Consider the following 288,358-nt stretch of genomic DNA (forward strand, 5'->3'; position numbering starts at 1 on the left):
TACCTTCTTTCTTTTCTTGGTTAGGGTTTGGAGTTAATAGTATAGTAAAAGTAAGATTTAATTTAGATGTTTTCTCGGTTTCTCTTATCACAGCTAGATATGTATTCTGCATTAAGTGAAAATTTGAGTGTTACTTAAATTGATTGTAAATGAAATATTTCATTAATAAGTATATTATATACAAAAAGGTTCTTGAGTGGCGACCACGTACAGGACGTCGCAGTGTGGGACGGCCTACAACGCGATGGACAGACGACCTGATCAAAGTGGCGGGGAGCCGCTGGATTCAGGCCGCTGGTGATCGGTCGTTTTGGAAATCTTTGGGGGAGGCCTATGTCCTGCAGTGGACGTCCTGAAAGGCTGGAAATGATGATGATGATGATACAGATATATGTTTTGTACTTTGGGGTCCTCAGGTATTTCTCGGAAAAATAAAACCAAATATTTAAATTCAAATTTTTATTTAATACAAAGTGTATTTATAATCTATTTTCGTCGACAACTAATTTATCCTCTCCGCTGTCTGAGTCACTTTTCCTTTCATAATTATCTGGAGGATTCTCATCTTTTCCATTTTCTGTCTTGGCTGGAATCGTTTTTGCTGTAAGGGAACATAAGTTTTCGTTATTATTAGGCCGAGTACAATAGTTTGAGAGTTATTTATTTTCTTTGTCTTGTACTTCTTATAACTATCAATTTTTGGGTCTTAGTAGGAGTAGTCCGGGATACATCGCCCATTTTTGCAAGTGATTACTATCAAGCTAATTTTTCGTGAGTAGCTTTATTTTGATGAGATGCCCAATAATTTCATGTAAAAAACTCTCGATTGTGGTAGCTACCAGAAGAAACAAGGATAAAATATTTTGATTTGATGGTTCTCAAATATTAATTACTAACTCAATGGTTTTTTTTTGTTCAATCTCAAGATAATTATCTAAATTATTCGAAAAAATATTTGTCCTACAAAATCTATGGTTTGATCAAAGAGTCCCCCTTTCCAATGTGTATCGATAACGAAGTCATCATAAATCAATCAACTAACCAGCAGATTTTTTTATTTTCACTTATTTAATACTTATATAATTCAACAGACATATTGTCCTACAAATTGCGTAATAAATATTTGAGAACCGTCAAATCAAAAATTTTTATCCTTGTTACCTCTGTAAGCTACCACAATCGAGAGTTTCGTACATGAAATTATTGGGCATCTCATCAAAATAAAGCTACTCACGAAAAATTAGCTTGATACCTAATCACTTGCAAAAATGGGCGATGTATCCCGGACTAGAGTTATTTTATTCAAATAGACAAAAATGCATAGTTTAAAATGCAAAACAAAATTGATTAAGATTACAGAATTTAATAAAATAATGCTTCAAGAGCAATATTGATTACTCGGGCATAACAACATAATTTAAATCTATACTAATATTATAAAGCTGAAGAGTTTGTTTGTTTGAATGCGCTAATCTCGGGAACTACTGGTCCAATTTGAAAAATTCTTTCAGTGTTAGATAGCCCATTTATCGAGGAAGGCTAAGCTATATAATTTATCGTTACGCTAAAACCAACAGGAGCGTAGACACGCGGGTGAAAACGCGAAGGGCAGCTAGTATAATAATAATAGGGCAATTTCTGCTCAACACAGTACCATGCATTATTATTCTTAAAACACGTTGCAGTGATACTCTATAATTCTATATAATATGCCCATTTTCGATACGTACTTCTAATAAAAGCAGGCGGTAGTGTGGCCACAGTGAGATAGCCGGTGTGTCCCGGCGTGCTGGTCGGCCACGCGCCCACTATGAAGTTCTTGTCACTCGAAGGCTTTTCCTCCACTGGGTTGTCGCAGCTCTGAAACAAATATAAAATAGTTAAATGCCTAATGTAAATAAAGTATTCAAAATGTTGAAAATGTATTCATCGTCGATATCTTAATCTTTTTTATTTCATTGTCTTTATTTGTTTTATTGTTTAATTGTGTTTTATTTATTTCTTTATTATAGAGATGGCGTTAGTAGCCATAACAGATTAGGTGGTTAAAATATTGATGGCTGCATTTTACACAGGAATTTGAATAACTGTAAAATCTATAGAGCATGGTAATAATTTAATTTTATAATCTTAAGCAAAATGTTATAAGTATTTATCATACATATTGTGTATGTAACCCATCAAATTATTATTACAAACAAAGTAAAACTGCTTCTAACTGTGATACAATCGGTACAAACAGACTATCAGTAGGTAAGCGTGCATCATTCAAACCCAATGTGACTGATTGATTAGCTAGCCAGTTAATATGAGAATAATCTTGTAAATCCACAGATTACCGCTAATACTCGTAATTACATCGATTAAGCGTGGTGCAGATGATATCGACACGCTAAATGTGTAAGATCAACATCACCATACATCTAGCATTATGCACCTGCCTTAGGAATACGTGCTTGGTCGTAAAGTATATGATGGTGGAAAAGTCGATTGCGTAATTGTATATTTAGTTGGATGTTATGAATGTAAGATAGTAGATTGCAGCATACACATGCATAGAGACGATAACGTCTCTAAGGCTCCGAATTTATAGATTTTAGAAAGTTATATACCTATATTTACATATTATGTAGATTATATGTATAAATCAAGGGTTAAAATATAAGGATACGAAAATATTAATCATAAAATACAATAATTTATTGCTTTATTTAGTTTGATTTATCCAATCATTTAAATCGATACCTTTTTGCGCAATTTTCTTAAAATTTATTTCTATGTGTATTTTTGTATTTGATTGTACTCCACCAAGGGGGTCAGTTATTATCGATGTCATGGATTAGAGCTTATATACACTCGTCCTCTGAATAAAGACGTTCAACGTAATTCTCGGTCAATTATAATTATAGCATAACCAGTGAGGCTTATTTTGTAGCACACTGAAACTGTCTATAATCTATATAACATAATGAATGAATGAATGAATGAAATACTCTTTATTGTACATATACACAGTGATAAAGTTACATAGTTAAGGTAGCTTATAGTAGAGATGTACAAAGAGCGGCTTTATCGCTCGTGAGCGATTTCTTCCAAGCAACTCGATGTAGATAAAGATACAGTGAGCAAGAATTAAAGAGTAGAGTAAGACAAGGAAAGAAGAAAGAATATAATATAAGCACTTTAAAGTGCTGGAAAGTTAGATAATTTTGTATCTTCATCATTAATACCCTTAAAACCCTTCAACATATGTTTGAGGGGTTTTAAACAATTCTACATTAATTTCAATCCTTTTAAAATTTAGGATACCTAATACAGCAAATTTTGTGACTGTAACACCAAGAAATAACCGTAACAGCGACATTTAGCAATCACTAATATCCACTTTAGCGGCTCGATCAAAGGCGAGCAGTTGCTGACATCAGAGGTACATTTAGCAGACAATTTCGCGTGATGAGAGGGGACACCTGTGCGCCGGCGCCTTGTTATTAGCGAGGCGCCACCGCAATAATGTCAGATATTGAAACTAATGTGTGCTATGACACTTCATCTTAATCTGAAGCTTGGAATGTTTAGCACGTGGAAGTTTGAAGTTTCGATCGCGTTGCATCACTGTCGATATTGTGAGAGTATAAAAAAAATATTCTGCTTTGATTGCATTTATCGTCAAACTGGATAGTAAATTAAGACATATTAATTATTGCCCCACGTCTGTAGTTTCAGCTCGTTATTTATTGTATTTCCAATGTAATCAGTAACAACGATTTGCAATACATAAACGATGTGTCTTTGAATGAACATAGCTATAACTTGACCAAAAAATACAAAAAGTGACAACATGTCTCCTTGAAAAAACCCTTATAAAGCATCTTATACCAAACTCTACTACATTTTCCCATAAAGTGTGAACTGCCACAGGTCGAACGGTACACCCGAAGGTCTTCAACTAGGTGCATTACCAAGTCATGAAGATTACACTAATTGAGACTTCGCGCCTGTCTTAACCGCAACAACTGATAGTCTAGTGTGAGACCTGCTCCGTACCATGATATCTTAAAGCAGTATTGATTCCAGTGTGGAAAAATGTTAACGCTATATAGGTTGTATAGCTCCATCACTGTTTAGTACTGGATATAATACTGCTATGCATGGTAATACCCCTGACCTCGTATGTTTTGTGTTGGATAGTTGATACATGCTAGATTCATAGATTGCGCTCAGTTTAACAATCTACATCTATGTTCGGTGTTTTGTGGTTCTTGGGTAACGGAGCAGTAACCTATGAAATGTAACGAAACTATCGACGAAGAACCATTAAAACGGGAAGGAATGTGAATCTGCCTATAGTGCATATTTTATAATGCAACCAGCGGCAGACTTTTTGTAAAAAATAATAACATTAAAAAAAGTGCTTTTCTTCTTCGGACGCAAAAAATAGCTTTATCAAGGAAAGATCAACAGTTTTATCACGTAGAGTATTTCTCTCTATCAGGTTTCTTACTTTAATTGCCATATAGTCATATACCACCAAAGTCGCAAATAATTTGTCTATTTCGTGGTAATATCGGTGGTGCAATAAAGCTAGAGTCAAGTTTGCTTATAATTCGTAAACAACATAATACTTGAGCCATCTTGCGCGCACGCACACCGCAATTACGTAACATAAATTTATTCAAACGCCGTGATCGATGGTCCGTCCCTGTTCGGAAATGCAACAAAATATCGTTGTTGCACTTTTGATTTATCGTTATGACTTCATAAACCACCTCAAATCGTCGATAATTTGAGGCAGAAAGCCGAATCGTTTAGACCACTTACAAAATTAAACATCATTTATACAACATAAATCGCTCGATTCACACACGCGACTCACCATAAACTAGATAAAAAGGTGAAAGAAATGCGGTAAATAATCTATCCACGCCACAGATTAAACGAACATAAAGTCCAGATTAAAACATAAAACCTTCATACTGTCAACACAAAATTTAAACTTCCACTGGATGACATGGGAAAAAAGAAAACAAAATTCAAAAAAAGAATGACCAGCGAAGAGGCGCATTAAGAATTGAGATAAGAGAGATGGACGAGCACTCAACGGCGCGCGGCCATCTTTATTATAAAAATAATTAGCTCGCTGGCCCGTGCCGAAATAGGGTATTTACGTAATTGACCGAAACATATTAGCTTTATTATATTTATTACTCACTTATAGAAAAGTTATGAAGCAATTTTAGATAACATTAATAACCATTTCACGAAATGTAGCAGCTATAAGTTTTGGGACACAATTAGCTACTACAATACGTAATATGTATGTATATTTATCCACGTCTTCAGCACTAATATCTTAATAAATAAAGAGTCCAAATGCGTTTCAAGATAATACTCAAACAAAAGACACATTTAAAAGCGCGTTCAAAACGCACGCAAAATAATGGGATTCAAAAAAGTATGCAATAAATGACGCAACTGCCAAAAGCCAAGCGACAAAATGTACGTTTTTATCGCAGTCTTGTAACCCGTCGAAGCTGTCGACTCATAAATATGTGTCGCTTGGATTTAGACGTTCACCCTCGGACGTAAATGTGAAATAAATAAACGAGTGGGACCGTTCAAGATATCGTAAAAAGCAGCGGTAGCGGTCAAAACGCATGTTTCTGATAACGCGCATGTTTAGGGCCTCGCGGACGTAATTCTAATACACCACATAAATCCGATCTAATCGTTGTCCACCAAGTGGTTAGATGTATTAAGTATAAACTATTCTAGATGCGTTGGAATAAACGTAAGTAAATTGTTTTAGAATAGTTTGCTGATATTATCGTGTTTTGTTTGTTTGAGTAATTATTATTTGTATAAAATTTTAAGTTTGCATTCATTTACTAACCTATTATTCATTCTCTCTAAATAAAAATGGCTAGAAACAAATTCAGTGAAGCAAATGCCTCTTGATATTATTGAAAATTCTCAGAATTGAAAGTTTTTTGTAATATTTTTGTATTCAAAACGAAAATTTAACGAAATATGAATTGATTAAAATTATTATTGATACTCTAGATAGAGTCCTATTGCATCAGAACAGAGAGAATAATTTTATATGTATGGTTTTGACATCATTGGGTTCGGTAGATGTTTCTTTTTTGGGTTACAATAATAATTAATATAGAAGGGACATAATCTATAATATAATAATGAATCGCCAAATGTGTTGGTAAGCGCGAAACTCGAGAACGGTTGAACCAATTTCGTCAATTCTTTTTTATGATATTCCTTGAAGTACAAGGATCTTATGGAGAGAAAACGTAAAAATGTACATGCAGCAACTAGCAGGGACGGACCGCTAGTATTTACATAAATTTATCAGTTTAATTTTCAACGTTCAAACTCTTTTAGATTAAATTTGGATGGCGTGTGATATGCACATTAATTGCTTGCAAGTACAACATACACTACATATGAAAGGACGATACGTCAGCGGTATTTAATAAAGGCGAGCTCAATAACCGATTAGGTAACTATTAAATCGGTTTCGTAAATCAATCGCCATTACGCCGCCATCTGTCAGAAGGGGAGCGTATAAATCACGATCGTAGGATTCACAAACATACAAACTTCTTAGGACTCCGTGTGAATGAGGACTAGCTTGTAAATTAGATGCATGGACCATTTCTTGTTTTAAGTAAAATATATTAAATATGTACTGGTAATTAAACTTACGTATTTAACAATAATGGAAGGTAATAATTGCATATTGAAATACAAATATGTTAGTTTCGATAATTGTTACAAACAAATGAATCAAAAGGATTGTCTTTGTTTTATATTTTAACAGAAAATGTACATAATTATGTAATCAGTTATTAGTCCACATAATAATATTTCGTATTTTATATACTTAAGTTAAAACATTTCATAAACGTGGAGACCCTACGAATACAAAAAGGTAGAGTGTTGAATTGAGATATATGACGGTTACTCAAGTTTTTATTTTCCCAAATCATTTACTCAGCACATTACACCGTAATTTTGACTTAAATTTATACAAAATAATATAACTAGTCTTTGATTTGTTATTTATAAAAACATGTTTTAATGCCTATTTATTTTTGCCAGCGTACGTTTTATTTATTACAGGGCTCTACCCGTTTTAAGCGAAGGGTGATATTAACAATAAAAACGTGTTTAGGAAATGTAAAACACAATTACACAAACCAAGTATATACCTATAACTTCTCTTTACAACTAAGAGAAAAAAATAATAATTAAATGCATATAAACAATAATTTACTACGATACGTAGTACGTTATAGGTAGCTTGTTCTAGTTGATCCATTGAAATGTTACATTTTTTAGGCCTGACCTTGAGTTTTTTAGAGGACGCAATTTTATTTTTTTGATGTGTAGGGGGGGTCAGTGTGAAGCTAAAACCAAGTTTGTGGGGTCGCCACCCTTGTCCCATGGCCGCCATCTTGAAAATAGCGGTTGAAATGGTTTTAACGATATATCTCTTAAACTATTTATCTGATAATAAAACAATTTTAACATTAATTGTTGCAAATTAAATTCTCTACAACTTTGATTCAGTAACTTTTTGCCGTAGAACTATAAATAAAAAAGTTATAAGCGAAAATGTTCAGAAATTAGAGCTATTTATATTTTTCAATAAAACTTTTTTTTATCATTTTACGAAGAAATGATATAAGACTATTTTTGTAGATTGTTTTTCGAGGAACAACTTTTATATACATCATTTTTTCATTACGTCAATAGCTAAGGTTTTACAGCGCTCAGAAGTGAGTACTATTTTTCAGTAGTAACTATACATAATAAATTGGCTATTGGCTCTTTTCCCAGACTCCACAACAATGGAAGCACACTGCAGAACATTTCAGCCCTGCTTTTCGACGTAAAAAAAAACGCACTTCCAGACTCTACCTCCTGGGTTGTGGGGAAAAGATTCAATAATTAATTATTAATAATATTGTAAAATTAATTATTAAAAATATTATTATAACAAAAATAAAATAATTACTGGTGACAAATTATTATTAGTACACACATAATATATCGTATTCTGTATAGTAAAGAGTACTTAAAATAGTACTCACTTCGGATGGCTGTAAAACCTTAGCTATTTACTTAATGAAAAAATGTTGTAAATAAAAGTTGTTCTACGAAAAACAATGTACAAAAATGGTCTGATATAATTTCTTCGTAAAGTTATAAAAAAAAGTTTTATTGAAAAATATAAACATCTCTAATTTCTGAACATTTTCGCTTATAACTTTTTTGTTTATAGTTCTACGACAAAAAGTTACAGAACCTAAGTTGTAGAGAATTTAATTTGCAACGAATAATGTTAACATTGTTTTATTATCAGATAAATAGTTTAAGAGATATATCGTAAAAACCATTTCAACCGCTATTTTCAAGATGGCGGCCGTGGGACAAGGGTGGCGACCCCACAAACTTGGTGATAGCTTCACACTGACCCCCCCTACACATCAAAAAAATAAAATTGCGTCCTCTAAAAAATGCGACCCCAAATGTAACTTTTCAATGGACCAAGTACGTTATTTGAATATTAAACATATTCTGCTCTCCCTATAAACAAATGAATGTGTCCAAACAGATTGTTTCATTTAAACTTCAATCAAAAACAAACACCAATTGAATACAAACCGAAGCAGTTAACCAGCCAGCCGTAAAGCAATTATAACTCGTAAATTATTTCTCAATCGAACCTAAATTAATTTGAACAAATCCCATGCAGCATTTCATTAAGCATAATTCCAACACTTATAAAGTCGACACGGTCTATGGGACCCCCCGTGAACCGATAATACGATTATAAGTCGATCAATCGATTCCACTCAATAAGCCAGTACTTTCACCGAGTGTAAATGTCAAATCTTTTTGACATTATTAAATCTGGATCGACGCGTAATCTTCGACTTGTTTTGATGGCTAATCCTTTTTGTTACGGCCATTTGTTGTAGTGTGTAATGTAATGAACTGCGTGGGAGATGGCTGCATTTGAATTCAAGCATGTTTTTAAAATAGTTTACATTAAAAGATGCATACTTTACAAAATTTAAGCAATAAATTAGAAGTATAAACTACATATAACCATGTTATAATAATATATTAATATACAAATTTTATTTAAATTTATTAAAGAGAAAATTTTCTATATTTTAATTTTAATAATAATAAGACCAAATATGTATATGTATTGTATAATTTATAATATTTAATTATCTCTTTAGCTCTTCGAAAGCTTCTGCTAGATCAAACAGTAAAGCTGTATGTTTCAGGGTTTATTAAGGCCTTAACGGCCGTTCAAAAATTGCCATAGCGGACGGTATTTCACGTCCACACGGCGGGGTATTGGTAAAGTTTTCAACTAGCAATAATCGCACCTCGGATTAACCTCATTGGTTACGATATTGCCTCTGCGCAAAGTTAACCAAAATTCAAGAACCCAGTCTTCTTACGGTATTGAAAAAACTTTTCAATAGCGCGATTTAAAATACCACTAGCGCCATCTGTCGGTCGTCTTGTACGTGACATGCGCAGAAGTGATGAGTGTAAAATCTACATGCTACGCGAAGTCATTAGAGTTTGGGATTTTAAATGTTTTCTATGTCAATTATTTTACTCACACTCTATATATATAATAAAATATTGAAGAAAATTGATATTATATAGGTATCATAGTTGCACTAATTGTATCCGTGCTGCGATTACAGTTATCTATTATAGTCGGCGTAACACCGTATATAAAAGCGATAAATCATAATATAAATTGTAAGTTTATTTATCGGCTCCCTCGTTAACTTTTGGCTTTTGGTATGAACATTTTCACGCAGAATTTCCCACAGATAATGATGCAGATATGGAGAAAGGACTGTATTTCTACTTAAAATACTTGTATAATATTTTTATTATATTTTTAATTGCTTCTATAAATATTTTAGTGTTACAGTACTGGTTTAAAATACAAAATTAAGTAATTTTTCAAAAAATAATAGGCGTGGTGTTTTAACTTCCCCTCTAGAACATGAAGGATTTTATTACATTGTTAGATTTAGACCAGCATTACTATCAAATCACTTTCCCAAGCGGCAATCCAGCCCACAAATTCGGAATCACGCGTGCTCTCACCCCAAAAGGCTCCATTAACAAAATCCGTAACAAACGTGGAAGCACGCCATCTGACCGGTAGCCACGTCGTGACCCGACCCGCCAGCGGTCACGACACCTCGATTGACGATTTCCGAATGAATGAACCGCATCAAACCCCTAACCTCACACAAAAACCGCCAAACAAACGAGAAATCAAAATCTCCAGTAAGAACGTGCGTGCAATCACGATTCGGATGCTATTTGGTAAAAACTATTGTTATTTTTGGATGCTGAATGGGAGGCGTAAAAGTATCATATAATAGCGGAAGTTAAAAATAGATTTAGCGAAGAGGAAAATGATACATTTATGCGGCTCGAGGTGATTGGTTGAAATTCTTGTAGTCCTGTAGTTTATGTAATACATAGAATACTTGCAGTATTCTTTTATTTTAGCCTATTGCTCAAATATGTTTTTCAGAAACTTTTAATATCTTATATTATTAAAAGTCATGAAGTTAAAAACCAAAAGATGCATCTTTCATTTACCGCTTTTAATGACCTAACTTTTCAATTCTTCAGGAATTTAAAACAACTTTTGAAACCTACCAACTTTCCATAACGCCTACAGCGAACCACAATCATATTTAGTTCCGTAAGACAAACCACTTCGACATATAATCATAGATAAGCTGTGATAGCATCTAAACGCAAGCGAGGTCAAGAGGCTACCAATAATATCATTAATCCAGGCCATACTCGAAACAATACAACATCGAATATGCTCATTAATGTTTGCGTAACAATAAATTTTGGCAATTGTTTCAAATAATCGATCCAATGAAGCAATGCCTTCAGAGCTCAATTAGAACCATTCAAGAGATCTAACACGATTAGTATTGGGAAATGTTATGACATTTGGTGAAAAGTGATTAATGTATGCTATTAATTTGGGGACCTTAAGATACACTGGCTCTCAATAACTCAATGTTATTAGTATTATTGTTCTACCGCTGTGTAGATTACAAATTATAAGAAGTATAGAACTTCATCTATCATGTTTTCTGTCTACAGTAGAACATGGTAACTTTTACGGCGGTATTACAATCCACCCGCGTAAACATCGAATTTAGACACCTCATGGATAATTACAGGAAATGTTTAGTTAAAAACCAACCTACCAAGTACCAACCTACGTTCCAAGAAGCAAAAGCAAATTTGTATAATATTCATACGAATTTCCTTGAAGGACCATTTGATTTTTCGCTTATGAGTTAATTTAACCAGTAAGTTCCTTATGTAGATAAAATGTTAGTAATGTTTAGTTACAAACCCCGCTGATCAAGTATTAAATTACTACACAGGACCAACGATAAAATATCCAATAAATATGATACCGCTAATCAATTCTGATGACTAACGCGACGTGTGTCCCAACAGAGTTATTTCAGTGTTAAACTATCGGCGAATTATGCCAAGTGTTGGGCAAAGACAATAGTTGGTAAGTAGATCGGGGTCAGGGCGGGTCACGATCCGATACAGGCTTTTGGGGTCAGCTACTATGTGGACGTTGTGCGTAACTAACACTGGAGCTTGCGTGGTATAAAATATAGGAACTTTATGCGCTTGTTATATGTGCAGCTCCTTTGTCGTTAGAACGATATGGTAACCACATTTTGAATGAATAAAATTTATATTCGAGTATGTCAGGATACGGATCAGGATATCATTCAAAGCATAGGTGCTCGAGTATTGCAATCGAGAGGCAATGAATTAAAAAACACTTCAATTCTGTTAAGATCAATTAATGAAAGGCAACCTCTTCGCAATTTCTAATTCACATTTGTTTAAGTCGGTAATGCAATGCTGCTAATGTTCTTTTACGAGGACAGTAAGAGTAATCTTAATCTTAAAAATTTGATGAACTAATTGGACAATAAAGTAAAACTTTAAATTTTAACACACTACACTTTGGGTTCAATCTTCTAATTTCCAATATGTCCGTCCAGCCCTAAGGCGATTCTTAGACTAGCCGTGAATATTCATATTTTCCGAACAACTTCCTGCTATACATCACATTCTGTACACACATTTTAAATCTCCAAGACAGTATTGTATCGTGTTATCATACAGGGTTGATAGATTCGTCACTGGTCAGTATCGTGATCATGACCGGTCGAGACGGATTCCAGTGGCCCGTGCCATTGTCCAATTGATCACAATTACGGATGTGGTGCTTAATCATGTTGATTATAATAATTAGCATTAACACGCCCAAGGCGACGCCCGACTCCTGTGTTGTTTGAAGAATTTCAATCGATGTGATTGTACTATTAACGGTACGTGTGTTTTTGTTTAATATGAAACAGAATGGGGAATATCTTATCAATAAGATAAGGGGTTTATAGCGAAATTAAGAAGGTAAAAAAAAACGATACGAAAAATTAGAAGGATAGATGCGAAGTGCTACTATCAGGCATCAGCAAATATGCTTCTGGGTATGATGAAGAAGTAAGCTTTTTGGTGCTGGATATTTGTCTTGTTTTCTCATTTAAATGAAATGAAACACATACTCAACGTATACAGGGTGTCCCACTATTGGTATACTAAGCGCGAAGGAACTTGTAGTTTTGCATACACTGATCACGTAAAAAATACATAAACAACAAAATTACGTTAAAATTTTTTTGATAATTTTTTCCTGAAAATCCATGTTTTCTTCTCTAGCTTCGCGCAGCCGTCATATACCGCTTCTCTAATGTGAGCATTTTGTCTATGAAAACATAATCTTAAACGATAGCTCACGTGCTAGAGGCAAAAATGGGCGGGTTGCTTGTTATGGGTGTACACATAGAGTTTTAAGAATTCATCTATTTAAAAAAAAAATGGGTCTGGAATTTTTTAAGTATTTTTTACGTACTCAGCGTATGCAAAACTATAACCTCCTTTGAGCTTAGTATACCAACAGTGGGACACCCTGTATATTTTTATGCTTTTACGGTTAAGCTCGAAGGATCAGAATATATATTGTGACACATCTCGACAATTTTTATAACAGAACTTTGAAATACGTTCGAATGCATTAGGTATAAGACGAATGTATAATCATATGTACGTATAATGAGACTATGCGTATTAATATATGTATAACTGCTTGGGAGTGATAATGTGACTTTTTGTGGGCGGCATAATTTAAAAACTGAGGTGATTAAATTCAGTATTTATGACTGATACCTAAAGTGGGTATTATACATAGCATAACATATATTAATACATAACAACTAAAGTAAACTTAAAACAAGTATGTAATAGCAAAAATGTAAACGAAAGTGTTCTTCAGATCGCAGAAACACTTTTAATTTCATTCTTTACGGTACAAGTTTTAGTACCATTTCTTAAACACGATGAAATAAACCACCAATAAAACGAACAAGGCAAATAATAAATCACTGTAGATTATGCAAGACACAGCAAAACTATTAGTAACCGTCCGAACATCGAGCTCTTCCAAATAACTTGACACCGTGAACACTTCCAAATAAATGATCATCGACATAATTGGAAATTTGAATTAATTGATATCTAATCTCGAGGAACACATTCACTTGTAGAGAAGCGTAACAAATTATTGGATCCGAAGCTTTGATAGATGATGCGAATGTTGAAGTCATTATAGTATGCAAAGTTTGTTTTGATACAAAGGAATCTGTTTAATTAATAATTGTGGTGATATTTCACATAACCACGATGTACTATGGCAATGAACTGTTATTTTAACCGTATTTAAGAGCTTTATCTTACGATATTTAATTCAAACTCAGCTACATTAATCAACAGTTGCAAGAATGTAAGAAATTTAAAAATAAAAATAACGATGCGTAATGTTAGCTGAACAAAATTCAAGAAATGAATCAATTCAAAATTAAATTCCCTTTAATACGCTGCAAGGCAACGAAGGCGAAACGAAACGTTGTATTTCTATTAAGACCAACACATCGTTGATAGAACACGGTGTTAAGTAACAAAGCAATACTTCGTTAGAACGCCCGAGTGACAGCTAACAAAACGTAAGAGAATGTCACTTGGAATAAATCGAGTGAGAAAATAAAGCATTTCGCTGTCCCCGTTTCGAGTCGAAGCGTTGTTCGAGGCTCATCTTGATACGGTTTCGCTCGTGGGAACACTGGAGTGCTAATTTATTGCTGTGTGCCCGGCTACATGCGACTGACGACTCTATCCGAGCCGGTGTTGCAAGCGAATGAGAGCTACGACCGAAATCTAGTAACGCTGATAAGGGAATATGGAACAGGTTTTGTGGTCTTTTTCGTTTTAAATTTTGTGTTAATTTTAATAGTGCAAAATGGTATGTTTGTTTGGTGTGGCGTTTAAGCTGACATGCCATTTGATATTGCTGTAATTACCACACTATTTTAAATTTTCACATGTTATTTACCTATGTTGTTTCTGTAAAGAATATCTTCATCTGAATAAAGCGTTTCAGGCATCAGATTAATCAATGAGGTCATCATTAACCAAATTTCATTAAAGCTGGAGAAAATAAGTGAGTAACATCACTCCAATGAAAAAATGTTACACACATAAGGAAGATAAGGACACATATAAGAACTTAGTTAGAAGATAATATAGATAAAGAAATAGATATAAAGACAACAGATAAACCACATAAAAATTGAAATAATGGTCTCAATTATGAAACACGGAATACATGTTAAATTTCAGCTGTCAGCAAGCCACGTTTTAATTGCCTTCCAAATTGAATATAGTGATAAAAATAAATCATCAGCGGCATAAACAATTGCAATATACATAACATCGCGTTACCCATATTTCACCGGCGTGGCAATCTGATCGCTAAATTGACTATAACCGCTCACTAAGCAGTGGCATAAATAAACAAACGTGCCAAATGATGCACGAATTCAATATATATTTACCCATTAAGGAGTCCTAGATGCGTTGCGAAATAGTAACATGCTGGATCCGGATCATACAGGTGGTATTGTACTCAAACGTGACCTGGCTTGCGCAAACGCCGGCTAAAACTTTTACTTCACGAATATATTTAATACTCGTGTCACTTCGCTAGTCTTGTAACTATTACATAAACGCGGATGCATTAAGGATGTACTGCCCAAAATGAGCTCGATCTCAGCTTGTTTCATAGATAGTTTTATGAAATCTTTGAAATTGCTTCGCTTCAAGATAGAGTCATTAACGTGTCAAAGTCATAAATCGATCGCGAGCGTTCTGGTGGATCGTCGAACAATTTAATAGGCTCATCATATAACGAAATTATTGTTTTATTATGGCAAAGGTAAAGGGGTAAAGATACATCACTTAATACGAAAATAGATGCATTAAATCCATACACTATGCATCCATTTTCAAATTGTGCTGAAGTATTTTAAATCATATAGTAATACTAGCGGTCCGCCCCGGCTTCGCCCGTGGTACCTTCATGTTTAAACTATCCTATCTCTGAAGTTGGATCGAACTGCACATGATGTGCGAATTTTATTATAATCGGTTAAGTGGTTTAGGAGTCCATTGAGGACAAACATTGTGACACGAGATTTATATATATTAAGATTAGCACATTAAAGAGGCTTTTCGGCTGGAGATGCAAGATATTCAATTTTGGGCATGGATCTTTAAATCATTATTTTTAGATTGCTGCAAATAGAAGAAAGAAACTGCTTAAAAAAACACATTACATAATAAATCCTCTACATGGCAATATTTAATAGTCCCAACCTACTTGTACACAAGTACTGCTTATAATAAAATACTAGTACCCAGAGATGTCTATATTGAATCTATGAAAAATAATAGCTTAGAAGGCGACTACGAATCGATAAATAATGCAGGGCACTAAAAATATTACAGATTCATTGCTACAATAAACAAAGAACTGGGACGTATTTTGTAATATCAAATGTCATAGAATTAAATATACAAGCGAAATAAATGTACGACAAACAATTATTACCTTGAAGGTTCGATAAAATATACATTTGTTCTGTATAATAAATAAACACGGCGTAAAATAAAGCGATCGCGTGCGATGAAATGGATTTTATATTTCCAATAAAACATCTCGGTATAAACATTTCATTTCTACTATTAATGTCTCTGTTCATTCTTTTTTGAGAATCACTACATCAATATTGATAAAATATATCCATAATTAAATAGAAATTTTCCAACTACATACATACTTATATACCATATTTTATTTGGTATGAATTTTATTTATATCTATAGAAATTCCAAAATATGGTTGATTAAATTTATAAGTATCTGAAATTGAGTGTGAGTTTAAACATCTTTACCCTATACTTCTCATACGCATATCTTTTGCTCTAAGATTATTATGAGAATCACAAACAATTTAACTTTGATTCTATCTACAGCTATCATGGAGGACATGATATCACATTAATTGCCAGAGATAGTCTACTATCGCTACAAGGTAATAGTTTTAACAATATCCTCAATAAGGAACAGCGAGACATTTCCAATGGGACATTCACACAGCGCGACACGTAATTCAAAATCAAAATGGAAGTCAACGCATTATTCAAAGCAATTATCTTGGCATCTCGTAACTGAGAAATTTCTATTACGACCGTTCGTATTAAGGTATCAGATTGAGAGGAGTCGACTCAATATATCTTTCTGGGCGTTAATAGCATCGAACTATCGACTCTCCTATTATTTTGTCGAGTAGCAAATTTATAGATCGCTGTATTAACGGTAAAAGTTTGTCCGAGTCCTGCCGATATTACCGAGCATTGCGGTAAAGGTCGTCCTGTATACAAGAGTCGATACTGTGGGATAAGCTGCTTCGGGAATAAATATTTATAGGAACATTAAGGGGAATTCAAGGAACTCCAGATAAATGCAATGAGTATGCCATACGTTTATGCTAACATATTTCGAATACTTCCAAGTTAGAATATGTTTAGTTTTATCTGTGTTATTTTACTTTTTTAGTATTCCGACATATACAAGAAAACTTTCTCAATGTTATTATGTATAGCGTTAAATTGCAAGTAATAATTTCATGTGAAATGAACAATATATAAGTTACGTCACAAAAACGCCGTGCATATACATAGGTATTTCCCTTGCAGCAGCGCGGCGCGGGCAGCGATTTCACGGCACAAGCGCATCCTTTAGCCACGGCTGTCGGCCCTCGATCACGCTGCGACAAACGTTGCGTCACCAACAATATGGTGGATCGTGTTACACTGCCCTAAATCTCTTTGTTCTTCGATTCGCGTGTACAAACTGTCTAGTGAACGGCGCTCGTATTATTAGAATTATCCTCAGTATAAATGATAGACCAGTCTCGATGTATTGCCGACTCGACTCCGAGATTTGAAATTACGATTTTCTGGCGACACGGCCATAACTTAAAACGCTCTCATTACAGAACTCGCCTCGCAGGGAGACATTAAACAATTTTAATTTGCTTAGTTACGTTCATTTGACAATTTATTGACTTGTAAAACTTATGTTTTGGATTTGATGAAAATCGACTTTGAATTGTATAAATGAATCATATTTAACTCTGTTTACTGTTTATTTATGTTGTTGTTATGAAATTTAAATTTATTAAAGTGAAACTTTTATTACATCGTCTCAAACTTTTTGGTCTGTGTAGCGCATGTCGCGTGTATCGCGGTTGCCGAGTAGGTATACCTACTCGGCAGCCGACCGTCACGCGACATGCGCTACACAAAGCAGTGTTCGGAACCGTTCGAACAGTTTCACTTTTACCACAGACTAATAATAATATACTGCTTTTACCGTGATTTCATAAAACCACACAACATTTCTTTTCTTAAAGTAAGTTACCAAAATGACAATTGCAAAACAAAATAAATTTTAAATATGAAAGTATGTAGATGCAAAAGAAATTTGGCAACTTTCTTAATTATATTTACATATTCAACATTTATTACTCTGCGTAAAACAAATTCCACCGAGATTCGGCTTTAGAGAATCATAAGCAGCACACGATATTCTCTCCTAATAGCGAACACAAAATATACATATAAACTCGTACGCGTTGTCTGTTGACGTAAGTGGTCAGTCGGGTACGTCTGGTAGAGTCGCACACGGTGTTTGGACACGCGCCCGGCGACAGCGACAGATCGCGTTTCGATCCGTGATAAGATGTTATCTGGGGTGCGCACGCGCCAATATAGGGCTGACACAGTAAAGTTTTATCAATAGGAATAGTTTTTAATTTGGGATGTTAATAATTGGGAAGAAAGAAATTCATAATAATAATTAATAAATGAAAAACTGTTTAATGATTATAAATCATTTGAATTTATTAGAAAAAATACTTCTGCAATAATATCTAGCTATATCTTTGACTTGAAAAACAAAATTTTTGAACCTCTTTACTACGACTGAAACATTAATTTATTCAACTAGACTTCGTTTAGAAGCACGGTTGAATCTCTTAAAATCAGAAAAATAATAATAATCCACAGATTCGGACAGCAGTTTCTACAGAAAAGAGACGACAAGAAACTCTGTAGTTGAATAATATATTAATTTATATTACATCTAAATAAAACTCAAGAACTTGCCTAAATAAATTATAAACTCAGTTGACAACCCTAATTATCTTTACTTGACCGGTTATTTCACCTTCAAGCAAAACAGATTTATGGGTAGGCGTAATGACTTTTCCGATTAATTGTACCCGAATTCTCTATTACTTTATGCGTTATCTATCGTTGAAGTTATCTACAGTCAGAATTAGTTTACAAGATATCATACTTGGAATTTATGTCAGGATATTTTGAGCAAATATTTTGGTACTGTCAAGTTCAGAATAATTTTAATTAGTAGATAGGCTGTGACTTTTGGCACAGATAGTGTCATATTTTATGCTTTTGGAATTTGGTAACATACAGATAATATTACGTCGCTAGATTAAATATTATCACTAAAGTATTGTTTATTATATTACTTACTCAAGATATCATTCATTCATTTATTAGAAGTAAGAACTATTTTTGAGATTTTCTTATATTTTGATTGTTTACTAGAAGGAAGTTAGACTATTTCCATTCCTTATCAAAGCCTAAAGCCTTACATTATTACTAAACGTGCCTTTATTAACATACTAACCTACAAGACCACTTCAAAGACAAACTCATCGCAGAATCCCCATTTAACCTAACAAACACAAACCTCTATTTCAGAATCTTTACACCGAGCACAATGAAGCGTTACCATCAATCAGTCATCTCAATAAGTAATGTGGGAATTTGAAACATGGCTTTGTTCCTGCAGCTGCGTCGGCGCAGGCATAAATCATATTCGAAACTTTATAGATCTGTATCTAGATAACTTTTAATTATGGGAATTAGAATGGCATTCGGTGACTCGAGTTTAATGCTCGGAGAGGCGGACCTATGTTAAATATTTTAAACGAAATGTTGCTTAGTAATTTTTTATTTTACTTTTCTTTTGTATTATTTTGATCAAATAGGAAGAACATTTTGTGAGAAAGGGATCGTTTACTTTAAAATTTAAGACCGATGTTGTTTGATTTTATAATGATGCTCTGAAAACAGAAGCCAGAAAAATGTCAAAATTATATTTATTATTGTATCATCCATACTAATATTATAAGAAAGTAACTCTGTCTGTCTGTCTGTTACTCAATCACGCCTTAACTACTGAACCAATTTGCATGAAATTTGGTATAGAGATATTTTGATACCCGAGAAAGGACATAGGCTACTTTTTATCCCGGGAAATAGGATAGGTTTTATCCCAGAAATCCCACGGGAACGGGGACTATGCGGGTTTTTCCTTGACTGCGCGGGCGAAGCTGCGGGTGGAAAGCTAGTTATTAAATATTAATATCAAATGACACTAACAAGTAATTATATTGTCCACTATACTTGTATATTCTCCGAGAGACTTCGTTTAACCTTTGTAAAATAATAATTAATTAATTCGAAGTTTTAAATGCTAGAGTTGCCTTTCCTTTAAGGATTATAAACCTTCAGTAGCGTAAGCTACTATTAAGTTTGCCTTCAGTTAAAAGACAAGATCTATACTTTACAAAATCTAAGTAAATCAGTTACAATATAATTCTACTGATTGACTGAGCTTTCAAGCTTCTTTTTATCTAAGATTTCGAAAAGAAAGAAATAACACCTTACATTTCCACAAAACACTTCAATGTCCCAATAGTTAAAAGTTAAAACCGAACAAGAAAGTATGTATAAACCTACAAATAATATCAGTAATACAACCTTTTCATTATCTACCTATATAGGGTAAGATCACGATGTCTATGGCCCTAATTTAAGTTGCCATAAAGTTCCCTCTGCCCTAATGTGGTAATTTCGAAGTATAGTATGTAATCTAGTAATTACTAATATATGGCACTGCGCGCGCCGATGTTGGTTATAAGATAGATTTTAAAAAGCCCTTGCGATTTTCCCACGGCTCTACTGAGCTGTGGCGAATAGGGATGTGACTTTATCGATAATTCGATGTTAGATAGTTTAATTTCCTTCTTATATCGCCGGTATTTTGGATATCTATAGACGACATTTTTATAACTGTATGCATGCTTATTAGTTAAGTTTATTTTGATACTCCAAAAATCGAATGCAATGAAAAGATATTTTGATTAATTTAAATTAGGTGTGATAGTTTGGAGAATAAACGGGAAGTGAATTTAACATCGGCATTAAATGTCTACTATAATGAATTTTGCTGTAGTTAAATTAACGAATTTTTTTTTTTAAGAAATGATTGGTTTATATTTTTCCTGTTTTTGGTGGACATGCCACTAAAATAAGAATTATAATGTATGTATAATATACTTAATTATGTATATATTAAAACGTACTTTGCACCATATATCTCTCTAATGGATACGGAATAGTCTGCTGTTAATCATGATCCAAAACAATATTACTTATAATATGCATAATTTCATATATTTTTGCTTAAATCGATATCCTTCCACCACTATAGGATTGGCTACCGACGGAACGTGACCGCCCGCGACAAACGGCGCGCGTGACGTTTTTGAACGCAACCCGATATGTCGCAGATACTACCATCTTATACTAATATACACACGGGATTATAGTCCTTGTTGTTATGGCGATAAGATTGTTTACCCAATGTTCAAATTAGCAATTACATCAGGGAGAGGGTCTTGAAAAAGTCTTGAAAATTTGATAGAGTTGAAAGGTCATCAGACGTATATAAATAAAGTTCTATGGTCGAAATTAAAATATGCGAATATAAAGATAATCAAAAAGGGATTCGAATACCACGACCAATAGAGGAATCGTCTAACTATAAAGAGGTCACTGTGTCTATTTCTAAACCTATCCAGTTACTATTAATTACTCCATCGTTTGAAGTACATAGAAATTTATAACGAGACTATTTAACTTCCGTTAATAACCAGAATTGGAGGACGCGTCGATACATTTGATGTATAACAAGGCAGTCTTCCACTAATTGGCTTCACCTAAGCACCGTATACCGATATTGCATTAAGAGCGTCAACCTCCAACGTAGATCGGTATCTTTGTGCACTAATTTGTGTCGCAACGTAGGCATCGGCCCTTGGTATTCTGTCAATTATCAGCTTGTTAGCCCTTGATCGATTCCCGACGTACGCGGCCCGTCGTACGTTAGCTAACTTAATGTGTCAGTCGGCGGGGTCAGAGGCTGTAGAGTGTAGACGATACGCTGATGCAACCTTTGATGTTATGCTTTGTGATGCTGATTTACATTTCATAAACGTAAGTACGGCTCATTGTTAGCTTCGCATTTCGAGTGAAGAGTCGATGAGAAAAGTGTAATACATTTCGGATATATTTCGCAATGGTTTGAAGGATGTTGTGAAGCAATGAGAGCACTCCTCTTTGTTATTTTGAATGTCTATTCAGCTTTGTGTATACTTTTATGATGAGTATTTTTCTATTTCAAAACTTATTTGGGGCAATAGTTGCAGTGAACTACACATCAGTGGTACATAAATTCATTGTAGTACGAGTAGAAGCTGTAAACAAATATAGTCTAGCCTAGTGACCTATACCTATAACCTATTAAAGATTTAAGTTCTTAATAATAAAAGAGATACATATGAATACGATACAAAAGCTTTACATTAATAAAATGATATTTACCTTATGTTTCAAGAAGGATAGATCGCGTACAGGCACAGTTCTCCTGCTGACTTTGAGTTCAGTTTGCAACACTTCCATAGTGCTGATATCTTGGAAACCGTTTTGTTCCAATGCTATGCATGTTCTTTGAACTTGCTCTATACACGGAGAGAAAGAGCAGAACCGACCTCCTGGAATAAAAAAATAATAAGGATTTATATAGGTAGAACTCAAAAAAAAAAAAGGATGGAATGCATAAAATGTTATTATAGCACATCAGTTTTTCTGTATGCTCTTTTGAAAGTTTGAATATTCATAAGGCAATTAAAAAGAACTTTAAGCGTCGACTTAACAGGCCACGAGACATGATTAAAATTTTCAATAATTATCATCGAAAGATCGGACTTAAGGATGTCATCATTTCCTCTATACGTCAGGAATAATCTGATTGTTTTAAAGTGCCGAAGGCGGTCAACCTCACTCTTTCATAACCCAAACAAATCATCATAATATAAAGTCGAAAGAGCAAGGAGGAAAAATGTCGACAGCTGTTTTAATACGATAGTACTGACTGCACGTCAATACCGGCTTTTTGTTATCATGATACCGTTTTAGGAGTTTTTTCAACTACGTACTTATTCGGGACATATCTTTTATGTGCCGCTAGAGCTTATCTGTCAAATCTTATCGACCAATAAGGACAGCGCACGTCACTCACTCTGCCAATCTGAGACGCGAGTGTAGCACGGCGGGGGGTGATTTTCTATATTTTTTTTATTATGTATCGCGTGTCTCTATGTTATAATACTTCAGAGTAGCGGTATTACCATAACCCAGCGTAGTAATGAAGCTATTCTCGAACGTGGACGATCGAACGAGCTCGGAAATATATGTAATATTTTATCTAAATGCATCACGAGTCACGTTACTGTGACGGCATTTAGAGACACTTAGGACTACGGCGACATTTCCATTGTTTAATTAAAATTAATTAAACAGCGATTTTAATTAGATAGTCGGCTTTGCTAAGGTGCAGTCGAACATTATTTGGATAAAACAATGACTAATTGCATTTACAGTAAAGGAAAATCTTGACTGAGCAATGCAAATCTAAAACATTGCGACGTGTTGAATTTATATTGCCTGTTAAAATTTGTTTTGAAATACATTTATTATGTTCAATTGATTTACGGTTTTACCCTGAATGTAACTAGACTGAATATATCTTTCTCTTGTGATATTTTTTATTCACCATAAAAGTTAGGCCTCCATACTAATATTGGTACTATTTAGTAATCATGTTAAAAAAACATCATTAAGAATATAAATTTTCGGGATGTTGTACTTAATTTCTAAGGTACAACGACACCTCTATCTATCGAACGTTTAAAATGCATAAACAAAACTGGGAGGCTAATAAAACACCGAGGATAGGGTTAACAATAGCAGTTAGTCATCCTCCGGTCGTGTTTGCCAACCCAGGTCAAGAGACAGGAATGCTGGCTAATTGACAGATTAGTGGGGACATCAGCGCCTATGAAATATGTGAGTCGACGCGCCGAAATGCCGTCTCGCTCGAGACCGGAATTAATGTGTTTATCGAAAGATATTTTACAATGGCATTGTTGAGATTTATGTAATACAAATGAGCTGGTGTTGTTTCATGCGATACGTTCACCGGTTAACATATTTATTTCGTGTCGACGAGGAAGTACAGGAACGTGTTAATTGAAAATTTTGTCTTCATTTCTAATTCTATGGTGTATTTGTGCATTGTATTTGTTCGTCGACATGATATAAATTAATATATCAAATAAGTTTACATAAACATGAAAATTGCGATAACATTTCACGTAATACAAAAGATTATGTAACACGATTTGATAACTCAATTAAAACGATATTCTGTGACATGTTAATTATCATATTTGAATAAAAAGTAAGCTGTGTCCGAAATCTGTAATTAGAGCCATAAATATACATGTTACCGTCACATTTTTTGCGAAAATTTATCGTTAGGTGCGAGTTAATATTTGACAGTTTTAGTATGAATAATTAAACACTACGATCGCCCGTGGCCAGCCTAGGTAATGTCGTAAACGGTGATTTGGAGAGTCCGCACACGTGTTCAGGAATTATGTTGGAGGGCTTTAAATTTTCGCTTACATAAATATTGCTTTGCCGATTTCTCTGATAAACTGCACTATTATAGGACTTACGTGCCGGAGTTATGGATTTTTATTTGTACACATAAATCTTGCGGGTGAAGAATTAAAAACATTCTTATACTTACTATAAAAATCATTGAAAAATAAGAAAAATAGATTGCGATTTACGTTTTATGTTGATATATGTCGCATGATTGATTTAATTTCAAATATTTTCACATTTGACATTATTCATAACCATATAAGAATAATATATACGAAAGATACAAAGCTCTACTTTCACGGTAAAATTATGAGAAATATACTTTTGTTCAAGTATTTATGATGATATAGGTGGCAGTGATTTTTAGTTATTGTTGATCGTCAAGCACTTCTAGCGTACCTACTATCCTTCTAAATATAGTTATCATAATCTTCCTTCAACACTGTTTCAATCTATCGGCTGTCTATAAACTAAACTTTAACAATCAAAAGTGTAACAATCGTTTAGCATTCGCGAAGCTGGTTTGTGAATACCGATAGCAATCAAAGGTCAATGTTCTTGTTCCGATCCTGGATTTTGTAACACTTAGATGTTACGTTACAAGGGCTTTGTATCCTAAATGCCCGTTCACTAACAATGGCTAGTGATGTGGTGAATTTGATTTTATCGATAGTTTCATTTACGATTTGACTAAAATTATTTTGTTTGGTTGTAAATTGTGATTTAACCATGTTTCTCTTATAAGGATCCAAGTGGTTTATTGTTATGAAAATTATATATTTATTATTAGTTTTAATAATCAATATTGTGAGCTATATTAAAGAAACCACCAACTAACTCAAATTAAGAAAAAAAATCGTTCAAAATTTTTATCGATAAATCAATTTATATCCCCATCACTATCCACAACTCACAATAGATCCGAGTCCCGTCACTAACAATGCCGGACAGTCTATTGATGTATAGCACGAGATAAGGTGGTGAAATCACATATGCCCGTAACGCAAGCGACGCGTGCGCATTGTTCTACCGATGAGCCGATTGAAATATAATTATCTCGGCCGACTCTTAAGTATTTGTTAATCCATTACATGTGATTAGTTATCTGTGCGGTACGCTTTTAATCATGAATGACGTTGGGGAGAATCTATTCTAATTTATATATTGTTGTACTTCAGTCGATATTTTCTAATTATCGATATCGGTGATTAGAAAATTACAAATAAGGCCCTAATGAACATTGAAAGTGTTAAGGAATTTTTATGAACTGGTACGGAGGTTTTGTATACAATCAATCAGCGGCGGCCTTAGGGGGTGGCGAACGGGGCAATCGCACGGGGCCTCGCTCTTGCAGGGGCCTCGCGCAACAAGCAACAACCCACCCAAGCAAATTTAAAAAAATGAAAATGTGTGCGTGTACTGAGTATGTTCATGCGTGTGTATGAAGGAAACGACGATATTATCTCGGTGCTGAAATACATAATAGAAAACAAATTAACTGAAGTTTACCCCACTATCGAAATAGTCCTGAGAATTATTGCCACCACACCTGTGACAGTTGCGTCTGCTGAAAGGAGTTTTTCGAGGCTTAAACTTATTAAAACATATTTGAGGAATTCGATGACACAAGATCGGCTTTCAGCCCTTGCTATTCTTTCAACCGAGTAGCTCATTCGTTGGATTATTGTGCTTTAATTAAAGATTTTAGCCTTAGGAAAAGCCGCAAATATCAATTGCACGCCTCATAAGTCATAAGCGAAGCGTTGAGGTGGGTACTACTGTCACTTCGCGCAAAACATCTGATTTTTCAAACTTAAAATGTCTTTATGTATCATACATTGCACTTGTAAGATAATAGGTACATACACACACATATTAAGAAAAAACACTATTTTTAACATTCATGATATTTTTGATGTCATTTTTGTTATTTAAACTAGTTAAAAAACAGTTTAAAAAAGTTCTGTCTTGGACGTCCGTGTGTCTGTATGTGCGGAGGATTTTCTTGTTAACACGATAGCGACCGAAATACTTTACTAATCGAGTCTTTTTTTTTCTCTTACGCTTGAGCTCAGAAATAGAACCCTTTCATTTTTCAGGGTCTGATTCGATGTGGTTTAATTGTTATTAAATAAACAAAAATAATAATTAATAAATAATTATTAAAAAAAAACTATGAGGCGTGCACTTTTGGATTTTCCAAATTATTTTAAAATTTATCATCTCTGTATTTGTTAATTTGGTAAATCTTTCTATGTATAAATATATAAATATTTTAAAACTAAAATTTTATTCATTTGTATAACTTTATCATTTCTCCTCAAACATGACAAATAGCTAAACCAAACAACCAGACCTACTTTCGCATCACATACATTTCACAAAGAGCAAAGGGCCTCGCAAAGGGCCTGCCGCCCGGAGCCTCGCAATGGGTAAGGCCGCCGCTGCAATCAATTAACACTATAACAATTAATAAAAGTTTATTTGGTTCCTAGAAAAATAAAGGTTGGAATGGCAATGTCTTAATAAATAATTAAAAGGTCGCTACATATCATATATTATACTCATTTTATTTTAGTAGAATAAGAATTACTATGGATCTTACTCACATAAGCTTAAGTGCAGAACATTTTAAAATCCATACTATATATAATACATATTATAAATGCGAAAGTAACTCTGTCTGTCTGTCTGTTACTCAATCACGCCTAAACTACTGAACCAATTTTCATGAAATTTGGTATGGAGATATTTTGATACCCGAGAAAGGACATAGGCTACTTTTTATCCCGTAAAAATGACGCAATCCCGGAAATCCCTCGGGAACGGGAACTATGCGCCATGCGGGTTTTTCTGTGTCTGCGCGGGCGGAAACCTAGTCCTAGTATATAATATGTTTAAATAACTATCTCGGTTTATTTCAAAAGTAAAATATGTACTTCTGAGTAGACAAATTATTATAACAATTTGGTGGCGACATATGCCTAATTTTAATACGATTGACGTATATTGTATCTATAGCCTTCCTTGATACTTTTTATCTACTATCTGATGGAGTATGAATTTTGCTATTAAAAATGGACTTTTGACAAAATAACAATTCTCAGCAACTGTAATATTTCTGACTTCTGAGATTAGCGCTTTCAACCGCACAAAAAACCCAGCTTTATACCTAGTATTACCATACCATAGACATAGAGTATAGAATAAAGATATTCATATGCAAAATCAAAGTCTCCACACGCAACATCCCAGCGCGTCGAATAAATAATGAATAGATTTATCCAGAACTTTGCAACACAGCAAGTGGCGCCGTGTGGGGCGTACACGCCGGGGTGGCCACATGCGCACACGCCCGCCCCTGCCCGGGGCTAAACCTTCGCTATTATACCACCAATACCGCTGGTAATTCAATGTAAACAATCCCCAGTGATTGTGCTGTCATACCAATATTTGCTACGACGCTAAATGCTATATTCATATCGTTAATGCGTTCTTTCAATTGCGAGAAACGTTGCTCTTGCACCTTTCGAATGGGAATTATGCAGTATTTTATTAATGTCGCAAATCGATTGCTCTATAGAAGGTCTGGATAGGTCAGCGGATGCTGAACAGTTTATTTCAATATTGAGTTAAACATAGAGGTAACATATTTAACAAAGTTATGTCTGTTATTCCAAAGCAATAATATTTAATTTTTAAAAACGATTTTTTACATTTGAGGAAAAAAATCACTACAAACAGGTAGGCAGGACGCGGACGGTCTCATTGGCACTTGTTAAAAAGGTTAGATACTAGGCAACTATAAGTCCATATCGAAATGGCTATGAAATGGGAAGTAGTTCTTTCTCTTAAAGGTAGTATGTATATGAATTTTAACCAAATAGGTTTTGCAGGTGCCTTTTAAATATCTTGATTTTTTTTTAATTCGAAGCATGGAAGCAGATCCAGGATAACAGTTCCGAGAGGCGCGTTCAATTAATTTAAGGGGCATTCGTTAATTTTATTAATGCCAGAGCCTAAATCTACGATCACTAGCGATGTGATCTCAGAGCCTCCTCATTTTCGAAATTAGCAAACGAATAAAAAACAAACTGGAAACCGCCAGCAGAGACAAGATAAAGAAATATACCGAGAGGTGCTGCGTTCGAGAGCCGAGATAACACCATTAACGCCAGGGAGGCTTGCGAACAAACCCTGCGAGAGGGACGCCCTATCAGCGACCACGGCGAAAAAAGGAGCATTTACGAATCAGTTTAATTAAATTTGGACTCTATTATAAACGGTTAAGCTTAAAATTTTAATGTTAATGATTTTGGAAAAAGTACGGCTGTTATAGAACAGATTTTATATGAGGTGGTGAGTGAGAGGGAGACGGTTGCACGATTGCAATGATAGCGAAATGAGTGAAGTAAGTTTTTCTCAGCCACCCACCCAGCAACATAATTAATGATGCTCGTGTCGCAGACGAATTTATAAATTGGCTTTATTCCGTTTTAACAAAGGCGACATGCGTGATAGGATAGATAGGACATCTACGCAAACGCGACATAATTACGGTATTGCTCGACGACTTGTTATCAGTTCTCAGTAGAAATTAAACAATATTCTGAAATCCATTTGGTTTCAACATTTCACCGTACTCGCATGCTGTATGCATTTCATAAAGCAAGGAACATGATATTAAAAACTTGGTTTCTAGAATATATACCTATATGCGCACTATTTTTTGATCATGACGAATTCTTTTAGATATAGCCGAAATTACAATTTCTTAACTATAGCTATCACACAAAAAGAAGACAACATAATTTTTAAGCACCGAACCATACAGCTAGTAATTATTCGCCGCTTTATTACATCCACAGTTAAGTAATTTAAAATCAGATTACCGTTCTATAAATCTTCACCAATGCCTCGCCGCCTATAAATAAAGCACAATCAGACCAACTGTGAGAGATCATTATTTGTTTCGCATATAATAATGGGATATTTAGTTTATCAGTTAATACGGCGGGTATGGCATAAATCCGCGACTAATCTAGCATCGGGCCCCGCCCCCGCGAGTAACTCACTGCTATCGACCCCGAATATTGTTAATCAGTGCATCATTAACTCTTTATTGGGTACACACACGGGATTATTTATGGGTACATTTGGATTTAAGTTGTGCTCGAGATATATGGAATTTTGGCTGTGTTTAATATAAGATAGCGATGTGAATGCTATAAACGAGGAAAAGGTATGTATTTGTAATTTTTCTAATAACAAAAAAATTATATGCAATTTACATAATTTTATTTTGGTATGAAACTAACTTTACAATCTTGAATTCTATGAAAAATTTAACATGTAACACAAAAAAACACTCAAAAATTAAGAACCCGTTAAAAATCCTGTTAACAGAATAAAGTTGTCGTTTCACACCGCCAAATTTTTAGCAATTCGAGATCATTCTCAAGCAGAAACATCGATGCGCAGATATCACTCGTGTACACCGCGTCTAAGGCGAGCAGATGCGGCGCGCGCACGATAGCTCCATAGCGCACCGATGTAGATAAAGCTAACGGGGAGGCGCTGCTATAAATCCAAAAAACGAATTAAACACTATACGCCAGTCTCACTCGCACACGACGAACCTTTCCTGGTCCGATGTCGGGTATAGTGGAGGACATACATATTGGTACACGTTCAGAAAATTCATAGATTTTTACAAAAAAAAAGCGTTGTAGAAACTGCAGATTCTCTCAAAAACATAGAATGACAAACTAATTGTAACAAGTTGTCAATTACAACTTGTTACAATTTTATTTATGTAAAAGAATTGGAAGTACTATGAATAAAAACGCTCATCAAAAAGCTTTTCTTCAGCCTAATTTGAAAATGGTAAGTTTAAAACATTACATCAGTAGAAGAATGAGACTATTATCACCTTCAAAATTAAACGTATGTGAATAAAACAATATAAGCCAATCTGGATTACATTCACTGTAGAGCAATAAAGTATTATACAAGTGATACAAGAATGTTCGCCAATCGGTAAGCCGGATCTCAGCTTGCTTTAACTTTATAAATACTGCGCTATTTATTTCACGAAATCAGCTCCCTCTCATCAATATCAGTTTGGGAAGAGTCCGTTACTTATCCTGATATCTGAATACACTTTTGTTATAATTTATCAAACCAAAATCTTAAAGAATGTACCTACCTATTATATAGTCCTATCCATTTTTTGGTTAAGATTTTAACTTTCCAATCTGAATTTTCAAGTTTGAAAACAAAATATTGTCAATATAAGTTTTATAGTGTTTTTTAGACAGTTACAATTACTATTGTTTTTTCAATTCTATAAGAACGGTTAGAATATATACACGTTGGTCAACAATAGTATGAAAATGTGGTGTTGAATTTCAGGAAATTCCACAGCATTGTTGGAATTGAATCATTTTATTTTATTTTACGTTCAGAATAGTTACATACATAAACAAAGAGCAATTACAGATCCTAATAGCAATTAGATTAAGGAAACATAAAACTGAACAAAAGCACGCACAGAACAAAAACTGAATGAGATCAGAATTTTTTCCGTACCATTTGACCTCCGTAACCGGAATGTCGAATGGTTAAACTCGACATAATATTATAATCTCAATTATCTTAATGAATTCGTAACACTGAATAATGTTTATATTATGTAAACCCACGTAATCTAATCTTACAGTTTTGCAATGCAATGGTCCTCGTACGAGGGCTTAGTTTGCTGAATGTATTTGAATGGAATATGGATAAACTTGTAAGATTCTTGTTAGTGAGGACGCTCCCGTGCTTCTTATTCAGGGTTCAAATACGTGAAAACACGATTATTTATAAAAATGTTTAAAATACCTTCATTATATATTTCTAAAGCAATTCAATGATCGAATTAAATACTCTATGAAAACAGAATCGAACTTTAAATGCAGAAAGCCTTAGCGAAAAGTTCTTAACTCAAATTCGTCCAATAAACTGTATTATTTATTTATTTATTACTTTATCGGAGCTTTGCACGATAAAGAAAAAAAATTAAATTATAGCGAAAATCAAGTTCTAATATTTGTAAGCAGTGAAAAAATTGTAGAAATATCTCCTGATTGAACTCTACATCTCTACAGAATATAATTGGCCTAATCGCGAGACCTTGTTACGTAATTTGAGTCGATTTACATTTAGAAAATAAAATATATTTTCATTTAGTGGTGCAAAATATACAGTAGCATGTCGCTGCCATGCGTACACCGATGGCTCCTTATACGCACGGCTACCCGGCGAGCGAACTTGTAACCAATCGCCGATGAGGTAATGTGACTCCAGAGTCCTTATTACCGATTCATGTAATTATAAACACCTTATTTAGTCTGTATTTCTTTAATACGAATATTTGAAAATAAGAAAGAAAGAAAGTTTTATTATGAGAGCGGAGATTTTTAATATAATTTTACGAGGTCAAAGTGTTTTTGCACTTTTTATAAGATCAATATTTGTACTTGTGAATAATTATTAAGTACTATTCAGCTTTTCATTCCACTCAGTACGCAGAACTTTCTCAAAGAAAAGTATGCGACACAACCGTAATCGACTGATATTTTAATTATTTTCAAAGCCGTTAAATTCAAATGCCAAGCCGCAGAATGAATGTTATCGACATCAGAGACACAGTGTTAGTTGCGCTTTAGTCGAAATCCCGGTACAACTGTTAACCGTGTTCAGATAAATCATCAGGGACGTATCAATGCTCCCCGATTCATTCTGCAACGCAAAAGGCGATAAAACTCATTCACACGTTCGTCAATTTAATAGAGGCCTTATTAAAAACGTCACATGAATCGATACTCAATTCGGTACATTTCTCGATTTGCCATTCCGTTTCCTCAATTGAAAATTGGCAGTTGCGTTTACTTAGCCCCGCTATAGACTACCTATAGTGAGTGTAAATTTATTCGTGCTCCATTTTATGAATAAGATCGTAATGTAACGTTTTCAATTGCGTGTGATTTAACTGTTTCTACATTTACTTTTGATTAGTAATCGGTAAGATATGGCCATTTATTCCTGGGTGTAAAGGAGTTTAATTGGAATTAGTATTGAGATAAGATTATGTTGTTGATATAAATCTTTGGTTACAGAAGTATTGTATTACAATAATACGATTAAAGCGCTAACAATGTGCTGTAGCTGATATAACAATCAATTGCGGCAAAGTGGCAGGTAAATACGCGGAAACGGTTCTAAATATTATAGGATTAACACGAGTACCAATAAACCATGACAAAAAGAAACGGAACCGCCATGGCAAGCCTAATATTGCTATTAAATTATATTATCCATTGTGTATAATGATTTTAGGGCTGTAGTGTATAATTTAGTGTTCGGTTAATACTGATTGCTGTTATATTATGTACTAGGTTGTCTTTAAATTATCAATGTAAGACTTCAGTTTCATTATGATAGACAAGTTTCCTTTTTCGAAAGCGAAATGTAATATCATAATTCTATGTTTTGTAGTTGGTAGTATGGGAGAGCTTTGTATGTTCAATGGACAAACAGAACCGTAGTGCCTAATGTTGGTAATTAAGTATTCTTTCCCAATAACAACCAAATTTGTGATTTTGTATCAAAAAGTAAAACATCATTACATAGTTTGAATCTATGTCAAATAAACGCTCCAATTATCAGCATGCACAACTCTTGTGAGCATTAAACTGTACAAGTACATCGATTACAACCGCAATACATTTGAGTGTACTACCTCTGACCTCGCACAGATTGACACTCGCCCCTTGACACAGGCTATCCGCTATCCCGATATTTATAAAGTAGAATCCACCTGTCGGGCCCGTGGGAACGACCCCTAATTACCCCACCCCAGATAACGAGTCTAATTCGCGACTGCGTGCGCCGGCCGGCGCCTCTCTCACGCACGCATTGTCTTCTGTAATTGCCGATCCTGTTCAATTTGTTGGATTTGTTGCCTCTCCGCACTGTGATTCCTTTAAGTGCCCACTTTCAATTGGTTTAAATAAATTGCGCGTTTAGGTGCTTGTAATATTTTTTTTATTCCGCTGCCGGCCGCGGTGTGAATGCTTCAGGAATGCGGCTGATTGTGTTATTGAACTTTGTTTTGTTATTGACACGCAGCTACTAGTTTATCGCCGGCAAATTATTTTTATTTTTAATATTTAGGTAAATACAACAACCATAAATCTGTAATTAATGATCATACTTGAGAAGGATTTCTATTTCGTATGCTATAAAACATGTAAATGAATTTTATTTCTAAAATAGATAAAGTGCTCGATTAATTGTGACCAAATGCGACAAAATTAGAAATACTTGTAAACCGGTTGTATTTTAAGCCATAGCCCATATCAGATACCGTTTACTATAACAGCCGTAACTTTCAGTGGTATTACAATATAGGCTTGAAAGTTCAAGTCTTTGATATCGGCGCAAGCGCAAGGGCGTTACGCCCCCCGGCGGCTGATGAAGACATCATGCGGCCAATTGATTAGTCGCGTGACGGCGGCCGAACTGTGCGGACGTGTTATTATGCGACGTTAGACCTCTTGGAATATTGTGAAGTCCGTATTATAATATATGACTTTAATACGGATACAATTTTCTTAAACAATCAAATCTAGACAGCATGAAATATATAATTGGTAATAAGACTCTACTTAGACTAATATCTATCTAAGGCTATTAGCACAGGACATTTACGACATCACATCTAGTGAAGTAAAAACGACTACAGCCACGCAGTAAAATAAATTCCCACGCAAATACGTCAATTTTAAAACATAAGCACAATATTAAACAAGCAGCAATCGGTGTAAATAACACGCCAGCAGACACATTTACGGTCACCACTGGACCATATTGAAACTAAATCATTTCAACGTGAACTTGTCCGATCGAAACTAACAAATAACCGCTAATGAACTTTGATTAAAAACTGATTTATATAACATGCAACGCGAAAGATAAATCACTTATTAGCAGTAGAATACTGACCATCGTAAAATTGTGCTAGACAAGGTTTAATTCACCTTCATGCCAAATGTTAGTTGCTTGCCCGCTGTGTGTTAACAAGGATATAATTGTTGTTAACTGCGCTACACCATTATACTTTTTTTTGGTATTGGTAATCGAATAAACAATTTAACTCTAGCACTTTAGATATGTATATAACTACTATCTCCAATTGAAATTTCCTACTACGTTCCTGAAAAAACACACTAATATTGAACCAGCTTCAAAAAAGGAAGAGGTTCTTTATATTATTATGTCTTCTTCTTCCTGACAGTTTCTCTATTTGGATTAGCTAGTGATTGTGTTGACACATGAAGATATTAAATAATATAAGTCTGGCTAACACTGATGTACGCATTTTGTTGCATTTCTACATCACCACACCTTTTATCGCAAGTACTGAAGAACACTTTATGTATCCTTCCCGATCTTTCCCTCAATAACACCACACAGAAACATGACGTAATGCAAAGAGAATATGCTTCAAAAACCGGAACAAGTCAACAAAACACACAATAGCTGCATAATATACACACTGTGACGTATGCTCCGGAATGCAAGCCGCAGGGCGCGGCGAGTCAAGGCTAGGGGTCATAGAAAGGCGGCCTAACGTCTGTATTAATTTTATACTTTAGTTATTATCAGCATACTAAGGCTAAATTGTTTGCAATTTGCTTACGGCTTGTCTCGCTAAATAGAGCGTGTTATATAATGTGGAATTTTTATTTTAGGTAAAAAACTGAAATCTTTGCTAACGTTATGAACGTAATAAATACACTGAAACACAAATATTATTAATAATACGTACTTAGAGTTTAGACTTTATTTCAATTCAACCCTAGAATCATATTTCATAATATTAATGATCAACGTCGAGCGCGTTGAATTCTATTTAAGTAACACCATAATAATATGTTACACCTAGTATTCGGTGTTTCAACAGACTTTAAAGATTCTGAAAATCTCTATTATCTCTCTATTAACATTTAATTGTTCCTAAAAATGTAAGAATGTAGATCTAATTTAAATCTATATGGGCTATTTATTACTATTTATTATAAGTACGATATCAATTAAATACAATTAAAAATTGTAGCATGCCTACTAATACTTATTGATTATTAAAAATATTACGACACATTAATTTATATAAAAATACAAGTAAGTATTACCATTCAATCGATTTGCAATGCATAAATTTATCAAGTCACCAATTTCAAAGATCAAAAGGCCGATAAATGGTATTAAATGCATATGGCCACTATAATTGATGTCCTAAAATATACAAAGGGGCGGGCGCCATAAACAATTAATCATAAATATGGAATTTGATCCAATTATTGATAAAATACACACGCAGTACCAACACTACGCTATAAATTTATATCTCTACAAATAAATCTGTGACCCAAAAACAATTGGCGTTAAACATAGTACATATTTCAGACATCATTCAATGTGACAAAATGTACTTTGACTGGCCTTACAATTGTAAAGACTATATTAATTTTGTGTTATTATATAATTGTGAGGTTAAAGTTAGTTGTGAACGGAGGAAATTTTTTTTTACTTGAAAAATTATATCAGTTTATTCTGTAACATTTATCTCTTTGGGTTTTCTAATGTTATAAGAAATTGGTTTTAGGTGTCATAAAAAGCCTTTAAATTTAATTCATTTAACTGTATAGAAAGTGTATTTAGTTCAAAGAAGCAGTTTAAACTATCTGGAACAAGAACTGCAAAATATCAATCGATTTTTTCAAACAAATTATTACATAGCCTTGCTATTCGATGTAGCATTGAAAACCACATCAAATTAAAATATCATGGAATATATAATCTTCTTTGTAGGCGTGTTAAAAACTATTTAATATGTATAAGAGTATATTATCCAAAGGTCCAATACAGAAGTTATAATATATCACCGTTGGCATGTCAGCAGTTACACCAATATGCAATTGAAAGGCTTTATTGCTGTACTTTATAAAATATTAACACTTAATATCGATGATTTACATCAATTTTAGTCGGACTGTGTAATTATGTATAATTACTATTGTATTATTTGTTCGATAGTTTATAGCATTCACGTCCTAGTTTCGTCAAACGTGTAAGATGCTTCGATAAGGCATTGCAAATAATATGTTGCAATCTTATTTATGTATTAGGAATATAACGTTGATATGTAAAGTCTCAGTTCAGGGAATTTGAAGCAAAGGATAATCATGGGTGAAGGATAATAGCTCATTAGTGGAAGTAGCCACATAGATAATTTAACACAGCTAACTTTAATTTATATTCTGTAGAAGCGTTTTGTGGTAAAAGATCCGTAGCGTAATTTACTCAAATCACTTCCAAATGTTAAGTATATTCAAACACTAACAAATCCCTATTTATTTTAATGAGAATCGAAGAAAGCATCAATAAAGAAGAACTCACTTGGAATAGAACGGAGGCAATTTACGTAAACTCGTCGCGTCGCCAACAATAAATCATAATTTTGCAACAAGAATTTTACTTGTATTAATATCGCCGTAACAGCGTTCAAATTAATAGCTAAAGTTTCTAATTACGTTAAATTGGTCTATCAATTAGATCTTTAGCTCAGAATATTTTCAATAAATCTTATACGTTGCAATTAATTATAGTAAAGCGATTTATTTTAGCGTTGGATTGAAAGTGCATTGTACCTTGGGAAAGTGGTATTTGTCTTAAGTTTTAGTTTATAAGTTTATTATGGTCTATACTAAGCTTGAGTGGACTGTTATAAATTTATAAGGAATAGAAAAAGTAGAAAAAATTCGATCACGGTTTTGTGAATGTTTTTATTTTTGTCAGAACATCAGTCAGTGAAACGGTCGCACACACAATCGTATCGCCTGAGGTTCAAGATTCGACCACGCAACGGGATTTTCACATATGGAATTACTTCCTTTCAAACTTTATATTCTGGGCATAATTTTAGCGATTTTATATTTTTTGATTTAGTAAAATATTGTTTAAACTGCATGAAACAGTACATTTCCGTAATAACTATACAATTAGTTAACTACATTCAAATAGTCTGTTGTATGATAATTCCTGCACAATCCTTGCTGACAATTTCTATGATATTCTTAATGTAGAATTCATTACGTATTTCCTACAATAATATGACGTTAATCGTATTTATTTACATAATCAACGAAGGGAAATCTAATATCAATGAGCTGCATACCTATAGTAATTTAGTTAAGCAAACAAAATGCCTTAGTCATATACTCTATTGTCTGAAGCTGTCGTTGTGAACTTTATCTTAATTGACTACTATTTGATTTAGTAGCACAAATTCGACCAACTTTATATTCTATTAAAAATCTGTGGCGAGTCTTTGCTGTAATAAAAATAGAGATCATTGTTGTTTGTCCAAATGCAATCAGATTGAAATGAGGAAGGAACTCGGTATTTGCATAATTAATAATTCGGCAGTGAGTGTTGTTGCATAGTTCTTATTCTTTAGAGCATAGGGTATAGAATGAAATAGTTTTCTTCTAAAGGTTGTGTATGGCGCCTAAGGGGACAAGCCATGTCATGTAGCCATTATATAGGTATGACGTGTATTTGGAAAGTAACAAGGATATAAGATTTTTATCAAGGGAGTGCTGTCTTGAGTGATAGAAATATGTTCTTAATGTTTAATTTCCTTGATCGTTATCTTTAATTGCTGGTTTTGATAATTAAGTGTTGTTTTAATTTGTTAATCGCTCAATTAAAATTGACAATAACCTTGTCTTTCATTACCATCTAAAGAATGTTAGATATCAATCATGTTGTTCTTGATTGCATTGTATTGAAACTTAAAAGGATTGAAGCCAGGAAAAAAGCAAAGCATTTTCTCTCGGGGCTCACTGAAAATCGGTGCTGCGACGTTTTTTACGTCACAGATGTTCACCGAGTGATTTCCCCTTTTAATGGCATCATGCTTCACAGACTACACACTTCAATGTGTATATTTTTAATACCATATAAGTATTGTATAAATTGTTTTCATAATGTCCTTGTGAGGCTATGTGCCATTAAATAAACGTTTTCTTTCTTTCTTTCAAAGGAAATTATTTATTGTATTTAATCGTTACATGCGTAGAGCGCAAATTATATGGGTCGTATCTGTCTCTTTAACACTTCTCTTATATATTTTTCTGCAAGTAATAGTATTACCGCAAAGATACGAAAACATGCATTATGCATACATTCTAAGATCCTATAATAAATCTCATTCCGTCCCCGTTTCATTATACCTACCAGATTCCTAAAGTGAAATCGCATGTCCTCGTCCTAACATTAAAGTAAAATTCCAATAACTCATCTTAAAGAGCAACTAATTATCAAATTGTACACAAATTACATAGCGATTGATGTTTGATTTATTAAAGGTAAGGATTTACATTGGTATTGAAATTCTACGCTGTTATCTGTCAGCAATAATTTAATAGCTCGCTAATAAGGCCACGGTTATTTAAACCTTTATTAAAGACTTATAAATATAGCTTAAATCACACGTTCATTTATCATGCAGATTATATGTTATCGAATTACACGATTCGTTAAGATTAAATGCGATGAAGGAAATATTGTGAGAATATGTAACTTTTTTTAGAGGAGGTATTATACCCTGTCGAGTCTACTGTTTTTCTTGGTTTGACACTAGATGAGAAGCTACAATGGGGGACCCATGTTGCCACCACCGCTGCTAAGCTCAGCTCAGCTGCATATGCAGTTCGAAGAATAAGGCATCTCACCGATGAAGATACGGCTAGATTGGTTTATTTTAGTTACTTTCATAGCATTATGTCCTATGGAATTCTACTATGGGGCAGGGCTGCAGATATAGAAACTATATTTATATTACAGAAAAGAGCCATACGCTCTATATATAATTTACGTGCTCGGGACTCACTAAGAGATCTCTTTAAGAATATTGGTATCCTCACTGTACAATCACAGTATATATTTAATAATGTTTTACATGTACACAAAAACGCGGACTTACACACAAAAGTAGGAGATAGACACTGTTATGGCACAAGGAATAGAAATAAAATTGAAATGCCATTTTATAGGTTAGCTAAAGTTAAAAATTCATTTATGGGCCAAGGTATACGTTTTTACAATAGAATTCCTCATAGTATTAAAGAGTTTAGTAGTGTTAAATTTAAAACTTATTTAAAAAATGTATTAGTTCAGAGAGCCTACTACAGCATTAAGGAATATATGTAATATTCATAAAATAACTATTGAATATCGCAATAAAATGAGAGGGATTGTGCTACTATCGAACCGGTGTATGATATAACAAGTTATAAATAAGATAATATGTATATAGAAGATATAATATGTGATAATATTGTCAGGCGTCGAAAGAGCTGCGTCAGCGATTGTCAGTCACGATGATGTTACGTACCTTGGATTTTGTCGCGTGCTCAATCCTTTTTGAATGGGCTTGTTTCAGTTCAATTGATTTGATTTCTTGGATGGTGAATAAGAGGTATTTTGGAAACGTAAATAATTAATTGGAGAATTGACTGTTCTTTTCAATTGAACTAAACTAGTAAGATAATTAAAATCAGCAATTTACGGTGATAAAGAATAGCGGTCAGAATGTAATAGCCTCATTACAAGCATCACAGTCTACTCCGGGAATATAAATAGGCTGCTGATAATTATGAATTGAAATTGGGAACGGCACCACCACGCTATACAAAGCACAAGCGGCGAGCGAGTCGAGCCCGCGTCATTAGCAAAACATCCAAATAAAGCAAATGCAAAACAAAGTACACGACATCAAAAATCCGATGTTAAGCACGGGACAGTCAGAGTGTCCAACAAAAGGCGCCATTTCTCACCCAAAGATAACGTCCCCGTTGCGACAGTTGAGCTAAAGGGCTGTCTTATTAGACTTTCGTTCGTTCTACGTCTAGACCACCATGGGAGAGGGTTCAGTTACATTGATATGTCATGTTCCCCACTTGGACATTTGTAAGTGTTCTAAACGCTGCGATTAAGCTTAGACAGTGAGTGCAATGGGAACTGCATTACCTCTACTTTGTTGCCCGCTATTTATTTTAATTACTTTGTTTCTGAGCTTGGGTTGCGATGTTTTTAAGTCGTGGAACGTTCCCGGAGATAAGTGAGTTACTTTAATGTACTTTGGTTAGATTCAAGAGCTTGGCATGATTTGTATTGTTTCACTGAAATGTGCAAACTTTGATACGAGGTGGGTATTATTTTAACAGAATAAAACTTCTTGGTAATTCGTAATAATCAAAACTAAGTGCACATGCTATCTAATATAGTCGGATAGTGTGGTTGAGTTCAAGAAATGGGACGACAATGTAAGAAATTCACATACATTACATTTATAATACAAGATCTCTTGTTTTTTTCGAGTTTGAACCGTGCTATTTAATAATGTAGCATGATAACAGATAACACGATCATATCAATAAAATTATGTTTTTAAAATTTCTGCAACAACTTAACATTTCTGGAGGGTATCATGATTTCATCAAATAACAGAATAAAATTACCTTTTAAATATTGGTTATAGTAATATCCATCGAACGCATTGTATGCGATTGTATTTTTTTTCGTAGCTAGAACGTGAAATCCCCTATTATTTATAAACATACCCACCATTGGATTTAAAGAGAAAAGTCCATACATTTGTTAGCCATTGTTGCCTTGGGCATAGCGTCCGACCATTTATAAGTGGGACATATTTGGACATCGGCCGACGGGTGATAAATAACGCCATAGAAAAGAGTCTTAGCCGAATGTATCTGTTCGATACGCTGATTGTAGATATTTAACGGCCATTGTATCGACCTTTATTACGTATCGCTCGAGATATATCACGTTCAACGTTCATATAATTACATAAGCCGAATGTACTGCAATTAGGTACTGAATTGTATTAATACTACTTTGTAGTTCAATGCTGTTAAGATTGATAAAATTTATATTTTTTAAGTATGAACTCATCAACAAGAACATTGACGATTAACAACTCTTGTTTGACAAAAAATCTGTCTTACCTAATATATATAATAGTATATTGTAGCTCTACAGCTCTACATTAAACTTATCGTATTAATCATATTATATTTAGTAATATTTGTCTTTTACTAAATTGAATATATATTTTATTAGCTACCTGGCCATACCTTAGCCATAAACACATACAGAAATTGCGATAAGAATAAATACAGCACATACTATTAAGTATAAATAATAAGAATTAGGTACCTACTACCTACGTAGTAAATTATAACGTTCCCGGAATAAGACGACGACGCCTTTAAATTTACATAAATACGATGACAATTCTCAGGAAAATAATAACAATACTACATGCATAATTTATTATTATACATTGATCACATTTATGTTAGCACGTCACATTTTGTTGATGGTATTACGTCAACGGTATACGCTAATTTGCTCGCATTATATGCAAGTTGTATGCAACGTAATTGTTGTTATAATATTGCTATAATATCTCCATTACTTCAGGTGTTGCGAATATAGTCTGTATTTTAATAATAATGGTGCCAGTGCACCGGGTACTGTAAACTGTTTTATTAGTGCCCACCCTGCCAGGCTCTGATTCAGTAATAAGTAGTACCTAGTAGTAGAATAATGTAACCTATATGAATCTATTTGATCTATATCGTAGAAAAACGATACACAAAAACAATATCGGCTATTCTTGGATACTTCGCACATTGGTATCTATTTTTACACTACCTAGATATACGTATAGATTTTTTTAATTTACATATCTGATTTCAAAGTTAAAAACACTCCATGACTTAAAAATTGCAAATAGATAAAAGTTGTAATGATAGTAAATACGGCAAATATACAATCATCGCGCTAACTTTTTCCAGAAGTATATTTAGGAACCTAATATTTGGCACAAATCAGGGTCACCAAAAACTACACTTAACGTCATTATAAGCAGTACCTATTACGTCAATAGAAATATAAAATACACACGAATCAAGAGAGCCCTCGACCTACGTGTGTACGTAATGAAAGTCAGGGCCCTCCGCAGTATTGCGGCGCGTACGCATCGCAATCGATAATTGGGCTGACGAGTAGGTATGCGATCTTCTACGTAACCGCTGCTTTACGCACTACACGCTAAACTGACTGTCACAAATATAGTCAAGCTTTAAGTTCATGTATTTTATTTCGTAAAGCACTAATTGTTAATTCAGATTGATGGACAAATGAAGATAAATTGATTAGGAATGTTTCAAGTTAACTGAAGTAAAATATTATTTTTATGTGAGAAAGTAATGGCGCCAAACGACCCATCTAATTTCCACACTGGAATGAATATTCATCATCATCTGCGACATCATGGTATACCACTAGGACCAAGTTAGGTGCTCCTTTCATTTTATGCATACAATTCAACAATTTGCTACAGATTTATTTTGTTGACTACACACCTACCATTAAAAAAAAAACTCTTGCATTGATGTCTATTCGCGGCGTTTTTATACGCAGTGCGTATCTTCAATTGATTGGAAGCGTAAATATCGGTACTATTTAAGGAACCATATTGGAAGCAATCTAATGACCTAAAGTGAGTCATTATCCAATCGGTCGGAACGGTCCATTTCTTACTTCTTGCTTTACGGGACATTTTTATTATGACATTCAAAAGTTATACCGACTTACTTGCATTCAAATGGAATGAGATCTTGAGTTTGTTACTAACTAGCATATTTAATCGAATATTTATATGAGAATCAGTCAGGTTCTTGATTAGTCATGGGGGTATTTAGAAGTAGGCAGAAGGTAATTAGTTAATTGGATAAATAGCTTTGCAAAGGACTCTTCGTAGATAGGATCTCATTAAAATGCTCACACACTTATTTACCTCATTGAATGAAGATAGTAATGAATAAAAAATAAACGCATTTTATTGTATGCGTGCAATATTTTAACAGCTTTTTCGAAGTAGAGTAATTTATCGGCAAAGCCGACATTCAAAATTAAGTCTTTTCTTCACCTTTTTCGTTCATATAATAACCAGAACTGAACAGCGAGCGAGTAAAAGTTAATACTGTATCTAATGTACAGCGATATCTTTGCAAATCTGAATCAGTAACTAGTCAAGACTTAAGTTCAATGTCGCTTTGACAATGGCCAGCTTAGCTGAGTTAAGAGGCCTCAAGGATACAAAAGTAAATGTGTCATTTGTTGGTGAGTGGCTGCGATGCATATCTTAGTTTATAGGGGACTAATTAGACGGAATGGTTGCGAGGGCTGATTGGGTTTGATAAATAAAGGTCTTGGTAAGTGCTCCGCTGTAGTCAGCTACTGGGAGACATTATTCAAACTAATCGCGCTTGTTGGCTACACTTCGAGCACTGCCATTCATCAAACAATTTATTAATACCTAAGTCTGTAGTGGCTTGTTGTTAGGGGGCTTAGCGTAAATTTTTACATTTATAATAGTCGTATAAGTAACTAGCTTTCCGCCCGCAGCTTCGCACGCGTAGATTAAGAAATTTTACCCATGGGAATGAGATGCTTTCAAAAAACACTTTATTATATTTTTATTGCATATTAATACGAGTTGGACTGTGAAGTTTATACCAGAGCAGACGATTGAATGGTTTATTGATGATTAAAAAATTTTAATAGTCAATTATCGCATTTGCAAGAGAATTCAAGATAAATTCCTTAACTTCCTATTCACTAATCCTATCTTGATTGTAAAATCTGTAGCTTTGCATTTTAATTAATTGCTAAGGATGTGCTGACAAATTCTGTACACATATTTATGTAAAAAAACATTTTTAATATATTTGTATAAAGTAGAAAGCTTTCTATAAGCATAAGCGACTTCATAAATGATCGAAATAATATATTTGGACACCAAACTGCACCCAGCCACCCACATTATTTCGCCAACCCTCGCGTGACACATTGAAAGCGATTAATCGATTCTAAATTCGTTATCTAGCCCAACAAGCGTGTCTAATGAATAGGAACGCATAACTCAGAGATCGAATAATCGACACCGAGTGATCAGATCGCAATCGATTCTGTCGATTTATAACGATCTGCAATTTCCTGTAGATAGGTTATCTGGCCCGAGCTTTGCTTTACTAATGTAAGTATCGATGTAACTAATGCAGATGAATGATAATGCGATGTGTATAAACTTATCAGTGTAACAAATGCGCAGTTATTAACGAGTTAACATCGCCATAGTTAGCCTTTCGCTGGGATTAATTGAATCGAAGATAGGCACTTGTATCTTTACGTAATTAATTTTAGATTTACATTTATTGACAGATACGTACAAGATGCATGCCAATTATGTAAATATTGTAGAATATACAAGAAACTAGATTGTTTATAAAAGCATGTAGATACGAACTAAATTTTAACATAAAAAGTAAAATAAATTCAACTACGTTCAAAATAAATATTTTTTAAGTTTTCAGTCAAATATAGGTTATCGACGTTTCGAATAACAATAACAACCTTAGGGCGAGCGTGGTCACGGTCAGTGACGTTGTTTACTTACAATACATATTTTTTTCAATAATAATTCAAAATGCAATAAAATTAACAACTAATAAGTAATAACACACCTTCATCCTTAATAGCGTTAACTGCGTGCGGAACACCGGCCCACGGCTTTGGCAGATCCAAGAATACTGCGTCGGTTTTGCCATTTAATTCATCCCCAAAACCCTGCTCGAGGACGTCCCTATGTTGTGCCTATAGAGATGGGAATATGTGCTAAATAAGATACGAAATATAATAAAAATAGTTACATAGTACTTTTTTTTAGTCCATGTTAATCATTTAAATATTATTTTTATTTTTGCGTCCCATATCTCACATTGGTATGGTGCATAATAAGTTAATGGATTTAAAAATAAATTGTATTGTTTAATAATTTACATTTATAAAAAAATTAAATTCATACTGGAGTTTATAAATACTAATCTGAATACAAAAATTAGTACAGTAATTAGTTTAGTAGCAAAAATAAATAACTGACGATGGCAAAAGGTATGTTCACTAATTACCAAATACATATTACTAATATATTTTCAACTAGCTTTCCGCCCGCGGCTTTACCCGCGTTGACTAAAACCTACCTCTTGAATCACTCTATCTATTAAAAAAAAGCATAAGAATCCGTTGCTTAGTTTTAAAGATTCAAGCATACATAGGGACATAGGGACAGAGAAAGCAACTTTGTTTTATACTATGTAGTGATTCATGTTACTCACCGTCACATACTCCGCAATACCATGAGCTTCAAACTCGTCCCTAGCGAGTTTGGCTCGATGGTCATGGAAGTCAAATGTGTAGACATGGCCATTAGGACGCACACGCCGTATTAACGCGTGCGTTAATGAACCACTGCCCGTTCCTGGTATTTATTTTTGTTTTAATATAGGTTATGAATAATGATTCTAAATATTTAAAAAGAACTTCGATACTGAGGAATTTTTAAAAGATTAGAAAAATTCTGTCTCAAGATATTTTTTCTTATATTCAACTTGTGTTTCTGATGTTTGATTATCATATAGTTTGATTGTGTATTGGATTTTGATTAATTTTTGATAGTACCAGTAATTTGAATTTCAAGGCTATTTAGAATAAAGTTACTATATAGAACAATATTCTTATTACTTACCAGGATATTATAAATAACTATGTTCACAAAATATTTTTAAAAACTTAGATAAGACAATTTTTTTCTTGATAGAAAGTAATTTAATTTTTCTTAAACATGTCATTTTTATGCTGTGTTTCTAAAGTATGTGCTCAATGATAACATACAGTAGGTACTAAAATAAAAATAAAACAATTACCTGCTTCAATAACAACAGATCCGGGAACTAAATCGAGCTGCAACAGAATCATGCTAATGTCCGGTGTGTATATAATTTGAGTCCGATGAGGTAATGTTAGCGACCATAGCTCCGGAGTGGGCTGTAGAACATGACCCCAGCCTTTTGATAATTCTACCTAAATCCAAAATTAAATAATTGTGAAAAATATATAAGTACTTACTTATAACCATTTCAATGTTTGATTTTAATAAGACTTCATTAGTTTTAATGTTTTAAGTTAAACAATTTGCGTTATTGTAAATTTTAAATATTTATTTTTCCTCCACTGCGCAACACCATCGTTTAATATTAAAGCAAGAAGATAATAATATAATCATTGTACAGGTTAAACTTTAGGTTAGGTGAAAAATATAATAAAGTCGCCATTCAGTTGTTGTTAATATATAGAAATAGACTTACTCGACTGCCGTATTCAACACCTATTAGATTTCTCACTTTCAATGCACCAAAAGTTGTTTGATAAACATTTTCAACTATTTCGCCTTTCTTATTTGTAATTTCGGGTCGCACTTCTATGGCGTGTAAATTATTACTTAGGTACAGAATAACTGTGTCACCTTCGTCGATTTTATCTTTATAATTCTTAAAACTCATTTTTAAATTATGATTTAATGATAATTTATAGTTTGTAAACAAATCCTCATTTGTATTACATGTGGAATTGACATTGACTTTTGTGTCAAAATTCAAGTCAAGTCATTTTCTGAAGTATGTACTACGTTGCAAAATTGGAATTTGGAACTTATGGTTTTAAAATTATCATTAACAACGTATATTAAGACGATACACAAAAAAAAATCCACTGCTTGGCGGGCGGAGTCTAATAGCTCGCTATCGCGAACGCGGGTGTGCGCGAAGTCATTCTTGCAAACTCGCCGCGCTGCCGCTGGCCGACTCGGGACAAACATGTATGGAGTCGTCATACAGTTATAATATTTTCATACATTTATTTAATTGTTGATTTATTGGTTTTATTTTCTTGCTTATAAACAAATAATCTTCTTTTTAACAACTACTTAGACATTATTAATAATTATTATCATTTCGTAATGTTTACTTTATTAAAAAATAATACAGGTTATAAATAATCTTTAAAATAACAAAAAATATTGTTACTCTGAAAAAATGAAATGGTACTCAATAACGCGGACTACTGAATTGATTTAGATAGAATTTGATGCTGACGTAGATATTACATCATGCCCAGAAATGAAAGGTACTATTTCTGAAAGAAGTTATAAACCCTAATTCTTCTCAGTCAAAGTCAAGAGTGGAAGATATCACTTATACAGTAAAACTGATGCGAAACTTTGGATGTTAATTTGTATATTTTTTTGTTAGTTGTTACTTAATCACGTCAAGACTACATAACCAATTTTGATAAAATATAGCTAATTGCCTGGATTTACACATAGGATACTTTTTATCCGAACTGAACACTTCTGTGGGAAAAAACAGGATTCACGATATAACCTAATTCCACGCGGGCAAAGCCGCGGTCGGAATGATATTTTTTTAAATAAAAAAATTGTTTAAAAAAAAAACACAAAATATATTGACGCATGTATTTATTTTTTGCACTCTATTATAATTGTAATTATTCATTACAAATAATCAAAATAAAATAGCCAGAACAAAGTTAGGCCCTGGTAGGCAGGTACAGCAATGTGAGACGAACACTGGCTTATTTATACCAATAATAATGTATTATAAACATTAAATTAAGTTTACAACAAAAATACATAATATTAGCTAATGTGAAAACGAATCAACCAATCATCCCACAACAATGAAATGTGCACACAAATATTCATCCAAATCGGTTCATGTGATTAGGAGGAGTGACTGCAGCGCCATCTTCCGGGCCCAATTGTGTTTCCAGATCACCCAGGAACTCAATTTAATGTATTTACACAAAATTTTTCGAAATGAAAACTCACATTACTATGTAAATATGAATATAAACCTGTTTTAGCACTAAGCAATTTCCCGCACAGGTGTAGTAAGTATAAATGAAATAAATATCAACATCAAATTCTTTATACAACATACTTATCTACCACCTACTACAAAATGTAATTGTTGAAATTTTTTCGTATTTTTTTTAAATATAATACTACTCCAATGAGCTCCTGTTCCATATTATGTCCACCATACTTCCACTAAGTTCACCATGATTTTTTATTTCTTTGCACTTTGTTGCTTTTTGCTAAAAATGGAATCATGCGATAAAACCAGTAGAGCGTTGATAACATACATTTTTGACTGAATAAAGGTACTTACGAAGGAGTGGGTTCACATTGTGAACAATCAGTGGGTTTATTTTCCTTCTGGATTCCGGATTTCTGAAAAGATTATCTATGCTACAAATGAAAAAATCTTACACATTCGTTATGTACTTAAAACAGGGGTACATATCAAACATCGTCTATAATACAATTATCATCAAATTTAAAATAAAACCAACTTACTTCATTAATTTGTTCCAATTGTAAGCATTCTTTTTCCTCCAACCTTTATGTTTCTTCTTCTTATTTTCTTTATTGTCCCCATTTGTCTCATTTTGTCTTATTGTGTTGTCACCCTTTTTTACGATTGCGCGAGCGACACAAGTTCCCCGTATGACGGCCGTAGCGGGAATGACTCGTGCAGCGATCGGGGTAGGAAGGTACAGGGCGGCTCTCGCTATATTGGCTGGTCGCGCGCTAATTTCAAGTATTTCTTGTTTATTTCAAAACCATCGCATATTTCAAAATTCTAAATCGGTAGACGTATAGGTTGTATATTTTATAGTTAATATCCGAAAAGACGTAACTTTACGTTTGTTATTTTGAAGATGCCAGAGATTAAAAAAAAATAACAATGAGAACTTTGTATTTTTTTTCTATCGAGAAAATATCATGGAATCATGTTTCTAAAACGGTAGACGTATTGTGTTACTATTGAACTTTCTTGTCAAGAATTTTCATCACGACAACTTTAATAATATAAAAATTACGAAGGTTTAAAAAGGGCCGTAAATGTTAGAAAAATTAATTCATCACCTTAAACCTTATTAATATAAAATACATTCGTATACATTCTGATTTCTGACCTGTTTTTATTATATTTTTTTTAATGTGTGGTACCAAGTGCAGTTTAATTAAAACTAACTAAAAGTAAAAAAAAATCTAAACGTAGTTCATCGTAAGTAGATTAATACTAAATTTAGTATTAAATTGTAAAACTTAATTGTTTAATAAATTTTAATCATAAATTAAATCTCAAAATTTCAATATATTTTAGTTTAATTTAACTTGATATGGTTATCCAGAGGAACACATTCAGAGACATTTTTGATTTTACGCTCATGTTGACCGACGCAATCTGACATCTCACATCTGTCAGATTACTGTCATTCAAACTTCAAAGCAGTTTTCGCTTCGCTAGTGTAAATTTATATTATTAAAAATTAATAACTGAAACGATATGAACATATCGAAGAATATTTGATATTGGTGTTGTGGCTACATAAGGATCTAAGTTTAGTTTATCCGTATGAAAGATGGTGACAATGGATGCATCTAAAATGACGAGTAAAACGAGTTCATTGAAGGCTTTAATATTAAAAGCTTGGCGTGAACGATGGACTGATATTCAGTGGGGTATCAATATTAAAACGATACTACCTAGAGGTGTGAGTGGTGACCTGTACAATCTTGCTGATTGTATTCTTCAACAAGCTATGGTGGGATGTGGTGCTAACCAGTTAGTGATATCTTACTTGAAACATTCATTAGCCTCACACATTGTGTCTTACGCTGCAGTGCTTCAGAGGATAGCAAAATTTGACTCTTTTCACAAACCACATTGCATACTTAGCCTACTGGAGTTTCTTGAGAGTTTCATTGATGGAATAACATGCCGTGGGAAGATGGAAGAAGAAATATTAGCAAATGCTGTTTCATCTATTATACTGTGGCTTTTGCAAGTATATCATTATTCACTGAGTAAGTACCCATCATCAAATCCAATTCAAAGTCAAGAACTTTTAGAGAAGTCTACATCTTTACTCAATTCCATAGTACATTCAGATTTTTTGCTAGCTATGTTCTATTTGGCTAAGCAAAATGACCCAGAAGAGTACAGTGAAGTTACAAAGAAATGTCAGGAAATCACTGCATTTATGATGATGAATACACAATTCAAAGCGCCTGTTACTATACATGATACACTACAAAAGATATGTAATATGGATGTTGATAAAATAGCACCTTTAAACAGTAAACCTGAATTAGTTTCACACTGCCTACAAGCCCTTATTGCTATTCATGTGCTGGCTAATCCAAGTGCAGATATGCAACAACTATCAAACCAACTATTGATGGTACAGAGAATAAAAGGATTTTCTCTATCTAGGCTCTACTGTGAATTAATAAAAGCTTGTTTTGTTTCGCTCAACGATGCAAGCAATGATGCCTCGAAACAAGCATTATGGGCTGCTTTTACTTTCCTAAAAATACCGCAAGTTATTCAATACCTTCATAACACATGCGGTACTCCAAGTAAAGAAGGCGATAATTCAGTGGAGATTATAGAAGCATTTGAAAAGTTATTACAAAGTTCGCCTCTGCTTGATGTTGTAGACGCAAAGAATTCTTGCAATTGCGTTATGTCATTGTTAGAACCTCTGCTAAAGTTAAATGTACTGACAGAGAATCACCTGTCATATTTTAATCAGAAGCGAGAAACTAAAGATATTAAATTGCAAAAGTTGGAACCGACTGGTTTACAGGGATCTGTTCCGTCATTCATAACAAGGGCTGAACCTACTTTAGCTGGGATTCTGAAGACAATGGGAGGAGACTTTCATAAAACTCAGGAATCATTGTCAGTGATGCTATGCCAAATAGTTGGAGGAACTACATTAGATACTATTATAGCAGTAGCAACTGTTGAAGGGAAATTGAAGCTCTTTGTGTCCAGACTTATTAAGTTCAATGAATTTGCTCTAGTAGCAGCCAGTGAAAAGGGAGCATCTCAGTCAAAAGTGTATATTTTTGATATATCATTCTTAATTCTATGTTCTATTGTCCAAGATTATGGTGTTGAAGCCGTCTTAGAAGAAAACGGTGATTCTTTCTTTGAGCAATGGGTCAGAGATTGTATGCCGCACAAGGGAGCATATAAATGTCCAAACCAGATCCTGCAGAAATGTGACCAGCAGTTAGTGGACATTTTCATTCATCATCTCAGTGCTTCTGATTTTGATTTCAAAAATACTAATTTAAAACCACATGACCTGTGTATGAATGTAAGTGGAGTAATGAAAGAGATTCTATTTGCTTGGGAACAAGGATCAATTTCTATTGCAGATGTGAAAAGGATGCTCGATTCTATGAGACAGAAAATGGCGTCATTAGCTGTGTGTGGTGCCGTGTGGCTATGTTCATATCTCAATGTTGTTCATCAAGATGCTTTATTAAAACCTATAAATATGGTGCAACAATTGATAACACCTCCAAATGATGTGGAATTAGCACAGATTGACAATTTTAAAGAGCGTGCAATTTTAATGTGTCAGATTATAAGGAAGATGCAATATGATGTACATCCACCATCTGTTCCTAAAACAAAAGCTATCACTTCATCTCATAGCATTATTTCACGCCAACCAATTTTAGAACAATTACAAGCAATATGGGAGGATGTGAAGACAAGGGGATACCTGCATATTGATGCTACTCACATAGTGCAGAGTCTTTTAAACACTGCTGGCCCTGTGTGGTTTGTATCTAACTTGATAAAAGAAACCTTGAAGTACAGGTATCAAGAAGACCTTAACCGTTCTGTAGACATTGTCCTTGCAATGTTTCATTTGGATATTGAGAGATGTACAGAAGCATTGCTACAGCATGTTTTACCACAATATTTGTATAATGCCAAAATAAGTGAAGAATTAGTTGAACCACAGTCTACTATACTGGCCAAGTTGTGTGTCTACTGTATCTTTGCTGCTTTAGGACAAAGCACGCAACTAAAAAGCCAAGGCTCTAGAAAGCGACGTCATGATGACGCGGATGATTTGGATACTATGTCGTCTAGCAAGTTGAGAAGACTTAATGATAATTCATCAGATGCCATGTATTATTCTCAGGGGCAAAGTTCATCCGGAATTGTGTTAAAAGAACCAATGCAGACATGTTTAGAAATGCTTTTTAAATCGTTCTCTCAATTGGCGGGAAAAAATGGACAAGTTACGCCGCAAACACAATTTATTTTCCAATTTTTGGTTTATATAATTCAGTGTGGACAGGACAGAGCACAGTTGGTTCTCCAAAAAATGCCCAGTGAATTGGTTCCTATATTGATTAAAGCACTCCCGGAAAACTTTAATGTTGGATTAATTCTGAGATTGTATGATTTAACTTCTGCCTATGGCAGAAAAGATGCTGCTAGAGATTTGTGTCTATTGCGAAATATGCGCTTGAGGCCTGAATGATAATAATATTTATGTTGATATAAGAAATAAATAAATTAAATATACTGCCATTTTTTATTCATACTGTTAAGGGATTAAATAAAAAAGGAAAGGATTGAGGAGGAATAAATAATAAAAAATGTGTTGTATTCACAATGCTTTATTTAAAATTTAAGCAACTTGAAGTAAAATAAATTTTAATTTAAGTATGTTTGTTTTTACAATTTAACTATTTATCGATTTATTACATATTCAAACCATCCATTCCTATATGATTGGATCATATCAAATGTACTCAATATCATGGAATATTTAAAATTTTAAATAAACACTAGGTAGGTATTTTTTGCATTAAATTCAAGAAAAAATCACTCGATATTGTTTTGTTGAAATATTAATTTAAGAAATAATATTTCATAGTGGACAATGGATTTTTTAAATGTAGGTTATAGTTATATTTTTTCTAAATGGAATGTAAAATATGGCTACTAAACTAAAGACTAAGTACAAATTCAATACCTAAAATATATGAAAACCAACAATTGCACAAAGGGTGTAGAAATAAATGTGCCTTAAATAAGATTTTAAATTATTTAACATTATTTACAAAAATATTACAGTTCATACAGCATTCACATTTAATGTGATGTATAACTTTAATGGACGGTATCGTTACATTTTGTACATTTATTTTATGTAAAAATAATTTACAACCTATTTTTATTTATATATTATACAAAATTCTTATAAACACGAAGATCACAGGAGAGTTCCAGAACATTTATCATACATAAATAATATCTAGTTGTAAAGGTAACGAACAAAGTAATTTACTATATATTGATAGGTATAATTTATGCTATAGTTATAACGTTGGCTTTTTGGCACCTGGTGAATCTGGGTGGGGCCCGTCTGAAACAATAAATTAATATAGGCATGGCTAAAATTATCAATAGCTTTAAGAAGACGCTGATAATTCAGGCGATTACTGCGATTATATTTTGGCAATTTTTGTGGTTTTCATTTCGATGTAACTAGGTTCATTATTGTCGTGGCTGATAAATAAACTTACCAATTTGTCTTCTAAGAATTTCTCCTTCAACTGGCGCTGCGTGTTCAGGCGTAGTTCTGCTGACTCTCATTGTTAAGCTTAATCTATTAGGATTACAGTTCTCATCCGTCGTTCCATCCGTATTCGGAAAAGTTGCTCTTTGATTTCTCCAAGTTTGCTGATAGGAACTTTCAGACGTTACTGTACTACATCTATTGTTAGTATGAGGAACATACTGTTCTGGCGACCAGTCGAAAACAAAAGTATGGCTATAGTTATGAGTATATGCTGATGGCGTTCCAGAAGGCGTAGGTGGCGTCGTTGTAGCGTAGGGGCTTAGGTCTTGTTGGCAAACATCTGGAACTTTTTGTAACGCCGATTCAGACCAAGTTGGACTCGGATTCCACTGATCAATCATCTCTGATTCCGGCGTATTAAAATTTTTTGAGCCTGGCCTCCGACTTACGATCGCACCCGCTACTGCAACTAATGTATCTCCACCAGAGCTATTTACAAAACGAGGCGACATATTAGGAACAGGTGTATTTGGCTTTTCTTCAGATTTACTTTTTTTCTTAACATTTGGTTGTAATCTCGTATCTTCAATTCGTATATTGGGATACCTGGAATGGAAATCTACAGTTAAATTTACATAGGATATCTGATTACGTTAGGGTCAGAAGTCGCCATATATTTTATGAATTCTTATAACTGCTATCGATTGTTGGTCTTACCTGCTGTCTTGAAGTGATACAGAATAGTCAACTGGGCCATTGTCTGGTCTCTCGTACGCATAGTGTATGGGTGTCAAATGCGGAGGCACATGCGGTATATGCGGCTGGAGGTTTGTGTTGGGCATCATTACAGGTTGACTTCCATTTATGCAGACAGGTGGAGTTGGGGCATACTGCATCGCTGGTGGGTAAACTTGTATATCGGGAGGCGGTGGGCCATACATCCTTGTAGCGGCTTCGTATGCCAACCCGTAGTGAAGTTTTGATTGCACTGCATAATAATGGTACAGCCACGGATTCGCTTTCATAACGGCTGCTTCTTGTTCACTGTTGACAAAATAAAGCAATGAAATACAAAATATTACGTTACAGATGCCTGCTTTTGTTATCTATTGGCATTTTAATGTAAGTTTTATAGGTAACACTTTTTTCTGAAGGAGAAATTCGCACTTACATATTAACGACTTAACATGTTTTGCCCATTAGTAGGACTTCAGAATGGGAACCACTAAAGTTTAATGTTTATATTAAGTAGCAAGGTACCAGGAGAAAAGGGTAGATCCATATGCGTAAAACGTGTATTATGCCCATCTATAAAACTTATTGCTCCACTTTTTATAAGTCGTTTGTAGACAGAGAATGTACCTACCTATCGTTAATTTTATGTTGTCTAAGTGTTTTGTATAGTGTATAGTGTGTAAGCAACATGTTAAATTAACATTAAAAATGTTACTTTATAATCGTTTCCATAGATAATTATTTATTATTGCATAATTTAGAGACGACATTTAATAGATAAATATGGGAACAATCGGATTGCATACCTAGGTATCTGTTTCATAACAGATATATGTTATCTAGATAGATAAGATTCATTTTTTTCTCGTTTCTATAGGCTGCATAATATATTATGTGTTCAATACCTACAGTCTACAGTTTAATGTCGTCAATAATAACATTCAATTTGACGATTGTCGAGAGATAGGTATTTGTGTTTAAATCGTAATAATATAACCTTTAGCGTTAACTCTAGCGTAAGAAACCTTTAAGACAGTGGATGCAGGGAAATGTCACATAGTTGGACTTAGTCCTGGATCTATATAGGTAGCAACTGTTCGGTACTGTCAGTTACAAAAGTAACAATCGTACGAAACAAAATATGTTCAAATTTTAAACAGGCTAAATAAATTAAGGCTGGTTATAAAATTAGGCTTCGTCGTGGATTGAAAAGATGCTCTATAATATAGAGCATATAGAGTCTATATGCTCGATATCTATATTGCAAACCTCATAAATTTAATATATATTACACATTTCCTCCTGGAAGGATATCAATAAATCGAGTTCATTTAGCATTTGTTTTCAACAGAACAATCGGTATAATCCTATGACTGTATTGTGACGAAAGCCGATATGTCAATCTCCAAATACCGAGTACAAAAAGGTTCCAGGGACACTGTTAAAACATCTAAATGTTTATATATCAAGCTCTGGATGCGAATGTACGTCAAAGTTGAGATTTGTTGGACGGAGGACAAATCGCTTTAGCATTGCATTAGGAGATAGCTGGTATCAAAGGGTAAATGGATAAAGCAACGCCGTACACACGTTGTGCATAATGAACTTGACCTTCGGGTAAACGTGATTCATTATACTTCCAGCTTTGATGTCTCTTGATGCTCAGTTTACCTACCAGTATAATTATTGTGGTGACTATTCCATTGTTTATTTTATTGTTAAGTTTATTGGTACCATTACTAATAAAAGTCGAAATATTAATTCAATAAGAAGGGGAAAATTCAAGTTCGCTTTTATTATTCCGCAGACCAAGTTGGAGTTCGGACCACGTTTCGATATCTCGCATAAAACGATATAATAACCATAAAATTTGTTTTAAATGAATAACTTAAACGTACTTTAAATACTCGAGATATATTTCATTCGCATAAATTTTAATTGTATGCGTAAACAGTAAACCGGCTGGGTCTAGCTATGCATAACAAAGTTAATGGAATATTGAGGAGCGTATAAGGGTCTCAGCACACATATGGGATCGGAAAGGGATCGTAACCGTAACGCCTTTCGCCTCGCTGTCAACCAGGCGTCAACCTACCGTATGCACATAACGAAAGCGTATCAGCAGCGCCTGTACGTCAACTCGGCTACGGCTAGGCGACACCGCGCTTACGCCTCGCCGGCCCCTGGCTGACCTGGTTGGCACCAGATCAGTTTGAATCCAAACGTTAAGTGTAGCGCACGGTTATGTCTTGGTTTACAATACGTGAGTTGGCTATCATAGCCATAGCACTTGATGAAGAGGAAAAAGAAAATAGCAAGAAAAAAAGAAAAAGATATTGGGTACACAGTATGAATAAAGCAAGGAGTACTGAAGGGGAATTTCGGACTATAAAAAAACATTTGATGGATGATGAAGAGAAATTTTATATTTATTTTCATATGCCGAAATATCTCTTTTATAACATATTGCAGTCTATAGATGAATGTATAAGGAAGAAGAATACAACATTCAGAGAAACAATATCGCCCGAAGAAAAACTAGCTGTAACGTTAAGGTGAGAAATTGCATTTGATTTTGGAATTTTTAATCTGGTCTACATAAATATTTGTACTATAATTTTAATGTTTGTATTATCTCTATTGTTCTTTTTTTTAAGTGTACAAAAAAAATACTCGGTTCCGAAACTACAAGATAGATTAATTTTTATCCTCTGTCGATAAAAAATATTTCTTTTGGAACGCAACCCTCATTTGCGATCAGGTGTGCACAGGGGATGTACGTTTTATGTCTGGTGTATGTGTGTATATATTTTGTGTGATTGCGTAAAGTATTTTAGTAAATGCAACTTTTTTGTAGTTTAGGTAAAAAAAAATACCCATAAATCACATATTTTTTTATTATACAAAACTATATTATTAAATCCAAAAATTATGGCAATTAAACAAAAATAGCGCCACAACAAAAATACAATCATTGTATAAATTAAAGATTGTTTGAAGTATCAAGATCGTCAGCATTTGACGCGCCATTTTCTTCTAAGTTTGAAATATTAAAATCATGAATGTTTGAAGCGCCAGATGTTGATTGTATCTCGTGGCTAATGTTATTTAGAGTGGTATAACCTCGAGGCATGTCATCTTCTCTTTGGGGAATGTAAGGGTTGCGATAACTATAATAGCTTTGTTTCTCTGCGATTTCTTTTAACTCCATTTCCGAAACTGCATTATATATTTTACTTTTCATAACAGCTTGGTTATATTCTGAAAATTTTTTAACCGTTGCCGCAATGCTCTTAAAAAATGTATCTATCTCATCTTCTTTTTTGGTTTCGTTGTGATTTAATAAATATTTCATTAAAGTTTGTGACGCTGAATTTTTTTCAATATTAAGTTTTTTTTTTTTTGAAATTTTGGATGCAACTGAAGATGCAGAAGACTCAGGACGCGGCGAAAGTGGAGTAGTTTCCGCTTGTAAGTTTTCTGGAGACTGAATTATGTTTATTGAGTTCTGTGAATCATCATTACCCAAGAAACTGCTAATATCTGAACCGTCATCATCATCAACCGAAGAGATCGTATTTCTTTCTTTGTAATGAGGTACTAAAAAACTCATTTCATCTTCAAAGGTCCACTTTTTCGTCGTCGGGGCTGCCTGACCACTTTTAGTTTTACGCTTCTTCATAGCTCGTCGGTGAGACTCTCTAAGATTTAACCAAGTTTTCTTGCACTCAGATTCTGAAATAAAATAAATCATGGTTAACTATATCAAGCGCATGTAGTTACACATGTATGTGTGAAAGGGAGTACGTACACACACATTCACATAAACATATACACGTATTATAAAACGTATATTAAATATACATTTATTGTTGCAGGTACTTTATAACTGGATCTACATTTACTAATTTATCATCGAGCTTCCGTTTAGGAGAATCAACTATTCGTTTGATAGTAATAGATGTGTGCAATGCAATAATAAATAAATTAATGCCAATTCATATACCTCAACCAACTACAGCCACATGGCAAGGAATCGAAGAAGGATTTAAAAATAAATGGAACTTTCCGAATTGCATAGGCGCCATTGACGGCAAACATGTAAATATAATTGCACCTCCCAATAGTGGATCGTTGTTTTTTAACTATAAAAAAACATTTTCTATTGTTTTGTTAGCTATAGTTGATCCTGAATACAGATTCATAGCGGTTGATGTAGGAGCCTATGGAAAAAACAGCGATGGCGGAATCTATTCATCATCTACATTTGGAAAGGCACTTGAAAGAAACACATTCAATATTCCATGTGACAAACCATTACCAGGAACTAATCATGCAATGCCACATGTATTTGTGGGAGACGAGGCATTTCCATTGAAGACATATTTATTAAGACCATATCCTCGCTCAAATACACGGAGACTATCAGATCCTGAACGGCAATATAATTACCGCTTATCACGAGCTAGAAGGGTAGTTGAAAACGCTTTTGGAATTTTATATCAAAAATTTGCGATTTACAACAAAAATATTAAATTGCATCCAAAGTTTGTAGATAAAGTGGTATTAACAACTTGCATTTTACACAATATGATGAGGACATATAACATTGAGATGAATTTACAGGAACCGAACAGAACAGAACAGGACATTACAGTTGAATTCGGCGAAGACCGATTGTTAAGTCAATTACCAAGTATTAGTGGTGCCCATATGGCTACCGCTTTTAATGTACGTGAAAAGTTCAAAACATATTTTCAAACTTCTACCGGACGAGTTCCATGGCAGTAGCTTTTAGCTTTAAATATTAATGTTAATTCTTAATGGATATTCCAGTTAAATTTTTCATTATAATTATATTAATCACAACTGTTTTATTTCCCATACATACCTACATACGCGAAAAACATTAAATAAATAATTAAATAGGAGTAGGTACTTACCAGATTGCTTTAAAGTAATACTTATTTGTTTCCAAGCCTCGTCCTTTTTTATAGTATTGCTGTATTTAGCATCACTTAAGTCATATAAATATGGATATTTTCTCACTTCTTCAATAAGTTTCTCCCTTTGCATCGTTATTTTGTGTTTGAATCGAACTTAAAATTTTAAATAAAACATACGCGCAACACGAATGAAATACTCCTTGCGAATGGCGGCGTCTTTAGCAGGCAAGTCGCGGGAGGGGAAAGGGGAAAGGGTGGACAAAGAGATGTGAGCTCGGGTACGGAGAGACGTAAGCGCGGGGACGGAGAAACGTAAGCGCGGGGACGATGAGCCGTAAGCGCGGGAATTCAAGTTCGGAGCCTGTTCCGAGGCGAGGCGATTACGTTATTATTCCGATTAGTGTGCGTTGCAGTAGGGAGTTTAATACAAACCATTCTGAACGGCTCGAGGCGATACGGTGACGATCCCTTTCCGATCCCATATGTGTGCTGAGACCCTAAATATGGCCGTTTCCCGCCAATTTGCGTCTGCTTCCTCTGAACGCATAAATCTTGCAGACATGACGTAGGCGGTAAACATGATGACAATTTGCGTACAGACCTCTTATAAACGTATTTTATTTATTAAAAAGATCTACTCAATTCATATCGCACGGAGAGGCATAAATTCATCTCTTGTGAGTTGTGAAGCTTTTATAAGCACATCGTTTTTCGAACCTACGTCTCGTAAGAGACTGGTGAAAATTAATGTTAATCTACATCTACGTAGAATTGAAGTTCAATTCCACTACTTATCTACATAAAATTGAAAGTAAATTCATTGGATCAGTTGTATATTTTTGTATTTTATAGAATTACCTACCTACATCATTACTTATACATAGTTATATCTACCTATTAGATACGTAAACTGTTTACTATTAGATATTATGTTGGTGTCAGAAACATGAATAAATATATTATGTCGAAAGAGCTTAGGTCCAATTATCTCGTGTTCCTATATCTGTATTGGGTGTTTCTGTAAACTTTATAGTGAAATAGTATTCAGGTACTATTTCTCAATAGTTAGGCGACTTAAACTATCACCTAGAACTAAATCTTCTTCGAGATTACAGAAGTTATATCCTCAGTACATTTTACGTAAGTAATTTAACATCTATGTTTTAATTAACAAACAGTTTTGCATCCAAATGCAAATAACAAAGACCTTTAAACCCAAAGTATAATTAATCTTAATTGGTCGCACAAATTTACTCCTAACTATTAAAAGTTATTCTATGAACCTAATTTATTTGACGCCATTAAAGCACACACTATAACCGGAATGTTATTCCCCACATACTGCTTTTAATAAGAGTGACAGTGTTAAAAGCACAAAGCCAAAAGTTGCGCCAGACGCGTGACAAATGACGTAATCTGGCAAACAATGCAGCCGAGCTTGTAAGCATATCAGAGGTGTACCAAGAATATTTGTGGTCTAAGTTATGGACGATGATAACGCTTAGCAAAACACAGCACTCTAGTTCAATATTATTCATATAAATGTGAGGTGAAGCAACAAATATTACCTATAAAGCATATGAAAGATAAATTACTTATGTATTTGGTGCAAATACCTACATACTTTACTTGTGTATATGTTTCTCTTCAGTGATAATCAAGCAGGAGGTATTTGAAAGTTAAAATTGAATTATGTTTAATATGAATTGAAAGCTATTTTTGTTTTATAATACTTAGGTATAGGGATAAATCAAGAAACGATTTTTCTGTTTACCTATAAATTTTAACAATGTAGAATTGTTTTGAGAGCAATCAATAATTAGGTGCCTATTTTACTATTGCCTAATGTGTCTCTGCTCTTTAGCTATTCGTTATTGTATTTCAAAAGAAAATATTACCAACTATATTTTGTAACTTACACCAAACATCTAGTTTAGTGCACAGAGCTTGTGCCTGTGCCCTGTGGCCGCTGATTGTTTAGGTCAAGCGAACTGTCACCCACTCAGCTGATATTAATTTAGATTTACAATCTCGAAGCCTCCTACCGGCGATTAATTCCAATCTTAGTCACTGTATAATGAGCCAGTTACCGGTTAAATCTTGGCTGTCGGTGACATTAGGCGCGAACCCTGGCGATATTAACTCGCCTCTCATTAATACAACCGCTGCTTGTTCCTACCTAATTGATATTTATTACAAGCGCATATTAACTCGTGACAAATAGTTCAAGTTGGTCCAGCGTTTGAAAGAACTATGCTGCTATTAATATGAACATATTTGATACAATCTGCTTAGCTGATCCGTTATCGTAATGAGGTAGCTTTAGCACGGTTCACTGATTGATTTTCTTTGAAAGTAGTAGGTGACCCAATATCCTTTATATCCTTATTTATTAGCAAATATTTGATTATGATCCTCACCCAAAAAAAAAAAAAAAACATAAGCATTGTTCAAATATGTACAAATAAAAAGAGTCAGTGTAAAGGGTGTAAAGTGCTAAATACTTTTTTGTAATAAAAGATAGAATAGGCTTGAAGTAATAATGTGTTTCGCTTAAACAATGTTATCTTGTGAAGAACAGAAAACAAACTAGATTCAATTCTCTCAAACGAGATAGCTGGAGGTGTAATTTTACAAAATTAGCTGGCTTTTCGCGTATTTTCGCGCTATAAAATACGGTCGAGAATAAAGTTAGCGGAGCGCCATCGATCAAACGCGGCGCTTGTTAAACACCGTTTCTCACATCACAACAATAGCCCTTTGCGAGCATATTTCAAACCATCGGATAGCAACATCGGTCGGCCGATCGGCTCGCTAGACGCGCTCTGACTTCATAAATCACCCCCTTACAATATTTATTCGCTGTATCTCTTACTACGAATACCCTGTGCCGATTCGTTTGTAAATCGACAGCTTCAATGTGAAACAAATAAGTTTTCGCACCGGAGTATGCGGTATTTCGAAACGTGAGTTTAGACTAGACAAGACCATAGTAGGGGGCCAGTGTTTACGCGAGCTCTACGTAGTCCGACGTCATTTTGTATTGATATCTCAATAGGGAAGTTTGTAAGTGACCGCTTTAAATTATGGCAGCAATTTTTCAAAGTCGAGTGTACTATACAGGCTGGTATTATCGCTCACTTAATAGAACAGCTTTAAAGCCAATTAGTTGTTGCAACGATGGGATTTTTAACATGAATATTAATCACAAAAAATGGTCAAAGGGATTATTTTACTTTGTAAAGGGTTATCAATGGAAGAAGATCTTTCTCGAAGATTTATATCTTACATATTTTGAACAGAATTTCAGTACAACAGATGTAGGTAGTTTCTATGTTTGTTTTATTTTAATATATTTAATTAATGAGTTACATATAAACAGGTAAAAATAAATACCTAGAGCCACAACAAAAACTTCGCATATCTAAAACTGCAGCATAAATAAGACTTGGTTTAGTTCGGTACAATACGCCACACAAGTTAAAAGCGTAAACATACGTCGAACAAATAATTCCCAAGAAAATTGACCAATTACAAGTTAATTCATAATTACTGTGTGCCGTACACACGAGAACTAAGCCCGTAATCATAATACCTCGTCGGCTGTTTACGATAAATACCATCATACCCTTTACTACACTCATGTGCTTTTATCTCAATTACAAGGCTCTAGGACAAACGATGTCTCTATAAGTTACCTTTACACATTATTCGATTTTGAAATTAAATACTTAAATAATATGAATGTGCATTCTATTTCTATTTAACTTATGTGTGTGACCATTATCAGTGCTTGGAATAATGGCTTCATAGCGAGTAATAATATAATTTATGCATATAGGTATGGTATTGGTCCTATAGAGTTTTAACCAGTTTGTATTGTAAATTTTATTTCTACGATTGGGATTAAACTCGTATATTTAAGTCACACTATATCTCAATTATTTTCCTTCAACAGCCTTTATCTGCTTTATGAATAAGTATTGATATATCCAGACTACAAGCAGATTGCAATTTGATCCAGATCTAAGCAACTGTATTGCTTTAAAAATTAACTAACATCACTCCACGATACATTATACGAACGAACTTTACGGTCTTTATGAACTTGTATTTACATATAACAGTAGTAACTACATATAATAGTAGTTGTAATTAAACCATAAAAATAGAGTTGAATAAAACTAATACAGAAAGATTTCTTTTTACAGTGAAGAATACATGCATGAAAGTATCGCGTTCTGGTATGTTCTATATATTTTTATCTAGTCTATGGTTTCTATAAAGGGTAGGTACATAAAATATAAACCTTACCTCAAAACCTGATTGGTGCATACAATGACAGGCCGTTGCGAGTTCTCCAAGTTGTCTTTGAGCTGCAGAACAGTATGCACCCAGAGGAACTGGCCGCATCTCCTCTGCAACCGAAGCAGCGCTATGCATGACCTCTCTTGTTCTGATTGCGTTACTGGTAAACAAATAGAAGACATTTGAATGTGTAACTGCGATTTATATGATTTTATTGGGATAACATAACGTTACATAACTTTGTATAAGACATTACCACTTATATGTTAAGCTTTTTTTTGAATGACAACATTAATTTCCATTGCACATCGAACCCATACATTTTATTATATCCATATTTTTAATTTAGGAAATTTTATTAGAAAATATATGTAGTTATTAGAAAATATAATTATAATCGGAGCATAATCTTCCTTGATATTATTTACTATCTATCATACTATCATCATCTCTATTTTTGATAGAGATGAAGATATTCAACATAATATAACAACATTTACTTATGCGTTCTAGAACTTAACTAATCATTTCATAAACTTTAATTAATTCAAAATATATTTAATTGCACTAGACAGGCAATACAGCGAGATCAAATCTTCAATGGTAATAAAAAATTAGGAATTGATTTGTTGAACGAGACGCAAATAGCTTTGGCACAATAAAACTAGCATCATATTCCTTCGCATTTTATTGCTATGTCTAATTGTACAGACAAAGGTTAAACGCCTAAAAAATCCATTGTCAGTATTGATATGAGAATAAGCAATCTCATGTTCGATTGAGTGTGAATTGTAATAATTGAATGGCTCTAATATAAGGCTATTGTTAATAAACAGATTACCGAGCTAAAGCTTAAGGCACACATCCCAAAAAGGTACGAACATTTAACAATCATAACAACCTGTGAACTTTTCAATTTACACTTTATTACTTTTAAATTAAAGTTGATAATGGGATATGAGTTGATAAATAGTAGATGTTTACATTTGACAATGATGTTATGATAGTAATTTACGATTGCCAGAAATAGTTCGTAGGCTGACACGTTGCCTTATATGGTGGACACTGATCAGCTCAGGTGTTCAGTCAAAATGTTTACCAACGGATTGATAAGGTGCGTTTGGTATTGACACCTTATTAAACTGCTTTCCTATTTTTAATTATATAACGGTAAAGTCTTATTAAATTATTACTGAAATTAATAATGAGGTTGAGACTATTTTTATTCAAAGAAAGAATGTTCATTCTCTATTCCTTTTTTAGTTAAACTATTAATTTAAAATGTAGATATGAATTACAGTTGATAACTAAATCATATAAATGCGAGCATTTACAACACTACCATACACTATAATTAATCGGTTTGATAATTATTATAAGTTATACCCACATATTATATTCTCATACATACATAAAAATTATAGTTTATACAGTCCTAGTCGTTAAAAAACATCTCTTAAGAACTATGGGTTTTCCTTTAATATAACCGTTGCATAATATCCTTAATATTATGCAACGTACCTCTGATTATTTATAATTCGATTCGATTACCTAAGTATATATTATTAGGTACATATTTTCCGATGTTTTTAGATCTAAGGAAAATCTATGAAAGTGAATGCACACCCATGGCTTTCAAATTAAAAGAATATTATTTATTACACAATACTGATAAATTAAAGGGAATTTGTGATAAAACTTGCATTCTGCATTTTAAAATAAGAGTCACACAGAATATTCATGCAAATTACACGGTAATTAAATCCAACAGTGTTTATTAGTATTAAAATATGAAAATTGTATTACATGATTGTATCATAAATCACGGAACAAGCAGAAAACGGAATGAAATATTACATTCATTCTTCCTTTAAAGGGATACTGTAATTGAATGATATATTTTCTTTATAACTTAATCTCAGCGCGTACTAACTGGGAATGACAAGGAATTGAAATAAAAAACAACTTATAAGGTGTGTTTTAAAGATTAAAACTGAATGTTCATTGTGTTAAAACTTGATTTATTCATAACAGGAGTTTTTATCAAGAGAGAAGATAATAGAACGTGATATAACTATTCTTAGAATATCGATTTCTAAGAATAGAGAGAGAGAATATTTCTACGAATTTATTTATTTGTAATCATAACAACGCTACCAAGACTTATTTTGCACAGAAGCGTATAATGATTATGAAACAAATGCTTTCTATGTTACTTGCACTCGTATTTAAGAAAATATGAATTATGAAACCAAATCAAAATATTCATACATTACAGACTCATGAATATCTGCATCCGTAAAGTTATCATAATAAACACAATCATATAAATCAATACATAAAATATGAATCCAATTAGTAAAACAAATAATTCATTAGCAGTTACAAGTATGTTTTAGGTTTCGTTGCATGAAACCACTGCAATAAATATGGAGTGCCCTGAGGTCACTATTAAATATGCATTCTATTTGCTTTGCAGGACATCCGTGTGGGCTCGGGACCTTCGAATTAATTGTAATTTAATCACTATTTTATACAATATAGTTTGAGCCACTTATTTTGAAGACAACTGTTAAATGGGTGTTTACGCCTCCTCGAGTTATGAGTGTTACAATGGAATCGTTTAAGTATAGGGGCTGGTTACTAGTTATTATTCTGTGGTAGGGGTTTTAGTAAAGGTAAAGAAAGAAGGAATAAATAATTTTATTTAATAGGAAGGTAGAAAGGAATGAATATTTTTTTCTAAGCTAATCCTGCACAACAAGCTTTTTAATTCCCTGAAAAAGCTTAAAGCTTTATAATATCGGCTTTAAAATCAAACCAACAACTATACCGATAAAATAGCACAATTTGAACGAACATATGAAAATTAAAGCAATGAAGATAGCAAGCATTCAGTAGGTTAGAGCCTTAGTCAATTACCTATAGAGATTTAAGAAGTTATTTTTGTACAATTATTGTTGTTCAAAAGAGATCTCTAACGGTAGTTTAAAGAGACTTAACTTTATAAAACATACAAAATGGAAATATAAATAATACGAATAATTAAACATCTCTATATTTACGTGTCAAGTGTGTTTGACTGGTTTAATAGTTTTCGGCAAATTCATTGTGCAGATGATCTTCGTTCAAATTACATAAACATATAAATGTACATTTTATTACTTTAATTATTAAAATATCTAGATAACATTGGATACTTATCGCAGGTGTAAATGCTGTGTAATGAAATTTTATGCTAATGGTTATTGGAAATCAACAACAAGGCGATATCTGATAGCATTACTTATTAAATGGCGTGCGACAAAACGTATTTAAAGAATGCTATAAATCAATCGCTGTTGATTCTATTAATATTAAAATAATTAACACTAGTTTTTATTCAGTTCAACCATATTCGTTGTATTATATAATTATTTTATAAAAATTAAAAATGTATTATATTTACCATTATTTGTTTATAAACTGGAGCTGTCGCAAAATAACCGGGATTCAAAAATGTCAAAATAATTTGTATAGAATAGAAATTCATGCGTAATATAAAACCGTTGATAAATAATTATATAATTTTCATCAGGAACGCTTTTGTTTTATAATGGCTTTTATAATAATTTTACTAGCTAACTCTCAGGCTATAACTTGTATTAAGTGTAATGCTGTTAAACTAAATATACTCATTCTACAATAATATAATCTAAACTGACCCATAGGATTGCATCGGATACATCATAAAACCACGACTGTTAAATATCCGCATAATGCATTCAAGTAAATAAACGACTTTCTTATTCTTAAGATATCGAATTATTAAGATTATAGAGCATGCACTAAACTTGATACATGAATACTCTGTACCGAAAACTAGTATTATTCACTTGGAAAACGCTGCTGCATTTAAATTTGTACCTTATTGCATTGTATTAAGGGGAGTATCCGAAATGCGTAGGAGTAAGTAGATTGCGAAATAGTAATAAGGGCTCAGATAGTTATTTGTGCAATCTTCAATGTTGGTTTTAGATTCACAGATTGACGACTCAAGATTGCGGTTTACTATAGCAAATATTTATCCTCTATAACGTATTATACGCATGCAAAGTAGTTGATTTGTGAGCTGTTTTCGTCGGCCTACGCCAGAGCTTGCATGTATAAATCATAAATGCAACAAAATAAGTAATATTTATGGGCCTTGAACCAATTAGCAAAAAAAAAAACGTTGAATGCATCTTAAGGGAATAATGGGCAAGATTTTATTGTTATCTATTCTTGTGCACTACGCTAGGACGCTACGTGGTCTTAGGCCCAAAAGCTTAGGCTTTTGCCTGCCTTTCAGTTATTTATAAAAGCAACGATATCTGTATGCTGTATAAAGAAAACAAACAGTACGACAGTACGATGCGTTATACTGGGCATATTTTCAAATTATATTTTCCTAAACTATATAATATTAAGTTGCCTATCTTCATTTAGAAATGAATTAAAGGAATTGTATTGTTTGCTTATGTGATTGAGTTATGTTTATCTTATATGGAAGAATTGTTAATTGATTGAATGTAAAAAATGCATACTGGGTATAGATAATAATGTGTGATATGTTGCTAGATTGTTGATGAATTATACATTGTATAAAATGTAATAACAGTTTATAATAATTGTTGGTGCGCATTCATTTTTTACCATGAAGAATTATGACACTTCTATTATCAACTCTATGGTCGCGTATTTTGAAAACGTTCCAAATTTAAACTTCGCTCCTCGATTTCTGTCAATTATCAAGTCACGAGTCCTTTGCGAAATTGACATTCGAAATTCAAATTTCATTTTTCCCGCGCTATGAGATTAGAGTTTAAAATTCTTTGTCCATGTTTTGGCGCTAGTGATGTAGTAAGTTTGTTCGATTTAATCGCTCACGTAGAACGAGGTAAGCGTTCACACACGAGCGTCACGCGCGCTAAGCGTCAACTACACTTTCTCTTGGACGTGAGGGGTTGAAGGATAGATTCATTTCGTTGACACACATTATTAGTATTTATTGGTGTTACGTTTGTGTAAAGACAAACAGAACTATAGATGTGGTTTGAATAAGTAGGTAAAAAGAGTAGCAAAAAACAAAACTGCATGTGTAATAGATATTTATTATTCAAATTAACTCTGATGTACATGAAAAAATCTTATATTTTTGTAGATCTTTATTGTATACTTTAAAAACCATTGTGTACATATCCTGTTTTGCCAAATAATGTTTGATTGATATAGAGCTAACAAAAAATGCTACAATTCATATCCAAATGTTTGCTCAAGGAAAAGTTCACGTTCATTAATCATTAAAGTATTCTAATTGCGGTCTATTCAGGTCACAAAGGTACGATTAATCACGGATTATTGGATAAATGCAAAGCGCTTAGGAATCTTATAGTCGCTTACTGCTTAACAGATTGATGTATTTTAATGTCAGATGCGCTTCTGTTGATATTTTATAGAATGGGTACCGGATTTCGCGTATTTTGTGCTCATCCTGGTAGATTTGGTATTCGAAATAACTAGGTGTAAACTTCTAAACTATTATAATAAGTAATCGAACATATTATCGCACACAGTTGTTTTATTCTTTGAATTGAAATAGGTATACATTTTTATTTCGGGTAATATCGTCATGAAGATTTTTCGAAAAAAAAAATAGAAATCTTCACGCATTTTACTGAACCCTGGTTAGCTATACTAGTTATTATTCTGTGACCGTGGTTTGTTTTAAAATTTGACATAAATAAAAATGAAATATAGCGACTAAAACAACGTCGCTTTTACAGTCCCTATGTCCCTATGCATGCTCAAATCTTTATAACTACGCAACGGATTTTGATGCGTTTTTTTAATAGAGTGATTCAAGAGGAAGGTTTTAGTATATAATTTATTAGGTACAAAGCGGACAAAACCGCGGGCGGAAAGCTAGTCTTACATAACTTAGACATTCAATTACTAATACCATTAATTCTCAACGTGTAAACTTTCTGTTCACCTTTCTTACTTGCCCTTTAAATAAATGTAAATCCGAATAATTGGATGGTACAAAATAATAACAAATTGGAATAATAGCGTCGCTTTGTATCGATGAAACCGATTGGTTGAGGAACGTGGTCTAACATTTTACCAATGGGATTGTTTAAATGGTAGTGAAATAACGTGGGAAGCTTTGGAAAATGTATAGCGATGTAAGTATTCTTATATATTAAGAAAGGTGAAGTAGGTAACGAAGTTTAAGAAAGTTAATCATTTAACTTCATAATATTAAGCTAAGGGTAAAACAGCTTTAAGCAGCAGCTTTTAAAGAATTTTCAAATTTTAACAATTCCGTAATCTTTAAATATATAATTTTTAGGTTATTTTAATGTACCAAATTTAGCGAAAAAAGCTCCACGTCTAAATTCGGTGACAATTTCATTTACCTACGTGAAAATTAGCCATACACATCGGGAAAGTAAACTAAAGAAACTTACTCAATCGATGTTTGCTCTGAGCCTCCTTACAGCATTCAGGGTGGAGGAGGTGGTACCAGCTCACACCGTGCAGCGAGCTCCGATCCCATCCCAGGTGCCATTCGCTACTGGACATAAACACAAATTTCAATATACTTATTACAATACATCTTATAATTAACTAGCTGTGCCCTGCGGTTTTACCCGTGTTGCTCCGCTCCTGTTGGTCTTAGCGTGATGATATATAATTATAGCCTTCCTCGATCAAATCGGACCTGACATCGTTCCTGAGATAAGCGCGTTCAAAAAACAAACAAACAAACTCTTCAGCTTTATAATATTATTAAGTATATAGATATTATTAATAGTATGTGCTATGTTAAGAGTATAAATAAGGGAGCGATTTTATGTTATGATTTTTGCGATTGTATAGTGAGGAAGCTAGAGTTTGATCTTTATAGGCTACTTTTTATCGTGGTGAATCATCCTATGGCATTTTCCTTAGGCTACGCGGGCGATACCGCGGGCAGAAGGTAAGTTTGTATACAAACCTTAAATTTAGGTCATTGACTTCCATAATAAAAGTATGAATGCGTTATGGACTCTCGCTTTCAAAGGCGTACTTATACTATAATTTATAATATACGTACGTATATTTATAATGGAAACTCATATGTTAATCAGGGGTACTTAAACGACTGTTTAAGTACCCCTTAATCGCAAGCAAGTAATCGTTTTACATTTATAAGGTATACATCAGATCAGCTACTTTTACGACATTAAAGTGGAAGTCGTAGGAAAAGTGCCAGTCAATTTAATAATATTTTTACAATTAGGTCTATGATAAATGAATATACAAAATGACGTTAAAAATTTGCCTTTAAGTGTACATTGTTTTCTACAAAATTATAAGAAAACTATCATTTCACTCTACATAATATGTCCAAAATATATGACGTAGCAGATGCAAGCGCCAGCTGAATAGAAACTTATTAATAAAATATCCTATCGATTTCAAAGCAAGTCGGAACTAATCTGAACAGAATAACTGACAAGGTCTCTGTGATTGATCGATTATATGACCCAAAACGAATATTTGTTTTGCCGTGTCAAGTACACTTTAATTACATTTATCATCTCGTTGCCGTCTACATTCATTGCGTTCGGAAATTTTAATTAAGGAAAGTTTAATACGGTTTCGAATGAGTTAATCAGTTGAACCTTGTAAGTTGTACGTAAGTAAGATGTAAATTTACATTTTAAAATGTTACTGTGAATGTATATAGCAGGTTCTTCTAAAATAACCTTTTCAATTTTAGTTAATTTTAGAAAAGTGGTTTCTTATTTAAATAAGGTTTATTTTTTTACAATATTATCAAGAATGTTACTTTCTGTAAAATGCTATGATGACAACGAAGCTAAGCGTTTGAAAATCACAATTTAAATAATACATCTCTACAACACGCAACTGCTAAAAATGTATGATTGCAAATTGATTATTTCGAGCTGAGTAGGATTCTTGACATTGCGATTGTATTATTGAAAGGTGTATTTGTTTTATAATTACCTTTGAAGTATTGTCGAAAGACAAATAAATCTCACAATATGTCGTATCCGTGACCTCAATTCATCGAACCCTCGACTTAAACTTAAGATTAATGTAAATATAGCATTTGAACAAAACACTAAAGGCAATAAAATTACAATTCAATAGATTTTAGTCAATTTTCATTGTAAAGATAATTGTAAATTTATCACCGTGTTAATACAATCGAATAATATGGAATTCATCTTGAATGTACGAGAATAAATTATTTAAGTACGAGAAGAACCGCTATTAAAAAAATACATATTAAAAATAAGTAACAGAAGTTCATTTCTATTAATATCCGTTAAAATATTAGACTCTACAAATCCGTGTGGTTTCTCTTTGAAAACGACAGGACATTAAAAATATTAAAATATTAAACATATTCTGATCGAAAAGTGTTTATAAATTAACAGTAAATAGATTGAAACATACGTTAGGATTTAAATTGTAAATAAGTTTAGCGAATCGCTTCATCAATTATTTGGATAGATTTATGCTTGATTCTTCATTGCTTGGCAATATACAGCTCATTTCGTATTCAGCAACATTTGAATTACCCGTGTAATTTATAAGGGCAGACGATAACATCCATGATATACGTTTGTATTATTTGTTCCGTATTAATTATCGTTTTAGGTCAAATATTCACACCAAAATCAGAAACCAATTCATCGAAGGTTTGGCAAATGGAATGATTCTCCGTTTATAACTTGCGAAACGGTTAATTTAATTATGTTTCTGAACTAACTCTAGTTATAATGTCTTGGTGATTTTCTCATCGCAAAATCTAATCTAGATGTTAAAAATGGAAAAATCTTTGTCAAATCGTTATGCATTTTTCAGCTCTATTGATATTTCTGTACGACTGATAGTAATTTCTAGCTTATTTGTATCTTGCAGATTACGTATTATAGAACAATAGTTTAACTGGAATTTTAATACGCTTATAATATTTAAAAAATTGCCATTATATTCAAAATTAATAACGCAAGTAAAAGATTCGATGTGATTCACAAATTTATTCATCAACGATTAAATGTTTAACTTCTGCTCTAAAAACTACAGTAAAAGTAAAAGAAAAAAGTAAAAAAATCTCTATCGTTTAATTAATTCTTTATATAAGAGGAAAATGTCTAAATTATAATAGACATGGCAACACATGATGCGCGATGGAATATGCGCGATGGAATATGGACATGCCCAGTATGCTGTATGACATACAACTGTGCGTTGATACGCGCTTAGCTGGACACATAAATTACTGCAAAATATAAAGCTGGCAACACATTTATCGGAAATTAGTATTTTTGACATTTTTAAGGTAATGATGTAATTACTACTATACGTGGAAGAGTGGAGAGTCTTACAAGAATTTTGTGACCCAATTACGCTACGGAGCTTTTTCAAATTTATTTTTGCCTATTATAAAACAGCTTTTAATTAATAGATCCATTGATTTAACGAACACTTTGTTCTATACGTTGAATAATAAGTTAGAAACGGAATTTTACCTTAGCCTTAACCTTACAAGTAAATTATTTTAATTATGATAAAGAATTATTAATTCAAAACGTCGTATTACAAGGAAAAACCGTACCGTATAAATATAAACATCACTTTGCGATTATAGAATTCCCAATAGTGTAAACTCAACCCACATTGCTAAGACACTCGAGAGCTTGTATGTCTGTCATTGTATGCAAAGTTTGTTCGCTTCCGAACAGGTGACGAGAGCTTTTCAAAACAAACAGATAACCTGCAAGACCTGTTTATTAAAAACTACGCTTAATATATCTTGTTCTGGGCATTGTAATTTGAAGGCAGTGATTGTAGCAAATTAGTAATATAATCATAACAATATAGACTTTCAAAATCGTCAAATATTATAGCTGTTGTGAAATTAACAAATTATGACTTGACACGAGCGTATTATTTATATCATGGTACACATGTGAAATTTAATTTATGATCATCAAATATTATTCCACACATATTTTATCCGTATGACACAAACAGAAATTGAATATCTTTATTCACAGTTTAAGAGCGAAATCTCAAAATGACAACGCGTTCTGAATAAATATTGTGTTAAAGCTGTTAAATATTGAGTTATAAAGTACGTAAATACCGCTGACACAGGCTCCACTGGACAACTTTACGTTGGGCATTACTTTAAATATGTTATCTCTTCCATTGTGAGTCGACAATGATATTCAACATGACAGATGCGCTGGCTGCCCGCGCCCGGCTAGTGACAAACTCATCGGACCACTGTTTACCATTGCATATTATCTCAACTTCTCTTATTATTTCGTGCCATTGAAAACGGTGACGGCATGAATATGAAACGATTCAATAGAGACGTTGTCATACATCTGCCACGCTTGATGGACAGTAGCAGCTACGCATCGATAAGTTCTTTGTGAAATACATGCATTGCAGACTAGGATATCTATGTTGTTTGTCAGAACGTAAATATGTTTCCCACTCTGCCCTTGGTCTTTTGTTTCTATTGAATCAGGGTCTTCTTTTCATGATTATGACCTTAATATGAAGTATTATTGCGAGCGAAGATATTACAATCATCACCTTCGCAAGGTAACGAAACAAAGCTGAGGTGCTCGTACAAGAGATTAATCCTAAAACACTGTGTGACCTTCTGTGGCAAATGGATTCGATGTTCGTGCGATGAACATGAAATTGTCCTATTGTTTTATGATTGCTCTTGTAAAATGAACTAGGAAGTACATATTATCATATTGTAACTAATATGTTGTTAAAATTTATATGTTGTTGTTTTGTACAGGGGACATTTTAATAAATTTAAAATGTTTAAAAGGTAAATTATATCCATATATGTATATAACAATAAGTTTTTTTTTTGGATAAAAAACCATATCGCGCGTCTCTGGCATGGCCAGCGGCGTGGGGGGAACACTTACTTGGTGTCAATGTGCAGTATCTTCATGTCCATGGCATGCACGGTGGTGAAGACGTTGGTGGCGCCGTGCACCACGCACTCGCGCGTCTCGGGCATGGCCAGCGGCGTGCACGACGCCAGGAACACGGGCTCGTTGCGGCTGCATAGCGGGAGATATGACACGTAGTGTCCTCGGACTAGCACCACCTACAAAAAATGTCCATGTTTTAGTCATTTGTAAGTTGGTGAGCACGTAAGAATCGAGACAGAAGAAGAAGTAGGTAACAGTGAGGTAACATGAATATTCGAACGCTGCAGTGCAATAAAAGTATTCCTGAATTAGCAATCATTAAATAACTCAGTGTAATATCCAAAGTATGTATTTCAAAAACGCTTCAAAAGCTCTTGCCCCCGTAAGTACTTGTGCTTTCAAACACATTTCAAAGCCTCCACATCGAAAACTATAAAATATCGATCACAAAGGCTCACATTGCGAAACAAGTGGCAGTCGAAGGTCACCCGTGCCAAATGGTATTTCTATTAACGTTGAACGACGTTCAACTCTAACCCGAAACCGACGTCTCGGCAGGGGCGTGGCGCTTTGACATTCTTCAAAGTTTTAACAACAATAGACCGATAAGAGTCACAATAGTTCACAGTTCAGCCGCTCACTGGTGTAATCTCCGGGTATGCGCAACCTTGATATATTTATCGAATTGAATAACTTATCCAACAATATCGCTTACACAACGACAATAAATCTCAGCTGGAGTGGATAACTGTTTTAAACTATGGGTTTAGTGAATTCTGACGTGAGAAATATGATTTAGAGTAGAGCTTTGCGATATATAGGTTAAATGTAAGTTTATTAATTGGAATGGTTGTTAAACAAGAGCTCAATACTAATTATAAATTATTTTAAGGATACTGTTGATACGGATACAATAATCTTAAAAGTTTCTTTGGAATGGGAAGGTATTTTCAAAACAACTATTTATATTTGAAGTGTAGGTAAAATAGTTATTTAGGCATGATATAAGGAAGATCTATGAATAACTACTTATATTTTTTTATATAACATCTCTTTAACCTTTCTTTATTTTTTATAATTTTAACCTCTTACTCTCACTTTTTTTGCACGAAAATATCTGACGTTTACGATTGCGTTAAAAAGAGTTAAAACGTATTGAAATGAAACCGTTTTATAAACATATGGTTTCGTTACCATGCTTATTGTGCAACGGATCCACAAAACTACTTATAACGAAATGTATAATAACAATAATTAACACTCAATAACAGTTTCTATCAAGATTTATACGTCGATTCCTTTCGAAGATTAAACTCGAGACAGAAATGTTAGCGTCAACGCTCCCCGCCCACTAACACTGGTAATGACGGGTATACGGATATGAATCTTTACTGACAAGATATTCGTTTATTAATAAGGCTAATTAAATTTGAACATTGGCACAATTGGAGTTAGAATTTGAGTAGAATTGCTTCAGTATTAGATGAGGATAGGCTCGAAAAAAGAAATAGAACATCAATTGTTTAATTACATAATTGAATGACTCTTTTCTATTATTTTAGTCGTAGGCTGAGCTTTCGATTAAAAAATATTCGACCGTTCGCCTTTGGAACATAACATGAAAAAAAGAAGGTACAGTTTGACTTGAAATCTATAACTAGAATCTACTTTTTTATTATTTTCTATTATTACTCCCGTTTTTTATTTCGTTATTACTAAAAATAAACATCATTTGATACATAAAGGTGAGCTCGAACGTGTCTAATTGATTGTCATCTAGCGTGTAATGGTTATTGAGTTGTACGACAGTGTACCTATCAATCGTGACTGCCTATCAGCTATACCGAATTTAGCCAAGAACACAAACAGAGGGGAACAATACAACTTTCTACCAAAGATAATACTGTCGTGACCAGTCATGACCCGACGAATGACCAGCCAGCATTGATCCTGTCATGTTACTCTGATTTTGGCGTTTTCTAAACATCCACGTAATTTCGAGGTTCAATGAATAATGGTCCTGCCAGTACATTAAGATGTCAATTCTAACAGTTATCTTTAGACTACATTTAAATGAGATTCTAATATGTAATAGCAAAATTAATTAACATTAATGTGCATATTTATAAATTATAGAGATACATAATAAACACGAATAAAGTAAAAATATTCTGACTATAAGTACACGATTGATCTTATTTGTGTATCATAATACTTTTCTTCTTGCCCTTACAACGACCAAAGTGAAATTTCTGCTAATTTCCCTCTGTAAAAAAATGTATATGATAAGCAGTAAGCAGTCATTCAATAAAAATATTCCAAAAGTATAAGTAAACACAACGTCCAAACGTAACATATTCTTCACCCAAACGTAGTATAGTAACAACTTAGACGTGGTATCAATGTTAAAACAATAAAATATAACTTTGAATATAAAAGTGTGGTCAAAAGAGTCACGCTCGGCTTGGCGTAGTCACGAGTTGTTACGTCACTACTGTCAGATTGATTTTTACATGTTCCTTCGTAACGGGTGAGGTAGGCCCGTTAGGGCTTCGTATTCGATAGGCCAGGAGACGGGGTATAAACCTGTAATATGTATTATTAAATTGGGCGAAGTTAGTAGCATAGAAGTCTCGATTGATATGACTGACGATTGTTACTGAGTTTTGCTCTATCAAAAAGCCTTTAAATTACATACTTCGAAATAGTTAGAAATTATCAAAAACATGATGAATATGTTGGCAGACAGTATGTCAATAATTTTAGTAAATAAATCTTTTATTCTGCTTCAGATAGAGCCTTAAAACAGACTAATTTCTATAATATGTCAATTTTAAATGTATAATTTTATAATATTATTTTCTAACTCTACATGGATATACACAAAACGGAAAAGCAATGACTTCGTGTTGTTTGTGTGAATTCGGGCAAGCTGCGCACGCGCATGGCACGCAGACTGACTCACTTCGCGTCACGAAACTTATACAAAGTGTAGCTGTGTCTATCACACGAGTCTCGAAGGGTTAATGGCCGGTCTAGGTTTTAGAGCGTTTATCGACTTTTGGACGGTATTTTAAGTGTTTTTGTTTTTGATTTTTTTTCTAAAATTATGCGTTTAGACTGTATAATTATGTATAACAATTATATGTGATATATATAGCATTTGATAGCTATAAATCCCGTTTGTATGGTTAAAGCCTGAGCTTTGAGCTTTTTGTTGCGGAGGTTGTAGCGTTCAATTCTTCGTGGAGACTAACATAAAAAATCTCCGTTTAGTATGTTTATTGAAACAGATATAAAACGTTGTATTACAAAGTTCACTATAAGATAAATAAAATCACTACCACAAGTCTAGATGTACAGATTGACAAAGCAAAAAACAAACGTATTGAAACGGTCACACATTCTCAATATACAATATGCAAATAATACATCTTAATATAGAGTACGGAGGCTCGCAGTTTTGTTATTACAATCAGTTAAATTTACATTTCATAAATAAATGCATCTCGGCTTACCCTAACGACGCCACACTGTTTTTGCTGCGGCTTAATTTAAATAACCTGGCACGCTTGCAAACGCGTGAATTTTAGTTTTACTTTAGTATTCTGTTCATTGGATACCTCATAAAGTGAAAGCTGTTTAATAGACTATTTACCTACTGAACTTTCAGGTATTTTGAATGGTTAAAATATTAATTCATGTTAGGGATTTGATTTTTTATTTTTGTTTTACGCGAAAAAAGGAGTGTAATTAGGTATGTCTTGTACAAGCTCATTGTAACATTGTTTATATAGTTGGTGTGATGACGTAAATAAACTAAATAAAATTTTCAGTGGTGACAAAAATTCGCTCTACACAAAGCTTGCATATTCTTTACGTAGATCAGTGAAACAAATGCATCTCTCCAATGCAGCTCAATAGGCGAGAAACTTATTAATCGAATATCAACACTTGTGACTTGTCTAGAAGTTTACTTATTTTATACTAGTGGTCCGCCCCGGCTTCGCCCGTGGTACATATTTTGCAATAAAAGGTATCCTATGTCCTTTCTCGGGTATCAAAATATCTCCATACCAAATTTCAGGCAAATTGGTTCAGTAGTTTAGGCGTGATTGAGTAACAGACAGACAGAGTTACTTTCGCATTTATAATATTAAGTAAGGATTAGCAATTAAGATCATATTTATAAACTACAAATAGAGCTACTATCCTGTAATTACGAAATACATGGTCGCAATGCATTTAAGTTATAATTTTAATTGATCTCATTATCACAACCAGTAATGGTATATTCAGGTATTAATAATATAACGGTAGGTTTATTATATAAGATATATAACTTCAATCGTAAACGCTGCAGCAAATAAAACATGCCGAATGCAAATATATATGTGAGTATAGATTACACTATTTTAATATCCGATATTCCAAGTATTTTTAATAACAACACTGCATACATTAAAATAAGTACGCAAGTTTTCAAACTTGTTTTTCATCTGCATTTAATAAGCAATTAAAATTGGTTATTGCTCGGTAGATTTATGTTAATTTTATAGACAAACAAGGGAAATGAACTTGTTATTTCTATCGATAAAAAATAAGACTATTTCAGAGCATATTTCTTAATTCTATGCGGACATTTTAAATATCGTAGTTTAACTGCAACTAAATTACTGCCTTCTGGCTTCTACCAAATTATCATTATTTATTATGTATTCAATAATAATACATAAATTTCGCTTAACTAATTGCGAGTACTACAATCCAATTATTCACGTTAAATCGATATTGCATGAATCGCTTTCAAATCGATGTTAATTACATACGATTTGAAATAACCCGTAAATTAGCCCATTGATCAAAAGTTTCAATACGGAGACATATCATTTGTTCGTGTTCTCACGGATGCTATAAAAATTGATCATTACGTACCTACACTCTTGAACCGCACGTAGGTATATTAATTCAAATAATGACTACGGATAGCATTTCGTCACTACGCGTAGAAAACACCAAATATATATAATTAGAGGTATCTATAAAGTAAGGTAATAGCATCTTCTTTAATTATAAAGGTCGATATCGAAGGTGAGGTTGTGAAATTTTATTTTGTTTAACCGTGTATGATATGATTGAATATGACGCGTCTTAAGAGGCGTGATTGTTTAGATATTTATGGGACATGGCCGTTTATTTTTAAGTAAGCGAATAATAGATTAAAAGTGTTTTTAACAAACCACGATTGATAATTATTTGCATAATATTTGCAATGTTTTGATTGGAAAAATGAACTTGGAAATGAAAAATTAAGTACTTATAATTATGGTATACCTACCATATTAACTTTAATGTTATGAGAAGGCGTACATAGAGTATAATATGAATACATTCCAATCAAATTATTTCTTTAAAACTTTAATACAAAGAAATTTTTATATACATATTATTATGTATCTCATAAATGCAATAATTGGGGCTGAAAAGTATGGAACCTGTAATTAAAAATTGATATAATAACGCAACAAAACACACCATTATTTATTATACAAACAACAAAAAATAAATACAATTTTAACTTAAAAAATACAACCAAGAACTATCAGCCATTACTCCAATAAAGATTTCCACATTCACAACATTGTCAATTTGACTAAATACTTTTGAATGGTCCATTACGCTACATAAAAAGTGATGACGGGTCTAACTATCCAGTTAATATTGCAAACTGTATTGCATCTTGCTTGTACAAACATTTGTAAGGACTTGCTGCATTCTACTTGATTGTTTATTTATTTAAAATGGCAAAGATGTGAGATAACTTATTCTAAATTGAAAGTTCTTTCAGTCGCATTGATTTCGTTGTTTTACTGTACTCGAAATTTATGTCTAAGGCATACAATTTAATTTATTGTTATTCAATTTTACTCATTTGGTCAAACAAAGGAAATTTGTATTGATGTTATTCGAAAAATTTGAGAATTGAATGTTACATGTTACCCACCCCGGATGTATATTACTCTTAGATATTACTAGATAATTTGTATTATAATCATGTCTTAAACATGCTCTCTATGTAGAGTTTCCTAAAATATATATACATAATTATGTTCTCAGTAACATGAAATAGATATTCTATTTATCATAATATGTAGACCATATATGATTTGGCTCATAATTGTGCAAGAGACGCAGTTCGGATCCACACGTAACAATATACGTACCGCAATGTATTGCAAAGGAATGTTTTGCTGAGACCGAGCCGTTATTATAATATGGAATAATATTAGTATATTGGAACCAATCGATGTACTGTTCGCAATGGAATATAGAACTGTTTACTATATGGGTATGTAGAGTATCTGTATTTGACTCTATAATGAGTTTTGTTTTGTTACTACTGTTGGCAGCATTGTCTATGCGCTATTGCAACAAATATTAACCTATGGTGTACAATGTACATACCTACAAATCTACCTAGCATTAAATGTTTGAAACTAGGGAATAAGTAGGTACTTTAATGTCAAGCAACTTTATATTTATATTATCTAATCTTATAAAAAACATTAAATAACTTACACAAAACATATAAATCTATTAATAATTAATTATTAATCTATTGATAATTTTTTTGCAGACTATACGCGAGATTTCTTAACAGAAAAAGTCAAACAACGGCAAATTTAATGTAGCGCTTAAAAATTCTATTTAATACATCTTTTCATAGACCAAGTCGGAGTGCCCTGATCCCCGTTTAAATCTCGAGTTAAATGATTTAATATAGATGATAAGATATAAATATGTTGTGTCATGCTGACTTTACAATCGGTCTTACATTTGAAGCAGTTGCACCAGTTTCTTTTGTCATTGTATAATGATGGTTAGCGATGTTTTGTGTGTTGGAATGTTCTTCGATTAGACTTATATGCCACATAGAAATGGATCATTCTCTTAACAAATGATATGTTTTATGACTCTTAATGCGACGTAATACATACTAATTTCGGTTATTTTTTAAAGTGCAAATGTTGATTGTATATGATACCTATTGTGATCGATGGATGCGTTTGTACGCTTGGTTTAATTTGGTTGGTAATTGATGAGGGAATGGTGTCATTTGACGTATTACGTGATCATGTTGTCTAATTATGAGAATTACTCATAGATATTACACAACTTATAATTTATATTATTACTCATACAAATGCATATTATATTTCTTTTTTCTCACATGAATAACGCAGGAAGACTAGGATTTATCTAGCACTTACTCTTGAAGGTTCTGATTTGCAATTACCAATTCCCAACCTCATTTTTACAAAAAAGTGGAACCTCGAAATTACAAAAAAAATCGGGTTAAACAATTAGAAAGATCAGTTAAAAAAATTATCACATACATATTATTTCGAACTTAACTTGAATCATTAGGAAAATTTATGACAAGGTTCACAGCGTTTGGATAACTTATATTGTATGAACATATTATATGTTAACAGAACGATCCTGTATTCAACTCTATCTCAACATTATAATACAAGCATGCATTAGGCGTGAATATAAGTCTCATAAGTATTACGAATTACATAGTTGCATCAAAGAGAAACGATTTAGCTAAATAGAGAAGCTTAATTCTAGCGACTTGCTAAACATAAATGATGCCTTGCTTATACACCATTTAACATAATATTTAAGATGTTAATGATAGTTGAATTGAGTTTTTGCGATAGTGATAGTTGCAATTTAGTTAATATAGCGTAATGTATCATATTTTGTAAGACTAAATCGATAGGTGATAGAAGAAAATTGCTGTGACGAAATAATGATGCGCTGAGTTGATGTATTTATTTTATCTAGTAGCGGTATGTTGCAGTTGAATAATATAATGGAGATACTATTTGCAATAAAATAAAGGACCTACTTATTACATTTATTTACCTAATACAAATTTACGCGGTATTTTTTTTATAATAAATACATCGAATTTAAATCTATTATATTCGTAAGAAGTATTATTCAATATTCAAACAGAATTCGAACAGATTGCATTGTACTCTTGCCTAAATTTATAACGATAAATATCTGTTAACCTTTAAGCGTTTCATAGAAATCATTTGCAGCTTGCCACTTTGAAATACGATGATTTTCCTCTTCAAGAATAAGGTATCTACTTTATGAAATACTAGCTGCTCCGCGCGGTTTCACCCCCGTGGCTCCACTCCTGTTGCCCGTAGCGTGATGAAATATAGCCTATAACCTTCCTCGATAAATGGGCTATCTAACACCGAAAGAATTTTTCAAATCGGAGCAGTAGTTCCCGAGATTAGTGCGTTCAAACAAACAAACAAACAAACAAACTCTTCAGCTTTATAATATTAGTATAGATTTATACCAGGACGCAGTTTTAATTCCAGAGAAACAATTTTTACATCCTATTTTAAATTAGCAGAAACTGCGTCAAGAAGAAAAAGTTACCAAACAATGCTCTCAAAAAATACAATAGCTACTATATACAATACAATTGCTACAAATCCGCATTACAATTAATTATCCCGTTCAAAAATGAAACGTAAACAATCACAAGTAACTCTGGACCAAAATAAACGGACGGAAAGACGCACTCGTCCCATCCCTAACAAGCAGACATCGGCGGTGTCATCTCGTGATAAGCCTCATTAGTGCTTTAACTTCATCAGCAACAGGTAAATGGTTAAGCGCTAATAGCACCCTTTAACTGTACAACAAGCTTACTCGTATCGGAATTAGTTTTATTGTATGTGATTTTGTGTACGACTCTGTATTGATGTTCAATTGTGACTGTTACTAAAGATTAGACAGTAGTCCTGTATTATCACGAATACCGTATTGTATGTGTTTTTACCAAGATGGGATTTTTAAATTTATTTTAAATCACTTTAAATGAACTGAAATGTCCTCTCTTCTTCACAGAAACAATATTATTAAAAAAATTGGTTGGTGGTATATCAATAGTTTTTTTTAAATACTGTAAGACGACAAAGCACGTCTGCAGATATTCAAACTTATCAAGTCAAAGTCTACAATATGAAAAATGTAAGCTTTGAAAGGAAACAAATACTTTAATGTAAAAGACTATACGAAATCTCTACGTAAATGTCGTAATTCTAACGAAGTATATTACAGCCTAAATAGCTCATTTTACGCACGGGCGTATCGTCGTATTTCGAAATGTTATTCAAAAACACTGCAATCTTTACAGTAATGTACATTGATTGATACATATTACGACACGTATTTATAAACGTTATATTATTCTGAATATCGTTATCATACGCAATATTGAGCCTACTTGGCTGTAATTCTAAATAAACAGCTATAAACCATAACTGTTACATTACTTATACAAATAGACCAATGTTTTAGTAGTTCTTGGGTAAGTTATTGCATTTAATCATTGTGGGCGTTTTATTTGCTAATCGACTCCTTTTTATGAATGTGTTTACCTAAAAGCATAATTTAGGTATTATTGCGTATGATGAACTATGAATTATACCAACATTTTATGTCATTACCAATGTTTTAGTAATATGGAAATTGTTACGAAAACTCAGTAAATTATTACGCTACAGAGCGTGAAAACTAATAAACTGGAAGACAATAATCTCCTGGAGCAGTCGGGTAAAAAGATGTCAAACACCCTTAAACTATATAAACCTTAAAGTGTTTGAGAAGTCCACAATATTCTTTGCATATAATATATAGACAATATACATTATAAATATAAGCAATATTCCAAAGCCATGAAGTTTTAGCTCATAGCGAATATATCGTGAAAGCTCGCAGAAGCACGTGCAAGACAAAATTAATTGCTCACAATAAAGCTGTGGATGGCTTGTGTTTGTCATTCTACGATGTTCTTTGTTTTTTATTGTGTGTAGTGTTATTGCAAACGTTTATCCAATAACTTTAGAGTTAAGTTTTAGATTATTATGATGTTGGGATGTTTTCTGTGTCTCATATTGTAATTGACGAAATATTATAGACGATTATGGATAATGGAACTCGAGACATGGAGTAGATGAGTAGATATTCAAATTTATTTTATTATTCCATCTTAATTGCTAAATTTTCTGTTCCGTTTTATAGTATTTATAGAACTAAATCAAACATCATTATTCATTTAAGAACTATCACTAATATAGTTTTAGTTACCCCATGTTATAACAAATTCTTATGTTGGTAAAAATTGGACTTCTAAAATTTTTCAAAATTCACGAAATTAATAATTAGTCTAAAACGGACTGCTAGCTAAGTATAATAATATAATATAGTAGTTAAGTGAATCCATATATGTATTAGATTGTATGCTCTACCATTTATGCAAATTTGAAGAAAGCAAAATGTCTCACAATTACTACTATAACCGTTACATAATAAAATAACGAGAGGATAAATATAATACCCAGATGCGCTCTCAAAAGTTATAATTCATTTAAAAGTGAAATCTCAGTTCAAACATGTAGGTAATGATCGGATCAGATGAGTCTTAATTGAGGTAAAGAACTATTAATTGAAACACGTAATGGTAAATGGTTTAAAAAAATGTACGCACGATTATTTTTATGGGCACTTAAATGTTTTGAAAGTAAACTTGTTAATTGAGACGCATCATCGTATTTCAAAATATTGATTTTAGCTGTGCTTGTTTTTATTGCAGTGTTGTGGGCCAATTAAGTATGTATTGAATTAAAGAGATACTTCAATTGAGTGTTAATTTTTTTGGCACAAATATGGTCATTGTGAAGTTTTTTAAACCGATAGTATTTTACCCAATATTGTTATTGATTGCAATCCTACTGATTATATTTATACTAATTGATACCTAACTTGATAAAAATAAAAATTCTCGTTGATATGTCTTATTTCAAAATAAATACTTTAGTCACATAAACAACGTGTTTTATTTTAATTTAGAATTACATTTGTAGATCCTGTTTGTAACATCAACTACATTACTCTCTATACAAAAATATATTGAATGAGGAATGTAGGAATGTAGTTAAAACATAATATATGAACTATATGTATAAAAATTGAAACGTACAGACAGCGTGACTGACAGCGTATATAATTGCTTTAAGAAATTACGCTTAATTTAGATACCGTTATATAATTTTAATGTTTTAATTAACATTCAAAAATGCTTTTAATTTTTTTACTCAGATATTACGTTCCATCATTTTGATACACATTGATTGATTTTATTAAATTACTCCAACATTTGCTTTCACTTGTAACTCATACTTCGATTGCAAAAAATTAATTTCAAAATGAATAGTTCAAAGACAAGACCGAAAATGATTAGTAAATTATTCAAGTTTTTCCAATATATTTTGCCTTCATATAATTTAATTTTACCTTTTATTTTTAAAATATATGTAATTTACGTTGGTTCTCTACTAACAGAAGCTCTACTGCTCTAATACATAATCTTGATGAAATGCATTAATTTTATTTTTTTAATACACATTCAATTACCTAAATTAAACATAATAATTAAGTAAATTAATTTATAATTAAGTAAATTTTATACAAAAATTGGAGTTTCTTATCCTAGCGTTTGAACCATCATTCCAAAAACTTAAAGTTTATTTTCCTAGCATCCTTTTTCATATAACCATAACCTGTAATTACCTTTTGATCACCAAACCGCATTTGTCGGCGTGCGTTTCTCGCGACGTTCATGCGACAAAGGAAGACTCTGTCCTCCCCGTCTGTAGGAGCCCTCGATAGTTCTGATCTCACTGACTGCTGGTCCTGCTTGTCGATCACGTCGTACACACTGTCCCCGTGGATTAGGAGGTCCTCCTAGATAAAAAAGACATTATGTAATTGTTAATAGGTACGTGACTGTTCGACTTGCTGATATTCTTCGTATGTTATAAATGTAAGTTAGTTTGTAGGATTTAATTGGACACTCAAAAACTACAGAATAGATTAATATAGTAGATTTTTACTTAGATTAATGTATATGGTTGTTGGTCAGTAGTTTCACACTTATGTCATGTAAGTCCTATGGATTTATAACAATGTTAAGAATCTAATGACATCTTAGTATTTCTTGTACGTGGACGTAATCGAACCCTGATTCTTGTAAAAGCTTCGCTGTAACAAAACCTAAGCCTGCATACCGTCAAATAACTTCAAATACCTATGGAAATAATAAGATTTAGATGCATTAATGAAACACGGTTTTATTTGTACTTTCACCGATAAATACACCTACAATTACTGCTTTACGTAGATAAATCATACATTACAGGAATTTAAACAGCTTATTATTTCGTGAAACAAGGATTACTTATATATATAATATTTCCTATAATATTAATGTCCTATAATATTTTCATTATATTAAATGCTAGTAGTGCCTAACATTTCATTTCTGCACAATCGAGCTTTTCAAATAACATAAATTGTATTTGACATTCTTTCGCGTCGATAACATCACATTCCAAAGATCGGCAAAGTGTCAGGCGCAATTAAAATATAACTCTACGGTTTCTTAATATTTTATATACCTACTAAGAAAAAAGGGCGTGTGTGCCGAGCACACGTGTCAGAAGTGAAACTTCTTTGGCAAGATTCAAAGGTACCAAAATCGTCGCCTAACGCCATGGACGTGACGCTCTCAACGCGCAAGAAGTTTCACTTCAATAATTCTGTATGTCTAAACAATAAGAATTAAAACAAGCTTTTTAACAATAATAATATTCTAAAAGAAGCAGCCATATAATTACGAAGTCTTGCAGTTGAGTGCAGCTTGTGTGTAGGTCAGACAGGGTTAATAAAATTGTATTTTAATTTTCTTTGTTTTCATATTAAACAAATTTCAATTAACCTAAGTCGGCTTTATTGCGTTTAATTAAATCATAGCTTGGAGAGTAGGATGAGGTTTCCCTCAACTTTGATGTTTCTACCATGTACTTAATTTACTAGGGTTAGCCCTTCACGGTTTTATGGATTAAGTAATACCTACATTTTGGAAACTAAAGTTTAGATAAATTTCATGTCATTTAAAATTATAACAATTTAAAAACCTAAGTATGTACAATGGAAAATGAAGCATATCCATGTTTTTTTATCGTTCATCGATAAAATCTAGTTTCTAATATGAAATTTCAAAAGTTATAGGTATCATGTGAAAGATCTTTGAGTGAGTGAATACCAAAGTCTTTGAATGGTAATCTAAAACCTACAAGGTACTCCTGGCATAAAACATCACTACTAGCATAAACATCATGCAACGGTATAATACCTACTTAATTAAATCAATCATTATCAATTCAAGAAGTATTTTATAATACCTATAGAGATGTAGATTCTATATCGAGTAAATATGATCTATATATTATCTATCAACACAAGACAAAATATGTCACAGTCACACGTTGTCCGACAGCTTTCTTAACCACTAACCACACCAAAGACCAAATCATTAATATGTTTATAAAAACATAAATGGTTGCCCTGTGAGGCGCGTCGCCTGGCCCCGCCCACCTGTCGCAAAGATTCGCGTTAAGACATAATTGTGGTCGCCCACGCGCTCGCAGGGGGTCGCAGCTTTACGCTCAACTGAACATTATTATGATATTATACAGACGGATTTATTTAATTATAGTTTGTTAACTCGCTTGCATTCGCCTGTACGTTTACATGAACGCGGCGTAAATATTTGTTTAAACTGAACTATTGTACCTATAAAGCTTATTTTTAACGCCTAACTCCTATAGCAGTTAAATGAATTAATAGTAATGTTGTTATTGTTTTTAGTATGCAAGTTCTATTGGAATAAATGCAGGTTAAAAACAACTCATTGTTTTAAACAATCGAAGTGCTACAATAATTTGTATCGGTCAATCAGTCGACCTAACGGTTTGACCATTGAGAATGAAGCATAATAGAATCAATTGAAAATATCGAAATACTAAGAAGAGCTCTGTTTGAAATACTTTGATGGGGAGATAATTCAACGGGCCCACCTAGATCGCGACTATGCTAGATATAAGTACCTACGTAGTTATAAAAATGTATACATTGATAATCACAGCATTGTTGTCTGTTGAGTAGGATGATAGAATACATAAATTAATTTGACGTAAACTACTTGAAAAATTCTTGTTGTTGAAGTTGATGAAGATGCAGTAAAATGTGAAATTAATGAACCAAAAGAGATCTTTTTCATTACATAGAGTATAAGCTGTTGTGCTGTTACATAGAAAGTTCGTTTTGATTTGTTCTAAATTCTAATACATATGTTCAATATTCATATGTATTCCAAATAATATGTAAATAACACCACCAAAAAGTATAATTTCATTGCAAGGAATTTTGCTTCAAAGACTGTTCTATTCATTGAACATTACCTAATTAATACTACCTTAAACATGATCTGCCATCAATCATTCCATAGCGACTTATACATAATGAATATCACTGTTAATAACAAAATCATAAAGTGTACAGCCCTTTGCTCTTGTAACAGCATGTACAGACGAACAAACAAGCCTCCGGGTATATAGATTAATGATGTTAACGAAAGCGCTTAATGTAATTGTGTTACAAATGAATACTACAGCTTGATTTATGATATACTAATTTATAATAATTATTTGATCTATTCGTTCTATATGACATGATTTATATGTAAAATGCGGTCTTTGTATGAATTTTATAAAAGTGAAATTTCATTCGATTTACAAGGTTAAATTCATATCTACTGTTTCGACTTTTGGAAAGCGTTAGGAAAATGTTGAAGATGACTTTTTCAGGAACTGCATAGGTATAAGTTCTTAGACTCACTGTGCCCAGCTTTAACCAGAGTTCCTATCGAAGTTTTTTTTTATAACACAAACAAAGAGATATGAGACAAGTAATTAATTAGGTATTATTAGTTTATTTAAATTCCACAGTTTCAGGGATTTTAATTTCCTTAACAAAATTAGCCGCAGACAACACCTATTATCTAGTCCTTATGCGAATTTATATCTCAATTGAATAAGCACTTGAACAATTGTTCATACGTTTAGCTTTCAATGTTTAACAACCAAGCAACAACAGTTCTTAGCCTCAGGCACTTCCTTTGCCAATTGACAAAACCACTATCACATGATCTTCCTTTTCCCCTTCTTTAGACCTTTTTATAGGCAATGAGGAGGAGTACGGAGGAAATTAGCGGATCAAGATATAGTGGTGGGTGCATTAATGTTTTATATCAATAAATAGGTAAGACAAGCGACGAAAGACTATTGTATGGGATTATCTTATTGTTTTGTTGAACTGTGAAGTTCATTGTTTGTGAAATTACTACGTGTGTGGTTTGAAATGAGTAATGCGAATGCTTAAATTGTTGCGGTATTATAGGGAGAAAATATGTATGAAAAATAATATACGGTTTCACAAATATCAAAGACATACTGGGTACTGTTTCATTGAACGCTTTGAAATTTCGCATAATGCTTATAAACAAATTTTTGAATTATTGTACTTTTGGATTACATATACATATTTTAAATGAGATAAATATATAGAGCGTAAATATTAAAATATTGAGTTTGAAATCACCAGCTCATAATTATGCAGGCTCTATCTCGCAAGGGGGTCTATCTCTTACAAATCGGTATTGCTCCTAATTAATAAACTAGATCACTTGTACCTACCGATAATTAGCATTACATAAATGCAACGTTCTAAAACCTTTCTATATTTTAGCGGTACAGCCCTATGATTAGAAATCTATATCATTGGTAATCACATCTCATGAATTTACATCGTAATGTATGATCAAACCAACGCGAAAACAATTATGATACGAGATGATTAAAGTAATTTCTAATACGATCCACCCACATACTAATTTTGTTCTTTAAACACCGTATTAAGGCTGCTCCGGTTCTAACTAGACATTTGGATTAAGTACTTACTCTAAAATCTTATCATTAATCTTAATTGCGGAATAACAATAAATATTGCCTATACTTTGGACATCGCTGATCTAAAATAAACCTTAAAGTATTCGAAAAGAGTACAAAATATGTTTTACACGTAATGATCGATACTGATCATTATTACAGGCCTTATAAGAACGGGATCGTGGGAATAATGGAGATAGTTGAGTTATGGGATTCTGATGGACTCCGAATAGTTTCAAATGCTTTGCTCAATTCCATGACGTTTATGAAATTTATTTTGTTGTAATGACATCGAGTTAGCGAAAAACTTGAGATTAGATATTTAGATTCACTTTAACCTTTGCCACAAATGGAAATTGACTTTTTGCATTTTCTGATTTACTTTAAAATAATAAGATAGCATTGTGAGATTTATTGTGTTATATGCATGGTTTGTCTGTACAATAAAATAAATAATATATCTATGCAATAGGCCTGATCCGATCAAAGTTCTGACCAACTACGAATCTTATATAGTGAGATTCGGAAAATCTCCATACAACAAAGTATAAAATAAGCACTACAATGCGCGAAAGCCTTTAAAATTCCTCAAACAACTAAAGTACTATTTCAATGCGATAAAGATACAGCTCAGATATCAGCTGAAGCAACATCATTTTGATTGGACATTTTTATCAGATGACATCTGACAACCAGCTGTAGCCATGCTGTAGCTATCACAAGTCACAACATTGAATTGAATCGTCAAGACGTAAGGAATCAGATTGCTGAAGAAAAATGCAGCTTTTGTTTATGCTATGCTATTGTGGGGTAATAAATATTCGGGCTTAAGATGATTAAATAATTGAAATTGTTAAACTTTTTTGATTTGGTTACGAGACTAGAAATATTCACATGAAAGTTTTTTTATTTTTAGACTTTTTCATAGAATTGTGTATAGTTTCACTACTTGCATGAATTAAATACACGTTGTATATTTAATAATGAACCCTAATTATAAAGATAAATCACTTATTCGACCATCTCGTACAATATTTAAACACCCTGGCTCGTGGAGCTGATAAGTATTAAGTAATAATATTTAAATAAATAAAGTATTGCCATTAATGATAATGATTATAATTGTTATTAAACTATAAAGATCTACAACATCGGCTAAAAATATCGAACAAAAACAATTTATTTTACAATCAATTGTTACCGCGCGCCGGTAGGTCGGAAAGTGACCCGAAACGGTTTCTCGTTAGCTCATGTCGGTAAATTAATCATACCTTTTATTGTTTGCCGCTTGCAGACGCTTTATTTTACTTGTAACTTTTCATCGATGCTTAAAAATGATGCTCTTTTTTGACAATTTTAAGCCAGGTTTTGAGAACGGTGTTTGTAGAGTTTTGTTATTTGATTTTTTGAGCAATAGAAATATGTGTGTAACTTTTGATAGAAGTAACGATAGTTACTAGTTATTATTCTGTGGTATGATGTGTATGATGTATTCATTATTTTAGCACAAATGTCTACACGAAATAAATGTCAAATTATGGCTAAGATTTAGTTCCCTATATTCTTATATTTTGATAAAGAAATTACCGTCTCTAGTATCTAAGATTTCATTACATAGCTATACGTGTAGTACAAGATATCTTAATGTAGGTATGTTGGTATTGTAAATTGCACTTAACAATAAAATCGCTTCATTTTCCACCACTTCTGTATTACCAATAAATCAATACTATTAGCGTAAGTTGTGCAGTTTTCTCTAAACACAACTTGTGTGGTATAATTGTAGCAACCGCGCGAAGCTACCATTGAAGCCTCTAATGATAGCGAGTCAATATGTTCAAATTATGATTTATAGCCGCGATCTTGATAAATTATTACTTAACTATAATTTATTTCCTTTACCATTGCGGTGTCTTTCAAGAGTTTTTTACTAGAGCCGGATACAAGAATTATTTACCGTAGCTCCTAGATTTTGCACTATTATTTGGTGTCTGAATTATAATTTTGAACGGTACTATGGTATTATATATTTGTTTGATGCCTTTGTATGCTGAGCAATAAACGCAAAATATATGAATACATAAAAATGAAAGATCTTGATTGTTTCGTTGCTTGTCTTGATAATCATAATGATTGTACATAAATGTAATATTTCACGATGATCCCATAATGACTCTTTGTAACTAACATAATAAATGGTAATTAGCACGTAAAACAGTTGCTATAAATAAATATCTACATATCAGCATGCATAAAACTCATTCAAAATGACAATTTTCACAAAAACACCAAAAACATTATAAAACAATACATACCATAGAATGCCCCAGATATTCAGCTGCGTTATCAGATATATAGAGGAGTTTCCCATTCTGAGTCATCATCATTAGAAAACCGTTGAGAGCCTGCCGACAAAAAACATACGAGTCAAATTCGTTCATACGAAAACCGGTCTAAAGGTTGGTGTACACGGATATCATAAAGGTTAGAATGTGTCAAAGTTGAATTGATACTCGTGTGCACTTCACCTATAAAGGTGTTAGGAAATACGAGTACAATGGTATATTACAGTTATATTGTTTCGGAATTGACGCTATTTAGAAACGATATAAATGTTATTTTGTGTATTGATTCGTATTACAGGCATCTAAATAATAATGGTATTTTTAAATCATCAATTTCTAGACCTTTGCCAGTTCGGGGAAATTGTAACCGAACTTTTTTAACTTTTTTCTTTTCGTTAAGAGAAAAAGATTTTTTAAATTATAGAGAAGTACTTCAAACTTATAAACAATCTTAGCATTAATATGTATATCAGAGTAAAATTGAATAAACATAGGGTATTTATACCCAGTGAAAGATATTTTAAAGGCGATACATAGCGTGCTAGATTCAAGTGTTTTCGTAGTATATTTGAATCACTATAACACAATCGCTACGAGGATCTTACTGACCATAGAACTAACTAATTTTAGAGTGCTAATTGTATGTTAGTTCGAATAGTTCTTAATGAAAGAAAATACCCAACCGATAGAGGTTTGTAATTCTTGTGCAATGCAATAATGTAAAACAGAAAGACGTTTTCAAGGCTATCCTATGCAGGTATTAATGATCACCATTTCATTATAATTTATAAATATCTAAACAGAAATAAAAGTGTGAAAAGACTCTACACAGTGTTAGATAACAAAATTTTGTTAAATTTAAAATAATTGACAGTCTATGTCAAGAGTTTTCATTACTAGATAATGTTAAATCTTAAATATTTCATATTTTCATTATCCATATTACTGTAAAAAGTTTTCAAATTATAGAAAATATTCTCGAACTAAATCCACGTCTATACAACAGAAAGGGCACAGTTTTGCAACGCATTTGTGCGTTAAATCTCCAACAGTTACACCCGGTGTTATGAAATCCCCATTTGACACTACACAGTATACACAGTTTAATTTATTATTTACTCCAATTTAACTAGAACTAGATTCACTGTGATATTCAATTGTGTTATATTCGCTCTAACAAACTGTTCCAAGACAATCCTGTGTAATTTACTGAGCGACAGATTTAGTGGTTATAAAGTGGTGTTTATGGTTGTTGGAATTAAAAATTTATTTGATGTTTAATCAGGTTGTTTCCCATTTTGTGCATTTTGCAAATGTGAATTGGTAAATTTAGTCTACAAATACAATGTTATTTGCAAATGAAATGAGAGTAATTTATTAAACCTAACAAAAAATCTATTAAAATTTTAGGAGTAATAATAATTAATATGACCAAATACGTTTTAAACGTATTTGGTTTAATCGAAACATAAAAGACATTTTAAAAACAGTGCTCTTGCTGTGAATTAAAATATGACGAATTTACGTATTAAGAATTATAAAATATTATCTTGTTCCATCCTCACTGAATATTAAAACTAATTTTGCTGTGTTTCTAATTTGAAAAATAGCCCACCTCCAAATGATTGGTGAAGAAAAATCACCCCTCACAAAACAGAATACAAAATTACAGAACCGATGTTAATAACTGGTTGCTGTTAACCACGCCTGTTTAATATGTAGTTTACTTAAATTGAAATAACTCTTTTATTTGTCTCTTTCTATAATACGTATATCCCGTATAACAGAGAGTGACAGAAGATAATAATTCTTCGTTGTTTTCGTAGCGTGGGAATCGAATTTATAATGAAACAATTGTTAAATATAAACAATGTCTGATTAACAAATAACAATGATGCGGAATTCTTACCTTTGAAAATCCGAAGTTTGGTCCCGTACTGGGTTGTTGAGTGATGTCGAAGCGTTTGAAAACTGTAACAAAAATAAATACAATTTGTATAAGTATTCCAAACATTGTATTAACACACAGATACTTATATTAAATCAACATAATAATCATCCTTGGTGAGGTGCATTAAAAACTTTTTACTGCAGTTTATATTTGAAGTATACAGTATTTAAACAAATATTAAATGTTGCCTTGATTGACATTCAAAATTCGTATAAACAAAAAAATTCAATCTTATACATGTGCAAAAAAGAGATCATATGAGCAATCAGCATAACCATTTTAGTCATTCAAGTCATTACTTTCTAACAGTTGTATAGAAAGCTCAACAATGCTAGAAACTATAACATTCATATATATCATATTGTCATTTAGAAGATTACACACCCACACGGGTTCTGTTCATAAAACAGTTAATACAAAGATAATGTTCTAAAGAAATGGTACCATTCCGAGGAAATACCATTCGTAAAGGTATGTCCACACGAGCGTCGATAATTCTATTTGAAATGTAAGATTGATGTGGTAAAGAATTAGCTGTGTGTGTAATAGCTTAAAGGTTTAGTTTGTAAACAAATGGGTCATTGACAAATGACACATCCAAAGTAAAAAAAGTGTTTTTAAAATTTTACAATTTATTTAAAGAACGAGTTCAATTTGTGTGTTAAAATGTAAGTAATTTACTACAATGTAGTGTGAAAGGTATGAAATTAAAATTCGCTATTAGTGTTATCATTGTTTATATCATTATTATTTAGTTAGCATTATGAAATAATAGAGCTATGCCATGCTATTATTTGCCTATAAAATTAACAAAATACGTGTTTATATATCAGTAATTCGATCGCTATACGGCTCTATGGTTTCTCTGTCCATAAATAATAATATATGGAGTCGATAAGAGATAAGCAAAGCGAACAATCGATAATTTGAAGCGACCCAGTATGATACACATCGTTATTGGCTTTCAGTACATTGCTATTGCTGTGGATTTGTTACGAATTGTGAATATATGGAATATTGTATATTATTACATAAAAGCAAATTAATTTTATACCTAAAGTTATTAATTTCTAGTTTCTATTTAGTAATAGTGTTTCGATTTATTATATTTATAGTAGTTATAGCTTTTATCGTAGTACTATTTATGTGAATAAAAGAACCATTGTTTGTTTTTATGTTTTTATTTTGGGAACAAATTTCCAAAATTAAAAATTTGAATACATTTCAATTCAGCACTAATAAAAATAAAATATTTCTTTCATTATCCGTCCCTATTGTGATTCGTGATAACAGATAAGCTTTACATAAATATAAACGACATCAACGCGCTCTACAATGGTTGTCCATAATTCCTAACAGGAAGATCGTGTATCGGGTGCTGTTGTAACTTATTTAGTAACAAAACAATCCTTAATTAAAATGTACTTTTTTAATTACCAGAAGCAGTAAAATTATTCAGACGGAAACTGTTAGACGTTCCCTATATAATCACCTAACAAATAGGTATCGTAATTTATCTTCAAACTAATGAAAATGAATTAATTATTAACTAAAGATTCTAAGTTATTGGTATGCGGATTAAAGCAATAACAGTTATATGGTATATACCAAAGACTCGGTAATCAAATACATTCTTGTCATACCTCATTAACCGCATTACATAACTTTCATGCTATTGGTCGTTTCTCGTAATTGAAAGTGCGAATTTTTAATACATATTTCGACTCATTGGTTTAGTATTTGAGTTATTTCCGTTTGGTATTATTGTAGATAATGTCTGTACGTAGTGAGATATTATAATTTGATAAAAGATTTTTTTTATTGTCAATAGGGAAGCGCATAACCACAATCTCGCCTGATGTTGAGCTTTGTGATTTTTGAAAGAGCTTTTATATGAATGTATGTTTTAATATCGAAACTTAAACTAAAATAAAAAGATTTGAGATTATTGATACTATTTATTCAATTAGCATAATATATATACGTCACTACAAATACGCACTTTAAGCATAAAATACCACTTGTATTTACTGGGGGCACATTGCAATCATGGGATATTGGTTCATAACAGCATTTTTAAAAGCTACAATCTATGACCTAAATACGGAAAATTGTAATATGAGATATTGTTGACCTTTTGTAATTACTCTGCCTGGTTAATCATGCATGATATTTGACATTAGCCATTAATATCTCCAAATCAAATCAATACTAAAGCAGCCGCCAGCGAAATTCCTCATCATTGTTACAAAATCGATGTCGTTCCATGCACTTACGAGACAAACATCGTTCATAATTAATCGATTCAATCTATCGATACTTTCTCGACGGCGGCCTAGGCAACGATAAACAATAAGCAGGCGAGCCACGCGATTATATCGATAAGATATCGAATAATTTCAACCTCTAATGGGCCCGCCACGGTGTATAAGGGGATTTACACTTTCTAAACTATCTCAAAAGGGTTTCTGGAGGATGGATTAGAATATTGATAAGCCCGAGCTATTTTTGTTGCCGCTTAAATATGCACAGATTATCAAGAATTCTAGCGTCGATTAGCATAGCAAATGTAATCTCTAGATAGAACTTGATGAGCATTGAATGATAATTTTAATTTTATAGAAGCATGTTTATTAGTAAATTCTTATTTACTATATGTGTGGTAATATTAAATGGTTCGATTATTTAGGATTTTGTTTTGCGAATATAATAATCTAATAAATCACATCTACAGATACTACATGTGTAAACGCATTCTAGATGCAATGTATTACTATTTCTTTACGTCATACATTTTTTGATACACGTATTAAACATTTTTACGTAGCTGAACCAATTATAGCATTAACATTAAAGTGTTATAAAAATGTGTTACAAAACATCTTAACTATGTCTCGCTACACAATATAAACCCGCGTCACTTGAATTATAAATTATCAATCTATAAACAATGTACCAGTAACAATCATAAAGCAACAAAATTTTCGCATACCGCATTTCCAAGAGATATAATCCCGTCCGATTAGGGCCCTTCTGGCCTCCTCCACTCAAGCGACAGCTCAAGCCGAGGTTCGTGGTCCCCGTCAAGGGGGGACGCCCTTGTGCATGTCGCTACCAGGGTGAACCTTCAGTTCACCCCCGCGTCCGCGTTAAAATGTAGAAGCCCTTCTGGCTAACATTGAGAGACACCACACAAAAAAAAAAAAAAAAAAAGAGATATAAACAAACCTCTAATACAAATATAATAGCTGGCTCGTAGCAGAGATTAGTCAAAGTCTATACAAATCGCGCTCACGAATCCCTAACTGATTCTAATGCGAGGGTCCTGTGACGCCTCTCGCGGTTTCACAAATTGACGACATGAGGATGTGTACGTGGGTAATTAATGTAATGTTCTTCACGTGGGACATTTTGAAATAACTGCCTATAAAGGAGGAAGGATTGTTACATTTAAATCTATACTAATATTATAAAGCTGAAGAGTTTGTTTGTTTGTTTGAACGCCCTAATCTCAGGAACTACTGGTCCGATTTGAAAAATTATTTCGCTGTTAGATAACCCATTTATCGAGGAAGATTATATATCGTCACGCTAAGACCAACAGAAGCGGAGCCATACGGGTGCAACCGCGGGGCGTAGCTAGTCGAGTAATATGTATAGTCGTTGCTAAAATTTTTTAAGTTTTACGATACCTAATAGTACCTACTGAACTTGTTTGAAGTTAATAAAAATATTATTGAACATCGTACGCACAAACAACACACGTACCTACCGAAAAGAAATACTTAACAACACAATAAAATAGTAACAAATCTAATGATAATAGTGTAGGTATTAAAATAAAATTACTATAAAGAATAGGGTGACCATACGCAAGAAAAACTAAGGTTTTATTTTGGAGTTTAAAAGCTCGCTTAAATATTCTTTAATAGTATCTCAGTCATATAATATTTATAGCTACTTCATACATTGAACATTTTATAAAAACAAGCAAACTCAAACACAAATCTCACATATTAACTTAAATAATTGACGTTTTCAGCACACATATACAAAAAACTGAAAAGCGGCAACCCTAAACATGTATCTCCACGTAATCGTTATGATAATTAATAAGGGCTGACCGGCGATCGTTTTGAAACGCATTCGAGTACTGCTAATCAATTCTAAGTACCACCCATCCATCTGTTAGCGAGCTATTGAAGAATTGACGATTCGTTTATTTTCTTTCATTTGATGAGTTTTATAGTCTCTATATGGCCATGAAAATTATTATTTAATTCGATTAGACGCTCTATTAAGGGACAGGTTCATTAAAAATCGATCAACGCAGTCTGTGGTTATAGAACATAAATACTTTTGAACGTTGATAGTTTTAATTATTATAGACAGATGCAGGTTTTAAGCTCTGTTGTAAATTAGTTATTCATTTATGTAGATTTTGTTAATTAATCACGTCCTTGTTTAATGTGATAATTTATTAGAAATGCTTTATTGTTTATGTTTTATAATACAATGACGACAATGTATGTATAAGTGTAATTTATCTGACATAAATATAATGTCTTATAAATTCTACCTTTAAACCTTTCCTTGGTTTATGAGGGTACATTTGTAAGGATGGTAAAAAAGAAGCATTCTTGGTTAAGTTCTTGGAATAACTTACAGTTTACTTTATATTCGGCTTTATAAATAGCATTACATGAAAATGTAGAGCTTTCAAATAGAGAATCTCTTTTCTTTTCTTTATTATAAACAATCCTTATTATTTTTGAAATTGGAATGTTTATACTTATTAACAATAGATATTAAATAATGCCATCAAAACGAGTTGAACACGATACAAGCCGCAGAGCCTGCAATACCAAATACGATAACCACAATTTTTCCATATCACCTATGTCCTATACTCGAGATCTGCTATGACGTCACCAATCCTCACCCGACTTAATTGCCTCAAAAACCGGTGCGACATGAACCGACCAATCAGAGGTGGGCGCTGAACCACCGGACAGATTGACTAGATACATAACATTACTGGACTAACGAACATCTCAATTTAGCTAACCACCGGCCTTGTTGGATAAATCTGTTTCTATGCGGATTGGAGTATCGAATTGTTAGTTCGGATATATTCTCACGTCTGGTGTTACTTTCTTTTATAATTGCATCCTGTTTGTTTGATATCTTGGCAGTTAGTTGAGTACTACGAGAAAATCTTACGTCGTATGTTTCTTTACTTTTTAAGTCTAGGTAGGTATCTGAATTCGGGACATTTAGTTACATTATTAGTATCTAGAATTAAAGTTTTAACTTCACAGTTTATTTATAAACATTTTCAATGTTTTCAATATTTCTGCTAACTATGATTATATAATTCCGTGTAAGTATATTTTCTTTGGAATAGGTCGTTCTGTATAGTATTTAGTATAGTGGCATTGAACAAAACAGATCAATATTAGAATACTTTATGTCTTTAGATATCTTAAGGTATGTGTAATACCCTACACAATTTCCAATGAAGAACTCTGGAAAATAACCAATCAGCAACCTATAAGACCAACAAATCTGCTCCAGGAAGTGGGGGTGGATAGGACACTGCCTTAGGAGGCCGGAACAAAATATAGCAAAAACAGCTTTAGACTGGACGCCCCCGAATAGTCGTAGAAGAAAAGGTCGTCCCCCTGCATCGTGGAGGAGATCCGTGGTTGCTGAACTAAATAAAACCGGCCTGTCGTGGCAAGAAGTCAAAGCAAAAGCCCAAAATCGACGTGACTGGAAAAAGTTTACTGAGGCCCTATGCTCCTCGAGGAGTTAAAGGAACAATCATCAATACCCTACACACTATTATAAAAATTCTAAACCGTATAAAATCTTAATTTTATCAGGGCGGGCATAACATGTTTTATGACTATATTTTCAGCATCTTTATCAACAAAATAAGCTATCATTAACTTATTAATTAACAACCTCTCCAACCTAAACGACGCTATTCCCGCAATTCCCGTATCTATAATTACGCGAAAAGCTGACGAACAATAGTCTTGTTTATACTAAAATACTAAACCCGAAAAGGCATAGCACGACCAGAGCTTAGATTCGTTCGTGAGGACCATTTCTTTTGTGGTAATTGCCGATTAGCATAAGAAGGTCCACTTGCCCTCGATTTCATGGTGCACCGTAGACATTGCGTAAGATAATTGTGAAAGCTAGTGAAGAAAACAATGTTTTACTTTAAGTGGATACGTATTTTGTGGTGTTTATTTAATTTTATAGCAATTAAATCCGCCTGAATAGGTCTCGGTCTATAAATACGCCTAGAAACGGTTGTGCTATCAATAGTTGTTAACCAGATCACACTGTTGTGCTTTTAAATACGTAAAAAGCTCTGTAAAGAGCTTTGGGTTAGGAATTAAAATATTATAAAGGCATGGACATGAGATAATTCATTAACTATATTTATAAATATGTCCAATAAAACAATTTGTAGCTACTAATTAATGTATAAACGGATTTTTTTTAACATTATGTCTTTTTTCTATGAGATCTTTTCTGAATAATAATAATACTTTTCAAATTACTTTACAACTTAATATGATTATGCATGTGGGGTGTTATAATAAACTCGATGGAATCAAAAGCAATACACGTGTTAAGTAGCTCTTCAATTCCCATGTCTAAATTAATAGCAATTTTGCATTTCTCTTTTACTAAAATAGTTTAGATACATCTGGCGAAGACAAAAACAAAGAATAAAAAAATTAATTCTACCCCCCATTTTTTTTATGGGGGTGTCACCTACAGGTGACACTGGGCATTATTTTAACTTAGGACTCTAAAGGACTAACGAGGTTTTTCTTTTTTTGGTAGGAATAAAATATCGATTTTTATTATAATAATATTTATTTATGAAGAAGTAGAAAAAAATAAGTACATAACTTATTTTTTGTGGAACATGTACCAACACTTTAGAAGTAAACCGATATTGCACTTGGCGCACATTTTTCTAGTGCGTTGGTGATAGTACCTGCATCTTCGCTGTGAGCAATCGAATGCCGAGTGGTCGTCCACAGTTCCAGCACTCCTCACTTCTGTGGGCACTCTCATTTGTGCTGAAACATCCCCAGGCAGAATTACGGTTGCCACATTCCGCTGGAAATCGTAGTAGGTCCAGTTAGTTTCCATCAGTCCTTTGATCAGCCATGCATTTTGGCAAGCTGCTTCTATGCCAAAACCCGTTTTTTATCCACAAATCCAATGCGATCTACTTTTATAATAGGATCCAATCCTTGTTAGTTGGATACGATGGTAACGATGCTGTTGTCATGCCACTTGGCGGTAATAATTTCATCAGAAGCTTTCTAATGTCTTTTTTCTTCGGTATTTCGACTTGTTCTTCCTCGTCATGTACACAATTTTCTCCAGAGACGGAAGTTCTATTTTGACATTATACTTGTGACCAAAACATGCGACTAAAAAATGAAAAATAATAGCGTCATTTTCGTCTCCACTATCTTCGTCAGTCACCACACCATCATCAGGAGGAAATAAAATAATATCGCCTGGGTCTTCTCCGGCGTGCAACTCCTCGGCAATCTCATCTAACGTCAACCTGTAATACGTAAATCAGCTCTAAAACAATATCACGACATAGCAATAAGACAAAATATAAACAACAGTCTTGTTATTACTTACTGAATTAGGAATAATAAAGTTATTATAATGCCCAGTGTCACCTCCAGGTGACACGGCATATTTTCAGTGCTGTAGTGAAGATGCTATTAGTTATTTTTAGCATAAAATATATTTATATTATAGCTAATACATTCATTCATTATATATAATAAGAAAAAAAGCAATACTTACTGTCGGGACATTTTTATATCACTTTATACTTCAAGGAATCACACAAACTCTGACTACTTCAAGTACGCGCGAAACAACTAAACAAATTTGCTAAATATCATATGGTTAGCTTTGCCAGAAAAAAAACATGAATAGTTCAACTAATAAGCTAAGCTAAAAACGTGGTAGAATTAAAAAATAAATTTTCATGTGGTAGAAAAAAAATATTAAACTACTGTCACCTACAGGTGACACTGGGAATTGAAGGGTTAAGTAGATTCATCACCTTACAAAACGCCAATATATCTAACAGGCTGTCAAAACATTACCAAACCGCGTTGCCCATCTGTCTGTGGTGAACCACAATTAACTTTTCACACGCAAGCGTATTAGCCAGTCATGGTTTGGAGGCGTCACATTAACGACCAAAATTTTACGTATTAGTTTGTATTGTGGGTCAAAGGTAAGTATGTTGACAAGACTTGATGCTGTGAAGTTTCACATGTTTTAGAGATGTTTTCACTGACTGCTGTACTGAGTTACGTGAATATTGGAAAGTTATGTGTCTGGAATGGTCTATAGCGATCATTTATTATGGCATGGGTGAATAAAGTACAATTTGATAGTTGTAGATTTTAATGCAAGCCTATGCCACCTTCTGGGCTTCGAGCTTAGGATTTGATATCGTAGAAATTTTAAGAATATCACCATTCGTTCTTAACGTGCAAATAAATAAAAAATACATCTTTTAAATCTTGTTGGTTTTTATATTAAAATTGAGAGGAATTGCTAAAGATTTTAATTACGATCCTACCTGTATCATTCAATTAAATATAGTTAATGTAAAAAGCATGCAACCAATTAACTACTAAAATGTATTGGTTTAACCTTCTGTTAAAAAAATACGTTGTAAATTTTTTATCTATTAATATTCAAAAAGTTATAATTATTTACACAATTTATTAGCCATTGAACACATGATACAATATATATTTAAGTTTATTTTTACATTAAAATTAAGCAAATTAACTACGGGCGCAATATACAATTACATTACCTTGGCATTTTTACGAGTATTCACTAATCAAGTAATCTTGGGCAAAATAAATTTATTTATAAATAAATATCCAAAGAATACTGAATTATTTATGAATATTTAAAAAGCGGGATTTTATCCAATTTGCATATGGCTGTCAATCAATTTAATAAAATATGAATGATTCGTTTTGATGATGGATATGACATTTACAATCAACGGTAGTTGATTAATTATGACATTAAATTAACATAAAAATAAACGGTTCATTTGTTTATGCATGTGTTGATATTTGAAATATTATGTGTTGCATAAAATCAACAAAAATTAAGATATTCATACTTGTTAAGAAAGAACATAACATTTTTTATACGTCAATATAAATTAGAGAAACAATTTCTTGTTTAAATTTAAAAGAATATTCCGATAGATTAAATGTAAATTTTCAATTAACTTTAGTGCCAGTTAAGATAATGATAATATTAAATTTATAGTTCACGCCCATAACATTAATGTATTAATTTTGCGCAAGTATTATTCTAATAAAAACAAACAACAGCGGAAACCTACGTTGCTTGTTTTGTTAATCGATAATCGGTATTCGAATCGATAGTGCGTAAATACAGGTCATTCGATATATAAATCAAGTTCGAAATCGATTTCAACAAGTGGCTATTAATTAAGTTGTAGTTAGATTAGAAATTAGATAGGACTGGGCGGCGATCGTGTCTGATATATGGTAAGGTCTTAAAACTCCCAAGTAACATTGCGTTTGTAACGTAAGAGCTTAATTAGTGTCATATACTTATGTTATAATCGACTTGCAGCCATTGTTAACAAGCGTATTATCACGTACTGAATACTAAATACGTAGAATTCGCAACATTTTTGCTTGAAGGAACAAATATTACTGAGACTTTATAACATAAGCATTAATTTATAAGTAGAGATGAAATATGTAGTATATTATAGCAGTAATATATTATTGAAATACTTAATAAAATATTAGTAATATATTATTGAAATACTTATTATAAATATAATAATTTTTTGAAAATTTTCTCTGGTCGTTGACGTCAAACTGACAGGTTCAATTCAATTGTGAAATTATTGGCCGACATTTGGGACGGAAAAATAATCTCCCGAATACCACAAGAGCTTCAAAATTATCTGGCATTTCCCTCAAGGTTCCCTGGAAACAAATAAAGTCGTCAAGTTTTTCAGGAAAAATCACTCGCGCTTCGCGCTCGTGATTTTTTAACCTTGACTAAAAACTTGACTCCTTCATTTGTTTGCAACGAACCTATCGGAAAATACCCGATAATTTTGAAGCTCTTGTGGTATTATAAGTGATAATTGTATAAAATAAAAATAATTTTAATTGAGTTATATAATATGTTACTTTTGTATACATAACAGCACAAACAGGACGATAGTGTATTTCATATTAATTTAAGAGTTTCCATCCGTTAATTGCACAATGTATAAATTCAATAGCATTGAGTTCAACACTTAATTATAATCTAATGAAGGACACATTCGGTGTAATGTATAATACATCATACAGTGACATGAACAATCAAGTGACTACGAAATATGCAATCACGGTCATTCAATACATCAAATAAATCATTCGTATTCACTAAATTGGCTGTCGACGGTCGACAAATAAAAATTGCGATATAATCGTATATGAAATATGATATACCTTTTCATTAAAACTTCTATATTTTATTTATTCTTTAGCTATGAGATGCGATTGAGTCATCAATATTAATTATGAATTCGTTATGTTTTGAACAATGAGAAAAAATGGTCTATAACTGTCATGTATTGAATGATTGTGGATTCCTAATACGTTCCGCGTTGAATTTGGAGCACTGTATCTGGTTTGGTTAAGCTTTATTCTACTCGACAATTACAATGGAAGGTAAATATATAAGTACTTAACAAACATATAAAAGTAATAATTATAATATAGCCCTTGACCGCCTACTTGGCACATGATTGACGCATGAGCGTACAACCGAGGGGTGCTGGGTTCGATTCCCGGTGGAGACGAAGAAAAAAAATGGCTCGGTCTGGCAGGACACAGAAGGCTACTTGTCCCTAAAGAAAATCGATCAGTGAAACAGATGTATGCATAATACATCTGCCCCTTACCCCACTAGAGGTCACGGGCCTTCACTTATAATATAGCCCTTTATGTAAAGAACTGTTACTAGTAGGTATAGCTATAAAATACATAAAAGCATTTTATGTGCCTGATAGCCACATGATATCAAATAAATAAACATTTAGACATTTTCATTATTATTTTCGATTCGAATTGATTTAGAAGGTACTGTTATCCTCTACTTATCTGTTCTGAGTCTTTTTTCTTTAAATATCGAATAAAATGGTACCAACAAAAACAATTTATTAAATTAACATTGTCAATGAAAGCTTTGGCATTCAAACCAAGTGCATACTTTTATGGGTACAATAATTATTGACCGTTCAAAACGTTAGATCATTTGGCCCTTTGATTGACCGAATCAGTCATTATACTCCGACCTCTGTCATATCCATCTAGGTAATTTTTATTAAAACAATTGTGTAGAAGCATTGCTGTATAAGGTCATGTCATACTAAATATAATTGTCGATTGATGTATTGATGACTGTGACCTCGCGAGTGACAGTTGCCCGAAAAAGTTATTCACGGTATGTTATGAATGGGCATTCGCAATAATAGGTGTAATTTAAGATTTTTTAAACATGGCAATACGCGGCGTTGCTCTGTGTGTGCATTAGTCTATGTTCGGTGTAATAAAAAAAAATAAGCGTTCCATTTTTAAATTGCTTTCTAGAAGGATTTTTAGAAGTTAAAACATAACTATTCTTCTTTAATAAAATTTAAATTGAGTTAATGAAAATCTATTCGCGCGCGCTATAGAGCTTTTGACTCTATCATAACTCATATATTTGAGAATAATATGACGTACGCGATGATTTTTTTTATCTATACTAATAATCTATAATATTATAAAGAGGAAAAGTTTGTAAGTATGTATGTATGTATGTATGTATGGTTTTCACGCATAAACTACTGGACCGATTTCAAAAATTCTTTCACCATTAGAAAGCTGCATCTTCACTGAGCAACATAGGCTATATTGAATTTTCAAAAAAATTGAGTTCCTTACCAAAAATGCAATAATGTAACCCAAGGTGTAAAAAATTCCCCTATAAAAATGCTGTCATCGCGTGCGCTGCGGAATCTATTGAAGATAGAACAAAAAAATGTTCTACGGTATTATAGAATGGATCAATATCTACAAGAAAGTCCGCGATACCATATGTCCATCTTCAGTAGTTATGTTACTACAACAATTTTTTTACGTTTTCAAAGTAAATAGAAGTGCCGACAGTAATCAAACCATGTTATCCATACACATATATTATTCCTTATCCCAGCAAAATACTTTTTAAATAAAAAAATGGATATTCCATTCAAAAGATATAACGAATTTTTAAAAGTGTCAATCTACAGAAAATAGTAGGTATTAATGAGCAGGCGTAGTGCGGGACGGGGTGAAGGTGATTTTCATGTGATTAAAAATTAAACCTATAGTCCGACCTATATAGTAGACTTTTCACTGTCACGATATCGCTATCTATGCGGGTGAAACCGCAGGGCATTGCTAGTATATTTATATCTTTATTATTAATTAATTAATTCTATGAACACCTGAATCATAATAAAACATAAACAACAAATTATTTAAAACTAAAAATAAACATTAGTACTATTGTATCTCCGCAGCTCTCAGCCTCTCACTGCAATTCAAATCTAACTCGATTATTTGTTTATCTTAAACACTAACCCAGGAAACATAATATGCTCTAGCTCGCAATGCGTAGAATAATGGTCAAAAGAACATACGTTTATATCTCTAAATATTTACGATTATTATCACTATTATTTCGCAGGCATCTCTTGAGATAAGACAAAAGACTGTTTGAATAAGAAAACGAAGATAACAATATACTTAGATGTAATAAGTGTTAATAGTAATAAGTCTAGATAATTTTACAAGCATTTGTATACGATTGTATAAACTCAATTCCGTGTTATATTTTTAGTGTTCTGTGTAAGAATGAAAGAGCTTTCGTAACAAAATTCATATTACGTTTAAGTAACTGGCTGCTGCAGCATTCTTTTAATATTCCTAAAATACATAATAGTTATATTTTACAGGATAAAAAATTAAAAAAGAATGATTTCCGATTCATTGTCAATATTTTGTAATACAGTCGTTGTATTACGTATGTGGAACGTACATAAATCTTTTTCGACGTTAAAATAATTACAAATGATTACGTTTTTAATATTTGTTTGACAGCTAAACCCAAAAGCTCACGCTATAACAGACCACAATGCCATACAACATTCAACATCTTTCAACGATTCGAATCGGTTATTGTGCGAGTCGTAATCGCGTATCGAAATCGATTATTACAATCGATATGAAAATAATTATTTCCGACCTTACCGCGGGAGTTAATTGTTGTTAGAATAGCTTGCGAGTTGCCAATTAATTTAATTAAGAATAATTCGGCAATGATACTGGGTTGCTTAAGTGGGACTACCGACAGATTTTCATAAGAGAATTAACAATTATTTCAATGTTTGGCATGTATGGAGTAGACAGACAATATTAATTAGTTTTAATGACTCTATCACATAGCAGTTCGTATGTTGTTATTTGTTTCGATGAAAATTATGTAACTGATCTGTAAAAGAACCAACGCGGTGGGTACTCTCTCTAGTATTTACGATGATTTTTCAAATACTTAAATTAGGCGCTCTTACAATAAGATACTATATTATATTTGAAATTTGAATTAATCGACATGAGACACCAGGCTCAATTGAAATCTTATTGTATTATATCTCATTGAAATATACTATTTTGATTTTATAAAAGCTGTTTAAGTTGCTCTTCATTTCAGTGTGAAATTACTCTACAATACAAAATTAAACTAATGTTTCTTTTGCTTATGCAAGTAACGGGTGGATTTGCATAAAAATATGTCTGCCAGTTATCACGATGAGGTCATACAAATCCGTGTCATATTTAACTTGTAAAAAACACGATAATTTTACTATTACCGCTTAAAAGTTAAGCGGAGAGAATCACAAATTCAAGGTTGCGAAACCAGTTGATTTTGAGAAATATTCATATTGTGTTTATTAAAATACATTGTAATGTTGATATTCTAGCTTATAGTGTCAGGTTAGACGTGTAGGGCCAGCCACGCGGACCTTGACCCACAAAACTGTATGTGACCTAATAAGTTGTACTGAGCTAGAGATTGTATGATACCTACTGAGTTTTAAGAGATAAAAATAAACTTATAAGCTTGGACACATTTCATAACTAACACCTTGAGTGTATTTTAGAATAATGAATTTTAATTGCTTTTGAAAGTTACCTAAGTGTTTTTTTCTATTCATAATAAAAGTTAGTACTTAAACTCATGCTTAATATATTTTATTGAAACCTTCGCTATCGTACATTAGACTTTAAATGTTTCATTAAACCTATATTATTGCATTTATTACATTTTTAATTTGATATATACACTCAATTTGCAGATTTATATAGATATCCTAACACAAATTTTATACAAAATGTATAGACTCCATTCTGCAGATATTACAAAAAACCCTGCAGAAAAACGTTCGCAAATAAAGGTCCAGGAAGCTAAACGTATTAGATCGAAACATGTAATCCATAATTTACAAGGGCTGTAGCATCTACACCTGTCGTTGGCTCAGTAACAAGTGAGTAAGTAATTTTCTACTGGTTTTAAAATTCAAATTTATGCTAATGTGACAACGCGCTGCGTTAGCTAATTGGATTAAAACACACGTGCACCGTATTTATATATGTTCGCTTGTTGTTTATGACCTACCCTAAATACATTTTTTATTTAAATACATTCAGCTTGGCTAATGTTTGTTTTACAGGATAATTGCAAAAATATTGTTTGCAGTTCTGTGATTTTGGGTTAAAATAAATAATTTATTTTTTAGCTATGCAAAGCATGTTTCTAGTAGATTAATAATGAAATTAATTATAACAATAACAAACGTGAAAAGTTATTAAAATGGTGCCTCCAACGTTTTAAATTTATAGATTCCGTTATTGTTGATTGGTCTGTGTCATTTGCATATTTGGCATATTGATTATTGTGCCATATTTTTGATGAAAGAATAAAATTGGACTTATTTATTTAGGCGTAATATAAGGTAAATACAAGAACAAATAATTACTCTGTAGTTTAGTATGTGTTTATAAGTGTTTAATACTTTAATCAATAAAGTTGTATGTGACAATTATTTTCACAGATTATTTTGATAAACGAACTATCAAAGTTGCAGTATCGATTTAAAATTAATTGATACAATAAGTTTTTGTGCGCATATATAAAGTTATTTTATCTGTAGTTACGGTATTTTTATTTTCCACCTTATTTTGTGAGAAAACGAGGTGTGAACACAAGTTAGTAATCGTCAATTGTAATTATCTTTAATAACTGTAGAATTATAAAATCAAACGAAGCTATGATTTACATGCAATTTAAATACCGTCTTGTAACAAATCTCGATTTCTCAGTGGCTCTAATAGGCTTATTACGTGGTAAATAACTATGCTGTACTTATGTTAAATATTTTATTTGAATACATGGATTTCGTTTCGAAGTTATGATTATTACTTGGTACTTGTATATTGCTGATCACAGTAATATTTTTAAAACTTAAGTAAGTTAAGTACTTAAGGCTTTTTGCTTGCAACTTCGTTCAAGTGCACTTTTTATACAAATTTTGACCTATATTTCGGTGCCAATTTTTAGATTAGAAAAATCGAAGTTCCGTCAATATTAATACTTTGAAAATATAATGTAAATACCGATTATGAATGGAAATATATAATATATATAGTATTCTGGTGGCTGTCTCTAACTATTTTGACAATCCTTTACTTCTGTACTGGTGCAAAGTTCATTCGTCATATTATGCTAGGGTTATCCCTATAAAGCATAGGTTTATACCTATAAAGCCAAGAAAAAACTATAAATGATGCTCTAATTGTCTTTAATTTTTTTATTTTTTATTTTGTACAATTCTATCATATTGTAATTTGTAACTTGCATATGGGAAGGGATATTTCCTGAAATAAAACAATTTTATTTATTTATTTTTTATTTATATCAATACAAAACAAATAAAAGCAATATTATGGTTTTTTTTTGCTTACATCGTTTACGTTTACGTTACCTTTAAATTACTTAGAAATGGCTAAATTTTGTTTCAATACAAACCTTTATTAGTTTAGTTTAAATTGTTTACTATATTCTCAAGTGAAATGTAAAGCATACCATTATTCAGGGGCGATCACTTACGCTATATCTCGGCCATCCTTCGCGCGGACTGATCAATGAGCCCCGCTAAATAGCGATTTGAAAATGTACATATTTTAGATACGAACTGTTTTTATTTAACTGTGTGTTAAGTACTCGATAGGCTAAATGTGGACGATTAGTTGGGGCTTGTATCTTTGGAACAAATTGACGGGTTTCTGGGAAGTTGACTTTTAGGCGGTTTAGAACTTATACTATTTATCGATGCCACAGCCTGATATTTTCGAATTTTACTAACATTAATTAATAATTGATACATAATAGTAAAATGTAGCTTTTATTTACCCCTTAAAACATAAGGGCTAGCTGGATATGGGTATTTTTTTATGAAAAATTTTATGTTTTGTTCACATACCTATTTGATTGATTATTATTATACCATAAGATAAATTGGAAACGGAAAATCTTAATAAGTACGGAAAATAACATACTTTTTAGTACGAATTTTATTTGTGATACCAATATTAAAATAAAGTATTATCCTCATACGCTATTTTCAATAACAAACGAACACGCGAAGATAATAAATACCGTACAAAGAAAGCAAAATCGTAATGCCAACGTAATTGAAGTATCATTAAGATTGCGGTGAAAGAAGCATCCAATACAAAATGCATATTACGGATCCAGTATTCGCGGCAATTAGACCGAAAGCTATATAGTTCCCAGGGTGGTATGCAAAAATTGTTGAGAAAATATTCCGATGCGTGATCGATAATTCGTTAACCGGTTCAAGTAGTTTTAGCATTTAGAACGATATGACTGGGAACTGGGAACGGTGTTACGCATCGGTGTAATTGCTGTTCTTTGTTTATTTCTGGATGAAAAAACTGTGATTAAAGGTGAGGAATGCGTACTTAGTTGCATATAGATTGGTTATAGCCTATAGGAATCTATAGTGCCTTAGGAGAGGCCTTTGTCCAACAGTGGACGGAAAAAGGCTGAAGAGAGAGAGACAGAGAGAATATTTACTTTAGGTAATAATAAAACAAAACATCATACATATGACTACATGTTGTATAAAAATATCATTATAATTGATAGAATTTAATGCGCAAGTCACATATTTTTAAACCAATTAAGCTTTCACAAGTATAGTTAAAAAAGTGGTAGTACCTAGTGGTAGTTGATTTCATACATTAAAAATACCTCCATACCCAAAACATTATTGTTATAACCAAGAAAATACTAGAACTAAAATAAAATCGCTATCAGAAATATTAAAAGCAATATAAAAAAGCTTCCGTAAAAAGGTTCGATTGGATTCAGTCTAAGTAAACAGGCAGTTGAATCGTAAATGCAAAACACCGTTCCCACGATAACCTTCCGTTTATCGAGCCTGAGGGTTTACCTACATCGTGTAGCTTTGCAGTTAGAAATATTCTAATGTTTAGTTTTTTGCAGGGGAGATTGGGGGTTATAGGTTATAAAATCAAGTAGAAATAGAAATAGAAAGTAGTACTTACTATGTAAAAAAAAATAATTTCACCAAATATTTTTAGCATTATCTTCACTGGTTGCTTGGAAGAAATTTCTTGTAAACAATAAAGCCTTTTGTATTATATGTAATGTGTAAAATGTAATATTTTATGTAAAATTAGCTTGCAATAAAGGCTATAAATTAATAAAATAAAAATAAATATTTAAACAGCTAATTTTATTTACCTATATTTAATATTCGATTTTATTTATACTTCTTTGGCTATAAGGATGTGTAATTATTAATGAAAGACCAAATATAATTGGTGGGTATAAGGAAATCATAGGTTGTACAGCCAGTTAAATATATACTGATGATTACATCGACGAAGTATTTAGTTAACTAATCATACAAACAATGCATTGCAAAAACTTTGCATGCATTAATTACACGCTGCTCAATATAAATAAAAATGTAACCTTTACCATTTACCACTTAACAAAGTAGCTCTATTTTTACTTTAACAAAAATCAATATAAAAAGCATAACAAACAATATATTAATAATGCAACAGAATCAAAACATGCATTCATTACTTCAGTTACACTTCCACATTTAAACGACATATAAATGCTAAAATAAAACATCTTCTTTGCATACCTTTTAAGTATCTATTAAATGTCTCAAGTGCAGCCATTACTCATTAGATATAAGGCTTGAAATGTTGCGTACCTACTTAGCACTGTCCAATATAATTGCCGCCTTATGTTATTAGTGTTATTGATTAGGTACTATATACCTAATACGCTATATTCGTATTGTTTTAGACATTAATCACTCATACAATAATTAATAGTCTGCAAGTATAATGGTTAATTACCATCGAATGAATATTATCTACGATTCGCATCTATTATAAATAATGTACAGTACTACAAAGTGTCCTGTTCTTTTTGTATTATTCAGTCTGACGTAACATTAAAGGGACACGACATAACACAAATACCGAATACAAAAAATGCAAATTTCCATGTGAACCCCCAGAGGTGAGTAGCGTGCGATCGGGGCGTGGCATTTCAACTCGGTTCCCCCTGGGCACCATTAGGCCCAATAACCATCAACTGGTAGCTCCCAACTCGCTAATTTTCCCTAATTTTCCTATCAAAATCTCTCTTAAAACGGATAACTGTATTCCGAGTCGTGAGAACATCGATTCGGTTACGTAAAACGATTATCGATTACTGTTCAAGGCTGAGTTTTGGCGTGTATCACTTTTCTATCGACCTTGTGATTCGCTAACCTACCGATTGAAAGTTTGGGTGGATACGTAAAAATATTGTGGGTTACCATGTGAGAACTTTATTGTTAAGGTCGTAGGTTTCGTGGGAAGATATAGATGGTGCATTTATTAATTAATTGATTGACCATTAACATTGCAACATTTATTGTTTTAAAAAAGAAGCTGATAGCCCGTTATCGACGTTATGTATTATTCTTAATTTCAGGGTCAATGTTTAAATGATAGATATTATTTTATAACTCATTAAGGCGTTTAATAGTTTTGAGTGACTGTTTTCTGGTGATCTATCTACAGGGTGTACCAAAAAGTAGTGATGAACGGAAGCTGAGAGGTAGAGGACCTAGAGGGCTATCCGAATCACCCCCATGTATGTTATGCGATTTTTCGTATTTTCGGAGTTATTACGTTTTTTTCAATTTTTCACCTATCGCCGAGTACGATGATATTTTCACTCATGCTGACGTCAATGATTGCGGAAGATGCTTGATTTTTTTTTGTGTGCTAAGCTGAAAGATAGGCCAATTTAATATGGTAACATTTACTATCGTTAGATCTTTGAATGGAATAAAAAAAAGAATTAAATGGCAAGAAAGATAAAATTACCCAGTATGTTCACCACTTCAAGGGCCCGTAAAAAAATAAAATCACATAAAAAAAGTATTCCGTTTGACTTTTAAAAACTTGCTCTATCTATCAGATAGCTACCCTAAAAATTTCATTTAATTATTGAGAAGGCTTCAATCGAAAAATTTATATCTAAATGTGGTAAGTGAAAAAATTGAATTAACATGATGATCATTAAAACCAATAAATAGGTGTTTAATTACCAGAAATTTTTAAAATAACCCCGCTGTTGCTCAATGCAAGTGCGACATCACCGTAAAAAGTTGTCTTTTAAATGTCTGAATACCCTTTTATCATTTTTAATGGTTTCTTCTGCTACTATGAATTTCCGGGTTATTTCGTCCAAATTGTGGCAGTCTCTCGTCTTTGTAGTATCCCCACGGAAAAAAATCAATAGGGTTTAGGTCGAGGGACCGTGGAGGCCAGGCTTTAAGGCAGGCGTCACCGGCGCATGCGCAGGCTGCAACGACCAATCCATCTTTCAGGGTATCTTTGCCCTTTAGCCTGGCCTGCACGGTCCCCGGACATAAACCCTATTGATTTTTTTCCGTGGGGATACTACAAAGACGAGAGACTGCCACAATTTGGACGAAATAACCCGGAAATTCATAGTAGCAGAAGAAACCATTAAAAATGATAAAAGGGTATTCAGACATTTAAAAGACAACTTTTTACGGTGATGTCGCACTTGCATTGAGCAACAGCGGGGTTATTTTAAAAATTTCTGGTAATTAAACACCTATTTATTGGTTTTAATGATCATCATGTTAATTCAATTTTTGCACTTACCACATTTAGATTTAAATTTTTCGATTGAAGCCTTCTCAATAATTAAATGAAATTTTCAGGGTAGCTATCTGATAGATAGAGCAAGTTTTTAAAAGTCAAACGGAAAACTTTTTTTATGTGATTTTATTTTTTTACGGGCCCTTGAAGTGGTGAACATACTGGGTAATTTTATCTTTCTTGCCATTTAATTCTTTTTTTTATTCCATTCAAAGATCTAACGTTAGTAAATGTTACCATACTGAATTGGCCTATCTTTCAGCTTAGCACACAAAAAAAAATCAACAATCTTCCGCAATCATTGACGTCAGCATGAGTGAAAATATCATCGTACTCGGCGATAGGTGAAAAATTGAAAAAAAACGTCATAACTCCGAAAATACGAAAAATCGCATAACATACATGGGGGTGATTCGGATAGCCCTCTAGGTCCTCTACCTCTCAGCTTCCGTTCATCACTACTTTTTGGTACACCCTGTATAACAGTTAAAGTTCATTATAATATAATATCTCTCAATGAATAATATTATCGTTGTAATATATTATACAATCGTACAAGAAAAAATACCTACTTTAAACACAGAAGAAAATTAATGGATGAGTTATTTGCGTGATTTCTTTTAACTAACATAAGGTTAATGATAGGTAAGTAATAAGTACTATTTCTGTTCACAAAGGATATAACGTATAACTCATTATATATTTATTTCAACCGCATCTAATTTGGTCTTCACCTACACCTGGCAGCTACTAAGTGTGAATAGCCGTGAATAAATTAATCTCTAACAAGTTGTAACAATGTCAACACGTCAGATACATAACATATGCATGTGTTAATACGTTTCATTTAGAACATGCTTATAATTAAACGAGAACAAATTATAAACTGAATTATATTATATACAGAGAACGTAAAAATATTAATTAAGTCTGATATCGTATCGCGATTATGATTTATCGATTGAATTAATTAGTATGTGGTGTTTGACACACTATTTCAATTAGATGAATAGCTTTGGTTTGTTATAAATAAGCTTTACAATAAATAATTTAAGATTATTTTGTATACTTGAATTAGGAGTTTAAATCATATTACACTTTTTTTTTATTGTCGATAGGGAAGCGCTTGACCACAATCTCGCCTGATGTTAAGTTGTGTATCACTTTTCTATCGATCTTGTGATTCGCTAACCGACCGATTGAATGTTTGGGTGGATACGTAAAAATATTGTGGGTTACCATGTGAGAACTTTATTGTTAAGGTCGTAGGTTTCGTGGGAAGATGTAGATGGTGCATTTATTAATTAATTGATTGACCATTAACATTGCAACATTTATTGTTTTAAAGAAGAAGCTTAAAGCCCGTTACGTTACGATTAAAGTACTGTGTACTGGTGTGCAACGCAATTTATAATAAAACTTAAAGATAGAATGGATATAATTGGGGATATTTTATTATATGTGGACTTTAAATGTCGTTTCTTTGAATTTACCTACAGGTGAGATTACATAATATTTTAAGTTGTTGTAGTAACAAACTTGTAAATTAACTATTGTAAAACTTTCTAAAATAAAAACTTGGAACTTGCAGAGAAACAAATTGGTTTTCTTGAAAATCCTCAATAACATATCTTATATGGATATAAAAAAGCGCGTTCCATCTTAGACCACATTGAGATTGATGGATCGCGGAACTTCACTCTACGCTTGAACTAAATATTTAAACCAATATTATAAATTGGACAGTGTGTTTGTTGTATATTCTTTGACGGTATAAAACAAAGATAGAAATGTTGACAATAATTTGAATGATGTTGGTAAGTTTGATATCGGACATAGTACCTACTATGATAATATTATGCTCACGTAAATTATTAAATCGCAGAAGGAAACTCTTTATCTATTGACAGCAACTTCATATAAGTAAAATAGTAATGTATCCAAGGAAATAATATAAACAGTTGTCATTCGTCGATACAAACCCATGAATACATGTATTTAAACATACTGACATGTAATTACCTAGAACAAGAAGACGTCGATCGTTTATTATGTGTTTATAATACGAGTTTATTTCAAGAAATCCGTACTTAGATATCCTTTAGATAAGGTATAATGCATGCGGTATAACCTATGGTCTTCTAATGTGCTTTGCCTATCTGGGATTCAAGACTAAATGGTTAATTAGTAATTGGTAGTAATTTCAAGTTTTTTATTTTACTATTAATTAATAATTATTTACCTTACTTAATTAGCGATAAGGCCGCCGTTTGTTACAATGTATCCTAGATTAAGTCTCAATTTTTAATTTTCAGAGCAATAAATTATTAATAAATAAATTATGCATTTAGACTATTATTTATTTCATTATTTAACCGGACTATGACATAAAATATATGATCTACTACAGATTAAATAGGCCAACGACGATTTAACCGGACAGGCAGAATCAACTCTCTATGTGAATTTACAGCTATTGTACAAACACAGCTTCCAGATTAGCATTAACAAATGAATGTTTCTCTAACTCTGGTAGTTAAAATTTAAATCTAGTAGTTAAAAATTAAAATTCAATAAAGTAATTCAAAAACATTTGAATAGAACCGGCTAGCATATAATTATGAAAAACATTTAATTAAAACTGCAGGTAGAAAAATACATAATGTCTCCCCGTGACCACGCTCGCTGTAAAGTTTTCGAAACGTCAAGAAAATAATATAATGAATAAATCGCGTTTAAAATTTCTAGAAAAATACAAACTTAGAATAATGACAGTAATAACTTAAAATTTGGGGGTCATTCTTACCATTCATTCAAAGAAAAATTAGTAGAGCATTATGATACAATATAATATTCAATTATTAAATGTGAAAAGTTAACATTATAGAATAGTAAAATATATCAAAATTCAATACTTTGTGTACAACAATACATAGAGATTTTTTTTTCTGAAAATCTTTCCATGTTTTACCAATGAAATGAACCAGACTAACCTTGTTGAAAGTAATTAGACTTCCTGACGTACACACAAACGAGTGCCATCAGTTGTAGCTGTGAGAGCCTCTGCCTAGTGGAGGGCGGCAGCGGCAGCAGGTCCCGAAGGTTGGCGATCTCTGCGTTGATGAGGTCGCGCCGAAGTTTGCTCGCGCCTTTCGTTGATTTGCCTTGGTCGAACCTGGGGAACAGAAATTAGTTTTATTTTAGAATTAACCAATATAGATCACATTCAATGAACATGGTGTATTTTTACCAACCTTTCGCAGTTTAAAGAGAACGGTCATGGACGTTTAATAAATCGCGTTTTTAAATATTTAAACAAGTTTTGAATATTTATAAACTACTTAATATTTAACTATATCTCTTTGTTTTTTAACTGTGTGAATTGAATTGATTGAAAGATCAATTTGCAGAGCGTATTACGATTAATGACAAAATTAAACCAATTTATTAGGAGCAACTTCACCAATGGAACAGCCTCACCAAAAAAATTTGCATACATATTAATTATAAAGTTAGCGAAATAGCTGTTCTCTTTATAAGAATTTAAATCAGATTAGATTTTTCCTATTGCGCTAACTCCCTTTTTTATCTTCATAAATCTTAAATGTATGCTAATTTTTTATTCAATCTACAATATTTTGATATGATCGAGACAAAAAAGTAATACCGAAATATTACAGATACAGAAAAACAAAACAATTAACAACATTGTAAATATCTATGTGATAAATAACTTCAAACATTTATTTGCATTAACGCTAAAATATTTATATTTAAAACGTTAGTGTTAAAATAATTCATATTTTTTAATGTGCTACAATTTGTCAGTTCTCAAAAGACATTCACCGATTCGACGTGCGAATAATTATACTATAACAGGTTTATCACTTATTGAAGATTTATTAAGTATTTAAATTGATTTTAATGGAGACCCATCGGTTTTATATAGCTTTACGATTGCTTTGTATTTTGCGCTCTATGAGAATATTCATAGTTTTGACAGTAAAAAATAATGGTTTTATATTAAATAATCTTGCGATTGAGATGTCGCATAAAATATAATATCTATATTTAAATTTTATGAATATAGACTTAATAGAGAGGATATTATTTAATTTATCTTCATCATAGTCATAAGCATTATGGCCTCCCACGTCTATCATTGCATATTTTAGAAGCAGAATTACTGTATTTCTTATGTTGGTTATGTAGACAATATGTGATTCATAGATCACATCTTTAATTAACAAATATATAGGTACCTATCTATCTAAACAGATTTTATATACCCAGAGATAAAATGGTGAAAATCGTCCTTCCTGTAAATAACTGGATGCGATATTTAAAACATAGGTACGTATACTCACCTTCTGTCGCTACTATTATATACCAAATCTATTAATATTAATTACGATTCCAATAAAACGCCAAATTGTTTTTTATATTTCCTAAATTCTTCAATTGACCTTGAAGTAATTGAAGTAGGTATAGAGTATTGTATACAGCAATTGTTTAAAGGTCAACTTGCATATTTATATTATTCGTTTGCGAGTAATTTTACAATTTAAACGTTAAAATGAATGCCGGAATGAGATCATTTTTAAATCTGTATCGAATAATAATCTCTTAGATGGTGTATTTGTGTCCGTTATAGCTTCAGAAACAATTATAGAGTCGAATAGTTAAACATTATACTTTTGTTTTTCTTCTTTGTGCACAATCATGAAATAAATTTTGAGTTTTATTACAGGTACTTACTTAATACTTTTGTTACTATTTATATAAACATTTGTGATAAAAATATGCCTTATTTTTTCATATCGTATTATTATTACTTATCATTACAAAAGACATCATTATCAGCTCAATTTTGTTTGCACTAGATTGGTCATAATCCAACACACTGGCCCAGTAGTATGATTGGTGGATGTCATATTATGTCGTTGAACTTTTTAGTTCTTGGAGATTTTGGTTTACTTGCGATGTTTACCTTCATCGATTAAAGCTGAGATGGTATTAATAAAATAAAAATAAAAGTATATTTATTGACATAAAATCGTACGGTACAATAATGTGCATATAATATTATGTTTATTATCGAACTCTGGCTTTTTTAATAATATCCGAGCCCTGCACTAGTAAACATGTTGTCTTTTCAAATTGTTATCTAATGAGAGCGTCTTAAGGTTTTAAATAATTATACGCGTACAAGCAATTTACTCATTAGTTACTTTATTGCGTAACACAAGTGAAGGCGAAATAAAATGCCTAAAATTAGTGGTCACTTTGCCTACAGTTCTTAACCATGACCTCCCATTTGTATGCCTAATGGCTTTTCTGATTTGTTGTCGGAACTGCGAAGTAAGTATAAAAACATTTTATGTTTAATTCCGGGAACTATTATTAAATCATGCAATAGAAATATTAAGTTGGATTTTTGATACTTTAAATCTGCTTTATATACAAAGGATTATTGAATTTTTAACGTGGCGATTGATAATTTACTAAACAAACTGCAGAAAACTGTTCAGGTATGTAGATTGCAGGTCAAATCACAAAGACTCGATTTAAAATTAAAATAATAATCTTAATTTATTCATTCAAGTCTTAATTATAAAGTTCATATAAAGCAGGATATTTTTACGTATTATATAGAACTAGCTATCCGCCCGTGTCTTCGCCCGCGTTTTCAAAGCAAATCCCGCATATTTACTGTTCCTGTGAATCCAAGTTACCCTCCCTTGTGCCAAATTTCATTATAATCGGTTCAGTAGTATTTGCGTGAAACAGTTACAAACATCCATACATACATACCACAAATTTTTGTATTTATAATATTAGTACGATTTCCCAAACATATTGCTTTTAGCTATTATCACGTAAAAAAACATAGTGCGTAGGCCACTTACAACTATTAAATGTATTTAATGTTTTGTAATAACGAATAGGAAGGCAACGTCAATTATCATTTGCTATGCATAGCTTATAACAGAACTGCGAGTTAACGCTCTCTGCCCTTAGTAGGGAATTAATATTTGGTATTATTAAAATATAGAAATACATATTTACAAAATAAATTGTTTATAACGTTGCAAAATTAAAATTAAACTAATACTGGGATATGGTGTAGTTTTAAAAATGGTTGCTTGAATAAAAAAAGTATCCTGTTCAAGGATCTTAATGCAACTTCAATTAAAACACTAAAATACTTATACCAGTTTCAATACTTCTTACAAACTTTAAATACTACTCCTCTAGCCGCCTTTGGCCCAATCTTCTTTTTGCCCAGAAATTACCTTTAAAAGTAATTGGTAGGGGAGGCCGGGGTTCGACGTTCCGATTTTGGAGTCGGAGGCAATATAAATGTAATAGAAATGTTTAAAATCAACGATTCCTATATAAAATGGTGCATAATTTATCCTTGTTTCAAATTGTAAACTTAAGTTCTTTGAAATAAGCATATATTATTGCACAGGATATTTTTTCTGCAAAAAGTCGACAAGGAACAACTCGCCCCACAAAGGGGCTGGTTATTCCTCAGCTGAGGTAAGTTGTTCCGCTTATCAACTCCAGTCCCTAATAATGTAGTATTAGTTGGAAAGGTATTATATAAAATAAATCAGGTGTATAATTGAATATTTATTAGAGTTTTATTTAGAAAAGTACAAAATCTTAATGTTTTTTACAAACTTTTCAACAAAATTAAAAAATGTAATGAACATAACTGCAAACATACAATAATAACAAGTGTAGTTCAACCTAATTAATAGATTTTAGAATAATAAACATTTTTAATATTACTCAATCAACTTTGACAAACGTTTGCTTGTCAAAAAAAACAAAATTATTTATTTTAATGAAAACACAAAAAATAACAAATTTTAACATTTTGAGTTATAGTTTCTTAATTCAGTCTTATAGCAATGACTTTACTGAGATCAATAATCTAAACTTATAACCTACTCTGGAAAAACAGATCCATTTCAGTAACTTAAAAAAATATTCAGAGTCGTCGTCAGAATTACAATTTTGACAAACATAAGAATGAAAATCTTCAGATTTCAGGCATTTAGAATGAGCCTAATTCTTACACATGACGCATTCAATCCATTGTTCACCTGGTCGTAAGTTGGAATATAAATTGCAATATATTAGATAATACCATTCCATGGTCTCTTGTCTCTTCGTCACTATCACTTCCATGATTATCTTCTTGCAGTGGTTTCCTTTTCACATTTTCTTTAACATTTGCGGATTTACTTGCCACTTTATAATTTCGCTTGTTTTTACCAGTTACTTTATTATTTCTGACTCTTTTTTCAACTTCCTTCGTCTTTATTTTACTATTGCTCTTTACTTTTCTTCCTTTTCTTCAGCCAAAGCATTCTTTTCAGGCGTATCTGTCAGTATTGCTGATTTTCTTATTCGTCGCTTAGTTGTTACACACGATCTTGGCGGTGCTTTTGGTAAAGGTTTAATTGCTTCAGGCTCAAAAGCTCAAATGAAACCTTGCCCCGTTCGGTTTTTCGTTTATAGTTTCTCATCCTAAAACAAAGTTTTAATTTTATTATTAACTTGTTCGTTACGGGGCAGGTTGTTACGCGGAACAACTAGCCCCCCAGCAGAGGAACTTGGAACCCCAAATTCCATTTTCTAAAGTAACATCCAATTATGATAGAATACGTTTGAAAAAGCCAAAAACGATATTAAAAAGTTAATCACTATAGTTTGCTCGACAGATAATAGCAAGTAACACACAAATAGCTAGAAAATTGATTGAAATAGACCAAAAAGTATGATGACGAAAAAATTTACTTACGTAATGTTTGAGTGTCACCAATCGACTACCACGCTAACACGCGGGCAGACCGTCACTAAAATGACTGACGCAAATGCGCGATGATATGACATTTCGCGATGCACTTCACACTTATTGCTATCTCTTTTCTTGGCGGAGCTATTTCAATCGGAACAACCTACCCCCGGCACTTTGAACCTCGGCCTCCCCTAATTATAAATGCTACTTTCCTGAATTGGGGAATGTAAGAAAACATCTGTCGTATTGTTATATATTTAAAAAGAAAGTATGTCTTGAAATTCTCACGCCAGAAATATTAATTGCTTGTATACAAAAAGATACATACAATAAGAATGAGTAAATTGGGATAAATGTAGAGCTGGTACTGGTAAATATTTTAAATATAACTTTTTCTTATTAAACTCATATTGTCGTATATGTCGTAAGTATATGAAAACGCTTTTTAAGTTTGTATAGGTAAGTTTTTATTTTCACTTTAGGGCACAAAATAAATTAATTTGTTCCGATATGTTAGTATATGTATAACGTAGCTTACGTTATACATATACTAACATATCGGAACAAATTAATTTATTTTCTGGGCATATATGTATAACGTAAGCTACGTTATACATACATAATATTATAAACATATCAAGTTCATCTTTATATTAATGTAGTACCTACTGTTATTAATAACTTTCAAAGTCTACATTTTATTTATGTATGTGGTGTTTACCTATCTTAAATTGTACACTTAGCTTTAAGATTAATTTTATGTATATTTGTGTAACAATTTCTGGTAAACCTTTAATAAATAAATAACAATACGTACAATGTTGTACATATCTAAACAAAGAAAGACACCAAAAAGGTCTCTTTAATTTCACTTCCACATTCTATCCCTTTCCCTATATTTTGTAAGTGTGACCTTTAAAAACGCAGCGAACCATACACCTGAAATGCCCATTCGTATATACAATGTGCATTCATAGAAATTACGTTCAGGATATGATTATCGATTTATCATAGCGAGTGTACAGTAGTGTTTCGTACACACAGCATGTAATTTCACGTGAAAACCCCACCTGTTTTCCCACGCCGCACGTTGGTACGGGTACTCAATAATTTAGACAATTTTCCAATATCGCCTTGTGGTTGGTCCAAGTTGTGAGGGTGTTTAGCGTATACATTTGATAAGCGAGTGAATGGATCAAAATAAGAAACAATTTTGTATAATTACTAATTAGTAAGAGAGCCTCTCGATTTTTTTTTACTGTTTTCATAAATTTTATTTAATAAGCCGCTTCTAAGACGACTTCTTCTGCAACGTCTATGACTTGATAGTTAGATAACTTTAAGTAATTTTGTTGAACAATAGTCAATAAATTTGTTACAATCTTAATAATTTAAAGGTAGTTCATAATCCCTGTGTATTATTATTATGTATATAGTCATCAAAATATTTTCAAAGGAGAAAGTTTCAGTTCATATTTTTTTCTATTACTATATTTTTGCAGATGACAATATTGAATAAATATTATCACTCATATCTAAATCCTCAATACATTTTAAAATGCAATTTCATTTCTTCCCATCTTTGTATTTAAACATTCAACTTCGAATTAAACTACTGACCAAAACTGCAACCTGCCTGAACTAAAATATTTTCCATTACATAAAACTGAACACTAACACCGTTCCGCTCCTCCCAAGCACCACACACTACAAGATAGTGTATATAAACCGCAACAGGGTATCTTTGAACCTAACACGGCCTCACATTACTTCGTATGGACCATTCCTCTATCTTTGAACGGTCTATAAATTTTAATAGTATGGAAATTGATATGGGGGCTATTGCTCGCTATTATGTTATGTTTAGTTTAATAAATTGAGAGAAAAATATTATAATTTAACTATTTATACGAAAAATTTTTAGAAGTATTGTTCTTTAATACCTAATTAAAATAACTCTTCGCAATATTTCAGTATTGCACAAAATAATATAAGAAGTAAATCCAATCAAACAAAAAATGCAAAATATTTACCTACAATATTAAATAATATTCTGATACAAAATTGTAGGTAGAGTTTTTCTAATACAAATTGAAGATGAAAAATCAATCTCATAAAAAAACGTTTTAAGAACATATATCTCTTTTTGCAAACCAAAATCTTCACAAAACAAAAATATTTTCAATAAACTTAAACTAGGTTCAAACTTATTCACAGAATTTTAATAAAAAATCAATGAGCGCCATGATCATAGTTTAGACGCAATAAAAATCCCATCTATCCATTTTACAGTATATTATAAGGTTCAAGCCTTTATAAAGAGTTGATCATGAGTGTGGCTGCAATTGTTATGAAAGTGCGCTAAGTGCAACCCGAGGCGAACAATTTTCTTTATATCACACGCAAAACTTGTAAATGTACGTTTTCTTACGTAATAATTTCCTTGCTTTTCGAAATATTATTGAACAAAAATGTTTAGAAACTAAGCGGTTGGAAATATTTAAAATAGTAACTATAAAAAGTGATCGATCAAAAGGTGCGCTGGTATTTAAATATGGTCTACTCGTTTTTAAATTTTAACTACCTATATCATAATTAGGTATGTTACTTAAAATAAAGGATTTAAATATGTTCTGATCCACCTCTCAAATTTAATTCTAACAAATCTGTAATAGATTTTAAAATTTGTGTGAATTACGTTATAGCTTGTAAAATATATAGAGCGTAAAATATAGAATTCTATATTTTACGTACGGAGTAATTACTCCTGTTTAGTTTTTATATCCCTTTAAACGTACGTAACTTACTTCACTTTTATAAACAACAAACTCTTCAATGAATATAATAAAATTTGCGCCCGTTCCATCCGCTCAGTTTAAAAACCCCGCCAAAGAAAGCGCGGGAAAAAGCAGAAAAAGCAGGATAATATTGACAAAGGGCATTTGACATTGGTCGTGTCGCAATAATTAGTGCACGCAAATAGCGTACTAATGAGAGCCATTGTGAGCAAGCGAGCGACGACCTTACGCCAGCCTCTTGATTATTGAATTTTTAACATAAGAAACAAATGCAGTTTAGGAAAAGGAATATAGTTGTTTGTAGGACAGGGTGTGGCGGTAGATTAGATACCATTCTAAAAGATGATTATCGTTGTATAAACGAGGATCGAAAGGGAGGAAATTAATATTACACCTCTACAGTATCTTGAACACTTTTAAAATATTTATAAAAATATATTGCTTTATTTTCTTCTTATTTTTTAATATGACAAGACTTATTGACTCCTTAAGGTTAGAGTGAAGTACTTACAGGCTAAGGTCATGAGGGTTCACAGGTCAAAAAAGCCGACATCACCTGACAGACGAAGGTTAATAGACCACTAATAACCTAGCTCATTAGTCGATCATACGTAAAATGCTAGTAATACCTATTGTATTGTTTTTAAGACTAAAAAATGTGCATTTCAAACGATCAAGTTATTCAATGCAACGAAAAACTAAAATCCTACTTTGATTGTTAAAAATATTGTAGAGAATAGAGAAAAACAACATTAACCGCCAAACGACGAATATTTTGATATAATTTAGAAATGGGGAAGTTTAATAGAAAGAGAGGAGATAGTTATAAGAGGAGTGCTATCGTTTTTTTTATTTGTCCAAGAAAAAAAACAACAGTCGTCATTTACACTCATGCTGTTACCACCTCATCAGCATCACTTATTACTCGTAATTATAAAAATACTTCTCGAGTTATCAGCAGAGTGGCTAAGTCTATACGTGCTACAAATCTGTCATCAACAAGTTATTATCCCCACCGCCTCATTATTAACCACTGACAGAAGTCTAGTATTTAATCGGAGATTAAAATTAGCTGTCAGCTAATGAACGCTCTGCCGTCCAGGCGTTGTTTAGTGCCCGCTTCAGATATGTATTGCCGATCGTTTTATAATTGTTTTTCACGCTCATTTCTTGTAATTGAAATAAATCCTTTGTTTAATGTTATTGTTTTATTTATGTATCATTGATTTGCTGTTACATTTAAAGTATAGCGCTGTGAGACGGGTTATCGCTGTAATTGAATTTTATTGGTATCCTGCCTTGTTTCTTTTGGTATAGCCGTTTCGTTTGTTGAGCGCTTTGTGTTAGTATTATTTGTTCTGTTTAAATTTACAACTGATTAAGTATATTTTAAATAAAAGAGTATAGTGAAAATAAAAGTCGATTAAAAAAAATAATCACGAATATTTTAAATCCAAAATTAAAAATGTCTTTTGACAAAACTTATTTTTAAATGTGCTTAAAGTGCAAATATGTAATCATTTGAGATGCAATTTTGTGTTCTATATTAATAAAAAATATAATACGGAGCATTGTGTCTAAGTCAATCAAATCTTAATACTATTATAAAGGCGAAAGTTTGTATGGATGTATGGATGTTTGTTACTCTTTCACGTAAAAACTACTGAACCGATTACAATGAAATTTAGCACACATATAGAGGGTAACTTGGATTAACACATAGGATAGGTTTTATCCCGGAAATCCCACGGGAACGGGAACTATGCGGGTTTTCCTTTGAAAACGCGGGCGAAGCCGCGGGCGGAAATCTAGTGTCACATATAACATTGACAGGACAGCCACTCAAGAATAAAACGTGAAAACAAATACATAGTACTAAGTAAATACATTATATTCACAAGGTTTTCCCTTCCTACAAATACGCATTAATTCAAATACTAACGTAATATGAGCTTAAGTGATAACAATCAATGAATCATTCATGTAAGCTTTTTTGTTGGCTCCAATTAGTCATGGTGACCTTGAATTGATGAGAAGGAAGCCTTTTTACGGAGCATTGCATCATTAAATAGTTATTGTAATTATGAGTGGCACGTGACGTATGATTTTGTATTTGTTATGCATGTAAACAAGCATTTGAGATTGTTACAAAATATCCTTTGGGTTTCACATCTCAGATTATATCACAATTACGACTCGGAGCTACTTCTCTTTAAATTATAGAGCCCCAAAACATGTAATATATTATATTCGTCGTATATATTAAAATAGCGTTTATAAGCATCATTTTCAAAATTATAGTTGTAATGAATCTAAACGATTCTATTGGAAAACTGATATTTGTAGTAGGTAACCTCTACTAAAAAAAATTGATAAATTTAACTTATTAGAGCCGTATCTGATTCTTAATATACCAATATTATTAACTGAAATGAACCAGGATCTTAATAAGGATAAACAACTGATAAATTCACATACTTAAAATGATAAAAAGTATAATTGAAGCTTCCTTTTGTAATCGGTATTGTAGCTCTTTTTGTTAACTAGACAATTTGTTTGTTAATACAAAATAATATAATAGATTAGAATCAGCCTCGTAGTAAAGTAACCAAATTAGATTTACATCCAGTTCCGTGAATATGTTTTGCTGATAATAGTCCTGTTATTTTTAACGGTTACAAAATGTTCCATGTTCTCTCTTTCAATATATTTTAGGAGATTTTTTTTAATAGAAAGCTAATGGTGATGATAAATTTTCCTATTGTGAAAAATGTGTTTCCGTAATCTGATATTTTTTCTTAAATAAATAGTAATTTCACTACCACTCTTTTTTACACTATTGTACTACTATGAAAACAATCACTAAACACTAAACTAGAAAAGTCGTATCGTGTAATATTACTGTACATGTACAGTACTGTGTAATATTACATATTACTGTGTCGAATTATCGTATTATTTATGCATTAAAATAAAGGAAATTTTAAAATAATTAAAATCAAAAATCATCTCTAAGTAAAACGATTAAATGAAAACGGAAGAAGTAGAGTCACTCTACCTTAAGTGATTAGTCTAAAAGAATCGTTATTTCTAGCTTCTGTGTTGAAGTAAATAATTCCACTCAAGAACATCCTCGTATAAAGCCTTCATCAAGTCATGGTTTAACCATAAGATCAAAATCAACCACTAATAATTATTGTAATAAATATTAAATACGTGTCAAGGGCTTTAATATATGCACGTTGCCAATTCATCACTTATTTTTTCCTTTTACTTTAATTACATAAGTCAATATAATGTTTTTAAAAGCAATTAATAATATATAGGCCTAATGACTTCTATTCAAGGTAAATTAGAACTTATTACTACACATTAAAGATCAAAGTCGAATAGACTGACGCACGAATAAGTTGCTTTAAATGATTGACATTGGCTTTGCTTTTCTAAGCATTAATTTTAACCGCAAAATAACTAGTTTTTTTCTTTGACAGGAATAAGAGATAAAGGTCAACATTAATTCTGATTTATTACTTGGAATACAAAGAATATGAAAGTTGAATTATAATGCCTAAGGATAATATCCTGCTATGTTTTTTATTACTCGTTTTATCGATTTCTGTCTATTATTCATAATGGTTCAATGTATTTACAATTTAAAGGTGTAATAAAGTTATTATTTATTTAGGACATTATGTTACAATAAACGCCTACGTCTTACTTGTAATTTTGCCATTAAAATAGCATAATAAAAGTTGAACCATTTAAACTCCAACAGGGACCATTCGTTAATTTAATTGCTTATGGATCAACTGTAAAAACAGAATACTTATTACAAGTTATTTGTTAATTCAATACTCAATACGTAACATTTTAAGATAAGCAAGCGGAATTAATCTTCTAACGTATCATTTACACCTCTACTTACACATTTATCACTACATCCCTTCAACTCGAATAAAGCTGATTTAATGTGATCGCGGATATTGGAGCAATGTATTTATTATGAACTATTCCTTCGTGGGAATGCATCGTAGAACTAGCTCTGTTGTAGGGTTACCAGGAGTTAGTGAAAAGTCCCGAAAAAATAGAGTTGGGATGTTTTTAGGAAAGAAACAACATATTTTCTTGGTGTACGTAATTATTGGTGCAATTTAACTGTTTATGAGGGGGATCATTCCATTGGATATTTTATATATTTTTCTCAAAGAGCATTTTCGATTTCTATATACAATTTTTAAATACAAAAACAAATTGATTCAATTAATAAAGAACTAATCTTAGGCATAAATAATAAATCTTGCTTACCTTTATCAATTAAATCGTAGACAGCTATTTCTTTCTTGAATAATAAATACGCATTATTTTCGGCTTTATTTCCTTTCTAAAAAACATAATTCATATTTTACCGTGTCCCAAAACTCCCTAATTTAGTGTAAACTTTGAAGTCTAACAAATGGTAACCCTACCTAACAGCAATGTTTTATAGCGTTACAGGTGTAGATAAACTTATTTTATGCTGTCTTATCTCTTTGGATATCATCCTAACTATTATTTAAGATAGCTCTCCTACACGATCTGTACATAAAGCTATATGGGGGTATTGTAACGACATTTTCTCGTACAAGATTCGTTTAGTTATGTTTATTGTTGTTTAATTTAATTGATAATTTCAATAAAAATATTCTTACAATTACTACGAAATATTTTTTGTAGTAAATAAAATTCTTCATAAAAATTGCCTTTGGATGTTGGACTATTGTTATACCTAAGTAATACCTACATACTTTAATTAAGAATGTATCGAATATTAAAATACAGCTTTGACCTTGGGATCAAAGGTCAAAGGTCTATATATTTTATTTTCGAATGACGAAAAATTAAATTCTAAATAAACAAACCCTAGTTTGATCCAAAGGCAATTTTTATGAAGAAGTTTATTTACTACAAATAATATATCGTAGATTGAAACAAAATTAGAATTTGATTCGAAATCGAATATTTTTCAGCTGAAAATAGTTGTTTACAAGTTACAACAATCACATAAATATAACATTACATGATAATATAAAATCAATGCTAATTTATTTGCACTACATGCATTATCAATTCAGGAAAATAAAAATCGTTATAAATAACGCGATCGGATACATAAATCGATACGCAGTTGATAAATGTACCAACAATTATATTTGAAACGGTGGGAGAGCGGCTAGCACCTTATTTTCCATGTCACAAGGTTAAAACTATAAATAAACGTGGACAGTAAACGATATTGTTAGGAATATGCAATGAAATGAATAATTAATAATGGTATTCGTTCGTCGAAGGTTTGAATCTATATCGCAAATGTTTTGTGTTCTAAATGAAAGTTTAAAGTGTAATAAACATTTAAGAGGTTCAAAGCTGATGGCTAATGGTTGATTCAATTAAAATATTTTTGGTGTTTGGTTTTATCACATGTTCAATACATAGTATGACCGCCTCCTTGGTACAGTGGCTGACGCGTGAGCGTAGAACCGAGGGGTCCTGGGTTCGATTCCCGGTGGAGACGAAGAAAAAAAAATGTCTCGGTTTGGCAGGACACAGAACGCTGATCACCCTAAAGAAAATCGATCAGTGAAACAGATGTATGCATAATGCATATGCCCCTTACCCCAATTGGGGACATGGGACTTCACATAACATAGTATAAATACAATTGTTATTAATTATATAGCTAAATATTTCAATTTTGAAATATACCTGAAATTAGTTCAAAAGCATACGAAATAGAAGACAGTAAGTTTAAAAAGTTCGTAATGAATTGGAAATTATCGATAAATCTTGTTTATTAATGGAAACAGAAACACTGATAAGCTAGTATCATAAACTTCCTTGACAATTAACTTACTTTACGGAGAAATACAAACACAACTCGAATCATTATTTCATTGAATATATAAGTTGATAATATCAACTTATGTAATCAATTTTCAGTAAGTCATCATAATATTATACATCTTTTGAAGGAAGCGGTGAAATGCATATTAACCCAGACAATACTATAATCATAGCAACCTTTTTGAAGCTTAGTAAGACCAACGAAAAGCAGTTGATTTCTCTATACGTACTGCAGAATATAGATACATCACACTTCACGTAATACAGACATAGGTAACAAAGTTAAGTGCGAACGGTTTCAAAGGTTCACAACAAATCGACAAAACATTAAATTCGATTATATCAGTTATCTGCCATCTCATTAATAGCATCTCGAAACAAAAAGCATTGAAAGGAAATGTATCAATCAATTAGAACGGATTAGTGATTGATGCATCAATAAGTTTTATCCATTAACATGCGCAAGAGTCAATTTGTGCGTTAAATGTACGTTTGAGTGATGCTTTGAAAGTTACTGAAATGTTTCGATTTAATTTGTGAAGTGAATTAGTTTAAGTAGGATGTGTATCGTGAGATAGATATTTTTGTTTTGGGGTTTTGACCTTGGTTCTATAAAAGGTTTTTTCAATCGAGATTGAAATAAGTTCTTTCTTCCTATTATAGCATTTTTACGTAAGCATTTTTTACTAAAACTGTTTAAATAAAGAGGGTTCACATCAGGTATATATATAGGTTTAATATTCAGTACAATAAATTTACTCTTTTTTACTTGAATAATTTAAGCAATGTAGATGGATGATCTCTGTTATATTTAAGCTTTACTGATAAAGTATACAATAGCGTGTAGCCGTACATAAATTCATAATTTATGTATAATATGTATAACAAAAAAACCAATGTTCTAAAGCCTAAAAATGTACCAAACTGTTTTATTTTGATATCCAATAGGCATAAAGAATTTTGTTCAACATTATTTTGGAATGCTTCGGTAAAATAGTTGTGCTTTTTACTTTTTACCCAACTTACTGTAAGAGCAAGTCATCCTCAGCCTAATATAAATAGCTAGCATTAAACAGCTTAGGACTGCTTTCCACTAGAGACTATAAGATATATATTATTATTGTAAAAATATATCGTCATGGAGTGTGTCATGGAGGGTATGAAAAAAGGCTCTACATTTATTTCTTACTAGCATTCCGCCTGCGGCTTCGCCCGCGTTTTCAAAAAAAAACCCGCATAGTTCCCGTTCCCGTGGGATTTCCGGGATAAAACCTAGCCTATGTCACTCAGAAATGATGTAGCTTTCCAACAGTGAAAGAATTTTTCAAATCTGCCAAGTAGTTTCGGAGCCTATTCAATTCATACAAACAAACAAACAAAAAATCAAACCTTTCCTCTTTATAATATTTGTATAGATGTATAGATGGAAAAGTAAAATAAATTTATTTACACACCTATACCATACTGCTGGTTGATACAACATACACACACACACACACTATTACATTGCCTATTACCCATTGTTTTAGTCGTGTGTCTTATTATATGATAGTTAAAACTACCTTACGTTCACATAATATGTAGAGCTACAAAAACATTACCCTCATATCAAAATTAAGTTTCGAGACACATTATAATTCCCATAACGTATTAAGCAAGTGACAGGAAATTTTGTTACTATATGTATAGTATTTCAAAGTTTAGCTTTCAGTGGTCGCAGTTTCTAAACGTAATGGTCGTATGCGCATTACGTTATTTTGAGCGATTTGAACAAAAAAGGTAAAGACAATGAGTTATGCGAGGAACGTAGAAACTGTCCGACTAATATTGAAGCTCGTCAAGATTTACTTGACACATATTAGAATGCGAGAGAATTAGTTTGTGAATTGGTGAACTTTTGAAAGTATAATTGTCGAGTTTTTTGCCGATTTTTGAGAAGACAAAATTAAAAATTCGTTTAAAAAAATATTATTAATAAGTTTACGCCTGTGGTGTAGATCCATTAAAGAACGATGCATCCTACACATGCTTTTTAAATTGAGAAATTCTACATTGCAGTTACATTTAGCGTAATGCACAGGTTCAAAATACAATCTTATTTGATATTATGCGATCAGACACACGTGGTGATAAACTTGCGTCTCAATAATATCATACAGTTTTAAAGAACTGCCAAAGTTTCCCATGAATCAAATGTATCTGGCAAAATTCAGCTTTTCTCTACCACCAGCTACATAGAACTAGTAATTTGCCCAAAATTATAAACCCCTGTCAACACAATCGATATAAAATACAAACATGCATGTTACAACACATTTTGATATACATTTAACACTTGCTACGTCATCAGATCAATATTAGTACGGCTGCGGAACGTCACTGTTAGCACATTTAGCGCAATAATGAAACTATGTACATAGGCCGACGAAATTGTAGTTATTACCTACTCGTGTAACTGTTTTTCATATGATTTGGTAAGAAAATTTGAGTAAAGCTTCTATACTTTTAAAGCTTAAACAAGGCTTATAGCCTAAAAGTATAGGAGCCTTAGGGATCATACTTTTCATTCAATGTACCTAATGGAATCGATACCATACGAAATAAGAAACATATATTAAACTAAATTATTTCAGTTACAAGTAAATATTATATGTGTTTACTGTCGACGTTGTAATAAACTAACAGATAATATAAATAGTTTTGTTAGTCCAAGTTATTTCCATAAATTAAGCAACATATGGATGGATAAATGAATTAGCAGAAAATTAGGCGACTCTATCTTTCAAATCCATACTAATATTATAAATGCGAAAGTAACTCTGTCTGTCTGTCTGTTACTCAATCACGCTTAAACTACTGAACCAATTTGCATGAAATTTGGTATGGAGATATTTTGATACCCGAGAAAGGACATAGGCTACCTTTTATTGCGAAATATGTACCACGGGCGAAGCCGGGGCGGACCGCTAGTTATAAATATAAACGAAAACATTATCATACTCATGAACTATAGATCATTTTTAGTTAATATAAAAAAACCTAGAAAAAACCTTAATGATACCTAGAGGACTCTAGAAAGAATTCTTTTAACAAAATAAATATTAGAGAATAAAAATATAATGAAATGAATTGTCCATTTCAATTTTCATCAATGAAGTCATTTATTTCTGAACTCGCTATAGTACCTATCAGTAGCTTGTGCAAAAGAAAAATAAACTTCTGCCTCAATACAGTTTCATCATAAAATGAAGACCTGAGAACATTTACGTCATCTTCATCATCAGCCCATATTCATTCCCACTGCTGGGACACGAGCCTCCTATGAGGGTACAGGCATTAATCCACCATACTGGCCAATAGCGGGTTGGTAGATGTCGTCGAACTTCGACATGCCGATTTCCTCACGATGTTTTCCTTCAGCGTTCGAGCAGTGGTGATGTTAAAACATGCGCAGATAAATTGAAAAATCAATTTATTTTACACGCTCGCCTGGTCTCGAATTCCGGCTTATCGATTTGAAGTCCGAGGTCCCCACTACTGAGCCACCACTGCTTGAGGTGATAACAATTACATATACATATTAGCAAAATATGAAAGCATGATGAAGGCATTATCCTACGACATCTATAACTCATTATTAAACTGTGACGACATAGCCTCAAAAATCGTAATAGCACGATTCAAATTATCATGATATCTAAAAATAATATCCTTGAAAATCGTCACATACGCTAATTACCGCACACGGGACTTCGTAACGGTGAAACCATGGTTTTGATCACGAAAATCTCATTTGACGTATCGTAAGTTAAGTGTCACGTACATGTCACGTATTATGTTCGTGGTGTATTGTAGTTGAAACAGATATAGAACTTAAAATAAAAATTATATTGTATTGTGCGGGATACAAACTTTTACCGTATTCATGGTCAGCAAATAGCTGCATTTGCATATTATAAGACTCTCTTAACTACATCGCTCATTTGCGTGTTAACATTCGTTTACAATTTTCAATAGGTAGGTATACGAATGTTAGTAAAAAACATTTGGAAATATCATCATAAAATGGTATATTAAAATGCACATTTATAACTTCACCTTCAACTACAGGCTATGGAGCTGGTGAGTTGCCTGAGTGAGTTTATCGACAAGCACCGCTCATGAGCATTAATTACAGAGGTAAGAGTAAGGTAAGATGGACTCTACAAATGATAAGTCTACAATCATTAAATTGATAAGGAATAAGAAAATGTAAAAGTATTATTAATTAATTTTGCAATAGTCTTCCCAATGCAGTAAGCAACTAACCTCGTAAACATGTTGGCTAGGTGGTAAGTGCGACAGTGGCACGCTCTAAATTGCAATATATTTAAAAATCTGAATGTTCCCCTTTCCCCCTATAACAGCAATTTAACCATCATAACATAACCAAACTCAGTCTCCCCATTTTAGTAGTAAGCAACTAACCTCGTAAACATGTTGGCTAGGTGGTGAGTGCGACAGTGGCACGCTCTGTATGGCGTCCCCCCGCGCGCGGCTCCTTGTCATCATTAACGCCGCGGACCGCACGCACCGCCACCCGGACCCTGAAAATATTGTTACTGTTAACGTACATACATACCAAGATATTAATGTATTGTATAATACATATTTTTATTATTATTATACACTAGATACTATACTAGGTAGGATACTGGGTTGTCTAGTAGAGATAAAGCTGCATCCAATTATTACCCTATCACAAAAACAGTTCTATTATAGACTAATTAAAATAACAGTACCTTAAGCATTTTGTACATTTTATTATCAATAAAGAACCTCGTTTAAATTGTTAAAAAACTTTTGTTATAAAAAATACATATAAAAACACCAGCTCAAATTAAAAACACGTTTTATCTCGATATCATAAAATTGATAACATTTGCATATAACCAACGTGAACGGTATCTAGCACTTTATCTATTCTTTAGGTATAATTCCAAAAATGTAAGGCTAAATTTTAGTCTCGTATGTATAACCAAAAATGGTATGCTAATAACTTAGATTGTAATTACCGTATCGCCAATCAGCAGTCCAGAAAAAACCGCCAAAAATGGCGATGGGAGGGGCTCCAGTAGACTAAGAGCTGAGGAATGTCTTCATAAGTGCTAACAAGACTCCTTTTACGGTTACCAAATCATAAAACAGTAGGTAGTAATAAATAATGAATACGTGTGAATTGTTTGGGAGTCATGTGTTTGACTGTCATCAGTTTATGTTTTATGGTTGCATTTGGGACTTGTAAAATATAAAAAATAATTATTTATTTACATATTTTCACTTTATTGCATCGTCATTGTAGATAGATCTCTACCAGGCAATATAGGCTATCTATACAACAACAACAGTAAAAAATGTCAGCTAGTCATTAGAATAAATTATGACGAAAATGAAACATAGACATATTGAATACTAGAGGTCCGCCCCGGCTTCGCCCGTGGTACATATTTCGCAATAAAAGGTAGCCTATGTCCTTTCTCGGGTATCAAAATATCTCCATACCAAATTTCATGCAAATTGGTTCAGTAGTTTAGGCGTGATTGAGTAACAGACAGACAGACAGACAGAGTTACTTTCGCATTTATAATATTAGTATGGATTCAGGCGCCATTTCTTATAATTTGAACAGTTATCAATCTCTAGTACATTCATACGTCATAATGTAAATTAGAAATATACACAGTTTGCGCAAATAACGCGATATATCAAAGAAACGTTTAAATTTACAAATTGAGTGCTGCTAACTAGTAAATAAATACAATTAGTGTATTTAAAATATTTGAAAACTGAAATATCAGTGTCGCGACATATGTTATTTTATAAGAATGATTAAATATTATTCTTTATTATGTATCCTGGTTCATATGAGATTTCAAATACATATTATACTAAAAATAATGTTGGACTGTCTAAAAATATTTCGAAAAAATTTCAGAATTTTCGGGATATCACAAACATTACGAGAAGGTAAGATAAAATAATATTAAGCATATTTTAGAATTGAAATACGAAAATGCTCTGCTTATTTTTGAAACTTAGAGGTCAGTGAACTCACTTTCAATTCTCTTCATAAAATAAGCGACACTAAAAATGTATATTACGAAAACTAAGATAGAATCAAGTGATAAACCAATTAAATACTGGCGTATAATTGTCGATTATAAATATGACATAACACTATAAAGGGATTATATTAATTAAACTTTCCTCTTATCGCTAAATCTCTGAGATTATTATCATATTATAATAGGCTGATTGACAACAATGTAATCCTACATACCTACCACCTACGAGTATAACCTTTAACCGTCGAGCTGAGAATGTAGCCAATTATGTACCTTATTATCTAGGTATATGAAGCAAAATTACGTGGCCGCATTCACTAAGCATGTATATTTACCACAACACAAATTATGGTTTTCAACGGGTCAATAATTTTCGTCCAAAGGGCTTATATTTAGACCGATTACGTCCACTTTGGACCGGTGATTGGACACATTTTGGTGTGTAATTTTTGTGCTATTATTTGTCAAAACGCATGTTCGTTTAGTGAAAGCCTCGTTTAGCTTGATGAATCGTTGGATAAACTGTTCATGAATTTGTAATTATACGAATTGTGTTGTAAATTATATGGGCTTATCATTTTATACATTTTATGATAACGCTAATGTTATTGGCTCTTGTTATACGCTAAGCGCATCATGAAAACACCACAAATTCCTGCGTAATATCAGAACTTAAAAATAAATGAAGTAAAAAAAAATCTGTCAACCAATAATATGTTTAGTGTTTATCCGTATGATCCAAAAAACAAAACAAATAAAAAATCGTTAAAATCTGAAAAAAAATTTAGCTCTATGGTTACCTAAAATAACGAACCTTACCTCTATCATGCACTGCATTAGAAAGCATGACTTCAAAGCATAAGTAATTAAAAAAAAATATGCACCGATAAAATAATGTTATGTCTCATAGATTGTCAACATTCCAGAGACTTCAATTTATCGTTCGTTCAAAAATCGTAAGCAAACTTCCCATAGCGATATCCATTACAAAAAAAAACAAAGCACTACTAAAGAAACAATATGAGAAACTACAGAAAATACTGAATCCTAGCCACTTACAAATCGAATAAAACACCAATATTGTATTATGGTGATCTTGCCTTCTTTTCCCACCTGAGCGATAAGAGCGAGATGGAGCGATTGGTTGAAATGTCGTAGGTCATTAGGTTCGTACCATGTAAGGTTTGCAATATGCCAATATGGAAGCAACCGTGACTTTTATAGGTAGTTAGCTCGAAGTTTGAACAATAGATTTAACTTGAATGCGTCGATGACCCGGGCTATATGGTCCTAGATGACTCCGATAAGACAAGCAAGTGGTGAAATTAATTGTGCGATTATTTCAAGTTATTGAATCGTTGAATTCTATGCAAATTGTTGTGTTTATGGGAACGAGGATTGGTGCTTACGTCTGTGGTAATTAATGGAATGTCTATGGGGTGCTAATTGCTTGTTTCTCGGTTTAAGTAATGATGGGTGAATGTGCTATCGCTGCTACCAGATTACTTGTGAAAATACTTCTTAACAAATAGTATTTACGTACTATCTCTTTAGTATATAAGACATATAAACACGAATACTTTATCACAATAAGTACGCATTGTACATATTCGTTTAGATAATTTCTTACAATGTAACGTTAAACGAGATATCTCTACATAAAGTTTAACTAAATGAGATGTACCTACTACATATTTTATTGTCTTTCCCAAAAACAAAAGTCACAATTCATACCATACTTCTTTTCCAAACTTTATAAAAAACATACTTTTAAACTTCATAACATTGTACCAAACAGCTGCCTCAAGAATTAATAACCGTGCCGAAAACACAAGTTTGTCATACGGAGCTGATCTAAACGTCGATTTAAATTATGATAAGACGCTGCATTAGTTCTGCTACGGCGTAATCATCGTGTTTATGTACGAAACGGAGCGGCAATGGATAAGGTAAGTGTTTTACGATCGGTCCGAGTTTTTGGTTGGATTGTTAGATGAGTATTTTTAGGTTATATAGTTAACATATGTAGAATTTACAAGAGCACCATGTAGAATACGAGCTTTGTATGATGTGTTTAGGAAATGTGAAAAGATTCTTTTGGGAATAAATATACCAAAAGTAACATGTAGAATACGAGATTTGTGTGATGTGTTTAGGAAATGTGAAATGATTATTTTGGGAATAAGTACCTATACCTGGAATGTGTACAATGCAAAAGCTTTTAGCACGCTTGTGTCATATATTGCTTAGCTATGTTATCGTTACAAATATATTTTGTGCTTTAAGATTAAAAATGTATTTGTGATGAATTAAATAAAACGAGAAGGATATATAGTGTTAATTTTTGCCTAGAAATAAAATTACTAAATGAAAAATTTCCTTCCTTAATTTACGCAAAATTTGAGGCCATTCTAAATATATTCAACCATTCGTTCATTATAATTTTCAATTTATATAAAAAAATGTAAATAAGAAAGACAAAACTAAGAGCAGTATAATAATTAATGCCGCATCCAAAAACTTTCTCTCCTACTTGTAATTGCATTCAAAGGTGGGTTGATGTAGCGTAGCTCATTCCATCTTCAAAATAAGCTATTCTTGATAAGCATTGTCTTTTAAAATTTTAACTTTTTTATTCGTTGTAATTTCAACCTTATTTCTTATGATAATATGTTTGAGATTGGAATTGTCTATCCTTTGGTTAGAATAATCAATTAATACCGTTTTGTATGTTGTTCGATCCATATAAAAAGTTACTATTGGATAAACACCATATCCATTTTCTATTATATTTGTGCTTAATGAGGATTTTGTTATAAACAACTTTATCAATAGTTCATGCATTATAAGTTGGTAGAGAAAATGCGTCTATATCTTGCAGTTGTTTTTATTTGAATAATCTTATAAAAGTTATAAAATTTCAACTCAATTTTATAGAAGTGATTTAGCATTTCTATCATAAGTTAACTACAAATACATTTATAGTTACAGTATTTTTACATAATAATATGAGCTATTTCAAACTGGTAACAGTACTTGCTTTATCAATCTATAGTGCCGGTACGGTATTCGTGAATTTCTAGTCATTCACTAATCTATATTTTGGTTTAATCGTCTATTGTAGATGCATAGTCTGGATCTGAAGCATACCTTGAAACTTTTGCCAAAAAATATTAATAAGTAGGTACATACCTATTTATAATAATATGTGACTCGACATTAATCAAACACACTAAAGTATTTAGAATGTAATCACAATGTAATTTACAAGCAACAAAACACATACTAAATTGACCATAAAGCTGATCAATAAGTAAGAAGGTCGTACACATTAACAGGTCCTTTTAAAACACCCAAACTCTCGTTAAACAAAGACCACCTGCGTCTGCGCACGCTAACAGACAGTGTTAATGAAAACCCTGTCCCTTGGCCGCGCTAATGTGTGGAAAAATGTAAATATTGATTTGTTTAAAGTATGTAAATTAGTACTCATTCGTATTTAGGTACTCTGTATAAATATGTGAGCTGGCTACTTAAAGCGCGCCCCGGATTTGTCGGGCTTTAAATATCCTGGGTAAAAAAGCTCTTTGTTTTAATATAGTATACAATACTAGCATACTTAACCCGTCATCTCTACACAGTATAAAATTAAAGTCACTTCCCGCTGTCTGTCTGTTCCTATTTATGCAGAAATCTTTAAAACTGTGAAACTGATTTTGACTTTTTAATAGATGATGATTCAATATGAAGCTTCATGTACATATAAAACATGCATAATATAGAATATATTGCCGGGGCGGATTACTAGTCTTCAAATAAGACACAAAACTTGACGCTCTGTCTAGCGTAGCGCTATAATAACATCAATGTCAATCGAAAGTGAGGGAATAATATATAATGCGTTTTATGATCATTATTTAAAGATTAGTTACCATATAACATGTGCTGATGTAACAACATTAATCCTAATTGACAAGCAGAACGAAGCAAAATAGCAAATACCTATCTTAAATATTTTCCTTGTAACATAATTCTAGGTACATGCTAATGTTTATTATTTTACGTGACCCTTTTAGTAGTTTATTTAGAGACATTTTTTAACTTGTAGATTTAAATATATATATATATGGTTGCTTCAAAGATAATTAAGTGTACAATATAACTCTTATAAAATGTATTGTAAAATTCATAGAAGAGAGCTAACTTGGCTCTACAATACTCTACATACCTTCCTTTATTGTTAAAAATCTATGTCAATATCATAAAACACAATAGAGTTTTATTGCATCATTATAGTATCTTAAACAGACTATGGCATAGTATTTTTTATTAAAAACCCACATCAATTAAAAGTAAATAGTAAAAAATCAATTGAATAATACTTCTAAATAATAATAGTGACATATTATTGATTTATGCTTGCATTAAGAATTAATTACACATGCATTTAGTCAATTAGTCATAATAACATTTAAGCAACGAATGAGATGAGTAACTTGACCCGGAATCGAATCCTGGACGAGTATTTCCCATGCACTTATTTATGATGATGATCTAATGATTTCGAACCGACCTCTTGTACTTATTTAATTATGTATGTACTCGATTATAATCTACGATTTATTTAAATAGATTTCTGTTTATTAAGCCATAATTTTATAGCCGTATAAAGTATTTGTAAGGAATTTCATTATCATCAATATCTCATGCGTATTTTATATGTAATAAATTTTTATGTGCAACTTATTTTAGAAATAACATAAAAACCTATAATTGACATGTCACTCAAGATTAAAAAAAAACTGGATTCATCTCAGTACATTTTATTGGTATGACAACAATTATTTATTCTCTATAAGGTAAAGGTAACACCGTAACGTATAATCCTATTCAATGCGTAATTGTATCGAATATAAATGAAGATTGAACGGTTTAATTATAAAATTCTGATGTCACAGAAATAAGTTGTACGTACGTAATTATTTCTAAAATAGCTACTGACGATACACGTCTTATTGTGATGCATCGGGAAAGGAATCACATGGATGCAAAGTTAAACACTAAAAGAAAAAAGTATTTAAGCGCGATCCGACCGCGTACGCCAAGATCTCGGTCAGGCGGGAGCCGACTTCTTTTGTTTCCAACCTCGAATCAGCCAGTATTTCGAATCTAGATTCTGTTTATTTCTTTTTTCTCTTTTCCTTTACCTTTTTCTTTATTGTCTCTGTGCGGCCACGGCCTTTAAGCAAAAAAAAAAATAAACCCGGTGGCTTATGGCTCCCCATTGATATGCGACGTTCGAATTGAAATTTAAATATTTGCTTGCGGTTACGGACGGACTTCATCGAGTATTCTCTTTTTGAAATCGCTGCGTTGCCATCTTAATATTTACTATGTTAAAATGTTGCAGATTCCGATCTTCAAAATGCAAATGTTTACATATTTTCCATCTATTATCTGTGGCACGAGATTAGTGGCTGGCGTTTTAGCGTGTCTAATTTATGAGAGATATATCTTGGTGAAAATGAAGCTTGATAAATTGAGTACGAAACTTGTTTTAAAATAGCAAGTAAGAGTATTTAGACCAAAGAAATTTAATTGAGTTTCACGGAACCGGGGTCACAGGGCGATATCGGTTATTTGTAACTGTTCTGTTGAGGTGATGACTGGTTTTTAAATAGATTTAAAATATGTTTTGAGACAGCTAATCAAAATGTACAATAGTAAGTTGTGTGTTTTCTAATAAACATTGACTTGTTTAATTACGGAAGATTAAAACATGTAATTTAATACAATAAATATTCTTATTCGTTTAACATAATGCAATTAGCCTCTGCACTGTCTATAGTTTATTTAAGAAGTAAACTGAAACAGCAGTCCATAAAGCTTATACGTATGTTTTTGTGCTTATCATTATTCTATCAAAGTCATTAACCTTTAAATAAACGCAACTAAGTTTACAATGGGCAGTGTTTCGTGTTAATTTCCAATTTCCTTAAAATTTGCTGTTTGCAAGTAATGATTGAAATCTACAGGTTTTAACGTTTGATTAGTGATTATAATATGTCTTCTACATAAATTAAGCTTTATTAAAGATACCTTCAATTATATAACATTCAGATTGTGTAAATTTATAAAGAATAGAAAAAATTCGATCACGAGGCGGGACTCGAACCCGCATCCTTTCGCGCCATTTCGTGATCGAATTTTTTCTATTCTTTATAAATTTATATTTATAAAGCATTTGAATGCCATAAAACCAAAAATATCAATTTCAATTCAGATAGTGTATCTATTGCCTCGACGAAATGTGAATAGGTTTGGTAATAACAAAATGTAGATTCTTTTTTAAGACTAGTCGAGTAATAGTCGGTGTAGAGTGGAGAAAGGGAGAGTTAAGGATTTGTGAGCATTGGAGAGAAGTGAGATTTTATTTGTTCCTATTGTATTTTATTGTATTTTCAAACATATAATATATTATCGGTATGAATAAAAAATTTTGAGCCACCAGACTCCAGTGTGTATGGAATGCAATACTCCTGAAACTAAGTATATACGTAAATAGAACTTTACTGTAATGTTAATTAATGAATTCAAAGCAAGTACCTATGATGCTTTACATATTATGTGACTTGGGCGGGTTCTATATAAAAGTGTTTTAAAACCTTATATTTTTAAATACTACTATTATGTAATACAGACCACAGAGCAAGCATGTGTTTGTGTGTTTTATTGTTTAAAAGTTATTCATAAAACAGCTAAAGCAAAATTCAATCCATCAATTGTAATACTTAAGATGTGATTTATACATTGCAATTTATCACAGCTTATTTGCCTATGTTCTTTATTTGCATGCACAGATAACGAATTAATAGATTTAAACGGAAAGTTAACTGGTTTTTGACATAAATATTATTCAGTTTATAAAATATAAATGCATATTTTTTTTTAATTTGGTTCTTTGGAGTTGATGATCTTGTATTTATTATTTTGAACAGTCTTGCTTCATACGTAGCAAATATTAAAAAAAAATCTTCTATAATGTAGAAAAAGGGTTCGTTCCTACATGTATATATATAGACAGGGCTGATGTATGTTTTTAAAAAATTCGAACATTAAAATAAATATATAAACAGGATTTGATGTTTCCCTGCAATAAGCCGTGTTTATATAATTACTTTATAAATTAATATAAATTAAACATTTATTGGAAAACATCGAATTATTGCTCTCTTATTAGAAATACACAAACTGATAATTATTAAATATGTTTTACATTAAAATTGTACTCATTATAATAATGTGCGCAGTTTGTCTTGCTCACAACATCTAAAAAGAAGCTTAAAAGCATTGATGGTAACTGAATATCAATTATAAACTTCAAACATTTAAACCTTTACAGATAAAATACATTGCATCATTCCAGAAGCTTTCTTATTCGAGCTTTATATTTTAAAGTTAGACTTGTTTTAAAGACATATTTAGTGTATGTAAAAATACATTCTATCTATTTTGACTTATTTAAAAGTAAAACAGAAAAGTGCTTCTCAAATTGTTTTCCAATGAACGCTCAACGCTTTCTAAGAAACATTCATAAAAACATGCTTCATATTTTAAAAGCTCATTCATAAAACAGTAGGTACTCACGTAATCTAAATATTAGGTTACAAAAAATATAATGCGTCATTCATTTGACCTATTAGGTAGGTATTGCACAAAAACTAATAACCATATAATAGATCATCCTTGTGGTCTGTATATTGGATTATTGACGCTTTTTCTATAAGCTAAAGCTATTATTATCAATGGAGTCACATCTTTATTTTGTGCGGGTAATTTATGATAAATCAAAGGTAAAATTAAAGGTTAAATGTACGTTATTTATATTGTTTTTCGCTAGATAATAAGCAGTTTGATGTGTACCAGTAATATCTCAATACTATCTTGTAGGTACCTACCTATACAGAATGTCGCATACAACATTACAACAGTAAAGAGTTATTGCTCTACAATTATAAATAAACAGTAGGTACGTGGTAATATTGTACAATCAATGTTTTGATTCATCGATAGATGCATAGATGGAAAATTTTTAAAATTATTTTCTAATGTGTTTAGGTTCCATATAGCTTATCAAATTATGTAAAATGTGTGTAGTAGTACCTTTATACCCTAAGACACTGTTTTAAATTCATAGTAACAATAGAAAATATTCTCTTATTTTATTTAAACAATAATTTATAAAATAGATGATACATAATTATCATAGAAAAACTTACCGTAAAAGCTCTATCAGTTTAAAAATCCCTTGTCATACTTTTGAAAATAGAAATTTAATCAACAGTTAACACCTACAGTTCACACATATAACAAGTCAAAATTCACGCCCTTGTAACCACTAAACTAACTAAACAAAATTAACCAGACCTTACTGAATGTTTAGCACTGAATTTGGAACACTTAAAGGTAAAATTGTCACTTAGTAACACTACACTATAACCTCTTTAGATGAGTTTATTTTTTATCTGTCCTTACTGTTAAACAAAAATAAGAAAAGAAAAAAACTCAATCGCGTTCCATTTTTAAATGTTTTGACAGATCGGATTCGGGAGTCTGGCGCGCGTTTTGTCAGTATGGCGCGCATGCGCGTGTGAGCGTGTGGTGCGCACGGACATCGGCGCTGCACTGGGTTCGCGCGCTTTTCGTCTCACCTTCTATCTCTATGAGATATTCTCATGAAAGGACTCGCATCTTGGGATGAGCTCAACACTAGTTTTGTTTTAATTTTGACATTTAAAGCGGTTCCTTTTTGTTTATTATGAACGGGACTACGGCTTATAGAGCGTAAAATAATTTTTATTTACACGGACAGATTAACTATTCCTAATTTCTCTGTTATAAACTTTGACAATCTCTGAGTAGCGTTACATGAAACGTTTTTTGGGTAATTTAGAAAATTAAATAAAATGTCTAGACCTTAGCTCTAGCTAGGTGATTCTTTGAATTACTAAAACGAATCGATACTTTACGCACGTCCCAACTTTTTGTCACCTCTCATCCGAAAGTTGCACTTAATTAAACTGCAAATTTGAGTCAATATACCCAATGCAAAATAAAATAAACAATTTTTAGAGACTCTTCATTATGTCGCTAAGTAAAATTTTCAAACTGACGGCACGTACACTCTAGCACGATCTAGATTCTTAATTGAATTTAAAAGAAAATCAATTTTTTATACACTTTTACAGGAATTAAAAATATGATCCATTACAAATCGTCACTGTAGCTCTGTTTAGCCTTTTTGAGTACGAAAGACTTCAACGATACCGTATCTCTATGTATAATTTTAATTATTATAATATTATTATATAATAAATATATGCGTATTGCTCTGAATTAATAGTAATTATTAATAGTAATTACTGAAGATCTATTTTACCTTGAGTCATTATTTCTGTTTTGTTTTCCAAAAATGGGATATTTATGTGTTGTAGAGCCCGATATGTTGAATACATACATAAACTAATTATTTACTAACTTTTGCCCGTAACTTCACCCGCGTGGTCAAAATAGGTTTTCATGGTAGGTACATAGTTTATCCCCTACCGTATTTCCTTGGTTCGTCTAAATAATGATTAATCTATAGGTACTCTATATTCTGTACTATAATATTATAAATATGAAGAGTTTGTTTGTGTGTTTGTTTGAACGCGCTAATCTCAGGAACTATTAGTCCGATTTAAAAAATTATTTCGGTGTTAGATAGCCCATTTATCGAGGAAGGCTATAAAGGCTTTTTTTAAATAAAATAATATATTACATATTACCTAAGACCAACAGGAGCGGAGCGACGCGGGTGAAACCACGAAGCGCAGCTAGTAATTAATATAAATAACTCTACCAAATTTATCGTAACGGATGTTTACATCATAGTGGCTACCTGCATGCCAAATTTTAGTCCGATCGGTCCTCCTGAGCATTGATAGATCAGTCAGTCAGTCAGTCACCTTTGCGTTTGATGTCAATAATTGTTCTCTGTAAAATTATATGCATGGAATTTCAAATGAATAACAAGGACTTTTTAAAGGATACAAATAAACTGACCTACCTGAATAATAAAATTTGTTTGAAATACACTGAGAAAAAGAAAAATTGGTAATCAATCATAATATACTATTATAAAGGCGAAAGTTTGTATGGATGTTTGTTACTCTTTCACGTAAAAAGTACTGAACCGATTACAATGAAATTTAGCACACATATAGAGGGTAACTTGGATTAACACATAGGATAGGTTTTATCCCGGAAATCCCATGGGAACGGGAACTATGCGGGTTTTCCTTTGAAAACGCGGGCGAAGCCGCGGGCGGAAATCTAGTACTATTATAAAGGCGAAAGTTTGTATGGATGTATGGATGTATGGATGTTTGTTACTGTTTCACGTAAAAAGTACTGAACCGATTACAATGAAATTTAGCACACATATAGAGGGTAACTTGGATTAACACATAGGATAGATTTTATCCCGGAAATCCCACGGGAACAGGAACTATGCGGGTTTATCTTTGAAAATTCTGGCGAAGCCGCGGGCGGAAAGCTAGTAATAGCATATTTAGAAACTATTATTATTCTAAACAAATGCTGCTTTCTACGATTTGATCCTTTAAATTGATAAAAAAATATAAATTCTGTAGTTACAGGTAATTATTGCACCTGCTTGCTTATTTAAATTTATTTTTTATTTTTAATCTAAATGTTTATCATGAGTAGGTAGATAATTACTAATTAAACTGAAGAGACAACAAATAAACCTTTCGCATACAATTATTTTGCTGATTCAATCATAATGCATAAAAACTGCTAATGCTATTAGATACTGATAAGACGTGATAATTTTGTTACGTCACAGCATGTAAACCTAGAAAAATGTATGAGCAGGACAACAAAACAAACTCAGTTCACGCCGCGTTTATCGCTTCCTCTTCAAATAGAACAGTCGCCACGCACTACTGCTTACGACTGCCCACTGCAGCACACAGACAAACCTAATTCTATCTCTTTCACTCGCCACCCACGTATTGAGGAATAAACAGGACGGAACATAATTTGATGCATTTACGCGGCAAAACTCTACCAACAAATTTAAGGTTATTTTGTAAGTTTTTATAAATTAAGATCAACTTTATAAGTCGTTGACCCGAAGTTCCGGTAGCAAAAGGTTGCAGAAAACATTTTTTGTAAGTTATAAACGGTTTTAACACTACTTTTTCTGAGCGTTTAAAATATTTCAATTCTAGGAACCTCGTTAACAATTAACAGACCAATTCCGGGAATAATGATGTTGTACTATTTTTAATTGAGAGTCTCCGTAAAAAGTGTCTTAAATTATTTATTTATAAAGCAAATTACCTGTAGTTTCCTCATTAAAATCTTGCATTAAGCTTCAGAGCGCTGATATTTTCACAAAAAGGACCTTTTTTTAGTACAATTATGGAATACAAGAGTTGCAACGCAATAATAATACCCATGTATATAATTAGAGATTAATAATAGTGTATTAGAAGTCCTATTTTATTATATTAATTATTAAATAAGAAGAAGAAGAAGGTTTCATAAATATCTATAATTTGAATAGGTTACGTGTGGATGATTTTGTTTATACCCTGTAGAGCGAAATAATCTTAAAATTTTATTCTGCATTCGGTATTACATGGGATGGATTATACATGGGATTAAATGGGAAATATGATTGAGGTTGAAGTAGAGAGAAGAAAGAGAAAACTTTTAATTAGCCCTTGTAGAGTCTTAAATATTTTCCCAAATACAATGGTTATGAATTCTTAAGAGTGTTAAATACTTCATAGGCACTATAGTCTTTTAAATAAACGTTTTTCATAATCGATTTTCAGATTTTAATACGATTCACGTATCGAAATAAATTCCAAATGAAACTAAATTAGTTGAAAAATAAGAAAGCTCTTTAACAAGAATCTCTACATTTCTCAAAATAAATCACAAAATCAAATATGTTATCCTTATTAAAATTTACAAGTAAGTAGGTACCTTCATACGTCAAAAAAAGCTAGCTGCCAGAAAACCTGACAAAAAAAATTTAAGGTTAGTAAAAGCACCCAATAAAGGACTATATTCTTGATTATTCTCTAAAGCGTGTTCGTTTTCCACAAAGTACTTTATAAGCAGTAATATTGTGTAAGATACAAAACAATCTAGACATAAGTAAGACAAATGTTTTAGAAGATTGCGTTCTTATTCCGACTAATCTACAAACACTAGGAAATATCTGTATATAGCGTGTTGTTATATTTCTCTACTTGGGTTGTAGTGATCCTTATTCTGGTATTTATATAAGTTTTTATCGTATATTAACATATATACCTACTTAAAAGGAAAGTTCAATAATTAAAATTTGAGTACGTTGCACAAAAACTCTTCATTGTAAGCTTTTAGCTTCTAGCTACTTTAACCTTCATTTAACTCGAAACTTTATTAAAACTTTATGTCATTATATTATTAAAATAATTATGTATTTATTATTATAAAAGTTTTTCGATATACCTAAGCATTATGAAAATCAAATATTTTGTTGCTCTGGAACAGTTCAACTATTAACTATGATTAAAGTTCATTGACCCTGGTATGTTTCAAATTCTTTCAATTCACTTTGCGCAGTCAGGCCTGTAGCAGCAATCAGCATCCAGCAAACAATAGATCATTACAAAACTTACACCTTTATCCAAAAGATAACTATACTGATAACTATAAAACAATTAAAAAATATATTTACCTACATTACATTCGAAACACACTGTACACATTGACCATCGCACTTACAAGGGTCATCTAGCATTGTAGTGACCCGCGATTCTCACGCTCGTTGCTATGGCAACCGATACCCATATCCACCGATATTGAGCGTAATTTGTAGCTTTGTACTGATTTAATGTTACGAGGTACCTTGAATTATTTTGATTTGTACATAGAGAAGGATTAATCCAAATAGAATAGAGAAGATTTTAGTAACCAATAGTGCATTGACCTATTAAAACATCAGATTTAGATGCAACCTATCGCATTTATTGCTCCTATTAGAAAAATTAAATACTGTAGGATGCAGAATTTGATATTTTTGGTTTTATGGCATTCAAATGCTTAATAAATATCTATAAATTTATAAAGAATAGAAAAAAAAAACAATATGTATTATAAATTTATAGTGTAGGATGTAATTAATATAACAGGCTATGAAATTTTCAAATAAAAGTTAATTTACTTTAAGGTATGTATTTAAAAAGATTCAACCTATTTTGACTAATTCATATCTTTAAAACTTTTTATCACTCCAATTATGTTGTACAATAAATAATCCCAAACAACAATGATAACAAGAGCAATTTACATTATAAATAAAATAAGATTACTCCCGAACTCAATTAGGGCGAGTAAAAACGGTCCAAGCATTTGTCCATGAAATTTATTAAGTACTTAGCTGTAAAAACGCATAACTAAGCGCTGTTCAAGTGTGACTGCGTTTTTGAGAAGCCTTACGTGCCTTGGACATTATCAAATGGGAAGAAGTTTCAGGAATACTTGAAATTATACAAATCACGGGGTTATTGGTCTATAACAAGGGAAATGTGTCATAAGTCGTCTTCTATAGTGATAAAATTTGAAGATGTTAATGTTTATACGTCTTATATCATAATAAATTTAAAAAAATATCATGGAATACCTAGAGACTGCTTTAGTTTTATTAAATATATTTTTCATAGACAAAATATTAAAATAATAGTTTCCACTTGAAATATATTTTATTAACATCTTCAGTCCAATTATTGAACTCTTAACATGATCTGACTTAGTTCAAATTATAAATGTTTAATTCAAAAATATTTCCTAATTCTTATCAAAGTAGACGCAAGCTAACAAAAATTCCTTAAATAGCAAAGTGTATCGAAATTGATGCGATCCGCTCAAGCCGTGTAGGTATTTATTAAACAACCATTCATCAAGACCCCTCTCTAAGCTGTAATCTAAAACTTCACGCTGTACCATAAAAGGTCATGGTATAATGGTCAAATTCTGAAGCGAGGGTTCAATTGTGTTCAAGTAAACGCCTTAATCAAAGCCCAAAAAAATTGAATGTAAAAAATGCATTTTTAAAATACTCAATTCCTAAGCAGTTGAAATAAAACGAATATCGTAGAAGTAACTTTATCCGATTTGGGTAATAAATGTTTTGCTATTGATCTTGATGCTATTGCTTGTAGTATTAAATAACATTTTTTTTTTTCAATATATCTAATGCGATTAATTTAATATGCTGCCTTGGATTTTGTAGAGTAGTTTTTATTAGTAACTAGCGGTCCGCCCCGGCTTCGCCCGTGGTACATATTTATGTATTCTCTACGTAAGAACCATCCTCGTACTTCAAGGAATATAATAAAAAAAGAATTAACGAAATCGGTTCAGCCGTTCTCAAGTTATGCGCTTACCAACACATTTTGGGATTCATTTTTATATTATAGATTTAGCTTTGATAAAGCTTCCCAAGAAAAAGCGATACTTACATCAATATTCTTCAACGTAATTAGGTATACATCTTAATCGGATTTGGCTGTTGATATGAAATTATTTCATACATATTTAATAACGTAAGTACAATGACGAACATACTCTTGTTTTTTATCAACTTGTCAATCGAAGTGTTGATCGATGTATCAAACATAATGTAATTGGTTTTAAGTAATTTTTTGTCTCTATTTCTAATTTTGAAGTTGTTTACAATGCCTTTACATTAGATGCTTTTTAATGTGTTAGCTATATTATCGTTAGGTTATGACTGTAATATGATCAATGGTCATGTAACAATAAAATCAGTTTAGACATAACCAATTCATTGTTTTAATATGTTTTAATTATTATAAATGAAGACCACACACAGGTTCTTTAATATTTTTGCCACTCATCACTTCTTAATTTTTTTAAATGGCAATTTTCCGGTCCCTGTGAGGACGGATTCTGCAAATGTCAGGTTTTGGACAGATGAACCACTCATCTCATCACAATGACTTGACACAAACCAGACATTCGCTGTTCGGGTGTTAGCCCACAGCATGGCTGAGTCTGTTCCGATTGCCTAATATGTGTTTACTTTTTAAGTTAAGATAGTCTTAGTTTTTGTTGGCAATAAAGCTTTTTTTCTTTCTTTCTTTCTTTACATAAATAGGTTATTGTAAAACAAATTCGTATGGCTTAGTATGAAAAATGAAGAAGATAATCATAAAGCAATAAATAAATAATGGGCTCAAGGCAAAATAAGGATATGTTATTCAATCAAATACCGCAGTAAAGTAATCGCTGATCATTGGAATGCTACAAGTTCGGATAAGCACGTGCACTCTGAATTGCAAAAATACCCGACGCAAACACGATACGCCAAATAAAAGATACGAAATGGGATAGTGATGTACCCGTTATCGTGTGAATCAATATCGAAGATAGTGTCGATTCGTGCGCTTTGGGTTTTAACAGATGTTTATGAAGGTTATTAGTAGAAACGATAGAATAAGGAATGTGGATTTCTATTTTTTATTCCTTATTTTGTTATAATAATCACCATTAAGTAATATCATTTAAATCTGCTTTTGTAGGTCTTGTAAATATTACGTCTTTCATAAAAGTATTCTTGTTCTTTTTCATAGGATTAATAATTTACTCATACATCGCTACATGTAGGTAATGAATGTATCATAATTGTTAATAAAATTAAATAAGAAAATTACTAGTTCAAACTATCGATAAACGTTTAGAACAGCCCTAGCTCGCTGAATCACCTCGCATCGCGGGTCTTACGTACATGGGAATCTCGCGTTACGCGTCTACTATCGACCTTTCAATTTATTTACTAAACTTAGTCATTCCACCAAAACCTTATAAACATTTTTAACTAGTTTTTTTACCCTTACTTATCCTTCACCAACCAGTATAACGTAATATTTTCTTGTTATTTATAAAATAATTTGTTAAAATTATTTAATGTGTATAGTTTTATTATTTTCTGTATTCAAATAATTCATACATTTCTTAATTTTATAGATTTCACTACAAATATGAATATTGATCAACCACCGCATACAGCTCTATCATACCGTAATTCGTATTTAAAAGACAATAGATGTTAAAAATAACAAAACACACATTGCATACGATCGGAATATCCAACGCTATCTATATAAAATGGATTCCATTCGGGTTATGAGAATAAAGGTATTGTTCTGAATGTTTATTGGACGTCCACAATAACTTGAAATACGGTAGTCGGGTAAAGATACTCGGACAATAAATATGTCTGCGAGATACGGAGCTAATATTGCAATGATAAAGGGTCATGATGTTTCATAAATAGACGTTATATATAATGTATCAATTCAATTCAATCAATCAATATTGAAGATAATTATTCAGGGACACGACGAGATTTAACGTGATTCAATGATGATAGGACAGACGGAGTAAGGAGCTTTTGTACTCAACGTTTGAATCCATTTAATACACAGTTAAAATAATTCGAAAACAGAAGACTTGACATTCAAAGGATACATTTTATAGTACCAAATGTGAACATTCTAAATAGTTTTCTCCGTAATTTGCCCAATGAGTTCACAGCAATATTTTTTATAAGTCATAATATAATATCGTTTATAAGTTATCTGTCCATAATTTACTCACGCACACATACACACATTAAAATCACTTAGTAGTAAGCCTCACAATATTCGATTATAATTTTAGTTATCAAGAGCAACAAATCTCTCGTAGACTTGATAAGACAGAATTACTAGGTAGTATTATAGATGGTTGCCTCCTACGGATAAGCAAAACCCATTGCTCTTATAAGCATTCAACAACCTTGAACTACAAAATAGTAGTTTACGCGATAGTTGCGTATAAGTACGTAATCTATATTGTAATATTATAAAGCTGAAGAGTTTGTTTGTTTGTTTGAACGTGCTAATCTCAGAGACTACTTACTGGTCAGCTGTGAACTAGATTCTAAATAATAAATGAAATAAATTTTCAGGAGGTGCTTTTTTTGTCATTTAAACGTACCAACGTAGAAAAAATCATAGAAAATAATCGTACTTTAAGATGATTCAAATATGTTGGAATAATGATGAATCGGAATAAATTGTTGAAAATTGGTTAATATATTGTGGGAATCTTTGCTTCTAAACTGAATTTCCTAACGCAAGAGGGACTATGTTTGATGGTAATGACCACACCTGTGTAGGAATATACATCTTACATGAGATATTCAATCCTGGAGGTCAATTCTTTGTATTTATTTGGTTTGTACTGCACTATAAAAAAGTATGGTTTCGTTTTTGCTTTATTTTTACACATAAAAATGAAATTGCAATTTCATAATCATCTAAAATAATTTGGTAAAGGGATAAACCACGATTTAATTAATAAATTGATTAAATTGCTAGATATTTCAAGTGACTTATATTGCATTACAGAAACTGTGTTGTAGCGCTTTAAAAAAGAAGCTAATTTTGTTACTCATTTATTATTTTTAATTAACAAATGCAAGATGATTTGTATATTCTTTTAGGTCCATATTTAATCCAAACCACGTTAGATAGAGTGAAAAATATTTACACCCAATAACAAAATGTTCATGAATCACCCTCCACAAACCAACGAAGAAAATACATTGAATTTATTTTCTAGTACAAATTGATTGGATCACATCTGAGGATGCCGCGACTTGTCACTTCGCGCTTCGACACCAAGAGCTAAAATAAATACAAGTTTTTGTTTTTACATGTAATCTATACGATGTGCTATATACATTATTCAGAAGGATCATGTAATAAGGTTACATTACTACAGTAAAACAAAGTAAGGAAATCAAATACTTTGACGTAGTAACCTTTTAAGGGTTATGACTAAATAAAAACTAAAGGTTTTTCCAGCTCAACTTTGATTATAATTATTTCATTTTTACGTTATGTATTATTACAGTTTGCAATACTTAACTGTTTTTTATTGATTCTGTGAATTTTATTTTAATGTTTGTTTCAATAATTGTATTTAATTGAACGACTATTAAAGCTACGCTAGCTAAGAAATACAGAAGTCTTATTAGCTATTTTTATACTATTTATAATCAACTAAGACCGATATATTAACTATTATCTATGCCAAAGAGTGCTTTACCTGAAAGCAACATCCTCAATCTTAATATTATAAATTACTAGCTTTCCGCCCGCGGCTTCGCCCGCTTTGTCTAACACATAATAAATTATATACTAAAACCTTCCTCTTGAATCACTTTATCTATTAAAAAAAAACCGCATCAAAATCCGTAGTTTTAAAGATTTAAGCATACATAGGGACAAAGGGACATAGGGACAGAGAAAGCGACTTTGTTTTATACTATGTAGTGATACCTATATTTCATACTCCTAATATCTCATTGCCTTTATAAACTATCGCTGCATAACACCATTACAAACCGCCATTATAAATATTAACCACATTCTGACATTTCATCTGAAACACATAAAAACGAGTTGAATAAGAATTTCTCCATAATCCATGTAAATAAACAATGAGACCAACAATGGTAGCGAGTGCATTCAATAAATACCGCGAAAGACATGTTCGGACAAAAATGACCAGTATTATTGTACGATATTTATGTCCAGGATTGGCTAGAACCTTCGACCCTCGACTACCGTTCTGGTGGTCTAATATAAGTAAGTATTAATCTATTGTTTAATGATAAAAAGAGAAGGTGCAAATTATAGTACAGAATAGGCGCTGGTTTGACTATGATAAGATGGTATCGTCGGTCGGTCACTTTGTTGACTGGCTAGCTCAACAATTATTTGCAAGTTTCAATGCATTTTAATCTCTATAAATTAAGTCTGTTATATATGTAGAATAGATTATGATTTGTATAATATCGGGGGTCAGATCCATACCTTCAGGAGTAATTAACAGCTTCACTTACCACTGCAGTGTTTAGTGAAACTAAACAACACCTTAGAACAAAGCTCTACCTACTTTTTAACTTTTGATTGAATTTATTTTAAAATTTATTTCCTTTATCTTGCAGCAATACCCCACTAGTTACTTATAATAAAACCTTGTACAAATAAGGATCTAAAAAAGTTCTAGTATTGTTCGATCTAAACATTTCCAATCTATGTTGTATTAATTCAACTTGCAAGCTCGCTTGAAGAAAAAGCATTTCTACGTATCCCTACGCGTAATCTAGTGAACACTGGATATAGTACATTAGTAATTATTTATAACAAGGATACAAGGATGGGTAGGCTAATCTTATCTATGCTTGCGGGGAACTATAAATATACCGCAAGTTATTGTGAGCCGGCAGCTTTGATTATATTACCAGTCTGATTCGATTTCAGTGTTATTCGTTTTAGGTATTGCTAGGAGCTAATAAAATGTTGTGTATGAACCTTGGAATAAATTGGTTTGCTAAAAATATAGAGTTTAATGTAAGAAAGTGTTTCTCTACGAACAATTGTTTGTAGTAAAAGTGTTTAGATCTTGTCATGGCGATTTCACACTTTGCTGAAGATTTCGACTTTTGTTCAGATTAATAATCAATGTAGTGTAAGAAATTCATGAATTTCCATTGCATTTGTTTTAAAAAAACATCTTGCCAAACGAGTATTGAGAGTGCATTAATTTAAGGAAATCGAAACTTATGACGTAACCTAGTAACCTTTAGAAGGTTATGACTAAACAAATCTAAGTCAAAGGATTTTTCAACTTAACTCCAGAAACCGTGATGTAATAAACTACGTCATAGTAACTACTATATGTTATTTTATCTGAGATTTTCTTATAATTATTACTTATAAAATCACAGCATCGATGACAAACAGGAAAAATAGATTTTGAATTTCTAAGAACAGTTATTATTTCTATTGTTATATGGTAATTAAGTTCTGATAATAACCATGACTGGTTTAATGATAATATAGTTTAGAATTAATTTGTAAAATTGTAAGTAAGATTCAGGTTTATCCAGATGAGATACATATCTTAAACAACTTAATAACATACCTAATACCTATCGATTACAGATATTTAGATAAAATCCAATTCAATAGTAAGGCTTATTTAAAAGGAGACGTCAAAAAACGCGAGAACTATTTATGTTAAAATATAAAAACAACTACATAAAACGAAACAATAATTCTAGATCTAAATCGATCGAATAAAACTTATTAGAAATGAATTGTAACAAAATATTCTATAACATAATTCAAATTATAAAACCATACCAATGTAAGCAAAAGCAAATTCACCATCAACACAATAAAAATAGTCAACTTCAAAACGAAGATCGCCCAGATTGAAACGTTCATAATAAATCCACCACGTGTCTTAACTCTCAAAACATAAAAACACGGCCTCGAGCAATAAATTATAGTAACATAAACACCCAATATCACAGCGTTCGCAAAAAAACATCGACACTTAAACCGTGTAATGACTAACAAAACAACACCATAAATTTTAGCTAAAGAGGTGTTATAATTAATGTAGGGAACGTAAAAGGCTGACTGTAAATGGTCAGTTAATTTTGTAGCCCTTTAAGCGATACCAATGTCATAATTTGAAATGAAAACACGCATGCCAGTGTGGATATGTTTATTGTATGGTAAAGTTAGGACCAGTGAGCTAGTAGGCGTTCTAAGAACATTCTTAGTACTCACGAAGACAGCACTTGAATGAAACCTGGACTTGTATTTTTGAAGTAGTTAAAGTTAAAGTGTAGTTGAACATCATAATTATTTGAGCTTTATTCGCCTCTAATATACACACATTCCTAGATATGCCTTGTAAAAGACGTTATACATTTTTTAAATCTTCATAGTAGTAGGTGCGTACTATTCTGAAAAAAGTCATAAAATAATCGAGTACCAAGTCTAAAAAGAATCGATCGCTCATAAATTTTTAATAGTCAACAGCCAAATCAATAGGAAATAAGTTAATTACTATATCAAAAACAAGGGCAGAATCTAACTCATTACCGCAAAATTCCAAAATATCAACAAATCTTTCATTAAACAGCCATTATCAGGCAATTTCTCTAGCAATTGAACTTGAAAGGAGGCTTAACCCCGATTCAAGTTTCTGTAACCGACACCGAACAAAGGTAAAGTAACAGACACTTCGACACATCAGTAAATATCTGCTATGTAATAAAGAGTCGACTGCAACTATTTGTCTTATTCACACCATCGGATACAGTTATAATTTATATGCGACTTATTTGGTTCTCGTGAAATGCAAAGCTTACAATCAATTATGCTGGATATTCCTGAGGATCTTGCGTTCAAAATCTATCGCAAAATTATTGTTATTGTTTACAAATTAAAATTCTAATTCATTCAAAATCATTTCGATAATAATCTAACAGAGGCTTTTTATAAACATTTTACTTGATTGAACTTTTATTGATAGTCCCAAGAATGACTCCAAGTCATATATTTTAAAAACGTATGACAAAATGAAAATATATTAGTTTTACCAAAAGAAAACTTCGCAAATAAAAGTTCTTAAAAATGCATATTAAAATGAACAATTACTAACCACAGCCACATTGCGCCAATGAATCAGTCAAGATATGTCACTACCAAGATTTGTACTATGCTCGATTACTATTATAAACAACAATCAAGCCAGCCCAGCATAATTTGGTTCTAATTATATTATGATAGCAATAATAACTAGGATACAAGCGTGAGTCATTGACAACGGTCCGAAATGTAGGTACATGTTAATTGAGGGCTACACCTGGGACAATTAATCTGCAGTTACTGCAGCGCTATACGATTTACATTTCACGTCATTCGATATGAATTTGTAGAGGTATAGTATATAGAGTTGTATCTTCGGGTAAGACTGGTTAATTATTTACTTATTAATTATGTCACGCGATATGAATTTGTGGAGATATAGCTGGATATAGTTTCTTCGGATAGGACTGGATTAATCATGTTAGTAATTGAAATTATATTGGACTGGCGAGAATTTTTTTTCAGCTTTCTTAGGTACTCTATTTTTGAGGAACAAAATTATGTTCGTAAGAGCAAAAAATTGATTTTGAATAAAGCCCTTGCTATTATAAAGAAGAAGTTTACTTCTTTTCACATTTGGGGCAATAATTATTGGCATTGTTTGGTACAGTTCCATTTCAACACAAACTCTACCAAAATATAGCTGATGTTCTAATCAGTATGTTTTGTTTATTGACTACAAAAGCACCATCTCAGAAAACATTCTTACTGCTTAATCGAAATATGAGCTAATCAGTTACAAATTAATTAAATGGTTTATGTATTGTTCATTACAAAATATACCTTCCGAATAAAAGCCCTTTGCAATCACTAGCTAATCAGTATTGAATATATTTATCACCTATCAAACTCAGCAAGCAGTTGAGTCGTAAAAGCTCTTTATAATTAAGACATTCAACAATTAACAGACACTGTCCAACGAATATGACAAAGGGAGTTTATAGCTGGCCGTCAATACTTTAGCAATATATTATTTAGTATATTTTATCTGTGATATTATATAGGTACCTCTGTTAACAAGTCGGCAAAGTCGTAAATCGTCTAAGTGCACTAAGTGCCAACAGTTAATTAACAATTTCGACATTGCCTATCTGAACTAGATTGTTTGATACACCTACTTCTATTGATTCGTTTCGAATTGAAGAATATTGTACAATACGTTACACGCTGATGTTTGATTTTAATTTTAATTAAAGTAATTAGCTCTATAGGTGAAAAATATTTTAAATTGGGTGTTATTTTGTGAAACAAACAATGTTACTTTTTTGTTGAATATTTAAAATGAAATGGTAAAGTTAACACTAATACTGTGCTTATACCGAACCCTTATCCTGTTACTGCTACCTACCTCTTTGCATATAAACTAAGATACCAATACAACATTTTCATTAAAAGCTTTAAAAACTCAAACCTCGTACTCAACATAAAAAAATATTAAAAACTGAAAACGTTCAAGCTACGAAAACATCGATACTCGATCAATTTCTCGTTTTACATAACTATTCAATTCGAAACATAAATGAATATTTCATAACTCAATCCCGCAAACTATATCTGGGCTACTTCGCTTTCGAATGCCTTACATTCCTACATATATTGTGAATGTAATGGTGTGGTCCCTTAATTAAGACATAAACCCATAGGCTTTGTCTTTGAAACGTGACCTAGCGAAACCTATAACTACGCTGTACAACCCTAGAACAAGTCTAACTCGCTAATATAGAGTTTATGGATGAGGCTCCAATATTTTTTTTCTTATAAATTATCTTTGTAAAGTTTCCTGAAATAAATAAATATAAAGACAAACAATTGCGCGTTTTTAATGAAACAGTGATGTATGAAAACTTTGTGTATTATAGCTATTATTATAATCGTTACTACCTATTATTATTAGTACAGTTCACAATAAATTTACTCCTTCGGGTTCGGATATAAAATACATTCGTAAAAAAAACATCGTAACATACTAAATAAATCAATCAATAGCAACTGTGGTAAAGCACTCGTAGTTTTTATTGAATTGTTTTTAATCAGAATCTTAAGATAAGAAGAATTTCAAAAGAAAAAGGTACATTTCCAGTACTTTAATTCATCGGCCAGTAAGATATTTCTTCACACAAGTGAGCTGAATGTGGGCTCACCGGTGCCGTACAATTTTATGTCACTTTGACGATGTTATCAAATGTGCAAATGCGGCCACTCATAATGACTTGCGAGAGGTCTTTCGACCTCATTTATTTTATTTTAGACCTTTACCTTATCTACGCATTACTTTCAATCGTTTATTTTTTTTGTGAGTGTGAAAAAGCTGTGTGATAGCGTATCAAAAACTCTTTAGAAATTTAATATGCTGATTTCAGGTTATTTGTAAGTGTGGTATTGAAAGCTTTATATGTTTGTATGATTTTAATGGCATGGCAACTTTTCTGAAAAAATGTAATTAGTTTTAATAAAATAATTTACAGGTCATGCTTTGAGCGTGTATTTTTAATGCAGAAAATAAACATCAACTGTCTTAATAATGACTTCATATTTTAGCTTCTGTGACGCTGATTTCAGGGAAAACTGTGTGTATAAGATTTATAATTTAATGACAATAAACTTCATTTTCATGATAATAAATAAATTTCCCTACATATTAAAGTTCTTATTACCTACCATTAACCTACCATTTCACTTAAATATAATAAAAAAAGTTGAACGTTAACAATAGATATTATTCTAGGTATTTCACCTTTAACACAAACCAATTTAATTAACAAGATTTATAAAAATAAAACCAATAGCTTAGACCAATAGTATGTGATTGTTTTTAACAGGCTCAAAGAATCCGTTGAACAATAAAATTTTATGGAACAGTCCACTTAACTCCAATGTTGCTCAGTACTACTTACCAGTAATAGTTGGGCAGTTACAGTAAATATTGCATTTATTTTTACTCAAACAAACACACAATAAGTGCGTTGGCACTGTTACCATAGATTATAGAGGATAGAGCTTAATTTCTAGCCTGTTAAAGATTTTTTTTCGTACTTACAAGTGTATTAACTTAGGACAAAGAATATAATTATTGATGCCCCAATATGTGATTAATTGATTATATACTAGAACTAGCTTTCCACCAGCGGTTTCGCCCGCGTTTGCAAAGAAAAACCTGCGTAGATACCGTTCCCGTGGGATTTCCGGGATAAAACCTATCCTATCTGTTAATCCAAGTTACCCTCTACATAGGTATGTGCTAAATTTTTATTTGCTTTCGTATTTATAATATTAGTAGGATAGGATAGGATAGGATAAGTAAATGAGAAATCCCGGTGTCAGGCAGTGTCGTCTAAGATAAAGCATAAATGATGTTAAGAATCTTGTACAATATATTAAAAATAAATCTTTGCAAGGAATTAATTTCATTGAGTTACCGTCCATCTACAAACCCAAAATTAAATGCCATACATAATTTTATTTTTTATAATTAAGCTTTTTGTCAATTAATCAAGTTCTAATTACATAATTTTATTTTTTAAAATTAAGCTTTTTGTCAATTAATCAAGTTCTAATTTTATTTCATTTAAAATAAACACACTACCTAAACAACTGGAATGTTTGTATTTAGTAAACACGATAGGAATTTACGCACCGCATGTAAAACTTAATGGCGTACAAGGCTAGATAATCTAAAACACAGGTTTAACTAACTCAGTAGTAATCTGTAGCCATCGATAAGGGATCAGGAATAAGAAACAATTACCAATTAAACGATAATATCTGGATTAATATTATTAATAATGCACAGAAATAATATAAATGTAGGTTTAGTAGGTTCAATTGTACGAAGGATCTGTAAGATACTCTACATACTTTTCAAACTTGTTTTAAAAATAAGAAAATGGACAAATTAGTTTAAAAATTTACATATTTTAATTGATATAAAACGACAAAAATATCATGATAGAGCGCTGTTACTCGGAGAAAAGCTCAACACATGTAACTAGGTAAATAAATCTCCAATATTAAGGTACCTACGTTTTAACTTTTACATATAATGTACATTTAAGTATACTTGAAATTGAATTGCCCGTTTCCACACCTTGTATACCTAGATGCAGTTTTTTCGGCTTACACGTACACCTGCTTTTTTGCAAATGCAACAAATAATATTAAACTAGTAGTCGTAACAGTAGTATTTCATCGAGCCATTACTCACATATCTACTTATAATAATCACAAATATCTCTATACATGTAGTACATTATTTTCCTCAACATTTCGATACTAAATCGAAATCCCATGCGCACGTAGGCGCGCGTGACGGTAGCGCACCGGCCACTTTGGGATTCAATTATCATAAGTGGTTTGTAATCGGTTATATTATTACGATTATTGCTTTGTTTTCAAAACAAAATCTATTTTAACATGGGATTATTATTATTAGACTATATGGTAGAAACTTGCAAATATGTGAAACTAGATTTCCGCCCGCGGCGTCGCCCGTGTTTTCAAAGGAAAACCCGCATAGTTCCCGTGGGATTTCCGGGATAAAACCTATCCTATGTGTTAATCCAAGTTACCCTCTATATGTGTGCTAAATTTCATTGTAATCGGTTCAGTAGTTTTTACGTGAAAGAGTAACAAACATCCATACATCCATACATCCATACTTACAAACTTTCGCCTTTATAATAGTATTAAGATTAAATTATTGTAATAAGCTCATTCTTACCCCACTATGTCCAATTATTTTACTATAAACAAGCGTAGAGCATTCTTTCGTTGTTTTAGTGGGTTCGAAAACATTCTATGCAATGTTCTAATACTGAACAACACTGAATACGAGTTTTCATTTACACTAAAAGATCACGAAAGAATGCTCTTGCTCTACATCCATGTTTGATTAGTCTTAATGCACCGTAACAAATATGAAAATTATTCTTCGTCATTTTATTTAACAATATTTGTCATCATATATCATTAATAATGACTTTTTTATCTAATCATACAGGTAAAAATTGTATAGGTACACATTTCCAACATATAGGTAACGTAATTTCATACAATTGAACAATATTGGAATCCAATCGGTTGTGATTGGTTCAACGTATTATATTAACCATTTCCAATACAATACCTGGCTTCTGGTTATCGTTGATAGAATCGAGCCTAACAATTTTATCTTATTTCATTTTCGAGTTAATTTCCAAGTCATTTTCGAAGACTTTAGGAATTTTTATCGTAAAAAGAAAAACAAAAGAAAAATTACATATTATTATCCCAAACCTATCTCTTATTAAATGAAAACAATTTATCATACAGATTATATTTAAAGAATAATTATTTTATATCAGTTAAATATTGTAGGATTCATTACTAATGCGTAAAATCTAAAACAATATTCACTGTTACATTTCTCTATAAATCGCAATAAAACCTGCATATAAATTGCTACATTTCAACAAAAAGGCAGCGTGTTACTTAGAGCTGTCAGACGAGTTAGGTCGAGGTCGGGGCAGAAATAAACACTGGCAAGGAAAAATAAACGAGCACTCCTCAAACACCTGACAGTCCTATTACCGTGAACTATCACCATAGTGAGTAGTGAAATAAAAGTTTAGTTTTGCAATTGTTTCATTCGAAACATACCTTGCTTGTTACTGATTAAGGGAGCTAATTTGTTTGCTTCAAGTAATGAGATTGTGGACTTGATTCATAAATTTTTAATAAAAAACTGAAAACATAAAAGAAATAGTACAAGTAGGTATAATTCAATGTATTTGTTTATTATGATTAATAGAAAAACGTTTATGTCACAAACAGCATGTATCTACACAAATAAATATTTATTTTCAGATGTAATATTTGTATAAACTTAAACCAAAAACATAAAGAAATAATAAAGAACATAAAATAAAACATCACAGATAAAAATCAGTAAGATAATGTTTGCCCATTTCATCGCCTTACGATCACCTCTCACCTGGCCGACGCGGCAACTCACTGGCTGACACGTAATTAAATAATGCTCCAAGTGTTCACACTAAATTCAATATCTCCGAGCTTGTAGATATAACTATGCGATTCGGCATTAACATTGCCCATTTGTAACAATGACCAGTTAGTTTAATTACCATGGTAATACCAATTTGTTTATCTAGATGCTGGTAAATTGTGGTAAGACGTAGGTGTATAATTATGTTTAACTTAATGCACGCATAATAATCGCATGTTTCGATAATTATTGCACGTTGTTACTACAATTGTGATTGTGTGATTGTTTTCTAAAACATTTAATGACAATAAAAATACCAGTCTATCTAAAGTAACTAACTTTTAATAAACTATCAGATCCCTTCGGACACTTCAAAGACAAACCATACATTATTTAAAAAGAAAATAACGCTGATGTTAATAGAATCGAGAAACTAACGAGGTGCTAGCGAAGGTCCGTGGTAAGTGATTCAGTGCGGAATTTAAGAACAGTTGAAACTGAACACCCTTTGTTTTCTTAGACAGTTCCCACAGCGAAAATAATTGACTGTCTGTTATACGAAATATCATGTTCGCACATTATTCTCTATCCTGTAAAAATAAACACATTTAATATGTAACAACTGTTTCATAAGCACTGGCGCGTATAAACATTTTTTATCTGTGCATTACATCGTTCGTTCACAAACACTAATGACATTTAGAAAGAGCTGTCAAATTTTGGCGCCAAATGTATCAGTCGAAGTTCTACTTAAACTTCAAACTATTTCGTAATGTGCTTACATCAACGTTTACCATTTCATTTATTGCTCTAAGAATTTGAACACTACCGTCATTACTTAAGCCTCAGTGACACGAGCGCATAATTCACGTCATTCCAACCATTACTGTAAGTCAAAATGGCGGGCAACTATCAAAGAGAAAGCTCGCTAGCTCTCACATCATTCTCCAAAGTCTAGTCTATGGTAGGCTTGCGGAACAAAATTTTAATCTATATTCCGAATAAAATGAACTTTAAAGCCAATGGGTAAAGTATAAAACGAATTGTGGGTGTTTATATGGTTTAATGTGACAGAACAAAATTTATCAATTTAAGAAGATCGTTCGATGCCTAGCTGTTTATTAACACGTTAGCTTCGTGTTTGAAGCGTAACAGTTGTTGTGCATGAAAATGTTATTCAGATGCGTAAATCTCATAAACTTATGTACATACTTACCGTTTATTTTATGCACGTCTCGCAGCTAGCGTGGAAAACATAGATGTTTAATTATTTTCCTACAAACATGATACACACTAGCGCCCTTTATCACTTTTGAACAAAGTTTTATGAATGGGAGATTTAGATATAGGCATATGTGATATTACTTGAAATATTATTTAAAATACACATAATATATGTCCTCAATTATATAGTGTTTCATTTATTAAGGACTGAATAAATGAAACACTATTATTTTTGAACTTTAATGGCTCTCCATTACGTTTTTTATGCTAGAGCCTTAGTTAGAGGATGGTTATAAATAAAACGACAAATTAATGTATGTGTAATAATATATTGAACGAATTATATCCGTTTATATTACATTAAAATAATCACAACTTGACATTGAAATGCGGCAACAAATTATAACTGATACAAATAATAACTTTTTGAAGATAAAGCCTAAAACAGTTAGATCTACACAATTTATTCTAAACGTAACTGCTTCTTTACATTTTAAAGCTAAGTTAGTACCATAGTGAAAATGACAAGTCATATACATAAATAAATTATTTTAAAAAATCTAGACGAATTTATAACTCGTAATTAAAAATAAAATATATTATATTACACTATTACATTTAACAGAAGTTTAAACAGTTCAATAAAATTCATAACAATAGTATGTATAAGAAATAAACTATAAGTAGACGGTGTTTGCATTCCTTGTACGGTCTACTCTCTCCCTAGAATAATTTGTAATATGGCCTTAGATTAGTACATAGTATTAATAGACTAATATACAATAAAAAAAAACTTTATAATAATTTAATGTTTGTCGGTGGTACGAGGCACGAAACTCCTCAAAGTTATAATAATAGTTTATATTTATTCTGTGTTATTGTTTAATCAACTAAAATAATTGTCGGCAAGTACCTACATCGTAATTTCCTCAATACATAAGTAATTTGTATCTCACGCCTCGAAAGAATATTCAAATATACAATAGATATATTTAGAAAGCAAAGTAAAATAAATGCAATCTTAATTAGTGTCAGTCCTAACGTTTACATTATAATTAAAAAAAGTAATATTGTCAATGGCACCATACATTTCCTGTACACCCTTAGTAATAGACCTTAAAGAGTAAGGAAATTTATATTTTGACTATTATAAATTTATAGTAGTTTTTGTATAATAATATTGCATAGTATCTCTGGTTTTGAAATCAAACTCTTCATTTTTATAGAGAAATTTTAAATAGTATTTGACCAATACTTCTCAACGCGTTCATACAATTATGACATTTTAGCTCATTGCTTTGTTCTGCGCATTTAAAATAACTACTTAAGTTTAGCACAGAATACAATTAATTTATAATTGCAATAGAGGTTTTAAGCAGGTTTTTAGCCAGTAAAAAGTATTTTTTCTAAGGGCTCTATAAATTCACTTCTCTTTTAAATACTAAACTTCATCATTTCTTTCTTCGTTCATCACCTTAACTATCTCATGATTGCAAAATAATAATATATAGCTAAAACTTTACAATCATAAGAATATCACAACACATTTACTAGATCCCATTTCAAAATTCTAGTCTATTTAACAATATTAAATTCTGTTGTTCGTGGATTTGGTTATATTTATTTTATTTTTTAAAATTTAATCAACACTTTTCTCGATCCTCTCGATCAACAATCAATAACCATCTATATATATAAAGTAATTTCAATGCCGCTATATTTTAATCCATTTATGCGTGTCCATATAGAGCGAGTAGCCTCGCGAAGCTATTTCCGTGCGAAGTGCCTCGGGAAAATGCTCACGCGTTTTCCTACGCCGCGGCCGAGCTACGTCCCACACTGACTTCTTCGCGAGCAATTGCTTCGCGAGATTATGAACTCCGTGTGAATCTGGCTTTTTAATTGTCAAAGACGTTGCTTTAATAAGCAATATTTTAGCAGAATCGGTCCCCACTATGGGATTTAGCGATACCAATCAGGAAGTAGAAGAAAAAGCACAATCTATTGAAATTATTTCACCCGTTTTACCGAACTTTTGAACTGATAACAAAATTCATAACTTTACCTAGACATTTTAATAAACTTATTCGTTCACTTATCGTTCACGAAAATAATTTTATTTGAAGTACGTTATGTAGATTATATAATATTCTATGAGTTATACTAATATAGTTTGAATACATAGACATTTATTGATTACTATAATTGACAAAAGATGTCGTCATTAAAGCTTCAAAGTAACGAGTTGAATAATTGCATAGTCAAATAGTTAAATTCTTTAACAACACTCAAGTAACCTTTATATTGCTGGTACAAGATTCTTCTAGAAAGAAAAAAGAAAGAAAATACAGTTATTGTAATGTCATGCCACACAGGAAAAAATAAAATTTAGAGTGCAAATAAAACAGAAAATTCTGACAGAGAAGTTAATATATATTTAAATTGAGTGAAATTAAAGAATTTGAAAGTTTCCTTCCTTACAATACTCAATTCCGTATATCCTTACCCTACCTTTTCCGCGTAACATTCTTATAGAAACAATTTAAGAAGCAGAAGATTGCCGGTTATCTAGTACAACGTAGACATTATTTTCAATGCTACTAGACTACTGTATATAGGCCGTATGAAACCCCTTTATTCATAAGTTATACCTTACCATTTAATAATAATTATAAGCAAAGGCACGCAAATCATTGAGAGATAGCTCAGCTCTAATATGTAGTAACTATAGTGAATATATTTTTTGTAAATAAATCATTAATTGCCCGTCTTTTACACCCATTATAATATTTTAACACAGTTACATTTTCTTAAAGGTAAAAATAAAATGAAAATGAATTATTATTATTTAAAATGTTGTGACGGACAATTTTTTTACTAAAATTGAAGTTAAGAGATATACATTACTATACTTTGAAAATTGTATCTACATTATTTACATTGTTAAATAAATATTGGAACATTTGCCTGTTTTGGCACTTTTCAAAAATTGCTTGACATAGAATATATTTATGTATAAGGTTGCTTTTCCACCAATAATGTGCGAGGATGTGTTTTTAAATAAACAATAGTATCGCCTGCAAATACTAAATGCTCCAAACTTTAAACTAAATAAAGCAATATGATTGGTTCGTTACAAACATACTCGCTTCACATCCTCGCACATTATTGGTGGAAAAGCTGCCTTATAAGGAAATTTTGTATTTTAGTTTTACTTTATAACAAAGTTGTATTAGCTATGAAGGTACATAATGTAAATAATCTATATTTCTTTAGTCGTCAAGGAAATCTTGATCAATTACAACATTTAGGTTCTACAAATACATATAAGAATTTTATATAAGGGAAAATTTTAAGTACCTAACGTAAATCTCTTTATCATTGTATAAACTACGAATGAATTAATACGAAATATTGAAATATACATTTTTTTGGTTGAAGCATCCTCTTTACATATATTTTCCTGAAAATCCAAAAAATGAGTATTAGTTAGAGTAAATATGTTTAGTTTAGAGTTCTATGTAAAATAAGGGTAATGAAAGGCTATGTACCTTAATTATCAAAATGTGTATCGGAAAATTGTCGTCGATGATATTTTAATTTAATATTTGAATAATGAAAATAGTAAATTTTATTTCTATAACGATTCGTGGAAGAAAATCTTCCACATAATATTAATAAAGAAAAATAATCGAAGGATTTTCGATTTTATACATAGAATTTTTTATGTGTTACAAATATACTACAATAAACATTTAATAAATGTCGTACTTATTGAGTGCTTAGAATTAAAATATTGTGAATAATTTTATGGTGAATTTAATGTGTGACATAATAATTATGTAGATGTGCATTGTGCAATGTGCAGTAGTGCAAAAAGAGGAAAAAATAAAATAAAATTGTAAGTGCAGTCTGCAAAAAATGTGTATTTTTCACGTCAATATTAAACAAAATTAAATAACATTATAATAGAAATAAGTGTTGTGTTTAACATGACTATAAATATTAAATCTATTTTTACTTTACATAATATGCATTAAACCACTTCGAAACGTTCATGCATAATCATAAGATGCATCGTTATAATAAAATTTTCTTGCAATATGGAAGTGATCATCAATAATAAATTCTAATATAAGCAGTCATGCTTTAAGTTATTTTAGTCATAGCTAAATCAATATTATTAATATGTATTTCCAATTATAAAAAATCAGAGAATAATTATAATATTAAAATAGTATAAAGTTCCCTCATCATGATATGATATTCATTTATATATTCCCGCCCTTAGGAATGCCACAACTTATTCATCATTCTTTGAACGAAAAATGAGCATTAAATCTAACTAAACTTTCTGCTTTCCTCTAACAGCAATTTAGCTATGACCACAATAGAAAGAACATCTAAAAACTTACACTTAGTAGGAGCAACGATCTGAGTAGCGTTTGTCGCCGGTGCGGGGGCGATGCTGGGCATTGACGGCGTCCCGCGATACCGAACTAACCAAACATTTGTTTTATGTTATCACCTGCGAACAGCCGGAAGCAAAACATACGCCACAAAGCCTCTAAGCTACTTTTTGCGACACACAATATATTGTAGACATTAAACCACAGTTCCAATTAGCAATATTAGCCAATTCTCGAAATAATAGGAAAAAAAATATTATAAAGAAATTTTGTAAATTAATTTATAAAATATAAGTCATTATTTGACTTTTTCGAGTAGCAGTTTGCTGCTGTGCAAGTAGATTTTTCGAAATTAATAAAAAATTACATTTATGTTAGTTTAGTTAATTTAATGTCTACGTTAATAACAGATACATAGATAAGATTATATAGCACACACGTTAAGAATCACAACATCTAATAAAATAGTTTGAAGCAGATTTTAGAAGAATTTTATCAGCCAATAACAAATCATTACGATATTATCTAACATCCATCATAATGCCAATTAACACTAAGTTTTTAAACCAATTACCAAACTCATTTATCTTTGTAACTTCAAGCATTATTAACACTATTCAATTGACTATTTGAATTGAATTGAATATCGCAAGAAATATGTTAGAACTCACCAAAAAGAAGTCCAATAATAACGATTCCAATCACTCCCATAATAATCATCATCTGCAAATAGTAGTTAATATCATTTATTTACAACAATAATATTTTTTTTAATCAAATGTCTTTTAAACATCTTCCTTAGTTGAATTTCTTCATACGTACCTTGAGATTCTGAAGCCAAAACTTATTCTTCAAACTCTTTGCTTGTTGCTCAAATTGGGAAGCTCCTTGCTGCAGGGCATCTAAAAGTAAAGAAGATAAAGAAACATTAACGACATTACAATAATAATTTTGAGCTATTTAAAGTAAGTTATAGAGGTTTTTAAAGAGATCCCACGACTCTATATAGTACAAAATATATAAAAATCATGTGACATATGAAACTTACCTGCTCTATCATCTAGTTCAGACAATTTAGCGTCTCTGTCAAGTACTTTCTCAACATTTGTTTTCATTATTTCACACACCTGAAAATAAACGATGTTGAATTTAATTAATATTAGCTTGTTTTTTATTTAAAAAAGCTGGTTGAGTCAAATCAACCGTATTTATACTCAAAAAAATAAATAACTTTTATCTATAATACCGCTATTTATTCTCTTTTCTTCCAAAATCGTGTACCCTTAAGCATTTTTCATTTCGTTTTTTTAATCTTTATTTCATTCATGCCTATTCAATTTAGTCATATTTTTTCAGTAATATCGTCATAATATTTTCATAAACCATGACAGACTTTCTAAATCATAGCGCATCTTTTTCATAAAGCACTAGCGGTCCGCCCCGGCTTCGCCCTTGGTACATATTTACGTTTTCTTTTCTACATAAAAACCATCCTCGTACTTCAAGGAATATAATAAAAAAAGAATTATCGAAATCGGTTCAGCCGTTCTCGAGTTATGCGCTTACCAACACATTTTGCGATTCATTTTTATATATAAAAGACTAGCGGTCCGCCCCGGCTTCGCCCGTGGTACATATTTACGTTTTCTCTACATAAAAACCATCCTCGTACTTCAAGGAATATAATAAAAAAAGAATTATCGAAATCGGTTCAGCCGTTCTCGAGTTATGCGCTTACCAACACATTTTGCGATTCATTTTTTTAGATAAGATGGTTTATTATCAATCTAACCTCATCCACTTGAGCCTGCGTCTGTTGCAGCCTCTTTTGTGCAGCGATTTGCTGCGGCGTCCGCGGTCCTCCCACGATCTCGCCATCAGCACCTTCTGTTGTAGGTGGCGCCAGCCCCTCTTGAGCTCTGCCTTCTTCAGCCCTTTAAGATACGAATAAATGTAATTACCTTGTGTAATAAATGTATTTTACACTTGTGTACTGTAGTTTTATTTTTGTATGAAAAAACAATATTTAAAAATTCCCTTTATATTTTGATTTACAAATTATATAAGCTTGTGTTGTATATAGAAATGTATGTAAATTGTAAAAAGAACCTTTCATTTCTAAAGTTTTTTCATTAACACTTTCAGTTTATCATGTCTGACATTAGATGTTTTTGAACAAAAAAAAACTATTTTTTTAAACAAATATTCAGAAAAATGTAGAGACAACGAACAGAATTGATTATGAGAACTAAAATGTGTCATTATTGATCGTGTAACCAAACTTAAGCAGTACTGTGATATGATATCAATCAATAACATCTGGCATCGTGCCACAGTCTAACATAATGCGGTACTTTCGTATAGCGCTTGTTTACAAAACCAGAGCATTACTTATGTAAGATATTCGGAATAGTTTTTCTGAATTACATGAATGTTTTAATTACCTTATAGGTACTAAAGACAAACACTTATTAGTGTTTTAGATGATAAGTAAAAAGCTGTCATTGAAGCTTTTTAATACTTTTTATAGTATTAATTGTTAATTTAATTAATGATTCTACTGTTTGAAGTGATTGCCTGATATTGCCTGATTGATTGATTGATATTTTGTTTTGAAATTTTTTATCTCTGCATTTGCATGTTTTCATTAGTTGTTGTCTCAATAACTTGCATTCAGTTAATTGAACAAGAATAAAATTAAAAGTTACGGAAAAATACAAAAATATTGTACAGCATTACATAACTTTTTTTTACTTGATAGTGAAAAGTAACTGCAATGGACCGAAATTCCATTCATAGCGTTGTAAAGTCGCAATAGCGAAAAGTTCACACGATATTTGACCTACTTACATTCTATTTAAAACTTGAAAAGGGTCAATTTTTCAATCTACAAATAACATACAATTATAGAAAGTATTTTCTTGTAAATACATCAAAATATTAAAAAAAAAACACACACACAAATAATTTAATATGTAGTCCTCATTAGAGATGTTATAGGCGAGTATTAACTCTGTATGGTTCTATACAGAATCTTCGCTTTTAACGTCTCCAAAACTTCTTAACTTTACTCTATTTTTACAAAAAAATATAACATCATTCCAAAAAAATCTACTCAGTCTCTACATCGACTCTACAATCTATATCATTGACAATCTCTAGCGACTCTATATTTTATATGTAGACTCTACATCATCAAATACTTACATTATAAGTAGAGTGTAAACAAGCTGTCACAAAGCACTGTAAGAGCTTTCGCGAAGGCTTCAGCGCGCTTGCCGCAGCGGAATGGCCGGCCGCAGTAACGTCGCGCGGCCGCTGTTCGCTTACGTAGTAATGGCGGGAGCATATTTGGAGATGGCTTTTTATAGATATTTATTTTATATATGGATATCTATATGTTTTTTTTTTGTTTTTGTTGATTGATAGTAACGACAAATGAAGTTAATATGAAAAGTCTAAGTACTAACTTATACAAAGTTAGTAATAGCTTTCATCATTTTCCGTATAGTTCATTCATTATTAATTGGCATTATAGCGAGGACTCTCTTCCATTTTTTGTCAGCTAATAACTTATAAAGAAACTTGTTTAATTGATAATAATGAAATGTAGCAATATTTACGCAGTATAGCTAATTATTATCATTGCTTCGTTTAAATATTGAATGCATACAATTTTGTCATCAATCACACTTTATATAATCATATATTTTTTTCCTATAAAATTAAATACAATTTCGTAAAGCACTTCTTTCCACGACTGTATCGAACGCAAGGCGCGTGCGCGTTACTGCGTGAATTCGGCATCGATTGCGCACTCGTGGGGTAGGTCCAGGGTTCGACGCACGTGCACTGCAACTTCAACATGAATGGGCTTCAATGTTGGGTTATTCATAAAGTACTAATTAGGAAGTCCTTTAAATATTCGTGAAATTACTACTCAACAAAAATAGCCTTTTTTCATTTCCATAACATTGGCTAAAGTTTACTTTCTATAACGAAAATGTAACAAACATATTGTAATTAATCTGATAACATAATTTTAATCCCCAAATCTAATAAATTACCTACATCATGGTGACCGTTATTTTATTTTGAAAAGTAGATTGTATGCTATAAAGTTTCAATAGGTTTCCAAATACGACTGTCATCACAGTCTGCCAATCACCACGATATCTGTAAGCTAAAAACTAATATTAAACTGAGTATCTAGAATTAATAAATAAGGTATAAACAAACCATTATCAAGCTATCAATCTTAAAAGGTCAATACTTATTTAACTCTTTACCTCCTCAATAGACACTACACTACATATTTTATTAAGTATTTGAACAATTGAATATAATTCGCAAGATACTATGAGGCAAAGAAAATATATTTTATCATCGAAGCCTTGTTTGAGAGTTCGTTGTTGTAATGACTCGTACATCGGCACTTAATGCATGTAATACAATAAAACAATACAATTTTAAAACCGCCCGGTGGTAATAATGTGGATAAGATTCGAATTCATTATGTGTGGTCTTTTGATTTAAATTTAAAAAATTGAGACGAAGGGTTTTATAATATGTATTATGTAATTTATAAAGGTTTGTAAAACTCTTTTTTTTATTGTACTGTACAATGTACATGTATTGTGTTTTAAGTTAATTTAATTATCGTGATACTTACTACTTTATATACGGTTTTATGGCGTAAGTCCTGTGCCCTATACTGTTATTGAGTCAGTATTTTATTATCAATTGGCTGTCTCAATTACGCAGTTACCTCAAACCACCTGATCTTGCGCTCCACACTTTATGAAATTATTTGTTCTATTAATTCTTTAACAATAAACTAACGATATAACTATATTATAACCTCTATGCGTTGTACGTTATCGTCGTCGTCTACGTCGTAGTATATTTTATTAGGTAAAAATAAATAATATTTTAACACGCAAACGTAAAATAAATAATATATCCTCAATAAATATAAGACTAGTATATCCACACTAAGACATTGTACTATAAATACATTAAGTATAAATTTTATAAGGCCATTAAAATTAGGGCGGTCGGGCCCCGAGCAAATCGTTGCTGCGTCGGCGCAGACGCACAAAGAGCCTCGACTAATCAATTGGCTGACTGCTCACTGACTAAATAAATCGATATAAGTGAAGACGATTTTTCGAAGCTTCATTATCTGTTTGAAGTTTCCATTGAAAATGTGATAGAAAAATCTAATTCTCTGTTTTTTGATTGGATAAATTGCAATAAGGATATTGTTAACTTGGCTAAAAGCAATTTCCGAAAAAAAAACAAGTACCTACACCTTTACCTAATTCATGTTAACAGCCGTTTCAACTTTCAACGAAATCTTTGATTCTTTACAACTAGATATACACTACGCGCAGATTTCATTTTCACACACACTCATTTTCATAAATTATAAATTCTCAGTTCATCAGGTCATATAGTTAATAACTTGAAAATCAAGTTCCCTTTTTTTGAACGTCACATAAAAAAACAAAGCGGAAACCTACTCTCTACGTAGCCATTATAAACATAATAGAAACATGTTGAAAAATCAATCACTGTACACAATAACTAATGCTATTTATCCACAACGTAATTAATAAACATAATGCATATCATATATAATTTGTTGTCAAAAGAAACAAATTAATACGCAGAGTTAACAAAGGCTAAGACGCCGCTCCTCATTTGTTTTATTAGCCCCGAAGCTATATGACTAACGTCTCTAATTCATTTATTTGAAACATGCTGATACATAGCATTGTAATTACAACTGTTTGGTTTGTAATACTCTCAATTGATTTTATTAATAAGCTATAAATATTTCAGAATGAGTAGATATCTAATGGTAGGTATACATATCTACCTATAATGGTATAGTCCTAGTCGGTTCAAAGAACTGTTAATGAATTGAAAATACTAGGTATTCCACAAAATGAGAGATGAGTATAACTGAGTTTTTTGATAGATAGTGCAAACGGCCTAGTTTTTTAATAAATACAAAAACATATTATTAATAGTAACTCGTAGTTTTTGTTAGGTAGTTAAAAAGGCTTGAAATATTTTTTTGTAAATCGACACAAAAACATATCGATAGCGAGTTCTTTATAATACAACCTAACTTCTATTGATACTCACGGATGTAGATGTTTGATTAAATGCAGTGTTTATCAGTTTTCTTCAAGTATATGAAAGCATTATCTATTGTAAGCAGTACCCATATTGTCTTGTTTACAAATTCATACCGACCGGGACCGTGAGATTTCTCCAATGCCAAATAAATCTGCGTACTTGAACCGTACCGAAGGACAAATATAATTCGACAAGCCGACATTCTATCAACAATTAGCCACGATAACTCGCAACTAGGCGTTGTAAACAAATCAGAGCTTTGTCCACGGAATTAACATGTAACAGCTAAGTGCTGCCCGATCCTTGTTAATATTTTAGGTTAACAAGACCAGGCTTGTATTTACGCCGGCTGCTCGCTTGCTCTCTGCTCCGTGTTTACCTCAAATATTTATTACGAGTAGCCTTTGGACGGCCAAATAAAAATTGTTGTCATATTTTGTGCGGGAATATGTATTATGGACGATAGTTAATAGATAAACTCATTCAATAATGGTGAGGTTAAAACTAAAATACTTTGCCGTAAATTGTATTTTTAATTTCAATAATTGAGAACTTCTTTATTCTATTTCTAGTTGTACTGTAAATTTGCATTATTAGAAAGTTCGCATTGAATTTACTCAGTCACGACAAATTCTCTACAATTACGCCCGAATATCAGATTTCTTGATTTAAACGCTGATGATTACCTAAAATGATTACCTACTATTATATTCAACACGAAAAGATGCTAAATATAATATGTAATGAAGATATAAACTACATATTTCTAATTTTTTTTTTTGTTTGCTATGGGCTACTGTGCAGTGTGCTACATTTTTTGAACCGCTACGCTTTTGACATAACCATTCCATTTGGCCAGTAAATATTTGACAAGAACACGAAACTGACTTATGATTTTGTTGCCTTTTAAATTTCGTAACAGGTGTTTATTATATATAAGTATTATATACTATTTATAGAAGAATGTAAATAAAGTATAAGCAGACATGTTACATTATGTAAAAACATAATATGAGGACATTTTTTTTTTATTTACACAAAATTTGTACCAACCTATCTTTGAGACAATAATCGGATTCTGATACAGTGAATTTGAAAACTAACAAAAGAAATAAACTGTTAAATCATCCGTATGTGTACGAATAACAATCAATTCAATTCAACATGTTCTATTTCGGGAACGTCCCAAACAGCGTTAATTAATATCAAAACATGCTCTATTTCTATGAATACCGGTTGCAATGCAGTAGCCGGGCACTGTTTAGCGTATCTTTGTAAAGAGTAGTGTCACCCTAAGCCGCGCTAGACAAATTTCGGTAGTTCGTATAGATGCATTATCACATACATGGTAAACGAGCGGACGGGTGCACACAGCATCTGTCCAAATATATTATATTTTATACAGCGTGGTCTTAAATATATTTTAAATGGGCTTAAACAGCCTTTGAGTAATTACGGTTCAATTCACATCAGAACTGAGGTAATATTTAAGACGTTAAGAAACATTCATTTAACGTCATTCATGTTTAAATGGTCAGGAATTTTACATTTTCTAAGATACTAAAAATATAAGAACATAATAGAAGAAATTATTTCTAAAATTCATTAACAAAATTGGCAAATCTTTCTGGTTAGTTAGTAGTTGAAATAATAATATTTACTTCATCCTATATATAAAGCTATGCTTCCAAATTACTTCTCACTTAAAAATGGTCGAAAAAAATGACAGTAATAATATGTATTTAAGGCTAAACTGTACATTATAGGGCGTGGAGTTGAGAGTCGTAATTTTTTTTGTGGTTAGCTATTGTCCTATGGAACCTAAATCTGAAATTTCACAGCGCGAAAACTTTTTGTTTTTGAGTCACGAATTTTTGAAAATCGGAAAATTTTACTCCATTTTATCTTTGAAACGCGAACTTACTGTTATGACAGTGTGAAATTGACCTACAGCGATTGTCAAACGCGTTTCATTTCAGGTAAAACATTTCTATCTAACAAAAAAAATATTATAATTTAAATTTTATTTATGAAATTTGTATATTTTTTAACAACAACATTAAAAATAATTATTATTAAGTATAGTTTTTGTAAAATAGATTAAATAAAATAAAATTATTAATATTTGCAATTTATAATTTAACAAAAATATTAATCGAAGTGTCTAGTCGTCCCCTAAACGGATGAATAAAATAAATTAGTCGTCCGATTACCGGATGAATAAAATAATTTAATCGTCCGATTATTCGGATTACTAGATAACCTTTTAACACTAAAGCTAGTTGGGTTGGACTAAAGCAAAGGGGGCGCAGGACTTTTGATGGAGTTGGTGTCATTTTAACACCTATTTATTATTGTTTTATCGTCAAGATAACGCTAATATAAGCATGTTTTATAGGAACAACTTTTCTCTAAAATCAAAAATGGCGGAGATATTCACCCTCAATTCGTTAGGTTAGGTTAGCCTTTAGGTTAGGTTAGGTTAGGTTAGGTTTCTTAAAAAAAAACTACACTGAAATAGGAGCCCCGCGAAGCGGGGCTCCGTCGACGCGCAAAGAAAAATCAAGTTAGGTTAGGTTAGCCGTTAGGTTAGGTTAGGTTTCTTAAAAAAAAAAACTACACAGAAAAAGGAGCCCCGCGAAGCGGGGCTCCGTCGACGCGCAAAAAAAAATCTAGTTTAGGTTAGGTTAGCCGTTAGGTTAGGTTAGGTTAGGTTTCTTTAAAAAAAAAACTACACAGAAATAGGAGCCCCGCGAAGCGGGGCTCCGTCGACGCGCAAAAAAAAATCAAATACCTACGTGTGCCCTCCTCCCCCCACAAAAAACATATAATACGTGCGGCAGTTCTCTAAAGAAACCCCGATAACCTAACTATATAGATAAATAGATGTTATCGGACGATTAAATTATTTTATTAATCCGGTAATCGGACGACTAATTTATTTTATTCATCCGTTTAGCGGACGACTAGCGCTGTCCAATATTAATTGTACGCTTTGTACCGTGGAACAAAACAATAACGACGTCATTTTCAGTTACCGTTCGTTTGCTGCCTTTCAGTCGAGATCGTTTCGTGCGTACTCCTGACTCCTGTTAAGCCCTAAAACTGTACAAAACTATTAAACTTTTACTTTTAGCATACAAATAGGTAGCGAGGAGCGAAGCGACGAGCGTGTTAGGTTAACATTTGAACTGCCGCACGAGCCGAGCGAGCGAAGCGAGCGTGCCGCGGCAGCGGCCGGCGAGTGCCAGAAGCGACTTTAGGGCGATTCCCACTCAAACAAAAAAAAAAACTACAGGTCATACTAATGTCTATTACATTTAAATCTGTCATATTTCAAATCAAAGAGCTAATGCAATATTACTAGTATTGAAAACTATTATTGTAAAGTAATAATTAATATTAATTGCTTCAGATCAATGTGGAACTGGAAAAAAATACCTAAAGCAAAGGGGGCGCAGGACTTAGAAAATTTTTGATGGAGTTGGTATCATTATAACACCTATTTATTATTGTTTTATCGTAAAGATTACGCTAATAAAAGCATGTTTTGTTGGGGCAACTTTTCTCTAAACTTGATAATTACCAAGATACATGACGGATTGTAAAATGTAAATTTTTTCAATGATGGAATATTATGTAATATGTATTCAATATTAAGCTGCGAAAGTCCGAATCTAGCTAAAAAACGTTACGCTAAAATAAGCATTGCATTATCATAAGACTTGCCACAGAACCGAAGCTGTCAACCCCGAATTCCACGTGGTCTTGTCTGCCCTACCCCTAGAGTGTATGTAAAAAGCCGGAGGCGCGGAGGGAGAGCAGCCCTCGCCCGCCGTGCGCTGCGAAGTGGAGTACGGGCGACCGTGCTTTGTCACGCAAGGGCGGAAGGGCTGCACTTCCCGTAGCGCCGGAGCTAAGGCAGTGTCTGAGACAATATAAAAAAGACATGAGGAGATAGGGAAAGGGTTAGGTTAGGTTTTATCATCAATCTTTGAGGGCGAATATCTCGGCCATTTTTTATTTTAGAGAAAAAGTTTTTTTTATAAAACATGCTTATTTTAGCGTTTTGAATAAAAATTATGTATTTTATGATTCCTATACAATTTTCACTTTAGATCAAAAATTTTCTAAGTCCTTACTTTGCGCCCCCTTTGCTTTAGGCGGACCAAAACTTAATTTGTAAATATCTCGAAAACTATTAATTTTCGCGCCCCCCCCTTTACAGGGGAAGTTCCTAGTACCCACCCCCCCTCTCTCCACCCCCCACTACCCCCAAATTCCACGCCCTATAATGTACAGTTTTACCGTATTTAATAAAAATATGTTTACTTTCTTATATAACTGTAATCATTTTTATAATAATCGTTATCAAAATTATATCGTTGAATTACATCCGCACTACTTAATTATTATTAAATGTACCTAGAATATGCGTTAGAAATTAATTCACAATTATGCACTGATAGTATCATATAATGATATAGGTAATCAATAAATAAGCATATTATAAAATAATGTTAAGCTTGATCCACACGGCACCTTTAATGCTTTTTAAGATGACAAATAAAAAAATTATAAGAATCTATCACGGTTGTTATCTATAGGTAGGTATGATATTTAAAATTATTCAATCACCATATTGATGATAAGATCAACTTCCACTGACTAACTTCCAAATACACTCTATATATTCATTTTTTATGATAATACAGCTATTAATAACACTCTTATTTACTAAAGAGTTCTCGTGAAGAGCTTACAATAGAAATGATCCTATGAAGTAAGGTCTTGACACTTGGTCCTTGAAATGACTGCCTCCTTGGTACAGTGGTTGACGCGTGTGCGTAGAATCGAGGGGTCCTGGGTTCGATTCCCGGTGGATACGAAGAAAAAAAATGTCTCGGACTGGCAGGACACAGAAGGCTGATCACCTACTTGTCCCTAAATAAAATCGATCAGTGAAACAGATGTATAATGCATCTGCCCCTTACCCCACTAGGGGACATGGGACTTCACTTTTTTACTTACTAAAGCTGAGTTTAAATATAAGATGTATATTCTTTTGTTTTCCTTCTTAAAGCAGTCTCTATGTAGACTCGCCATTAATTGAGTATTGTGCATGTAATGGAGCACCGAGCCTATCTTTATGAAGACGAGTTTTAGAATTATTGAGTGCAAGATATCGCTTTCAATAAACGACCAAGCTTGTAATATATGAATAATATCAGGTTTTAAATAGTCCATCAATTTATTATACAAAATAAAAGAAATGATATTGTCTTTAATAAAATACAATTTAAAGAATAAGGTCCATTCTTAAGGTCCTTGTGGTTATATTTTAAAATCAATTCTTAATTAAGCACTATTAATTTTACGTCAATGTATCTAATATTAGTGAAACATATAAATAGCATGTGTTGTTCAATATTTTCTTCTATATAATTCGAACGTCATAAATCCGAACAGAGATCTATATTGACGTTGAACAAATAAATAATATCCTACCATTTGTAAATATTTGGCTTGCCCTATAGGTTACCATTGCATTGTAAACATCGTCGTTTGTACATAATTGTAACATTGGCAGTGTATTTGCGGAGTATAAGCAAACTGTGGAAGCCAAACAGTTACTAGGAATGTCGGTGCAGAGTTGTGACGTCACACAGAGTAGTTTGTTTCAGAGAGTTTTCTTTTATTTTATATGAAAAAAAAATTCTTTCAAAACATGTGGATCAAACCAATAACAGAAATCTCGGGTGTAGTGCATGTGTGTGTCTGTACGGATTCTCGAAAAAACTAATTGCAAATTCCAATATTATTTTTCAGGTACTTCTTCATTGAATTTCTCAATAACAGCACGTAATTTAAATTACATTTGGATAATGACCTTAATAATTATCTGTATATAAAGAACTACTGTGTTTAGGTATCATCATTCTACTAGATATTTATGATTTTAGAAGGGAAACAAGCAGACGCCTTGCCTGGTGGGAAGCTTTATATAAAAAAAAATATTGCATCATTTTTGTTTTTTATATTAATTTCCTCATTTATTTTTCACTTATACTGTGCTCTTTCAGCTGCAGCGGCTTCGTACTTGCACACGTCTAGTTTTACATGGCGGTATTCTGAAAATCAAATATATTACATATGTAGAGCTAAAATAATAGAATTTTACAACTTTAATTAATACCCAATGTTTCCAAAAAAAATATGGAGGCCACGTACAATGTACGTATACATAGATATAACACATATTAATATTTGGCTATCTTATTTCCAAATTTTAAATATATCAGTTAATTCAATCATAAGTAAATACCCAATACCACTTAGCACTTACGTTTCTTCTCATCACAATTGTACTCATACAAATCGCAGTTATCATTGAACATTCGAGAAATACCCAAAGAATCTTGTCCACAAATAGCCACGAAGTCGTGCTGGCACTGATCGGCCATTTTGCAGAAATTTATTACCTGTTAATGACAAATTTTAGTACTTACTCTAAATTCATTACATATCTCAATCTGCTTACAGAAATGTCATTAGTTTAATATGGGCATTGTTAGAGATTATTTCTCAACAAAAGCATTTGTACAGTTAAACCATAGTTAAACAGTAGGTGCGCATTAAAATAGTTGTCACTGATTTGTTTCAATATGTATAATATAGAGTAAAATATGTATGTAATAAAAATGTGTGTAATAAAAATGTTTTCTTAGGATGTTTTAACATAGTTTCATTTAAGATGAATAATTTAGATTTTTATATTTAAAATATGAAAATTTAGGTATGTGTGTACCATAGTACATATGACAATGTAATGAAATATAATTACTGGTTCTAATGGAAAGAAGTAGTCTTCAGCCTCAATCTCCACGTGGGTCCAGACTTCTTCGGCTAATCCTAAAATAATTAAACCTAGAAAATAAAAAAAACACATTTTATGAATTAAGTAGAATAAGTGCTCGAACTTTTTAAGAAATTCGACATCACTGCTCCTACTACTACGTTTCGATATAAATAAATATAACCTTCTCTAATCTCTTTTGCAGGTAATTATCTCACGTACATATTAATAAGATTTTATATTTTACTGTACGTAATTAAACTTATTTATTTCTTTAAAATTATGAAGCATGGAAACTTAATTAATCACCGCTATATAAATAAGGTAAAACAACTCACTAGTCCACAGTATTCTAAATATCATTACTAACACCAATACCACTATCAATGATCTAGGCTACAATGACTAGGTTAGTTTGTGTTCGTTAACAGAACTATTATAGCCTGCAGGATATTGAATCAAAACATACGCTTTATGTTGAATGTTATGTGGAGCATAACACTTCAACACTTCATGAAATATATATTTCGTCGTGTTAAAAAACACTCATGTATGTAAAATGTGCATATTACATAGGTACTCCGGGAAACATACCTTGAGCATGTATTCTACCAAGAATCCATATCAAGTCATTTTAGTTGCATGTAAACGTAAAAAATAATGCTATTCATTTCTATCATTCACAAATTTTCCGAGCGTGGTGTTGTTACATAATATAAGTTCAAGTTATATATGGTATGTAGAGGTAGCATACATTTTTTCATCTTCTAAGTGAAAGTAACAGACGGATAAATAGTAACTTTCGTATTTATTATATGAAGTAGTGAGGAAAATAAAAATAACCTATTTACCTGTACCTTTTCCTATATTCTTCGTTTATAAATAAAAATTAAATTTCAAAAAACATATTTTCAAATATTATAAAGATACTAAATATGAGCGTAATAAGTGACTATCAAATTATTGCTTATTAAAGTAACAAAAAGAGCTAATACTTCTATTAATCCGTACTAATCAAATTATGTTAGAACTCAGCACCAAATGTTGATTACACATGCATGTATTTAGTACTATATATTGTTAATTCATAAATATAATTTAACCGCAACATGAACACATCGGATATTATCATTTTACTGATCAAACTAAACGAGGATGTGGTTTAACATCATCATTCATTGTAAGTATATCCGATAGGTAGCTTGAAGATAATTTACGTTGTTAATTACCATTTATCTCCTATTAGGTTCTGTTTACCTAGTACATTCAGTATTTATTAATTTTTTGTGTGTTCCTTTAAAAGTATAAATAACATTTTTTAAATTTAATTAAGCATTTTATTTTTTGCATGTTAGAAAAAAAACTATTTAGCAACTGTCATGAACTACCTCACTATGAATTGTACAGTAGATGCACTATAATGTACTGTAATAAACCTAAGGTATATTAAGGCTTCGAAACTTTCAGATTTACTATGGATATCCTTTACTCTCACCGTATTGGCTCATTTCCCAGATCATTTGTCGACTCCACCAGTAAGTACAATTTGTAGAGACTAATGACAATATTACTTATTAATAGCAATGATCATTATTGAAAACATTAACACATAATTAACACATTTTTGGCTTTGACTACTAAAGCTTTAAATTTTTTTGAACATTGTGAGCTTTTGAAGTCTCCTAACTAATAAATATTATGTTTTTTTTTTCTAAGGGTGACCATATTTTTACTTAACACGTTGTTTAATTATTTCTTTTTATTTTAAATCACCATTTTTTGGCAGCTTATAAATTTATCACACATACAATTAAGAAACACGAGAAGCCGCATATATCAAAATAAACGTTGACATACGATTCAATTAAGTACGGAATAATATCTACATAAGTATCTACATTCTACATACAGGGTGTCCCACTGTTGGTATACTAAGCTCAAAGGAGGTTATAGTTTTGCATACGCTGAGTTCGTAAAAAATACTTATAAAATTCCAGACGCATTTATTTTTCAAATAGATGAATTCTTAGAACTCTATGTGTACACCCATAACAATCAACGCGCCCAACTTTGCCACCAGCACGTGAGCTATCCTTTAAGATTATGTTTTCATAGACAAAATGCTCATATTAGCGAAGCGGTATATGTCGGCTGAGCGAAGCTAGTGAAGAAAACATGAATTTTCAGGAAAAATTTAGCAAAATTTTTTTCGTGATCAGTTTCAAAACTACAATTTCTTTCGTGCTTAGTATACCAATAGTGGGACACCCTGTATATTGCATAGGTCTATAAATATTATATCCAACGTTACAAGATACCATTGAAATGTGCACTTAATTATATTTATAGTCGATATATATGTAATTGTTTGTGGCCAAGCGGATATTATACCTGTAATAATTTATTTTACACTTTATTAGCGTTAATAAGGATTATGTATTGTTGTAATTAATTGTTATCAGATAAGATATAATGGTTGGTTTTTGTTCTGTGTTTGTAGCGGAAAGTCTTATTTTGATTTGAGTCATATCTCAAATTACGTAGTATCTAATAATAGTGAACAATATTAAACCTTCTCTATTTATATGTATATCTAGTAATTAACAAAAGATAAACAAAGTTTTGTTATAGTAAAAATATTTTTTATAGTAGTTCAAGTAGTTTTCGACCACACAAACAAAAAAATCTCTTCCTTTCTTTATTAGTTTTTTTAACATTATTTTTCCCTAACTTGACAACCCCATAACAAAACTAAAGCTTCCAAAATTCAATCAACAACACAACTTTAAACTGACTACAGAAATATATATAATTTCCATACCACAATTCATATAAAAAAATAAAATTTTCAGAACAAAGTGGACCAATTCTGCAATCTGGCGGACACGTGTATCCACGACACGATACCGATTTGCGGAAGAATGGGCGAGGAGACCAGAACGTTCCTCGATCTGTGTGATTTATTGGAATTCGCGTGTGATACTAATCAAGGTGAATTATTGTTAACCAGACTATTTGTGTGGTTCAGTTTAATCTGGCTTTTTTTCTACCTGGTTAATTTTATTCACGTGCACAAAAAGTTGTCATACAATTAAATTCAGGTTATTTATCTTCTTAATTTAGGTACTTTTTTTAATATTAAGGAATATGTAAAGATAACTGACACAATATAATTTTTGTTAGATACTTATACTATAATATAAAAAATAATTAATAATGTAGAGTCGCAAGACAGAGTTTGTTTAAGTAGGTATGCTAAAATCAAATTTTACAATTCAACAATTCTTTCTTTTCATTTTCAGTTTACGCTCACGTTGACGACATGGAAGGCTGTCCACAGTTTAAGCATTAAGCACAGAATACATAATAGTAGCTGCATTTAAGTAAAGTAATATCTTTAAAGTATTTTTTTTTTAAATAAATTATAAAATATTGTATTAATCATAAATAAACACATGTTTCGTATACTGCTGTTCTCTTTTATAATATTTCAAAATTTAAGTTGATTTTTCATAAGTCCCTGATGTTCATCACGTTCATATTTTTAACACAGATGAAAAATATAAGTAGAATTTAAAATTACATACAAATCAATTAAATCATTTTTGTGAAAAATAATAAGAATAGGATTCTTCAGAATTGACATGCATACAAATTTCTTCATTCTTAATATAAAGCAGGATTTTTAAATCCAGTATCATTAACAGAAGCCTATAAATGCAAATCCAGTAATTCACGTCCAACATCGCACTGGACTGTAATCGACGAATGAACATACGAAACTTTTTAGTAAAAAGAATCTTTACTTAAATATGTGTTTAAGTACCATTACGGTAATATGTTGGTCTGACCCGAGATTGCAGACAGAGATAAACTTATAATAAATTAAATATGGGGGAAAGGGAGGGATGTATAGTTAAGGTTGGTCGAGTAACAGGTTAGAGCAGACGGAATAAGTATAGCGAATGCAGTAAGGTACAGTCTGGTTCAATCGCATCTTGGCCAGGCTTCACAATTGGTTAAACTGGGATTAATCAATAGTTACGATTGAAATCATAGCGTAAGCACAAGAGTAAATAAATAGTAGTGTAAGTATAGGTGTCAGTTTACAATTTTAATTCCCACAGACACTTTAAGCTGATCTTTTTTTTGCAATTTCCACCATAATATTAAAAATGTAAATATGTTTTAGATATTCTCGAAAACTCGAACATAAAGCCCTTATAACACGATTGTCATTTAACAATTTACAAATTAGAAAATAAAACAAAACATTTCAAGATTCATTTAATAATCTAGCCTATTCTATTTATCTTGTTTAAATTTTTTACACGTTGAAATGAAATGTTCTTGAGATATTACTATATTGTAAATCATACACTTTACGATTAGACTAAACGTCGTTTTGATTTTCAAGATGCCACTAAACTCTGGTGCAACCTGCCCGGAGTATCCGTGAGAAAGGTACAATTTGAACAAGCCATAATTAGCGAGGGCATTAAATCACGGGAGAGCGCCCGCCCGCGATTTCGTTGATTAGCCTCCCGAGGTCAAGTTCGGGACAGGTGGACCCAGGGGTCAAGGACATATGGGATAATTAAGGGTTAAAATAGTTGTGCAGCCTGCCTGTTTTTTCCAGTTCAAACTTGGCCCGTGACCGTGTTTATATTCGATTGCCTACTGACACTAAGTAGAATGTAGAGCTTTGATTATGTGTACTGAATGATAAATAATATAATACCGTTATAACAGGTAAATAATAGTATGCTTTTATTTATTTTCAATTAGGTACAATTCACTCATAGTAAAGCTTTAACGAATGTGAATTGGGTGCTCAAGGAACCAATTTAGATATCTTAATAATATGATGAAGATGAATACACGGTGTCTTTAATTGATTGTTGAACGTGCTAATCTTAGAAAATACTGGTTCACATTGAAAAACTATGATAGTGATGGATAGTCCATTAAATAGCCCACTAAACGAGGAAAGCTATATAATAACCCGCTACGTCTAATATGACTAGTGCTACAATGAAGCAGAGGAAAACAGCTATTCTTCTTTATCTCACCTGTACGCCTGTAAGAAAACACTTCAGAGATCACATTCACTGTGAAAGCTTTCAGCCCTGGCCAAGAACCATTCAGATACAATCATCCAAACGTATTTAGTCAAAAAATTCGAAACGAGAGCACCCAACCGTTTCTCAGTACGCACAACGATAAGCATCGGCTAGCCTAATAATCTGTCGGGCCCTTTGTCTATTGTTTACATTAGGGTGGTACGTGATTTTGTAAGTCACGCCGGCACCTTTACTGGACCTCCCTGCTGGTAGTGGTTACTACTAAATACGACGTTTGTACGAGATAGAGGTTGATTAAAATTGCGATGTTAATTGATTTGGTTGAAATGATGGATTGATAGGTTTTGGATGTTTGTGTCGTATATTTAATATATGAATATGATTAGAGTTGAGTTAGCTTTAAATTAGCTCTAGTTTCCAGTGTTTTTCTTGTTTAAAGACCTAAATTAATAGTGCACCGATATAAGAAAATTGAGCCTCACAAGTTCCTTGTTGTTATATTATGCCAAAAGAATCGACCATCTGATTTTCATTATACTGAAAAATATTATACAAAACGTTCAATTTTTACATTCACATTACATTCACATATAATTTTTGTAGCTTAAATATGAAGCAAAAAGTTATCGTTGAGAAAATTACAACAAACATAGCTTTTGACTCTATTCTGACTCTACATACAATCAGCCAAAGAACTTTATTAATTATATTAAATATTATTAATTATAACCTCACCAAAAACCACATCCTATATAAGGGTGCAGATCGCACGTGGCAATGTTTAGGGACACGTGATCAGGCAGCTAATGACCCGCGACGCCCGGACGTCACCGCGACGAGCTTTGATACCACCGAAATCGGAAAGACCTTTTTCCCTTTATCCTTGTAGAGGTAATGCCGACTGGTAACGGAACATGATGGTTAATTAAAGTTTCATTATATTTTGTAGAAGTGAAATTTGCACTTTTAGGTACTTAGCGAATTTGAGAATAAATAAATAGACACAAAGCACAAGCTTTATTTCTTTTGTGTTTCTGAAAGGGTTCTTGATTGGTGAAGTGTGGAAATAAATGTTAAAAATAAATCACATACGTGCATCAACATATTATTATATTGAAGATGAATAATTAATAGGCACGAAAGCTTTGTTTCTTATTTGTCACACTATGGATAAATATTGAACATGGAAGTTTTGGTACTAATGGGTTTCTGAAGAGGTTTGCATGATTGTCTGCTGTTTGGTGAAATGTGGATGATAAATGTTAAAAAGGTATCATCATAAACGAAGCGAATAGTATTAAAGTATTTTCATAGAGCCAAAGCTCATTTACACCTACACTTATTCGGTATTCTTACCAGAGGCGGCTCGCCCTAAGGAGCGCTGGTGCAGTGAACTCCCATAAATAATTATAATAAAATCATAGTCCTTAATTTAATTATTACCATTAATTATTACTATTTAAAATCAATCGTAATCTTTAAAACTACTCTTAATACCAATGAATATATCCATCATTCCATCATCCCATACACCTGTATAATACCTACTGTATTATGTAACGCGCGAAGCGGAGCGCTCACGATTGCGCTCCAATGAAAAAAGATTTAGTACATTTCCTAATACGAAATCCAATAGGAGTGAAAGAGAGGGTTTTGCCAGAGCCCTGCGCGTGAAACAAAAGATTTTCTATGGAAAAGTAGCAAAATTCGGAGCGCCGCACCCGCAAACGTTGCCGGTTCGTTTTTACCGCCATTTTCTAATTAAAATTATAAAATACGTGTTGAAATAGCCTGTAGTTATCAGTATTACTTGTGAGTGTTAAAATTAACAATAATAATTATAATGTGGCGTTCATTAAAAAGTGTGATAAAACGTTACAAATTCGGCTTGAATGTAAAGCTAAGGGACCGCCACGGCCTGAACTTGATCTTACGCAAAAATGTACGACAAAAACGAAAACATATACGCGTGTGTTTAAATCTGAACAATATGTGAAAACACCGTGGTTGTGTGGTTGTGATGAAAGCAACAAACTATTTTGTTTTCCGTGTCTTTTATTTAAAGCGGGCGCGGCCGGCGGAGATGAGAGTGCTTGGACTGAAACGTGCGTTGACGACTTAGCTCATCTTTCAATCAAGATGAAAAAACATTCACAATCTCGGTACCATTTGTTGAATGAACTGCAATTGGCGTCTATCGGTCTTGTCGCTTTAAGTTATAGATATTTTTGCACACCAAAAAGAAAGACGTATCACGTATGCATTTTCTTTATAAGTAATTTTTTTGATAAATTGTACTGCTTTACACCATGTATTTTCAGTGTTTTATTTCAAGTGAACACCCATAAAATTTTGTCACGAGCCGCCTCTGATTCTTACATATTAAAAAACCAAACAAATCTTTGTTATTGTAAAAGAACTTACCACTTTTGATCGTAAATACATAATACTACGTCTAAAACATATTCAAACTTTCCATTATGTCACAAGAACTTGCGTCGTCGCTCACAAAGCGATGCATACCTTCTAAAATCTAATCAAGAGTTATTTAAAGCATTGACCATAGAACTTAGACTTCAACTTCAAACAACACAAGGAAATTCATATATGAGAAATTCTTAAGCTTTTGTACAATAGTTTACAAAACCTTAGCAAAGTTCCTAACTTCTACTCACTCCATTTCAATCCCTTGACAACATGATCACAATGACATGCGCTATTTATCCATATTTTAATAAAAGCCACAGTATAAATTGGAAGATGGACAGCAAAGTTGTTTAGGAAGATGAGCGTGATTACCGTGTTTATCTCGGGTAACACGGTAGCTGCCTGCAGGCGACGAGCCTTTATTTAGTGTGTTTTATTTTACCCTTTATCAAATTCGAAGTATTAGGGACAAAGGCGCCTCGACGTTGCATTTTTTTACTCATTATGAGATAAACGGGAATATCATTGACGAAAGTGGAATCGGTAGAGAGACGAAAATGGAGTGGAATTGGTAGAGATTATTATATAGATTCCTTAAAAATTAAAATATGCAACTTTATAGGTATTCAAACTTAAAGTTGGCCTTCTAAAGTCATTATATAAACAAATAACTTAATCGTATAATCGATCGTTTGAGGTAAATAATTAGATCAATGATGAAGAAAACCTATTCAAAGAAATAAGGCAGTAATTTTTTATCATCTGTAACCAATTTTGAACAAAATATAGTGACAAATTATAATAAAATAACCAATTTAGCTTTCATATCTGCATCAGAATATAATATGTTAAGACATTATAAAAAGTATTCCTAATTACGTTATGGTATAATCAAATATATTTATTTATTCATGAGTACTTATATAATATTATAAACACTATACATATTTGCTTTCTTAACCAACAAAGTCTTACACTATATAGAAATCGATGTGCACATACATAGTGATCACATTACAACCACAAGTACACATTCACACTGCAATTAAAACACCTGCCATATAACCACTGCCTCGGAAACAAAACGTCGTAACTCATCACTCCCAACGTCGCCTCAAAACCGTCTCATTAAAATACAATTAACTCTAACTTTAACCATGCATCACACTCTACAGCAAATCTCTCGCAAATAAAAGCACATTACGTTATCAATAACTGTCCGTACGTTCGATCATTATACCGTCTCCTTTACGCAAACCTCCAGTAATTACATTACTTACATCTCTCTCAGACTCATTAATCTAAAGCGATGCCGTCAGAAAATAACTCATTCTATTTCTTTCCCGCGGTAACGAGCGGAAAAACGCGAGAACACTAGCCGTCTTTGTCACACGCGGTTGACAAACCCCAAAATAAAGTTGTTCATAATCGGAAAGTTTTCCCTAAAAAAAGATACTTGTATTTGATGACAGGGCAAAACTGTTTAAACTTTTTTAAATTGGCTTTGTGCCGACCGGTCACAAGCACAGGCGCGTTTTTGATGAAAAAAAGAAAAATGCGCGCGGGAAAGAGAGGTTTACTACGAAGCCTTTTTATAGTCGTTGTCCTGATGCGCTCGCGCACGGAAGTATCGGAGCTTTAGTATCGGTCCTTAATCTCATTCCAATAAAAAGCTTACGCATAAATTGACGCGTTATCATTAGGGGTTCGAAATTCAAAATAGTTTTTTTTCTAACGCTCTGTGAGGCATAGGTGTTAAATTATGTCGGACACGTGCTGTTTATGGTTATTTTTATGGTTCGAATATGACATTAATTTTGTGAGTTTTTATGAAAAGGCTCGTCCTTATTGAGCAATCATTAAGTCTTGATCGTTCGGACTGTGTGGTCGTGTTTATTTATTTTTAATTTTTTTAGTTTATCGTTATGAACTGACATTTATGTGAGAACTTTATTGTTAAAGGAATATTAGTGGTGTCAAAATGTTTTTAAGGTAAGATTTTTTTATTTGGTTTTTCTTAATGCTTTATTAGATTTTTATTTATTAGTATTTTTTATAACAATATAATAGTTACTGTAAAATAAGCACTTGCATTTATAATATACCTAATACAAAGTTTGTGAATTAACTACTTTTTTAAATGTACACTTTGCAATCCTTTCAAATGAATTTTATATTTGTTTGCATATTTTCTTTGTAATTGTATTATTGTAAATAGTATTTATTGTACAATTAAAATAATAACGCTTAAATTATTAAAAATAACATCATTTCAATTCTACTGCTTTAAAGTTTTATTTTGGCTCCACTTTATGGTGCAAAAAATACCTTTCCGAAATATCGCCAAAGTCCAAATAAGAAGGCGAAGAGTGCTTTATTAAGGTTAATTAATTATTAATTTATATGGTAACATTGTAAAGTCTCCATAAATTTATTTCATGAAAAGTTTCCTGTATCAGAAACCTTTTCTGGCATACTACTAAAAGTTCTATTGATTTTATTTAATCATATTTTCTTCCTCAATATCAGATTCTAAACGCGCACTATAAATAAATAAATAAATATTATAGGACATTATCAAATTTCGCCACCCGACACACAAACTAAATAGAAAATTGCTACATATTTATGAAGTACTAACGAACTAGTCCTATTCTATTCCATTAATTCTTTAATTAGATCTCTCTATAGCCACGTAATATCTCGTTACTTCGAAACTGCATTAAGTCTTACTTACAATGTTTTCAATCAACAACGCGTAATTAATTATTCAAAAGCTATTATAATTACACAAACGTAAGATACAGTTCTCATAACTTGGCCGCGCTGTGAACATTTTATGCAAATTATTTAAATATAAATTTGCAATAGCTATATGTAACAATGAACTAATATTGTCGTTTACTGCGTAATCTTATAGGAACTCAGATCAACTTTCCGAATCGGTGGTAAATGTTAAAATATGTTATGACGATTCAAAACTGTTTCTAGAAGAAGTTTAATTGAATAAATAAATGTTTGAGTTTGAGTTTGAATGCTTCTAACATACCTATTAACAAAATTGTGGACATAATTTCCAATCACATCCTTTTTAAAGTTAATAGCATAGCTTAAACTGAACTTATTTTAAAGTCTTAACTTTGTCACTACTGAAAAAATATTCATACAACATATTATAAGTTACTCGAGTTAAGAAGTTATCAATGGTTTAGAAATTATAACTTAATAAACACAAAAAACCTTATAAAATAATATATCGTGACAATAACAAATGTTTACAGTTTTGTTAAATTATTTTCTCTTCAAATTCGCCGGGAATATACAATTTCAACGCATTAAAAAGAATCCACCTTCTAAAAAGAAGTTTTTTCCATTCTAAGATAACTAAAAAGTGTTTAATGTTATAACATATGTTTAAAGCAAACTTGTGACGTCACAGTGCTTGCAATTCAGCTGATAATAGAAATAAGTGACAAATTAGCACACATGTACCGATCTCGTGTGACTTGGCGTGTTATGTAATTGTTAGCCTTCTACGAAAATATATAAGTACACATTGTGACGATACAAATATATTTAATTAGTATATTATGACATGAAATTATCAAATACAATCAAATAGTCGAAGGAACACGTAAAAAGTCAGTGAAGTGGACATTGAATAGAGCTTTTATAATTTTATATTTAAAAAATTAAGCACTCTTCTCGTTCCTAGTGCATTTTTTTTTAAATATACCTATTTGAAATATTGTATATTAATTAATATACAATGTATGTAATGTAATATACAATGAAAAGGCGATCACAGTGAAGCTGTTAGGAATAATTTTGTGATTAATAAGCAAATAAGAAAAGTTTTTCCCGTCTCTATTATTTAATACTAGCTGCGCTTCGCGGTTTCACCCGCGTGGTTCCGCTCCTGTTTGTCTTAGCGTAATGATACATAGCCTTCCTCGATAAATGGGTTATTAGATAGACCGAAAGAATTTTTCAAATCGGACCAGTAGTTCCTGAGATTAGTGCACGAACAAACAAACTCTTCAGCTTTATAATATTAGCATAGATTTTCACTATACCGTTATTTTTAAAATCTCAGATGTCAGATAAATAAAATAACTACAATATCGTCCCTGATTTTCTTCAAACATAAAAACAAGCGCAATTTATACGCATACTTTACCGTAATCAGAGTTCGTTCTAAAGTTTTCTAACAAGCAACTCCCAATCACAATTACAGAAACGAAGCGTAGATCCGATATCTATATCTCGGTACATTTTGTCTGTCCGTCGATCGAGATAAAATACTCCAGTCGTCATTATGTCAAACTGCGCGTACCTTTGACAGAATTATCATGTTATCAAGTAATCATGTCTATTGTAACTGCTAAGAAATGATTATTCCTTGGTATATGTGTACAGAAATGTTATTACGAAATATTCTGAGGGATCGCTATGATTGGCTCAATGGACAGTCTTATCGCATTTTATATCGATGATGAGCTTTGCATTGTTAAGGTTATTTTCGGGTAGTTTTAAGGTTATTTTAACTTTATATTAACTTACTTAGTAGATCTACTTTTCTTGAAGTGAAAAAGAATAAGTTAAAGAGGCTATCACATTATATCCACATCAAGAAAGTTATAAGCCTGAAAAGGGCTCCATACAAAATTTTTTCGTAATTTAATTAGGAATTATTTGCAGAGAAACAGTATATTCTGTGTAAATAAGAAAACGTTTATTGATTTTAAAAAAGTACAAATAATGAAAAATTTACATTAAAAGTGTAACAAAAAGCTCCTAAAGTATTATTCTAAATTAAAATAAAAATAGATCTACCTATATATCGACCCAATAAGTTTTTAAAAGTTTAAATACTGTTTCAATTCTACGTTTATGCAAATATATAATAATTATAACAAAATAATTCAGTAATAAAGCCAAAACAAAAGTGTAAAGCGTTATGCGTTAACTATGAACTTGCAACATTGCCAACTCAAATCCACAGGCGCAGAAATTTTCATTCCAATACACATAGCTAATAACCAAAGTAACCAATATTACCACAATATAAATGATCTATACTGGTTTAGGGAATCCCAGAGTGAAGTTTAAAATAAATAAATGTGTAAAATTTATCATCACGGTTGTTAACAAAGAGGCAAGAGAACACTTTGCACAGAGAAGGACGCAGCCGCGATTGCCGTGCGCAGAAAAGCATTACCTATTATATCTATAATTTCTTGTCGTGGAATATTAGTAGGTTCTGTAACAAACACGTGTTTTGTGATTTGACTTATTTAAATTAATGAATGCAATATTGATTAAACCAGTAAGTTTAAAATAATAATCGCTGCCCCAGAAAAGGAATGAAGATTTGTAGGAGCTTATTTCCGAACTGGTAATAAATATTGAATAAATTGGTTAATATTTTAACGATTCAAAGCGAAAGAAAAGCGCTTCAATCTAGTGGAAAAAATATTTGTTTTAAGTGTTGAGGGTCCCTATGATTTATACATCTTAATTATATATGAGACTTTAAGCGCTATAAGTTAATGCCGCTAATATGAATATCAAATCTAACAACTATCTTATACAAAAGCTCTAAATATTCGACTTAAATTCAGTAAAACACCAAGGAATTGAATACCCCGTCTCTTTTAAAAGTTCAAATTTTTAATCCAAGTACACCGAGGAATTTATTGCGTTCCTTAAAAATTCCTTAAATGTTTTTACATAGCATTACAACACGTGCTCCCACAAAAACAGATGGTCAAACTGAATCGGAAGAATTTACACGGTGTAACACGGACACCGTGAAAGGCTTGAGGCTCTAACAACTATGTAAGGAATTCACTTTTTGCCCTTAAACTCGATGATATACGGAGAAATGTGTATTAAGTTTACGTAATTTATGTAAAGTGGACTTGGTTTATGGTTAATAGAAAGTTATAAAATATAAAAAAATGGATTTCTGTTGAATATCTTATATATAAAATTCTCGTGTCACAATGTTAGTCTGCATACTCCTCCGAAACGGGTGGACCGATTCTCATGAAATTTTCTGTGCATATCGGGTAAGTCTGAGAATCGGCCAACATCTATTTTTCATATGTACCACGGGCGAAGCCGGGGCGGACCGCTAGTAATATATATACGCTTATAATTTTGACATGAAATATGTCAAATGATCGTAACATAGACGTTGAAAAAAACCCTCCATACAAAATATTTTATGGTTAAATCACAGATCAGATAATAATTACTACATTAAAGTTAGATTTGAAGCAAAATAAAACCGCTTATTGTCACTCAAAATCAACTTTTATTAATCCAAACGAAAAAAATATGTCAAACACCACACACATTAGCCCCAATAACAATAAAAAGCAAACAATCGTTTCATCAAATTAACAAAACGATCACCAATCATCGTTCACTTCCCACAATCAAACCTTAAAAAGGTTACGTTCAAACGATCGTAAAAAGACAAAAGTTAAGATAAAGGGCTCGTAGAGTATGCCGACGAGTCAAATAGTTTCCTTTTAATGCCTGAGGGTTTGGGAAATCGTTTTTTCTATGTTTTATCTATTGTATTCTAATTTGTCGGTAGTGTTTAGTGTTTAATAAATTGTTTTATATTACACTAGCTGCGCTCCGCGGTTTCACCTGCGTGGCTCCGCTCCTGTTGCCTATATATATATATATATATATATATATATGATAAATGGGCTAACTAACACCGAAAGAATTTTTCAAATCGGACCAGTAGTTCCTGAGATTAGCGCGTTCAAACAAACAAACGCTTCAGTTTCATAATATTAGTAAGTACCTATATAGATGAGTTGCTTCATAGGCGCAGTTAAATTGAAATATAATCAACGGTATCTTTGAATGGTGTTAATTTAACACTAACATACCTATATAAGGAAATCTGTCAATGATATTCTAAAGTAATAAAGAATGCATGTTACAATTTTATTTAAGGTATGCTTTGGTAATTTTTCATAAAATATATGAACAAATTCAAGTCTCTAATAAAGATTTTATTTATTTTCTATAAGGTTTATTTTTATTATTCAGACATGACATACCTTCAGTTTATAAAATATTAAACTATTTAATGTTTCGCCTGTAATAACAACAAATACAAACTAAGAAAAACATATTAGAACTATTCAATAACTTTGCAATTCCCAGCACAATAATTACTTTCATCTCACAGCCGATATTAATATTAATTATATCAATACAGGCAGCATTTACAATGAAATAAACAACGATAACATGCATTATAATTTGTATTCAATATCATGATATAGGAAAAGAAATTGAATGCATTAGAATGAGCCCCAGGTTGGATTTGCATTACAATATCGATATTATAATTATAGAAGAGCATAAAGCTATAAATTTACACATGATTTCCGTCGAAAGCGATATTATTATCATTCTAATGTTTGCAAGAATTGTGATATCTTTATACGAGCCGACACTCGACACCTGTCCGTCGGTATATCCGTACATTGTATACAAATCCGGCTGGATCTTTTCTTATAATTATTCTAGGGAAAAATTTACATTCTACCCGTTTCCTAGTGGGTTTAGATAGAGATTATTTAATAGTTTTGTAAATTCAGAAGCAAAATTTATTCTGAAGGAAGTCATAGAAATGAATTAGCATACAATATTTAATTTTTCTTTTAAAACATTCTCAAAAGAAAATAAAACCATTCCCGTATTTCACATTACCTAAAATGCATAAAAATGTAGAGACTATGTTACCTATTTATTCAATTTTATCATATTAATTTTTAAGTTGTCCTTTTATTAGGAGGAAAGAATCACGCTTTCGTATATATAATAATATATACTAATACTACATTTGGTCACAGTTAGAGAGACTTCTTAGCATATTACGCATCATCTGATAAGCAGACGTTGCTGATTTTCAGCGCGGGTCACCTATTTCAAGTTGCAGTTGGAGAACAACCCTTTATGTAACAATAACAATAACTATAAAATAAATAAAAAATTGTAATAAATTAATTGTAAATATGATAACAAGAACAATTTTAATCTAGATTCGAGCCAACAAAATCAACAAAGGGCGCGAGCAAAATGCGCCGAGATCTGATCAACGCGGAAATCTCCAACCTTCGGGACTTACTACCACTACCACCATCCACTCGGCAGAGACTGTCTCAGCTACAGCTTATGGCCCTAGTCTGTGTGTATGTGAGGAAAATGAACTATTTTCAACAAGGTAAGTTAATTGAATGAAAATACATGAAAAAAAAATACGCATACAATTTTCTATTCCATTTTTATGTATTATTAAGAATTTTTCAATTTTTATACATTATTTAAGATATAGTTTAATATAAATAGACATTTTATTGTAATAGTGATTCATTAAATAATTTCTTTCTTATATAAAAAGGGAAGAATATATAAGAAAAACATATCTAAAATGGTTATAAGAAAACTATAAAAACAAGCACAGTCAATAAAAAACTTTTTATCAAATCCTACGTAGGTATATATATTTTTATGTATTGTACACACATATGAGTCTTTATAATACATCCCGATATAAAAACGATAAGCAAATTCTCTTCAAAAGTCCTTTACAGGTCAAATCCTTTCCTTTCATCATGTAAAATTTCCCAAAGCATGCTTCCCATGTCCCACATGTTTGTCGAAGCTCATCACGTACAGCTTATCCAAAATCTCATCCCATGTTTTGAAAACGTCTCCAAAACTTTTTGTTTCACCTTCAGTCACGAAAAGGCATATTAAGACGTTTTTAAAATGCATTTAGTTCGCTATCTTATCTCTAGTTGCTATTACTTCACCCATAATTCCGTCTTTCTTTCTGTTTTAGTGTTTAAGAGTCACGACTTCAGCTATCAGTATCAGGAACAACCTACTCCCACACCTAATATCGGATTTTCGAAGGTATATTTTTCAAGTTTATGAGCGTTCACCGTGAAAACATTAAAATCAGAATGTACTGACACTTACAATGTCTTTCAGGCTATGAACGGTTTTATGATGATGATGACACAGAATGGCAAACTGCTCTACATATCGGAAAATGCAGCGGAATACTTGGGACACTCAATGGTTTGTTTTTGTTTTTTAAATTATGTTATTTTATAGTTAAATCAGTTAGATTATGTAATCCTAATTAGAAATTTACATAAAAGTTTTCTTTTATAGTGAATAATGTTGTTAATATTACTGCATTGCTTAAGATTCAATTATCAATGTGTATTTATTTTTCTTTTAGGAAGATTTATTAATACACGGTGACAGCGTGTACGATATAATAGACAGACAAGACCACCAAATGGTTCAATTAGAACTGAATAGAGGGAGCAACGGAGAGACTGAAAATATACCAAAGAATAGGCATTTCTTTTGTAGAATGAATGTGTCTAGGAACGCCAGGCGACAGATGAGATTTGGTGACCAAAAAGTAAGTTATAATTAAAAACAAAATGCTGTTGAAATAAAACTTTAAGATACTTATGATAACAATTATTTTGTTTCGTTTACACGTGGTTTCAAAGTATACACCATATGCCTACTTATATGATATTTTCAATTTTTTAGGTAGTTTTAGTCCGAGGACACTACGTGTCATATCTCCCGCTATGCAGCCGCAACGAGCCCGTGTTCCTAGCGTCGTGCACGCCGCTGGCCATGCCCGAGACGCGCGAGTGCGTGGTGCACGGCGCCACCAACGTCTTCACCACCGTGCATGCCATGGACATGAAGATATTGCACATTGACACCAAGTAAGTGTTCCCCCCACGCCGCTGGCCATGCCCGAGACGCGCGAGTGCGTGGTGCACGGCGCCACCAACGTCTTCACCACCGTGCATGCCATGGACATGAAGATATTGCACATTGACACCAAGTAAGTGTTCCCCCCACGCCGCTGGCCATGCCCGAGACGCGCGAGTGCGTGGTGCACGGCGCCACCAACGTCTTCACCACCGTGCATGCCATGGACATGAAGATATTGCACATTGACACCAAGTAAGTGTTCCCCCCACGCCGCTGGCCATGCCCGGAATTTTTTATACATTGTAATATCAGAAATATCTCTGTCAAAAAAGTCTTTAAAACAAGTTTTTGTTGTGTGGTATATTACTTATTCAACCGGTATTTATATGGTTGCTAATGTGTTTATTTTGTTTCAGTGGTGAATGGTATTTAGGATGGAAGAAATCAGAATTAGTTGATGTCTCTTGGTACCAAATACTACATTGGGATAGTTTACGGGAAGCTCAGGCCAAACATAAATTAAGTAAGATAATTTACTGATTATTATAAAATATATTTTATTTATTTATCCTTCATTAAATATTTACTCTATCGTAAGTCGTAACCTTGCGTTTGAAAGTTATTGCAAGACACATAATCAATTACACACGTTACACCAACCTTTATTGAAATTTGAGATCTGAATAGAATATTAAATTATGGGATAAGCAGTGGAAGGCTTATGGGTCACTATCGCTTAACCATTGCTATAGCATTCTGTTTTATATTCAATTGAATAATGTTAATATTCAATGATATTAGCAAAATTCCTGCATCACTTGCTTCACATGTGGTAAAAAATTATGAATTAAATGTTCAATTTCAACTGTCTAATATTAAAAATATTCTATCGATAGATCTCTTGGTTAATTTGCTTAGTATAAGGCAGAATATTTATTTTTATTACTTTAAATGTTGTCTTCATTGAAAATTTTGTCAAGTAAATACAACTTCCTGTAGAGTGTATTGTAGATATCTTTTATTTAGCTTATCTATTACCTAAATTGACAAATAATATATAAAAAGTGACCTTGACGATGACAACTAATTCAACAATTTATTTCAGTAACACAATCCGAGCAAGACAAATGCTGCATCCTTTTAGTAAAGCTGCAGCAGAGATCCGGCCTGTTTCTATGGATACACATGGTATTGCAGGTCAAAGAGGCCACTGACACACCTAGGCAATTTATCGTAGCAACTAATCAAGTATTAAGGTGTGTATATTATTTGATAGATTCAATTAATTATACTTATACACAATTGAGCAATAATTTAAATACGCATATATATCATACGTCATTTTTTTCGTAGTACATATTTGTCCGTAGCATGAATGTGCTACGAATTCACTGATTTCAATCATAATGATTAGTAATTCATGTTTTGGGTATTTATATTTTACACCGCTTAACTGTGCAATATTTCTTAATGTTAAATAACTACAAATAAATCTGTCTAGTCCTGATTTGGGACCATATATGCCACATTGCCGTAGCTCTGCGTAACGCACACTTTGATGATGATTAGTCTTTCTTTTCATTCGTAAATATGTTGATTGTTTAATAAATAATTGTATCCAAATTTTCTCTTCAAAACAGTGAAGAAGAAGCATCCATCATGGTGGCAAATTCATGGCTCTACCAATACTACGGTTATCAAAATCAACCATGCGGTATATTAGACCCGCGCTGCCAAAAGTTCTTCCGACGAGAACCGAACTACCAAGAGCCTTATCAAGAATACTATGTAGAGAACAATGACATAGAATATTCTGGATATGTCTCATATGTACAGAAACCTGAGGAATATGTTTGTGAAAGAATGTATACGGAACGAGGGCCCGTTGATTATTCTACGCATTCCCCGCAATCTACTATTAGTGAAGAAAGGTGAGTAATTCTAAAACGTAAAATATTTTTGTATTTATTAGTCACCAAATGCTATATTTTTTCATTTGTTAATATAGAGTTCAGATCTCAAATTACTAAATGTATAGAATGTATATCCTCTGGCTATCAAGTCAACTGCGTAGATTTTTCCTACAATAATAGTGTCATTAAACACACATAGTCTTATATAATATCAACGTCATAAGGTTAACAAATAAAAGACACAGGAACTCATAACTAGAGTACAAATTGTAATAAACGTAAGCAAGGTCGCGCGCCACAATTTGTACACGTCATGTCAAACCTTATAGGAATACAAATAAGAAAATCATCACCCGTCCGTCCGTCGCGTCAGCGTAATTTGACACCTTTCATTACCATATTTATTGTGAACCCATACAAAACATTTACGCATTGAAACTCTAAATTCTATAATGAACCTCACTACCTTACAATAAGGTTGATATTACAGTGAAATTTTGAACAATTCACGCAACATTACTCTGGTTGTTTATCCATATAAGGAGCCAAATCAGATAGAGCTTATGTGTGGTTTAATTTTTATGAAATGTGCGGTCCAGTTATATTTGACGAGCGTATTTTCATGAATAATAATATTAAGTTATACTTTTGTTATCAATTATCGTCGTTTCACGTACTAATGCAATGATGTTTTGAAAGAAGAATGAGAATGGTTTAGGATGTTTTTTGTATCTTATTTGATACAAAAAACATCCTAATATGCGATGCGAAATTTGTGCAAATTAAATATGAACAGAACATTTGTTGGGTTCACATTCACTTTAAATACATCTAAAAAAAATTTTTCTCTTATCTCTACACATTGTTATTATAAATTAACATTTATTTATAACTATTTTTAACTCCATAGATCGCCGAATCACTACGACATGTCATCTGAAGCTATAAACAACATGTACCCATACGCGTACCCTGGGAAGAGAGAGTATTACGAACAGTACCCAACTGTGAACTACACACAAGAACCCTGCACCAGTACTTGTATGGATGGTAATATTTGATTTTTATTTTATTTTATTGTATTTCAGAGAAAGTACACTAATATAATTATAATTTTTGATTTAGTGTACGTAACGTTGCGGAACGTTAAATTTCAATATACTTTTAACACTATGCTAAAGTCTTATGATTTGTTATGTTTTCTTTTTGCCATTACTTTAAATGATTTTTTTAACATATATACACAGTATGCATTAGCAGTTACAATTTTTTACACTTATAAGTATTTATGTCATCTAGGATATTAATCGAATCATTTTAATAAACTTAAATGACTGTTGTAACTACATTTTTGCAAATAAATGTAATTCGAATTTGAATTTGATCATTTCAGGCACGGAGTACCCCTCACCGAAACGCATGCGATTATCAACCAACGGTGGGTCCATAGAGGGTACAGATTGCATAGACAGGTGGAACCCCAGTCCCCCGTGGTCAGATAACCTCAAAATGACGGACTACACCCAAAGATTTACCTACAACATGCTTCCGATGCCTACTGAGAGGGCTATGGTCACTTAATATATCGTTTTTGATAATCTATAATTTATAAATTAATTTTATTATGTTAAATTCAATTTATTGCCTCATGTGGATAGTACAATACAATAATTTTGGCATCTGAAAAGATTTTTGTTAAAAATAAACATTAAATTTTTGTTTCTGATATGCTTGTCGGCCTGCGGTATAAAGTTTAAATTTTCTGTTTATATAATATGAATACATGTATAAAAATGGTTGTATTTCATGTTTTAATTTCATCTACATCAAACAACGCGTGCAATAAATGTTGTTCATTTAATTTTATTTTTAATAAGTATTTAGAATATCATATTTTCATATCGTTTTGACGATATCTATTTTTTGTAGGTATTGAAGCTCAATAGTAATTTGAGAATTTGTCAGTATTTTTATTAAATATTTAAGTATTATTATATAAATTTAATTTATTTAAACGGTTCCGTCCAAATAAAAGTTCATTCCAAAGGAATAGTAAGTAATGTACCGTCCTAAGTAGTTTTAAGTGAAGAATGGTTGTACATATTTTATTACTATATTGTGTAAATATTGCATTTAAATATTGTTAATAAGTGATATTGAAATAAATAGATTTTTAATATTTGAATTGTATGTAATTTACTTCATCCTTCTCCCTAAGAAAAATCTTGTATTTATGCCTGGAAAATACACTTAGCACCTATTGAAGGTTTGATTTAAAAGTTACATTCCTTATTCTGCTATTACCAGAGGTAAGTAAAAAAGATAACAAAAATATTATACTAACTGGACGAACACATACTAAAACATTCTTTCAATTTTCATTATATACTTATAGTAAAAAAAAACATGTTTCATCTTTATTCATAGCAATGAACCCATTTATAAATTAATTAAAATTTTCACACGACCTTCTGTTAAGTAACCAGATTTTTCCTTCGTTTAATATTGATTATTGATTTCAAAGTATGGTCCTTTTTTCGTAAAATTTAAACAACTGACGAAACATATTAAAACAATACAATTAATTACTTTGGAATTGCAGGAAAGCTTTGTTAAAGTAATTTAGTCATTCTCAAGTCAATTTTACATAAATTACAGGATTAATTGATTGATTAGTATTTCATTCTTGTATCTACACTAATATTATAAAGAGGAAAACTTTGTTTGTTTGTTTGTTTGATTGTAATGAATAGGCTCATAAACTACTGAACCGATTTTAAAAATTCTTTCACCATTCGAAAGCTACATTATCCACGAGTAACATAGGCTAGGTTTTATCCCGGAAATCCCACGGGAACGGGAACTATGCGGGTTTTTCTTTGAAAACGCGGTCGAAGCCGCAGGCGGAAAGCTAGTACATAAATAAATTGAGATTCAGGCATCTGTGAAACTCATTGTACCTACATAAACTTGTTTTATGTCTTTTACTTTGTACGACACGCGATAGCTTACATTTTTTAAACTTTTTATAAGGTTTAAAGACATTTAATCCCATTAAGAAAATAAGTCACTTACATGAGAAAAATAATTTTAAACATAGGTATGTATAAAAAATAACATTCGTTAGTTAAATATTTAGAGTAGGTTATTTACATTAGTTAGGTTAGGTACCTACTCATTCATTGCATTCAAAGTTTGAGCGTGTGGTCTTCCAGGATGTGTTTCGATAATTGTTTTTTGAATACAATGAATGAGTTTACACTTTTCAATTTGCTTGGATTTTAGATTGGCTGGCTTGGATTGGCTTTTATATTTAGATTCATAAATCTAACCTTATCATTTTTTTTATATTTTATATACCTATAATGTTTCAATGTACTAATAGTATATAAACTGTAAGCTTTGTAAATTTCCTGCACCTATTTTATATTAAAACACTACCTCGATTACCTTAAATTAAAACAGATTAAACATAAATACATACCAAATAATTTCCGCTTAGCTTTTCCCACATACATTTTCATTATTTACAAAACCCCGTTGCGAAATTGGTATTATCCAAGCATTACGGCATGTAATTGCATAAGTAACACGAATTAGTTTAAATACTGTCATTCAAATTAGCAGGCCAATATCGAACGCCTTAATAGATGTACAGGACCATTCTAAGAATACCCCCAAGGTTGATTTAATATAAGCGAATACGGGTATATGAGTAGTTCATTTTATATTGGTGGCGCTACGGCGTCAAATGTACAAAAGCTTTGCCCGCTATCGTGTAGAATAAGTGAGAAAAGGAGAGCGGTTTGACGCCAATACTTTAAAATGCAACTAGGTATATTATATTGTCCTCTAAGTGATCCATGGAAGAATAAAAGAGTAAAAATTTATATTTTACTGCAGTATTAATTTATAGACTTAATCAATTCGTTTTGTGTAATTTTACTTTTATATGTAGGACTTTGTTTTTGTTTTATCAGAGATCAATATTTTTTTCTTTGGCACAAATCCGTCGAGGATTAACTAACCCTTTTCCTTATTAACTACTTAGATTATGATTTTTTATAAATGATATCTTTATCGGCACGCTGTACTGCCAACCAAGATTGTGTACCTATGTTATGTGCACAGCCTTTTCTTGGCTTTTATTGGCTGTAATTAGATTTCAAACTGTTGTACTCCCAGTCAAGATAATATATCTACATCTAAATGCAAACAATAATAATTATGCGAAAGTTTATGAGGAAGGGTGTTTGTTACGCTTTCACGTAAAAACTACGGGTTCGCTAGCTGGCTGGCTTCTTATACTCCTATGACTTGGACCACTAAAGCTCCTGCTAAACAGTGATCTATTGTTATTGCGAAGTGGTCGGTCGGACTGCAGTACAATGAATTATTGATGTCTACCATACTACGTGATCCATATGCAAGCCTGGATTACGAGCTCGGTGTTAAAGCCTATGACGGTGTAGGCGGTGAGAGGTTCCCAGGATGCACACATGCGGAATTCTGAGGTATATCATATATAATTTCTGGTATTATAAATATGTTTATAATCGTTAATCGTAAACCTAAATAAAGGTAAATTTAAAATCTCAAAATATCATTCAAATAATAATTAGAAAATTGGTTGAGTTTTGGAAATTTAATTGAAATGAGTAGAATCTAAAACAAAAAATGCAAATTGAGAAACGTGTCTTGAAATTTTCATAATAAAGCCACTCTATAAATTCTAAATTTAATTGTACTTAAATTCTTTTCAATATTTTACCCTCAAGTACAGAAATGTAAAAAAACATAATACCTCAAGTATTCACAAAATTAACACAAGCCTGATTCCCTTCTGCATAACACATCCCATTACTAAAGGCAAAGCTTTTCGCATTAGTACGATCGTTAGCAGAAAACAAATTAATAAATTATACTCAAGCTTCGCTCGTGGGAAAACTAAGCGATTAATTTAACTAGGTTGTAAACACCGCATACGTGGGCGAGCTGGCAATTCAAATGATTGTTTATAAATTAGCTTATTGAGAACTGTTTGAACGTTTCAAATTAATTGTAACAATTTCAAACTTTCAAGCTTAGCTTTCAAGGTACATGTTTATGGAAAATTCGTAGCGCGTTGGTAGAAATGTTTATTTATTTTGCTGTTAACTTAATTTGACGGCAACGGTGTGAGCAACGTAGCCTTAAAGCCTCTAGGTATCATGTTTCAGCACCTTGACCGTTCTGCAATTTAATAATATCCAGATAATTTTGGACGACCGCCTCCTTGGTAAAGTGGTTGACGCGTGAGCGTGGAACCGAGGGTTCGATTCCAGGTGAAGACGAAGAAAAAAAAATGTCTCGATCTGGCAGGACACAGTAGGTTGATCACCTACTTGTCCCTAAAGAAAATTGTTCAGTGAAACAGGTGTATGAATAATGCATCTGCCCCTTACCTAGTATCTAATCTGTGGCCTTACCCCACTAAGGGACACGTGACTTCACTTTTTTGGACTCCATATTTGTTAACAAATAGTGACATTAGGTACTTACAAACAAAGACAAAGACAATTAACTTCGGCGACTTTTGTTATACATAAATTACGTACCATGTAGTAGACGATTCTTTTTTAAGCGAAAAAGTTTTATTTTTATGCTTTAATTATTATTATTGCAAAATTTGAAAACAAACCTAGTCATCTTAAGTATTCAACTCTGTGTAAACTAATTATTATAATGTGTGATTTTTCAGCTTATAAAATACAGTTTTCACTATATTTGTAGTAAATAATTTTCTTGAACTTGAACATGACAATTAAATATATCCTTATCTCAGTCCTAAGCTTAATTAGGTACAGAGTTACAACTCCATACAATAGCCAGAAAGCTGTTAATTTTTAGATTACGCTGCGCTACCCTAAAAAGTTCTTAAATAACTTATCCCTAATATGCCTATTCCCGTATAAAATACCTTTTTGTAGATACAAATAACAATTTACAGGTGTTAATTAAACTATAAACTTAATTATTAATTAAAGATGGCATCATTATAAAGTGTCAAACATATTCAAAGTAGGAATTTAACATTCAAATAACCAAACCAAGTTATGAAATGAAAAAAAGAAATTAACACACAACAATTTATTAGTTCAGTAATAAATTTAACAGCCCATAAACGTATATTTTAAACACTTAACACCCACTAAAACGTAATGACACCGGCCTCGTGCTCACTTTCATAGTTTTAGATATCTATAACGTAGAGTGTTAGATAAAAATGCATTAAAATGCGGTTTACGACATAACCGACGATATCTATGATAAATATTCATGCAAATATCCACACATCCTGGATTCCGTGTAAAAAGGAAAATAAAAACGCGGCCAGATTATGTTCTGGTATAAGGCCTCCCCCACATTGGGCGTAGGCCGAGCGTACGCGTTTCCTGAGCGTGCTGCCGGCGTCGGCGCGGCGCGGACGTCGCGTCAGCGCGCCGTCTGTGGGGCGCGGGCTACGCGTTGTCCAGCGCCGCGCGGGCGCTGCGTGAACGCCGCGCAGACGCCGCGCTTACGTCGCGTTCCATAGGCGTTCGGCCGCCCGTGCCCCCCGCACACATTCCATGAGTGCGAGGGGCACGGCGCGGGCGGCCGAGTGCTTTAGACGCGACGTCGCGTCGGCGCGGCGCTTGCGCAGCGCTTGCATAGCGTTCGATGGCGCGACACCCGCGCCCCACAGACGGCGCGCTGACGCGACGTCCGCGCCGCGCCGACGCCGGCAGCACGCTCAGGAAACGCGTACGCTCGGCCTACGCCCAATGTGGGGGAGGCCTTAAGCGCCGGTGCTCAGAGGAACAATGCAGACGGAAGACTTCTTTATTGCTTGCGAAATAAATTGGTATAATGGGAATAGATAATAAATAAATGATAAAACAATTTAAAAGCAATCTTGTTTTTGAGTGCTCTTTGATTTTTCAATTTGCAAATAAATTTTCTCGGTAAATCGACGATTTCTTATTTTACAAAAAATCAACTTAACGTGGATATGAAAGGGTAAATGCAAATACACAAATTAATAAATTAGTGCTTTTGCAACAATAACTTGTGATTTTAAAATTATGAATGATAATAATTAATGAAAAAATCATATCAAAGGAGAGATGTTATCTTGCCTCTTCCACGTCATAAGTTCATAGAATTAAATTGTCTTAGCTCAAAGTTCAATCACAAATGAACACAAACTCAAAAATTTATTTATCAATTAGACTTCTTCTTGAAGCATCGTCTATAAGATATTTACCACCGATCGAGAAAGCAGTATCTATGGAGAAGAACCGGCAAAAACTCCATAAATAAACATAAATAATAATTGTTTTTCCTGTTATGTAACCATTATTCAATATCGTGCTAATTTTATTCACTTCCTTTTAGAAAATAATCATATTTATGATCATTTCTTAGTGACGAATGTGTCCACTGCACAAACAATAGAATTGAATATAATAAGCGATTAATTTAAATATAATAAGTAATTATATTGGATTTATCAATTAGTTCTATCTTTCATCGCAACACGATTGGAATAATTTGAGCTTTTCAAGGAAAACGCTTTTATATTTTGTATACAGCGCCAGGTAGATAGGTACATAGTATGTGATTACTTATCCGTATATTATTTATTTTTATTCGAGATCGTGTCCCTAATACATAGAAGAAAAGATGCTTTTGGTAGGTACTGTTCAGATTTCTGGTTGTAAAAACGCAACTAAATCAATTCGTCCGTTTGAAGGCTACGCTGCCGCAAACATGTGTTAAAATGTAGATATTTGTAACAGAAATTATACATTACTAGCGAACCCGGCGAACTCCCTTTCGCCATCTTATGTTTAAATACCAACCGAAATGTTACTTAAAGCGCTGTATGTGAAACATGATTTTTCCGGTTTTCCCGCTATTCTGTTGAAACGTTTCCTGAATTTTCTTTGCTACAAACCTCACGGAGCCAGAGACCTTTCCAACGACTGCAAATCCGTGGAAATCGGTTTGTGCGTGCTGGAGTTATAGCGTCAGAAAGGAAAACCCGACTTATTTTTATATAGTACATAATAATTATAAAATACGGTTATGTTTTGGATTAAAATGCATAAAGTAGTTATATGACACAACAATTCGTGAATTTAAGGTTTAAAAACATCGCATTTCACAAAAACAACACGACTTTTTCATGTCCACACGTAACGTATAATTTAGGTGAAAGCAACGGTTTTAGAAATCGGGAAAAAGCGACAACGACTTTACCAAAAAATATTCAAATTAATATCACGACTTCGATGTATGAATCTGTCATGAATCACATAATATACTTACAGATATATATTATGTATTAACGTATATAAGATAAGTAACTAGAATTAAAACTTTTTAAAATTGGTACCTACATTGGAAAAATAATCTTAGATATGATTATTATACATAAGGATTTGGTTCAATTTACGAGTTCAATTATGTTATTTTTTACTAATAACTATAATAACAATTATTTTTTAAGTTTAAGTTTACAGTAACTCATCTAAGTTAAAATTCTACCAATAAATTAACCCTTAGGTATACACATAATAAATTAACCTACACACCTCTGATAACATGAATCATACTACTTTCGTTTTTCAACATGTGAATTTTCTCTGGAACATAATATGTATAACAAATGCTGTAAATAAATTACTTATTTTAACGCCGTATTTCAAATTTCGTAGAGCTAATCTAAAGGCATACTTTTCATGAAGCGCTTTACATGAAACAATGTGATGCCACAAACGTAATTTATTTGATTCAAATGCAAATTAATTACTCAGCAAGTGATGACACTTTGCATACAAACAATATCAACATGAAAGCATCGCTTAAGATTCTTTTAATCGTGTTCAAATGAACTGATATTGAAAACAATCGACAGGGTAGCGCACGACGCTACGATAGGGAGGGGCCAATTTATTTATTTTTTATCAATATAATTTTATTTAAAGTTTCTCTCTAAATGACTTGTTATAATTTCAGAGAAAATCGTATGCAATTAGATTTTAAGAAGCCATCCGATATTTAAAATAAAGCTTTTCCTGTAAGTTTAAAACTTACAAGAAAAGCTTTATTTTAAATATCGGATGGCTGAGAATTTGTATGAGGATGGAGGTTATGTCTTGCATTAAAGATTGAAGATCGAAATAATCAAAGAATTGAGTACCTACTGAGTTTTATGTATAATAATAAAACCTTATTTATATGAGCCGTTGATATTTTTTATACATAAATGAATTAAAACCCTTAATCACTATGTTTCAGTTATAATACTTTCGTGAAAAAACCTCTGATAAATTCTCCCGATATATTACGCCTCTACTAACATAATTCTAAGAAAAAAGGAGCAGTTCAATCACCCCTATTAATACCAATAACATCGATAAAGCTATTCAATCCAACGCAATTCATAAACGCACGATTTTCATGTCTTTTGCCACGTGTTAACCGTTTGTACACGACGCCGCTCTACACCCTGAATTTCAAATAAGTTAATAAAATCATTCTTTGTTTTTACCCTTTCTAATTGTTTTATGCGCACGCTTCTATAACACGTGCCGTGTGAGGCGGTTGAATTTAAATTGATTTAAAAATTGTACGAACGTTAGAGGGTAACGGTGAGATTGTATCGATATTTCCGATTTGGGACGTCATTATAACGGGTTTGGCGGTACTTTTTAAAGATGATTGCGGTGTCGGCTTTATTAAACAAATAGACAGGGAACAGGTGTGTGTCAAAGTCCAGTTAATTTTGTAAAAATGAATTCTAATTAGCCACGATAATATTCTTCTACGAATACTTTAGGACTTTTTCTTGAAAAGACTTTGTACTGGGACAACTTTTGTTTATGCAAAATTTTAAATGATACATAATATTTCAGATTTTTCATAGCTTAAGAGTTATGAATACAACCACTTGATGAATTTCATTCACGAAATTCGGGCCTTTGCTCAATTGAAACTTTTGCGAAATAAGATGTACAGTTGAATTGAAACGAAAATTTTAGTGGCGGGCTTCTACAAGTTTTAAAAGCTCCAAAATATTCTAGGTACAGTCGCCATTAATATGATATCAGCGTTTATTTTTCATTTAACTGCAGAGAGTATAATGCTCAAACAACATGACATGCACATGAACTTTAAAATTTAAAAAATAATTTTCAACATATTGTAGGTAGGTACTCTATATTCGTGCTTTGCTTTGATCCCATTTGTCATCACATAAAACGAACGCCATCTCGCCAAGCGCAATGATATTTGACGCATAAAGGCCACTGAAAGGGCTGCACCATTATTAACTAAATTATTGCAATCGCTTCTTGATCTTCATAGCACTTTGTTTCAATTTAGCAACAATAAACGTAAACAATAAGGCACCATTGTCACGAGAGATCGTGGGAACAACAGGTGTGCCCTAATCTAATCTGCTACACTATAACTGGCATTTTCTCTCTAAATGGTAATAAACCGTTTGCAAATTTCGACATAATTTTCACTCGGCACGTGCGAAAGTTTGTCCAGATTTCTATCGTTCGGGTCCAAATAGGAAGAGATAAAATTTGGATTAACATATTTGTATGAATGTTTTTAGTTCCCTACTGAGATTTCGCAAAAAAATTATGATTGAAATATGACATAGGTACCCCTCTACTCTGTGTATATTGTACTAGCTGCGCTCCGCGGTTTCACCCGCGTGGCTCCGATTCTGTTGGTCTTAGTGTGATGATATATAGCCTTATAGCCTTTCTCGATAAATGGGCTATCCAACACTGAAAGAATTTTTCAAATCGGTCCAGTAGTTCTTGAGATTAGCGCGTTTAAACAAACAAACTCTTCAGCTTTATAATATTAGTACAGATATGTTGAAATTTTGTTGAAATACACTTTTGAATGAAGTAGATGAAGTTTCCTGAAAGTCGATTTTTGCAATTCAATTCGCACTATACCCACAGATAATCAATTATGTAAAGATGAACAAATTGTTTGTTTAAGGCGCTAATTTCCAATTTCTATCACTGTAGAATAGGTACGTGATCGCAAGCTGGGTCCCAAGCTTTATATGCACGACGGGCGAGTCTGGGGCCGACCGCTAGTAGAATTTAATATCCCAAAAACATGTAAAAATAACATCAAAAGTTATTAAGAAGAGCGGAGAATAAATAAAACAAAGAAGATTACTCGCTTAATACAATTGAATTGATTATAAAAAATAATATCAATAAATTGCACCTTTCACAAATTGTACCTACAGTGACATCTCTAATACTTACTGTGAACTTGTAAATAATGAATACAAATGGAGAAAGTGACTGAAGATGCCAGTTCAAAGACATATCGAGAGATGGCGCTTTTCTCAATCTAGTAATAATTTCCTCGATTTCGAAATAATGTACATAACATATATTTGATTTAGCTACCATTTTTGTTTTCCAATTAATTCAGAAGGTAAATTAAAAGGGTTCGTATCCGTTTCAAATCGTTTTTGTCCCGTGCAAATATTCTCTTCCACTAGTGTAAAAACTGAAAACGATAAAAAAGCTAAATAATGAATGGTACTAATTTAATAAATTTAACAGTAAACATATTTTATTATTTTTATTTTAATTGATTACAAATATTAGTAGTATTATACATATTATCTGTGACTATACTAACTTCCAATTTTCTGACAGTTTATTTTATACAAAGTGCATAGATCTTCAAATTCGGCCAGAAAGCTTTTATTATCGTCAAAGCCGCAAACCGGAGGGCCCCCTGGAGTGCAACTTTTCAATTTATAACAATAAAATTCAGCAAATCTTTGTTTAGCTAACTCATTATTGAGTTCCTGAAAAATCGAAATGTTTTTTTAATCATTTAGTTGCTAATTAATTTTAATACGCAAATAATTTCTGAAATTAATGATCACTTACAAATGGCTCAGGAATAATGGCACTAGAGAACTGTATCACCATAAAAACTGAAACTTTAATATTATAATATTTATATTTTTTTAGAAATGTAGAGCAAGCCATGGTAACTTAACCCATTTTCTAAATTACCTTATTATTAAAACAGAGCCATTTCGATCCACACATAATAAATAAATCAATATCGATAATACTCATACAACTTTATATCGAATAAAATACCTACCTCCTTTGTTTGAAATTGGTTAAAACCATATTATCCGCGACTATCTTCAATGCATTTAAAAGAAACTTTTATTCTTACCGATTATCAACGATGCAAGATACATCTCAAAGAACGACGTCAAAGGCCCACAAGATTAATTAATAAAAGCAATTGAAATAAAACCACAATAAAACGTTAATTAAATCTTTAATGGTCAGAACATTTCTTATTGCTAGTGGCTGTAAATCCTGAAAACAAATAAGTGACATTTTTCAAGTGTATTGGAATAGATTTGGAATAGATCAAGCTACTAGTACTAGTTATTATTCTGTATCTTAAGTCAGTTTTGATTATTTGTGTGGAGTATTTGAATTTAAAATTCATATTTTATAATATAATTCATAAGTGGAGTTAAACAAAAATTTAAATTCATGAAATAGATCAAAGTAATTTTCATAAAATGTACCTATTTATATTGATTAATCGGAATGTACCTGATATCGACATATTACATATTTCAAGAAAATGTTTTTTAGTTTTAGTTGTATTGTTGTTACTTCATCCATGAATAAATTCAAACATTACCATGGCCATATCGACAGTTATATTTATACATAGCGCAGGCATTCTGGAACTTTCTCCACGTGTTCACTCTGGCATCTCTTCCACAGACAGCCTCTCCTTTATTATGGCAATACTTTGCTCGCCAACACCAGTATTCGTTTATGACTTTTGACACACCGTATTCCTGGGTTGTCATCTGAAAGAATGAAAAAATATATGTTCCTGTCCTTTAATACACCGTACTACTTCTGGGTTAATTTTTATTTAAATTGTCTCTCCCTGCAGTTTTTATCAAAAATATATATTAACAGCGAGTGATATTGGTAATACATACTTTAATTTCGCAGCCAGAAAAAAATCGTTAATTAGTTTACGTAGTTAAATCCTATCCTATGACCTATCCTACTTAAAAATAAATGCGAAAGTTTGTAAGGATGGATATATGTATGTTTGTTACTCTTTCACGCAAATACTACTGAACCGATTAAAATGAAATTTATCACACATATAACTTGGATTAACACATAGGATAGGTTCTATCCCGGAAATCCCACGGGATCGGGAACTATGCGGGTTTTTCTTTGAAACCGCGTGCGAAGCCGCGGGCGGTAAGCTAGTTGTAAGATAATAAGCATTTAATATTCCAAGTCTCTATTTAAAATTCAAACTCACGTTAAGTAAACTAAGATGAAACCCTAAGCAGGGATTCTAATGTAAGATCACACAATAAATAATTAAATTCTCGAGCGAAATAACCGACGGCCGAGAGAAAATAATTTCGCAACTGAGTGATTCACTCTACTTTTCTTGATATTTCTCGCTTCACTGTTATTAAATCCCTCGCTGAGTTCTAATGCGATCTATTATTTTCTGTTGAGGTAAAAAGATTTCTTAATATTATTTTCTTTTGAACGTCTTTTTATCTCACAATAGAAACCTACGTAGTTATTATAAGGAAATCTGTATTAATGGTCAACACCAACGTCTTAATTATGCCCTATTATTTGCTCTATGATGCGTATAAAGATTAAAGCTCTAAGTTATATAAAGGTGAAATTATATATTATTAGTTTCATCTTACTTAAATAGGTAGACCCTACCATATTTTCTAATTCAAGGTCGGGATAAGTTGTAAAAAAATGTCTTGTGAAGTGAAGTGTTCCAGTGTGGGGTATTATTAGTATTGGTTCATGCATTTCACATTCGACGAAATTAATGATAAATTTCTGATACATATCGTATGATATTTATTTTTTAACAAAGAAAAATAAAATAAAACTCTTCAATAACAAATTTGTTTATTCAAAACAAAATCATCAATGTTCAGCACTCGAACTTTCAAATGATATCACACCACCATTGTTTGATATAGCCCCTTTAATCTTTATTGGTTTTTCTTTAGATTTGCTTACAGCTTCTTGAACCTTAGTTACTTCTTCTTTAGACTTGCTTATAGCTTCTTTAGATGTACCAACATTTTCTTCTGATTGCTTATGAGATGGAGCATTTTCTTCAGACTCCTTGTTGGTTGCAGCATTGTCTTCAGTTTCATTTTGAACAAGGGGTTCCGCTGGTTCGTGCAATGGAGGTAAAGATTTACAATCTTGAAGTGATGTCTTCTCGTAATCTAAAACATGTTTTTAGCAAAAGAAAATTGCCAAATAATAACAAATCATCTGTCTTACAAAAAAAATGTACACAATCGTGTGTTTAACGAAATAAAATGAATGCATAAAATTGCTTTGGTATGTGTAATATTATGTAAGTATCAAATATATAAATATTCAAATATGTATGTACAAACAGACTTTAGTAAGTTATGACGTGAAAAAAATAAAAATACTACCAATAAGGTGCATATTTAATTCTGAACCTTAACCTGCAACGAAAATAAGGAATAGGTAATAGTCATAATACCTTTATTTTTCAAGCAGTTATACTCCTTTATATCACATGAATCTATAAATCTTCTAACTTTCCCTTGTCCGTTTTTACCACATTTTTCCATTCCATCGTGAATGCACGTTTTAGCGGAATAACATTTCTGAAATGACATCAATATGCAGCAATGAGCAGAATATAATAATATGTCGTACACTTGTGAACTATTTTCTTTAAAAATAAATAGAAATAGGTACTTATCAATTTGTAGGTATGGAAACCCAAATACCACAGAGTCATTTTTGCAATAAACAGTAGGTGATTACTACTACATAATATTAAGAATTATTATTTTTTAATTTATTACATTTTGCTGATTCTTATAATAGTTTTATAGCAATTTATATTCTTTACATTTTGAACGTACTATAAATTTTTATCTAATAATTTTAAGGCCATATTTTAGGTGCTTATCAATATTAGTTCAATTATTTAAATTCTCACATCAGATCCATATGTAATACTGATGACGCATCCTAAAAGTACTGTTCCTGAAAAATAAATCTTATAAATTATATTAAAAAGTAGTAGGTAGGTATTAAATAACAAAATACCTAATTAGTACAAAACTATTATATAAGTAAGTAATAAGGAGCCTTAGACAAAGTAACAATTAAAAAACGATAACGAAGTTAGAAAAGACAAAAATGTATGGGATTGATATACGCCGCGTTAGATCACGTGGTCTATCTAATGTCAATCCCATACATTTTTCCTTTTCTAACTTCGTTATCGTTTTTTAATTGTTACTTTGTCTAAGGCCCCTGGTACCTATTATTGTGGCACTGAAATCCATTTTCTCACATTCAATCGAGCCACCTTATCGCTAACGCAATGTTTTACTTCTAAAACCATTCTTGATAAGAAATCAATAACACTGAAAATTTTGTCAAACATTATTGTGTAATTTGAAATTTTTTTTGAATAAACACATGAGATATTTAAAATTCTCATTATTACTTCTAATCACTTTTATTATAGTAACAAATTGCTGTCGACGATTTAAAAAGAAATATAAAAAATTTGTAAGTAAATTGTCTGAATTCAATGTTTGAGATTTGTATAAGATCTTAAGGGTACATTATACATCTAGTACATGTAGCATTACGTAATAAATATGCCTATATTAATCGCATTCCTTCTCCAGAAGCTTAAATATTTAATGCGGGTACCTAATCAAAATTAAAAACAACGGTTTCTGCGGCAAGCGTCCTCATCAAATGTTTATCCGGAGCAGTAATAACGCCTGTTGTAAAATTAAAAAACACTAAATATCCGCCTGATGTTTAATAATTGATGCTTAGCGTATGCCTACTCCATATTGTAATACTCAACAATAGCCATTTAAAAAAAAGAGCGTGTGTGCCGAGCACACGTGTCCTAAGTAACATTGGCAAGTTTCAAAGATACCAAAAGCGTCGCCGTACTTCGTGACGTGACGGTATTAACATGACGCGACCTTGAAATTTTAATGTCAACGCGTCAAAAGAAGTTGCAATAATAAACATTAAAAACAATAATTAATTAAAGATTAACTTAATTTCCTATTTACACTGTTTTAAATCACTGTTTTTGTATAACCTAACTCTGTTACTTGGTAACAAGAGACAAAAAATTATTTTTTATAATTAATTTAAATCAGAAATATTAAAACATGTCTTTTTAAATATTTCAGCCATGCCTCGAAGCAGCTTTATGTATTCATGGTGGTAGGCGAAGATGTGGCTTTCAAAAAAACAATAGGGAAGTCCGATGGTTCATTGATAGCTGCGATATATTGGAATTTAATTGCGAGTATAGCACAAGTGAGAATTATCTCTTTAATCATCATCAGACATGACTGTTGAAACTCGATCATAATTTTCGATTTTGAAAAACAATTTTGTGTTCAATAGATTTTTGCTCCATTAAGGCACAAAAATATTATGTCTCACATCGCAAAATTAAATTAATTGAAATAATATGTAAAGTTACTTTTGAATTACATATATAATTTGATGTATATTACTGCTTCCATTTTAGGTTTTTACAGAGTTTCATCAAGAAAATGCCGCCATGTACCACCACTATAATACATTGCAATATTATAGTTATTACAGAAACTGTTACCGTTTAAACAATGCACCACTTGAAAATTTACTCTAAGATTTTGTTATTAATACAACAGTCCAGTTTGTTGTTACAAACTTAACAATTCCCTGAAGTATGAAGCAGGAAACTGTATTAGACAATAGAACAAAAGCCAACAAGGCGCTCGGAAAACGTTATAGCTAGTTGCATTCACACTTCGTTAGATCCAAGTCAGCCTGCAGGAAAATGTTTACTAAGTCCATTAGTAAGTACTTTATTATTATTATATTTATCTATATATATAAATGAAACCCGTTTTCCTTGGTCACGGCAACACGCGTGAACGGGTGGAACGATTTCGATAATTCTTGCCTACAACTTTGCCATTGAAATTTGTTCCGTAGGACTTGTAGTTTTGTCGGAAATCGAGAGAAACCATTTTTTTCTCTTAAAAGCTCCTCCCCTCCCACTTCCCGAACTCGGATTGACCGTAATTTATTTTTCCTTTTATTTTTATCATATTCCCCTCCTTTTCTAATGGGTTTCATCCTACTGCGATTTTTTTTTGTTTCAAAAATTATCTACTCTGGCCTAAAATAATATTACGATATTTTAAATGTCAAATGTTATAAAGGCAAAGATCGTATAACGTAAACAAGATTGTCTTGTTTGCTTCTATTTTCTTTCTGAACTCCGCTTCTAAATCGATACCACTTGAACTTTCTTCATTAATTAAAAGTTTTACATAATTGAAGAGTTCTTATCGTTTGTAATACACATTTTAAGGCTCTGTAAAGGGATCTTAGAATCCTTATAATATGAAGAATCTCTTTTAGTTTACAGATGTGGCCTTTAGTTTCAATTAGAGAAACAATCATTATATATAGGTATATCGAAGGCAGGGCCGTTTCACGGTTTGCTGCTATGGTTTGCTGATACCCCTTATTTTCATAATATGTCAACTGACAGATAAGCTAAATAGAACATAATATTAGAAGGCTATGTCGCCATATTTTTCAATTTATTAATAAAAATTGTATATTTTCAGTTCTTTTCATTATATACTATATGTTGATAACAACATCAGCCCACGGCCCGCCTCGAGAACGAGACAATGAAGACATCGCGATGGGGCGGAAGGTAAAAAAAGTAATAATCAACTTTTATTCAATTTATAAAGTTGACGCAAAAGTAAAATTCGTATTGTTATTGAATTTGTTAAGAATTCTATAGTTCTTGTTAGGCAATTTGTGAATAGAAGACGGAAACAAGATGAATATGTTAAAATTGAGTTGAAGATAAGATAAAACTGATAATGCTGTTTCTTCATCGCTTATTTTTAAATTAAAAAGACTATATTATGTTGAAATTTCACCCAGTTCATATGAATTAATATTTCGAGAAAATGTCAAGTAACCATCCTTAAACATAAAAACTTTCACCTTTGTAATAGTAGTAGTCCGAGTAGCTTTTGATATCAGTTTTAATGTTAAATGTAGGTACATATTATATCTATCATTAATGTGTTGGACATTAGACATTACTAGATTATTCAACCTACCAACTTACTCAAAACCTCTCGTTAGAGAGTAGTATATTCTTTGCTCAAAACAGAATAACCTCATATATTCAATATCTACGTCATTCCCTTACAGATGGGTGCAAAGTGGTGTAGCATGGCGAAGGTTTGCAACCACGATCGCGTGCCAATTTGTGGAGTGAGCCACGCCGGCGACATCATGGGCTTCCGGGACCTGTGTGATATGTTCGACTATAATTGTATACGACGACGAAGTTAGTACACATTCAAACAGATTATATTGAGTGGCCCATAATGGGCAATAATCAAGGAGATCTGCTGTAATCGGATGTGGCGTACAACTTCAAATGTTTTTACATTTTATTATTTCCATTCCTTATATAATATTAATATATTTATATTATGTATACCAAGCTCCAACATTAGATTTTATTATAATATGATCACTTAGTTAAAACATGGTTAGAACCAATATACCTAATTCACGCGTAAATAATTTCATAAAAAAAAAATGGTTGTCTGTAAACTCGGTTTACTGACGATAGTTGAACGTGACAACGTCCGATTGTGCTTCTTTGTCGCTCGTTCCGCGCTCTCGCTTGCACTTGAAGCCATGGAACGCCTCAGAGCGAGGTAACGCCGCATGAATCATGTTTTTTCGTGCGTGCAGCCGGCTCTATTGAATTATAAGACGTTGTCACGTCAATAAGTTTCCAATTAAGAACCGTCGTTTTGGCAACGTTGGTACAAAACTAGTGTGTCGAGATGGTGTCGAGGATAGAGGTAGAGACGGTAGAGTTACAGCCAAGAAGCTTATATCTAATACACTGGAGATTTCAGTATGAACATTAACTTGTAACAAGAAAATATGACGTTGAATGACGCCTGTATGTTTTTTTATCCCTTTCACACCTAACTTGGCAAGTTGCTTACTACTAAATAAAAATAAGATGGCGTCTAATCTGCTATTTATTATTTATTTTTGAAAAAATATAATTATTTGAACTTTTTTTAACAATATACTATTATACTTTACAGATTACAAACAAACTGGATGTCCCGAAGATAAATCTCTTCTCACAGCATCCCGTCGACCCACCAACAGTTACTATGACGAATAATATTTTATCGTGTTTAATAATTTATCTGTAATTAACAAATTTATTAACCAATTTATTGTATCTGCTATAATGTTAAATAATATCTAAGAACGTATAAATAAATATTATATTATGAGAAATATGCCTTTTATTTTAATAGAATTAAATTCTTGCTTATATTTGGTTAATTAAAGTATCCAGAGGAATATCATCTAAACTAATAATATAATAATAAGAAAATTATTAAACACTACTTATCGATTATAAAAAAATTCACTCCTGACTCTTGAGTTACATTGGCTACCTATATTTTATTTCATTTAACGCGGGTTGATTCAGGAAAACAAAATGTTATGTTACATAAAAATTTAATACCAAAATTATCTCTCTGAGAATGTAATTTAGAAAGGAAAATCGGTATACATATATGGACATAAAGCGTAGGTGGAACATACAAAATTCGTGTTTGCGAAAGAACGGAACAAATAAAATAACAATTCAAATTGTTCCATGAAAAGGTGTGTTATTTTATTTTTAATATTCGCTCAACAATTTGAAAACAAATTAATTTTGATCAAACTTCGTATAAAATTGGTTTTGAGTACCTATAGTTCATTTTTTTCGATCATAAAAAGGCCATGTTTTTACTACTCTAATTCATTAACTTGATCACTTCTTTAATAATAAAATATTAGAGAGAGAATATATAGTATCTAGAAAAAATACATACAGTCTACAGACGAACATAGAATCTCTTCAACTATATCTTAGAAGTCGGTCAATAATAATATAAGATTAGATTCATCTAATTAATAAAGAAAATAAATTTAAAAAAATCGTTTATTGAAGTGAAAACTTCTTTAGCGGCGTTGAGCACTTCTTCTGTAATGGGTATAAAATCTTAAACTCGCGTCAGGACACGTGACCCTGATCGAAAAAGCGTTAAGACGGATACCATTCCAAAATATCAAACATGCTCAACGTGTGCAACCCGTCTTTTTTAGTACATATACATTTACCTAAATTTAAACTCGACGATCGCCTCAACTAGGTATAAACCTGTGCTAGAGGCGACGAATTTAATTCTCTATATTAAATTCTTCAAATTAATATTAGTATCCTAGGTAAATACCAGTTTCTCATTCATTCATTCATTCATAAATACCAGTTTCTCATTTACCAAATACTATGTGCCCAATATCTATATCCAAATCTTTTACACTTCTCGAAACAAACTCACAATTAACATTATAAAAATAATGCATATTTTAATGGATCGAAAGTGCATATAAAATACTTACAAGTTTCTAATAACCTCTTAATATGAGAACCGCACTACTCGATACGCAGAATCAAAGATACAAAGATAATGTATAGCTCTTGCTAAGTAGATTCCTAGTAAACGCAACCTATTTTATAAACATACGATTCCTAGTATTAGAAATAATAGCTTGTTCTATGGTAAATAAGAACGAGCATTCCTCATAGGAGTAATGCAAAGGCAACATGTCTTCACAAATATTCATATTTTGCACAATGCTATCTTGTTTATTCCAAGATGGTGACCTACATCTAGTTGGGGACAAAGCACACTTGGTAAGAATATTTAGAACTCTATACAATTCATATTTACTATCATAAGATTTCCATAGTGTAATAGTATTTTAGTTCGAGGTGAAATATACGTCATTGATTATAAATCTAGCAGCATCTAGAAAGAAAGAAAAAAAAAGCCTTTACAAAGGTCGTTTAAATAGTTGGAAAAAGACTGAGTGAACTTTTTTCCGAGGCGACGTAATTTTAATCCTTTATAAAGCTGGTTTGAAATAAAGCAGTATTAGCTTTAATCAGAACTCATTTTAAACCTTTTATTTTAATTATTCATGAAATACACGTTCCACTTTCAGACGGAGCTGAAGAAACTATGTGAACACGCTTACACGTGTTTCCACGACAATGTTATAATTTGCGGAAAGTCTGTGAACGAAGCGAGAACATTTCTGGATCTCTGCGATTTATACGAGTACTCTTGTGAATACAATATGGGTAATTATGATAACCTTCTTCTATGATATTTGTTTCTTTATTTATGTTTAGTTCAACGCTCTTCATATCCTATCAAAAACAGACTAGGTAATAGGTATATAGTACCGGGGCATACATCAAGTTTCAGTAAGATCTATTAAGCAGTTTTTGCGTAAAGTACCACAAATATCAACACGTGTTGATTTCACTTGTAAATCTTGAATCTAAGCAGCGCAGGAAGTATTTTATAGTATCGAATGAACATAGCTTATTTCGAATCCTTTGAGGAACGCCATAAGCCTGTTATTTCTCCTTTGAAAACTTATCTAGTAATCTCACTCGTTAGGACTTATGCCACACTGTATTGTCTTTATATTTTAGCGTTAAATTTTATTATAGTAGTTCAATGCTTCTCTTTCAACTTATTGAAAATAATAATGCAATATTTTAAAACGTTCTGAAACACTTTTGTGAATAATATTTGAAGAAAACAAAAACGGTGATTCTTTTATTTATCTTTACATTTGTACATTTTTAAATCAGATTTTCCTAACTTTAATTCTCATTTCAGTTTTCAGACATGTCAAAGACGAAGAAGGAATATGTCCTAATCCAAGAGAATTAGGACAAGGAGTCGGTTGAACATCGTATATTTTTAATTCATAAATAATTTAAAGTTAATTTAATATTCTTAACAAATATCAATTGTGATACAATTCAATTAGCCAATCCAGGTCGACATGTGGGCACTAAAGCGAAATCTGGAACAAAGATAAATAATATTCTCTTTAAACATCAAATCGTATTAAATTTATTTCATTACATTTATTGCTATTTTTCTTTAGTAGCTTTATAACCGCATAGTATTCATATGAGAATTAAGTTAATAATGTAAATGTAATGTATACAAGTCATATATGTCATACTATATAAAGGCGAAAGTTTGTAAGTATGGATGTATGGATGTTTGTTACTCTTTCACGTAAAAACTACTGAACTGATTACAATGAAATTTAGCACACATATAGAGGGTAACTTGGATTAACACATAGGATAGATTTTATCCCGGAAATCCCACGGGAACACAGGAACTATGCGGGTTTTCCTTTGAAAACGCGGGCGAAGCCGCGGGCGGTAATCTAGTCAGTCATATTTAAGAAAAGAGGTTCTACCATCTGCCAACAGTTGAACAGTTTGACAGAATGTTATGTAAAAATTTGTATTTTATGAAAAAAAATTATCGACATTTAAATTTGTAATTACTGGAGAAAGTTACTCATCTGTTCAATTAATATGTAATTACTCTGGAAAGTTTCATCTTCTGAGAGTAATCAGCAAAAACCTTTATATTATGAGAGCCCTAATGGAAATTTATCGAGACAAAAACTTTTTCCTCGAGAATTACAAAAGACTCACCTTGCTCTATGACGATAGACGTATTCTTAACGAGTGTTTTTTTTTTTTTGTTAAAATTTAATCATTGATTAGATATATTATGTTTTAATAATGTATAGCTAGGACACAACAAATTAAGATCATTAAATAATTAATTTTGTCCATAATTTATAAAACTTTCCATTGAAATTACGATGGAATATGAAAAATTTTGTTCTCTTGTTCATAATAAAATACAATTATATTATAATGAAAGGGTTTCTTTTGTTTTGTGTGACGTATACTCCTGCCACTTATGTTGTTACCTCTTTAATTTTCATACAATAATGTGCTCATGATAAAATATATATTTTAACATACAAAATGTAGTTTGATTATAAAAATACTTACTATACTTCCAATAGCAGTTAACTTGCAACATATGGCATATATCGTCGAATTTTCCATATCCAAAATTATCGTCATAACCACACACAGGATTGAAGGTTCTACGGCATACTACAGCAACTGCACACCAAGGGCTAGGTCGATTGATTTGATTTTCCGGCAAAATAATAGGACTTCCACCGTACGAACGCCGATACTGTAAAAATAATCAAATGAAATAGCAATACCATGAAGTTATAGCTAACATTTAAGCGATCTAATAATTACCTAATTGGGATATAGTGGAAATAGATTTGGTAATTTGAATTTAAAATTAAAACTCCCGGTGAATTGTATCTATATTTTGGGGTACCTTTTTATTTTTCAATAATAAAAGTAAATCTTGTTCTAAGTCTTGTTTATTAAAAATAATGCCAAAATTTATTAAGTGGCAAACTTCTGAAGCAAATCAAAAATTAAAAAGGAAATAAAAAATTATGCTTCAGAAGATTGTTTATGTTTACGCATCTACCTCCATACTATTATGTATTAGAACGTCTTTCTACAAGGGGAGTTGGCGCATCATCGCTCTCAAACGCCCGCATTATCATGTCTTTAAAAAGAACCCCATAGGTTGGAATACTTCTCCCGAATTTAATTAAAGGGTTATCCGTATCTTCGGAATTACTGCGCCTCGACTGGCGGTGTACCTCAATTTTCTCAGGCATTTTCGGTTCATCCATTTTATGACTGAGATTATCGATAAGAGTTTTAATTAATTCGCCATTATTTGTTGCCGTTTTTATAAGATGCTCCAAAGCTTGCGTGTGCTGTATCAGTTTTTCTTCCACAAACTCGACGAATTTATTCTTCTTGATTTTTACGTCTTCGCTTTCACGTTTATGTATTTTCTGGTGAAATAAACCGCTTGTCTTAGTTTTTGCTGCTTTTAATTAAATTAAATTATAATAATTAATTTCCTTACCGTAGGTGGCTCCATAGCGTAGACTAGAACATCTTCCAAGCTTTCTATTGGGTCTTGATTGGTGTATACTATATACGTGAGCAATACAACTGCAAATAGAAAACATTTTAAATTTTGGGAATTTTTGGACGAAATAATTAATTTAAAAAAATTACCAATATATAGAGCCTTCATGTTGTCCTTTAGAATCTAAGCAATTGGGTCGGGGGGCGAAGGAAACAGCACTTATAGTGTCGATAATTGAACGCGCAATACAAATGATTTTAATACTTGAACATTAATACGCATACAGTTTTTCAGTTTTAAATTTGATATTTAGTTTTATAGCATTGTAAGCAAAATGCTTTATCAATGAGAAATGTTTAAAGAATAGAAAATATTAGATCGTGAGGCGGGATTCAAACCCACGAATGATGAAAGATTTTCTTACAAATTGCTCAGGTTTAATTTTAAATCTCTCATAAATATAATATCACTGTTACAGACAACAAAGTTCGTTATTAAGCTCCTTCTTAAATACCTAATTACGTTCAAAGAAACTGCGTAGGCAGCACTTGCTTTGTAAATTTCAGCTGAATAGCCGTATAACATTTATTAGACCTTCGGCTTACCTTGTAAATCTTTGTTTTTATAATTAAAAATATCTTCTACGTTTAAGGCAATAATTTTGATAAACGGTATTAATTTAATGTTTATCTACGTTATAACATCGTTTTATTAAATGTTAGATTATCCGACGAGTAAGAAAATAAACACTAGGCTAGACTAGAATATCATGAATTCTCTTTCAGACAAGTATTGATATTGAATATTTATCAAATATCAATACTTATGCTTTACAAAATAAATAAATTCATGAAATATGCAGCTCTATCTATCTTCTTAAGTATAAAATAAAATTGTTAAAAAGATGGGTACCTATATATTAAAGTGTAGTTGGCCTTTATGAATATAAGCTTAATGCCAACCTGGTTAACATTTTTCCATTTCTTATTTTCGTGCAATCAATACGTATTTTATTATAAAAAACTTATTTAAAAAAATAACCTAAAAGTATCAAATCTTTTCAATCCAAATCGTTTATTCACTGTGATTTATAGGTATTAACCGGATCGTGATTAAATTACTGCGTTGATGCGGTTCTCTCGCAGCTAATTGTGCTGTCACATGCTACTCCATTTCAATTTTAAACTAACAAAGCTGCAACAAACAATGGTATTAACTTTACGTCATTATGAACTAAAAATAAACTTGTAATTAATACAGTTTGCTAATTGGTGATATACCGATGATTTACTGTACCGCCTCCTTGATACTGTGGTTGACGCGTGAGCGTAGAACCGAGGTTCTGGGTTCGATTCCCGATGAAAAAAACGGTTTCGAACTGGCAGGACCTAGAAGGCTGATACTAAAGAAAAATCGATCAGTGAGATGTATGCATAATGCATCTGCCCCTTACACGGGACTTCCCCTTTTTTACTTAATTGTTGATTTAGGATAAAATGAAACTGCTTTAACTGAATTCATAAAAAAATATTTCATTTAACTACGAACACATAATTTTACGGTGCAAATAATTGTTATACAAATAGGTGAGATCACAAACTCAATTCTAAGAACACAAATAGAAACATAAAACATTTTTATTACATTCTGTGTGTATTACAAGATTGCTATATACGAAAGTAATATACCCACATTCAATAACTTTATTCCATCATATAGTTGAATTTAAAACTTTTATAATGGATTGACAGGTTTTTCATAGAGTTATTTCCATGCAATAATTATGCTAAATTATGATTATATTATAATAGGTGAGTTATTAATTTCTACCTAATCGCCTCCTTAGTATTCAGTAGTCATCCAGAGATCCTGCGTTTGATCTCTGGTTGATGTAATAAAATAAATTATTTATTGATCAAACCATAAAAAGACATAATTATAAGACACATTTTTAGTTGAATATGTTCTGTGGCTGAATATATTAAAGAAGTCCTTAAGTAGTCGCTTTCTTATTGATAATATTCTGTCACTCAAATAGCGTAGGTTTCTTTCAGTGAAAAAATTTCAATAATAGAACAGTAGGTACTTCTAAAAATTAGTCCCCTGCAAATAGTTAGAAACGGTTATGTTTCTTTATACATATATAGAGTAGTCAGATTTTGTTGTATTTTGTTGTCATAAATATGGAAAAAAATAACAAAAAACGTAATTATTATAAGTTGTAGGACTAAATAAATATTATTTATTGCAGCCACACATTTACTAGCGTATATTACTTTAGCTTCGTCGCACAGTGAATCTATAAAAGTAAGTCAGAAAAAAATATAATTTAGTCTAGTTTAACGTCTTCCAAAAGTGCTGATTGCTTCCATTAATATTATACTGAGCCTAATTGTTATATACGGTCTCTAAAATGGGCGCCATGTATATTGAAAATGATTTATAATCGAACCCGTCTATACTCTGTGGTACCTACCTACTTTTGTTTTAGTAATAACTTTGGTTATTATATTACATACTTAACTCTTCTTTCATTATCTAAATTCTTGTATTATTAAATAAAATAAATTTATATATCTAGGTATATCTGAATATGTTTGTATTTTTATTTATTATCAATTTACAAATATGACATAAGATACATATGAAAGTGTTTTAATTCAGAGAAAAGCCTTGATCTCGTTTTCAAACAATAAACTTAAAACGGGTAGAGAATAACAAAGAATGTTAAAAATACCTCGTTGGTACGTATTTATTATACAACAGTGGTTGAAAAATTAGATTTTTAAAATATGTATTATATTACATTGTATTGGAAAAGATAGTTAGATATGTTATTAACTTATTATAATTAACCTCACATTATCAATCACAAAAACCACGATAAAATGGTGAACCCTATACTCAAAACCATTAGTTTTTGTATATTATTGTATTCAATTATTACTTAAATCATGATAAAACCGTAGAATGAAGAAGAATGCAAGATAGCAGATCTCTGTGTGCACGACAAAGTGCCGATGTGCGGGATTGACTCTTGTGGGGAAATGCGCACTTTCATCGATACCTGTGACATGCATGAATTCAATTGTGATAGCAAGAAGGGTATATATTTATAAATTTTAAGCTATTGCATAGCTTTTATCTCAGACTTTGAGCGCGGCGACCGAATGTAAAAATTCCGTAACGAAAAAACCTAACACCCCCTACTCCAACCGGCACAGCGATGCGATGCTATGCAATAGCTTTACCGCGGCAGTTCGAATGCCACACGTATTTTTTTCCTATCTTTGTATTAACAGACGCTTCATATGATAAGGACAATTATTCGCTCTTACAAGTACCTACGTGTATACTACTACTAAAGACACCATAGCTCTGGGAAAGAATTACTCTTATTCACAAAAGTTTTGTAAAAAAAATATTGGAAGTTTTTAAAGGCTTACCAGCAGTTTTTATTTCTTCCTATTAAACTAATAGACTAAAGCTGAATAGAATTAAATGCGTTAAAATTTCACAAATTATATTTTCTTTTTTTGGAAGGTGAAACCGAGGAGTAAAGCCAGTGCGTTATAATACACATCTATGTAATATAACACGATCCTCAGCTATTATAGAACAATGAGTCTATTCAATCCAACATCAAACGTTATTTCCTCAATATTTGTCATATTTCAATCTTCTGATACGATAGAAGTTTTAATGGCTGATAATAATCTTGCCAAGACTGAAGTTTTTTAATCATATCTTTTAATATTTCGTGTACTAGTATAATTATTATACAGAAAAGTATAGATTAGAGTCTGTTTATTAAATTTATTAAAAATTAATTAACCTTATATAATATTGTAATTCTAGATTTCAAACAAAGACCGATCCATGAATGTTGGGTGACATGCAAACGCGGAAGATCTTTCAAGAAACCTGAATTCAGAACCGACTGCAATTTAAATATGAAATCTAAATATAAATAGAGCATTAATTTGAGTCTTTTATTTAAGTTCCTTATTATTTTACAGTTATGTTAAGCAAATTTTAATATCTATTTATAGGTTTTATGTAGGTGAAACGAATTATCTCTATATATATAAAAAATCACGATTTTTTATAATTTTACGACTAAAATGGAATAAGTAGAATCCACAAAAATATTGATTTTCAATATTCGATTTCACGTTAATGCTTTGATATCATTATCTTAATAATACCAGAATGGCAGTGTAATTTTATTTTCCTTGTCAGTTACCTATTACTACCAGGCAATATACATATGTAGGTATGTACATTCATATTTAAAAACTTAAGAAAATAAAAAAGAGTGTGTGTGCCGAGCACACATGACAAAAGTGAAACTTCTTTGACAAGATTCAAAGATACCAAAATCGTCGCTTTACAAGTCGCTATAAGTGACGGTATTACCATGACGCCTTGAAATTTTACTCTCAACGCGCCTAAGGAAGTTTCACTTCATAAGAAAAAAAAAATGATGTATATTTAAAGTACCCTGTTCAATACTTGGTCGTTGGTTTAACGCAGGATTGCATTAGAGTACAGCAAGTGAGCCAATAAAACAGCATTCATATAAAATTTTACGATCACACTTATTGAATGTGTAATGGAGAAATATTTAGCTTTGTATAGAACCATGTTGATATTGAAACTATGTTATATGTACTTAGTATAGTTCTACTAATTATGAAGGTGCAAATTTGCGTGGCACATGTTGATGGAGCTAAGGTAAAATAATTGATATTTGAAATATTTATAAGAATTATCAGATAATTTATTATTATATTTTTTTTACAAATTTGTTGTTGTTTTAACGACTCTCCCTTACTATCTTACTTAAATTATATTCGTCCATGCTTACTCGGATTTCTTCAAAGTAAATGCACAATTTGAAGCAAAAACCAAAGAGAAGGTACATTTCGATGCTAAAAAAACTTTATCATTCTATCGAATTGTATAGCTTTTAAAATGTTTTCCTTTCCAAAAAAGCCATATCTCTCGTTACTAAAATTATACAGAGCGTCAATAAAGTTCTTCTAGTCAACTCTTAAATATGTGAAAAATCGCAATAAAGATCATATCGTCTAAACTACGAAAAATTGCATGACAAAATATTATAGAGGGTGATTGCCCAAGCGGTACTCTATCTCTGGACCACCGCTTGACGTCTTTCCTGCGACACATTGCATATAAGCTTACGTGTTCCTTATACTTTTGATTAATTTTCTATCCAATAAGTTTCGTTTTACAATTTCAGCTTGAAGAAGAGTGCAACATAGCAGACATATGCCGACACGACCAAGTGCCAATGTGCGGAATCGACTCGTGCGGCGAAATGCGCACCTTTATCGATACGTGTGATATGCATGAATATAACTGTGATAGCAGAAAGGGTTTGTACTGTTTGACATAATAGAGAGCTTATTAAAATCTCGAATAAATTAAATAATGGTTTATGGTACAATAAGGACATGTAGCAATCAAAAAATGCGGTCTTGTGGAATACCGTTTCCTGCAAGACAACTGTTTTCACCCAACTACTTATTTAATTTATTTTTTTATTAAATTAATTTTACTTGCTGTCAATTCCATCTCTTTAACATTTATTGCTGGTTCACAGCTTCTAGATATGTTCTTTAGTTCATCTGCCAGTTGAAATGACTAACAATATTTGTAAAAATAATATACAAAAAGTATTGTATCAGAGTTTAATTGTCGATAAAGAAATACGTGCACATACACGATACATATAGAGTAATATGCATTCTATAGGCTTTCTAGTACAGGAACAATGAACAACCGCAACCCACCCAATATGGGATCTAACCACTACAATTCAAGTGATTGCACTCGAAACTTGTACTATGAAACTAAGTCTGAATACATGGTTAATAATAAATTAGGGCAAAACATTTATTTCAGACATATAATTAACCGTCAGCTTCAGAAAATGTAACTAACTTGATTTTCCACGTACAAATATGTGTAAATTATACTTATAGCATAATTGAAATTAATTTTAATATAATCTCTACAAAACCTGAAAATTGACGAGTACTTATACAAAATCTACCAATAGATAACTGTATCTAATGTTTTTCTTTGGTTTGTGTTGTAATTTGTATTACGAGCCAAAACACACCTGTTGCAAAATACTTTCTTTGTCAATTGCTGCTTAAATGTTTATTACACTTGGCCCTATTCCAGAAATTCGTATAGTTTCAGTAAAGCTAGATTAGCAAATTACTTGTTGAATAGGTACATAACTACTAATGATGGAGGAGTTCTGTCTTATATGTATAGTCATAAAACACTAATTTCTTTTTTAAAGTTTGACATCGTTTTTTTTTAATTTAAAAGAAATTTGGAAAAACAATTTTAAACTACGTTGAAATGATTTAACGTTGAAAATATATAATTATAATACATAGAAGATATTGAAGTCAATTTATCAACTCGCATTTATTTATAGGCAAAAGCAGAAGCTACCTAACTAGAATAATATAATCCATAAGTGGTCTTAAATCAACGTAAATTAATTAATTAGTCATAACTTGTTCAATCAATACTATTATAAACAATAGAGCCTGTAAACTAAGTTCGTCATACCAATATTCAATGCTAATTTGCATATCTCATTAAATAGATCAACCCTTTGACATTCACGATAGCTAACGACCCGTAACCTTTGCCAATACGCTATAGTATTATTTGAGAGGAAAATTAATACGTAGGTGTATTGAACTTCAATTTATACTGGCGACGGCCATGTCATATCATCAAAAGCAGACAATTACGTAAATGGCTTTGTCTGGGTGAATTGAGGTGAATAGTCACACAGATAGACATTAAAATATGAACATTTTGGCACGACCAACTACTTAAAAAAAATAGGAAAAAATGATTATCAATCTCTCTATAGAATACTAAAATTCGACATCGTATTTTCAATTTCTATTTAACAGTTGAATAACCTATACATCCTTTTAATGCGATGTGAATCTCTAGAAAATAAATCATCTTACTATTTCTGCGAACTATTTACTTTATAAATAACATCTAATATTACTTGATCCCATAAGGACTTCAACGTTCAACTCCGACTGAAATCACGTTTCATTTCTTTGTAAATTGTAAACATTTTTAATAAAATCCGCCTACACAAGCAAATAGCGATTCATTTTGTAGAGAAAATGTAATACAAATTTTAAAATAAAAGCTTTCTAAGATACACACGACCTTTATACGGTTCATTGGTTAAAATCATTTAGAGAAAATCAATAGATACATCTTTTGCATAGGTATACCTATACGTAATAAAGTTTTTATAAAATTTGATACAAGACAAGATAATATAAAAACAGTCTAGTATAAAAGTATCAATGTCGTATGCTGCAATATATATGATATTATCATCGAACTAAAATATAAAATCAATGAAGAGAAACGATTGAAAGTATCGTTTTTATGTTTTATCAAGGTTTTATCTCATAACAATCTGTCATCTATCAAAAAATTTCAAGCTTTAAAGTCCAAGCTATTCAAATGATATTTTATCCATATTAAAGTCTAAATTGTACTAATTTATATTGCAACAATAACCTTACTTTCTAATATAAAAATAGATGTTTACCTATGTTAACATTCAGTTCTAACTGAGTAAAACAACCGATCGGAAGTAACAGTATTTTTTCAGAAAAAAATCGCATTACATACAGTGATTAAGTTAATACATAAAAAAAATCGCTTATTCTTTCCCTAGACAAGAACATTCTTCTTTTATTTTACAACACCAAAAAACATTGTCTCTATACTTCCTGTTTAAAAAGAAATTCCTATAATAAGATATGAAAACAGAACCGTGTTTCAGTGGACCCAGTAGGGCAAAAAGGTGAATGGACCTTTATTTAGGTCATCTATTATTGATTTTCTATTGCACCAATACAGATTGGGATTCATATTATTGACATCTGTAACCTACTCTCAGTTTTCCTATGTTAAGATTACATATTAAAATTAAATTTATTGTCTCTTTACAGATTTTGTACAAAAACCAGTACACGAATGTTGGGTGACTTGCAAACGTGGTAGAAGTTTCAAAAAACGCGCCTACGGAGATGGCTGTGACATGGAAAATTTCATACATTAATAAATATAATTTTATAAATACTTACAGGATTTGTAAAATAAATGATAGGGTAGAAAGAAAACGAAAAACAACAAAACAGTTACTTTATTGAATAAATTAACAGTTTTAAATACGAAACAATAACTTACGTTACTGTACTTATTGTTCAAGATCACAGATTAATATTGCTCTAATCACACACATTAATTCTTTACATTCATACAATATCTATAAAAATATCTTTAATAATTATCTAAAACAAAGTGACGTCATGTGCACTATATTTACAGTGAAGGCCTAACTATAAATTAACGTAAGTTTTAAATATAATTACAATCTCATTTTCTATATCAGTGGAAGTATACAACAACTATTATTAATAACAATATCGTTAACACTACATAAATCTTTAACATTAAAAATTATAAGTTACGCATTAAAATTAAGCCATGATTATATTTAGTGTCCTTTCGCTCCGGCTTATATGAATTTAATGCTGATCTAAGAACCCAGCATTTTTAACAATATCATAAATCCTTTGACGTGGGATCTTCTCAGCTTCGCGCTCAACCACTTGCATTTCCTTGTTCGTGAACCAGGATTCCTTGGCGAGTCCTGCGGCAATAGATGGGTTGCTGTAAAAGGCATTTGACTTCAAGAGACTTGGTGGGAGTTGGGCTTCGCTGGCTGCATTCAGTTCGACAGCAGGGTGAGAGCTCACAGGTGCTGTGTTAGCGTATTCGATGCCAGCGTGGAGAGGCGCAGCGAAGAATAGTCCGGGACGAGCCTGTGTTACCCCAAGCACGGTGGCGATGACAAATAGTTTCCACATTTTGAGCTGAAATTTAAAATGGTGTTATAGCAATTTATGCTGCGCTATGATTGCAATGTTTTTGTGTACGTTAAGAATTGGTACATGTAATTTCTTAGAGATTAATAGTAATTTCTATTTTATTCACTAGCGCAACTTAATGAAACTAATTTCTCTCACTGCTCACAGTTAATTAATGGCCAAGATCAAATAAAATGAGAATGAAGAAAGCACATTACGTTCACGAGTGGCGTATTTAAAATATGCCATTACGGGATTTAAGAGAAGTAAATAAGGATTTCATTACAAGGGAAAACGGGATAATTGGTTTATAAAATCTAATAAATTCCCAAACTATAGCGGTCTTTTGTGCTGTATCTCGACAATATCACGAAATATTTGACACACATATTTCAATGAATGAACACACTATATTTCCATTCAAAGATTACCTTATAAAAGTCTATCAAAACACAAGATCACAGTACCACAATCACAGTCACAAAAGTCACGGTCACGACTATAGAACCACTGCGCGGGCGCACGCCGCAGTCACAATATATACCAGCTTTACATCAACCTTCCGAACACTTCCGGACGTAGTTCCGATATTACTTACTATTTAAAAAACGATTATTTTATATGATACTAAAAGTATGTGGAAACATTAAGTAAATTATGCAAAGAGATCGATTCGGAAATGTCTTATGCAGAATTTCGAATACATCATTTTTGTATTCGTCTGCACAAAGATAATTAATAAAAAATATTGATTGATTATGTGCATACATTTATAATATAGGTAGGTACTAGCTTTCCGCCCACAGCTTCGCTCGCGTTTTCAAAGAAAAACCCGCATAGTTCCCGTTTCCGTGGAATTTCCGGGATAAATCCTATGCTATGTGTTAATCCAAGTTACCTCTATGTGTGTGCTAAATTTCATTGTAATCGGTTCAGTAGTATTTGCATGAAAGAGTAACAAACATACACACACACACATCCATCCTCACAAACTTTTGTATTTATAATATTAGTAAGAAGATAAGATAAAATCATACCTAATTATTTAGTATAATATGTCATACATGATCACCATTTAGTTGAGAATTACCAGCTCTTGTCACGAACTGTCGCATGAACCTTGGCCATAATATATAATGACGAAATACGAAGCAATACCACGCTTTTATTTTATAAAAATAACACGTTTCCTAACTTGTGTAATGAGAGAGCAACAGATCTTCTTCAATGCCAAATTTTAGCGAACAAAATGCTGAACGGTTGGACGATGTTCAAACTTTACGTGCTTCACAATGTTTGTTTTAGAAATGTTGGGCCCTGTTGCATAGAGCAAAATATTTTTGAAGTTTTACAAAAAGTCATTTCATTTTTAATAAATTGTATTATTTGTATAAACTTGAATTGTATAATTAAAGCAAATTTAGAGTAGACCGTACATTTTAATCTTTAAGAATTATATTGAAGTAGTTACATACCAACATAAACTGTTTCAATAGAAAAGACATAAAAAGCGGCTTTCTAGAAAGAACTGAGTAGTTATAACAAAATTGAAATGACTCATCCAAGTCCAACATCGTAGCCCTAATTTTAAAAACACCTTATTCATATTTATTTTTAGGAAATGCGAAATGTAGTGAACGGACATGACCCTTTATGTTATTTGCGATGTTTAAACACTTACATTCCTATAAATAATACTAAGAAGCATATCGAATAGAGCGTCTTTATCCTCAAAATTCGATAGGTTCCAATTTGCTCTGAAGTATTCTCAACTTTAATCAAAATCTTATTTCACTTCAATAGTAGTTATATTTCAATTAATTATCCTTATAGAACACCATTGCTCCAGTTACTCGCCTCGTTACCGTACAATGTCGTCACGATATATTCATAGTTAATTACATAGCTAACAAGTTCACTCGTTCGCCTTGCTGCAGTTCCGTATATAATCTATTGCTTCCTAGTTCCGTTCCGAGATTTATAATAAGCCGTTATTCTGGATCAGTTCCCTTCAAATGACAAGGCCCTCTAGAGAAAATTGCTGTACTATTTATTACTACATGCCATTAAATTTAATTGTATTAAAATTACTATGTAATTGGTGTCTCTTGATCATTGAAAGTTATCGTTCTAACTTTGTATATTGTTATCGACGTCACGAGTTAAATAAATTGTCTTCATACTACTATAAAAACTACATGAGACACATTAAAACGTATGAATAATTGAATTATTTCTAGAATGTAGCCACAAGCAAAACGCCAGCGATTGTGGTGCAATTTTCTAAAACTTTTTATAGAGCTAGTTAATACCTACTTACTAATAAGTAATAACGCTTACAATAAGAACGGCTTATTAACATGAAAAGCACGTAATATTCAAATAGGTTATGTCAACGAAATGCAGGTCAAGTGACGAAACTTTTAGCTCAAGATTATAAATGGTACCAACATTTCTTCAGAATTACATGTATTTCCCTAATAGTTTATTAGTAATTGTGTACCTACTGTAGAGTTTGAGTCATGTACTATTTAGATGTAGTCACAGAATACTTAATAGTAGATGTAGTGTATCTAAGATCCAACCAGCTTTAAAGGTGTTCATACAATTTTAGATGTAAAAATGAATACGTATCTACTATCTGATTTTGGGTTATAATTTTGTTTCCTACCACAATTTACTTTTTTAATAAATTAATTTGTTTGCAGAATAAATGCCCTTCAATTAAGAGTTTCCTAATTTCCGAGATTTGAGCAACTTCTTTCTTTATCTTTAGAATTCGACACGAATATTTAACGTGACTGCAACAAGATGGCTTTCGTAAGGGTCGCGAGGAAAATTATAAGTTGCGTAAAATCTAAGGCTTCAACGAATTTCAAGGACGGATGTGTCTGCAATAATCAGACTAAATCTATGGAGAAAATATACGATAATATATAATGTAAATTAAAAAAATGTTAGGTAAGCCGATTGGCTTCGGTTCCGATTAAATATAACTTACCTTTTATATGATTATATAAAAGGTAAGTTATATTTAATCGGAACCGAATGGCATACGCAAACTGATTTAAAGGCAGGTTCTTTCTTATCGATAAAGTTATAAAATTAATTAATATAATGTACTTGATACTTAAACATATGAATCTAAAATTTGGGTCGTAATAATTATATTATTTACCAACGTTTAAGGAGAATAATTAGTTCGCAATATACCGAAAGCGAATCAAAGACCTTAAATAACGTGATTTTAGGGCTTATAAATTATCAATTAATTATCCTTTCATTGGAAATATTTTACATGATTACAAATTACTGAACCTATAAAAATATAATTAAAACATGCATTGCTTGGTTACTTGACTGATTTAAAAGTAGGTTATTATAAATTGTATAAAACTATACAAGAATTTTACTCATAGGTATTATCCCATTTTTAATTACATTTAAATATGTAATTAAAGTGAATTTTCAATATAGCACAGATTTATTGGATGAGTATTATATTAAAAATCTTCAACTCTGACAACAAGAACATTTCATTATATTTATAAATAATTCAATATTTAATAGAAATATTTAATGAGAAAAAAGCATAATAAACACATAAATAACTCCACATAAAGCCTGCGTAACTAACGATTTCTTAAGATTATTACATGGTCAAGTTCATTGTAATACATGAACGAGGTCGACAAACATGTGACTATTGACTTAATGCCTTTAGAACTTTCGAGATCTTTTATAAAATATTTGATTTGTGAAACTGTTTATATTTGCATTGAAAGATGTTTATTGAATATAATATATTATATGATACCTTCTCCAAAAAGATTAAATTTAAATTTTCTGAAAAAAAAGTTGTGGACGCGTCTGCCTCTTATAATGAACAATAACTAATTAACTGCTGCCTGCTGGATCTGTAAAAACGTATATTAGAAATTGTGTCGAACACAAATATTTTATTATCTCTATAAAATAGAAGTAAATCATTAGATTTAAACAAATGTAATAATTATTCGAATTTGGTTTTCATTTTCCCAGTGCTGTAATTAAAAGTCTATCCATCTCAGAACTGTCAGATAAACCAACAATCCAACAATAGAAACCTTGACATTACCCGCCGTTTTCGGAATTTATCCCAGGCCATGTGATACTTTGGATCACTAATCTACGCATTTCAATGGATATTTAACCTTATTGCACGCCTCATTTTAAAAGTTATTTGCATTGAATTAAATAATAATATGCATAATATTAAATAACCTTATTCAACTGTTAGCAGTGTAGCATTATACCTACAACAAAACTTGCTATAAGACCCTATTTTAATAACACGGTTAAATTCACAACTTCTAAAAAAAGCAGAATTGTTTTCTCTTATATTATGATACTTACGAAACATTACCCAAATACTGGGACTTCAGATTACCAGAATGTTTGTAAAATTGTTAAGAAAAATAACTTTATTGAAACTACCAAAGTCTTGGTGCCGTTATTTTAAATTTGAATATTACTTTTAGTGGTAATGTTAAAAGTTGGATCCAGACACCATTAAAAAGTCACAGCCCTGAAGAACGTTTTTGTCTTTTGTCAGAACACTTAGTACACAAACATAGTTGAATAACCCTAAAGTCTGTGCCACTAAAAATTGGCTGGAAGCCAAATTCAATTGAAGACTTGGCTGTACTCATACGTAGTGCACTTCAGTCTATTAACCTACATTATGGAGAAGCATAACAGCCTATTACGCAATACCCAACCTTAACTTTCATTATGTCGACCAAAACGAAAATTTTCTTCATTAAAACTGTAGACTATACCACGAAGTGGCCAATGCGTTGTACCCCGTAAAAGTTTAACTCGATTTCCGTACCGTTCTCTTAGTATTTGGTAAAAATCACGACGCTCCCCTTTTGCTGTAGTCTCCCATGTCACGGGTCTTTCGCAATCTTCAGGATACATTTGACAAGTAATACCTGTATTCTGTACCGTTGGAGGTATTCTTGTCGTTGTTGTTGCATCTAAGGAACATGTAGTATTCAAAGAAACTTTAGTGGTGCTAAGTGTTGTGCTAGTTGTGGTACTTTTAGTTGTAGTGGCTGTTGTACTTTCAGTTGTACTGGCTGTTGTACTTGCTGTTGTACTTTCAGTTGTACTTGCTGTTTTACTTTCAGTTGTACTGGCTGTTGTACTTGCTGTTGTACTTTCAGTTGTACTTGCTGTTGTACTCTCAGTTGTATTTGCTGTTGTACTTTCAGTTGTACTGGCTGTTGTACTTTCAGTTGTACTTGCTGTTGTACTTTCAATTGTACTTGTAGTGGTACTTTCAGTTGTACTAGCTGTTGTGCTTTCAGTTATACTAGCTGTTGTGCTTTCAGTTGTACTAGCTGTTGTGCTTTCAGTTGTACTAGGTGTTGTAATTTCAGTTGTACGTGTAGTGATACTTTTAGTTGATATAGGAACTGTTGTACTCTGAGTTGTAGAAGAAGTTATACTAGAAGGCGATGATATTGTAGAACACTCCGTTGTAGTTACACTTTCTGCACATTCTTTATCATTTGTTGGATAGTATTCTGAAAGTTGAAGTATATTTTCAGTTTTTTTGTTGGAATTTTTCCTATTATCCTGCCAATATTTCATATTATAGTACTCACGCTTATGGTTGTCACAATTATATTCATACATATCACATTCATCTAGAAACTTCCGCGTCATTGTAAGTTTTGCTTCTATACCGCAAACGGCAATTCCAGTATGGTTACATACTTGAGCCATTGCGCATGGTTTCGGTGGCTGTGAAATAATAATTGTTAAATCCATAGACATTATTCACATTAATTGCTTGTACTTATTAAAAATAATCAAAACGCAACTTACAGGAACGTAATGTTCTTTCGTATGTTTGCTAAAGAAAAAACACACTGTAATCAATCAATCAACTTTATTTATTCCGATATTCAGTATCAACTACAAACAATTTATATAAATTATTTACCTTCAACCAATAATAACAGGGAATTCATAATTTAATTGAATAACAGGTATCATTTATGAACCATGGTGGATTCATGAATAAATGCAGACTTATTTCAATATATTTAATTTTACACCAAATAAAAACCATAACACATAAAATATTATGTAAATAGTTAACTGTTATCGAAAATATTTTACACGCGCCGCAAGTATAACCGAATATTACCACAGAGTAAAGTACTACAGAGTAAAGTAAAACTAAAAGTAAAGTGATACTATACAGGGTGTAATCGTTAAGTGTGCACAAGCGATTATTCCGTAACTATTGCAGATATCAAAAAACTTAAGTACTTAACCTAATGAGTAAAATGGCCATAATAAATTTTTAAAAATAAAACGAGAAATAACCAAAAATGTTACATTAAACGCTCCCATACAATTTATTTCCCATACATTTTGTATTCATAGTAGATTTTCGAAGTGACGTCCTTATTGTGCAATACAATGAGGAGGTCTATTTACAGTTTCTAAATGAACTTCCCTCCAAATTTGCGAAGTAATTAAAGCAGAAAACCAAAAAAACAAAAAAAAAGCTAAAATCTTTCATATTAAATGTATAGGTTGATCCAAAAGTAATGATAATTGGGTATTTTCTGTGCACATAAAAATATAAAATAAATGTTTTATGCTTGCTCATGTAATCACTAAGTTATCACAAAAAAATTATATCTACAGGCCACGTTTCCAAGTATTAACATTAATTTTAATGTGAACAGTGCGAGCCAGAATGTTTCCCGACGAAAAGAAGAAACAACGATTCGACATTTAGAGGGCGAATTTCTAAATTTTTAATGAGATCAGGATAATTTTTTGTCACGATTTGTGACCATGGGCGTTACCTGGGTTCACCATGTTTATGCTGAAACCAAGAAACAATCAATGGCCTGGATGCGAGCTTCCAAAGTGACGGTGAAGATTTTCAAAGTGAAAATTAGTGGGATAGATTAAAGCCGTAGTTTTTTGGGACGCTGAAGAAATGTGGAATATTTTAAGAAGGTAGCCACTACTACACAGGGCTCTTACTACACAGACCAAATTAAAAGATTGCGGGTAGGTTAGTAAGAAAAAGAGACATGGCAAACTTCGGTCTTGAATGTTGGTTCACCAAGACAACGCACCAGATCACAAAGCGTCAGTTGCGATGGCTGCCAATCAAAAATCGGCATTGAAAATGCTTGAACACCCACCCTGTTTGTAAGATCTAGCTCCTAGTTAATTCTATCTCTTACCTCGGCACAAGAAACACCGTCGATACAAGAAATTTTAAGACGACAGCGAAGTGATGGCCGATTTTGAGGGGTTTTTGTAGATGAAGTCAAAGTTTTTTTTTTTCTAAGTTAAGGAAAAAAAATATCGAAGTATATTATCTAGTTAGAAGACTATCTAGAGAAATACATAATTATTTTAACCTTGTTTAAAATTGATTATCATTACTTTTGGATCAACCCATGTACATGGGATATTCATATCTCATACTAAATGTATGGGAGGGTTTAAAGTTAATTTTTTAGATATTTCTCGTATTATTTTTAAAAATTTATTATGGCCATTTTACTCATTAGGTTAAGTACTTTCGATATCAGTTTAAAGTTTTTTGATATCTGTAATAGTTACGGAATAATCGCCTGTGCACACTTAACGATTACACCCTGTATATAGTATCACTTTACTCCAGAAAATCTGAGTCCTTTGTATACTCCTTGGTTACTTTCTTAAGTGTCATCTTTTTTATGACCTGTTTCACAATCTTCATCATACGTCGGCCATTTTTAATAACCTCTTCCTTTTTCAAAATCACCGTTGTGAAGGAGGCTTTGGTTTTGGATACTGTCTTTTTCGCTGTTTTTGGTTTTGTCGGTGTGTGTGTGTGTCTTGTTGGTGTGTATCGTCTTTTTCCATGAAGCATGTGCCTTGGTAAGGGCATATTAGTTGTTCGAATTCGACGTTCTGCTCTTCTGAACGGTGCTTTAATGTATTTATACTTGTTTCCTACTTTGTGCAGTCTATGATTGGGACACGGTGGTATCGATGGACAAGGTTCAGGTATGGGGCACGTTACCCGAATGTTGAAGCAATCCGAATAGTTTATGGGTTCGAAATCTGCAGAATAAAATTACATTTCTAATGAAGAATTTAGCGAATATCAGCAATTAGAAAAAACTTCAAATTATATTAGTATCCATTCGAATAATCAATATAACGAGTACATATACTTATATTAATTCAATATACCTTTAAAACGATCCAACAAAATAGAGCAAAGCTGTAATAACCTATCGAAGGGTAATCTCAACATAAATGTCCCCTTTTAAATATTATTTTTCTTACAGACACATCATAATTTAATAAAGCTCACCTCTTTCGTAATCACAGTTATACTCATACATATCACATTCGTCAGTGAATAACCTCCGTCTGGTGGGCTCTTCATCTTCAGCTCCACATTCGGGGATCCACGTGTGATTGCAAATGTCCGCCAATAAACACCAGTGAAGAGGCTATGAAACGCATTAAATTATATAGTGATTATTGTTTATTATTATGTGAAAATAGAGCATCATTCTGGCTTTCAAAACGGGTGAACTTTTATGCTCCTGTATATGACAGCTCTGTTTTCAATTACCACAGAGTAATAAAACTCCCTAGAGTTATTAAATTAACGAGTAGGTACATAAATAAGTGATAAATAACTTGGTTCACCTCAGTACTATAATGAAGGACATTTTAGATTATAAAGTGTAATAATACATGTAATAAAATAAAAAGATATGTTTATTAGGGTGTCTTGAAAATAAATATGTAGGATCTAATTTTTAAGTTTAATATTATATTGCAAAATAACTTCTTAAAAAACTACAGCATATTTCCGAGAACATCTTACCTAAGCTAAGCCAGAGCGGGACTTATTTTATAAGAACAAAGAAGACGATAAGAAACGCGACCTTGACCGGAAAAGTAAGGGATTTTTCTTCAATTAGTAAGCCTCTCTATTAACAGTTTATTAAGCTGTATTTTGTGATAAAAAATGAGTGTAAAGTAAATCCTTTCAAAACGTTCTGATCGATTTGAACAAACACTCGTTTCAGCGATGTGTTAAATAAATACAAATACTAAAATGTTTCAACTCTATTTTTGTTGCGACACAATTTTGTTAACACTTCACTTGAAATTCACTTTATAAAAGCGTTGCAACTGTGAACATTCAACAGGATTTGCATTTTGACATAATGAAAATCGAATAAAGCCTTCGTTCAACGTTCTTCAATAATTTATGTATATATTATAATACATATAAAACTTTATCAAGTGAAGTATGAAATAAAAATTGCTGATATTTTTCAGAGTTAGAAATGTGAAGCAATTTTTCTCTCTTTACTTCCACCTGCACTTGCATATTGCAGATACATTTATACTCACAATTTTACTACGAAAACTTTCATATGTAGAAAGAGTAAAATACATCATTTCAATGTGCTACAATTTGTAACATTTTGAAAAATATGTTTTATGGGAAAGAGTAAAAATAATGGAGATAGTAAAGAGCAGACGGAAATCTGATATTAATTATCATTATATGATGATGATAAAATATCTTACACAATCGATTTAAAAAATATATATAGACTAGCGGTCCGCCCCGGCTTCGCCCGTGGTACATATTTACGTTTTCTCTACATAAAAACCATCCTCGTACTTTAAGGAATATAATAAAAAAAGAATTATCGAAATCGGTTCAGCCGTTCTCGAGTTATGCGCTTACCAACACATTTTGCGATTCGTTTTTATATTATAGACTAGCGGTCCGCCCCGGCTTCACCCGTGGTACATATTTATGTTTTCTCTACATAAGAACCATCCTGGTACTTCAAGGAATATAATAAAAAAAGAATTATCGAAATCGGTCCACCCGTTCTCGAGTTATGCGCTTACCAACACATTTTGCGATTCATTTTTATATATAAGATAATAATATGAACTTACCCAAATAAAGTGTTGTTTAGTGGGGTATGGAATAAGGAGAGATACTGCAATAATATTAATTGGTTATGAAAAAATATAGGAAATAAATATAATTATGGTTTTAACTTTTCAAACAATATATTATTTATAGTGTGTTTATCAATCATATGATTCTATTGTTCAAATTTTACATATTTTGAACTAGTGTCCGCCCCGGCTTCGCCCGTGGTACATATTTCGCAATAAAAGGTAGCCTATGTCCTTTCTCGGGTATCAAAATATCTCCATACCAAATTTCATGCAAATTAGTTCAGTAGTTTAGGCGTGATTAAGTAACAGACAGACAGACAGAGTTACTTTCGCATTTATAATATTAATAAGGATTAACATAAACATACTTACTGAGAAAAATCTGATGCGGTGTATAGGTCGTAATAAAACCCATTTAATGACGTTACATTTACTTCACTATCATCCACTATTTTAGTAATTACTCATACATATAAAAATGAAAAAGATCGGACATATTATCAAATCCACTACAAGAAATATTGCGTAAACGATTTACGCTATTGTTTTGCGTCGTTGTAAATTTATTCTAACGCTTGTTTCCGAAGCCATACGACATAAAGTGTTTTATTCTCATAACATAATATGTTTGTATTGTTATCGATTTTGTACCAACATTTACAAGATTCTTTACTTTCATAAAAAGTACCGACCCTTACTATTCTGAAAAATTAATGAGAAAAGTGATTACCTCAATAAGTATTTCAGATAGACGTCCATTGGTACGTTATATTAAAATTTCATGAACTTTGGTACTTTAATAGCCGGTGTATAATAGAATGTGGTGTACATACATATATTATTGTTTAAATAAAATAGATGTGAAATTAATAGTTTAGTGTCTGCATGTGTACATATGTCTGTAATATTGCTGCCTTATTTGTTACCACCACTGAAAAGCTTATTGAATTGAATAACATAAAACGTAATGTTTTCGCTTTTTCTCTTCGAGCCACCTTCGAGCAATCTTTCCAAAGTTAAATCCAAATTCAAAACTTTTTCATTAACGAAAACATTGAAAGACTGAGACTTATTTTACAAGTCTACGCGCGATGATTGAACAATATAACGTTCGTGATACGTTATATGTTCATACAACAAGCTTCATATGCATTATTAAAGGCATTGATTTCCTCTCAAATATAAAAAATGTTAAAATATGATTATGGCACATTTCAATAAGTCTTTATTCTCATCATACACGAGCCGTGTCGTGTGAAGACTTTGTCAAGGTCACAAGCTCTTAAGCCGTGTTTACACAGTCCCATTACAAATGAAAATTGTACATTTCTTAAGCCCCCTTAATGATCGTCTTTTGGCACTGAAGGAAATACCCTGTTTATGAAGCCGTTCTATCATTTCTGTAGTTATAATTTATGATATATCTATGAAGGTTAACAGGCATAAAATCGTGCTCACAATTATATGCGACGAAGCAAAAATTTCACAACATTTAAAATGTAACAGCCACTCTACATAACGTTTCATTATGAGGGATTTTCACCGAGAAATGAGAAGCTTAAATGAGACTTATTTACACTTTTCAAAGGTTTAATATAAATTAATATGATGAAGTTGTTAAGATCTGTGAATGAATGGTGTTGACCTATTTGTTTGTATTTACACCTATCCATGCTGGATTACATGAATGACTTATCCTTTTTTTAGGTTTAAATTTTCAATATTCAGTACTTCACGCATTTTTTTATATTTTTATTTATTAAACTCAAAAAATTTAATATCTTTATATCAATTATGAAGACGTTAAATTTTTTGCATTATTCAGTATTTACAAGTTAGTTAAAAATCAAAATAAAGCACGTATATTAAAAACTGCTGAACCACAACATTTTTACGTCCAATACTCCAGAAAAAAGCTCGTTTCTATTTTACTCAGCCCGTCGAGTTTCCATTAACAACGAATGTATACTTTCTCTATTTGCAGGAATACTAAGCCCATAATTAGGTTTCAGTAGACGAATCCCAGATTTATTTTGAGAGTATGATTGCTTTCCCAACTATTGATATAGTATCACATTAAATGTAAATTGAGAAGGCTCTAGAAAGCTCTCGTTTGCTAGAATAGTATCATTTAGTCTAGAATATTGCAATGATATGCGTTAGTTTTATATTTATTACATTTTTTATTGACGTGACAACGTCTTAAAATTCGATAGAGCCGGTTGCACGCATGAAAAAATATGACTTATGCGGCGTTACCTCGCTCTGAGGCGTTCCATGTAAGGCTTGAAGTGCAAGCGAGAGCGCGGAACGAGCGACAAAGAAGCACAATCGGACGTTGTCACGTTCAACTATCGTCAGTAAACCGACTTTACAGACAACATTTTTTTTTATTTATTATAATCTCTTACAGAAAATGGGAGTATTTTAATGGTCATTTCGATATACATATTAAGCTGTTTGTAAATATAGGTAAAATAAAGAGCAACAAGCATACTCGTTTATTATTGAGACAATTATACCCAATACCCATGCTATACCAACCTACCAGTATTCATGGACGTAGTAAAATATATTTTTTCTCAATATATGTAATGTGTATTGAATTGCGAAAATGTTGAAGGAATAATAAATGTTTAGAGAGTCGTTCTCGACCAAAATCAATAAAACTGGTTTTGGTGTGCGTCGCTATGAAACGATTATCTGACTGTCTATTAAATCTTTTGATCTTTCGAGAAAATATATAAGAAAATAGATGAATAATCTTATCGTATGGATTAACCCCAATTAGAAGCGAGCGAGTCGCCAACGCAAACTTGTCTATGCCATTACGTAACACCCACATACTCACAGAATCGATTTTTGTTCCCCTCAAAAAATGGAATACGCATGCGTGAATTATCCAACGCACACACTAACACGAAGAGAATTACACATGCGCATTCAGAACCATTCCGTGTGCGGAAAAGTGAATTTAATGTACTTGCCCATAAAGTTTAAAATGGATGGGAAATATCGAGTGGTATTTTTAGTCCATTCGTACCTATTAAGGAAAGTTCAGACGCGCCCTCTCCCATACAATTCGGAAAGCCCTGTCAAGGAAGGTTTTCTCGTCTGCCTACTTTATCCGATTTTCACACGTTTTACAGTTTGTTCTGCGTTAAACATCGTCAAATAACGTTCGAAATCATTGTGAAAGTGTCCGGGTAAGATATTTGCAGTAAGGGGTTGTTTTATTTCGGATTGCGACTGAACTAAAAATAGCTATTCGCCGATATTCTTATAGGGAAATCGAGTGAGGATCCCATTCATAAAGTACCTACATTCATTTGGGCAGTGACGACAAGACGGAGGGGTAGATTTCGCGAAGTATCAGTGAATGGACTTTTAATATTCGTGAACGTTATAAAATTATATTTCGAGGACTTTTATCATCTTCGCATCGGACAATACATATTTGTGAAAAATGTAAGTATTCATATTTTATACATTTTTTGCACGAGGCAGTATTTTACTAAAAATATACTTATTTCGGAATAAGGGCATGAAGCATTCTGAATATTATTTTTAAAGCATATTGTCCTGATTTAATGTGGACATGAATTACATTTAAATACCGATATTTATGTTTTCTTTAAATTTAATTGCGAATAAAAAACATTGCTTTACCACAGAAGTGTCCTTTTATAAAAATATTTTTAACTTTTGTTCCAAATAAAAGAAAATTTCTACTTAGCCTACATAAAATAAAGAATAAAGCTTTAATGTAGCAAAACGGACTTCAAAAAACAATCTATTATATTATGCTAAGGTACATTATTTTATTTATTTATTTATTTATTTATTACGCCAAACCAACAGTAAATACATATAAATCATTGCAAGCTTAAATCTAGAAGTATATAAATGGTAAGGATGTATCTACCAATTATAGGTAAGGACAATTCATTTAGAATATCGTAAACTTACTTAAATTGTACCAACTAAATCAACATAGCGTTTCTTATGTTAATTTATTTTATGACTAACGTAACTATATTTAAAGAAATTAACAATATTTTTAGAAAAAATTGAATACGAATCAAAGCAAATATCCACCAAATTAGGCTGAGATGCACACAAGACATTAAACTCACTGCACATTCTATTTATAGGCGAGTTTTTACCAACATTGTTTCGATACAGCGGGAGATCAAAAACTCTAGATATAGGAAGACGGGGTATTTTACTAGGCACTGTAAACCTAATTTGCTCTAATATTTGTGGACATACAATAATACCTCTAATTATTTTGTATAAAAACAAGATATCCCTTTGTTGCCTACGATTACGAAGAGATATCATATTTTAACTAAATCTTTTTCCCGGAATTTATTCCCTTTTACAGTAGTTATATAGATATTTGCCACGTACCTATGTTGGATAGATTCATGCGTCATCGTGGCTCAGTCTATTGTTATTATGACTATCTTTTTAACTGTTTAGAGATTATAATTGTTTTTTAGATCTTGTTTCAATTATTGTCGGTCTGAAAGTGCAAACTAATTAAACGTGAATTATTAATTACCTATTTTATTTTTCTATGATAATCAAACATCTTAGGATATTCTATAAAGATTGATAAATTGTGGTAACAATAATATTTGTAACATTATGTCGCATGATAAAACTCGGATAGAGAAACTTTGTATACCTATTTCATTTCATTTGAAATAGGTACCTACCTAGCGCACACGCAACCCTTTTTTGTAAAGTGAATCGTTTTCAGTATATTAATGAATAATAATATTATATAACTAATAAAATAATTTTAATATGCATACGAAACGAAATACTTTTTTTCTCAGTTGCGTTTTTATGATACGATTTCTCTCAATTATTTTCAACTTTATAATCAGTGCCCGCTGATCTTTAATTATTATTAATTCAAACTTTTAGACTAGTGACCCACCCCGACTCTTCAATAGTCCATAACCCTACATAAATTATGAATGTATCTTCTTACGAATAAGGTCCTATCTTATATGTATATTGTATTATGTACACAATACACATACTTTTCAATGTTGTAGGTTCTCTACATAGAGACCTATGTAGAGAACCAACAACATTTAAAAGTATATGATATACTTAGTTTAGAATAACGGATACGTAAACAAGAATAGACACGGAGAACATTCAGATGAAAATCTCCTTGAAACCTAAATGAATAAGGGCCGATTTTTCAATGCTTGGATATAAAACTTATTCGTCGAATAATGTATAAAACTACCATTTTAAAAACGTATTCTAATTGCCCGTATTTGACAGTTTACGTGACATTTTAATAATATCGTGTAATACTTTATTGGACGGATAACTATATATATATGATAACTATATAATATATAGGGCCGATTTTTCAATGCTTGAAAAATCGGCCCTAAGTTAAAGATACACAGTTATACTTTTAATTATTTTTTTAATAAAAAAATCATCGCTATAACCGGCTTTGTAATAAGAAATAAGTAGTGTTTTAATGAAAAGTTTTGTGTAGGTTAGGTAATATTTCACATATCTATAATAAGTTTGGTGTGTAATAGAGTTTCTAAAAAAACAAACTCAAAGCTGACATTAAAATTATCACTAACAGTATTTTTTTAAATAAACATGCAATATCACTTAGTAATTGACCCAATTAACATTGCTGTAATATAACTAATCATTGAAATGCAACCTACATCACATTCAAAGGACGTATTTTTATACGCAACACGTAGCATAGGGGATCTTTTGATGTTATCACTTGTTTACCATAAGGGCAACTCATTTTAAATTCTACTACAAAACATTACTTAGTATGTAAAATTGTAATCTCTAATGCTCAGAAATTATACTAAGGGACTAACGGGGTATTATAGTATTAGGTAGGCAATAATTATTATTTCAGTCCCGCCCTAAATCAGATGACAAAATTTTTATTTCCTTTTTGCCTGTAGGCTTTAAGAAATATGTTCAAATAGTGTCAGATGAATACTTATTTTTTTTATAATTCTCACCGTTACACCTTTGTATAGAATTCTTACGACCACATTTAAAAATAATTAGATAAAATTAACAGAATATGCATAGGAGTTTAAGACGGTGTAAGGTCTCTATTAATAAAAAGCAATTGCGAATGTTTCAAATGAATCTATATGTTATAGTCAAAGTCCGATACACAGTCTCTTCGCGGAAGGACTGGTTTATCCTAGGTTTGGCCAAAGCCATCAGGCAATCCCCGAAATACATTTCAATTTCGCCCTTTGCCTGAAGTATTTTTAGTCAAACCCAGGAGCTCCTAACTTTTCAGTCAAACGTCGAAAGTAAATTATTCTGTTTCGGTTTTGGCCTAGTCAATCCTAGAAGCGACTGCAATTCTCGGTCAAAAGTTGATCTGAACATGTTTAAACAGGTTCATAATGTCTCTCGCGGACCGCGGTGTTCCGACTTCCGACCGATTGTTTTGTCATTTCATGTTCGTTCATTGAGCGTGCGCTCACCATGTCAGAAAAATGATTAATTTGTCACTTTAATTACCTAAGAAATTATTAAAACAATTAACATTAAAGTTAATGCCTCACCATGTCAGAAAAATGATTAATTTTTCATTTTAATTACTTAAGAAATTATTAAAACAATAAAAATTTTAAAAATGTTATTTTTTTATACTTAATCTTATACAAACTAACCTCCGTATATTCCAAAGCATTTATTTATTTATTTTATACTTTATTGCACATCGTACAAAAGGCGGGCCTAATGCCACACGGCATTCTCTCAAAGCATCTCAAATATAAAAGTGAAAATCACGTAAGCTGGACTTGAAAGCTGCTTAAATGATAAAATGCTTCCAAATATACGAAGATGAGACACTTCAAACCTATATCGGAGTTTGACTCGTCAAACCCCGATTTAATAAAATTGTGTTTTGACGTTTGCCTGACCAAATTAGTCTCTCCCAGGTTTGCCGAAAATTGTTTAGTCAAAGGCCGAAAATTTACATTTGTTTGTAAATTTGGGCTTTGACTAAGTCATTCAGTCTGACCTGAGGATTGACCAGTCCAACCTAGGAGCGCCGGAGCTTCGGAGTTTGCCTATAACATATATAAAGAACAGTATTGGAAAAAGAAAATAATCGATTAGCGAGACCTCTGACCTATCAGTTTCCAGTTAAATGATTGTATCACCTGTCTTTTAGTGTAGAGCTTAATTTAAAAGCCTCTTTCATGTACAAATTCACACACGAATAGTACCGAATTTACGTATATAACTGAATATAACATTTCTTAGTATAATACCTATCTTACAATATCTTAAATATTGATATAAGTCTTATTTAAAGATTATTTAGAGATTCTTAAAAGCTATGTTGTATGCATCAACAACCTTTACGTTTGATAAAAACTTGACATTTTACGATCAATTTAAAACACTAAGGTTATATTTTCTTGGAAAGTAAGTATATAAATAAGAAGTATAAATGACCTTATCAATATATCAACCTAATAGGAGTCTGGGTGTTAATGTGCATTGACCTCTTCTTTATTTGACCTTTACGCCTGAAGCCTGTTATTTGCGTAAATGAAACGAAGTTAAGTCGAAATTTCTTTGTTTAGAGAGCTTTTTCGGTGGAAGCGAAGCTTAATTCCAATAACAATTTAAAAGTCAAATAAGCTCTACATATTTTCTGGATATACATATTGAGAATTCGTTAAATGAAATAAAGTTTCCTTTATAAGCTTTTAGAACGTAGATGTACGGTTTTCGTATTTTACTGTAAGTATAATAATTCTCGTCTATATCGTATTTAGTTTATTACTATAGAGACTATTTAAGGCAACTTTTAATCAGTGTACGATGACGTAATTATCGAAGTACTAGCAACAAAATATTTTTATGCGGATGAGATTATAATATAAGTAGTTATTAGCATAAAGAACATTAATGAAAAGGACAAACGTTTTATCCACATTTTATCTTATTTTATCCTATAACCGGCGTCATTTGTTTCGCTTCATTCCTTCAAACGACAAAGCGTTGCTCCAAAAATGTCAATTACGTACATTACGTGACACTAACTCGTCTGCGATAAATATCTTCTAATAGATGCCTTTATTGTCCTTAAGCTGTCGGCTATTTCATTTTGGGCGTAGGTATTTTTATAAGTCTAGCCTATGTTCATGTCTGGGACATTTATCAAATCAATATTTTATGTGTAGGTAGGTACTCTTTGGTATTACTACTAAATGATTCTGCTCTATCACTCTATGGTGTAATTTAATTTATTTAATAGTACATCAACTTAGGTATTTACTTATTATATCTTTATTTACAATGTAACCTGAGAACAGGAGGTATGTTAGCTGAAAAAGTTTTTGCGTCACGAATGCCTCAAATGGGGTTAATTACGAATGCACCTGCAAGTTTTTTGTTAGTAACTTATATTGTCACGAATAGTCTAGACTCTAGCTTATATTTTTCGTGAACCTAAGCTCGAACGTTATACTAAATATTAAATATAAAATTGATTTAAAATTTAAGAAAATCTTAAAAGTACATATAACTCATTAAACCAACCAACCATTAAATTATTAAAAGGTAGCCACTTTTTTATTCAAACATTTTAATTAACGATCTTATTAATCCTATTTTTTTTTTGTTTTTCAAAGCGATGAATCGATTAAGAAGTTATTGGTAAGATAAATAAAACGCCATCTTATATCAATCAAATGTTAATTATAAGGCTTACGGTAAATTTTTAACATAATTTTACAATATATAACACGCGCTTTATTAGGTATTCATGAGGGATTTAGGGTAATTTCGCGTGATAGGGTGAAACCAAATAAATAAATACCTTTTTACTATCGTAGGGCGACGGAAGGCGGTCTTGCTCCCAGCAGCGATGACATGCCGGTGGGCGGACCGAAGACGCCGCAGCAGATCGCCGCCCAGCGCCGCCTGCAGCAGACGCAGGCGCAGGTCGATGAGGTAATGTTACTGAAAAAGTACTGAAAATATTCTATTTCTTTAATGCTAAATAATGAATTGAAGTGTCTACAGTTATAAGTTTTTACAAATATGTATGTTATTATTTAACATTTATTATGACAGGAGGAGGATAACATTTATATCACGAGACTAATTAAAACTAACAAAAAAAATAATAACTCTCATAATTTAACCCCATTTCAACAAATCAGATTTTTATAAGATTTTGATTACAGCTTTCTCAGTAATTCATAGTAACCGATTTTTACATACATAGGGTGCTATTTTAATATTGTTTTAACAATTTAATGTTTTTTGCTTATGTGCCTATATTTTGTAAAGATAAAATTATCATTTACATATTTAACTTATGTTAATTGACACAGGTGGTCGATATAATGAAAACAAATGTGGAGAAGGTGCTGGAGAGAGATCAGAAGCTTTCAGAGCTTGATGATAGAGCAGGTATTTATAAGTTAACTTGTTTTTAAATATTTTTTATTGATACATTTTCAAAATGAGAAAGTCAATGCATTATTTATGCAATTTATTATCATTTTTTATTTTACAACATAGGTACCTATTTGGCTATTTATGCAAATTATATTTGCCGAGAAATAATACTGAGACTTCAAACTACAATTAATACACGTACGTCAAGTACCTAATCCTGTTGTAAACCTGAGATTATATCGGATTACAAACATCGTGAGCTTCTTTCAATTGAACGATGTCTATTGCACTAATATTTAATAGATTGATTGACTTTGCAAGAATATTTTCAAAAAAATTCAAATTTTCAGACGCTTTGCAACAGGGAGCTTCACAGTTCGAACAGCAGGCTGGGAAATTGAAGAGCAAATTTTGGTTGCAAAACTTAAAGGTAACAATCATAGATTTTACTGTATTTATTCCTTTAAATTGTCACATTTTATTTCTATTTTTATACGTTAACAAATAACACTTTTCTTTGGTAATCTAAATCTAGTTATTACTTACTGAAGAAAACTGCGAATGGAATGAGGAATTAAAAATTATTCAATAATCATGATGAATTTGATATAAATCATGCTGTTTATTTCGCATTTCAGATGATGATAATCGCGGCCGTCATTGGAATTATAATTTTGGCTCTAATCATTGGTAAGCATCACACAAAATCGCACACTAGCACATTAGATTGTCGCTCTTTGTTGTTTGAATTACAAATTAGACTAATCATGCCATTATTTTTTCTCGAATTTTCAGCCAACTTTGTGTGAACAAGTTTCGGTAACCGAAGTTTAATTTAGAAGTTACTTGTTATATTATGAATATAGATATGCAGTATGTTATATTTTATTAATATTTTGATATTAAGCCTTTTTGGTAAGTGGGCAGAATCGTTGTGTCGTTGTTACTTCGTACCCTATTTACATAATCTGAAATTAATCAAGGTTATCTCTTTGTGGATAAGATTTTATTTTTTTAGTTTCTTTTTTTACAAAATAAATAAGATGCTTTGAAATTACCATTTATTATTTGATAATTCTTAAAGAAGCTTTTTCGAGATGCAGTTTCCAAAGCTGTTTCAGATTATGTAAATATGTCTACATGTTGGCTTTGACTGTTCTATTGTCTCTTCGTATTCTTGTCTGTCTGATGAGAATGTCTGATGCCGTTTATGGGAACGGAATTTATGTGTTTCAACTGTACCTACACATAGTTGATTAATCTCATGGTTTAACCGATTGATTTATTATTTCTTTCATATTCACGATTGTTAATGGTAATGGTTGAATCACAAAAATCTCGGCTTTGTATGCAAACGTGTTTCTTGTGAAAATGTCTATATGATAATCTACTTGTCTATTTGTATAACCAAATGTGACGTAATACTCCTAGGTTCCACATACTTCCAACTCAACAATCTTCATTCTTCTAAGAATGTTTGCTTGTCTTATCCCCGTTAGTCTAGTCTGCTTTTCCAAGACATTTAGAATGTGAACCTTTATTCTGTCAACCCAAGTTATTTTTTCCCTAACAAACTATACCACATTCTATATCTATTCAAATACTTTCTTAAAAAGCGAATGCTTGCTTCTAGAATAATTATAGAAAAATTATCTTACATAGGTACCTGTATATAACATGATTATCGCAGCTGAAATGTACAAAATTATACGGAAAAATAGCTAAAGCCTATCTATTATTGGCTCCTTGATAAAAATCAAATTGGCTTCAAAACATGTATAAAATATAACCAAATCAATTGCTCTACATTCCTATTAACGCTTGTCTTCTTTTATATCTTTTGGTAATGTTGAAATTATTTTTTTAGGTCTGTAAACATCATACGAGATAAAACCGAGGTAAGCATAGAACTATTAACATTTTTTCCTGAAATTACTTAATACAAGATGATATTAATTATATTGTTATTTTTTCCAGGTCACCCCTAACTACAGCAACGCTTCGGTTCCGGCAACAACCGTAATAGATAAATAATTTAAAGTTCTTTAATAGAAATTAGTGTTGTTAAATGTTTTCGTAATTATATACCTACTAAATGAAATCTATGATATCAAAATATTCAGAATAAATTAAATGTGAATTTCATTATAGTATATCTTTATATTTGTAAATTTTTGAAATCACTTATCTTACCGACTCTATCACTATTTTGCCATATATGTTATGTGTAATAGAATATTTTTAGAAGAACTTTCTTTAATAAATGTTTACTCTTGAATAGCGAGCGGCTAAATTAGCTATCTGCTATGACCCTTCGAATAAGGCTTATCGGAAATATACCATATCTAGATATTTTCTAATTGTGTTCACAAACAATGAGTATATTTTTTATTGATTTTTGCTTTTGTATTCCTGGACCAAATTTTTTAACTGTTACCCTATCATGTCTTGTTGCATTTTGTTTTTACTGTTTTGTAAAAATCTATAATGTTATTTTTGAACAATTTTTATTTTGAGATCCAGTAGCAAAATCGTAAGCAATTGTATATTTAATAGATATCATGACATTAACGAACGCCCCTAACCGTATGTAACGAGCAATCGAGCACTTTGAGCCGTTTTGTAATGTTTTAGAAATTTATAGCCGTTTCATATATTTAACCACTTTTAATGTCTATTTGAAACGAAATTTTATACCTTATAAAATTGTTATTTATTGCATTAACTTGTAATAAGTGTGTGTTATCACGTTTTATGATTACAGGCCAGTTTATAATTGTATCTCTAATAAACTGAGCCGTTACTTTTGCGTGTATATGTAGGTCTAAAAGCTTCATAGTACTTGATACCTATACAAATCGCACTAGGCAGAAACCTTAAGATTTAATGAAATAATCAACTGTATATAAAACCTTATTATGGATTTTAAATGCGAAAAGTTTATAACATCTACAGATAAATATGCGATTCAAAAACAAACAAATATTGAAAAGCATTGTTGTGGAAAGTCTATTAGGAGTGTTTGATCATTGAATTCTAGATTAGATTAGAAATAATGATTAACGTAACTTTAAAATATTATATATTACCCTTATTTTATAAACTTATTAACTACATTTTTTTATTTTTATATTTAACAAAATTATAATGTTTTGATAAATATGATTATTTGTATTTTATGTTTCTGATATAGAATATAAAATATATGAACCGTGTATTTTTATGTTTTTAATTACAAAGAATAAATTTGATCAGTAGTTATTGATAGGTTTATAAAATAAGGATCTTAACCATCACTGTAAGGTAATTACAAAATACACCAGTCTCCAACGAGATTAATTAGTATAATGTCTAATAAAGATAAAAGTTGTTAAAATAAGAGTCCGGGTTTTAACAATTTTTATCTTTATTTTAGGATTATAATTACGTAACTTTCATGAGTTATGACGATAATATAATGTTTTAATTAATTTAAATATAGAGTTTTAGAACGTTGAAATTGACTTAAAGTCGTTCATTTCACTTTGATATTAACTACCTACATATAATTATATTTTAAATTATAATTTCATGTGTAGCTAAATCAGCATTGAAGTATATTATTACAAGAAAGGCTTATTGACGTTGTATTAATGAATTTTATAGAGACATTTAAATCAATTTATTTTAGTGTCATTATAAACAATATTTATTATATATGTAAATTTGTTGTGGATCACAATTGAAATGATTTTATTTACAATAGATCAAAACGGTAGGTATTTACTAATTATTGAATGGTTTATTTAGGATAATAATGTTCTATTTAGTTGTATCATAATTAACGAGTAATGAGACTATAAAATTATTTATGAAATTATAAAAACACGGAAACATTTAAATTACGTATTTTATGAAACTATACGTAGAGCATGGTTCGTAACTATATAATATTAATTTGATGATTTTACCTACGTTACAATAATAAGAATTCCATAAACAAATCTTGCGAAAACAACTGTAAATACTTAACAAAGTAAAACCAATAAAACGTATGTAAAATTTTCAACAATATTTGCATAGACCATAATTAAATTACATAATCAATATATCCTTATCATGGAAATATAGTAAACTATATGTATAGTATTATTTGATGTAATTATTGCTTCAATAAAAAAGCGAATTTAAACATTTACTTACTCATTTTTTGTGACCCAATCCTTATGTAGGTATCCTTAAAAGACCTTGAAAGTTCAATTAATAGATCCTGCATTTTATTCGCGGATATGCTATTGATATTATGATATTTAAATTACTTTATACCGATTCATAAAAGCTTGTCTACCATCACCTGAGTATTCATCTTTCAAAGAAGTTTCAAAGTATATATATGTATTTTCGTTATATAAATTAATCTACTTCTAATTGAGCGACTAGATTGCCCAATGGCAATTCCAAATTTAAACTAGAAAATTAAATTTAAAAGTAAAAAAAGCCCGCCAGATACCAGAAGTGGTGTGTGATGGATGGATGTGTGGGAGTAGAGTAAGAAGTGGTAAAAACTGTGGGTAAAAATAAGAGATTGTCTATCATTAAGTAAAAAAATTGGCATATGAATTGATACCCTTTAAACTCAAGTTATAACTCTGTGGCTTAGATTACAAAATAACTCTGTGGTTATAACTGTATTTTCTTTTGTTTATTGAATGTTGATTGAATGTCATAAAAATTATACACAGTGGACATTTTCAATGAGCTCTAGACTCTTTTTCAGAGTCTATGTATTCTTTGCCCTAGACGGAAAGAAAGTAAGCTTAAAAGTAAGTAATATATATTATATCGAAAGTCGAAACGTGATCGTTATGCCAAAAGAAATAGAACTAGGTAATTGAAGTAGTTAAAAATTAAAACTAACGAACAACTTATAAACAATAAAATTTTATTTAATTGATTTTAAAACAAAAATGTTCTAAACAAAATTGATCAATGTTAAAATATATTTTCAAAAGTAAAAATGTGTAATTACTGAACGTATGTACATATTGAAAGAAAGTTGTCAAATGTCACTTGACAGTGGCACATGGCAGTTGGCACTGACACTAATTTTATCAACATTGGTCATTGAATTTGCTGCCACTCGGCACTAAATTTATTTACGAAAATCATAAGTATTTATTTTCGTAATAAACATTGTATAGATGTAGGATTTATTGGAAAATAATTTACTTAGTAACTACAACATATTTGGTAACTAACAATTTTTTTATATATATAAATCTCGGACAGTACATTAGTATATCATTACTATATCATTAGTATATCCTTAGAGTATATCATTATAGTTTTTTAATTTACGTAGTATATTTATTTAGTATATTTGCGTATAAATTGAACTATCTTTACCTATTATTATACTTGAAAATTCGTACTAATTTAAGTATCCACTCTTATTGCACAATATGAAAGTAATAATTGAAGAAAAATTCTTCACTCTATTTAGGTATTTAGGATACTATTAACAAGAAGTAAGCTATGAGGGAACTTCCTCGGATAACCAGAGCTCTCAGAGCTCATACGCAGCTGGATAAGCCAAGATGTCTGAAGCCACCTGCGGATTCTCAGTATATCCACACCATCACCAGAAATGTTCAAAGGTAAGAATATAATTCCATTCTAATTAATAGTTTAGCTACCAATTACCATACATGATTTTTAAGACATACTTAAATATGAACTGTAAACCTGCATTGATTACCAAATATTATAATCATTTGTCTTCTTTACATTAAGTATTCATTTTTGCATTCTTTTTTAATCTATTGTATAATTCCAGATTCAAATCCTTCTCTGATATTTACAATTACATAAAACAAAATGAGTTAGTAGCGGAGGAAACACTAGATTTGCTCAAAAAACTTAAAGAAGCATGTAAACAGTTAACTGGGGACGCCAGTGACGAAATTATAGAAGATGCAGCTGTTATGACATTGAGAATATTTCTAGACCAGGATATGGTTATGTTGAAACATCTTTCCCAACTTAGACAGACCTTTGGGAGTGTTCAGTCATCTACAGCAAATAAGATTTGTGAGGTACCTATCTTACAAATAATTAAAGAATAAAAATATAGTATGTAGTAATACTATTAATGTTATTCTATTCTATGATTTGGGTTCATCATTTCTGTCTATGCACAACAAACAGAAACTTATCACATCTTTAATGCAAATACACCAAGCAATTAAACATTTATCTGTTGCAAACCAAACAAAATAAATGTTCCTGTGCAAAAAAGTTTAAAGTAATTATTTAATTTTAATTATACTATAAACTGCCCCATCTTCGCCCCAGGGTACTTGTTTACATTTTTTTCTCTCCATAAGAACCACCTTGAACTTCAAGGAATATATATTATAAAAAAATGATTAACGAAATCAGTTCAGCCGTTCTCGAGTTATGTGCTTACCCTCACATTTTGTGATTTATTCTTATTATAAAAGATTGTCCAATTTTCAGATTGTTACACAAATATCAAATAACCTCAATGAAGACACCAAGGAATACATAAGAAAGGAAAATAAAGAGGAAGAGAAATTTCTGAAGCTATGGGGCGAACATATTCAATGCAACTACATTCCCTATAAACCAGTTAAGAAGAATCTACCGAAATTGACAAATAAACCAGCCACTGACAGTTCATTTGTTAAGGATTTCTCTATGAAATATGCAGTGGATAATAGAAATAATAATGTGATACCGGCTGCACCACGAAATGAACCCAAAGTAATTATCTTACATTATTTTTCTAGTTATTTGTCTATCAATCACTATATATTTTGAGTCCTTTATCTATTTCTGTTAAAATGAGGGCATGATTAATTAACTGTAAATTTATTTGTAAGGAATTAATGCAAAAATACTGATTCAAATATAAAAAATACTCCACTTTATTCATTCATTCATTTCAAGTGAACAGCAATCTTAAATGCAAATGTATAGTTTGATTGTCGATTTCATTGATATAAAGGGCACTGTTTATTAAATAATTATTATATTCATAAAATATTGCAGTTTGGAAAAGCCTGGCTAGAAACAAAAGTTGGTGAATTATATGAAAACTCTGCTGGTATGTCCAGTGCGGACATCTTACAATCCATTATAACATTCCTCAACTCACCGAGAACAAATGACGAGATGCAGAATGATCTCTTTGAGTTATTGGGTTTTGATAAGTTTGAGTTTATTCAAGAAGTATTAGAACACAGACAGGATATAACTGATAGTTTGAGAGCTCCACCGCAACAGCCTAGTATTGCTGAAAGTATGTAAACATCCAGAATACATATATACTTAGTTAGGGAAATATATCCACTTATTGATTTATTTATTTCAAACTCAGTCATAAAATTTGGTCCTGTAATGTTTTGCATGTGTTTATGAATTGTAATTTTGATATTTTAATTAAATCATTTGGTATCAATTTAATGAGATTAGAAAATACAATTTTTTCAACTACCCTCATAAAATGTGATTCTATATTACAGTCGCCGCGCTTCTACCCGAAAACAAAATGCCGCAATATTTATGTCAAGTATCAGTGCAGTCAGAGCAAGAGAAACTGTTGGCAAAATTAGTTAGGAAAGAAGAGAAGAAAGCTAGAAGTGCTAAGAAAGTTGAAGATGATGATGAAGAACAGGAAATTAATGTTGCTCACTTGAGAGCAAAGAGGTAAGGCAGTAACGAACAAGATTTAGACACAATTTTTTTTTTCAAAAGTGAATATTAATATTTTTACCTACCAAAATATTCTACAACATTTAACCATAAAACTTTTGGAATCAATCATTTAGGGTTTTAATCCGTCAGTCCTCGGATCACAGACACAATAGAAAATCTATTGTGTCTCGGCCCGATCGGGCCGCTCCGTGGTCAATGGGTTAATAGATCAATTGGATTAAAATAAATATTGTCCTAGTATGTCTGTATACAGAAGCTTAATAGTGCTAAAAAAATTAGGAACAGTTTCGTTATTTTGACATTTCTAAACATAAATTTTCATAAACTGTCTCTTCAGCTACATGGAGCCAGAATCTACAAACCGACCATAAATATCCATACAAAAATTAATAACATTGCTTGTTACAGATTAGCAGAGCTCACCAAACCAGTTGTACCATTTTCTACATCAAGGTCTGCAAATAACATAGATCCTGTGCTGCAAAAAATATCGTATTTTCAAACTAAAGTGCAATATCCTAATGTATATGATTCCTCTATAAATGCTAAGAATTCAGCTGGTGAGTGTTTAAATAACAAGATATTAAAACAAATTAATGGAAAAGCATTACATCAATTATTTAATTATTAATTCTTATGTTGAGTTGCACTATGACAAAGATTTTTCTTTCAAAATTTATGGAATTGTCTTGTTCTTGGTTTTTGAAAAAATGTAGATATGTAATTTGATAGAGTAATTCGTTTTTTCTTTATAAAGGTTTCGTGTCGGGAATGAAATTAATTCTTCCCGAAAACGCAGTGCGTAAAGATTACAAAGAGTACGAGGAGGTCATAATTCCGAAAAATGAACCTGCCCCTTTGGAAATTGGGAACAAACGTGTTCCCATATCTGCTATGGATGAAGTAAGTGAAAGAAACATTTGGATATTAAATATAGTGTTGATGAAAATATAAAAATTTTTAGTGTAGTGTGTATTAGATTTTTTTTTTTTCAATTGTTAACAGGAAAAAATATACTATTTTTCTACTTATAGAATCCGCTATTCAAACAAATTTCATACAATTGAAGGTACTTAAAAAATCGATATAAACATAAACACCTGTTGTTTCTGCCTGATTAAAAAAAAACTAGGATTATTATCAGTTATTATTGTATTGAACCTTAATTTGTAATTTTTTCTTCAGTTTGATTTCTATTCGACATATCAAAATCTATTCCAGATCGGTCAAATGGCATTCGAGAATATAAAAGAACTAAACAGAATCCAATCAGTTGTATTCAATACAGCATATAATACAAATGAGAACTTGTTAATTTGCGCTCCGACCGGCGCGGGGAAAACTAACATTGCCCTACTCACTGTGGTACATCAAATAAAACAACATATTGAGAATAATGTTATTATGAAGAACAAGTTTAAGGTATGTTCCATAAATCTGTTTATATAAGGATAATAGATTACATATTAGAGATTGTAGAATTATGATATCGGAATATTCTTATGTGATACATATGATTTAGTATAGTAGAAGTTTTTTAAGACAAACAAGGTAATTTTGCTTCGATTTAATAAGTCAAAAAGTTATGTTCGTGTTTCATTTATACACCGAGCAGACTTTATTATCCATGTTTCCATATTCCATAATAAGACTTTAGATGCATAAAATAATCGTGTTCAAAGCCAATTTTTCCTATATTATTTTTATTAATTCCTTCACTCAGATAATTTACATAGCGCCCATGAAAGCTCTAGCGTCAGAAATGACGGCAAGTTTTGGCAAACGGTTACAAGGGCTCGGTATATCCGTACGGGAATTGACGGGAGATATGAAACTGACCAAAACTGAGGTGCAACAGACACAAATGATTGTTACTACGCCGGAGAAGTGGGATGTTGTTACTAGGAAGGGAGCGAGTGAGTAGAATTCTTATATTGTAATTTATATCTTATATGTACTAGCTTTCCGCACGCTTCTTCGCTCGCTTTATATAAAACCTAATAAATTATATACTGAAACTTTCCTCGAAAACCACTCTATCAATAAAAAAAACTTTCATCAAAATCTGTTGCGCAATTTTAAAGTTCTAAGACTGCGGGAAGTGACCTTGCGACTACGTACGAATATGGTAGCCTTATATGGAATCCATTTTATACAGTTCACTCACAACGCATTGAGAGTATTCAAAGAACCTTTACAAGGCACCTAGCGTTTATAAGCAGTGGTTTCTCTCATAGACAGCCATACGAACAGCGTCTTAACAAATTCAACATGATATCTTTGCATAATCGAAGATGTTTTACTGATGTCTTGATCCTGCATAAGCTATTAAATGGACATATTCAATGCAAAGATATTTTGAAACTTATTCGTATTCAAGTACCTCATTCATTTCCAAGGACACGAATAAACAGAATCTTCCATATTCCTCTTGTCAAAACTTATTTGGGTGCACAGGGTCCTCATTCGAATTCTTAAGGAATACAACAAACTTAACAGTACCATCACGGGTCTTGATGTATTCGGTAGCCAGCTATCCCAATTTAAAAGAATTGTTTTCAATTATTTACGTACCCACAGTATTAAGAAATAGTATCTTATTTTATCTTTTTTTTTTATCTTACTGTTATTTTTAATCTGCTTCAATATTTTAAAACAACGCATTATGTTTCATGTGACTTTTTTTTAAACCATGTTTTAGAGTATGTTGAGTGTAAAAGTTTTGTCATAGCTGATTTTATGTAAACCGTTATTGTCATATATTATAGATGATATGTTCAATATGTATTTTTATAAAACTTAATATTATAATGTATGATGTGGTATTACTTAAATAAATAAATAATAAATAAATAAATACGTAGTGATTTACAATTATCTTGAGCCTTATTACTTATTATACATAATATATAGATAATGTAGTCTTTTTCCCTCTTAAATATTTATCTTGAAGGTAAATATAGCCTTGTAGCAACTGTTTTTAAATATATTTTGGAAGTGATAGACAGCATTTACACTTTGGTGTTAAGTGTAAGTGTATTTACACTTAACCCATTGACCACCGTAAGGCCCGATCGGGGCGCGACACAATAGATTTTCTATTGTGTCTGTGATTCCGAGGACTGATGGATTAATAACAAAGTGTAAATGTAATGTCAGATGATTATTACTTGTCTATTATATTAATTTTGCTATAATATACAGGCAATTATCGTGCAACTTGTAATTGTCCATTCCTATTAAATTAAATTGTGAAAGTAACACCTATCATTACGATACCTCAGAAAACCAGATTCCTTTCTGTGAAAATAAAAATTGAATAGCAGGAAAATAAGCTATAGGGTTTTCTTCTCTTCATGAAAATAATTTTTAAATAACTCTGAATATTTCAAACTTACAGCGGACACAGAACTAGCGTCCATAGTGAAGCTACTAATCATAGACGAGGTGCATCTCTTGCACGGCGATAGAGGGCCGATAGTGGAAGCGATAGTCGCTAGAACGTTACGACAAGTCGAATCCACGCAGAATATGATACGGATTGTCGGTCTGTCCGCCACACTGCCTAATTATTTGGATGTTGCTAGGTAATAAAAAATCTTTTTCTTTAAATATGGTGGTATGAAGTAAGGAATATTTATGAACGTTAGCTAAATTATGTGCAAATAAAAGTATTGTATGAATTTCAATCTTGGCTTCAAATTACAATTATTCGTATTAAATAAAACATTGAAATACACTGAACTTTGTAATTAATGTTTACTTTATTAATTATTATTGATTCCCTTTTCAGATTCTTGCGAGTGAATCCGAACATTGGTCTATTTTTCTTCGACTCCCGCTTCCGACCTGTTCCATTGGAACAGCAGTTTATTGGAGTCAAAGATATTGGGAGCGGTGGAGGATCTCATTTAAGACAGGTATTTGTTTTTTTTACTATAAAGGATTAACCTTAAAATTATCTATTTAATAAATGTTCATCATAATGTTCATTGAAATAATTAGAAAAAACAAAAAAATTAAAACACAAAATTTTTTTTCATGCAAATGCTTCAAAATCATTCTAAGCATTTCGAAAATTATTATCAACACTTTTGTAGCATTAAAAAATTCGTTTAGCCTCGGTTCCGCAACTATTTCAAAAATCATTTGTTTGGTTAAATCCTAGTAAATTCCTCAATGTGCGCACCATTTTATAGACAATTTAACCCATTGACCACCGAGCGGCCCGATCGGGCCGCGACACAATAGATTTTCTATTGTGTCTGTGATTCCGGGACTGAGGGATTAATGGAAATTAAGTCTATCACAGCTAGTTCGCTATAAAATAATGCAATCTCCAAAACAGATACAACAAATGAACGAAATATGCTACGATAAAGCGATAGATATGGTACAAAAGGGCCACCAAGTGATGGTGTTTGTTCACGCGCGTAACGCGACGCACCAAACTGCTATGGTTCTCAAAGAGTTGGCACAGAAAAAGGGCCACTTGAAGTACTTTGAGCCGGAGGACTCGGGTGGTAAGTGTTTAAAAACATTTTTTGACAGATACAAAATTTGCTTTAAAAAGTGGTGAACATGGTGCAAAATGGCCGCCAAGTGATGGTGTTCGCGCAACGCAACGCGATGATTAGCAGCAAAACATAGCAGTTTAATTCATTGCGTACACAATTTTTATTATGCCTAAATAAAAAAGGAAAATTAGTTTTTACCGGATGTGTATTTTAAATGCCTTCTATACTGTACAATACAGACACAACAATATGAAATTTTACACCAAAATAAGTCTTTCGTTTCTGTTACATATATTATTAGTAATTCGTAATTTTTTTTATCATTCAAGGATTCCTAAAAGCAAAAAAATCAATCGGCAGCAGTCCTAACAAGCAACTGGCAGAATTATTTGCGTGTGGGTTTGCGTGCCATCACGCTGGCATGTTGAGAAGTGATAGGTAAGGAGTTATTTATTTAATTATAGTTTAAACCAAAAATAAGCTATTAAGTATATACAATTTTTACAAACATCGTTTGATAATCACGGCGGTATTTAAACATTTACACAATTACATTATATAAAACCTAATGTATACATACAAATTGTCATTATTTGGTAGTCGGTTCATATATCACATGAAATGTGCTTAATATTTCGTGTCTGTCATAGTTTAATATTTTTAACGTACTCAGGTACCATTTTAGATATTATACCTATGTAATATCTTTATTCAAGTTTTCTTACATTTTACGCACTACCGTTCTATAACTTTATTTTTTTCGTTCTTTAGGAATATGGTGGAAAAATATTTCTCCGACGGGTATATAAAGGTCCTAGTTTGTACATCTACTCTTGCTTGGGGAGTCAACTTGCCAGCTCATGCTGTTGTTATAAGAGTAAGTGTACACAACACATTTTATAATAATTAATAACAAATTATTTATGACATGAATACAAAAATAATATAAACTCTCTTTGCCTAACGTCCTATCTCATTCATCCTTTATGTGCATAAAATTAACTCATGATAAAGAGCTCAAAATTTTCTACACACAAAAGAATTAGATTCGCCACATACTTCACATTTGAAAGCATATGCCATGTTTCGCGACAAGACAACTCTGCCAATTACTTCTTAATAAAAATCTACTAATTTCAGGGTACAGAAATATACGACCAAAGTCACGGTACATTCGTGGACCTCAGTATATTGGACGTGTTACAAATATTCGGTAGAGCGGGTCGACCACAATTCGACACTTCGGGAACGGGGATTATTATCACAACGCACGATAAATTGACGCACTACTTGAAATCTATGACCAATCAGTTCCCGATTGAGAGCAACTTTATTAATTTATTGGCTGATAATTTGAATGCTGAGGTGGGTTTGTGTCTTGTATTTTTTATATCATAGAGATTATGTACTAAAATTGCACAATGGTCAAGTTATCATCTATAATTTTTGAATACACCTCAATATAAATAATCTTTCGATACCAGTTTCTTTTGCGCTCTGGTTTTTACCAAATTTGCTAAAGCAAAAGCCTAGTGATAGAATAAGATATTGGAAAATAATCATTTTTCATATTATCTAATATTTATTATGTTTGTAATAACTTTCTATAAATATTATAGGTTGCGCTAGGTACGGTAACAAATATCGACGAAGCAGTGGAATGGCTCAGTTATACCTATTTGTTCGTGCGGATGAGAATCAACCCACAGGTAAGATTAAATATAAAAAAAACTATTTTTTTTTATTATCTACAATTAGCAGTGAGCAGCAAGCCAATATTTATAAATTGCAAAGCGCTAAATGCAGATTTTTAACTAACTAGACAGAATAATATGGATGGAAATTAGAACAGCACATGCATTTATATTTTACATGTATATCAAAAAATACAACGAAAAATATAAATTTATTTGATTTAAAATCTATTCCCCATTAGGTGTACGGTTTAACATACAGCGACGTACAAGAAGATCCGATGTTGGAAACAAAACGTCGAGAACTTATAACAAGCGCGGCCATGTTGTTGGACAAAACGCACATGTTAAGATACAATGAGCGGACTGGGGATCTTAATATTACTGGTATGTGTATTACTTATATTACTGGTATCATAAATGACGATTATTTAAATTTTTCGAAAATAAGTATTATATGTAGTACAATTAGTTCTAAGTCGACTCTAGTACGGCCTCCTACATAGGTTTTTAATTAACAGTAAAACTATATGACTTTCACAGTGTAGATTGAGATATTTGTACATTTTAATATCCTTAGAATGGAAGCTTCAGGGGGCTATCGTGACCTCATAAAGCGTTACTTAATTCCGTGTGGGAAAAGGACACAATTCATCCATAGGTCTTCTACATCCGTCACTTTTCCACACTGAAATAGTACTGCTTAAAGTCGTCTCGGTAACCCCCCAGACAAATCTGAAAGCGTTTTTATTATTTGAAACGAGTAAATAAATAATAGTAGTTAATGTAATGTTAATAAATTATAAATTAAAATATAATGTTTATTTCCAAATCTGATTGTTACGTATAAATCCACAGATCTAGGAAGAACGGCGAGCCACTACTATATAACGTGCGAAACGATGGAGGTGTTCAACTCTATGGTTCGCAAATCTATGACGCAAGGTTATGTGCTGGAAATGTTGACCAGGTGTTCTGACTTTCAGCAGCTTAAAGTGAGTTATTTAACGACATTTTTGCTTATATATATAACTATATATTTAAAAAGGTAGTTGGAAAAATCAATTTATTGAAATATTAGCTAAGTATTTCCTACTGCCAAATGATTTTTGATTTATTTTTACGATTTTACATTTTTTTTAAATAAGAGAATGTTGCTGGGTAAAATTATGAAAACTGGCGAATTATTTGCGCCACATTATTTGGATTTAAGAACTTTCAAATTGCCATCTTACATACAGTATGTAAATACATACAGTATGTAATACTCGAAAAAAAATCACAGATTGATTTTCTTTCCTAACAAATAAATGGTAATTCTTCTGTACTTACCCTAAAGCAAAATAGAAATCTAAAATAAAAATTATTTTCAGGTCCGCAAAGAAGAGTTAACAGAACTTTGGAGTTTAAAGGACCAATATTGCGAGTTGCGTATCGAAGACGCACCAGAGGACATACATTGGAAGATAAATACTTTATTGCAGACTTATTTATCTAGAGGGCGGGTTAACCAATCCTCTTTGCAGTCGGATTTGAATTATATTAGCCAGGTATTTATGCATATTTTTATTTGGAACGATCAAATTCTTGGTATTATGGTGAAATATTTCAGCAAAAAGCATTTTTTTTATTTTTAGACATCTGTCTTAGGCCTGTTTAAACGCAGACTATAAAGTCATGGTTTAACTTTAGTACAGATGTTTAAACTAATCCTTATCTGTTACCCGTGCATTGAGATTTAACGCTAAAAATAAAATATGTTTTGGAATAACTTATAAGACTTTTTCTTAGACCATGGATTTCAAACGTTTTAGACCCGGTTTGTAGTTTGTCCGTGTTTTGATTCTATCCCATAAAACTTTTTATTTATTTATTGTAGAATGCAGTACGTATAATTCGCGCGCTTTTCGAAATAACGCTCCGAAAGAACAACGCATACATGGCGGGCTTATACTTAAAAATGGCAAAAATGTTAGAACTACAACAGTGGGATTTCTACAGTGATATGAGACAGTTTAATTGTTTCCCCATGGAAGTGTTGAGACATATTGAGTATCCTATGTTGAAACCTGATCAAATAAGGGATATGGATTGGAAGGAAGTTGGTATGCACTGCTTCTTATATTTTAATCAATAACATGTTTATATGGTTACATTTTATTGCGTAAATTGTACACTGATATGATAAGTGTATAAACTTAACACATATTCTTTTGACTATGTTTTTTTTTGTATTATAATGTGGATTGAATGATATTTAAATAATAATCTTTTTCACCTATATTTTACTTTACCTTTCTTCTATAGCACTTGCGCTCTCAGGCAAACTAAATGAATAAAGTAATGAAATTGATATTAGCTGACCAAGTTTTTGTCGTAATAACGAACTACAACTTATATTTTAGTCACAAAGGGAAATAAGAGATGTTTTAATTGTAATACACAATATGTATCGTGTGATATAAAAAATATAATTTCTACAAGATAATTTTAAATTTCCAGGTGATCTCCTCAGAAATCCCAAAGCAGCTCGGCACCTAAAGAAATGCGCTGATGAGTTTCCACTATTAGAAATGGAAGCCAGCCTCCATCCTATAACACGAACGGTTTTGAGAATACGACTCACCATTACACCTAACTTTAAGTAAGTTTGACTTGAATACATACACTCGGTAAACATAATATACTTATTGCAGTCGAGTAAAAATAAACAATAATGCGATAGGCCAATAAAACAGATCAACTAAAATTTTAAAATCAAAAAATGATATGCAGGATCTCCTAAAACTGTTTTATTCATTTTATATCTATTATGAACTTCAATTTCATAAACTGCAATGGACTTTGTTTTGTCTAACATTATAATTTATAATATCTGTTACTTCTACAGATGGAACGATAAATATCATGGTAAAGCGCCTGAAGCGTTTTGGATATGGGTTGAAGATCCAGAGACAGACATTATGTATTATCATGAATATTTCCTTATCACTAAAAAACAGGTAATATTATTGTAATTTTCAATATTATTCTTTTGTACATAATCTAAAAAAAACTTTCTTATGATAAGGCTAAATAAATATTTATCTTCACGATTCTTTCAATAATCGACAATCAATTTACAGGTCATCACAAATGAACCTCAAGAATTAGTTATCACGATACCAATATCAGAACCTCTACCGCCACAATACTACATTCGGGCTACTTCAGAAAGGTAAATATTTAATATTTAACTCTATATAATTAACACACACTGTGTTAGGGTTCATAATGCTTAGTATAGTGTTCTAACTGCAATTAACATGATCCTATATAATCCTTTTAATATTATAAATGTGAAAGTTTGTAAGTATGGATGTATGGATGTTTGTTACTCTTCCACGCAAAAACTACTGAACCGATTACAATGAATTTTAGCACACATATAGAGGGTAACTTGGATTAACACATAGGATAGGTTTTATCCCGGAAATCCCACGGGAACGGGAACTATGCGGGTTTATCTTTGAAAATGCGGGCGAAGCCGCGGGCGGAAAGCTAGTCTTACATAAGTTTCGATGAAATTAAAATATTTTTAATTCCAGATGGCTAGGATCAGAGAGTGTTTTGCCACTTACCTTCCAACATTTGATTTTACCAGAAACACATCCACCGCACACAGGTATGTAAAAAAAACTACATTGGTTTATTATTGACTAGCATTTTACAATGTTTATGTGTATCAAGTGCTTGATGTTAAAAAACTAGACTTAGACGCGATACAATAGAACATTACAGCGTCGAAATAAGGTGTTAATTTCAATTACAAATCTAACTTTTACTATACTATACTTTTAACAACGTCGCTTAAACAGTTTTGACTACTTTTTGTAGATGACTTTGAGTCTTGTTATTTATAAATATTCCATATTTCAGATCTCCTAGAACTGCAACCATTACCGGTCACAGCTCTAAACAACCCATCTTACGAAATGCTATACAATTTCACGCACTTCAATCCGATACAAACGCAGATTTTCCACTGTTTATACCATACGGATAATAATGTTCTATTGGGAGCACCTACTGGGTCGGGAAAGACGATAGTCGCTGAAGTGGCCATGTTTAGAGTATTCAATCAGTATCCTGGGTGTAAAGTGAGTAGAATTTATAATATTTATCTAAATATTTAAAAATGTAAAAATGTTAAATGTAAAAAAATATAAAAGGCTGGTAAAGTGAAAAATATGTAAGTATAAATTGTATTTTAAGTAAGGACGAAAAAAAAATTGCGATTAATTGTACGTTTAATAGAATCGAAGTTTTGGAATATGGTAATAGAGTAAAAAATAACAGGAGAATTCATCTAATTAATAAATTAATATCAATCCCAATGTAAATTGCAAAAGAGTAAAAATATATCATAAAATTGTTATTTTTTAGGTTGTATACATCGCTCCATTGAAGGCGCTCGTCAAAGAACGAATAAAAGATTGGAAGGTTCGACTTCAAGAGCGCCTTGGGAAGAATGTTGTTGAATTAACAGGTAATTATTTTTTGTTTAATTTTTTATAGAAAGTTTACAAATCTCTAATGCACCGATAAATTAGGTCTATCTTATTAATAATTTTAATCTGCAAAACATAACAAGTATTTAAAGAAATATTATAATGAATACATGTAAATCTAAAAACATCATGTTGAGACTTAACCACCCAGAAATAAGAAGAACGAGTAGTTTTTATCCGCTTACTTTTAATATAATTTAATTATGTTAAAATAAAACAGCAAACACACGACATACAACAACTACTTTGAAACAATTTAAATAAAATACTATTAAGCTTTTAATTCTTCTATTAAATAGGTGACGTATCTCCCGACATTCGAGCTATAAAGAATTCCCAAGTGATAGTAACAACTCCAGAGAAATGGGATGGTATAAGTCGTTCGTGGCAAACTAGGAACTACGTGCAGGACGTTGCTTTGATCGTTATTGATGAGATTCATCTGCTAGGTGAAGATAGAGGACCGGTGCTGGAAGTTATCGTGTCGAGGTGAATTGGTCCTTATATGTAATAGAGACTACTTTTATTTGTACCATCTTAAAAATTATGGAGACTAGATGAGAATTGTCTTTACATCAATCATTTGAATATAGTATAGATTCGAAAGAATTGTCAGGAATATTTTGATGACCAGAAATTTCTGTATATTTTATTATTTTTTTATAAAGTGTCTGAATAGGTAATATATGTATTAACAATATTGTAATTAAACATTCTGCGTTATTAATATTTAACAGTGACATGTTCATAATGTGCTATCCAAATTTTATTTTCCAAATCGGTTTCAAATTATTATTTTTGGTCCATAAAACAAATGAAAATTTTATTCATGTTATTATTTTCAGAACAAATTTCATAGAATCTCACACATCAAGACGTTTGCGTATAATTGGTCTATCGACTGCTTTAGCTAACGCCAAGGATCTTGCTAATTGGCTTAATATAGGAGAAATGGGACTTTATAACTTCAGACCATCTGTACGACCTGTTCCTTTGGAGGTAAGTTAAAAGTGCTTATGTAATGTGATGCACAAGATTACATTTGTAATGATAATATTGATAGATATACTTCTGATTTAATATTTTTGTCGAAAACATGGTTAGCTGTTGAATCCTATATCCTAATCCTTGCATTAAATAGTGGCGCATACATTCGGGTCGTGCGTCGGTACTCTGTAAAAACGTTATTCAACGTTTAACGAAACTACCCTCACTTTGTAAATAGTCGGCGACTAAATCAATAAGGCAGTTAAGCAAAATCACGCGATTCGCACGCGCTTACCTATCACTGTTTCTTTTGTACGGCCCCAAAGTAAATGCAAAATAACCTCTACGTGTTAATTATTAGTGTTTAATTATATTAATCTGTTATATTATAACCATTAGGTGCATATATCGGGTCACCCAGGCAGGCACTATTGCCCACGAATGTTATCCATGAACAAGCCGACATTCCAAGCGATACGCACGCATTCGCCCGCTGCGCCCGCACTTGTTTTCGTATCTAGTAGAAGGCAGACTAGGTAAGTGGTATTAAACTTGCTGATTTCGGTAATCCATACTAATATTATAAATGCGAAAGTAACTCTGTCTGTCTTTTACTCAATCACGCCTTAACTACTGAACCAATTTGCATGAAATTTAGTATTAGTTAGTTCTTTAAAGAAACGAATCTTCAATGGCGGCGCTTATCATTCCCTCTCGCTCACACACGGCCGTACAGTATGCAAAAAAAAAATGGAAAAATTAAATCACTAAAATGTATTTGATTTTCCCTATAATAGTTTTTATCATAAATTTACAATGACAATTATGCATTTGCGAAAGTAAATAATGTTTTATTGGAATTTGACAAAATATGTTCTTTGGGAAAAGTTGTTCAGTTTTATGGGCTTATTACAAGTATTATGGGGATTTTATTACATTCTGTATACGTAAATATGATAATTCATATAAATACACAATTACAATAACAAAAAAGTTTGTCAACAAACAATTTGAAATAATTAATAAAATAATTATCAATTTACGTTATTTTTTTTTTCTTTTTTGATGATCCTACCATCTGTCAAAGTCAGCTTTGGCCGCCATTGAAGATTCGTTTCTTTATTGAACTGACTAATATAGAGATATTTTGATACCCGAGAAAGGACATAGGATAGGTTTTATCCTGGAAATCCCACGGCAACGGGAACTATGCGGGTTTTTCTTTGAATGCGCGGGTGATGCGCGGATAGAAAGCTAGTTGATGATAAATATGTTTTTTTTTTTCGAATGAGCAGAAAAAATATTGCAAAAAGAGGTAAAAATCTTTATTGATGTCATATTTTTTCTACCTTGAGTTTGGTAGGTAGACTATTGCCACAAATATGACTTTGTAACAACTCGGTTTTAACTTAATATGTTGGTAAGTGCAGATTGATGCTTTATGTAGAAGTATACAGTGACGTGTTATTTTTGAAGTGAAACTTCTTTATCGGGGTTGGAAAAAAATTGAGTGTAACATTTTTTCGTTACGCGTGACATTTTTCCGTTACGCGCCATTTTTTCTTATCCCTACCACGCGTGATTGTATTTCTGTAAAGTTGCATATAGTAAATTATTTTTTGAAAAATAAGGTCATAATGAGTTTCACTTCTTACGTGTGTACACTAGTACACGCACACATTTTTTTATATCATTCACATACAATTTTTTTTTATTATCCAGGTTAACAGCACTTGATCTAATAGCATACCTAGCAGCAGAGGATAACCCAAAACAATGGTTACACATGCAAGAAATGGAAATGGAATTAATTCTATCGAACATTCGAGAATCTAACCTCAAATTAACTCTTGCTTTCGGTATTGGCATACATCACGCCGGTCTACACGAAAAAGATCGAACTACTGTTGAGGAATTATTTATTAATCAGAAAATACAGGTAATATTGTTGTATATTTTGAGCAGAGACACCACTTTAAGTATACGTAATAGTAAAAAGTAGGCTTCTTTCTTCTTCCAATGGTCAAAATAAATTTAAAAATAATCGTTGTTATTTGTTATATTATATGTATATAATATCATTGTAAATTATGCAATTAGACGATACATATTTACTTCCCAAACTAGAATTAATAACTTATCATCCTTATTCTTTTATCCTAAGGTTCTAATTTGCACGGCAACACTAGCTTGGGGTGTGAACTTCCCCGCGCACCTTGTAGTTATTAAAGGCACGGAATATTTCGACGGAAAGCAAAAGAGATATGTCGATATGCCCATAACGGATGTGCTGCAAATGATGGGCAGAGCTGGGAGACCTCAGGTATAATAGAATAATTAATGCAAAATATCTCAAGATAGAGTTCCCAATAATTATTCAAATATCCCTATCTCTGTTTTGTAGAATTTTAATAGGATTGTCTGATTTTGAAGATACCACGATAAGAAGTTTTTATTTACAATATTTAGGTTGCCTTTTCTTACCTCTTTGATGTTTCATACATTTGTCATTTTAACTGACAGATAAGCTAAATAGATGCAGAAGCTGTGCAACCGGGAATTACTCGTTTTATATTCATTTTATTTCAAAACATTTCCTTACAACAAAATACATATAATTTTCATATGCATTTCAGTATGATAACGAAGGAGTAGCCGTAGTACTGGTTCATGATCAAAAAAAGAATTTCTACAAGAAATTCCTTTACGAACCGTTCCCGGTTGAATCTAGTTTACTGCAAGTGTTAGCGGACCATTTGAATGCTGAGATTGTAGCTGGTATGTTATATTTCTTTTGGATTTTAAGGAATGAAGAAAAAAAATTTAAGCTATTGCATAGCTTCTATCGCGGGCCTTGAGCGCGGGGACCGAATCCAGAAATTTCGTAACGAAAAAATCTCACGCTCCCCACGGTTACGGGCGCGGAGGTGTGGCTTGAAGGCATAGCATTCGAGTGCCACACGTCTTTTTCTTTTTATTGTTCGAGTAGTACTCTAGTCAGATGATTTTAGTAAATAAATAAATTAAAAAACAAATATCAATTTTCAGCTCAAAGATGATAGATTATTTACGCTTTTAAGTCTCCGGCTATGTCTTATAAGTTCATTTTAATAAAATTTAATATTTTAAATAAATCCATTATTCATATTTCCAAATATCATATTAAAATAATAAAAAATCAATTTCACTAATTGGATACCAGTAAAAATTTCAACATATTTCTGTAATACACATTTTTTATTTATATTTTAGGTACTGTACAATCAAAGCAAGATATCCTAGACTACCTAACTTGGACGTATTTCTTCCGGCGATTACTGAAGAACCCAACGTACTACAATCTGGAGAGTTTAGAGCCTCAAGACATTAACTATTATTTGTCTAATTTAGTACAAACTTCGTTAGATGCTCTGATTAATGCTAGTTGTGTTGAAATCGAAGAGGTATTTCTAATATTGTATTTAATGAATATAATAATTTGTATTAATATCCCATGATATTCATATTCGATACCTAATTGTTTTAAAAGTTAAATACTTTCATAGATAATCACCAAATTCCTTTGGATGTAATTTTAAATGCAGATAGAACTTAATCTGGGATAACATATATCCTATGTATGCGAAGGTTAGATTAATAAAAATGGATGATTGAAGGTATTTGTATAGAAAAATGTTTTTATGCAACTACCTCCAATTGTTTTAAGTTAAAGCATTCGTTTAAGTTTCAGTCTTAATTATCTTGTCATGCATGCAAATTCTAATTCTTACAATTATGGAAAGTAAAAATGTAAATACTCTTTGGAACATTTATATTTCTTGCTCTATTTTTCTTATATTTTTTTTCCAATCAATTTCTCAGGATGAAAGAACAGTACATTGCACATGGATGGGTCGTATTGCGTCATACTATTATTTATCACATAAAACAATGGCGCATTTTACCGCTAATCTTCACGGAGATCTCGATTTCGACGCATTATTACGCGTTTTGTCCGATTGTGAGGAATACGCTACATTGCCTGTTAGGCATAATGAAGATATATTGAATGGGTATGTTTTTAAAGTAGTTTTTAGATATAAATTGAAACAAGTACAGATAAATTGTTTTTATAACAATATAACATATAGTATGTACCATTTTTATTGACTTTAAATAAAATTCTTACATCTGGATTTGATGTACGCAAATAAGCCGTATAATTGAGGGTTTCTAGGATTTCTAGTCTGGGTTGGATATCAAATTTAGAAAGGATATTGTTTTATCCTGGTACAGAGGATTATATTTATCAAAATACATAAGAGCAAACAAGTTATTTCTAATCCTAATTTCCTAGAGGTCTCTTTAAAATGGAAAGAATTTTCTCCTATTCCTATCCCATTCTTATCCATATTATATTCTTTATATATCTTTATTCGCTATAATAACATATAATGTTTCTTTTCAGAGAATTATCGCAACAATGTCGTCTGCCAGTAGACTCATTGTCGCTTGACTCGTCTAACGTGAAAGCGTTCTTATTGTTACAAGCACATCTAACAAGATTGCAACTACCTAACACTGACTATCTCACTGATACTAAGTCGGTTTTGGACCAGACTATAAGAATTATACAGGTAAGAATAAAAAGTTTGTATGTATTGTAAAAATCATATTCTGAATTTTAAGAACTTGACTCAATATTGTTATTCGAAAATACCTAACCTAATTCTTTTACTAGTTGTTGGGTTGAAAATTACTAAGACTTATAATGAAATGCAAAATAATTAATTAATACAGGTTTATTTATTTCGTAAATTTAATAGCTTATTTTATTCCTTATCAAATCATTCTGTTCTAACTTCTTAGAATTTGAAACATGCTATCTCAAATACATTTTATGGAGATTCAAACTAGCATGTGCATGACAACTATACCCACATCAAATTATATTTAAAACATTTAAAACACAAATTTTCTTCCAGGCAATGATAGACACATCTGCCGAAAACGGTTGGCTGTCTGTCTGTCTGTGTTGCCAAATGCTCATGCAGTCCATAGTACAGGCTCGATGGCCGGCCGACTCACCCTTGACCACTTTACCTCACATAGAGCCACAACACTTATACATGTTTGCGAGTATGACGAAAGATTTGAACAAACCTTGCAACACTTTGAACGGTTTGAAGGTCACTTGTATGAGGAATTATGAAGTACTGGCTAAGTACTTGAGACGGGAGTTTGAGGAGGGCCAAATTGAACAGATTTATAAGGTTTGAATATTATTATTATTGGTTTGGAATTTGCGCATCGTTATTTAAGTTCAATACTTTGGAAGATTATTTAAATTTATATTAGAATTTGAAGAAGTATGTCTTGGAACTTCAAAATGACAATAAAAATTACACGATATTGTATATTGGCAAATCAAAAAATACTTTCATATATATTCCAAGCAATTTTATGAAAATAGAGATATAAAACTTAACCATCACTACATAGTATAAAACAAAGTCGCATTCTCTGTCCCTATTTCCCTATGTCCCTATGTCCCTTTGTACGCTTAAATCTTTGAAACTACGCAACGGATTTTGATGCGGTTTTTTTTAATAGATAGAGTGATTCAAGAGGAAGGTTTATATGTATAATAACATCCATTAAATAGTGGAGAAGTACTGTTATTTTTGAGGTTTCTAATGTTATGTCGTAAATAATTACATTTTTTCCGCTTACATTGCAAACGCAGGCTGATTCCTACGAGTTTTATCAAAATAATGTACTAAGTATTATTCACATTGAAAAGGTCTACAGAAAAGTCCGCGATGGTATATGTCTATCTCTTATGGATAACCCACAATAACTTTTTTTGTCATTTACTTTTTACGACAAATAATGGCTAATTTTCGAAGCGATTTTAACCAATACAGCATAAATCCTTAACCAATTAAATACCTTGAATACATTGTTCATTTAATATAGATCTATATGGCCCTTTACACCGTATGATTTAAGAGAATATTTTCGAAGATATTACAGATTGAAAAATTGCGGGACGTACCGTTTGTCGCGGTACCGGCCGGCTGGGCCGCTGTTTTTATATACAACGTTAAAAGTTTTTCTGTAGTGTATTTACATTTAGTATCAGTATTGCACCCGTGCGAAGCCGGGGCGGGTCGCTAGTTCCATATACATTACTACTATTCAAAATAACAGCAATTGTATATTGTAATAACTAAATTTGTAAATGTAAATTGTGTAAAATAAAATGATAATATACATATTGTAACACGTTTAAAAAGAACAGAAATTGTAATAACTGAATTTTGTAAAAGCCAAAGTAAATATGTATAAATGTAAATTGTGTAAATAGAATATTAATAAACATATTATAATCAGGTGATTTCCGACCTTCCGACCCTCGACATAAAGTTCAATATACGAGGCGTGTGGTTCGACAGTGACTGCGAACAAGATAAACGTATACAGCAGCCGCAACGCAAGGACCAATGGACGCCGTTACATGCTGATCAGGTATGTTGAATAATTATAAAAGGCTAAATATATGAACTATATCTTTTATCTTCATTAGGTATATAAAATTCTCGGGTCTATGTGTTTGAAGTTAAACTCTTTGAAACGGCTTGACCGATTCTCGTGAAATTTTGTGTGCATATCGGACAACATCCATTTTTCATAGCCCTAAGTGATAAGAGTAAGGCAGAACAACGTTTGCCGGGACAGCTAGTAACTACCTAGTCAAATAATTTTATGTAAATGGTCGTATAAATATACAGGTGTCCCATCGTCGTTCCATCATCGCCCTTAATAATTTTTTTATGTTAGATAATTATTTGCACTCACATTCAATTTGATATCATGAATTTTCTTATCTAATAATAACTTAATTAGCACAGTAACAGATATAATTTTATCGACCCTAATGATCTTTGCGATAATTATCGTATTTTAACCTTACTGAAGGACATGGAAAAGTTAAACCTTATTATGTTAATATAATTTCCCGAGATTTATTGAAAAAAATAATTATTATTTGTTTATTTGTATTCTACGTCTTCCATCTTACCATCAAAAATATTGCATGGGATATTTTTCACACTAAAGGAGTCTTATATTCAAATGTAACCGAATATTTGACGTTTACGTTATGATTCATAGATATTTGATATATCTATCTTAACCCTTAATTTGGCACCGATAAAAATATTCAAAATATATGAATTTGACAATTTTGTGGTTTCAGGAGTATGTCATAAAGTTCTCGAAAAATGAAAAAAAAAATCTACCATAGCCCACTGCTGGGAAAACTGGTGTCCGTCACAGCGGACACTGCCAAATTACGGAAAATAAAAACCACAGTTAATTTTATTTTTTTTTACTAAAGAAAAATACAGAAATGAACATTTTAGAACTATTTGATACCGAAGTACAGTTTATTTTATATGGAAATTTAAAAAAAAAACAATTCATGTTTATTTTGTATGAAAATTAAAAAAGAAGTCTAAATTCTTCTTCTGTTAGTTGAATTGACTTGCCGGTTTTTTGAACTGAATATAAGTTTGTCTGCTCTACGAAACTAGTAAAAATATCTTGAGAAAAAAAAAAGGTGAAAGAAACTCAAAGGTGAATCATCTTCTGGCATGTCTATGTAATCATCCTCCTCACCTTCTTCTATTGTCGCTTGGTGACGGAATTGAGTTACTCTCCAATAATTGCAAGTCAGCTAAAAGTTGTTTTTTTTGGTCTTTTGGCTTTGACTGTGGGTGGTTTCTTAGTACTTATTTTTCGGGGTGCTAATCAAGAAGCTATTGGTGTTATAGGCGTTGCAGGCAATCTAGGAATAGCAGATAGGGATAGAACATTTTCAAAAAAAGACTCGCCGATTTACGCACGAAAGACTCTGGTCATCAGCAGGTCTATCAGAATCTTCGGAGTGTAATTCTTCATCGTCGGATGTATCTATTGTTACGTTAGCAAGGGAATATGGTGCAGGAGAAAACAAGGGGTGGAAGAATTAGTACTTGCATCATGCAATTCAGTTTCCGAATCTGATATTTCGCTAGCATCGGAAGGTGCATGTTCATTCGGCACTAAAGCAATAATTTTACTTGCGTGGTTAGGCTGTTGGCAAAGAAAAAAAATCCAAACTCAGAACCATAACCAAACAAGCAGAAGCACCCACATTTTGGCGGTGTCCGCCGCAGCGGACATAGTAATAAAGTGGTACTTTTCTATACAATTAGCAACGTCCGCTGTGACGGACAAAACATTTTGGTTGCAAATAAACACCATAAAAATGTAATAAAGTGTGTATGTTTTTGTAAATAATGATTGAAATGTTTATAATCTAATAAATAAATATATAATTCAATTCATTTTTCCACAAAAAATAAGAAAAATAGGTATAAATACCTTGAGCAAAAGAGGTGGCTGCATTTTCGCAGACATTTTACGTCCCAACTGACATATGCAATGTTGTCACAATCATTACTTAATTTTTTACTATTTGTTTATGGTATAAATAAACATTTAATCGATTAGAAATCGATGAACATGAAAAAAAAACTTGGCAGGATTTATTTTAAATAAGTGTCCGTCACACCGGACTATACCAAATTAAGGGTTAAAATTTTGAAATCAAATTCAACCAAGATATACTGAATCGATTCCTATAATCATATGATTTGAAGTGGAATTGATTATTTTTTTCTATTACTTTTCTACAAAAACTCAGACTTTACAAATTAATTTATTCATAATTCTCATTTACACCAGGAATACACAATACTACTAGAAATGCAACGTCGCGGTGGCAACGCGAACAACGTGATATGTCCCAGATTCCCGCGCTCAAAGAACGAAGGCTGGTTCATAACTCTCGGGACCATAGAGTATGGGGAATTGCATGCGTTGAAACGGGGACCAGCTAGAGGGAATACACAGATTACCTTTTATACACCATCGAAAACAGGTAATAATAATTTTTTTCTTTTATATTTTTGCCACATTAGCGACAAATGAAAAAGATCTCTTTCGTAGAACAAAATGCAGGTCCTAAAGGAAATAAAAACATAGTACAATTTAGAGATCCTAGATATAACCTAGATAGAGAGTTAATACCTACCTTATCCGTCAATATACATATAATTATGTATTACTATAAAATTGAAAATGAAATGAAATTCACCTGTTAAACATGTCACCTTTCGTATCTGTGTTAAAACCATATCCTATTAATATTATAAAGGCGAAAGTTTGTATGGATGTATGGATGTTTGTTACTCTTTCACGTAAAAACTACTGAACCGATTACAATGAAATTTAGCACACATATAGAAGGTAACTTGGATTAACACATAGGGTAAGTTTTATCCCGGAAATCCCACCGGAACGGGAACTATGCGGGTTTTCGTTTGAAAACGCGGGTGAAGCCGCGGGCGGAAATCTAGTTGTTTTATAATTTACCAATGTAAAAAAGTTTAAATTTTTTTTTTATTATTACAGGACGAATTATTTATACAATCTACATAGTAAGCGACAGCTATATGGGGCTGGATCAACAATACGATCTTCAGTTTGAAATTATAGATCCCCTCCCAGAAGAGACGGTAGACAAAGTATATGATACTATGGATAAAGTTCTACTTGAATGATTTTGTATATTACAAATACAAATAAATTATTTATATATGCTTTTTAATATTTCTTCTTATTTCTATGACAGCAAACAACCCAATTTATTTTTACAGGATTAAAATTATATTTTATTAAACAGAACCTACAATGAAAACTAGACAGAATATGTCACTTCTTTACTTGTATATAATAATAGTGTACTTTATAAAATATACTACATATTTATTTACACAAACACTAGACAAAAAGAATTAGTTGACGAAAAAAAAAACAATTTTGACATAAAAACAAGCCACTATTACATTAATATAGCTTTAAACAGAACAGTAAATGTAAAATATATGTTTTACAAGTTCAATTCTCCGCATATGTTTGCTCACAATAATAAAATCTCAATACATGAATCGAAAGTATGTCACGAGAACAAGGCTGAACTACCTACAATAATAAAAGAAAATGTGCATTGGATTTCAATCAAGCAAATCTATGCTAATATTATAAAGCTGAAGACTGTTTGAACGCGCTAATCTCAGGAACTATTGGTCCGATTTGAAAAATTCTTTCGGTGTTAGATATCCATTTATTTAGTCCATTTATCGAGGCGGCTATAGGCTATATATTTGTATATATCATCACGCTAAGACCAACAGGAGTGGAGCCAGGGGGTGAAACCGCGGGGAACACCTAGTCTCTGATAAAATGAAACAACATATAACCATTTCTATTTTGTTTATTTACATCAACAGAAGCTTAGCAGTAATAATTGGTTAGGCCTACATTAATAGCCAACAACAACACTCATATATTATAATTAACTATATTCATCTGTCATATAACAAAATAATCTGTTTCAAGGTAAATGAAGCCATATATCATTGAAACATTCTCTATTTATTTCAATTTACATGTAATATATCACAAAATAGTATGAAAACTTTACAATCAGTGAATGCAAGAGGTCAAACATATGGACTGTGCTTAGTAATGATTAAAGTTGAGTAATAATTTACACTCCAAGCATAAATAACTACAATTACAACTATAAGAGTTTAAATGCAATCAAAATTTATTATGAAGGAAGCTATTTCAGAAGTATACAAAAATATATTGACTCAGATCAATAAACACTCAAACAATATCAAATATTGTTGGAGTGTCATCTTTATGTTATTTGCGCTTTCTCTGGTCATATTCAATCGCCCTTGCTTCAGAAATTAGTTGCCTCTCTCGGGATAAAATTCCATCTAATTGTTCCGTAAATGCATCAAATGAGAACTTTGTTTCAAACCTCTTTCGTCCAGCTTCACCTAATTTTACACCTAATTGTGGGTTAAGAATCAATTTGTTCATAGCGCTAGCAAATGCCTTGCTTGTGGGTGGACAAAGGAAGCCGGTGACGTCATTTACTACTGTCTCTGTAGGCCCTCCACTGTTCACTGCAATCACTGGTTTACTGTAATACATTGCTTCTAATGGAACAATACCAAAATGCTCATTCGAAGGAGTATAAACCAATGCATTGCAATGGTACAATAGTGATACTTTTTCAATATCTTTAGGGGATTTCATGAATGTGACTTTATCCTCTATATCTAACTCTGCAGCCAAATCTGTCAGCTCAATATAATGTTCCATATTCTCCAAGTTAATAGGATCAAAACCACCAGCCATTATTAAATGAACTCTATACCAATCATCTTCACTCAACATATGCCGTAAATGCTCTAGTGCTCTTAATGCAAGTTGCAAGTTCTTTTTTCTTTCATACCTATTTATAGAAAGAAATATGAATTTATCAGTACCAACGGGCACTACTTCTTTTAGGTTTTTTGGTGTGGTATTCTTAAAGAATTCTGTATTAATTGAAGGATAACAAATATCTGGTACATCCTTGATATTTTGGAATGCATCTTTGTATACTCTAGCTGTATATTTGCTATTCACAAGAACCTTATCTGCTTGAGCTGTAGTCAGTTCTTCTAACCAATTTAATGGAGCCCTGTATAACTTCTTAAGGAATCCACCTTCGGACGATAAGAGCTTATCAGGGTGATGACAATAGAAGACAACTCTGAACGGTCCTCTGGCGAATTTCAAAAAAGGAATGCATAATGAAATAAGATCGCAGAATATAAGAGTCGGTTCCTGAACAGGTATAACATACCAGGCTAAGTAAACTGCCGCATATACCATACGCACATAAGCGCAAGCCGCTTTAAACCGTCCGAGTATTGAACGTGGTATCCAATCTCCGACTACTGTTACTGGAAATGTGCCATTTTTAGTTTCGGCAAAGCAATGAGATGGATCATGATGGTTTGTATAAAAAGAGACTTCGTGGCCCTTACTCTTGAAGGCTAAAGCTGCATCCAAAACAAGGCGTTCTGCCCCCCCTATTCCAAGATCAGGATGTAAGAATATTATTTTAACCATGCTTAATACTAAACACTCAAATTTTGTTGAGTAAATTTACTACTTGAAATAAATTAATATTTTTTCACAACACCGCAAACATATTTTATGTTTAGATCACACTCACAGTTTAGATAGCTGTCAAGTGTCATAAGTCATCTGTATTTTGTAAATGTCAAATTTTTACACCTGGTGTCACAGATTACCACAGATTAAGAATATATTATACTACGAACAGAGTACTCTTCTGTATTGTAGTAAAGTCCTCCACACACAAGACGAATTATTAAATTTCATTACGGTCGCAATTTTATTATTTTCATGAATGACGTCTTTATTCGACAAATATGATATATATATGACGGAGGAAGGGCCCAAAGGCTATTT

General features: G+C 31.9%; 19 protein-coding genes, 1 long non-coding RNA gene and 1 other non-coding gene across 22 annotated transcripts; 9 read left to right on the forward strand and 12 right to left on the reverse strand.

Moving 5' to 3' along the window:
* Positions 1 to 444: 444 nt before the first annotated feature.
* Positions 445 to 47,155, reverse strand: Trmt61 (tRNA methyltransferase 61). Its single transcript, XM_089707904.1, has 7 exons — positions 46,889 to 47,155; positions 46,448 to 46,604; positions 45,860 to 46,002; positions 45,209 to 45,338; positions 22,350 to 22,519; positions 1,731 to 1,860; positions 445 to 601 (listed from the first exon to the last, which is right to left on the reverse strand). The coding sequence occupies exons 1-7, from the start codon at positions 47,081 to 47,083 to the stop codon at positions 480 to 482; spliced, it is 1,047 nt and encodes a 348-aa protein (XP_089564030.1). The 5' UTR covers positions 47,084 to 47,155; the 3' UTR covers positions 445 to 479.
* On the reverse strand, positions 9,332 to 9,470 carry LOC149479494 (U4 spliceosomal RNA). The gene has a single exon (XR_016317297.1). It is a non-coding gene; the product is annotated as a U4 spliceosomal RNA (small nuclear RNA).
* A 296-nt stretch (positions 47,156 to 47,451) lies between the features above and the next one.
* LOC149479495 (uncharacterized) lies at positions 47,452 to 49,103 on the reverse strand. Its single transcript, XR_016317220.1, has 3 exons — positions 48,961 to 49,103; positions 48,773 to 48,834; positions 47,452 to 48,698 (listed from the first exon to the last, which is right to left on the reverse strand). It is a non-coding gene; the product is annotated as an uncharacterized LOC149479495 (long non-coding RNA).
* A 774-nt stretch (positions 49,104 to 49,877) lies between these two features.
* Positions 49,878 to 53,010, forward strand: MED24 (mediator complex subunit 24). The gene has a single exon (XM_089708054.1). It carries the CDS (start codon positions 50,034 to 50,036, stop codon positions 52,968 to 52,970), a length of 2,937 nt encoding a protein of 978 aa, XP_089564180.1. The 5' UTR covers positions 49,878 to 50,033; the 3' UTR covers positions 52,971 to 53,010.
* A 107-nt stretch (positions 53,011 to 53,117) lies between these two features.
* On the reverse strand, positions 53,118 to 147,009 carry LOC149479497 (PAS domain-containing protein cky-1-like). The gene is made up of 12 exons (XM_089708072.1): positions 146,622 to 147,009; positions 136,706 to 136,824; positions 118,738 to 118,919; positions 95,220 to 95,281; positions 93,281 to 93,370; positions 86,689 to 86,862; positions 75,010 to 75,194; positions 70,498 to 70,604; positions 64,013 to 64,166; positions 54,735 to 55,061; positions 54,022 to 54,623; positions 53,118 to 53,861 (listed from the first exon to the last, which is right to left on the reverse strand). The coding sequence occupies exons 2-12, from the start codon at positions 136,714 to 136,716 to the stop codon at positions 53,815 to 53,817; spliced, it is 1,941 nt and encodes a 646-aa protein (XP_089564198.1). The 5' UTR covers positions 136,717 to 136,824; positions 146,622 to 147,009; the 3' UTR covers positions 53,118 to 53,814.
* On the reverse strand, positions 57,634 to 60,184 carry LOC149479498 (uncharacterized). Its single transcript, XM_089707742.1, has 2 exons — positions 59,696 to 60,184; positions 57,634 to 58,487 (listed from the first exon to the last, which is right to left on the reverse strand). The coding sequence occupies exons 1-2, from the start codon at positions 59,826 to 59,828 to the stop codon at positions 57,736 to 57,738; spliced, it is 885 nt and encodes a 294-aa protein (XP_089563868.1). The 5' UTR covers positions 59,829 to 60,184; the 3' UTR covers positions 57,634 to 57,735.
* A 24,632-nt stretch (positions 147,010 to 171,641) lies between the features above and the next one.
* Positions 171,642 to 174,880, reverse strand: LOC149479499 (neuronal synaptobrevin-like). Its single transcript, XM_089708125.1, has 6 exons — positions 174,816 to 174,880; positions 173,401 to 173,542; positions 172,657 to 172,735; positions 172,431 to 172,510; positions 172,280 to 172,331; positions 171,642 to 171,727 (listed from the first exon to the last, which is right to left on the reverse strand). Coding segments are annotated over exons 1-6 (384 nt in total). The 5' UTR covers positions 174,818 to 174,880; the 3' UTR covers positions 171,642 to 171,698.
* Positions 174,881 to 183,818: 8,938 nt separating this feature from the next.
* Positions 183,819 to 184,977, reverse strand: LOC149479500 (uncharacterized). Its single transcript, XM_089707772.1, has 4 exons — positions 184,953 to 184,977; positions 184,603 to 184,685; positions 184,105 to 184,240; positions 183,819 to 183,889 (listed from the first exon to the last, which is right to left on the reverse strand). The coding sequence occupies exons 1-4, from the start codon at positions 184,975 to 184,977 to the stop codon at positions 183,819 to 183,821; spliced, it is 315 nt and encodes a 104-aa protein (XP_089563898.1).
* A 792-nt stretch (positions 184,978 to 185,769) lies between these two features.
* LOC149479501 (uncharacterized) lies at positions 185,770 to 187,966 on the forward strand. The gene is made up of 4 exons (XM_089707808.1): positions 185,770 to 185,794; positions 186,082 to 186,149; positions 187,467 to 187,605; positions 187,917 to 187,966. The coding sequence occupies exons 1-4, from the start codon at positions 185,770 to 185,772 to the stop codon at positions 187,964 to 187,966; spliced, it is 282 nt and encodes a 93-aa protein (XP_089563934.1).
* Positions 187,967 to 193,762: 5,796 nt separating this feature from the next.
* LOC149479502 (PAS domain-containing protein cky-1-like) lies at positions 193,763 to 206,010 on the forward strand. The gene is made up of 11 exons (XM_089707796.1): positions 193,763 to 194,117; positions 200,207 to 200,388; positions 201,010 to 201,083; positions 201,162 to 201,251; positions 201,418 to 201,606; positions 201,744 to 201,928; positions 202,337 to 202,443; positions 203,026 to 203,176; positions 203,561 to 203,851; positions 204,744 to 204,883; positions 205,227 to 206,010. Exons 1-11 carry the CDS (start codon positions 194,107 to 194,109, stop codon positions 205,412 to 205,414), a joined length of 1,608 nt encoding a protein of 535 aa, XP_089563922.1. The 5' UTR covers positions 193,763 to 194,106; the 3' UTR covers positions 205,415 to 206,010.
* Positions 206,011 to 217,887: 11,877 nt separating this feature from the next.
* Positions 217,888 to 219,308, reverse strand: LOC149479503 (uncharacterized). Its single transcript, XM_089708329.1, has 4 exons — positions 219,284 to 219,308; positions 218,957 to 219,003; positions 218,489 to 218,615; positions 217,888 to 218,198 (listed from the first exon to the last, which is right to left on the reverse strand). The coding sequence occupies exons 1-4, from the start codon at positions 219,306 to 219,308 to the stop codon at positions 217,888 to 217,890; spliced, it is 510 nt and encodes a 169-aa protein (XP_089564455.1).
* A 1,520-nt stretch (positions 219,309 to 220,828) lies between these two features.
* LOC149479504 (uncharacterized) lies at positions 220,829 to 223,243 on the forward strand. Its single transcript, XM_089708129.1, has 4 exons — positions 220,829 to 220,847; positions 221,631 to 221,731; positions 222,238 to 222,376; positions 223,161 to 223,243. Exons 1-4 carry the CDS (start codon positions 220,829 to 220,831, stop codon positions 223,241 to 223,243), a joined length of 342 nt encoding a protein of 113 aa, XP_089564255.1.
* Positions 223,244 to 224,718: 1,475 nt separating this feature from the next.
* On the forward strand, positions 224,719 to 225,908 carry LOC149479505 (uncharacterized). Its single transcript, XM_089708343.1, has 3 exons — positions 224,719 to 224,818; positions 225,130 to 225,268; positions 225,819 to 225,908. The coding sequence occupies exons 1-3, from the start codon at positions 224,729 to 224,731 to the stop codon at positions 225,887 to 225,889; spliced, it is 300 nt and encodes a 99-aa protein (XP_089564469.1). The 5' UTR covers positions 224,719 to 224,728; the 3' UTR covers positions 225,890 to 225,908.
* Positions 225,890 to 228,167, reverse strand: LOC149479506 (uncharacterized). Its single transcript, XM_089708309.1, has 4 exons — positions 227,994 to 228,167; positions 227,559 to 227,919; positions 227,033 to 227,227; positions 225,890 to 226,008 (listed from the first exon to the last, which is right to left on the reverse strand). The coding sequence occupies exons 1-4, from the start codon at positions 228,165 to 228,167 to the stop codon at positions 225,965 to 225,967; spliced, it is 774 nt and encodes a 257-aa protein (XP_089564435.1). The 3' UTR covers positions 225,890 to 225,964.
* A 1,615-nt stretch (positions 228,168 to 229,782) lies between these two features.
* LOC149479507 (uncharacterized) lies at positions 229,783 to 231,973 on the forward strand. Its single transcript, XM_089707718.1, has 4 exons — positions 229,783 to 229,810; positions 230,251 to 230,306; positions 230,969 to 231,104; positions 231,858 to 231,973. The coding sequence occupies exons 1-4, from the start codon at positions 229,783 to 229,785 to the stop codon at positions 231,971 to 231,973; spliced, it is 336 nt and encodes a 111-aa protein (XP_089563844.1).
* A 688-nt stretch (positions 231,974 to 232,661) lies between these two features.
* LOC149479508 (uncharacterized) lies at positions 232,662 to 236,157 on the forward strand. Its single transcript, XM_089708310.1, has 3 exons — positions 232,662 to 232,736; positions 233,266 to 233,401; positions 236,048 to 236,157. Exons 1-3 carry the CDS (start codon positions 232,662 to 232,664, stop codon positions 236,155 to 236,157), a joined length of 321 nt encoding a protein of 106 aa, XP_089564436.1.
* A 69-nt stretch (positions 236,158 to 236,226) lies between these two features.
* Positions 236,227 to 237,485, reverse strand: LOC149479509 (uncharacterized). The gene is made up of 2 exons (XM_089708002.1): positions 237,400 to 237,485; positions 236,227 to 236,974 (listed from the first exon to the last, which is right to left on the reverse strand). Exon 2 carries the CDS (start codon positions 236,966 to 236,968, stop codon positions 236,627 to 236,629), a length of 342 nt encoding a protein of 113 aa, XP_089564128.1. The 5' UTR covers positions 236,969 to 236,974; positions 237,400 to 237,485; the 3' UTR covers positions 236,227 to 236,626.
* Positions 237,486 to 244,670: 7,185 nt separating this feature from the next.
* Positions 244,671 to 247,409, reverse strand: LOC149479510 (uncharacterized). Its single transcript, XM_089708008.1, has 4 exons — positions 247,367 to 247,409; positions 246,986 to 247,029; positions 245,361 to 245,502; positions 244,671 to 245,104 (listed from the first exon to the last, which is right to left on the reverse strand). The coding sequence occupies exons 1-4, from the start codon at positions 247,407 to 247,409 to the stop codon at positions 244,671 to 244,673; spliced, it is 663 nt and encodes a 220-aa protein (XP_089564134.1).
* A 2,677-nt stretch (positions 247,410 to 250,086) lies between these two features.
* On the forward strand, positions 250,087 to 260,630 carry LOC149479511 (neuronal synaptobrevin-like). Of its 2 annotated transcripts, XM_089707813.1 has the most exons (9): positions 250,087 to 250,200; positions 250,281 to 250,462; positions 255,889 to 256,006; positions 256,393 to 256,471; positions 256,810 to 256,889; positions 257,098 to 257,149; positions 257,255 to 257,278; positions 258,327 to 258,357; positions 258,437 to 258,454. In XM_089707813.1, coding segments are annotated over exons 2-7 (345 nt in total). In that variant the 5' UTR covers positions 250,087 to 250,200; positions 250,281 to 250,460; the 3' UTR covers positions 257,269 to 257,278; positions 258,327 to 258,357; positions 258,437 to 258,454. The 2 variants fall into 2 exon arrangements, with proteins under 2 accessions (XP_089563939.1, XP_089563940.1); XM_089707814.1 differs by lacking the exon at positions 257,255 to 257,278 and having other exon boundaries at positions 250,087 to 250,462; positions 258,437 to 260,630.
* A 902-nt stretch (positions 260,631 to 261,532) lies between these two features.
* Positions 261,533 to 285,623, forward strand: obe (activating signal cointegrator 1 complex subunit obelus). Its single transcript, XM_089708161.1, has 40 exons — positions 261,533 to 261,688; positions 261,942 to 262,095; positions 262,275 to 262,533; positions 262,958 to 263,224; positions 263,513 to 263,762; positions 263,986 to 264,169; positions 264,587 to 264,738; positions 264,936 to 265,081; positions 265,400 to 265,600; positions 265,902 to 266,094; positions 267,579 to 267,765; positions 267,972 to 268,098; positions 268,527 to 268,701; positions 269,025 to 269,133; positions 269,467 to 269,572; positions 269,836 to 270,060; positions 270,315 to 270,404; positions 270,632 to 270,776; positions 271,248 to 271,384; positions 271,763 to 271,939; positions 272,269 to 272,494; positions 272,892 to 273,033; positions 273,280 to 273,391; positions 273,515 to 273,606; positions 273,977 to 274,053; positions 274,308 to 274,528; positions 274,815 to 274,917; positions 275,239 to 275,428; positions 275,785 to 275,938; positions 276,326 to 276,462; positions 277,649 to 277,865; positions 278,091 to 278,249; positions 278,563 to 278,704; positions 279,179 to 279,369; positions 279,788 to 279,978; positions 280,374 to 280,542; positions 280,891 to 281,178; positions 282,302 to 282,436; positions 284,699 to 284,894; positions 285,428 to 285,623. Exons 2-40 carry the CDS (start codon positions 261,974 to 261,976, stop codon positions 285,574 to 285,576), a joined length of 6,543 nt encoding a protein of 2,180 aa, XP_089564287.1. The 5' UTR covers positions 261,533 to 261,688; positions 261,942 to 261,973; the 3' UTR covers positions 285,577 to 285,623.
* A 648-nt stretch (positions 285,624 to 286,271) lies between these two features.
* On the reverse strand, positions 286,272 to 288,133 carry Alg2 (alpha-1,3/1,6-mannosyltransferase Alg2). The gene has a single exon (XM_089707978.1). It carries the CDS (start codon positions 287,990 to 287,992, stop codon positions 286,727 to 286,729), a length of 1,266 nt encoding a protein of 421 aa, XP_089564104.1. The 5' UTR covers positions 287,993 to 288,133; the 3' UTR covers positions 286,272 to 286,726.
* Between the last annotated feature and the right edge of the window lie 225 nt (positions 288,134 to 288,358).

This window comes from Colias philodice, chromosome 20, assembly GCF_061535455.1.
Source record: "Colias philodice isolate Cphi_HAF_F1 chromosome 20, ilColPhil1 Martin Lab GWU primary, whole genome shotgun sequence".
NCBI classification, from domain to species: Eukaryota; Metazoa; Arthropoda; class Insecta; order Lepidoptera; family Pieridae; genus Colias; species Colias philodice.

Excerpts from the sequence above, each read along its gene's own strand:
- Trmt61 (XM_089707904.1), bottom strand. The coding sequence starts at position 47,083 with ATGAGTTTTAAGAATTATAAAGATAAAATCGACGAAGGTGACACAGTT. Across the intron at positions 46,605-46,888 it reads GTGTTGAATACGGCAGTCGA|GTAGAATTATCAAAAGGCTG; the intron begins GTAAGTCTATTT and ends TTTTGGATTTAG. Across the intron at positions 602-1,730 it reads ACCGCCTGCTTTTATTAGAA|CAAAAACGATTCCAGCCAAG; the intron begins GTACGTATCGAA and ends GTTCCCTTACAG.
- MED24 (XM_089708054.1), top strand. The coding sequence starts at position 50,034 with ATGGTGACAATGGATGCATCTAAAATGACGAGTAAAACGAGTTCATTG.
- LOC149479498 (XM_089707742.1), bottom strand. The coding sequence starts at position 59,828 with ATGCAAAGGGAGAAACTTATTGAAGAAGTGAGAAAATATCCATATTTA. Across the intron at positions 58,488-59,695 it reads TATTACTTTAAAGCAATCTG|AATCTGAGTGCAAGAAAACT; the intron begins GTAAGTACCTAC and ends ATTTTATTTCAG.
- LOC149479497 (XM_089708072.1), bottom strand. Across the intron at positions 93,371-95,219 it reads CAAACTTCGGATTTTCAAAG|GCTCTCAACGGTTTTCTAAT; the intron begins GTAAGAATTCCG and ends TTTTGTCGGCAG. Across the intron at positions 54,624-54,734 it reads GTATCACTTCAAGACAGCAG|GTATCCCAATATACGAATTG; the intron begins GTAAGACCAACA and ends TTTCCATTCCAG.
- LOC149479499 (XM_089708125.1), bottom strand. Across the intron at positions 172,736-173,400 it reads CGCAGGCTCAAGTGGATGAG|GTGTGTGAAATAATGAAAAC; the intron begins GTTAGATTGATA and ends GTTTATTTTCAG. Across the intron at positions 172,332-172,430 it reads TTTGGCTTCAGAATCTCAAG|ATGATGATTATTATGGGAGT; the intron begins GTACGTATGAAG and ends TACTATTTGCAG.
- LOC149479500 (XM_089707772.1), bottom strand. The coding sequence starts at position 184,977 with ATGATATTTAGAATACTGTGGACTA. Across the intron at positions 184,686-184,952 it reads ATTTAGAATACTGTGGACTA|GTTTAATTATTTTAGGATTA; the intron begins GTGAGTTGTTTT and ends TTTATTTTCTAG. Across the intron at positions 184,241-184,602 it reads ACTTCTTTCCATTAGAACCA|GTAATAAATTTCTGCAAAAT; the intron begins GTAATTATATTT and ends TGTCATTAACAG.
- LOC149479501 (XM_089707808.1), top strand. The coding sequence starts at position 185,770 with ATGTGGTTTAACATCATCATTCATT. Across the intron at positions 185,795-186,081 it reads GTTTAACATCATCATTCATT|ATTTACTATGGATATCCTTT; the intron begins GTAAGTATATCC and ends CGAAACTTTCAG. Across the intron at positions 187,606-187,916 it reads CGCGTGTGATACTAATCAAG|TTTACGCTCACGTTGACGAC; the intron begins GTGAATTATTGT and ends TTTCATTTTCAG.
- LOC149479502 (XM_089707796.1), top strand. Across the intron at positions 201,084-201,161 it reads CTAATATCGGATTTTCGAAG|GCTATGAACGGTTTTATGAT; the intron begins GTATATTTTTCA and ends AATGTCTTTCAG. Across the intron at positions 201,252-201,417 it reads AATACTTGGGACACTCAATG|GAAGATTTATTAATACACGG; the intron begins GTTTGTTTTTGT and ends TTTTTCTTTTAG.
- LOC149479503 (XM_089708329.1), bottom strand. The coding sequence starts at position 219,308 with ATGGATTTCAGTGCCACAATAATAG. Across the intron at positions 219,004-219,283 it reads TTTCAGTGCCACAATAATAG|GAACAGTACTTTTAGGATGC; the intron begins GTACCAGGGGCC and ends TTTATTTTTCAG. Across the intron at positions 218,616-218,956 it reads GTATTACATATGGATCTGAT|AAATGTTATTCCGCTAAAAC; the intron begins GTGAGAATTTAA and ends ATGTCATTTCAG.
- LOC149479504 (XM_089708129.1), top strand. Across the intron at positions 221,732-222,237 it reads TGGGGCGGAAGGTAAAAAAA|ATGGGTGCAAAGTGGTGTAG; the intron begins GTAATAATCAAC and ends ATTCCCTTACAG. Across the intron at positions 222,377-223,160 it reads TAATTGTATACGACGACGAA|ATTACAAACAAACTGGATGT; the intron begins GTTAGTACACAT and ends TATACTTTACAG.
- LOC149479505 (XM_089708343.1), top strand. The coding sequence starts at position 224,729 with ATGTCTTCACAAATATTCATATTTTGCACAATGCTATCTTGTTTATTC. Across the intron at positions 224,819-225,129 it reads TTGGGGACAAAGCACACTTG|ACGGAGCTGAAGAAACTATG; the intron begins GTAAGAATATTT and ends TTCCACTTTCAG. Across the intron at positions 225,269-225,818 it reads CTCTTGTGAATACAATATGG|TTTTCAGACATGTCAAAGAC; the intron begins GTAATTATGATA and ends TTCTCATTTCAG.
- LOC149479506 (XM_089708309.1), bottom strand. The coding sequence starts at position 228,167 with ATGAAGGCTCTATATATTGGTAATTTTTTTAAATTAATTATTTCGTCC. Across the intron at positions 227,920-227,993 it reads ACGCTATGGAGCCACCTACG|AAAATACATAAACGTGAAAG; the intron begins GTAAGGAAATTA and ends TTATTTCACCAG. Across the intron at positions 226,009-227,032 it reads TAACTGCTATTGGAAGTATA|ATTTCGCTTTAGTGCCCACA; the intron begins GTAAGTATTTTT and ends TCTTTGTTCCAG.
- LOC149479507 (XM_089707718.1), top strand. The coding sequence starts at position 229,783 with ATGCTAAATTATGATTATATTATAATAG. Across the intron at positions 230,307-230,968 it reads CGCACAGTGAATCTATAAAA|AATGAAGAAGAATGCAAGAT; the intron begins GTAAGTCAGAAA and ends ATAAAACCGTAG. Across the intron at positions 231,105-231,857 it reads CAATTGTGATAGCAAGAAGG|ATTTCAAACAAAGACCGATC; the intron begins GTATATATTTAT and ends TTGTAATTCTAG.
- LOC149479508 (XM_089708310.1), top strand. The coding sequence starts at position 232,662 with ATGTTATATGTACTTAGTATAGTTCTACTAATTATGAAGGTGCAAATT. Across the intron at positions 232,737-233,265 it reads CACATGTTGATGGAGCTAAG|CTTGAAGAAGAGTGCAACAT; the intron begins GTAAAATAATTG and ends TTACAATTTCAG. Across the intron at positions 233,402-236,047 it reads TAACTGTGATAGCAGAAAGG|ATTTTGTACAAAAACCAGTA; the intron begins GTTTGTACTGTT and ends GTCTCTTTACAG.
- LOC149479509 (XM_089708002.1), bottom strand. The coding sequence starts at position 236,968 with ATGTGGAAACTATTTGTCATCGCCACCGTGCTTGGGGTAACACAGGCT.
- LOC149479510 (XM_089708008.1), bottom strand. The coding sequence starts at position 247,409 with ATGGGTTTTATTACGACCTATACACCGCATCAGATTTTTCTCA. Across the intron at positions 247,030-247,366 it reads ACCGCATCAGATTTTTCTCA|TATCTCTCCTTATTCCATAC; the intron begins GTAAGTATGTTT and ends ATATTATTGCAG. Across the intron at positions 245,503-246,985 it reads CTAAACAACACTTTATTTGG|CCTCTTCACTGGTGTTTATT; the intron begins GTAAGTTCATAT and ends TGCGTTTCATAG.
- LOC149479511 (XM_089707813.1), top strand. Across the intron at positions 256,472-256,809 it reads AGAGCTTGATGATAGAGCAG|ACGCTTTGCAACAGGGAGCT; the intron begins GTATTTATAAGT and ends TCAAATTTTCAG. Across the intron at positions 256,890-257,097 it reads TTTGGTTGCAAAACTTAAAG|ATGATGATAATCGCGGCCGT; the intron begins GTAACAATCATA and ends TTCGCATTTCAG.
- obe (XM_089708161.1), top strand. The coding sequence starts at position 261,974 with ATGAGGGAACTTCCTCGGATAACCAGAGCTCTCAGAGCTCATACGCAG. Across the intron at positions 262,096-262,274 it reads ATCACCAGAAATGTTCAAAG|ATTCAAATCCTTCTCTGATA; the intron begins GTAAGAATATAA and ends GTATAATTCCAG. Across the intron at positions 269,134-269,466 it reads GGCATGTTGAGAAGTGATAG|GAATATGGTGGAAAAATATT; the intron begins GTAAGGAGTTAT and ends TTCGTTCTTTAG.
- Alg2 (XM_089707978.1), bottom strand. The coding sequence starts at position 287,992 with ATGGTTAAAATAATATTCTTACATCCTGATCTTGGAATAGGGGGGGCA.